We start from the raw sequence: 288,358 nt of genomic DNA on the forward strand, positions 1-288,358 counted from the left end.
GTTCTTTAAATTAATAATGTCATTTAATAAATTCTTGTTATTAATTATTTAGGTAATGCTTTTCAGCATGTTATGCGTCAGGTATTGTGGTAGGGGCTGTGAATAAACAGTGAATAAGATAGTTTCTTTCTTTATAGATCCCGCAATCTAGTGAGAGTACTGACAGGTGAGTGAAATGCAGTGGGTAGTGTTATAATATGCATAAATGCAGAGGCCATGGCAGCACATGGACAGGACCTTTCAACCACCTTGGGGGAGTTGATTTATGAACTGAGCTCTAGGTTGGAGTGTAGAGCTCTTAAGGCAAAGGTTGCAGGGAGAGAAGTGGCACTCATAGGGAGAGCACTTACATCCACATGCTTTCTCCTCCACAAACACTGGGCCTGCTCGTAGAAATAACTCTAACATGGGAAATTAGTGCATGGAATTTCAGGCTACTTGTTGACTCTTCCTGGAAAAAAAGTAACCCCAAAATTTGAACTTTTAAATATTCAGTGAAGTTGTTGATAGTACTCCTAGGTCCATTGACAAATATATTCTTTGCCTATTTTTTTTATCATTGTTATTATGATTGTTACTATTATTGTTCATTTTCCAAGGGCTCAGAAAAAAATAAGCAGCTACCAAGGTAGTTAATAACTGGGTATTTACCACAATGTTCTGTTCAGCACATTCAAATCCTCAATATATACCAACAATTTGGGCATCAAATGGTCTGAGTCAGGGAAGCAGAGCCTAGAGCTGGACAAAGGCTGGGCAAAGCTGGGTAGCCAGCCATGGATAGACTTCAGTAGGGCAGCTTCTATCCAAGAAATGACGACTCAAACGCTTTCCTGCAGCACACATTCCCCTTCTAGACAGTTCAGCAGTCATAACTAAACTAATGGACACTCAGGAGAACACAATTACTTTTCTACCTCTGCTCCCATCTTTTTTATTTATTCCCCCTATTTATTATATATCCAATCTGGGTGCCATAGACTATAATGCTTGCTTTGTAGAAACTCCTAGAACAGGTTAAATTAAAAAGGCTTCTGTAGGAATCACAACTCTCTCTCTGTCTCTTAGGGAACCATTATTCCTTCTCATACATTACTGAGTATATCTTCTCAACAGCTTTGAAATCTGTCTCCTTTCTTCCTTCCATTCTTCCTTCCTCCTTTTCCCCCCTTCTTTTCTCCCTCTCTTTTTCCCTCCCTCCCTCCATATTTGTAATGCAGAACTATGACAAAACTTAAGAAGAAAAGAAGGATATCTGGGGTGCACATGAACAAAATCCTCTGCTTATAATGTTTCATTTTGATGACTGGAAGAATTTTCCCCAGACTTGCTTCTGGCTCTGTGTATTTCAACCTTGTTTCTCCCTTACCTACATCACGTGGGTGTTGTATACCTTAACATCCATTCTGATTTCCTCATCAAAAAGCTGGGTGAGTAGGCATAATAAGCAGAAGGATATTCCTAGAAGCTACTCTCACATGAGGCTGGCTAGTAAAAACAAAACCACTCATAACATGACTATGAACCAGTAAAACATATATCATTAAGTCTAAACTAAATTTAGGTATTCTCAACTCAACTGCCCCTTAGCCAGATCTCAAAAACACAGATACATTAATGTCATCCAATGCAAGAAGTGTAAAGAAGGGAAGTGGGAGCAAGAAAAATAAGCAGTCCTAATCAATTTGGTTAAAATATATGACTTCAGTAAATTTATAAAAAAATATATGACCCTTACTAGTGTCCCTCCCAAAGCCTTGAAGAGTCCTGGAACTTAAGCTAAGTAGCTTCGTGATACATTGATGAAGTTCTCATCAATGTGAGTGGCATAATTATTTAAAACATATAAAAATGTTCATCCTTATATGGCCAGAAAACAGGTTATTGGCAAACATTGTAGGAAAGAATTCAAGGATGCACTGAATAAGGCAAGCAAGCAAAGCCAAGCAAGCAGAGGATTTATTAAAAGAGGGGAAGAGAGTACACTCCCAAAACAGTGGGAGTGGGAAGGCCAAGAGAACAGCAACTGCACCGAAGAACAAAGAAGCCTAGGATTTTATCAAAACGAGGGCACGAAATATTCAAGGTTTAGGGATGGCATTATAAGCGTTTCCCAGCAGGTCCTCATTGACTACTTTTTTCCATCAGGAGGAAGAATTCCCTTGTCCCTACTTGGCCCTTGTGGGAGCTGTCATGGTGACACAGTGGGTGGAGATTTTCCCCTGCCATCAATGTTAATACTATTAGAATCAGTTATGATTAACTAAAGTTCTCCTTGAGAGGCAAGATGGCATCCTGGGTCTGTTCTTGGCCACCAAAATCTAGTTCTGGCTGATCTGGTAGCTCCACCTTTTCTTAAGAATTCTCTCATCTCCTCCCTCCTATGTCTGCCCTTACTTCATCTTCCCTTCCTCCCCCTCTCTCCCCATGACCCTTTTTATCCTGCCTACGGTAACATTTAGATTAATAACTGTGGTACTAATAACTGGTAACGGTGACAAATATAAAAGGACTTGTTGTACAGTCAAAATGGTGAATCAAATCTAGCTCACTGGAATGATTTTATGAAAAACTCCCATTAGGGTAAATCCAAAGAGATTTTTCTTTCCTTGGCACTAAAGTCATATTTCGCACTAGTCATAGACATTTCTTTCTGTCTTTCTGGATATCCACCCAAACCACTCTTGCACTGTTACATTAAAATTTGCATGTTAAATTTTAATTAATCAAATTTGTAAACTAACTCTTATTTGGTTTTCTCTTATGTAGCTCCTCAGAGAAAAATTAATGTGGGAGATTTTTTTTAATAGATGACGTATCCTTAGGGTAACGATACCCATTACTCTTTTTTCTCTTGAGTTGTCTATAATTGAAATGCTCAGAGAAAGGGACTTTAAAGGGAGATTTAGAAATCCTTGGGAAATTCCACAAGTGGATAAGGCTTCATAGCCATGTCAACAAATGATATTGTCCAGGAATTGGTGCGTCATGCATCAGGCATGCAGAAATTAGAATGAGGTTAACAGAAGGCAGCTGGGCTCTGAGCCTCTGGCCTCTGACTGCTGAGCCAGAATAACTATGAAAGCCTTCCTGTCTTCAGTAGATTTTTCTTGAATGTTCACTCTTTGTGAGGTGCTTAGGATTCAAATTCAGCTCCTTTTTTTAAGGGGGAAAAAAACCAAGAAGTCACTTAGGAAAGGGTTCACTGGGCTATAGGGAGACTCACAAGCAGGAGGGGGCAGACCTGGAGACCTTAATCCACATGGTGAGATGGAGGTTGGAAGAACTTGAACTTTCAGGACATGCCCAAGCAGGGGTGCTAACTGGGTTGAATTTTAAAGGATACATAGGTTGTTCCTGCAAAGTAAGAGGGAATAGTGAGCAAAGACTTAGAGGTACGAGAACTTGAAAGACTGAAGCTGAGGGCAGGAGGAGGGATAGATCAGGATTCAAGCAGCAAAAAAAAAAAAAAAAAATGTAAACACTATCCTGAAGACTATAGCATGGGGACAGATATTGAAGATTATAGCCAGGAAAAGACATGGCCAGATACATATCTTAGAAAATTCACTTGGCAGAAGTGAGTGAATGATGGATGGGGAAAGCTTGAGGTTAGACCACTGAGGAGATCTGGGTCAGAGAAAGGAGCACACAGTAGAGGAAAGAAATTCACTAAGAAGTTAAAAGTTACATGTTGGAATACTCACAGAAGCAAGTAGAAGGAGAAATAGAAATACTGACAGGACAATCATGAAGCAGAACTACTGACTGATGTTAAGAAATGCTAACAACACAACCAAAGGTGAAATAACAAGGACATAAAATTGTAGCATACACACAGCACACAGGAGTGACATGAAACATATCAAAACCTTAACAGCCATAACCTCTGGAGAATGAGATGACAGCTAATTTTTATTTTCTTTTTTACACGTTTCTATACTTAAAATGAATCCTATTTATGATGTAAAGAATAAACTTTGTTTTCTTTGTATAAAATAGTATCTTAAAAATTATTGTTACATGAAGAGGAGATCAAGAGTATGTAACCAAAAATGGACAGATATTTTTACAGGTGTGGCAGGCAATTATTTACAAAACTATTACTTTTTATTTTCTGTTTGTAGTATTTTTCAGCTCTATATATTTGTAATTTGTCATGATTTCTTTTTTTATTCAAAATAAATGTTCGTTTTTGCACCTAAGTTTACACTGTAATTTGTATTCTTTCTTTTAGAGCAGCTCCATAATAGTATGAGCTTTAGCCACAACAAAACATGGATCTGCCTAATTTATCATGTTTTTAAGCCACATGTGCATATTGTTCGATTGCTGTCTTCAATAGGATAGCCCTTGTCGCCTCACTTGGAGTCACATGGCTTCACCCAGCGTTCAAGAGTAGTGCCTATAGCTCTCAAAAAAAAAGCGCCCAGGTTTGTAGCATTTGCTGATTTCCATGGTGCAAACGTTACCACTTGGGGAAATTTATACCATCGAGAATTAATAACTGGTCTGCAGAATTCTTGATAATTTAACACTGTGTTTTTGTAATGGCGTGAGCTGGCTTGAGCACAGAAGTGACCTAAGAAATGCTGAGACCCACTCGCTGACCAAAGATGAGCTCCTGCAGGATCTTTGGGATGGAAACTCTCTTATTACAGAGGACTTATTTCTGCGTTTTTCTTTTAATGAAACTATGACCATGTTTTACTCTAGTGAATCAGTGTGCATATCTGGTTCATCAAGAGTAGAATTTTAAGTGGGGGGGTTGAATAAAATGAAGTGGTTTTACCCCTCAAGTGCCAGGCACCTCTACTCCTGGGTGTAGACGACAATTACAATTCCTTTAGTAAACTCATAGCCACTCTGAGAAGAAAGGAGTAGGAGAAAGAAATAAAATATCAGGGAAACTGCCCTGTGTTCTCACCCTTCCCCAGGGCTTCTCTTAAACCCAGCCCTGCATGTGGGGCCTTTGTCTTTCTGTGAAAGAAACACTCTTTGGCCTTAGATTGCAGGAACATTGGGAGTGCTGGACTCTAAAGTATGCCAATATTATCCATAGCCTGGGCCAAAGAAAACCAAGAAATATTTGGCACAAAGAAGTTGTCTTCGAGAAATTATTTCCAATGTTATATTTTCATAAACTTGTCACAGGCCTGCCATTTTAACAAAAGAAAGAAAACACCATAACCTTGAGTCTGCTGGCATCCTGTTGCCCTTTGCAGCCAAGTTTAAACTATTTCACCTCTTGCTTCATTTCTGCTCCTCTTAGTGGACTCGAGGCTGGCAGATCTGAGGCTACGGGCTGTCCCTTTGATTTTTTTCACCAATTATGTGTGCTTAAGTAATGTGTATTATGTAACACACTTTCATTTTGCTGATATTTTAGTTTGTTGAGCCATAAGCCCAACACGTTGTTCAAACCACAAAGCAGCATTTCCTGTGGCAGTGCCAGTCAGAGAGAAGCTATAGTCAAAGGTAACGTACTAATGATGCCCCTGGCAAGACCATATGACTCCACATTCTTGCTTTAAGATCTAGATTCCTCTCCACTTAATACACTGACATTGTACGTAGGATTTTAATATGAGGCTCAGCCTTCTGAGAAAATATCCCAAGACACATGGTGACTAGTTCAGATGTCTGACCTAACTGTGAAAGTTTGCAGACAGGAAATGACAATTGCTGTCCTGCTGTTAATGCGTGAGCAATTTGCTGTCTCTTGAGTAAAAAGTGCAAGCTGAGAAATAAACTCCTGCTGTTGAAATTTCTACACCTTGGAGTACTTCAATAAATTGAAGTAACAAGCCAGTGTTTTTTACTTTAATAGTGAAAGAGATTTGCTTAAAACCAGACCAAATTAACTGACTTAGAACAAGCAAGTTGTCAGTTAGATTCTTAAACCACTGAAAAATAGGCCTGTTTCCCATTGCACAAGTTTTCAAAGATGCTTTGAGGAACCATTGAAGGCAAGACAGTAATTCTTTGTGTTTCCTAATAATGCCATATTCTCTTATGTTATTTAAAATGTGTTATAGTTAAAATAGCATTTTATTAATTGGCCAAGAAATAATACTTGAAAGAGTATTTTATCCCTTAATGTGGTTTTCCCATCAGAGGTCTTAACCATTAAAATTTATTATCAACACTCCATTTCTCTTTCTTCCTAAGAACGTCCTATTCCAAGTCGTTAATCACTGGTGTTTCCAAACATTATAAAGGGAACCTTATGTGTAGATTAAAAACATAAATAGAAAATAAATAAATCTTGTTTCAAAAAAGCAGTAAGTCCTCTGAAGGGGACCAAAATGAGCACAAAGTTAAACATTATAATAACACTCAACTTTTTTTCCAAAATTCATCCACTCAGTCATGTATTCTAGGATGTCTTTCCAGCAATTCTTCCCCAAATGCATTCTCTCAATATCTATGCACTCAGGTCTATCTCTAACAGTTATGAGGTCTTGGGGGAGAGTCCAAAGCGAGATCCACATTACTCTGTCTAAATATGTGAAAATTTCTAAACAAGCTAACAAAATGTTAAATAAAATAGTTCTACCCTCCTGCCTTGACAAATATATATCAATAACATTTTAGAAGTATGCATATACATATATGTAGATTTCAGAGCAAGAAATATTGCTAGGAATAAAGGAAGTCATTTCATAATGATAAAGGGTCAACTGTTCAAGAGACTATAACAAGTTTAAATGTGAATGATGATTGTTAAAAACTATATTTTGGGCAAAAGTCATACAATTTTACACTTAAAATTGGTCAGTATCATTAAATGTAAATAAAATTTCAATGAAGCTGATGAAAAAATCCCCAAGTGGATTGATTGTAGTGCCTCTCACATGCTGTGTGGTATCTTCCCTATGTTCCTTCTACAGGATAAACCTAATGCTAGGTGAGGCCTCTGGTCTCATCAGCTTGATTGTCATTCTGAGCGTCAGACCGCTACTGAGTGGGCAATGAGTATTGCAGTTATCAACTCCTATTGCAGTTCTCCCCATATAATTTTCAGCTATTTATCCATTCTCTCTGTCATTACCCCCAGGATAGGTACACATCATTCATTTCAAACAGTCTATGAAGGGCACCTTGCTCTGTTTCAGACGTTGTGCTATATATTGGGATTCAAAAATGAGGCTCTGCCCTTGCTCAGAGGCTAATATAATTACAATCTAATGTGCCAAATGTGTATATAGATTAGGAATAAAGTGCCATAAGAAGACAGAGAAGAGAATGATTCATTCTGTCTGAGTGACCTTGGAAAAGCATAATCATGAATGATACCATCTCATAAGTATTTATTAGATGCCAAGGATCATATCTAATATTCCCAATAACTCTTCAAGGTGGGTAATATTATTCCCACTTTAAAACTGAGGAAGTAGCCTCAAGAAACTTAAGGGACTTGATCAAGGTCATATATATGTAAAAGGTAGAAGAAATCTGGCTGATTCCTAACCCCCTGATCTTTCTACCATCTCTTGCTACTCATACAGGCAAATGACATGTAAGTAATTGCTTCATTCAGGTACCGACAGATGAGCTTGATCTTGAAAGAACAGTTGGAATTTCTAGGGGTTGGGGAAAAAAAAACCAGAACTGCAGAAAGAGGGAGAAATGAGTGCCCACACACTAAAGCCTTAATGTTCATTTCATGTTTAGAAAAGAGTTTATCATTCTCTGTAGGTGGAATATGTTCATGCATATGTAAGGGGTAGGGCAGCGGTACATCGGAGAGAGAATAATCATTTTTCAAAGTATTTTGCCCCATTTTCAGTTTCTCTATTACATTTCATCTCAATGCCACAGAATTATCTTGCTAACATACAAATACAACAGTGTCACTCATCTTTGTACAAACATTCAGGGTTTCTCTTTTGCCCCTAATGTAAGGTCCAAAGTTCTTAGCATGGTACTGAGCCTTGTTTTCCTAATCTTTGAAATGGGTATATTTTGAATACCTATTGGGTTACCTGGGTTACTGTAAGGAGATTTTACACACGTACGCACACACACACACACACACACACACACACACAATTTCAGCCTTGTTTTATATATAAACATATAAAATGTATATTTTTACTAAATGTTAGTGATTATTAGTAGTTATAATTGTTGCATTATTATTATTGTTATTCTTTATATCATAATAGTCTACTAGGTTGAGTCAGACAATTTGCAGTGATGTTTTGGTGAAAATAAGCAAACTGGTGTTAAAATTGAAATTAAAGTCTTTCAATTGATTTTTTGAAAGTTAGCACATTAAGAAGTGGGATGCAAGTGGTAAGGTATTATGATTTTACTCTTTTCTTTATTTCCCTTTGAATGCCTGCCACAAACAACATCCTTAGTTGGATATAATTAGAAAGTATGACCCAACTGGCCAAAGCAGTAAAACAAATTTTGCTCTGTGCTAGTCTTTATTTTAGATAATCTCTGCTGAGAACATTGTGAAGCTATCGTCCTTATCAGCAAGAGCATCAGAAGCCAGCATGTCTGTCGGGAAAAGTAGAGGACTTTACTGGAGCTCTCTGTTTTGCAAACTTGCAGGGAGTGACGAAATTAAAATGGCATTACTTCAACTTTTTTTCTTTCTGACTGGAAATTCTCAGCAGATAGTGTCTACAAACTAGAAACATATAGATAACAACCTCAAGTGATGGAAAAATATCAACGAAGGAATATTTTTCCTTGTGGAAGTTCTTTTTCTAAACCTTGTGTGCTAAGGATTTAATTTTACACTGTTACCCATATACATAAGAAACAAAAGTTTCACAAAATAATACTTCAGCTAATTATATGTGGTGCATTATGGTATGTTCTCTTTTTTATTCTATCCTATTGTATTTAATTCCATTACAGTCTAAAATACTAGTTAAAACCCACAAAATTGATTTCATGACCCACTAATGTATCACAACTTGTAGTTTAAAAGCATTGCTCTAGTCTCTCGATGACAGAGCCAAGCTTTGACGGTCCATGGTGGAGTCCACATCCTTGTTAACGCCTTGCAAGATTCTTGGAAAGTCGGCAGAGATAGGCTGCTGAGACCAGTGAGACGCTTTGCACACCCTGCCTATTATCTACCTCCAGTCTGATGATCAGACCCTGACCTAGTGTTGGAAGTCTCTGGCCACTGCATAGGGCGAAGTGTTTGGAATTGAGATGACACTAGTCTATCCACACTCTGGGGGCCAGTAGTTGTCATCACTCCTACATTTTTTATTGTTTCCTAGTATAAACTAGATTGAAGGTTTTTTAAAGTGCATTGTTTTCAAGGAGGGCTTAAAAAATGAAATGCACTTATTAGACCTAAGATTTACATGGTTCTTTCTTCCCCAATCACTTCTTTCCTTGTCCAGAGAAAGACTGGCTTTGAGCCAGTAAGATTCTGAGTCAGACAGTTTGGGGTTTGAATTTTAACTACACTTTTAAGGTTCTCTACCCCACTTTTCTCATCTTTAAAATGAGAATAATGATATCAACCTCATAGCATTCTTGAAATTAATGAAATGACATTATGAAAAGCATAGGCACTGCATCTGACCCAGAATTGGGACCTAAGAAATAGTTCTCTCCCTCCCTTCCTTTGGTGCTTTACCCCTCAGAACACGTATCAGCTCCAAACTGCAGTGGCCACAGTGCCTGAGCTAACAACCCGCTAAGGACACCGCAGAGAAGCAAGCGTGTTTCTACTGCAAAACCACAACCCAGTGCAAAAGTCGGTAAAGAAACATTTAGCATGATGACTATAAACTACATTTCCCAAAATATCAAATTGAAAAGCCTGCAAACCTTGTCAATCACAATGTTTATAAGGCTATGACGTGTACAGAGTATCTGGTGATTGAGAGGCTGTCTTAACTTTCTCTTTAGTTTTTTTTTTTTTTTTTAAAAAGAATAAATAAACATAGTGTATAACCATGTCAATTATTTATTTTTTTACTGAATCAGACACAAGGGGACTGTCCCAGTGCTGTTTTGTGTGGGTGGCAGAAAAACTTGAAAGAAAAGGAATCACTAAGCATAAACAGAGTTAGGATTATCAAATCTTAGTTATAAACAATGTTGGTTAGTTCTCCCCTGTGATTCCAAAGCACCATATCCCAACCATCAGCTCTCACTCTAAAATCTCAAATTATTTGTTTGTCCTTCTGATCTGCTCCTCTAAAGGAGCAAACTTTATCCTCCCCTAATATATCTATATTCTTGTAAAATGCCAAACACAATAGATGCTAAAAAATTGTTTTTCAAAATTTAACCATAAGGAGAACAATGTTCTTAATGTGAAAGTTTTTGGTAAGAACTTTTTTTTTTTTTTTTGCTGAGTTATCAACTCAACTAACCAAGAACTGATTATGAGAAGCAATGCTACTGATTACCTAATTACTGTCCTGATCTTATTTTCAACACTCTCAAATTATTTATGGATGTGATAATCCCCTACCAGGTCTTTACCATCAGCAGTACTTCTGTCTTTTTTCAGTTAAAAAGTACATCTGAGAACTTTCAGGGTTGTGCTGAGGGTTCCCTCATCTGTCCACCCACATCCTCCAATCACAATACACAGTCTTACAAAACGTGCTCCCTAAATAATATTTAATTATAGTTAGACGTATTTAAGGTAGAGTGTATCACGTGTGATACGTAACCAAACCATCCTCCCTCCCTTTTCCTCCACATTTTCCACCCACCTGTCCTAACTGGATCTCATGGTTCTTTAGCCTCCTCCATTCAGAACCTTCAGAAGACACACTAGTTAAGTCACCCACAAGCCAAACCTCACCTCTGACAGCATTATCTTCAGAATGATGCCACAGTATTATAGACACAGACAGGCAGTACTAAGACTGCAGCCTTTTGTCCTTCTAACTCCTCTACTCTCAGACTTACACTGAACATGCTCAACATCCCACGGGGAACTCAAAGTTTCTCAAAGATCCTCATCATCACCATTTTTTCAATTTATCATACTTTATTCTGCTTCATTCACCTTCCAACTCAGCCTGTACCCTGTAGTTAGTCAATTCTGCAAATTACTTTCTACATAGTTTATACCAGACTAATTCCTCACTCTTCCTTGCCCCCATTGTTGTCTGTTTTTGTCCTTAATCTACAAAAGATTGCTGAAGAAATGAAATCATGTGAATTGATATGAGTATAATTTAATGCTCTTAGTCCTAGGCGAGCTTTTTCTGATATTTTAAAATCTTTTTGCTTATTAAGGTCAACTCCTTTGAACTTCCACAAACTGTTGACCCAAAGCATCACCACTTCCCTCAGACATCAGCCCTGTCATTAGCCCTGACCACTCAGCCAATGACCTGTCCTACTTCACTAGGCTGATCCCTAAACTCACCTCCGTACATCCTCAAAATCCCTCCGGATCGTCACCTTTTTCTCCTTTTACTTTCTTGATACTGGAGAATACTAACCCCACCCTGACCCTATTTGCTAAATATAAGCAGTCAATAAAATTGATTACTTAACCTCAGCTATGGAAGTACAAATTCATCTATGACTTATTCCCTTTACTTTTCAAAGCTATTCTTAATTTTAGTTATTTTATTATTCCTTTAAAAAAATCCACAATAGTTTATACAGCATTTACCTTCAAGCAGATTTTACAAATGTGAATTGATTTGATTTTCATAATAATCCTAGGAAGACTGTCTGCAAGACTTTAAATGGGGTACAAATGTTTAGGTTGGCTGTAAGCTGGTGGGATGAAGAATAGACAAAAAAAAAAAATGAAGCAGGCACGATCTGAAAAGCTGTAATGAGAGATTGCATGGTTCAGAAAAAAGGGAGAGACTAAGTCCTATTTCTGCTTTTCTATTTCTCAGTTCCAGCCCCGTGCAATGGCTTGCTATTTCCTGCCCTGGCCATTTATTAACTTCCTTCTTGGCTTTCTGTGTATACCAAATAAACACTAAATGCCACCCCCACCTCCACGCCCTGCACACAGTGCTTTTTATTTTGATCCGGTTTCAATTACATGTGACCAAAGTGTGTGTGAGTGTACACATACACACGCACACACACTTTCTGTATGTCTCTATAAAAAAATGCATGCACAAATGAACAGAGTCAAGAAGAATAAAAAGAAAAATGTATTTCTGGTGAAAAGAATATGTGGAGGTGTAGTGAAAAACATTGGAAAATGTACTATGGACAACATTCAAAAATCAATTTTTTGATTCTTTATTCCTAATTCTTCTGGCTAATAACCATATCATGACACAGTATATGAAACGTCTATTAGTGTTTTATACACTCATCTATTGACTTCCTAAATTTTGCTTCCATAAAACCAAAATCATCATGATGTTTTTATTCTCCATAAACGTCTTCCTATAATATACTCACACGCTATTTCCATGGGGAAGTTTCCCTTTTCCTGTGTTTACTTCCCTTTTGTAAATTTGTCATACCACTATTTTGTCATGCTATATTATATGATCATGGTGGCATTTATTTAATCAGGATTACTTCCATAAACATTTAGGAAACAATTTTAAGAAAATAGAGATGAAAACCTAATTTAAAGCAATCCTTCAAAATCCTTTAAAATGTATCCAAAGCCAATATTTTTTAATGGTGCTTAGTATAACTTGATATGATTTAAAATAATTGCAAATTGCTCAAGTCATCAGAATTTTTACTACAGGTACAAGAGCAACAGAAGTTACCTAACAAACATAAGGGGATATATAGGTAGATATTAAAGAATGTCAAGTTTACCCAATTTTGTATCTCTTGTAAAACCTGTCATAACAGCTTATATAAAGGGAATGCTTTGTAAAAGTCATTGAATTGAATATCCACTATTTCTTCATTTTCTCCATATCTTGAATCTTTTATTTACACTATGCCTCCCACACACCACGTAGTAAATGATGAATTTCTCTACACAGGGTCCTGGAAACACCTTGGGATGGATTTAAGAACACTTCAGAGGAGGTAACATCTAAACTGGTTTCTCATTCAGAACAGACAGGGTCCACACACAGACGTCAGTGACAGAGTCCTGCTCTATCTCTCCCCTCTCTCTGCTATACACATTAAGCTCCAGACACACGAACTGCCGGCTGCTCCTAGTAGACACAAAGATCATTCAACTCTCTGTGACTTTGCTCATTTGGTCATCTCCTTCTGGAATGTTTCCTCCACCCTTCAATCTCCCCATTCACCTGGGAAAATCTCATCCATCTTTTAAGACTCAACTCAAGGGGCACCTCCCCAGAGATACTTCTCTGTAGCTCTAAGAGTTCTGCCCACCTCACTGATAGACAGGGTTAGGCGTCCCACCTCTGTGCTTCTATCATCTCCTGGGCATACTCCACCGTGGGATGTACCAAACTACTTCATAATTTTCTGTTTATATATCTATTTTCCTATTAGACTGAAAGTTTGGTGGTAATAGAATGCATCTGATACCATTTTGTATTCCTAGAACCTAACTTGACCCCAAACTCATAAATGCTAACTTATAAATGAATAGATGGAGAAAGGAAGGAAAAGAAGAATTTAAATACTGAAGAAGGTGTTAGAAAGATAATTTTAGAAGCAATATGAAAGATGGAATATATTTTTCAGGGCTCTTTCACAGTGAGTGATAAAAACATGACTCAAATTGGCTTAATAAGGAAAAAGAATCTATTGCTATATAACAATGAAAATTAATGGATTAGGTAGGGCAAAGATAGAATCAGGGGCTCAAACAATGTCCCCAATAATCCTATGTCTGTATAGGCCAGGTCTATGACAGCACCATTTTCAGGCAGTCCCTCCCCAAGCAAATACAAAACTCCGGTTTCTATCTAATCAATTAGAAATGCCAGCAAGAAGCAAGAACTTCTCAGTTCCTTTTGTTCTACCACAACTAGCGCTGTCTCTGAATCAGTCCATCTTAATTCCTTGGCTCCACTTTGAACCAATATTGGCCTGGGCACAGGCAGGAAGGAGGAACCCAAACTGCCTTCGGGTCACAAACTCTCCCTCCTGAGCTCAGAATTGAAGCTATCTTACCTTAATCATGTGGACTGAAAAGGGTAGAAGAGAGGATTTCCAAAGGAAAACCAAGGTTGTGTTTTAAGAAGGTAGAAGGGTAAGTGTCAGATAGAAACAGCAGATGTGGTAGAGATTGAAAGAGGAGGTTAACACTGATACTCAACGGAGCACTCTGAGAGAGAGGCATGGGAGACTTTGGGATCTCGTGACATGTTTAGTTACCTTTACTTTCTCCAGAGCAGAAGCATCACACAAACAATAGCTGTTAGGAAATGGGAGGGAGTGGGATGGCAGTTATGTCAGCAAAGTTCTGAAGGCAATCCACGATTAAAGCAGAACCAACACACTCATTCTTCTTGGCCAATTAGCAAGGTCGGTGCTCAGCATGGAAGAGTGACCCTAGGTTTTGAAGCCATATTATACTGTATTAGTCAAATCTGAACGACACAATAAAAATTACGCATTTGAATGGAACTTAGTAAACTGAGCTTTTATTTTAGAGGTAACTTCACTGTGTTAATGATTGTATGGATTTACAGCTTTTGGATATAAAAGTGGCATTTAGCACATGTTAAAACAAGCAGCAAGTTATCATAGTAGGTAGGTTTCATAGCAATAGTGCTCTTAAATTTTTCTGAAACTTAGTATGGGGTTATTATGAATTAACTCATGGAAAGTGGTATATTGTGAAAGCAAACTAACAAACAAAAAACTACTTTTTTCTGAAAGCAAATGATTTTGGTTAAACAAGTTTGAGGAGTCATGTTGTAGATAATTCTAGAAATAATGGATTAATTCTTGACATGTCTCATCCTTTGGTTGGTACTAAATTCGACTCTTTCTTGGTATTTGCTTACATCAATACATTGGGTTGGGTCTGGGAATTATTACAGCTAATACTTTTGATTGTTTGGGCAGTCAGCTATTAATTCCAGAGGCAGACAGTCATTTCTAAATACTTTCCCATAAATAGATTGGCGAGAATTTTACTCTTATTCCCACTTTATATGGGAAGTGATTGAAAGTAAAATTTTAAACAAACATTGAATTTTAAAAATCTATTCGAAGATCCCCAGAGAATACAGGTGCACCTGCATTTCAAAATTCCTAATGCTGAAAAATTCTAAAGATAAATTAAAAGATATTTATTTGAATATATATGTATATTTGTTTGTTTGTTTGTTTGTTTGTTTACATAAAGATCCACCGTAGACTGTTTCTGTTTAGGTAAGTGCCTTAATCAGTTGGGGCTGCTATAACAAAATATCATATACTGGGTGATTTAAATAATAAACATTATTTCTCACAGTTCTAGAGGCTGGGAAGTCCAAGACCAAAGTGTCTGCAGACTCCAGATCTGGTGACAACCATATTCCTAGTTTGTAGGTAGTTGTCTTCTTGCTGTGTCCTCACATGACATAGAAAGAGAGAACAAGCTCTCTTCTTATAAATGTATTAATCTCTCCATGAGCACCCTGTTCTTACGACTTTATATAAGCCTAATTACTTCACCAAAGCCCAGACTCCTAATACTAACAACAGTATGAATTTTTGGAGGACATAAACATTTAGTCCATAACAGTAAGGTTGAAAAACACTATTTCTATTGTGTTTATTTAACAAATATTTATATAGCACTTAATATTTGCTGATGTTTTACAAGTGTTAACACACTTAATACTCATACCAACCCTGTGAGATGAGCTAACTCACTTTTACAGAGGGAAAACGAGAGCAGAGAGATATTATATAAATTGTCCATGGTCAGATGGTCAGATGGCAAGTGAGTGTGTCACTGAGATTTCAGCCCTGACAGCATTACCCAACTCTCTCTGCTCCTGAGGCAGACCACTTTCTTGGCATTCAGCTCTTCTCACTGGATAGAATATCTCAGTGGTAGAATATCTCACACTCTCTGGAGGTCTGCATCTACACTGGAGAATTAATTTAAACCATCTACAGTTTAATCTAAAAAGAGACACTGAAGCTGATGGTGAAAAGTGAATTACAGTCATCCCTCCATATCCGTGGAAGACTGGTTCCAGGACACACACCCCTACTCTACGCTCAAGTTCCTTATATAAAATGGTGTTGTATCTGCATATAACCTATGTATATCTTCCCATATACTTTAAATAATTCCTAGATTATCTGTAATACCTAATACAATGTAAATGCTATGTAAATTGTTACACTGTATTGTTTAGGACATAAGGACAAGAAAAAAAAACAAAAACCTGTACATGTCAGCCAGATGCAACCATCATAAACCTAACTATAATAGATGTCAGCAAGAACAGCAACGTTTTTTGTTTGTTTGTTTAATATTATATTTTTTATCTGCAGTGGGTTGACTTAGAGGGTGCTGAACTGGCAAGGAGGGCGGGCTGTATCCAGTGAGAAGGCTTCAGCTACACAGTCTTTGAATGCTTTATAGACATTCTTAGAAATTCTATAGACATTCTTAGAATTCAATGCACAGAAAGTACATTGATAGTTATTTCTCAAGAAAGAATCCCATGAGACAGGCAAATTCAGACAACAGGGAGTGGAATACACTAGTATTCTAGTATTTACTTATTTTGAAAACACATCTGTTTGTTGCTCAGGAGAGTAATGGCGGGAGTAGTCTTCTGGTGACTATGATCTTTTCTGTCCATGGACAGCAGTAGAAAAGTGGACAGCCCCTGACAGCTCTCCAAAAACTGTCAGGAATAAAAACACAGCCTCCCGTAACAAGAAAAAGTGGTGCTCCTGGCATTACTAGAGTTTGGGAAGTCCCAGAATTTCAAAGAGAAGGAGGATGAGAGATTACAACACTGTTATCCTAAAATAAACACTGAATCAATCTGTGCAATGGTCTGTCCACTCGCCCTACCCCCATGCCCCACCACGGAAACATGGCACTAAGTGTGATTTACCTGAGCTCAAAATCACCAGGAATAAGACAAACGTTCTTACATGTAATCTGAGATGACAGATGTATTTTTAAAGAATACGTTTATCACAGAGATAAATAAAATTTGCAAAACCCAAATTCAAGATAAAGAAACTAGATACATGAGAGGCTGCCATTCCCCTCACATCTCTTACAATTCCAACAACTAAACTTTGAAAGAATTCCCTCCCTTAAAGACAGAAGCATGTGCCTAAGGAGTCTGCCTTCCCTCGCCGCCCTGAGCACTGGGGTCACTGGGCGCCCATGGTCTCCTCTCACAGGCGGTAGCTCATGCCTGGTGGTGACTCACTCATGGCCCTTTTGGGGATTTGGGCAGAAACAGAATATTGCAGAGTCAACCCTGTTATGGGGCAGGCCGGACTGGGCGGCCCCACAGGTCCTGCCCCCGATTCCCCTCAGGGGCAGGGCGGCGCGTTTCCCAGGTCCGGAATTTCCCGAGCCCTGCGGCTGCGAGCTTTCCGCTTCGACCATGGATAAAAGGGGTTCGCTCGTTTCGGGGAGCCACAGAAGCCTCTACGCCCGCTTTCCCGCCAGCTCTTGTACTCCAGGCACCGCCGACCCGAACCTCCGAGCTCAGCCCCATGGCCCGCACCGCAACCGCCGCCACCCCCTGCGCCCCTCGGCTCCTCCGGGCCGCGCTGCTGCTCCTGCTCCTGGTCGCCGCCTGCCGGCGCGCAGCAGGTGAGATTGGTGCTCTGGGTTCCCAAGGGCCGGACAAGGGACGGGTGGGCGCCCATCGGGGGACAGCCCCGCTAACCAAGTCTGTTGTCCCCGCAGGAGCGCCCGTGGTCAGTGAACTGCGCTGCCAGTGCCTAAAGACCTTGCAGAGAATCCACATCAAGAACTTCCAGAGTGTGAAGGTGACATCCCCGGGACCCCACTGCGACCGAACCGAAGTCATGTAAGTGCTGCCTCTTGCCCTGCTGCTGCTAACAGAGTCCTGTCACTTCCACCGCCCCGATGCCCGCACCTTGATCCGCCAGCCCGACCTCCTGTCTCACATGGATTCTCTCTTTTCTCTGCAGAGCCACTCTCAAGAATGGACAGGAAGCTTGTCTCAACCCCGCAGCCCCCATGGTTAAGAAAATCATCGATACGATGCTAAAGAAGTGAGCTATGGTTTTTATTCACACATTGGTCACAATACTAGCACCTGCCTCCAGCGAATTATATCAGGGAAACCCAGGGTTTAGCCGAAGGAGTGGAAATCATTATTATTTCACAATTAGATTTGCCACTAAGGTCATTAATGTGCTCTGGTGCCAGAAGGATATTTTCAGTGCCCTCCACCCCTATTCAAATGAGTGTGGGTAAATATATCTTCCTAAAAGATTAAGTAGATTTAGCTAAAATGCCTCCTACCCATTAAGGAACAAATATTGTTTACCTCAGTCCCTTATTGGCTTCAAACCTGAAAAGTGGAACCCTTGGTCTGGGGCAACATGGGCCTTGGAACCTTAGGACTTTGCAGTGAGACCTCCCTGAGGTCTAGTGAGAGTTTTTTTAACCCCTTCGAGCCTCAGCAAAGTGGAGTACATAATCATAGCTATTCCCTGGAGTGTCTGAGGCTTAAATGAGGTTTTGCATGTAAAATTTTAATCCAGTGTGATAGTGAGTAGTATATTTTAGCTCTTTCAAGCCAATAATAAACTTGAGTCCACAGCCCCACTTTTCCTAAATAAAACAGCAAGCTCTCTGCCCTACACAGGAGTAAGCACAGTGGAACCTACTCCAGGTGCAGGGCTGGGCCAGGGTCTGCATGCAGAAATCCCACCAGCCTCAGGGTCCAGTGTGAGAGAAGAGCATCTTTCCTTAACACCTGTAACAGTAACCCTTTCTCACCATAGGGACGGTACCAACTGACCTAGAGAGAAGTAAGAAGCTCATGGTGGAAGTTCCTAAAAGGAGGTCCCCATCCTTACAGGGACTGAAAATGAAGAAGAGAACAACTGGCTTCCGGGACAATTAGAAAGAGATTATTGTGCTTGACTGTTTTTTATGAGAGAACTATTTATTTATGTATGTATTTATTTTTCAAAGTTCATATTTTAATATCTTACACGTTAGTATTTAAAGGTGTGCTTGTGTTTTAATCAACCATAAGTATGTTATGATTGTATTTAATTTGAAGATGGTGGGTCTTAAGTGCTTCATTAAACTAATATTTATTGATAGGCCATTAAATGCCAGACACTGTGATAGAGGTGGAGGAATCAAAGGAATTAGACAGTGAGATCAATATTAAGGTCTGGAAAAATTTGTGCACATCTATTTCTGCACTTGTTTAAAAGAATGTCAATTGTTATTTATTAAAACTTTTATACTATGTGGTCTACATTTTGATGTTGATGTTTCCCTTGGACATTTTATGTCTTGCTTGTAAGGCATAATGCCTTGTTTAAAGTTCATCATGTGATGTTTCTCTTTGTCTTGGGACAGAGAAGTTAAAACTACTGTTACATTTTTACAAATGACATTAAAATAAAAGTTCTGCAAAAATAACATGCTTAGATTTTGTTTTATTCTTCGTGATCTTTGGTTCCTACTAGGTGCCCAGGGTGTTGTACAGTTAGACTGTATATCATACCTAACTTTAAGCCTGCTCCTAGCTTAACCTTATAGTTCTCTTACTTAGGAATGAATATTTGACACACTGCCCTCCCACCCATCTTGAAAATCCTAGTTTTATATAAAATACTGCTGTTTTTTGTTGTTGTTGCTGTTGTTGTTTCTTAAAGATTTTATTGGGGAAGGGGAACAGGACTTTATTGGGGAACAGTGTGTACTTCCAGGCCTTTTTTCCAAGTCAAGTTGTTGTCCTTTCAATCTTAGTTGTGGAGGGTACCGTTCAGCTTCAAGTTGTTGTCCTTTCAGTCTTAGTAGTGGAGGGCACAGCTCAGCTCCAGGGCCAGTTACCGTTTTTCTAGTTGCAGGGGGCACAGCCCACCATTCCTTGCAGGAGTCAAGGAATTGAACTGGCAACCTTGTGGTTGAGAGCCCACTGGCTCATGTGGGAATCGAACCGGCAGCCTTTGGAGTTAGGAGTATGGAGCTCTAACCACCTGAGACACTGGGCCGGCCCCTAAAATACTGCTGTTTTTAACCCTGACCAATTCATTATTCAAAATTAGATCTTTACAAACTTTTATATTTTTCTAAATATTTTAACAAGGTCTTCTATTAAATGCTTTTGGTAAGTGGTTTTTCAAACAAGTGTGCAATCGTCCCCTTTTAATGGGGCTGGGAGCTAAAGATGGAAAAGTAAATTCTTAAGCACTCAAACAATTTGTGCTATTTATAATAATAATAATAATAATAATAATAATAATAATAATAATAACCTATAGAAGGAGATCCAAGATGGCCACCCAGCAAGACTGGGAGACATAGCAGCCATACCTAACACATAGAAACAAACACAGAGAAGCAGCCAAAATTAGGAAACAAAGAACTATGTCCCAAATGAAAGACAGGAGAAAACTCCAGAAAAAGAACTAAACAAAATGGAGACAAGCAATTTACCAGCTACAGAGTGCAAAACAATGGTTATAAGTATGCTCAAGGAACATAGTGAGAACTTCAATAAAGAGCTAGGAAGCATTAAAAAGGACATAGAAACCATAAAAAAGAACCAGTCAGAAACAAAGAATGCAATAATTGAAATGAAGAATGCAGTAGAAGGAATCACCAGCAGACTAGATGAAGCAGAGGATCGAATCAGTGATTTGTATGACAAGGTAGTAGAAAACACCTAATAGGTACAGCAAAAAGAAAAAGAGAATCAAAAAAACTGGGGATAGTTTAAGAGACCTCTGGGACAACATCAAGCATAACAACATTCACATCATAGGGGTACCAGAAGGAGAAGAGAGAAAGCAAGGGATTGAGGATCTATTTGAAGAAATAATGACTGAAAACTTTCCTAACCTGGCAAAGGAAATAAACATACAAACCCAGAGAGCATAGAGAGTCCCAAACAGGTCCATACCAAGACACATTATAATTAAAATAGCAAATGTTAAAGACAAAGAGACTCCTAAAAGCAGCAAGAGAAAAGTACTTAGTTACCTACAAGGGAGCTCCCATAAGACTGTCAGCTGATTCTTAACAGAAACTGCAGGTTAGAAGGGATTGGCATTAAATATTCAAAGTGATGAAAAGCAAGGACCTATGAGATCTGATAATTAAGTTTGTGACGTCATCCTAGAAAAAGTGCTACATACCTCATTGCTTAATATCTCTATATTCACCTTTGAAGTATCTCCCTTGGGAAGCTATGCACCAACGCCAGTGCCTAATCCACCCTTCAAAGCAATTTTGGAACGCTTTCTGGAATGGCCATCAGCGCTGTTGTCATATTACCCTTGATGTCCTGAATGTCACTAAAATGTCTTCCTCTCAATATTTTCTTTATCTTCAGGTAAAGAAAGAAGTCATTGGGGGCCAGATCAGGTGAGGAGGGAGGGTGCTGTAATACAGTTATTTGTTTACTGGCTAAAAACTCCCTCACAGACAGCACCGTGTGAGCTGGTGCATCGTTGTGATGCAAGAGCCATGAATTGTTGGCAAAAGTTTCGGGTCATCTAACTTTTTCATGCAACCTTTTCAGCATGCCAAATAGTAATCTTTGTTACCTGTTTGTGCATTTGGTATAAATTCATAGAGAATAATCCCTCTGATATCAAAAAAAAGGTTAGCAACATCGTTGCAACAAGTTTGTGAACTTAATAGTCTGACCTTGTACAACCAAGGGTACTTTAACCAGCAAGGCTATCATTTAAAATCAAAGGACATCTAAAGAGCCTTCTAAACAAAATAAAGCTAAAGGAGTTCATCACCACCAAATCAGTATTACAAGGAATGTTACAGGGACTTCTTTAAGATTAAAACAAAATCATGAATAATAAAATGGCAATAACTACATACCTATCAACAATTGCTTTCAATGTAAGTGGTTAAATGCTACAATCAAAAACATAGGGTGGCTGAAGAGATAAGAAAACAAAACCCTTACATATGCTGGCTGTAGGAGACTCACTTCAATTTGAAAGATATACACCGATTGAAAGTAAAGTTATTCGGATAAAAGTTATTTCATGAAAATGGAAATTGAACAAAAAAATTGGGGTAGCAATACTTATACCAGACAAAACAGACTTTAAATCAAAGCCTATACCAAGAGATAAAGAAGAGCCCAGTAATCCCACTTCTGTGTAATTATCTGAAGAAACCGAAAATGCTATTTTGAGGGGATATGTGCATCCATATGTTCATTGCAGCATTGTTTACTACAGCCAAGATATGGAGGCAGCCTGGGTGTCTGTTGACAGAAGAACGGATAAAGAGGAGGTCGTACATATATACAGTAAAATATTGCTAAGCCAGGGAAGGGAATGGGTTCTTCCCATCTGTGGAGGCATGGATGGACCTGGATGGTATTGTGTTGAGTGGAGTATATCATACAGTGAAAGACAGATGCAATGTGATTTCGCTTATATGTGGAATCTAAAGAACAAAATAAACTAGCAAAACAGAAACAAACTCATAGATACAGAGAACATTTTGATGGTTGCCAGATTGGAGGGGAGTTGGGGTGTTGGGTGAAAATGGGGGAGGGATTAAGAAGTACAAATTTGTTGTTACACAGTAGTCATGGGGATATAGGGTATAGCCTAAGGATTATAGACAATAATATTGTAATAACTACGGATGGTGTCAGGTGGGTATTAGATTTATCAGGGTGATAGATAGGAGGGGACTTGGAGGCAGGGTGAAAAAGATGAAGGGATTAAGAAGTACAAATTGGTAGTTACAAAATAATCATGGAGATGTGAAGTAAAGCATAGGGAATATAGTCAATAATATGGTAATAATTATGTGTAGTCCCAGGTGAGTACTAGACTAGTCAGGGAAGTCACTTCTTAAATTATTTAAGTACCAACCATATGCTGTACACCTGAAATGAATATAAAATAATATTGAATGTCAACTGTAACTGAAAAATTATAAAGGGGTGGAAAAGGTGAAAGGCAATAAATGGTCCAAATTTACAAGTATAAGACAAATAAGTCATGGGGGTGTAATGTAAAGCATTGGGAATATAGTCAATAACATTGTGATAGCGTGGTACAGTGTCAGATAGTTGCTGGACTTATCATGGTAATCACTTCTTTAGATATATAAATGATAAATAACTAATGTGTACAACTGCAACTAATATAATATTGTATGCTAACTATATTTTTAATGAAAATCTTTTTAAAAATGACCTATGGAGATAAAGACATACTATAAAGTAAATATATATGGCAAAAATAGCACAAAGGATAGGTAGGGAGATAAATGGATTTAGAACATATTTATTTAACTTAGGGAAAGTATTAAATTTAGGAAAATTGTATTGTGGCAAGAACATATATTGAAAATTTTAGGGCAAACTCTAAAAAAGTTTGGATTTAAAATTCTGAAAGGAGATAAAATGGAATACAAGAAAATACCTGAGTAATGCAAAGGCAGACAGAAATGAAGAAATACAGGAACAAAAGAACAGGTGGGACAAGGGGAGAAGGGACAAATCTTTCTCACAGAAGAATGCCTAATACATAATGTACATAGAGTGTCTCTCCTAAAGGTGGAGTTTAATTTCTTTTTCCAAGTGAGTTCAGGTCAGGCGTTGTTATTTACTTCCAAAAAAGAAATTAAGAAAAGGGAAAAACAATAACATGACAGTAGAGAATCTGGCAGATACCACCTTAACCGAGTGATCAAGGTTATTATCACGTTGTGTCATGTGAATATCATGTACTGCTCCTACATGATGTGATGAGGATACTTCATCTCCATGATATTCTTCCCCTAAACCCATAACCCCACTATGATCATGAGAAAATCATCATAATCATAAAAATCCAAACTGAGAAACATTCTACAAAATACCTATCAAGTATTCTTCAAAACTGTCAAAAGTCATGAAAAACAAGACAATACTAAGAATCTGTCATGGATCAGAGGAGACAAAGGAGATATGATGTAAATAAATCCAATTGTAGTATGCTGAATTGGATCCTGGAATAGAAAAAAATGATGGAAAATTTGTGAAATCTTTATAAAAGACAAGTTTAGTTAATAGCAATGTACCAATGTTAATTTCCTAGTTTCCTAAATGTATTATAATTATGTAAGATGTCAACACTAGGAGATACTGCACAAGAGGTCCACAGGAACTTTACTATCTATACTCATTTTTCATAAATCTAAAATTATTCCAAATTGAAAGTTTAGTTTTAAAAAGATAAGAATAACAAACTAGTAGACTTAAATCCAACTATATTAAGAATTACAATAAATTTAAATAGAATAAACACTCCAATTAAAAGTCAAAGATTTTGACTTTTTAAATACAAAGATTGTGTAAATAAGGCAAAAAACATATGCTGCTTAAAAGAGACATAATTTAAATATTAGGACCCAGATAGGTTGGAATTAAAAGAATTGAGTGTTATATCATTCTAAAACTAACTGGAAGAAACCGGGCATGGATATATTAATGTATTAATTACTTATTAATAAGTATCAATCTATTATCAATATAAATTATTAATACATTGGTTAATAACTGATATATTAATTAAGGTCTGATTAATGTATTAGGACTTAAGGAAAGAAGTAGTCTTAGAGATAAAGAAGGTTGATTCAAAATAAAAAGGGACAATTCTATAAGAGACAAATAATTTGAAAATTTTATGAACTTAATAACATTTATCAAAATATAAGAAGGAAATGGAGAGAAACTAAAAGCAATAGATGAAACCACAATCATAGTTAAAGATTCTAACAAACTTCTTTCAATACTTAATAGGCAAAGCAGTAAAGAATCAGTAACAGTATAGAAGAGTTAACAGGATCAAACAACTGGGCCTGAGCGAGATAATAGACACTTCACCCGACAATTGCATAAATCACATTTTTTTCCCCAATGCACAGGGAACTTTCTTATAAAAGAGACCATATATGGGCCATAAAAAATGTATCAACAAATTTCAAAATGTTGAAATGCTATAGATGTTGTTCTCTGATCAAGTATTTTTATGATTTGTAATTTTCCTAGCTGAAATATGTACCCATATTTCACTGTGCATGATATATTTGCTGTGGTTTATAACTCAAATTCCCAAATTTTGCTTTCATAATACATCATACATATACATAATTATGTAATACATAATACATCAAAACAGGGTCATCATGCTGTTTCCATGCTTGTTATAACCAAGTATCATCAAGAATATTTTCATGGAGGTATTTCCTCATTTCCTATATTTGTTTCTTGGAATTTTTTGGTAATATTGGCTTGCCTTTATTTCTTTGGTTTATAGTATATGCAATGTCATTAATCATTACTACTTCCACAAAAATTTAAAAAACAATCTTAAGAAAATAGAAATACAAAGTTTATGTTGAAATCTATTTTTTTAAAGCCTTGGAATAATGCCCAATTCTAACAATGAATGGTGTTCAGAGTTAATTGGATTGCATTGAAGTACTTACAGATGGTTGTAATCATCAGGATGGTTTTACTGATGATCAGGAAGAGAAGGAAAGACTAGCTGTGCTGCAGAAGAAAGTATGCAGGTTTAGGTATTAAAGAACTTCACATTTGGAATTTCAGTTTTATCCACAGTCCCTTGTATGTTCTATGTGCCTAATAAACATCTTTTTAATTGACCATGTACCATCCCCCTATTTTCTGCACACACCTTGAATCTTAGTTACCTCCCACATACACATGGAAGATGGCCAATAAAGGTCACAGTGTGGTCTGTCAAGAGAGCCATGGAAACACCTTGAGATGCCTTTGGAGGCTTTTCAGTGGAGCTAACATCTAAACTGGGTCCTGGTGGACAACAGGATCCCATAAGCACATGGCTTCCAGTGTCTGAGCCCTGCCACCTCCTTCTGCCTCAACCTGTCTCCTCTTCCCGATCACAGAGTAAGTTCCAGCTACATGAGCCACTTGCTGCTCCAGGTTCTCACCATGCACTTTCCAATTGCCATGTCTGCTAATTTGGTCCTCTAGAATGTTTTCTGCCTCTCAGTGTTTCCCTTTCACCTGGAAAACAGCCTTAAGGTTCACATGAATGATCATCTCTTTTCAGGAAGACTTCTCTGACATCTGTCATAAATTCTCTCTATCGGAGTTGGCTTAGGTGCCCCTCCTCACTTCTAATACCTTGGTAATGGTTTACCATGGTATTTATCAGGCTTTTCTAAAATCTTCCATTTATACATTTATCTCCCCTATTGCATTGAGAGTTAGAGGGTAACAGAGTCCGTCTTATTCCTCTTTATATCTCCAGCAACGAATCTCATCCCCATATCATAAATGCTGCAAAAATGATCCATAAAAATGATGAAACAAATGGAGACAGAAAGGAATTAAATTTGAGTTTAAACACCCTTCTGCTTAGAAAGATAACTCTGGCAGTAAGTGGAGTCAGTAACAAAAACACAATTCAAATTGGCTTAATGAAAAGGGAATCATTTGACCTATGAAACTGAGTAGATAAAATAAAGCTGGATGCTGCTGTTCAAGTTCAAAATTTCGTTTCAGTAATCAATTTCACTCCACACCTGTCTCCTTTTCTCTATTCTGGCTTCATTTAGGCAAGCATTGGCAAAGTTCCAAACTTGTATACTAGGAGGTACGACCCAGCAGGTAGCAAGGACTTCTTGTTCTAACCATTTTCTGACAAAAAGGACTCCAGGGAGTTTTTTCTGACTTGACCAGGTTTAGGTCACTTGCCCACTCTAGCACCTATAAGCGTGGTTGAGGGTTGGACCCAGACTGGAAAAACTGACTAATACGGCTTGGGGTCATTAGCTCACTCCTAGAGCTTTGGAGTAGGGCCAGTCACCTTACCTGAACTATTCAGATTGGGAGGAAGAAGAGAGGGTTTCCAAAGGCAAATAAGGTTCTGTAGCCAGAAGAAGGAGGAAAAAGCCTAAGTCAGGAAGAAATTAAAATATTCTAGAGACAAAACCAGGTAGATGACACTGACACTGGACAAAACGCTCCAGACTAAAAGAAGAGGATGGATCCAAGGATTGAATGCCACATTCAGACATTTTCATTCTTTTCCCCTTAGAGCCAGAGTCATTCTATGAGAAGCAGTAATTGCAACAAAACGGCTTGGCAGTTGTGTTGGCAAAATTTCCCAAGGACATTATGAGGAAAATAGCACTGTATTGCCCATTCCTGTGGCTCTATATCTCAGGATGCCACAACAACTCTGGATTTTAAAGGCAGATCAGGTAGTGGCCATCAAATCTGAAAGATGCAGTAAATATGGTAGCTCAAAACGAAATTTAACAACCAATGCTTTTATTTTAGGGATGACTCTATCTTTTAAAATTGGTTATTGTTTTAAAGTTAAGGCATATAAATCTGTCATCCAGCTCATAAAATCAATAAATAGTTGGATAAGACACTTGGTGAAACAGGAAAGAATTAGATTATTTTAATAGGCTTCAGAAACACCATTGTTTTTAAATTTTCTGAAAAATAAATATGGAGCTGCTACAGATTCAATTATGAGAATTAATATGTTAAGGTAGAAAAAACCCTTTTCTGTACTTCATTTTGTAGCAACTGATGCTTATTAAGCAAGTCCTAAGCATAAAATTATAGATAATTCCATAAATATGAGGCTGCTTGTAAATTTTGGCTAGTACTGTAAATTTTCTGATTCTCTATTCATGCACCTTGAGTATTTATTTGCTTACACCAGTACTTTGAGTTGGATCTGGAAAGCATTAGAGCAAACATTTTCTGTTTTCTTAATTTACGAAGACAGTAGCCTCCTGTTAATGCTGCAGGCAAAATAGTTCAGTTATTAAAACATGACAATGTATCCAAACAGTCAGAAGAAAACTGTGATCTTTATCTCAGCAAATAAAAGCTGACAAAAATGCCCAGTTTTCCTTCTGGGAAGCTCTCATCCCACTGACCAAATTTTGGAGGTAGAGTCCATTGATTTGGAAAATCAGATTGACAGATGAATAGATATAGATTTTATTAAATTTAAGTATATTATATTCATGCTACAAAAGAAAATTCTTGGTGTTAGTGAAATAAAACACTGGAAATATTTGAGCAGTTTCCTATTTTTAAGCTTTAGGAAAGGTGAATTTGAACTATTCAACAATGAGAATAATAATCGTATTTAAACAAAACAGAACAAAGCTGCTGTCCTGAAGTTATCTATAACTTGTCCCAGAAAAACAAACAAACAAACAAACAAACAAGCACATTTAAAAAAAAATTGTGTAGTGGTTAAAACTGCACTGTCAAAGTCTGAATTTTATTAACTGTGAGACTTTGGAATATTACTTAAATTCTCTGCCCCTTGATTTTCTTGTGGAGAAAAATTGTGGAGAAAGAAAACTGGTAACTACCTCATGGGAGCAGTTGAGAAGACTAAGTGGGTTTCATATATTTGTAAAGGATTTAGAACATTGATTATTACATCAAAGTGTTATTTATTATAACACTTAATGTTTACTCACCATCTTGTAAGCACATAACATATGTGAATTACTAGGGATGTTGAAGAAAAAAGGAAAGATCTACTAAAGCTTGTTCCTTGGACAAAAGTTAGAAAGTCTTAATAATAGGGCCGGCCCGGTGGCTCAGGTGTTTGGAGCTCCATGCTCCTAACTCCAAAGGCTGCCCCTTCTATTCCCACATGGGCCAGTGGGCTCTCAACCACAAGGTTGCCGGTTCAACTCCTTGAGTCCCGCCAGGGATGGTGGGCTCCGCCCCCTGCAACTAAGATTGAAAACGGCACCTTGAGCTGAGCTGCCTCCCGGATGGCTCAGTTGATTGGAGCGAGGGCTCTCAACCACAAGGTTGTCAGTTCAATTCCTTGGCTCCTGCAAGGGATGGTGGCCTGCACCCCCTGTAACTAGCAATGGCAACTGGACCTGGACCTGGAGCTGAGCTTCGCCCTCCACAACTGACTGAAAGGACAACAACTTGAAGCTGAAAGGCACCCTCCACAACTAAGATTGAAGGGACAACAACTTGACTTGGAAAAAAGTATTAGAAGTACACACTGTTCCCCAATAAAGTCCTGTTCCCCTTCCCCAATAAAATCTTTAAAAAAATAATAATAATAACCTAGCAAATATCTCTGCCTCCACACACAACAGCTTAAGGAGAGAAAAAAAAAAGTCTTAATAATAATCTCATGTTTTTTCTCTGTTATAATTTTTCTATAATAAGGAGATATGCATCTATAATCAGAAAAATAAAATTATATTTTTAACTTTTAAAGAATAGCTATTATAATTCTGAACTACTGATTATCTCAACAAAACACAGTATTTTCAATTAAGAATCCCAGAAAGATAAAGTTAACAGCAATAGTCTCTATATAAATTCTTAATTATTGCTGAATTACTCATTTTATAAATTTTAGGTCATCTTTCACTTCTTACCCCCCACTTCCTTTTTTTTTTCTATTTAAATTCACTGTTCTTTTTCTCAGGGCTACACTGAGGATTACTGAAACACAAAAAACAAAAATATAAAGGCAAATCTTTATTGATAATCTAGTAATTCATAAACTTTTCTAATAATCAAGATGGCACATCTTTACTTTTATTCACATTTTATAGTTAAAATTACTAAAGCTAGAATAATAAAATTACCCCAAAATTAAACTACACAGGAAAAAAAATTCATTCTAAGTTTCTCTTTTAAAAAATACAAAAATTTTATATTGGGTGGAGTGTTTTCTTTCTGCAAAAATGATTTTCTCTTTGGACAAGAACTTTATACCCAGGTGAATTTCAGCTTAGTAATATGGAAAAAGCAATTTCTATTTTATTTATTTAAAAATGATTTTTAGCACATTATATGCAGTGGTGTTTTACAAATTTTAACACATTAATGCATCATAACAACCTGTTGAAGTAGATATTACCATCTATCTCCATTTTACAGAGAAGAAACTATGGCACAGACAGGTTAAACGTCACGTACTGGTAATTGGGAGAGCCAAATTCCTACCTGGCCATGTGCACGTCTCCTGGCACCTCTACAGCATCCCCTCCCTTCTCTTGATTCCTTTGCATTGGGTATTTCCACACCTCTCCAGAACTACACCTAAACCTCTGAAACCTACATATAATCCAATAAAGGGCATTAAAACTGGGTGAAAAACGAGCTACTGAATGACAACGGTTCCAGCTTGAAAGGTCTTATTAGAAATCACTAAAACCAAAATATGACCATGATTATGTCTTTAGAGAAGAAATCAAATCACTGCAGGCAACAAAGTCCATATAATACGGAAATAAAATGAGATTTGTGAACATAAAACAAGAAAGTGGGATTAAGTAAGTGATCTGTCACTGGGATATTTCACAGGAACACATCTTTCTGCTGCATAGATGAACAAAGGGTGCTACTCACACCAGACATCATTTCCTGATTCCTATGACCTTTTTTGTGCGTGGACAAAACTAGAAACTGCGGACCCTGTAAGCCCAATGCAGCCTTCCCTCACCCCAACAGCTCCAAAATGACCGCAAGCCCCTTATTTCAAGGATTAATCAATGCCCTGTACATCCAAAAGGTGGTACTCATAGATTACTAGAGCTCTGGAAGTTCCAAAATTTCAGAGGAAGGAAGTTGTATAGGATTAGAACACTTTGTCCAAGATTAAGCACTGAATTGAACTTTTGACACTGGTCATCCGCTCACCCCTGATATAACAGAGTGTGGTTTATTAGTGCTCGCAAAATAACAGGAACAAAGCGAATATTCTGCTGTGTCATCTAAGATGACAGATGTATTTTAACGGAGTGCATTTATACAGACGCAAATAAAAATCATCAAGCCAGAAGACATTTATGCACACGTAACAAATGGAATATCAGTTCTCTTCCCCAACAGACTAAACTCCGCCAATCCTGATGATAACGTTCGTCAGGACGCTTGTCTCCGCTAATAACGACACGTCTCTGGCGAGGCGACTCACTAATCCCCTTTGGGATCTGGGCGGAAACATTACATCGCAGTCAGCGGAGCTACGCGGCGGGCGGGGCCGCGGCACCGGCGGGTCCCCCCCGCCCCCTCCTCCCAGGGGCCGGGCCGCAGCTTCCGGATCCCGGACTGACGTACACATCCCGGAGTTTCCCTGGCCCAGGGGCTGCAAGCTTTCCGCTTCGACCATGGATAAAAGGGGTTCGCTCGTTTCGGGGAGCCACAGAAGCCTCTCCACCAGCTCTCCCGTCAGTCAGCTCTTGTACTCCAGGCACCGCCGACCCGAACCTCCGAGCTCAGCCCCATGGCCCGCACCGCAACCGCCGCCGCCCCCTGCGCCCCTCGGCTCCTCCGGGCGGCGCTGCTGCTCCTGCTCCTGGTCGCCGCCTGCCGGCGCGCAGCAGGTGAGATTGGTGCTCTGGGTTCCCAAGGGTGGGACAAGAGATGGGTGGGCGCCCATCGGGGGACAGCCCCGCTAACCAAGTCTGTTGTCCCCGCAGGAGCGCCCGTGGTCAGTGAACTGCGCTGCCAGTGCCTAAAGACCTTGCAGAGAATTCACATCAAGAACTTCCAGAGTGTGAAGGTGACACCCCCGGGACCCAGCTGCGACCGAACCGAAGTCATGTAAGTGCTGCCTCTTGCCCTGCTGCTGCTAACAGAGTCCTGTCACTTCCACCGCCCCGATGCCCGCACCTTGATCCGCCAGCCCGACCTCCTGTCTCACATGGATTCTCTCTTTTCTCTGCAGAGCCACTCTCAAGAATGGACAGGAAGCTTGTCTCAACCCTGAATCGCCCATGGTTAAGAAAATCATCGATAAAATACTAAACAAGTGAGTTATGTGACTGGACTCATTGGCTACAATGACTGCTTCCTGAAAATCATATCAGGGAAACCCAGGGTGTAGCTGAAGGAGTGAAAAGTCATTATTTCACAATTAACTTTGTCTTTAAGATCATTGTTTTGCTCTGGTGCCAGAAGGATATTTCCAGTACCCTCCATCCCCATCTCCCTTTCTATTCTCATTCTATTGGTAAAGGTGTCTTCCTAAAAGATTAAGTGGACTTGGCCAGTGATCTAAAATGATTCCTACTCATTAAGGAGCAAGCACTGTTGACCTCAGTGGCTCCAGACCTGAAAAGAGGAACCCCTGGTTTTAGGCTACATAGGTCTCTAAATCTGAGTGAGGAGCAGGGAATTTGCAGTGAATCCCTGCTCCAAATGTTAAGTCCAGGCTCCACCTTTTCTTATTCCTGTTACCCCCCAGGGAAGGTACTTAATTTCTCTGAGTTTCAATAATATGGGGAAAAAATAATAGCTACTTCATGGAGTTTGCTATGAGGCTTAAGTCATGTCATGAACGTACTTTTTCGTGTGACCTTATGTTGTGGCTTTTTGAAGCTATAATACAATTGTGACCACAGGCCCCTTATTAAACAGCATTCAGGAGCCTTGCATTTTCTGCTACACAGGGCAGCAGTAATATAGGTAGTAACCACTTGGTGTAGGGCTACACAGTCGAGTTTCTGAGTCCTAACAGCAACCATTTTCTCATCATAGGCACAGCGCCAACTGACCTACAAAGGAGGAAGCTTACCGGTTATTGCTGCGTCCTTAGTGAATTCAGAGTGAAAGAAGAGAAACAAATATCTCCTGGGGCCACCTGGACCATGTTTAATATGTCTGACTATTTCTTATGAGAGTCCTCTATTTATTTACATATGTATTTATTTATTTTTCAAAGTTTGTGTATTCATGTTCTAATATTTAAATATGTGAATGTGTTTAGTAATTTGCTGTACTGTCAAAGGGTCATTTTTATGTGAAATCAAAGTTAGTTCAGTCCTGACTATTATTTAATTTGAAGATGATGCATTTTAAATGTTTTTTATTTATTAACTAATGTTTTTGGTTGCGGGGGAGAGGGACCATACCGTGCTACCCACTATGATAAAGGGTAGAGATAAGTAATGAGGGATCCAAGCAAATAGATCATTGTCAGGGCAGGGGAATGTTATGTGTGCATCCAGTTTTGCACTGTTGAGAAGAATGTTAGTTGTTATTTATTGAAACAGTATGTGGTCAACATTTCTGATGTTGAAGTCAACCATGTTCTTAATATCCCTTGGACATTTTATGTCTTCCGAGTAGGGCATAATGCCCTTATTTAGTGTTAATTATGCAGTGTTTCTCTATGTCTTGGAATAGAGAAGTTAAATATTTATAGATGTATTTTTACAAATAACATGAAAATAAAGTTTTTAAAAAAAAATGTCTTGCTTGGGTTTGTGTTTTACTTCATGACCTTTCATTCCTCCTAAATACCCAAGTGCTGTAAATTTATAATAGACTGTAGCTCACACCTTCTTAACGGCTGTCACTCGCTGGCACTCCTTAGTTTTACTCCTGTTCATAAAGACATATTTGATACTTTTTTCAAAGCCCTTGCAGGCACCCACCTTAAGAATCCTTGTTTACTTTAAATATTCATTTTGTTTTAGTATAACCAACCTGTTATTCAATTCTAGTTCTTTAAAATTTTTCAAATGTTTACATATTTTAAAAAGCTTGCATTTAAACTATTTTGTTAAATCGTTTTTCAAACAATTATACAATCTTTTCCCTCTTAATGAAGCTGGAAGCTAAATTGTAGTAAAGTGGATTCTTCCTCAGAAGTCAAATAATCTGTGCAATGGGGGGAAAAGTATAGATAAAGCGAGTGCTGGAGTGCTTCATCTGTGTAAAAGTTTAATAGAGAAGGGCTTCATTGTCTAACCTTCCTGGAGAGATAACGATCTCAAGTGTAATGCTGTTCCAGTGCTTCACCGATAGAGTGATGGGTTAATTGTTTCTAAACATTTAAATTTGAACTTAAATTGCCCCAGGATGACAGGAGTACATCCAGCTTCCACAGTAGAAAACAAAGGCTGTCGTCTCATGATAGGGAAAGGGGAAGATCTGAGTCACCTGAAAAATAACATAATCCAAATCTGAAAAGGAGTACAGTTTGTGCCCAGGTGGGGAGGGCCAGCGTGTGCTTGTCTCTGATTCAGAACCTGTTCCTGGGCACCTTTATAACCTTCAGCAGGAGGAAGACGGTGGGTGCCCAGGCTTGTCCTGAGCAGCTGGGCACAGCTTCTCTGAGCCTCCGTGTCCTCCCCTGAAAATTAAGTATAATAGTCTCTGCATAAGGCCAATAGTATTTGCTCAGAATCAATGAGATAAGATGGAAAAGCAATTTTTAGATTGTACAGAGGTAAACAACTGCAAATCATTCTGGAAGCTCCATCATGCCTGCCCTCATTCCTTCCTTAACCTAAGGCAGGGCCATGTGTTTTAGGCTGTGGGAAATAAAACTTCCTTGGATTTCTTAGTGTTCTTGTGAAAAGTCCTAGCCATTTCATATACCATGAGTATTAAATCTGTAGCCATTTGCTTAATTAACTGCTCTGATCCTAACAGAGAACAAAACTTCTCTAATCTCTCCCAGGAGGACCCAATGGTTACATCAAGGAGTAGGTCTCAGGTTAAGCCCCAGGTTACTGGGGAGACTGGGATGCTATCTCCTTATGTATTTACATGTCAAAAAAGATGAAGCCACAGAATTTAGAGACATCCATAGGTCCTAAAAGTGGAGACTGGAAGCTCTCTGGCTCTTGGAGAGATTTATTTACATACCAAAAAATTGGAGTTACGACGTTTTCAGAGGGGATTATGGAAAAAAGTTCTCCTTTCCCTTTATAAGCAGAGAAAATCTTTTTCCTCTTTTTCCTATCCCTGGTCTATGGAGTGTCTAGCTACTAGACTAGGACAATTGACGTGGCTTTCACTGCATCACCCCAGGGTTAAGGTCTGAGGCAAGCAGGAAGTAACACACTTATTCACTGTGAGGTAATTAATAAATCTGTCATTGATCCTGAAACTTCTTGTGTGCTTTCAGTATAAAATTTTAAAATACAACTATTAAAAAGGTAGCATAGGTCTTGTTAACTTGGCGTATGGAGAGAAGGATGAAGGAGACGCAGGTAGCTCATTGGTTGATTGAGAACGTAGACTGTGAAGAATTAGATCTGGGAGTAGTTTCCAGTTGTAACACCTAACTGTGATTTCAGGTGATGTTCTTGATTAATTTAAACTTCATTTCTCCTTTCATAAAAAGGGTACAATAACGGAATCTTCTTTTTGTAGTTGTTACTAGAAGTTGAGTAAAGAGCTAAGCAATGCCTGAGAGATCATGGTGGCTCTAGAATTTCCAGAAAAGAGAAGCAGCAATCTGATTGAAAGTGGAGGCCGTACATTAGTTTTCTATTGCTGCTTCAACAAATTTAGTAGCTTAAAACATTACAAATTTATTCTCTTACAGTTCTGGAGGGCAGAAGACTGAAATTCATTCCACTGGGCTAAAGTCAAGGTGTCCACAGGGCTGATTCCTTCTGGAACTCTAGGAGAAAATCTATTACCTTGATCTTTCCAGCGTTCAGAGGCCATCTACATTCCATTCCTCATCCTGTGCCTTCGAAGGCAGCAGCAGCCTCTAAGTCTCTTTCTGCCCTGCTTTGTCACATTGCTTTCTGTCTGATTCTGACTCCTCTTGCATCTCTTTTATAAGAATTACTGTGATTAGATCAGGCTCACCCACAATAATCCGGGATAATCTTCCCAGTGAATGATTCTTAATTTAATCATAGCTGCAAAGTTCCTGTTACAATCAATGTAAGGTAACACAGTCACAGTTTCTGGGGATTAGGACAAGTACATCTTTTAGGAGCTATTATTCAGCCTTCCATATGAGACTTGAATTTCAGTGTTCAAAGCATTTTTCATTAGGCTAAGAAAATGTACATATTATAGAAGGGGAATTGGAGATTGTGGGAAGAACCAAAATGGTACCAGCACTGGCTGATGTTCAATAATGCAACTACTGTTAAAGTTCCTAAGTTAAAGAAAAGCAGACTTAGGTATTTTCTCCAGACTGCTACTGGAAAGCTTCAAAGTGAACCAATATATATTTATTACATACCTTAAGAGAAGACACGGATGATTGGAAGAACAACAGGATGGTCTGCGTCTGCATTTATCATTGGTCCCCTGGCTTGCTCTTATAGATTCAATGCATTCCTGGAACAAGCAGAAATGGCAAGAGTGGGTATTTTATTAAATTGTCTGTGAGACTTTGGAGTGCAAGGCAGCCCTCCATTGGGAACATCAGGGTAGGAAGAGGAGGGCAGGGATATTTAAGAGGAGGGTCACGGGTTGATGAGGGCAGGCAAGGGATGGTCTCTGCATTAGCAGATCGGTCTTAGAAATTGTGGCACCTAGTGTGACCATGTGACTTTGAGAAGCCATCAGGAAACAGTAAAGGCATCAGTGCCGGAGGTTTCCTGGGCAAAGAAACCAGAACAGAAGAAGAGGAATGATAGATGATCCTACTCTGTGACTCTGATGAATTATTTGAGAGTTTTCTTGACGTATCTCCTAGAGACTTCCAGAAACTGACAGGATGTGAGAGATGAGAGATGGAGGTTCTGCTGTAACAAGATAGGGAAATATTTTCTCGGACAGAACAGAAAAATAGTAAGGTAAGAGTCCTTCTCATCGTGTTTCCAATAAAGCAGAGTCTCTGCCTTATGGAGGCTGGCCTTTGTGCTAGCACTTATTAAATCCACCAGCCCATACCTGGGACCTCATCTTCACCTGTGTGTATGATACACCTGTGGAAACATTTTACCTATTCTCTGCCTTCATAGTAAAAACAACAGGTGACTTGTACCTTTTGGCAGTCCTATGAAAAGAAAATGAAATGGTAGGAACATAATCATAAACAGATCAAATGCACCTGGACACATAGCAGCAAGTTTGAACTTGGAGAAGCTCTGCTCAACCCGCCCCAAAGCACACAAGTGCACAGAACCACCTCACTCAGTGCCTTCTAGAGCTACCTAAATACAAAACAAGGAAGAGAATCAAGGTTCTGACCACTAGTCCAGTTCACATGGCGGTCAAAGAGGCCCATGGGTTGACACTGACTCTAGAATTGTCTTTGAGCACACTGTGGAACCACCATTTCCCTCTGCTTCCCAGCATACTTGTCAGATCCCTTACTATGAGTCACTGCAGCGTGGACTAAAGGAAAGTTATGGGCATTGTAGCCAAAACACACTTGAAAGAAAAAATAAAATCTCTGCCTCTTTTTGTGACCTTGACAAATTATTTACTTCCTCTGAGTTTCAATTTCCTCATCTGTGAAATAAAAACAATCTTTGCAGCGTTGTAAGATTTAAAGATAATACACCGAATGCATGTAGAGTAGCACTGGTGTGAAAGCCATACTCAACAAATAGTTGTTACTACTAGTACAGTGTAAATATTGTTACTACTATGTCAGTATAAATATTTATTTTTGAGGAGGGAAATGTAAGACGCAGTTCAAAATGAAGTATTTAACATGACTTACAAACTTACATAGCCCTCAGAGCAGTTTAAAATAAAATAGGTTATTTTAAAGCCTGAGAATTTGATCATCTTAAAATATGAAGGGTCTAAAATTCACTACAAATTAAACATACTATCAATCTGGCATAGGGTCAAAAGTCTCAAATTAGAGACCCATATTTGAAAGTGAGGATCCCTGAAAACCTCACCACAATCACCTTAACAAAGTCCATGCAACTAATTTTAATTCTATTAAATCCTAAATTATAATTCCAGTTATAAATTATAATTCCAGCCTTCTTCATTTTGATTCTTATCTTATGTTTGTGTATGTATTTCCTTATTATCATCATCATGGCTACAAATGATGTAGGTGATGTTGGATCTGCTGGCAGTTTCTGAGTGCGGGCCGGGATCTTGTCTCGTGAAGCCGAAGAATGGAAACAGACCAGGGAGAGGCAAAGAGTTTTAAAAAGAGCATAGTTTATTAGAGGCAGGAGAAGAGGTTGCAGCTGCCGAGTGTGTGTGTGTGGGGGGGTCCCGAATGGGGGGTGCCCCATGACTGAGGCAAAAGCTCTTACTTTTATACCTTCCCTTGCCTGCTTGGGGAAGGGGAGCTGTTTGAAGAAGGGAACTTGTTTGGAGAAGGGAACTGGCACCTTCTAATGAAATTCGTCTACCAGGTTTGTTCTGCTTACCCATCCTAAAGGAATTAGCAAAGTAACCCACTCTTTATCTATCAGATCTGCTCCGTTTGTCAGGCCAAAATGAATTTTATGATTAACCTCAAGGCCTTGTTACATTATGTCCTGGAGCAAAGGAGTGATTTCAAAACCTGAAGTTTTAGGATATGGCTGTCTTTGTTTATTCCACCAGGGACCTCCCTGTCTACCTAGGGATATGCTAGCTCTCCTGTATCAATGTGCCCTCTGAAGACGAAACCCTAACAGCTGTTAGAGGATAGGGGCGATGACCGCTCTGGCTACTTCAGGCTGAGGAGGGATGTAGAGAGAGACCAGCAGCTAGGGCTTGTCCAGAGGTCTATCTAAGGGTCCCCGGTAGATGAGCAGAACCAGATGAGGAGTTTGTTGCCTTGGAGGCCGTCATAGCCAGCTAGTGAGTGGTCCACAAGCAGAGACACACTGTAGGCAGCAGGAAGAGATAATTCCTATAATGAGGAATAACAGAAATATGAGAAAGGCTTCTTTAAGTCCTGTTAAGCTAGGAAGCCAGGAAGTAAGGAAGGATAAATCTAAACCAAAGAATCCTGCTTTTAGTTTAATATTGGAAATCTTTAACTGTGAATTATCAGAGAGACTGAAACAGCATAACCCTTTAAACTTTTTATATTATTGATTGTGTTTGTGAAGCAGATAATCTACAGCAGCTTTGTTTGAGAACTGTTATTCTGACCTATCCTAACTTTTGTCTCATGGCATGGATGGCCTGTGAGGTGGCGTTTAGGGATTTTGTCATTGAGTAAGCTATTTATTTGACTATCTAGCCTTTTGTATGTCCTTTTTTATAAAAGAACTCTCATCAGTGAAGAGTGTCCAATCTGAGTTGTCTAGGGGTATTTTTTGTACATCTGTTTTAGCAGTATAGGCTTGTATTAAAACTTATTGGCAGTTAATTCTTCCTCTGTCTCAGGGAGGAAGGTGGCAAGACTAAGGTGGAACAGGTCCTTATTTGAATTACAGGACCTTTTAAGAGGTCCTGATGCTATAGGAGGTGGCTATGAGCCTGTGACTCTTATTAGTATTCAAAAGCCCTTGAATGTGGTATTGGGCAAAAACGAAAACGATTAAGTCTTGCCCCATTGTGAGCTTGGTGGCTTTGGGAACTAGGATGGCAGCTGTAGCTATGGCCTGGAGGCAAGCTGGTCAGACGCGTGCTAAGATGTCCAGTTTTTTACTTAAATAGTTTTTGAGTCTTTCTTAAGTTTAATTTATTTTACATTTTTTAAAGGTATAGACCGATGATAAGAAACAGGCTGAGTAAAATGAGCCCAAATCTGGGGGCTGTCTTTATCTTTACAACCAAAGCAGTTTTCAGAGGTAAAAGGTCCAGAATGAGCAGTTGAGACAGAATAAATGGCTTATATATCAAGTAGGAAATTAATAGGCTTACCACATCAGGGTCACCCACAGTTTTATCCTCTGTGATGAGAACAGCTTGGGAGCCACTGGGAACTTCAGGCCCAACAGTGGTGACAGCCATTTTGGGGGAGGGAGTTGGTCCTTGCTCCCTTCAGAACAAGGGGTACTCGCTCCTGTAGTGCCCTTTAGTCTGTACAGGGGGCACTGCTGTTTTGGAGGATTAGGAATCCAGTGATCTGGGCTTGTATATCCGGAGTAGGCTCTTTTATCTGGAGCTTTCTCTCTGGGGCATTTTGGGTGTCCTGAGGTGGCTTCAACCTTGGGTGTCTATAACTGTGGCCAAAAGTCTGGCCTGTCTCTGGTCTTATGCTCTGGTCTCACTGTTCCTTTATTCCTCGTAATTCTGTCTTGGCTGTTAAAGACATTTAAACAAATTCCTGGCCTTTTCTAGGATCTGAGCCTCTTAATCAGGGATGTGACAGTGGGTCAGAAACATTAGAATTCCCTGCCAGTTAGGGAAAAACATTAGGCTAAGTTTCCTTATATTGGCCTATAGCTGATACTGAGGAAAGCACATGAACTTTAGCAGTTTTACAATATAAAAGTTTACTTAACTATTAGCAAAACTTAGTTTTTAGATTTAATTTTTGAGTAACCAACGATCTGATTGAGAAAATATAAAACATAGAAAATTATTTTGGTGACATGTATACTGACAACCAAAAGCAAGCAATTAGCACTTCCACTGGCAAACCCAGGAATATATTTAGCAATAGGCTTTAGTAATAAAATATAAGATATATTTATTAACAGATCTTAATTTCTCTCTTAACATTCGTGTGACAAGAAGTTAGAAATAGATGAACTTATGATGTACCTAATAATTAACACCTCAGTATTTTGTTATTTTGAAATACATAGATATTTAATTTAAGCTATTTTTTTTTTTTGACAAATTCTGTGATAGAGATATCATGACTTTAGTATTCTGGGACTCCAATCTAAAGGCTATTTCCCTTATAATGAATCTCACTGTGGGTGGTCCCTGTAGGACTTAGAGCAGCAGAGTAAGGGCACTGGCTTGAGAATTAGCCCTTTGGTTTTTAAAAAGTGCCACTTTTTTTCCTTCAATTACCTCAGACTCAGGCATTCTTGGTTATAGGTGGATTAGGAGATGGGTGTTTGTTGAAGGGTCCTCCTTAGGAGAGGAGGATCCCGCTGGAGTTCTCTTGGAGGAGTTTCTTTAGGAGAGGTCACCCTAGGGAGAGTCTCCTTAGGAGGAGTCCCCCTAGAAGGAGTCTCCTTAGGAGGAGTCCCCTTAAAAAGGGACTCATTGGAGGAAGGGAGCCAAGAGATCACAGCCAAAAGAGCCGGGTCAACTTTACATTTTTTACAGAGATTTGGGTTGTCCCTCAGGGCAAGAAAAAAGCCTGAACATATGGAACTTCTAATCATTTGCCCTCCTTTCTGCAAAACAGGTCTAGATGCATGATAGTATTGTAGTTAATACTTCCCTCAGAAGACCAAGTCTCCCCATCTTCCAATGAGTATTTAGGCCAAACCTCTGAACAAAAGAAAATCAGGAGCTGTTTCTTCAAAGTCTGAGGATCAAATTTGTCCCAATATTTCAAGATGCAGTTCAGTGGGGTGTAGGCCTGTGAGGGCTGATTGCCCATCTGAAAGGGAGGAAGAAGACAAAGGCGTCCCTTTGCAATTCATCTCCCACAATCTGCTCTGAGGCGTCCCACAGACGCGTGGGCCACGTACACCACGCAACCAGTTCCGAGGCGGGTGGGGAGACACGGCACGCCAGGATTACTCGCGCTTACTTGGGCGACCCGGCCTGTGCCTCTGGGTGGGTGCCTACCCTGGCCGCGCCTGAATGTTCAGCGTTGGCCTACAGGCCAATAAAGACTGTGGCCTATAACAAACGACGTGACTTAAAGTAGCGGGGTGTATCCCACAACTCTGGGCATCACAGAAATTGATTGTACGATTAATATAATAGTGGCCTTCTAAATAAAGGTATTTAAGGACAGAGTATATACTCAAGGCTTGTAGCTTGGGTATGTAGCCTGTGCAGAAAGGTAAGGGGGGACGTTTTAATTCCCAATGGGTAAGAGAGTGCAAAAAAGAGGAAACGGAAGCCCCAAAAGGCTTCAGATAAAGTTTCCTCCTGAAGGTAAAGTGAGTCTGGAATATGTTGGTCCTGCTTAAAAACTTTGCCTGGTGGTGGCTGAGGTGGCCTGGCAGGTGGTGCTCTGGAGGAGCTGTGCTTTTGTGGCCTTTCCCCCTCTGGGCTGTTGCTGCAGCCCTGCTGAGCTGGGGGCGGAGCCAGGAAGCAGAGTTGCTGCCTGCAGTCCCCAGAGTATAGTGAGATCCCGGAAGAACAGGGGATGATTTGAGAGGGAATGTTAAATGCCAGTAAGTCTTATCCTGGGTGACAAGAGATGTCCTATAGAGGCAGAGGTTCATGTTCTTACCTTAAGATGCCTTGAGGTCGGCAGGGAGTGTTGAGAAGGTCCCGCAGGAAAGAGACCCTAGACCAGTGTCTCAAAAAATGAGGTGAGACAGTGACAGGATGAAAGAACAACAAAGACAAAGGAGTCATCTTGCTGGCACCCTCACTGGGCAGTCAGGCTGGGAAGGAACCTAAGGAACCTTTGGAAATTTGCCATAGAGTCGCCATGGCCAAAATTCCCTCAGTTGCCCGCAAAGGCCCACAGTCCTGGCCGCACACCAGTATTCAATCTCCTCGTGGAAAGAGAAATGAGAAAGCAATAGGGAGCGGGAGGGAACCTCCAAACAGCACCCTAATGTTCAGTTGGGCTGAGGGAAGACTCACGGAGCCTTTGGGCCACACCTTAACCACGCGCCATTTTGGGCTTCACTCCACCCAAGAGAGAAAGCAAGAGAGAAGGCAGTTAGACTGTGGCCACATTCCTCTGGCTCAGTGCCAGAGGGGATCAACCAGAGCAAGACCTGCCCTCTGAGTCTTAAGAGTAGCAGCTGTGCTTTTCGCATTTAAATGGCTGACGGAGGCCTACTGTTTGCATGATAGAGTAAAAGAGACAAAAAAATGATGAAGGCCCATAGGGTGGGCAAGTTGAAAGGCACAGATAATATTTACCTCTCCTTCATTCCCCAGCGAGCCCCCAAATGCCTTGTTACATTATGTCCTGGAGCGAAGGAGTGATTTCAAAACCTGAAGTTTTAGGATATGACTGTCTTTGTTTATTCCACCAGGGACCTCCCTGTCTACCTAGGGACATGCTAACTCTCCTGTATCACAAACACTGACACAATTTGATCAGCTCTACTTGGTACACAGAGAACTGAGACTCAAGGAGATTAAGATTGCGTGTAAATAGTGTTTCTGATTCATTGTGGCAGCCTTTTTGCTTGACAAAAAGGCCAAGAACCTAGCAACTAATTGAATGTTACAAAATCATTTTATTTTACTTCACGTTGAGAACTTTTCCTAATATACCGTTGCTGTCACAACATTTGACATGCCTCTTGGAGTATGATTCTGTCTACAATGTTTATCAGCTTTTTCTCTGGACTTTTATTCATCTTTAGAGACACAATTCAATGGTATCTCCCCTGTGAAGACAAATGAGATATTCTGATTATAGAGGTTATTGGTAAAATGGCACTATGTCGATAATTGTATTAATTAATTATGCAGTTAAAGGGTTTGATTTATTGATGCAGAAAAGTATGTTAAATATGACATAACTGAGGCCATTTAACAAAACAGTGACCAGAATTTGAAATAATAATTCATTGTTAGTAATTCAGTTTTGACAGCTTTGAAGCTTAACATGTGTCTCTTAACAGAAGAATTATTATCAATAAATGGTAGATTCTATTAAGACCTTAAATATGATCATGCAAATGGCCATAAAAGCAAAGATACATTCAAGCATATTAATTTCCTGCTTTGTACAAACAATTTTTTAAAAGATGCACAGACTTTCTCATGACAATATTCTTTAGATCATCATTAACTGAAAATGGCATTGGATCCTTCAAAGTTGCATAGTTCCAACTTGCATAGTTCCAAGAATAATAGGGCAAAAAGATCATATCTCTGTTGACAAATTTATAACATTCTGTACTCTCCATTCTTCCCAAATAAAACAAACTGGAAAAGTAAATTTGACTTCCTTTTCGGCTTGTAACTGACAAATACCATTTGATAAGCTTCTCTTCATTTAACAGGGTGGGTAAAAGCAATAAAAATTAATCTCTAGTTTGCGGTGCATGAAGAACACGATAATGTTGAATCCACTGATGTTTGTAATCCGAAATGCCTACTGAGATCTCAAACTTGTTTATCTTGTTCTTTTATCCACTGGAAAGTTTCATAAAAGAGAAATTAGATCTGAAGAACTTTTTTTTTTTTTTTTTTTTTTGCTATAAGCAAAACAAAAACTGAAATGTCTAAAATTAAACCAGGACATACATGCAGATTGTCAACTGTCAAAGAAATCCAATCCTTGTAGAGGCAGAGCAAAATCTGTTTAATTATTGTGATATACTAACTACAACGGCTTATAATTCTCTTAATAGTGGTGATAGTAGTAATAGTAAATGCAAATCTATCTAGGATATTTATTTGAATGTTGATTAGCAGATGGAATTACTATAGTCAACTAAAAATCTCACATCTAATTATCATATTAATAAATTTTCACTGAGTGAAGCCATTCATTTTATGCTTATATAGTTTATGTTGATGACAATAAAGGCCTTACGGAATGGATTTTTGGTCTAGTATGCCTAATACAGTTCCATAGTAGCAGCTAGATTAATGCATGTTTATTATGGCACTCAATGATGCCTGTTTATTATAAGGGGTCTTTTGTGATTGCTCCTTAATTATTTCTATCAATATTGAATTTTTAATTCAATATTGTGGCCTGCTACAGTGATTTAAAATACTAAACTAAGAGTTTGGAGGCATGGCTTTCTCTATCTTCACTCAGAGTTTTGCTACACATTTATCTCCCGTAGCTCATGTCTGTGAGTGCCAAGAGTCGCAGTGTCAGCATGTCATGCAGGGTGTCACGCGGGGTCTCTGGTCCTGCTCCCCACATAAGAACGCAGGATGTGGTGAGGCCAAAAAGGAACACCCACGGAGCCATAGATAGGGGAGTCCTACCACCATAGTCTCGCTGGTGGCTGGGTTGGAGACACAGGAAGCAGAAGCGATACTATCCACAACCCGCCATCCGCTTCTCTGCCAACCAACCTCACTTGCTAACTGCAATCTGCTTGCTAGCTTAGCCATGGCAATTATATTTGTGGCTAATGACTAACCAGTAACAGCTGATGGCCAAGTAGTCATAACTGATGGCCATTTAATTCCCGAGCCAGCACCAATCCGAGAGCCTGGAAACTGCTTTCTAGGACTCTGTCCCCACACAGCATATTCAGACATTCATGTTTGTTTGCTTTTTTAAATTCTCCTAAACTCATTGAAAATGTCCAGTTTATTTCTGAAGCTTCTTGCTGTAGCTGGAAAGAAATCATGTAAGTAGGAATCCTGAGGGGGAAAATAACCTCTGACTGTGGAATTTTCAGAACTGAAATACTTACAAAATGCTGTAGACTGAGAATATAGGAGATCAAGTGTGGGGACAGAGTCCCAGAGAGCAGTTTCCAGGCTCTTGACTTCACGTGGAAAGGTGCTGGCTCAGGTAGTAGATGGCCATCAGCTGTGACTAGTTGGCCATCAGTTGTAACCAGTTAGCTACTGGCCACTGATATAATTGCCATGGCTGAGTTAGCAAGCGGATTGCACTTAGCAACTGGGGTTGGTTGGCAGAGAGGTGGATGGCAGGTTGCGGCTCCTGCTTCCTGTATCTCCGACCCAGCTGTCAGTGAGAATAGTGGTATGACTCCCCTATCTATGGCTCCGTTGCGGTTCCTTTTTGGTGGTCTGTTGCTGCCATGGGCTCCTAGAGTTGTGGACATCTTACACCGGGGCTATCACCCACTCAGATGCCTGGCGTGGTGAGCAGGATTCCAGCCAAGCAGGAATGATGTCTGACTCTGGGCAGGAGGACATGTGGTCCCCACACTGTGTGTGGTACCCGGTAGCCACTGTTTTCAGGAGTTGGACCCCCATGGAGGGGTGGGAGCAGTGGATGGCTCTCCAAACAGCATAGAAAAAGCCGTGCAGCTGCCAGAGAGCTGGACCCCTGTGGAGGGGTGGGAAGACATGGACGGTTCTCCAACCAGCATAGGCTGGAGAAAGCGAATGTGGTTGAGGCCCCGTGGGCTGGCTGGGGCAGCTCAGATGTGGGACTTGTAATCCCAGGAGGAAATGCTTGCTGAGTCCTCTGTGGAGGATGCAGGTGAGGTCAAGGTCGTCCCTCACCTCCAGGTTGGGGAAGACTTGGATCCCTCATCCTGAGGGGAGGGCACACATTGTGAGGCCAACACACAGTCCTGGTGAATGACTGTGGACTATGGGTAATTGCCTTCCATCCCTGATATGTGATGGACCGCTTGACTCTTTGCTTGGGAATGTACCACCATGTTGGGGTACAGGTGGATGTTACTTCCTGTGTATTAACCAGCCACTGTCAAGAATATGTAAGCCCCTTGATGGTGGGCCACTATTATTCTAGCGCGGTGCCCTGAGAACCCTGGCTGTGCCTAGAAAGTAGGTGGACATCGAGGGACACCCCCTGGGACATTGGTTGAACTGGACTGAAACTTTTTCTCATGAGCTGGGTTCCTGACACAGGGCCTCTTGCGGAAGACGTTTGTCATATAGATTGTGAGGCGAGACCCTGGAGGTGTGGAGTGTGGGGATATATTCCCAGAGAGCAGTTTCCAGGCTCTTGACTTCACGTGGAAAGGTGCTGACTTGGGTAGTAGATGGCCATCAGCTGTGACTAGTTGGCCATCAGCTGTAACCAATTAGCCATTAGCCACTGATATTACTGCCATGGCTGAGTTAGCAAGTGGATTCCAGTTAGCAAGTGGGGTTGGTTGGCAGAGAAGCAGACGGCAGGTTGCGGTTCCTGCTTCCTGTATCTCCAACCCAGCCGCCAGCGAGAATATAGTAGTATGACTCCCCTATCTATGGCTCCACGGGTGTTTCTTTTTGGCCTCACCATATCCTGCATTCTTGTGTGGGGAGTGGGAGCTGACTCCCTGCATGACGTGACACCAAGACTGTGGGCACTATGCATATTTGGTGCAGGGAAAAACTGCTCAGTCTTCAAGATCCCGTTCTAGAAACTGTCATGTCCCCTCTCCCAAAAAACCCACAAATATTTGACATGAAACATGAGTAAGATGTAAATTGGAGTGTGTAGATTTAATTTTGAAGTCAAAGAACATCCACAATAAGCAAAGATACATGGTTAGCAGTAAGGATGCATGGATAATTCTAGATTATTTGCAAGTCCCTTACACACTTAAATAGAGGACATTTAAGAGATGCAATATGACTTGTCAGGTTTTAAAAAATTTTCTTACTTGCACAATATATCATAGATACAAAAGATTGTATAAAAACATATGTATACATGTTTTATATATACGATATAATACTGTATAAAACATACACTCGTATGTATGCATATGTATACTATAAATGGGTGTGCATATACATACATACATGTACAGTTTTGGGAACAGTAACAAAGTGAAAAGCTGTGCTCAATTCTAAGTCTAAAACACAGAACATTATGAGGATACTTGAAGCACTCTGTGAACCCCTCTCAAATCTCATCCCTCTCCCTCCCTATCACACACACACACTTTAATTCTCACCTTGAAATCAGTGTCAATCATTCATTACTTATCTTTATAAGTTTGCCATCTATGCGTGAAATCCTAAAAAATTAATTCTTTAATTTTGTTGGTATTGGAACTTTGAATAAATGAGATGATGTATAACTATGACTTAATTCTCTTGCTCAACAGTATGTTTGTGAGTTTGACCTAGGCTGATTTATTTTTACAGATGACTGCTATTCCATTTTGTGACACCAACATTTACTTATCAGTTCCACAGTTGGGTGAAAAATTGAGTGGCTTATAGTTTGCTGTTATGAAAAATGTAGCCCTCAGCATTTTTGTACTGGTCTCTGGGTACACGTGTTAGAGATCCTCTAGGATATATATGTAGGTGGGGAATTACTGGCTCATAGGGTTTAAACATCTTCAACTTCACTATAGAATGCTATTCTCCAAATGATTGTACTGATTTATTCCTCCAAAGATATTCATGAAAGTTCCTCTTCCTCCACCTGCTGGCCAACACTAGGAATTGTCAGACTTTTGAAATTGTTGCCAAATTACTATATAATGGGATTTTATTGTGGTTTTAATTTGCATTTCCCTTATTACAAAGGAGAGTGGATATCTTTTCACATGCTTATGAGCCATTTATATTTGATCTTCTGTGAAATTTTACTTATTTTGCTCATTTGTTCTGTTTTGCTATTTGCTATTTCATAAAAGTATTTTTAAAACAAACATTTGGTATACTAATCATTTGCCATTTGTGTATGTGGCAAAAAAAGTTGCATTTATAGTGTTTTTTAAAATAAATATTTTATAATGTAACTTTTTTTCTTATGGCTAGTCTGTTCTCAAAATCATAAAAATATTCTTCTATAGTGCCTTCTAAAAGTTGGATAGTTTTGTCTTTTGTAATTAGAATTCAGAATCGATCTTTTTTTCTACAATGTCAGGTAAAAATTCAATTTTAGTTTTCATATATGGATAATCAATTGTCTTAGCATGTTTTTCCTCATTGGTTAATATGTTCATACTTACACCAGTGCTGTACTGTCTTAATTATTATAACATTATTAAAATTCTTGATAAGTAAATAGGCTAGTCCTCTGATATTATTGTTCTTCATTAGGAATGTCTTAGCTCTTTTATATACACCTTAGAATCGGTATGTCAATATGAGAATTTTGAGTGAAAGTGCATTAAAATTATAATTCAGTTTTGGTAGAAGTGGTTGATTCATCTTTAAAATAGTAAATCTTACATTGCATAAACTTGATATAATATAGTCCATAAATTGAGGTTTTTAAGTAACATTTAAATTTATTTTTTTCTTTCACTTTATTTGTTAAACTTATTTCTGGAGACTTTTGCATCTGAATGCTATTGTAAATGGTGTTTTAAAAACTGCCTTTTATGATTTTCGTGTATTATTTTTGTATCCATCAGCCTTCTAATTATGTATCTGTAAATTATTTTGCATTTTCTACATACATAATTATGTCATCTGCTATTAATGGCAGTTTTGTTTTTCCATTCATAATAAATTCTAATGTCTTTTTCCAGCCTTGTTAAAATTTTCAGTACAAGTTTAAATGGAAGTGATAATAGAAGGTACAATTGCTTTGAATTGTGCAAGACAACTTTAAGCTATTTTAATCGCTTACATGTTTAGTAGGGATACTTATAACAAGTCATGCCACATTACATGAAAGGTATTGTTGCAATTCACTCAAATATACATCAGAGCTTTAGTTTCACTACAAATTCTACTTAAGAAGAAAAATTTTACTTCAAGACACCTTCACAAGTACTGCACCTGTCTTTAATCTGTTTGGTAATGATTATCAGCCATATATCCTCAGAAGCCAAGCAAATTAATTTTCCATCTTTCAATGTGACTCTGAAAGAAACCATTTGAATTACTGAAAATAGGAGTACTCTCTTTTTTAAAAATAGCTCATTTAAAATTATAAAGTCATTTAGTATTATTTATTAAGTTTTTAAAAAACAACTACAAAATATATGTATTTCAAAACAAATCTGTCTCAGATCTTCCACTGATCATATACTTAGGATACAATGTTCTGTATACACTACCATAATTTTCTACCATTAACTATGAATGTCATTTAAAATGTAAGATATGATATTTCCAGAAATAAACGACTCAGAAAGCATTTATACTATGTATATAATGCATCTAATTCTATATACAATGTTCTATGTTAGTTTGACTTCCCAAGCTACCACCATAGAATTTTTTTTACCATGTATTGTTTAGCATTATATCTCTGACAGCCTTTTTCACCTATTTTTGTTTTGTTTGCTTTGCTTCTAAAATCTCATTAAGATCGCATGTATTATTTGGTGGGGAGAGCATACGTGGTCCAAATCTCACAGAAAGTATTCTGTGGACCTATTTAAGTTCCCAATTAAATTAATTCTGAAGTTTTCAACTGCTATTCACAGACCACAGTGCTCTACCTGCATCTCCAGAATTCTTCAGGAGTTCATGAGTTTCAGGCGTGACCATCTCACCATAGGTTGAACTCAGAGTGGAAATTCCAGGATTGAAAAATAGTGTAATTCAATATTCACTTGTGATTTAAAAAAAAACAACTCAAGAAATTATTAATAGTAGGTGATTTCCCTAACCTCATAAAGTCGTAAAACATCTTCAACAAATATTATACTTAGAGGTGAAATGTTTAAGATTTGGTGAGAACAAAACAAGAATACCTGCTATCATCACTTCCATTCAAGCTTGTACTGAAAATTTTAACAAGGCTGGAAAAAGACATTAAAATGTATAATGAGTGGAAAAGCAAAACTGCAATTAGTAGCAGATGATATAATTGTGTATGCACAAAATGCAAAATAATTTATAGATACGTAACTAGAAGGGTGATGGATATAAAAATAAAATACAAAAATCGGAATGTGTAGTTTTAAAGACATCATGGATATTACTGTAAAAGACACCATTTAGTAATATAATAGCATGCAGATACAAAAGTCTGTGGAAATAACTTTAACAGATAGGTGTGAGAAGAAAAATTTTTACTTTTATTTAAAGACCTCAATTTACAGACTGTATTAAGTGTTACCCTTGGCAATGGTCTTTTCCTGTTTGTTTGGTGTTGTAAGAAGGTTGTACACTATCACTAGTTTAAATGTAAGGCCTGGTGAAGACATGCTTGATCACAGATCAGACCATTATTATCTCTGTGACCTTGAGCAAATGACTTAATTACTTACAATTTAGGTTTTCTCACTTTGTCCCTATAAAACTCGATGCTCTGATTATATCGAATCACTTCTTGGTTCTCTCATACCATTTTCTGTTTTAGCTCAGGGTATTACAAGATGCTGTTCCCTATAACTGGAATATCTTTCATCTCCCTACCTCCTAGCTTGTTCATCTGGCTACTTTTTACTACTCAGTTTATAAATCACCTCTTCCAGGAGGTTTTTGCTGAGCCCTCTATGTATTAAGCAATGAAGTGTCATAACAAGAATCCTTTCATCTTCACCTTGATTTGCTAGTGAAAGGAAATGAGACAAAGAGAAACCAACTGATTTGCTCAAGGTTATGAGCCTTTTAAAGGCAGAGCCAAGGCGTGATGCCAGGATTGTTATCTCCATTTTTTTCTGTAACTTATGTTTCAGCCTGCAGGGCCAGCTCCACCCTGGTTGCACCCAACCTCTGTGGAATGCTGGCATAAACCTCCCAGAAAGAGACCCTCTGTGCATTTCTGGGTGAGGTGCATTTCTTCCCCATGATGCAGTAATTCATCAGGCTAAGGATATCCTGACTGCTACTCCTTGCCAGGCATACCAGCCTCCCTTCACTGAGCATCAGGTGTTAGGATCTTAATCTGGCTTGATACCCATCTGCTGCATTTTCTCCTTGCTGCCAATGGTAATATATAGCCACTGTTAATTTAATTAGCTCTCCCCAGTGTTCACATGGGCAACCCACTGCTCCTCTGTTTTTCCATTTTGCTTTATAAACAATTCGCTCAGCTGCCTAAGCCAGGGCCCTTGGTTTCATCACAGACTGACCCTCTCCCTCTGCTTTGAATCCAACTGTGCTCTAGGTCCTGCCATTTCTACTCCTTTAACAATTCTCCTGTGTAACTCCACCTCTCCCTTCCCTGTGGATTTCCTTAATTATGCTTTTCATCAGCTTTCACTGGACCATTGACTTAACTTCCTAATTAGTCTTCCAGACTCCAGGTTATCCCTCCTGTCAATCTTATAGACCGCAAAGTGATGATTTTAAAGAGCAGATCTCATCAGGTCACTCTTCTACCTGAGATTCTTCAATGGCTTCTATTACTTGTAGCCAATATCACTGAGTAAGGTGGTGTATTAGTTTGGTCCAGCTGCCATAACAAAGGACCACGGGTTGAGTGGCTTAAACAACAGAAATTTATTTTCTCATAGTTCAGAAGGCGAGAAGTCTAAGATCAAATTGTCCTCAGGGGTGTTGTTTTCTGAAGCCTTTGTCCTTGTCTTGCAGATGGTCACGTCTTCTCCACGCATGTTCACATGGTCTTCCTTTTGTATGTATCTGTGTCCTCATCTTATAAGAACACCAGTCATAGTGGATTACGGCTCACCCTAGTGACCTCATTTTACCTTAATTAACTTTTTAAATAGTCTACCTCCAAATGAGGTCACATTGTGAGGTACCAGGGGTCAGGACTCCATCACAGATTATTCTTTCTGGGGGGTGCGGGACAAAGTTCCTTCCATACAGTGCCTCATTCATTTGATTCTTTATAAAAACTTGTATTATTTGTCCTTGTGATATGCTTCAAAACATACAAAACACATTAGTTGGCCCAAGAACTAAATTATGAAAGGTCCAAAATTTAGTAGTCCTGTGATAGAAAGCAATCCAAATTCCTAACTACCTTTACGATCATTTTATAATAGGCACTTTACTCAACATGCTGTTACTCATTCAGAAGCTAAAATTTACATCAAGTAGGTAAACCGGTTATACTTATTATTAAAGAATAAATATGTGCATATCGTAAAAATTCAAATGGTTACAGTTAAAAAGAACAGACAAACCCTCAAACCTCTCCCTCCCACTCCAGAACTTCATTTCTCCTTCCCAGAACCTATTAGAAGTATTAATTTTCTGTGTGTCAGTATGTTAGATAAAATATTATACATAAATCGGCAGACGTGTTTATGTTGTGGACATACACACCCATACTTCCCTTTTTATTTTACACTTGGGGAAATACCGTGCACACTGTTTCACACCTTGCTTGCTTTGCATACAGATACGTTTTGGCAAATGTTCAATTTTGGGGAGTATTTTCATATATTTCCCCAGAGGCAGAAAGATGTGAGTCATAGTATCTTATTTTTGGAATGTATCATTGTTTATTAAATAACTTCTATATGGATATAATTTGGGTGTTTCTAGCCTTTTACTTTTTTCCCCCTCTAATTACTGTAACTCTAATATCTTTCCCTCGTCTAATTGCTTTGTCTAGTACTTCCAAAACTCTATTATGTAGTAATGGTGGTTCTAGATATCCTTGTCTTAATTTCAGCTCTTCCTTCTATTGTTTCACCATTAAGCATGATGCTGGCTTTTGGCTCCTGTTATACATGTAGGTTGTTACTGTGGTTATTTTTAATATTTTAGAAATATCTATTGGGAAACACTTTTCTATGACTCATGTTTCTTTTAATTGAACTGGTCAATTTGCATAACATTCCTAGTCTTTACTTTTATGATTCTGTTCAGAGGAGAAATATTCTATTTGGAAAGAATGAATCAGGCATGCTCAATTCAGTAGTTTTTCTTCTTGGAAGCAGGCCCTCCATGTGAATGAGATACCTCTGGTTCAGTATTTACAGTGACTTTGTGGCTGTCTGCTTATTTGTGGTATTCAGTTGGCAGCCTATTGGACTCATATCCTAAGCTACATCTTCCAATGCTTATTTTTATCAATATTAAATATTGATTTCATTTGACACTCATTTGACTTTTTATTTTATTATATATATTTTTTAGTGCTGAGATGGGTTTCTTGATCTCTTTAGACACCCCAACAGTAAGTGTGCAATCATATTTTATTAAGAGTTTTAAAAATCTAGAACAGATCTTTAATGTATTTTTATCAATGAGTATAGATAATTTAATCCATTACCAGCTTATTAATATGGGCAGACAGTATACACTGAAAAAAACAGTTATTAAATTAAATGTTAAAATCACTGTATTTGTACGTTCATAAATAAATACATAACTGCCTTCACTATTATGTGTGAATTTTCAGGTATGGTTCCCAAATTTACTCCTATTTACACCAGGCCTATTAAAAACTGTCAATAAAGAACATCATGGGGATGTGGTTTATTCTCTTCTAGTTTTAGAGGCTAAGAAAGGATTTCATTTTCACTCAAACATAGTACCAGAAAGGTGTCTTATAAAACCAATTAGGATAATACAATTATCTGTATATACAAACAATGTTGTAGCTACCAAAATATAATAGCCTCTAGACAATGGAGATAAAGCAATCAAGTACAACAGCAAATCACTTGCTATATTGTTATTTGTTAAAGTAATAGATTTAAACCAAGAACCTCATCTTTGGTTTGAGTTAGAAATGAAATTGCCCTTTGGAGTTCGTTTCTGGGACTGAAGTAAATATAATTTCTTTTAAGTTAATTCTTTAGGCTGAGGTTTCTCTGAATACAACATCATGATGGTGTTATACCTTGAAGTGGGAAAAAGAACTCTTGTTTTGAAAGGTTTATATGAAAGTTCCTGGAAATAAGAGTGTGTAGGTTAAAGATATGGCTGTTATAGTTAGACAGACTTACGTGTGAACCCCAGGTTGGCACATATTAGCTGTGTGACTTTGGAAAAGTTTGATTTTGGAAAAATCTCTCTGAGTCTCAGATTCTGTATCTGTAAAATGAGACAGAAAATAGTAATTCCCCTTAAACCCTTATAAAGCTGTTGTAAAGATTAAACAAAGAAAAGGTAATGATGAAACCAATACCTACCATACCAGGAATATAATAATACATTTTCAGTAAATATTAGTAAATACTATTTGTTTTTAATATAATTAACATTCATATTAATTCTCTTCTCTTTATCCCTTCCATCAGTTAAAATTTACATATAACTCATTTGTGCCAAATGGATTTAATAAAACTACAGGTAATTCCACAAACAAAGCTCAAAACTTACTGTTTATTATCCATTTCATTGTCTTCTCTACTTAAATGTGAATATCTTTTTGTTATGTGGCAAGGTAAGCTGAATTAGAATGTGTGTACAGTTTCTTTTTCTTGGAAATGTACTATAAGCCCAATATGTAAATAACGTAAATGTTCTTTTTGTCTTATATTTTTCCTCTTCATAGATTACATATTTTTTTCCTTTAACACTTAAGTGGGGATTATTTACGATAAGGAAAAAGGATTCTGCCATCCACTGCCCACCACTTTCTAGTTGTAATGACTCAATTAGGTTTTCCTGCCTAAGAGAGTTAGAACCACCTAAGAAATATGGACAATTTAACATAGCTACTAAATATTAGTAAGCTTTTATTATAAGTTTTTAGTTGAGTACTATTAAACATTAATTCAAAGAAACAATTAATGTAATTATGAATGTTTCACATTATGAATATATATTTAATTTACACTTTATTTTCATGGTTAGATAGCAAATAGTGGTTAACATTGTGTTACATGTGATTACAATCAAATAAAAATAATGTGTAAATATAAACTCTTGAGCAATACACCCAAATATTAACAGCATTCTTTTTACAGACTGTAAATATTGTGCAGTGGCTTCTATTGATTCTTCTCCTCTTTGTCTTTTTTTTCTTTCATTCAGCTTTTCTGTAACTTTCAAATTTTCTATAATGAACATGTATAACTTTTGTAACAAAAAGTATAGCCTTTATTTAAAAAAAATATTCCAAATTAATGAAAGGAGCTTCATCCCTTTCATAAATAACGTTTCTATTTTCTCTGCTATTATGGCCAAAAAAAGGTTTTACCAAATTTTATTACTAAAGCCTTACAAATCTGTTAATGAAAACTTTTCATATGTATTATTCTTTGTGTGCATTTTCATTCATAGCTGATGTGCTTTTCTAATCATTGCCAAACTTTGGAGTTCATGAAATATGGGCCCTCTAGTGGCCAAATTAATTATGGAAAATCAATATATTAGAAAAGAGGCTTCTTAGCGAGTGTGGAATGTGGACTACATCCCTCACTCGCTAAGAGTCAACAACACTTAAGCTCTGTTTTTCGTCAATTTTAATTGAGGTATAATTTACATACAGTAAAATGTTCCCATTTTAAGTGTGTAATTTGATGAGTTTTGACAAATATATACATCATGTACCACATACCACAATCAAAATAGAGAGCATTTCTATCACCCCCAGAAGTTCTTTTGTGTCCTTTTACAGTCAGCCTCAGACAAGCAGTACAATATGAAATAGAAATGGTGAAAACAGACATCTTTTCTTGTTCTTAATCTTAGGGGTCTTTTACCATGAAATATATTATTTGTGGGTTATTTATAGGTGTCATTTTTCAGCTTGATGAATATATCCCTCTATCTCTAGTTTTGTGAAATATTTTTATTTTTATCACAAATGATCAGTTCTGCCTGTCAAATAATTTTCTACATCTATTGAGATCATCCTTGTTTTTCCTTTATTTGTCTGTTGCTATGGTGAATTACATTGATTTTTGAATGTTGAACCAGACTACATTCCCATCATGAACCCCACTTGATCATGATATATTACTGTTTTAATATACTGCTTTATATAATTTGCCATTGTAGTGAAGTTTTTGTTACTATGCTGTTGAGGGATATTGGTATTTACTTGTCTTTTTTTGCAATATTTTGATATCAGGTCAATGGTGGCTTTATAAAGTGGGGTGGGAAGTGTTCCTTCCTCTTCTATTTTCAAGAAATTTGTGTAGGATTTTATTATTGCTTTATTAAATGTTTGAGAGAAATCATCAGTAAAGACTACTAGGCCTGGAAATTCTTTGTCAGGAGGTTATTAGTTACTAATTAGTATTTAAATTATTATATAGAGTTATTAAATTTTTAAATTTCTTTTGGGGTCACTTTTTGATGATTGTGTTTTTAAATAAATTTGTCTATTGTGCTGTCAAATCTGTTGCATTAAAGTTTTTTATATTATTATTTTATTAATATTTAAGCTTTTTATATTATGACTTTATCAACATTGTAATGCCTTTAGTGTCTGTAGTGATATCCCCTCTTTGATTCCTTATATTGATATGTGTGTTTATGAGGAAGTTAATTTTGCCTTACTTACAATCTAATAAGTTAGCCTTCCACAGTTTCATGAAGACTTATAGAAGATATGAGACTCCTAGATGGAGACAAAGAAATTTGTTACAGCAAAAGTAGCTGCCAAACATGACTAATCCAGAAAGAAAATGAAGAGAATAATTCCATTTACCATAGCATTAAAAAATATAAAATATTTAGAAATAACCCTAAACCAAGAAGGACTTGTACATTGAAAACTACAAAATGTTGCTGAAGGAAATTAAAGAAGTCACCAATAAATGGAAAGACAGCCTGTGTTCATGGACTGGAAGACTTAATATTGCTAAAATGTCAATACTACCCAAAGCAATCTATAGATTTAATCAAGCCCCTATAAAAGTCCCAATGGTGTTTTTTGCAAAAATAGAAAATTCCACTGTAAAATTAATATGGAATCTCAAGGGACCCTGAGTAGCCAAAACAATCTTGAAAAAAGAACAAAGTTGTAGGTCTCATACTTTCTGATTTTAAAAGTTATTACAAAGCCACCATTATCAAAAGAGAATGGTTCTGACATAGGCAGTCATATAGAACAATGAAATAGAAAAAGGGAGCTCAGAAATAAACCCTTGCACATATGCTCAAATGATATATGACCAAAAAAAAAGGAGGTGTCAGTGTGTCAGCATCCTTATTCCAGTTTCCTGAGCTCTATATATACCACAGAGTGATGTGGAGGACCACAGATGAAGCCTGCGTGTGTAGTGGGTTGGGCCACAGAAGACGGAACTCTGAGCACAAGGAATCCTTCACTGTTACGGCAAGCCGTAAGGAAGCATTCTCTGCACAGAAGGAGACATCACCTCATCTCTCAGGATTATTAGCTTCATGAAGACTCTGGAGAAATTGTTCAGCTAAAAAGAGGTTAAGGTAGTGATAGGAGATGTGCAGTGATTCCTCACAACCTCTAGAACTATTTGGTTGGAATTTGAGAGTGGAATGGAGATTCCATGTGGCTACGTAGGGAAGTCATATGTACTGTTTGTGACAATTACTGTGATCTTATTCTTTTGGTTCACATTGGTGTGGCATGGAAGCACAGGTTTGAACTAAGACTCTCTGTGAGCATTAGTCCCAGAAATTTCCATATTGTACTCAGAAGGGCTCTTGAAGGTCTGGGGAAGTGTCTCAGTGGCCAAAGACAGAAGATGAGAAAGACTAAATAGGCAGAGTCACTTGGAACCCATGTCAGCTGAAGCAGTTCTATTTTTCTCAAACACCTTTGAAGTAAGATATTTCATCTCAGACTTCATCTGCAGAATGGATTTCGCTACTTAAAAAATAAAATGGTTTGAATTCTATAATACTAGAATACTGATGAGGGAATGGATGGAGGAGAAATTTACTGGGCTATGGAAAATAAGTCAAATTATACCCCTCAAGAGGGAAGCCAAAATTTTTGAGCCTTGGACAGAGTACTTTAACCTCATTAGGTGCTCAATGGTAATGCAATTTATGAGAGAGGAAGAAGTATTTTGTCCAGACAAGATAAAGAGAAGAATTTTAAATGAATATTTTTTAAAAATTTCTAGTTGTGTGATTTCAGCACCAAGTTAGAAGTTGTGTCTGGACTTTCATTTCTGCATAAGAAGTTAAATTGTAAGCTGGAATTGGAGAAGACTAAATCAAAGAAACATTCCTGGCGGGGTGGGGGGGTATGGCAGAGAAAGTTAGCAATATGCCATGTGTACGTCGATTTGTGTACAGTGTTCTATATCCTACCACTGTGCTAGACTGTTGAGAAATCTGCTGTTCTTATCCATGTTCCTCTGTATTTAAAGTATTTTTTCTCCTTCTTGATGCTTTTTAAGAATTTTTCACTTTGTCATTGGTTTTGAGCAATTTGATTACGATATGCTTTGATAGAGCTTTCTTCATGTTTCTTGTGCTTGTGGTTCACTGAGTTTCTTAGTTATATAGGTTTATACTTTTCACCAAATTAGGAAAATATTTTATCATTATTTCTTCAAAAAGATTTTTGGTCTTCATCCTCTCTCTTTTGGGAACTCCAGTTATATTTGGCATTTTGAAGTTGTCCCAAGGCTCATTGAGGCATTGTTATATTTTTTTCTCTGTACATTTCACCTTTGATAGTTTCCATTGTTTTCAAGTTCACTAATCTTTATTTCTGCCACATCATTCTTCCATTATCTCATCCAAAAGAAGGAGCAGTCTTATGCCTATATAGCAGACCTATGCCTATATAGAAAGGTCATATAAGAAAGAAGAGACATTGAAGATGAGGAGAAATGAATGGATTAGAAATAAGTGCTGCTGGTACAATTGTTATGCATAATTTTTTAAAAAAGGAAGTTGATTCCTCACACTGTACATTGTAATAATTAATTAGAGATTTAAATGTGAAAGTCAAAACTTTAGAAGCTCTAGAATTAATAGGATTATATCTCTAGAATCTTGAAATAGGAGAAGATTGCTTAAACGTTACAGTAAACTCCAATCATAGAAGAAAAAATTGATGAATTTGACTACAATTAAGAAAATCTATATATAAGAGACTTGAAAAGGCAAGTAAAAAGAAAGCCACTGGGACATATCTTGTCACACATGTAAATGATAATGTATTTATATTAAAAATATAAATAATTCCTATATCAATAAAAACATGAAAAAGAAAAAAAACTAAAATGGCTAATAAATAGAGAAACAGATACTTCACACATTAGTAGTCAAGAAAATATAAATTAAGACTTCAGTAAATACTATTTGTTGCTCACTAAATTAAGTAAAATTAAAAAGACTGGTAATACAAAACCTGCTAAAGATGTGGCTCAATAACTCTTTTTCACTGCCATTGGGAGTTAAAAAGAAAAAAAAACAACTGTTACTAACTTTTAAATTTTTAAAAAAAATTTAAATTGTGGTAAAATATACATAAAATTTATCATCTCAACCATTTTTAAGCGCATTGTTCTGTAGTGTGACGTGAGATATTGTTATATAACCAATCTCTAGAACTCTTTTCATTTTGCAAAACTAGAACTATAAATTCATTAAACACCAATTCCCTATTCCTCCTTCTGCCAGCCCCTGGCAACCACTATTCTACTTTCTGTCTCTATGAGTTTGACTTCTTTAAGTACCTTATATAAATGTAGTCATACTTGTACAGTATTTGTATTTTTATGACTGGCTTGTTTCACTTAGTATAATGTCTTCAAGATGCATCCATGTTGTAGCACGTGTCAGAATCTTCTTCCTTTTATTTTATTTATTTTTTATTTTTTAAATTAGAATTATTTCTAATTGCCTATGCATATTATGTACTTTGAAATAAAAGAAAAATATTGCATGAAACCTACTTATTCTAAAAATGTATTTGCTGTTTATCTAAAATAAATTGTAAGTACCTAAATTACAGACCGCTTTCATTATAGTCCCCAGGCAATTTGGCTCTCCTTAAGAGTTCTTCATTTTGTAGAATTTGCTTATAAAATCGCTCTAAGTTACAGTCTATGTCCATTTACATTTTGACATTCTGCATTTACATTCTGCAACGGTCATATCCAATTTGACATTCTGCATTTACATTCTGCAATGGTCATATCCAATTTATTTTGCTCTTGGCCACTGAACATGAGAGATTGCACTCAGCATTAACATGAGCCAGAACATGTACTGGCATGAAGTTAACACTCTGAGAAATGCTCTTCCGCTTTGATTGGTTGAAGCACATAATACCATCTCTCATAGCATAATTTGCTTTTCCACTCTTCAGGATTACATTGCAATTCTTGATCAATGACTTTTTTAAATGCCCACTAATGAAAAGAAGCACTGTCATCGATTTTTATTCCTTCTTTTTTCAAGTGCTACACATGATGATTTCACTCGTTCCCGTGCTGAAAGAGTACTTAGTAACATCTAAAATAATTGAATTTTTCAATGGATGAAATTTATTTCAAAAGAGAGTCATAGCAATAATTACCTACTTTGGCCCAAAATTTATTTTCCTGTTCATACATAATGTTGTCCCTTTTAAGAACAGCTTTGATAATCAAAAGGATAAACTTTTCATTAATTCTTTAAGATAGTCAACAAGTTCCTTTAAGCAATGGAGTAATCCAATAACGTTGTTTGCTCCTCTGTCAATTTGCATAATCCTATTGCTAAACTGGTATTGAAAACTATGAACAAGAAATAACTAGACTTCCTTCAATGCATTATTTCAAAACTCAACCAGAATTTTGGGGTCCTTTTCTTCAGAATTGAAGTATAACATCGGTGCTCCATATAAATGGAGGATTCTCTCAACTGCGTTTTTTTAAAGAGAGCCAATGGTTTTTGAATATGAGAGAAATGAAGAATACTGAATGTCAAGAAAATCACACAAATCACCAAAACACTCAGTCAGAGCATTTTAAATGCTGAAGTAGGAGAACAATTGCATGACAGTTTCTTCAGTCTCAACAGAAAAGACATCAGACACTACTGAACAGCATTATACAGAATATGGATAGGACAAGCATCACCTTCCGTAGAGCTATGCATGCTTCACTTCAACTTGAATAAACGTTGTTTGTACCCTGACACAAACATCCACCAAAAGTTATATTGTCCCCAACAAAAGTAGTAAGAAATTTCTTATTAAATCTTTTTTATATGTAAAAAAAACTGCATGTATTTAATATGTATAATTTGATGAGTTTGGACATATATGTACACTTGTGAACTATCATCACAATCAAGGTAATAGACATATCCATCACCACCAAAAGTTTCCTGGGTCCCTTTGTTTTTGGTGTGTGTGTGTGTGTGTGTGTGTGTGTGTGTGTGTATGTGTATCATCAACTTTTGAAAACAAAGTCTCTGCAAAAATTTGCTGCTGTTTCTGAAGTTTCATCTGGAAAGAATTCTACTTGCAATGGCCTTATGAGTAAGCCTTTTTCACAAGAAAAATATATTGCACAAAGGAAAAGTTGTTTCTGCATTGGGATTACCTGCATGATGGTTATGCCATAAAAAGTGAGTCATTTAGAACTTTGATAATCTCTGTAATGATAAATGGAGCTATTACATTTTTATTATGGAAATAGATTTCATCCTAGCATATGAAAATTTGCTTGCAACTTTGGAAGCAGAAAACACTTCCGGTAGTAATACATTCAGTTATTTGAGCTGAAAGACTGATGATGGTATACAGTGTTGAAGGCCATTCTATCCCTGCTGTGATTTTTTATCTTCTTTTTTTTCCCTTCTATACTTATTAAGTGTTTTAATCATAAATGGATGTTGTATCTTGTCAAATGCTTTTTCTGCATCAATTGATATAATCATATGATTTGTGTCCTTTATTTTGTTTATGTGATGTATCACATTAATGAATTTGCTGATGTTGAACCATCTTTGTGCCCTGGGGATGAACCCCACTTGGTCGTGATGAATAATCTTTTTAATGCATTGTTGTATTTGATTTGCTAGAATTTTGTTTAGGATTTTTGCATCTGTATTCATCAGAGATATTGGTCTGTAGTTTTTTTTTTGTGTGTGTGTGTGTGTGTGTGTGTGTGTGTGTGTGTGTGTGTGTTGTCCATACCAGGTTTTGGTATCAGGGTAATGTTGGCCTGATAAAATGAGTTAGGGAGTACTGTCTCTTCTTCAATTTTTTGGAGAGTTTGAGCAGGATTGGCATTAGATCCTCTTTGAACGTTTGGTAGAATTCACTAGTGAAGCCATCTGGTCCCAGACTTTTGCTTTTGGGAAGGTTTTGGATGACTGATTCAATTTCGTTAGTGGTGATCAGTCTGTTTAGATTTTCCAGTTCTTCATGGTTCAGCCTTGGAAGGCTATATGTTTCTAAGAAATTGTCCATTTCTTCTAGGTTATTGAATTTGGTGGCATATAGTCCTTCACAGTATTCTTGGATGATCCTTTGTATTTCTGTGGTGTCAGTGATAACTTCCCCTTTTTCATTTCTGATTTTGTTAATTAGTGTCTTCTCTCTTTTTATCTTAGTGAGTCTAGCCAAGGGTTTGTCAATTTTGTTAATCTTTTCAAAGAACCAGCTCTTTGTCACATTAATTTTTTCTATTGTCTTTTTGTTCTCTATTTCATTTAGTTCTGCTCTGATTTTTGTTATTTCCTTTCTTCTGCTGACCTTGGGTTTCACTTGTTCTTCTTTTTCTAGTTCTTTAAGGTGAAACATGAGGTTATTTATTTGGGATTTTTCTTGTTTCTTGAGATAGCCTGTAATGATATAAATTTCCCTCTTAAAACTGCTTTCACTGCATCCCAAAAATTTTGGTAGGATGTATTTTCATTGTCATTTGTTTCTATGTATCTTTTGATCTCTCCTCTAATTTCTTCTTTGACCCGGTCATTCTTTAAAAGTATGTTGTTTAATCTCCATGTATTTGTGTTTTTTCCTGCTTTCTTTTTGCAGTTGATATCCAATTCCAAAGCCTTGTGATCAGAGAATATGCTTGGTATGATTTTAATCTTCTTAAATTTGCTGAGGCTGATTTTATGTCTCAATATATGGTCTATCCTTGAGAATGTTTCATGTACACTAGAAAAGAATGTATAGTCTGATGTTTTAGGATGAAGTGCTCTATATATGTCAATTATGTCCATTTCATCTAATGTGTCGTTTAGGGCTGCTATTTCGTTATTTATTTTCTGTTTGGATGATCTATCCATAGCTGTCAATGATGTATTTAAGTTCCCTAGTATAATTGTGTTTTGGTCAATTTCTCCTTTTAGTTCTGTTAGTACTTGATTGGTATATTTCGGTGCTCCCTGATTGGGGGCATACATATTGATGACTGTATGTCTTCTTGTTGTATAGTCCCCTTCACCATTATGAAATGTCCATCTTTGTCTCTTGTTATCTTTTTCACCCTGAAGTCTATTTCATCTGATATCATTATGGCTACACCTGATTTTCTCTGGGTATCATTTGCTTGGAGTGTCAATTTCCACCCTTTCACTTTGAGTCTATGCTTGTCCTTGTAGCTGAGATGTGTCTCTTGGAGACAGCATATGGTTGGATTTAGTTTTTTGATCCAATCTGCTACTCTGTGACTTTTTATTGGTGAGTTCAGTCCATTTACAATTATGGTGATTATTGATATGTGAGTATTTTCTGTCATTCTATCTTTAGTTTTCTGGTAAGGCTGTGTCTCCATTGTTTCTCTGACTTTTTGTTGTTGTCTATTATTTCTGTGTGGTGGTATTCTATGATGTTTCCCTCTGTTTCTTCTTTTATTACAGTATATGTTTCAGTTCTAGATTTTTTTTTTTTGAGTGGTTACCCTTAAGTTTATGTAAAAGAAAGTTTGATATTTAGATTATTCCATTTTCTTCAGCATGCTTACTTTCTCCATTCCCATATTCCGGTCTGAACTGGAATATGGGAAGAATCTTCTTCCTTTTAAAGGCTGAATAGTACTTCACTGTATGTATGTACTACATTTTGTTTATCCATTCATCTATTGATGTACATTTGGGTTGTTTCCACCTTTTAGATATTCTGAATAATGCTGTTATTAATATGGATGTACAAATATCTCGTTGAGACCCAGCTTTTGATTCTTTTGGTTAAAAGCTGGATTTTATGGTAATTCTATTTATAACATTTTAAGGAAGCTCCATACTGTTTTTCATAATGGCTGCACCATTTTACATTTCCACCAATAGAACCCTAAAAGCATTCCAATTTTTTCATATCCTCACACTTTTGTTTTCATTCTGTTTTCGTTTTTTGATAGTAGCCATCCTAATGGGTGTGAGGTGGAATGTCATTGTGGTTTTTATTTGCGTTTCCCGAATGACAAGTGTTGTTGAAATAGTAGCCAGAATTAAGCTTATGTTTGCTGCTAAAGTTAACTTACAAAAGAAAAAAATATATATAAGAAAATAGGATTTATAGTTTCAAAACCAAATGCAATTGTTTTTGATTATAGGGTCATAGTCAATCTTTCATACTTAGTACCTTGGGAAAGTCTCTTCTTCAAACAATTCCTCTCAATAGATTGAAAAACATTTCATGTTCTCTGTAATGCCTTAGACTCATTAAAATCAACATTAATATATATTGCTTTCAGTTAAACAACTAAAAATGGCAATGTCACTCTTGTCCAGAGATGATCCAGATTAGCTTTCAGGGGAGTTACAATTGTGTCGGCCAGGGCATCATCCTGAAACCTGGGGAAAATTTCTTGTGGTACAACCCAGTTGACTTTAAATTCCCCATTTGCAATAACAGTAAGCAAAATGTTCTGCAAGGGTATTTTATTAATTGAAAAGAAGAGTAACATGTGCAAGAAAACTTATAGTCACCCAAAACCTGGCAGTGGCCCACCACACACATTCTCTGGTATACTTAAAATCTCTGGGAAAGGTTTAACTACACACACTAAACCTCCAGGTGGGAGTAGCAGTTCTGTCAAAATCTCCTTAGAGGAGACTCTGTTGGAGTTTGTTGGGCATTTCATTCAATTTCTGCTGAGTCTAGGTTCAGTTCATTCATTCATTCATTCAACAGATATTTAGTGAGAACTTAGTGTGTGCCACCCGCTGGGCTAGGCTCTGGGGATAGTGCCATGGAGGAGACAGTGAGATTAGACAGTAAGCAGGCTTGCTGGTGGGGCCACCTTCAAACGACAGAAGGCAATGGTTTTCCTTTATTTGATGCAGGCTGTTACCGCAAGATGACTTTAATGAGTTACTCAGAAACAGTGGAAGTTTATTTTATGTTTGAATAGAATATAAGTTAGGTTGTTCATTAGTAGGAAATATATACTATTTCTGTGTGAAGAAGAGAAAGGAGGAGCTGGCAAGGCACTAGCATGAAGCAGAGGATAAGGAAGAGCCATGATCAATGCCTCTCCCCATCAGACATATTACTTGCAAGAACAAATGATTTAAAAAAGCTTTAAATTGATGAGGTTGTATTTTGAAATGTGGTGGTGAAATGGATTTCTTATAAAATTTAATTAATATTCAAGAAATTACTGAATACCCACTCTTGGCCAAATATTATTCTAGGCATAATGGAGGTGCCAAAGAAGTGGATGGAGTATGTGGTACTGGGCCTCATGGAAGGCATACCTTCCTCCATCCAACAGAGAGCACAGAATACTGCCTACTTTGCTAAACTAAGAACTACTTCTGGGCAGGAATCCCTCATTCAGGACAATCACTCCTGGCCTAATCAGACCACAACCACCAGGGACAAACCTATAGCAATACAAAGGTGGAATAATTGTCTCCTTGTATTGAGGGAGACTGCATACCAGAGGAATCCAGAAGTGTCTCATCAACTAAAATGAGACCTATAAGTTATTATAGGATTGGGGGAAGTGAAATTTGAAAGAAGCAGTAGTTTTGTAGGCTCAAAGCGAAAAAGCTGTGTGTAAAGGGGCCAACATTAGGTTGGATGGTCAAGTGGGCCTAGGGGCCTGTTTTCTTGGAATTGATAGTTAAAGTAGATGTGGAATGTGTCCAGAAATCCCTCATCTGAAGCTCTGTACCCTGGTTGGAAATAAAAGCTGCTTCTTTGTGTCGAATTCACTTATATCATCCAGGCAAGAGTAGGATGTTTCATTCTTACCGACACGATTTTAAACAGAAAGTGTTCTGTCAGTCTATGATTTTAGAGAACAAAGATTCCAAGTAAGAAAGCAGTGGTCAAAGAGATTGTGATGATACTTCACAGCTGCAACTTGACTTTGGGAGAAATATTGTCTCCTATAACTTTGTAGCTGATTTTCTCTGTGTCTGCTATCTGTTAAAAAACAAGACAACAGGCCTCAAATGGAGTCGCTTATGCTAAGGCCGTGTCACCAAACCAAAACTTAATTCCAGTTTCAGCTCTCCCAGAAATGGAATCTTAAACCAGTCAATCAAGAATCACCCAATCAGCACTAGTTAGGTAATCTGCCTAATAGACCCCTGCCATCCTTGTTTTCACTCCATCCTGCTTATATAATTTTGCACAGCTCCTTTTTGCTACACTGGATGCTGCCTGATTCAAATCAACTTTTGCTCAAATAAACACGTAAAATTTTAAAATACGCCTCACTGGAGTTTAACATACTCCAGTTTAACATACTCCAGTAGAATGAATGACTAGTCTGATTTTTAATTTTTTAAAAGGAGGTGGTATTTTGCTTTCTCACTGCAAATTAAGCACACAACAGCAGATTCCTAGGCTGTGTTAACTTGATCATAGACTTGTAAAACGTAGACATTGGTTAATTTTTTCTCGTAAAAGTGTAAATTATAAGGTAGAGATATATAAATGCTAAGATCCAGGCCTTGTCCAGCCCCGTCCCCCTCCTTCCTCCACACAATCACACCTTTGTTTCTTTCTCTAGCTCCTAAGGTATGCCAAGTCGCACAAAGGGCTTGAGAAACAAAGAACCAGTAACATCCTTGGGCTAAATCAAATTCCTCGTAGCCGTAGCCGGGAGGCTGTGGCTTGGAGATCTGGCTTGGGAGAAAGGGGGCGTGCTGCTTTAAACTGATCAGCTCAGACTTCCCAGTGTCCTCGCTATGGGAGGATCAGCGGAGTGTCCAGTGGGGTAGAAGCCATGTCGCCAGGTCACACTGCAAGCCACCAGCCTCCCAGACTGACCTTCCCATTTTGTGCCCCGAGTGTCCGGGAATTCTTAGTCCAGCGCCCGGCCCCCAGCCAAGCTTAATTCCATGGCCCCGCCTACCGGCCTTGAGCTTGGCTCCTGGCCCCGCCCCTGCAAGACGTCCCGGAACCCGCTGCCAGTGGGACTTGTTATCCCGCCGGGCTGGGTGGGGCGGAGCCCTGTCTGCAGCTGTGAGGACCCGAGCAACCGGAGGTCGGCGCTCGGTTTGGAAGCCTGGGTTGCAGCCATGACAGTCCCGGTCCGCAGCTTCTCGCTGCTCTGCGGCCGCCTGGGCCAGGTGCCGGCGCTGGGCGGGAGCGCGGCGCAGCTCGTGGGGGTGCCAGGAGCGGCCGGGCGCACGTTCCGGGGCTTTCGGAGCAGCGGCGTGAGGTAGTAGCACTCCCGTGCGCTCGATCTTCTCGGGTTTGGGTGCTGCCTGGTGAGAAGCCACGGGCTGTGGGAGGGACTGCGGGGCGCGAGCGCTCGGCGTGAGCTGGGCTTTCGCGCCTGGCCCAGGGGCCCGCTTCTGCTGCAAACTCTGCCCGGTGGAGCACGCGGGCCCGAGTCGGCATCAGGTCCCGCAGGTTGGGCGCGCGCAGCCCTGGGCTCCGGCACCAGAACGTGCCATCTTTGCAGCAGGTGCAGTTGAGTGTTTTAGGAAGACATTTGAGGCCCTCAGGAAAGGTATCATAGAAACTCACGGTCTGCTTGTTCAAACATTTGTTTTTGTTTGGGTTCGTGTTTCGTAAACAAAGGAGTGGACGTTATCCAGATGGTTTACTAGCTTTTGAGTTCCTTTGTTGGTGGTAATATTGATGTCTTTCTCAGCTCTAAAATTCTTATTGATTTCACAAACTCCGACGTTAATCTTGATGTCTCAGCCTTTTTCTATACGGCTCTTCCCGAACCTCTTCAACCTAAGATTGAAGTGATCAGTCTTAACATTAATTGCATCTCTTTGGACATTGTTGCTGGCTGGTACATTGCAAACAGAATAGTACGGTTTTAACTCTTCTGCACAGGGGTGCCCAGGAACACTTCATTTACTTGTAGTTGCAAACTCAAACCTACGAAGCTAAAAATATATTCGCTTGACCCAGAGCCAGTGAGTTCAAAAGAGGTTTTGTTTTCAGGCTTTCAGGGCTGCCATTGATACGCTTTTACAGGCCAGAGATGGTGTCTTAAGTCGTCTTTTTATCCCCAGTGCAGTTGAGGATATACCTGGTAGAAAGTAATGATCAATAATGTGGAAGCATAGTTACTGCTTATTTAAATTGATGAACTCTCTATTTTATGTATTTGGATGTTAGTCTTGAGTAACTGAAATAACATTATTTCCTATAATTTGGGCATAGTTTAGTTTGCGCCTAGTTTCCAGTGACTAGGTCTTTCACACTGATATGTGAGAAAATAATAGTGATTCAGAGTTCTGATTGTGTTAGTTCTCTTGATGTCTTAGAGATTTTGCCAGTTGGTTTGGAATTACCAACTCTGCTAGGAAAAGTTTTCCTCTATCTACATAGGAAAAGGAGATTCTGTAGAATTCTAATTGTCTTACAAAATTGAAGGAATGTGATCTACTCGTCATTTTATCTATTTATTTAAATAAATTTTTTAAAAAAATTAGTTGTTTTAGGTCTTTCCAAAGTGAGGATAACCTTTTAAAATTGTGCAGGTTGATTAATTTCCTTTGATCTAAATAACCTCATCACCCTGTCCTCTCCATGTATGTTGAATGGGAGTCACAACAGTTACAACCCAAACTGTTGGTTGTAGCTACTTGATTCCTGTGTATGTGCTCTTCCACACACGGATAATTCAGATCTTTTAAAATGATATTTAATGGCATCTTTATACTTTAAAGTTTATTTTATATATAAAAATAATACTTTTGATAGTTTTTTTTTTTTTTTTTTTAAGGCAGCACTAATTAAGTTAGGATAGGGTGGTGTTCTTGATATTGGCACTGAATACCATATATAAAGGTGAGGTTGGCTGTAAGGTTGAGAAACACCTGTGGACTGGCGGGTCTCGGGTGGGGAGGAATTCGGACAGTGTGTTGATGCTTATTGGTGTCTCTTTTCTCTTCTAGGACCAGCAGAGAGAAGAGATTCCATCTTCCAGAGGTTGCCACTGTCTGCCTCCCCACTTGTCCCCACCCTCAGTCATCATTTTTTAAATGTATAGTGACACGTTAGTTGTCTAGTTCTTCATAGTGAATGTGGTTTAAATCTGACAGCCTGCCAGTTGACTTGAAATTTGAACCTTAGTGTTATTCTTAACTGGCAATTGTCCTTGAGTTTCATAAACTCTTTCCCCAAAGATATTGTTTTAAATTAACAGGTTTATTGCCAGTATCTGAGCTATATAGAGCCTTAAATGACAAAGTATAATTGATTATTTTTTCATATTTTTGTCTAATTATATACTTATAATAATGGAACATATAAATACTTTTTTAGTGGAGTTTTTTTTTGTTTTTTGTTTTTAACAAGTGGAATTTCAAATAATGTTTGATGGAATTTGAAAGTTACAAAATCTTCAAGTGTCATTTAACATTTTTCTCTCAATGGTTTTCCCTTTAAGATTTGCCATGAGTTTTTTTTTCTTCTTTACTCATGATAAATGTGATCTTATTAGTTGTAAGAAAACATATTTGGTGTCAAAGAAATAAATAAGCTATTTGTTGCAGCTTATTGTTTCTTGAAATGAATGACCTAAACAGCCAAAAAGTTAAAAATTAAAAATTCTTGGTGATTAATTTTTTCCCCATTTTGCTTTGCTGTGTGAGGAGTTTACAAATCAAAATGTCCTTGGGTTTCAAACATCATGAGTCCTTGGCCCAGTGCTTTTCAGTTTATGGAGCCAGGCAACAATCTCTCCCATTTGGAGGGGAGGTCATAGACCTTACATTAATGTCATGCTTAAAGCAGATTTGCAGTTGTCCTACAACAGGGACTTCCTCCAACCCTGCTTTATTTTAGATCATTCTACCTGAACTCATTTGCAGTAACTAAACGGGTATCCCAAGTGTTTGTTCCATGTTTACCCTGTTGCTCAGTGATTCCTAAAAATCGTGAATTTGGCTGATCCTTTCTTTTTCTCCCTCCTGCTATAATTCCTTTGAGCATGTGTAATATTTTGGGTACTGCCCTACAGCTGTTTATGGAAGCCTCACCTTTCTTTATGTCTCACTGCCAATGCTTTATAATTTTTGCATCTTGGCTGGCATTTTTTTAAAAGATCTACATTTTTGGAGCTAGTAGAAGACACTGGCTTATGTTATTTAAATATTCATGTCTTATAGAGTGGGTAGTTGAATTTAATAATTAAAAACAAACTTTATCAGTAAGGTTGTTCATTTTTCTTCAGATTCTCCCTTCTAGTACTTACTATTTTCTATCTCTGTAGTAGAATTACTTCATTAAAGACCCCTTTATCACGAGGCTTGAAGGACCCAGACTTCAATTAGGATCATTACTAAAGCTGATTTTCTACAGACTGATTTCAGCCAAGATAGAGTTAGTCCCAATGATTAACAAAGGCAGTCTCTCAAAATCATATTTTACTTTATTGATAAATGTGGTAGGGAGTGTGGTTTTCCCATCTTAATGCCTTACCTATTCTAATGAAAATGAGATAGGATAGCTATCTGGCTACAATTTTGATTTCTAAGTGGTTCTTATGTCATTTTAAATTTAGAACTTAAATGTTTCACCATTTAGTGACATATATCTTAGTTTTATGTCTGTGCCCCAGCTATTCAGAGATAATATGTTCTAATATATTGTTTCCAAAATCAAGTTTTCTGATTACAGTGGATCAGCATATGAAAAATGAGATTAATATTAATCTCAGATTTTGTCAGTCATGGTTTTAGTAATAATTTACCAATTTCTTTAATGACTGGATCTTTGTTTTTCAAATGCTTTGAAGTTATGTTATCTCTTCATGTTAGTACCTTGATAGCAGGATAAAAATAACGGGGGAAAAAGCACCGGTGATCTTCCATGTTCACCTCCTCTCGTGCAGTTCCATGGAGCTCAGTGAAGAGTTTTAAATAGTTTGGCTTATAGATGATTAATTTGTGTGAGGAGGTTTAAAGAGATAGGAGTTTCGTCGAAAGTTGAACTGTGAATGGGATAAATTAATGTTAGTAATAAATGATATTTTCTAGTAAGAAGTGCCATTTGCTTCAGGAAAAAACATACCTAAAAGGTATAAAACTTTGTAGTCAGAACAGAACTTAATCCAAATCTGAATTAGTGTCACAGAACTCAGGATTGTATATTATTCAAGAAGGCTTATCCAGCTGCTCCACTTAACCTTAAATCATAAGCATTTCCTGTGCTGCCATTGTTTTGTTAATATTTTGTTGGCTGCATCATATTATATTAGGTCAATTGGCCATAATTTAACCTAATCATCTTGCTGTTGTTCAATGTTTAATCCTGGGAACATATGAAATAATTTACTTTAAGATTCAAGTCATGTTCTCGTCAGCATCATACCAACCAAGTTTTTTCACTCAATAATCTGAACTCTATCTAGGTGTAATTACTATTATTAAAGAGTGTGCCTAGAACTAAAAGACTATCCAAAGATTCATAATTCTAAAGTGAGGGCATATATATAGTTTAAAATAGATGATGGACTTCCCTTCCTTCCCCTTTTGGCTATTTATGATTGATTTTGCAATGACAATCATCTTGCCTTTAAGTAATTCAGTTGTGTTGTTGAAAAAATAAATTCTTAATAATATTTAATGAACCCTTAACTCTGTTAAGCACTTTGCTGAGATTTTTCTTATACAGTATATCTATTAAGCCTTGCGGCAACTGAAGGAAGTAGACCCTATTTCCCCCGAAAACAAGACCTAACTGGACGATCAACTCTAATGCGTCTTTTGGAGCAAAAATTAATATAAGCCCGGGTCTTATATTAATTTTTGCTCCAAAAGGTGTATTAGAGCTGATTGTCCGGCTAAGTCTTATTTTCAAGGAAACACGGTATTACTATTATCATTCAATAGATTGGGAAATAGAAGCTTAGAGAAATTAAATAATTTGTGCAAGTTAACACAGTAAATAACTAGTGAAGATAGGGTTTGAACCTACATGATCTACCCAGTGCTTTGCTCTACAAGAAATTTATAATTGTTGATATATCTCACTATTGTTTTTCCTTTTTGAAAACATTTATTAAATTTCGTAAAACTTGTGTGAATCAAGAAAGCTAATTTTTCATATAAATCTTAAAAATTATATTATCAAATTCCCTCAATACAAGGTGTTTCTGAATCTGCGACTTCATGCATAGAATTTAGGGGATCCATAAACTTAGATGGGAGGTCCCTAACCTGTAATAAATCTAGTATTTTCTCTAATTGTGAATGTTGGCAACAAACCACAGTAATATTAGCAGTATGTATGATGTTGCCGGTAAAAATCACAGATAATTTTAATATCACAGAGTTGATGCAGAGACCTCAAAACATCATATCCATGCTTCACTATTTTGATATTGTGGTGGTTATTATGCTCGTAGGTTTTGTTTAATGCTTTTTTTTAAAAAAAGTGTTAATAATATTTCAGTAAAACTGGTTTCCTTATAAACCTGTGTAGTTTATATTAAACATTTAAAAAGATTGTTCTGAGAAGGTGTCTATAGGATTCAATAGTTGGTCCAAGGGTTCTCATGATATAAAGCTTAGCATCTAAGATGCTGAAAAAGCATGAATGTTGTTTAGGTAGCTACTGATACTCTAATTTACAAGTTAGGGCCCTGAAAGAGGTAAGTTACAAAATTGAGTAACAGAACATCATACATAATGAGAACTTGCTTTACTTTTTATTGATTTACAAAAGTATAATTTCTGATAAAATTACTTCAAGGTGTAAGTAAAGTATTTAGGATGTGAAATGAAATGTTTCTCAAAGGCCAGAAACTTAACATTCCTAACTATTCATTTTTTTAAAAAACATTCTTTTACTTTGAGGAAAGGCTCCCTAGTACTAGTGATTGGCTAGTATGTATGTAATTTTGCCCTGGTTCCCCTGGGTTTCATTTCTATTGTATTGTTAGTTCAAACTCAAAATCTCTAAGTTATGCCCTAAGGTACAAAGTAATTAAATTATATTAGTTCCTGAAGAGAAATTTGAATTGGTGATGATTGTAAAAGGCTTTTTCATAAAATATTTCATTGCAGTTCTAAAGTTGTGGTTGAAAATGAGATTGTAACCGATGCAGAAGCAATATGCCAAGTATTCAAATGAAATACACTGTTAATCTTGGGTAGATATTATTTGTTATTTTACTCTTTTGTGAAGGAGTATTTTGATACACAAGAAAAGTACTGATTTTTTCTTGTTTACTTCCTTTAGTTAAGTAAATACTTCAATTAGTTCTAGTAGCCAAGATTAGTATGGTTACGGTTTATTTTTGGGGAAGTACAGGTGAATAAACAAGCTCATAGAAACAGTACTAAATGCTGTTGGCTTTCTGGTCCCATATTGTTCCAGGTTATCTGAATATTTCACCCTGTGTTACTTAACAAAGACCAGGAGAGAGAGCCATTGTTGCAAATCAGCCAATCAACTCTTAGCCAAATACTTTTATGTAAGGTCAACAGAGAACATTTCCATTATATAGATGAGGAAATTGCATGCCTTTGGGCGCTGTTAAGTGACTTGTCCAGCTTCAGTTGCTAGTGGTGACTCAGGGCTGACACTCAGGACTTCTGGCCTGGGGTGAGCAGTTTGTCCTGTATTGTTCTGCTCTGTTACTCATCTCCCTCCACCCATTATTTATTGCTTTCTAAGAAAGCCACATTTAGTGCTAGCTCAGCAATCGTGGGAGAAGTACTGAAAAGGAGAGCTTGTCCTGCCTTCTTTGGGGGTCATTTAGAGCATTTCTACCTTTTCAGAAAATGTCTCCTGAGCTAGTGCGTAGTGTGAAAGATATCTAAGGGGTCATATTGACTGCCCTTTTGAAGTGTATTAATGGCAGTGTGCTATATAAGTTTTTGACCAAGCCAGCACATTTTTAAGAGTAAAAAGAGACATTAAAGTAATGAAAATGACATATTTAGAATATTTATTGATTAACAAATATATTAGTGGACCTATAAGAATTCTATTTAAAACTATTTTCCAAATTAACATTTTAAAAGGTAATTTATATCCTTACATTTTAAAACAATTTAAAATTTTTGTCTTAATTTTATATATTTAATTTTTTAATTACATGAATATTAAATTTTAACACACTGAATTCTTGATACACATTTACATCCTTGAATCAGTTGCTTAGCCATATCTTCCTGTGTGTGATGTGGGACTTGGTGAGCACCGTGTTCTTTAGCAGTGAGGCTAAAGAATGTTCATGCAGGGGCTTGAAGCCACAGGAAATTTGGATTTTAGTTAAAACTCCCTTGTCTCAGTTTTTCAGGTCAACATTTTGAAGTCATATTTGACTTCTGTTCTTTTTCTTACACCTTGCACTCAATCTCAGTAAATTCCAGTGGCTCCACTTCAAAACAGATTCAGAATGAGACTAATTCTCCACTGCTACCCCCTTCCCCAAGCCACTATCATCTCTTGCTTGAAGAACCCTATGTGATCTGACGTCTCACTACTTTTACCTCATGTCCTGTCCTCACTTGTTCTTTCCAAGGTAGCCACTGGCTTCCTTGCTTCATCAAACATGCTAGGCATGCTCTTGCCTGAAGAGCATGTACTTGGCCTAGAATTCCTTTCTTCAGATAGATCACATATTTCCTCATTTCCTCCCTTTATACTTAAATGTCACCTGATTAATCGCAGAAGTCACACTGACCCACTTACATAAAATGGCAACTCTGGCCTCCAGATACGCTCTTTCCCTCCATTTTCCACATGATATGTTAAATATTAGGTCGGTGCAAAAGTAATTGCAGTTTAAAAGGTTGAAAATAATTGCAAAAACCACAATTACTTTTGCACCAACTTAAGAGTTGCTTTAAAAAAATTGCTTATGTCTTCTTCAACTAAAAACATACAATATGAAAATGGATAATTTGTTTTGTGCACTATTATTTATGTTCCTGGTGCCTAAAATAGTGCCTGACACATAGAAGGTGAACTACATATTAAAACAATGGACATGTAGTGAGGAGTTTTACCAGGGAACTGATATGATTGTATTTGGAAAAATCACGGGCTGCAGTGGAAAATGAATTGCCAGAGATCAAGACTTGAGCCAGGGAGAACTCTTAGGAGCTGCAGGCTTCTGTGGCAATACATTTGAATTCTTGCTGATATTTAACATTTTTCAAAAATGTGCATGTAAAAATCTCATTTGTTTATGCGCTAAGGACTGTGAGCTAGATATTACCAGTTCTTCCAGCATATGGACTGATACAGGCATCCTTCCATCAGGCCTCCACTAATTCCAGGTTGCTTTATTTATCCTTATATTGATTCCCATTGCATTGATTCCCTTAGTCACTGCAGAACCAGGCTTGTCGAGGCTCTGCAGTGACTAAGGGAATCAATGCAATGGGCCAGCTGCTCTTGAAAATGCTCGAAGTCCCTATTCATAATTGGGTGGCAGTCTTATGGGTGTTTACCCATAAACACCAGCCAAGCCAGGCTATCTCATGACAGCTATAATTAGCAAGCTAACTTAGCATCTTAGTGCTATAATGTAAGCCCTATCATCCTCTCAGACCCCAACATACAGGGTGCAGTAAAGTTAAATCTGTATATTGTCTCCTTGGAAGCCAGGAATCAGTTTATGCCGTTGTCATCTCTGACATTCTCAGGGTCACACAACTTTGTACCGTGTTTCCCCAAAAGTAAGACCTAGCTGGACAATCAGCTCTAATGTGTCTTGTGGAGCAAAAATTAATATAAGACCTGGTCTTATTTTACTATAATATAAGACCGGGTCTTTCTAATACAATATACATAATATAATGTAATTAATACCAGGTCTTATATTAATTTTTGCTCCAAAAGACACATTAGAGCTGATTGTCCGGTTAGGGCTTATTTTCAGGAAAACAGGGTAGTGCCTAGGCCATAATTATTCTGGATTATGTTCATTGATTGCCGGTTTCACAGTAGCCTATGAACAAATTATTGGATTTAACAGAGAATCAACAGATAAAACATGTTAGCAGCAGCATTGCCATTCATATGCTATAAAATGTTACATGGAGTTCAGGTGGTTTTGTATTTTAAAATATAAATATATATTCTTTACTGTAAGAGTGAATTCTAGCACATTAACAGATAAACCTTCTTCTATAATAGAATATTTCACCCTGATGAATACTGCTGACACAATTTATGGAAAGTATTTATTTTTTTTACTACCTTTTAGAAATGAGTCATGCTGGAATTAGTTGCTGTCTCTGCAACCCTTAGTATTTGCTAATATAGGAGTTTCTTATTCTCTTAGTATTAAAAGGCTACTTGAATTAATTAATAAAAAATGAGCACCAGAAATTCCTAGTAAATAGTGAAAAAGTTTGTTACTTAATCTTTAAAAATAAAATTTAAGCTCAAAAGTAAGTGTATTTTATTAACTTGATTTAATCTATCATTGTAATTATGCACGAATTATTAGAATGTGCAAAGACACAGGCTCCAAAAACTCACTCAAGAAAAAATAGGTAATCTGAGTAGCTCTCTGTATTAAAGAATGTAAATTCATAATTTTGAACCTTCCTGCAAACAAAGCTCTAGTACCAGATGGCTTCACAGGTGAATTCTACCAAACACTTAAGGAATAAATAATACCAATTTTACAGAAACTCCTCTGCATATTTGAAGAAGATGGAATACTTATTAAATCATTGTATGAGGCATCATCACCCTGATACAAAACCATACAATGACATTACAAGAAATGAAGACTACTGACAAATACCTCTCATGTACATCAATGCAAAAAATTAAAATTTTAAATGAAACCCACAATATCCAGGTTTTTACAATTTTGATGTAAACAGTATTCTAAGAAATGATTCTGAAATGTGGCCTAGGGCTACATACATCAAAGTTGCCTGGGAAGCTTGCTGAACTTGCAGGTTCTCAGACACACCCATGAAAGGATAGGTACATCATGACCAAGTGAGGTTTATCCCAGGAATGCAAGGTTGGTTTAACATTTGAAACTCAATCAATATAGTTTACCATATTATCAGACAAACCAAAAAAAACGTGTGATCGTCTTAATAAATACAGGAAAAGCACTTGATGGTATCCTGATACAAAGTCTCATCAAACTAGGACTAGAACTAAATCATGGAACTAAATGTATAACCTGAACTCATAAAACTAAAAGAAAACACTGGAGAAAACCTTGGTGACCCTGAGTTAGGCAAAGATTTCTTACGTCCAACACCAAAAACAATCCATAAAAGGAAAAGAGATTGAAATACATCAAAATTCAGAACTGATCTTCCAATAAAAACAGTTAAGAAAATGAAAAGGCAAAACAGACTGGGAGAAAATATTTCAAATCACATATCCGATAAAGGACTTGAATCTAAGACATATGAAGCACTCTCAAATTTTCAGTAATAAGAAAACTATTAAACAACGGGCAAAATACTGAATTACACAATCACGCAAGAAGACAGATGGTAAATAAGCACATGAAAAGATGCTCAACATCATTATTCATTATGGGAATACAAATTAAAAGCACATGTGAGATACCGCCATATAGGCATTAGTATGTCTAAAATTTAAAAGACTGACCATATCAAGTGATGACAAGTGTGTGGAGCAACTGGTACGCCCATATACTGCTGGTAGAAATGTAAAATAATACAACCAGTTTGGAAAACAAGATGACAGCTTCTTACAATTTAAACATATGCCTACCATATGATTCAGCTATTCAACTCCCAGGTATTTGCTCAAGAGAAATGAAAGCTTATGTGCATACAGTGACTTGAATATTTATAGCAGCTTTATTGATCATGACTAAAAACTGGAAATAACCCAAAAATCCATCAATGATTGAATGGATAAACAAATTTTGATATATCCATACAGTGGAAAAATATTTAGCAATAAAATGAACTATTGATACATGCAGCAACATTAATGAATTAATTATGCAGAGTGAAAGCTGGATAAAACAGAATATGTAGTCTGTTATTTCATTTTTATAAAATTCATGGTAATACGAACTAATATAGTGACAGAAAGCAGATCAGTGGTTGCCTGGGGATGGAGGGGGTGCATGACAGGGACATGTGGAGTGGTGAGATTACAAAGGGGTACCAGGAAACTTGGGGGTGATGGCTATGTTAATTTCCTTGATTGTGGTGAGGGTTTCCAATATACATATATTAAAATGTGATGGTTTCCAATATACATACATTAAGACGTCAACTTGTACACTTTGAATATGTGCAGTTTTTTTATATGTCAATTATATTTCAATAAAGCTATTACAAGATTAGGACAGTGGAGTAAGAGTGATACACTGAATTTACCGTGTTCTTCCAGGTCTTGAAAGCTATTAAATTTTTAGTGAAAAGTCGACAAAATTAGAAGCAAAAGTAGAGTTTACTTATAATTATCTAGCAGTAATTATATTGTCTGACCAGTTTATTTGCTCAGTTAATTGTTTACCCAGGGTTATGGTTATTAAAATATATTTTTGCATTGAATTGAAGAAGTGGTTTCAAACAACATGGTCATGTACCAGCGTATTTGTGTGAACTTGATAGACGTGCATATTCCCAGGCTTTACCCACTAGGGATTCTGAATCGTGGGTGTGGTTGTGGGGTCTGGGAATCTGCAAGTTCAGCAAGCTTCCCAGGCACTTTGGATGTATGGATCCATAGGCCACATTTTGGAATTGCTTCTTAGCAGAACATTGTTTACATCAAAATTGTAAAAACCTGGATGAACACTAGGGACTACTGGGGCCAGGCTGAAGTAGCATATTGTTAATCTGGTTCTCTCTCTATCTCTCTCTCTCTATATATATATATATGGGTGTGTGTGTGTGTGTGTTATAGCTATATCTATAGATATAGATAACCAACTTACTAGAGAGGGCAGCTGACTTATTTGGAAGGGGCAACAACTTTGCATTTTGTGTGTTGGCTGATATTCATGGTGCTTACCCTCATTAGAAAATAAAAAAGTGTACAAATACTAGAAAGAATTAAAGTAATACAAGATTTTCCTTTCCTTCTTCTTTCTCCTCCTTCTCCTCCTTTCCTCTTCTTCACAATAATCATTGACCTGCATTTGGCATTTTGTATAATAATCATGTGCTACAGATCATGCTTTCATTCGGCCTTTTAATAGTGAAAGGACAGGGGCAGCAGGAAGAAGGAACCATGTTATACTTTATTAGGTACCTTTAAGAAATAAACACACAGAGTAACATAACTCACCACTCTTTAAGTTTGACATCATGGAGAGCATGATGCAAGTCCCATGATGCATTTCTTTGTGCCTTTCCAGGGATAGATTTATGTCATCTATCAAAGTATAGCATTTCTTACCTTCTTAAGTATAATACTTACATAAACTGCCAGGAAGTAATGTTTTTCCATTAGCGCCATGGAGTGGGGAGCAACTGCGCCATCTGTTTACTGACCTAGTCCCTACAGTAATCGTTGACAAGCATGGCAAGACTTGTCCTAGGGCTGTGGAATAAAATGTTCCCTTGAGTAAGTTAAAAGAGTTGTGTAGTAAAGAGCTCATGACTTCACGGTCTTGTGCAGGAAAGAGAATGAATAGACTTAGCCTTAGAGTCGCAAGACTGTGGGTCCATGTCTATACAACATGGTGCAGGGCTTTGGAAATGGGTGACAGTTTTAACTAAACTGCTTATTTATCTTTTGACAAAATAGAGGGAGCCTTTAATGGAGCCAGTTTTATAGTCCACATCTTGAGTATGTGGTTTGATAATTTAAAAAAATATATGAAAATTATACAGAAATGTATACTATAGATAGATTATAATATAGATATAAAAAGCAGAGTTGGAATCTCACAAAATTATAAATATTATTTATCAACCTGAAGAATGGGTGTCAAATATACTTGAAAAAAATTCAAATTTTGGTTCCTCACTTAGAGAATCATAGATGTTTTATTTACTCTTGTATCTTAAACTTATGTGGTTGAATGTCCTTATTCTCTTTTTAGTGCTACATTTATTCTTTTGTTTTCCATAGACATGATGCCATTATTATCTCAGGAACTGAAATGGCCAAACAAATCCAGAAAGAAATACAGCGAGATGTGGCATCATGGATTTCCCTTGGGAACAGAAGACCTCACCTCAGTATCATTTTAGTGGGTGATAACCCAGCAAGCCATACGTATGTCAGGAAGAAGATCACAGCTGCCTCTGCTGTAGGTAGGGACGTTTTAGTTGTACTTGTTACTAAATGTTTTCAGCTTTTACTTCAAAGTGAAATAATTATGAATGATAATTGTCAAATTAGTGCTATTTGAATAACATGTATTGTTCTTACGGATTATTTAGATACCAAAGTTTATATTCATTTCTTACTAACTTTCTTTAAATTCCTTATCAAATCAATTCAGTGTGATTTTAGATCCTATGGTAAGACATGAGAGGAAAACTTTACATTTAAAGGGCCCATTTTTATTACATTTGCTTTAATCAGGTAATAAACTTGGCCAGTTCACTCCATCAAAGTTGGCCTGATATTGGTGGTGATGTTATTCGTGTTTTTACTGTATTTAAATTCACTAATAGAAGCTTATCACAAGTAAGTGCAATTTGCCACATGGGATACTGGGCCAAAGAATGAATGTGACATGAGAAAACATCTGTACTATTTGATGGTGCTCTGAAAATCATTTTTGTAGAAGGGCCTTTCCTTCCAGTGGGGCAGGAGCAGAGGAAACCAGTTACACGCTGTGTAAGACTGCCATCAATGAAAAAAACTCATCTTTGTTCGTCAAGTAATTTTCTATGCTTATTTTCTTCCAGGTATCTGCAGTGAGATCATTCTAAAGCCTAAGGATGTTTCTCAGGAAGAACTTTTGGATATAACTGATCAGTTAAACATGGACCCAAGAGTCAGTGGTATATTAGTTCAGTTGCCACTGCCAGGTATTTAATGCTCTTCTATATGTCTGGTTTGGTTAGAAGAAAGGGCATCTTTCAGCATTATGTCATGACACTGCAAGTAATTTACAAAACCTGCTCAGAAAGGGACTAGAGCTGTTATACTAGCATGAAATAGGCGACACTTTCTGAATGACATGCTCACAATGATTGAAATTGTGAAAGAAAAGCATAGGCATTGACAGTACATGCAATCCTTGCTTTGCGCAATTGTGCAAGACCATGAATAACTGTCCAAGCTTAAACCGGGCAAAGCGATCTTAATAATCAAGGGCAAATATAACAATTGTTCTGTGACCTTTAAAATGTTTTCTCAAAACATTATAACTCCTAACTGCAGTTTATAAATGAATAGGGAAATGAAAAAATAGTAAACCTAATATTTGTTCAGTGCATTATATTTTAAAACATTAGAAACATTGAGAAGTAGAGTTTTATTTCTTTGCAAAAAACTTGTCTAGAGGAGTTTGAACAGTACTTGCCTTTTTCTCATCACGTAATTTATAATATGGAGAAAGTATCTTTTCTATGCTTTGGTGACTTGAACTGTCACATTTCTTTCTAATTTCGGATCAACTTCTATTTTGTCTTTTGTCTTTTCAAAGTTGTGAAATATCTCTGAATTTCTTTAATGTGAAGTTTTATGCTGGTGACTTCCTCTGGGAATTTGTCATTATTTTGTCCTGATAGCTTTCCTCATTGATGTCGATAAGTTTGCCTTCTCTAAATTCCTGTGGCTGCGTAGGTATGTAACTCCAAAGGACGCAGTGTCAACATTCCAGGGTCACCTATCTCTTGTACAACCCATTTATATTTAATTAGAATCCTATTGAAGCGACTTAATTTGTTTTTTACATTCATATTTCTTACCTTCACTTCATTCTGACCTAGGTCTCTCCTATCTTTTCTTGGCTGTCGCCATTTTTTCCTCACATCCAATTTAAGTTCCAGCATCAGCACATTTTGTTTCTTTGCTGCACTTTCATCTTTATAGGCTAATTCCATCTATCTGTTATCCCCTTTTGCAAAATGTCATGTGAATTTATCACTGGGAGAGAAGGAGGCAAAACACTTTGCCGTCTTGGTGTGAACTGAATAACCAGTGTGTGGTGACCAATCATCACTGATGGACTTTGAAAGAAGTGACATGCTGGTCACTGCTCATGATGCTGCATCTGTTATTTACATAGTGATATATGGACCAAAGAGCCAGCAGATCTTATGCAATTACTCACAGTTAATATACCACGATAACTGACATTTAAACTGTGTTGTTGGAAGACTGGTGTTATTTAACTAATTGTGGCTCTGAAATTTGTACATTTTCAACTGAGCAAAGCACGGACTACTGCTTTAGTATAGGTTACAGTAGTTTTGTGCAGTTTTGAGTGCGTCTGTGAGTTTTGACTTTGCATGGGATTTTATATGATATTAACATTTTAATTTATCCAACAATATAACTTAGTATCTTAGAATATGTTATTAGTTGGTGCAAAATAAATTGTGGTTTTTGCAATTATTTTTAACCTTTTGAACCACAATTACTTTTGCACCAACTTAAGATTACTTTTGTGCTGATTAAATTATACCAAATACATTTCTAATTTTAATTCCCATATGGCTGCATTTTTTAAAAAATCATAAAGTTGGAAAGGACCTTAGAAGTTATCAAGGTTTCTGCTTCTGATAGATACTACTGTAGGTTCATCATGTTAAAATTATTATACTGGTTTATCACTTATTTTTAGAACTAGAAAGGAAATTGAAATTCAGTACATACAACACCTTCATTTCATATCATAGGAAACTGAGGTCTAGAAAATATAAGGGATTTATTAACGTCACAAAGCTGTCCGAAAAATCGTGACAGTGGGTTTAAACCCAGTTTGGCTCATGTGAAAAAACAAAAGCAACAATCTCCTTTTTGTGCTGTATTTGCCAAGTAGATTTACTTACAGTTTGCAGTTTTTGAAATATCCCCCATCTGTATTTTTACTATATTCAAATAGTTATATAAAGTGTCACAAATTTTCAAATAACCACATTAGCTTTAGTTTGTCTTAAAACATTAATTTTATATCTGTAGAAATTTTACTGCTTTGAGGGCATCGCTCCTTATTTACTGAAGCAATTAGCCACTAGATGGCACTGGTGATCTACCTGAACTGAAATAAATTGGCCTGAGTCCTGAGTTCATTTTAAAGGATGAGAAGCGTGGAGCCCAAGGGACCAGGTTGATGACAAATATCTGGGTGCTCTGAAAAAGGGCAATTTTCAATCTAGCTGAAAAGCCAGTAATATACAAAATAATAGTGGCTCACTTTTATTACATTAAGCATTTGTGTCTCAGGCACTTTGCATTTATTAATTCATTGAATCCTCACAATAATCTTGTGTGTGAGGTTGGAGCTATTATTGTACACATTTTACTGATGAGGGATTTGAGGCACAGAGAGGTTGTGTAACTTCCCCAAAGATCACAGAGCTGGTAAGGAATTGCACTGGGATGTGAATCCTTACAGGCTGGTCACTCACGGCGTTACTCTGACCGTTTGCACCCTCACCAGTGTCTCTATGTCGTCTGGTGAATAACGTGTGCTTGTTATGTGGCAGGTGTTCCTTTATATGGATTACTCTGTTGAATCTTCAGAACAGCTTTAGGGGTAGGAATTATCGTCTGCATTTTACAGATGAGAAGACTGAAACACACAGGTTAAATGAATTGTCCAGTATTTACTTGCTAGTAAATGATAGAGCCAGGATTCAAATCCAGGCAGTCCAATTCCGGGGCCTGCCTTCTAAATCTTTTTTAACCTATGTTATGTTAGCTAAACTTTAACCTTCTTAACCATTAGGTTAAGGTTAATTTATACATTAACCTTCTTAACCAACTTTATACTGCCTCTGTGAACATTACATGCACAATGTTTCAAACATTTACATACATACAAGTTGCTAGTGCTTGTAACTACCATCTCAACAAGAATTACTTCATTATTCTTCCTTGCTTTCCGCCCTTGTAACCTATATTTTTTTTATGTCTTTGCCCTGCTCAATAATGATGTTTCTATCATTCATAATTTCTTTTTGTAAGGTTAAAAACTTATAACCTTTACAGAATAAAGACAGATATTAAATATACTATTTCTCTGGCCTGAAGTGCCTGTGTCTTAATTTAGTAATCATATAGTGAATGGTACATTCTTGCTAGCAGAAGATACCCTTCAGCTATGGATACATACAGTCTGGGTTTGTAATCTGGCCTTGTGATTTACTGACTGTTATTTAGCTGATGAGTCTTTTTTTTTTTTCTCATTGTAAAAGGGAGATTGAAATTTTATCCAACTCATCTAGGACATATCGTTTGTTAATAGAAAAAGATGGTTAAAGTAGGAAGTCATAAAATAATGCATATTTACCTTAAACATTGTATTATAACATAAAACATTAAATACTCACTTATCCATCAATCTCTTGATGTAGGTCTAAGGCTCTTTGGAATCTACTGATTGGAATTTTGTATCATCCTCTCGCATTAAGAATAGCTATGATTCACTGCCTTTAATTTTCAGTTTGAGGTGAAGCTATATGAGTGAAAATTTGTCTAGATTTTTAAAATGTCTCCCATTCTTCATAGTCGTCTTGCCCTATCTAAGTCATTACTGATTCCTTTTAGTTCTCAAGAGTTTTTCCAAAACATTCGACTTAATTTTTTTAAAAGTAACAACTATTTTCTTTTCACACTCCATTGTTATTATGTTATACCATTTTAAATTAAATTACGTAATTTACTGCAAAATAACTGGCAAAAACCAACTGGGAAATATACACAATTGTTTCTTGATTATCATGAAACTCAAATGGTAAGGGCAGGAGTAGTTTATTAACTACTCTCAGATACTATTTCGGCAAGTCCTGGCCATTAACCTGCATGTTTTACAGAAGAAATGGAACAGATTCGTCTTTTTGTTAGGTTGGCTATATGGACGTGGGTTGAGATAGCCTTTCCTGTATATATCTTACAGGATTGTTATAATGAACCAATGAAACAAGGAACAAATGAACAAAGGAAATGATTCTAGTCAATTATACCTCCACTTTTCTATTATTTGGTTAATAGTCTGAATTCCAAATTATTTCATGATTAGAAATCTGAGATTATTTTTTACAATTAGGGCAATATCTTGAGTGAAATAAATTCCAAATTAGGACTATAATTCTGATGTTGGAGGACAAGGTTGCATAAGGATTAAACAGAATGTACAGGCAATTTCCATGTATCTCATTGGGGTAGAAAGCAAAGGAATGAGATAGAATTCTGGCCTTTTTGGTGGGAATGGTTCTGTCCCAGGCTAAGCCCCTGATTATGTTCAGAAGCTGTGTGACTTTGGTCAAGATTGGAAGTACTCAGGATATAATTGTGTGTCCATAGTCACGCGGCCTAGCAGTTTGTCCTGTGCTCGTCCTAAAACTAGGGAGAAATAAAAGCAGCCATAGGCAGACGCTTCCCTATGCCTGTCCTATGTATAGATTCTATCAGTAACAGTAAGTCATCATGTTTTAGGGCCAGAAAGATGTCTGCTATTCATGTTATATGTTTTTCCCTTCTAATTAGGTATTATTTGCTTTTAGCTTTTATTGAGTTATATTTATTAAACTGGTATTATATTAAAAGTTATATCATTTTTAGAGTATGTATCAGTATGTAGAGTAAAAAGGTGGAAAATGTTTTTTTTTAACACTGAGAACCAGTGACATTCTTTTCAAACTAAAACAGTGAAAGGGAAATGAGAATATCCATGAGCTTGAAGCACACTGGAATTTTGCTGTAATACAGGATTTGGTGCAGACTGAATTTGTTTTTGTTTTTTAAAAACTTTATGAAAGCATTCAGCTGTAAGACTGGAAAACAGAAACCAATGAAATTTTAATGTGGTATTTTACAACTTCTTCTCCATGACAACAAGTATTAATAGTATCAGTAATGGCAAATAGTTACCATTTACTATTGATAGGCCCTGTACTAACGTGCTTTATTTATATACAAAAAATCACTTACACTCACAACAACCATTAGGTGCTATTTTTTAAATCCGTGGTTTATAGTTAAGTGAACAGAGTGACTTGTGTAAATTCAGAGAGATAGTGAGCAGCAGAGCAGGCCAGGAGACCCAATTACACTGTCCTTTCAACCATAATCATAGTCATGCAACAGAAACTGCAAGACAAGCGCCAAGAAAGATGCTTGTTCACCCCTTCCTGTTTGCATGCTTCCTAAGAGTCTACTTCTCATCTGTTTCTGAAACAAAATTATTAGGCAGAATGGGAAGACATACTCCATCTTATCTACTTTCTAAATTACTTCCTAGAGTAGTTTTTCAAGTATTACCTTACAATTATCTAGTTTGGAGCCTTTGAGGATTAACATCTTCCAATTTATGTAAGGGAATTGAACAGAGAAATAACAATGAAATGTAGGACTAAAGAATTAAATCTGGAGGAGGTGAGTAAGAAGAGTTAGAATTCACTGTAGATTTTAAAAAGATAATTTTTTTAGTAATTAGTAGACATAAAAATCTTGATGTTGATGTGTAGGTATGTACATTTGACTAAAAATTGATTCATTTGGAGAAAAAATAGTCTTTCCATAACTTGATTTTTCATTTGAAGGAAAAAAAGTTTTTCCATAATTGCTTTTCTTGCACGATTATAAAAATTATACATGCAGAACACGTATTGCTCTCTTTTTAATGTTCTTAACCAGAATGGGAAATTTTCATCACCCTGGACTCCTTAATGTTTGAGAGCCATTTATTGTGTTTATTTCTAAATGAGTTACAAAATTTTGATTTGACCTTTGTTATAGAATTTTTCCCCTTTCTCTATGGAGAGAAACCTCAGTTCTGTCTTTGGGTATTTAGAACAATTCCTTATAGAATATTTCATTATTTTTTTAGTAATATGTTTCCCCCACTGGACTATTAGTTCCACCAAAGCAGGGAGAGTTTCAGTCAACATTTTATTCCTAAAATTCAGCTTGTATCATGGTAGACTGTTGGTGAATGTTATTAAAGGAATGGATGAAGCCTGTAGGTTTTCAGCCAGTGCTTTTTTTGTTGTTGTTGATGTTACTCAAGTCTCATTCTTCTCCATATTTTTTCTCCATTTGAGAGGATAGTGTGTAAGTTCTTCCACTGATTGAGATTTGGCGAGGACCTTATATCCTCATAACCTTGAAAGTTTCCTATAGCTATAGTAATTACTATACAGATGACATGCTAGGAAATGCATTTATTTTATTACTTGACTATTGTATATGTTTATAGTTGCAGTTTATTTTGTAACTTGAATAGAACTTTAGGCTCTAACTACTTAACTACATTGGTTATCTGTCAAACATACCAGGGCTGACTTTTTTCTAACCTTCAGGTCTTAGTTTAAAAACCATTGCCTCAGAGAGCGCTTCTTAGCTCATACCCTCTGAAGTTGTTTTAATTCTGTCATGCTCTATTTCAGACCTATTTTTTTCTGTGGCAGAGACAAACAAAGTTCTCTAAATATCCATATGCTCCCTTACACTTCCCAGCTTCTCTTGGCAAATAGGTTGGGGCCATATGACAACTGGACGGACAGTAAGGGGAAGTGACGTTTTTGAGTCACTTCTGGACTGTGATGTTAAAAAGCTATTGTGCTCCCACCTGCACAGCTCTTTTTGTTGCAGTTATCATGGAACCCAGATGTTACAGACAGCTGTACATTGCAAAAGGGAACTGAGATTCTTATGGAGCCTCACATGAATAAGAAATAAGTATCCTTTCATAAGTGACTGAGATTTCAGATTTAATAAAAGGCCCCATAAATTTGATGAAAACTGTAAACCCACAGATCTAAGAATCTCAACAAACTTCAAGCCCATGAAATATGAAGAAAACTATTCCAAAGAACACGATAATCAAATTGTTAAAAACTAATGTGATAGAAAAAATATTGAAAGCAGGTGGGGGTGGGGGATACATTATATACAGAGGAACAAAGAGAAGGAATACAGCAGATTTCTTGTCAGAAAAAAATGTAAGCAAGAAGACAGTGGGATATCTTGATATTTAAAATACTGAAAGAAAAAACCTATCAACCAATAATTCTAAACTCAGTTGAAATATATTTTAAAATGAAGACAAAATAAAATTTTTTTTTCTGACATCAAGTCAGGGGAGAACCCAGACAGAGTTGAAAACAATTACCAGCAGACCCACAGTTTTAAAAATGTTAAAGGAAGTCCTTTAGGGAGAAGGAAGTAATACTAGATGAAAATATGTATCTATCCAGAGGAATGAAAAGTACTGGAAATGGTAACTACATGAGTAAATGTATATGATATTTTTCTTATTATTCAAATCGTTTTAGAATATAATTGATGTTTAACCAAAATAGAAATAACATAACGTGTGGTTGTTTACACACACGTTACAACAATAGCACGAAAGTCAGGTAGGAAAAAATGTAGGATATGATTATTAGACTCTTATACATATGTGAAGTGATATAATATTACTTGAGGATAGACTGAGATTAGTCAAAGATGTGTATTATAAAAACAAGCAGCTGCTAAAAAACAACAAAGATTTATAACTAATAAGCCAACAAAGGAAATGAAATGTAATCATTTAAAATGTTGAATTATTCTAAAGGAGGGAAGACAAAAGGGAAAGACAACAATAAAAACACGTAGCAGTTGATAGACTTAATCACATAAAATGTAGTGTTGTAAATAACCCAATTAAATTGTAGATATTTTTAATGGATAAAAAGTAAGACCTAACTATATGCTGCCTACAACAAACACACTTCAAGTATAAAGACGCAGTGAGGTTAAAAGCAAAATCATGGAAAAGATATATTATGCTAACACTATTCAAAAGAAAGTGAAGTGGTTATGTTAGTATCAGGCAAAGTATATTTCAGAGCAGTGAGTATTGCCAGGAATAAGTAAGGTCATTTCATAGAAATAAAAGAGTCAGTTTGTTAAAAAAATAAAAATCTTAATCATTTATATACCTAAGAAGAAAGCTTCAAAATACATTCAACAAAAACTAATAGAATTGTAAGGAAAATAGACAAATCTAAAATTATAATAATTTTTGACTTGTATGCCTCTTAGTACCTCTCCATAATTGAGAGAACAAGTTCACAGAAAATCAGTAAGGATATAGATTTGAAGCACAATATTATACGAGTGTATAGACAACTGATTTTTGACAAAGGTGGAAAGATAAATTAGTAAAAATACGATATGCTTTGTAACAAATGGTGCTGGGACAATTGGATTTCATGTGGATATGGAACAAGAACTTGATAAGTTAGACTTCATCAAAATATAAAACTTTGCTCTTCAAAAGACACTTTTAAAAGAATGAAAAGATAAGATATAGACTGGAAGAAAATATTTGTAAAGCATACTCATATATCTGATAACATTTGTATATACAGAATATACAAAGAGCTCTCAAAAATCAGTACCAAGAAAATGAAAACTCAAGAAAACAAAGCCCAACTCCTAGCCGACTAACGTAAATCCTCTTGTCCTTACAAGAAGAAAAAGCTGAGCAAACTTAAAATCAATACTTTTCTTGACCCATCAGACAGTTAGGTTTCAGGGCAAACCACCATCCGAAAATCTGGAGAGAGAGAGAGTCCAATAAAAAGTCACAACTGAGACCTACTTGCCTGAAAGAGAAATTACTGGAGCCATAAACTGACAGGAACACTTAAACAGTAGTGATGAATTTCTAGAAAATAAATAAATGCAATAAAATAAGAGAATTGTAATAAAGGATTCAGGATAAAGTTTACATCAGTTTGGAACAGGAAAGGGAATAGATTAATGGGTGGATTATATACCATGTTTCCCTGAAAATAAGACCTAGCTGGACAATCAGGTCTAATGCATGTGGAGCAAAAATTAATATAAGACCCAGTCTTATTTTACTGTAATATAAGACCGGGTCTTATATAACATAAGCATTTTTGCTCCAAAAGATGCATTAGAGCTGATTGTCCGGCTAGGTCTTATTTTCAGGGAAACACGGTAGCTAAATACATGCTATTGTCAAAGCCATAACTTTTGGGTGGTGGATTTGCATAGGCTTACCTTATGAAAAATAACTAATTAATTATTTAAAATTGGATGGTGCTTGGACCAATATTGAGATTGTGTCACAAGTCATAAATTATTATTCAACTAACTTTTGCATTTCAGGTTTGTTCAAAGAAAAAAGGCCAGATTTTGAACAGAATATTTTATTTCAAATCTTTTCAGACAAGATTTGAGTGTTCACATAGAAACAAAGCCATCCCCACAACACCATTCATCCACTTAAAAAAAAAATCTCATAGGTAACATTTTTATCAAAGAATTTATGAGCAAGGGGAACAAAATGGAAGGTAGTTCTCCTGTGGAATATGTTAACCACATGATAGAAAACCACATTGAGAAAGCAGTGTTTGTTTTTGTTGTTTTTTTTTCTTATAATGTTAATGGTTTATCCTGGAAACAGAGTAAATCACTGAGATATGATATAAGTATTTATGGGATTGGTTAGTCCCTGTGGCCATTTATGTCTCTTTCCATTCATACCCAGGTGGAATCTATCCCAATAGATTTTTAAGTCACTTAAATCTGTATAATTACATCTTTTTAAGTAGTTGCTATGACAAACAGGTTATATCATATAACGTGAGATGATTTACTTCTCAGTGTATCTTCAAAATCTGGAGTTCTTTAACAATAGTAGTGTGCTCGCTTCGGCAGCACATATACTAACAATAGTAGTTACTTCTTTTCTTTCTAATCTTTCTTTTTCCTTTATTATGATCTCCTCATCTACTATTGAGTTCATTCAGCTTTGGTCAAGAAGCTGGCAAAATCAAAAGGCCCTTTGGAACATCTGGATATTTCTTTATATACAGTTGTTGAAAAGATCTTTTTATATGATTACTCTGTGACCCTCTTTATTCATTTACCAGTTCAACAAATAGTTACCTAGAATTGAATCTGTATATATAATTCTGTGCTAGGCCTTAGGGGAGAAGGGTAGTTAGAAAACAATTTGAGACTAATTGTGTTTGAGGTTTGCAAGCAACGTCCCCCAAACACAACCATCTTTTTTTCCCTTGTGTGTGAAAGAAGCCTATTAGAATAGACATGCTCACCTATCTGAGTGTTTTCCTCTGTAGAATATAGACTGCTTCGAGTGCTGTACTGCTTGTTTTTTGTTTGTTTGTTTGTTTGTTTGTTTGTTTTACTGAAGTCACTTTGTACAGTGAGTGCCTAGGACACTGGGAGCTTGATAAACCAGGGCATCTTCAACACTGCTTCTGAAGAATAAGGCAAGTTTTGGATCTCCATTTACTCTCAGATCACTCAAGAGAATCATGCAGGGCAGAAATAGCCTTTGCGTGATGTGTAGGTTCTAACTCCATAATTATTTTTTTATAGCTTGTGAAGCCTGCCTGTGACATTGTGGCAGTTTCTGTGGCTATAGGAGAAAGAGGCTAAGGAAGGGTGGAGAGCCAGGCCCTCCCCTTTCTGGCCTAGAAAACACCTCCCACTCTGCCTCCAAGCTGTACTGTGTTCTTAAATTTGGGGGTGGAGAAGCACAGTGATATTTGAGTCACTTCCCATTCCTTTTTCGTCCCCTCACTCCTTGATGATGAAATAACTCTTAAATGATATTGGGCAAGGGGTAAGCACCTGATTTAAGTATTTCCTGTCATGAAATCTTGATGTAGAAGCAGTAAGGTATAACTTAAATATTATTTATTAAGAATGGTGAACATAGCTTCCAAAATTATGTCTCATTTACTCCTAGAAAATAATTAACTCATTAAGAGGGTGTAGCTAAATAATTTGATTAGGCAGACATTTATTTCATTAGAATGTATGTTCCAGAGGGTAAGAATTTTGTCTATTGGTTCTCTTATATGTATACCCTAAACCCTTAGACAAGTACCAGGTACATGGTAGACAGTACGTATTTATTGAATAAATATGTAAATGAGTGAATTTTCAAGGGCCTTGTATTCACATTTATTATATAGCATAAAGCTATATGATTTTCCAAGTCCTGAAAGGAAGGAATAAATGAAAAACAAACATGAATCTCTTATATTAAATTTACATCAGAGGACATAAAAGTGCTATGTGTCTAATAATGTACATGCAAAGGTATTGACAAATCAAGATTTTAATGAAAATCACCTTTGGTTTTTTATTATATTTTAAAAGGTAGACGTCAGAGGTTATAGAAAGATGAGACATCTTTTCCTTATGGCAGCCTGTTCTAGTTGTCCTCAGCTGTCCACTAATTTTGTCTCAGTTTCTTCATTTATTTAGTAAATGTCTAGGCACTGTTCTTTGTGCTAGGAATACATCAGTGGAGAAAAACGATGAAAATTTCTGCCCTTGTAGAGTACTAGGAAAGACACACAATATAAAATAAACACAATCAATAAGCAATCATATTTATTAGAAGTTGATGTACTATGGGAAAAATGAAAAAGTAGAGCATGGCAAAGAGGTTTGGGATGTTGGGGTACAGGTTGTGTTTTTGCTTTGAAAAATTTCAAACGTACAGAAAAGTTAAAAGAATGGTGCAGTGAACACCCATATGCCCCCAACCTAGATTCTATCATTTTTAACATGTTGCTATATTTGTTTTGTCACATCTGTCCATTTATTCCTCCATCAATTCATCTTATTTTGGAAGCATTTAATGGTAACAACACTTAATGTACCCCTAAAACTTCAGGGGGCATATTATTAACCACAGTTAAATATTTATATTTTCATGTGAAATTTATGTGCATTGCAATGCAAACATCTTAAATATGCTAGTCTGTAAGTTTTGACAAATAAAAACTCCAATCTAACTGAAACTCTTATCAAAATATAGAATATTTTTATCAACCGAGAGCTTCCTCTTTTCCTAGTCAGTCCCTGCCCCTGCTTTTCATCCTCATCCTCAGGTAACCACTGTTCTGATGTTTTTCACATGCATGTTGTCTGTTCAAAAACCTTCCTTTGTAAAGTACATGTTTAAGAAGCTCATTTAAAAAAACTGAGATATTTTTAAAGATTGAGGTTTGAGGATTCTTTATATGTCCAAATATACATATGTGTTCTTTGTCAGATATGTGTTTTGCAAATAGTTTCTCCCAGTCTTTGGTTTGCCTATCCATTTTCTTAGTGGTATCCTTTCATAAGGATATCATTTTAATTTTTTTGAAGTCTAATTAATTTTTTTCATGTTTTATGCTTTTTGTGTTTTGTTTTGTTTTTCCCAAGAAAACTTTGCCTGTACGCAGCACACAAATTAAAAGTTTTTCTCAGAAACTATTTAGTTTTATCTTTTATGTTTAGGTGTATAATCCATCTGCAATTAATTTTTCTGTATGGCATGAAGTAGATAATCGTGGTTCATGTTCCCCCTCCCCCAATTTGGCTATCAAGTTGTTCAAGTACTGTCTATTGCAAAGACTTTCCTTTTCCCGTTAGATTGCTTTTGGAACCTTTGGGGAAAAAAATCAAATGACTGTATAAGTGTGAGCCCAAAGCTGGGTTCTCTATTCTAGTCCATTGATTTATTTTTCTATCCCTACATCAGTACCACACTGTCTTCATTACTGTAAATTTGTAGCAAGTTTTGAAGTCAGGTGTTGTAACTCTTCTAAATTTGTTCATTTTCAAGATTTCTTTGGTTATTCTAAATCCTTTTCATAGCCATATAAATTTTAGAATCAGTTTGTCAGCTTCTACCAAAAAACCCTCCTAGGATTATGACTGAGATTACATTGAATCTAGAGAACAATTTGGAAGACTAGACATCCAGCAGTGTTTTGTAGTTTTCAGTATAGAAAGTATTATCTTCAAAAATTTTAAATTTCCTCCTAAGTGTTTTATGATTGGTAAGCTATTATAAATCGATTTTTTAAAATTTCATTTTCTATTAGTTGCTGCTTGTACAAAAATACAATTGATTTTTTTTGTATATTGACTTTGTACTCCGTGATCTTGCTAAATTCACTTTATTGGTTCTTTTGTTGTTTTGTAAATTTTTTAGTGTATTCTGCATAAACAACCATGCCATCTGTTACTAGAGAGTTTTACTTCTTTTTTGATCTTTAGGCCTGTTTTTTTCATTTCCTTACCTTATTACACCAGCTAGGATCTCCAATGAAACATTGAGTAGAATGGTGGGAGTGGATACCCTTGCCTTCTTCTGATCTTGAGGAAAAGGTTCAGTATTTCATTATTAAGTAAAATGTTAGCTGTAATTTTTTTTGTAAATACGTGTCATATTGAAGACTTCAAGCTTTGTTTTAATCTTGGTGAGCCACAGCTGCAATTTGTTTAGTTCTCTTAGCCTTAGATGGACTTCTTGGAGTTTGCCTCCTATGTGTGTTGTTCAGGGGTCAGGGTTTGTAGACACAATTTGAATCTCCTCTCTGTGGCTTTCTCCTTTCCTGGTTATATCCCTTCAATTTCCAACTACTGTAATTGCCCCAAACTTTGTCCTTTGATTCCTTATGCAAGTAAGTCTGCAGATTTCTATCCAAATTCTGGCTGTCCCATGTCTAGAAAACCTTAAATGGGAAACTCTTTCAGTGACATTCCTTTCTTTCAGATGTCCACTTCTCTAAATCTGTCTACTTTTAGTGACTCTGCAGTATTTTCAGATAGTTGATTTTAATACAATTTTCCAATGTTCACAATTGTATTCTCTGAGAAGTTTGGTCCAGTATAAACAATTTCAACATTAGCAGACATGGAACCTACATTTTCAAATAATGTGGTTGGAATAGTCTTTAAAGAGAATGTGGAATTTAAGCTAAGATTTGAAAGAAGAGAGGGACTTAACCAAAGTGATTGTTTTTTTTTTTAATCCTTCAGGCAGACAGAAGAGTGATAGCCAAGGTGGGGGGAAATGCCTAAAATGTTGGAGGAACAGCAAGAGGAGCAGGGATTTGAGGAGAAGAGTGGTATGATCAGACATGCATTTCAAAAATATAACCCCTATTTTTTTTTTGTAAATAGATTGTATGGATGCAAATGCGGAAGCAGAAAGTTAATTAGGAGGCTGTTGCAAGAATTCATAGGATAGATAATGGCTACTCAAACCAGAGTAATATCATTGGACATAGTGAGACTAATGAAGTGCTAGGTATGTTATGAAGGAAGAGCCAACAGATTTTCCAATTGATTGGATGTTAGGTGTGAAAGAAAGTAAGGTGTTTAGAATGGCTCCATGGTGTTTTGGCAAGTAGCACAAAAGAATGGAATTGCCATCAGCTGAGCTGGAGAAAGCTGTGGGTGAATCATTTTAATAAGACAAGGTCTGTGCCCTAAAAGACAATCATAAGTGAGAGAGATAATTAAATAACTAATGTGATCAACTAACTGAACTAATGTGCTAAGAATGTTTTATAGTAGTTCTATGGGAAAGCGGAGGAGAAAAAAGTATTTCAACTTATGATGAAGGAACAAGTGACAATGGATCAATGTATTGAAGAATAAATTGAGTGTGAAAGAACAGGGAGGAAGGAATTAGTAATGGAAAAATAATCATGAACAATATCACAAAAACGCAAAAATTAATGCTAAGAGCTTGGGGATGGGAGACAGTTTTGTGTGACTTGAGCTAAAGATGTGTAATGAAGATGGTTGGAAAAAGGATGGAGTACTTTAAGAGAGGAAATGATGGGGAAAAGATATAACCAAGCTAAAGAATATATTATTTACTATGCTAATGAGCTGGCAGTTATCCAGTAGGCATTAGGGAAGTAGAAAGAGGTACTTTTAAGCAGTAATGTAAAAATCCTTGGGTGGAAAATACCCAGTAATTTGTTTTGTTTCTTATTTTTCTGTTCCTTGGCCAAAGGCAATTAAACATATTGTAAATAAATCACAAAAATGTAGATTCAGTGTTGTAGTTCTATCAGACATTTCCTGAGCTGTTCTAGCTCAGTGTTATGAATTTAATTTGATGTGTGTGTTTTCTGGCATGATTTAATGACTTCTCATGATCTTAAATAGAAAGGAACAACATTCACTTACAAAGTGAATAATGCCAGTTTCTTCAGTAATTTGGGTAGGGAATTAAGTGGTTAGTCGTTTGCTAGCTCATCATGAATCAAAAATGTTTTATAACCATTGTGAAAATATTAATGCTATTGAATCTTCTCTTCAGATTTTGGGCCTCAGGGCTGAGACATCAGGAGATTTTCAGTAGCAGTCAGTCAAAAGCATGACATATATTTATTTCTCTTACTCATATAACAAAAGGTAGTATTGGTTGTAAAATGTATGATGCTTATTTTGCATGTTTTAGATATACATATTAGTTAATCTAGGAACAGTGTTGTTGGAAGCCTAGAAGAAATAGTATATTCCTTGAGATACTTTAGAATTATCAAATGTCTTGCTTAGAAAAGGTGGGGGGTCCTTTCTACTTTAAATTTTTGAGCAGTATTCAAAGTGCTTAATATTTATGATTTCTATGTTATACAGAAGGAAAAACTGGTTTTAGGGCAAAAAATGTGGATTTGAATTCTGGATCCTCCTCTTAGTAGTGGTTTAAGATTGATTGAGTCTCAACTCTGAGTTTCTTTTTTTGTTTTTTTATAAATCTATTGCTGCTCACCATTTCCTGTAGCCATTTTATGTTTTGTCTTCTGGTAGCGTGGTGTCTCCATTATTTCTTTGCCCATGTATTTCTGTCTGTTATTTTAGTGTGTAGTAATCTATGTTATTTTCCCTCTATTTCCTCTTTTTTTATGTTATGTGTCTCAGTTGTGGATTTTTTGTGTGTAGTGACCATTAAGTTTATGTAAAAGAAAGTTGCATATATACAGTAGTCCATTTTCTTCTACATGCATCTTATCTCCATTCCGCTTTGCAAATTCAGACCTTTATCTCCTCCCTTTTTATGTTTTTATTATCACAAATTATCCCTATTTATGCTATGAGTTTATTTCTGAGTTGCAGTGGCTATTATCTTCTTTCCTTTTTTTTACGATTTTACCTCATTTAACCTTTATGTTATACTTAAGCATATAGTGCCCTCCCTATTCTGAATAAGAGTTGCAATTTTCTGTTTCTGTCTGTCTGTTTTAGTTATCTTACTCATAGTTGTGTATCCTTTTGTCTTTTTGTTCCAGGTGCAATAACCTCCTTCAGTACTTCCTATAATGCAGGCTTTGTGGTGGAAAATTCCCTCAGCTTCTCTTTATCTGGAAGGACCTTTATTATTCCTTCACATCTAAAGGATAATTTTGCTGGATTTGCAAAGTTATGCTTGGCTGGTATTTTCTCTCTTCTAATAGTTTGAATATTTGATTCTATTCCTTCCTAGCTTGTAGAGTTTCTGCTGAAAAATCTGATGATAAACTAATGGGTCTTCCTTTATAGGTTACTGTCTTCTTTTTTCCTGGCTGCCTTGAGAATTCTTTCTTTGTCATTAATTTTTAACAGTTTTAATATAATGTGCCTTGGAGAAGTCCTTTTGTATTAACATAATTAGGTGTTCTGTTTGCTTCTTGGGTTGGATGATTCAGTTCTTTCCATAGGTTTGGGATGTTCTTGTTGACTATTTGAATAGACTCTCTGTTCCCTTCTCTCTCTGTTCTTCTTGTATACCCATTATTAGTATATCACTCTTTGATGGAGTCAGACAGTTCTTGTAGAGTTCTTTCATTTCTTTTACCTCTCAAGTCTTTCACTTCTTCCAGATTTCTGTCTTCAATATCACTAATTCTTTCCTGCATCTGGTTAGCTCTATTTCTTGAACTCTCTATTTCATTCTTCATTTCTTTTATTGAGTTCTTCAGCTCCAGAATTTCAATTTGATTCTTTTTTTTTTTTAAAGTTTCAGTCTCTTTGGTAAAATATTCCTTTTGTTCATTGATTTTATTTCTGAGTTCATTAAACTGCCTATCTGAGTTTTCTTGCATTTCATTGAATTTTTTCAGAACTGCAATGTTAAATTCTCTGTCATATAAGTCACCTATTTCCTTGTCTTTAAGTTTATTTTCTGGAGATTTTTATTTTTCTTTCTGAGTTGTCTTGTTAACTTGGTTTTCATAATATTTGATGGACTATTTCTCTGCCTAGACATTTATAGGAGTGAACTCTGCAGCTGGTTGTTAAGAGGTCTTTCTTTTATTTTCCAGTAGGTGGCACTGGAGCACAAGTGTTTGACTTTCTCTGGCACTGTTCCCAGTTCTCAGATCTCTGCTGGGTGCTGGAAAATGCCTTGTATTCCATGGGGAGTTGTGCGTCTCCTCTGTGACCAGGTTGCCTCCGTCTCCCTGTGGGAGAATGTGCTGAGCAATGTGGTTCTGAGACCCTGAAATTCCAGTGCTGCCCCTGCAGCCAGACACAGTGCTGTGCTTCCTGAGCTGTGCCAGGAGCCTCTGCTTGGATCAGTGAATGAGTGGGGGCAGGATGGGCTGGGAGAGGTTGCTGGTGTGTTTGTAGCTTTTTTCTTCTCCCAGTAATGGCAACTGTCAGACAGCCGCTGCCTCCTCATCTGTGTAACTCCACCCCCTTCACTGGTATTAGCTGCAGTGTCAGCCTGCTGCTCAGGAACTCTTTCCAGTTCTCAGAGCTGTAGATACTCTGCTGTATAACCCAACACTCACTGCTACAGCTTCTTCTGGGTTCCTCTGCCAGGAGGTGAACTCTTGGAGGGAGCGGGGAGGCAGCCAGGGTCCATAGCGTTGTTTCCTGCCTGGCATTGGCGGCTGCTAGAACAAGGCTGTCTCAGTATTTGCTCTTCTGTATTCAGCTTCTGCTCTGATCGCTGGGTTCAGCCATATAATATGCTGATCACTCAGGCAGGAATGGTTGGGGGAACAGAGAGTGCACCTGTAGCCGGATTCCTCCCCTCTCTCGAGACCTGCAGTGAGCTCTGTACTGCATCCACAGTACTTATCTCTGCTCTTCTCCTTTCCTGCCTCCCCTGTTTCCCCGGATATGCCCACCTTCAGATGTTTCAATGCACAGATCTCTCAGACATGTTTGTGTGTTGTGCGTGGAATCCTTTGTTGACTTATAGCTGTTCAACTTGTTGTAACTTCAAGGTGAGAGATCAAGGGTACCCCTTATGCCGCCATGCTTCTGACGGCACTGCCACATTAACCAAAACTTTGGATTTAGAATTGAACTAATTTAAGCCCTAGCTCAATAATGGAGATTTCAAAATAATTGTTTTTCTTTTCATTTACAAAGCTTTTGATTTCATTAAAAAATATCTATGGCATGAACCTTCTGCATGAGTGATTATACAGTAAAGGGGCCGGCTACAAAATCTACATACAAAAGTTCATTGCATTTCTATAAATTAACAATGAAATCTCAGAAGAAGAAAAAAAATCCTTTTGATATTGCAACAAAAAAGAATAAAATACCTAGGAATAAACTTAACCAAGGATTTGAAAGACCTGTATACTGAAAACTATAAGACATTCTTAAAAGAAATTGAAGAAGACACAAAGAAGTGGAAAGCCATTCCATGTTCATGGATTGGAAGGATCAACATAGTTAAAATGGCCATATTACCCAAAGCAATATACAGATTGAATGCAATCCCCATCAAAATCCCAATGGCATTTTTTAAAGAAATAGAACAACAAAATCATCAGATTTGTATGGAACCACAAAAGACCCCAAATAGCCAAAGCAATGCTAAGAAAAAAGAAGAATGCTGCAGGGATCACATTCCTTGACTTTAGCTTGTACTACAGGGCAGCAGTAATCAAAACAGCATGGTATTGGCAGAAGAACAGACACATAGACCAATGGAATAGAATTGAGAATCCAGAAACAAATCCACATAAATATGGACAGATAATTTTTGACGAAGAAGCCAAAACCATGCAATGGAGAAAAGACAGCCTCTTCAAAAAATGGTGCTGGCAGAACTGGGAAGCCACGTGCAAAAGAATGAAACTAGACTGCTATCTGTCACCATGTACCAAAATTAATTCAAAATAGATCAAAGACCTAAACATAAGACCTAAAACAGTAAACTACATAGAAGAAAACATAGGTACTAAACTTATGGACCTTGGGTTCAAAGAGCATTTTATGAATTTGACTCCAAAGGCAAGGGAAGTAAAAGCTAAAATAAATGAATGGGACTATATCAAACTAAAAAGCCTCTGCACAGCAAAAGAAACCATTGACAAGATAAAGAGGCAACCAACCGAATGGGAGAAGATATTTGCAAACAACTCCTCTGATAAGGGGCTAATATCCAAAATATATAAGGTACTCATACAACTCAACAACAAAAAAACAAACAATTCAATTAAAAAATGGGCAGAGAACCTGAAGAGACATTTCTCCAAAGAGGACATACAAATGGCAAATAGACATATGAAAAAATACTCAACATCACTAATCATCAGAGAAATGCAAATAAAAACCACAATGAGATATCACCTCACCCCAGTTAGAATGGCTATCATCAACAAGACAAATAGTAACAAATGTTTGAGAGGCTGTGGAGAAAAAGGAACCCTCACACATTGTTGGTGGGAATGCAGACTATTGCAGCCACTATGGAAGGCAGTGTGGAGGTTCCTCAAAAAATTAAAAATAGAATTACCATATGACCCAGCAATCTCTCTTCTGGGTATCTACCCAAATAATCTGAAAACATTTATCCATAAAGACATATGTGCTCCAGAATTCATTGCAGCTTTATTTATGGTGGCCAAGACACAGAAACAACCAATGTGTCCTTCGATAGATGAATGGATAAAGAAGTTGTGGTATATATACACAATGGAATACTATTCGGCGGTAAGAAAAGGTGAAATAGTACCATTTGTGACAACATGGGTCAATCTTGAGATTATAATGCTAAGCGAAATAAGTCAGACAGTAAAAGTAGAGAACAATATAATTTCACTTATATGTGGTATATAAACCAAAAACAACGAAAGAACAAGACAAACAAATGAAGAAACAAAGACTCATAGACAAAGACAATAGTTTAGTGGTTACCAGAGGGTAAGAGGGGAGGGGAGTGGCAGATGAGGGTAAAGGGGGTCAAATATATGGTAATGGAAGGAGAACTGACTCTGGGTGGTGAACACACAATATGAGATGTGATGATATGTTACAAAATTGTATACCTGAAATCTATGTAACTTTACTAACAGTTGTCACCCCAATGAACTTTAATTAAAAAAAAAGTGAATCATCAACATCATCACCATCACCATCATCATCATCATCATCCAGATTTAAAAAAAACCTATTTTTGTCCTCAAATAGTAAATTAATCATGTAATTTTTTAAAGTTCTGCTAAAACCTATATAAGTTTTCTAACTGCAGAGAAAACAGATGGAGTTCTTACTCCCAGATCATTATAAAATGAATACAATTCTTGAACTTGAAAAACTTGATCGGAGAGACCCAATTTCTATTTGAATATGATTTAAAATACTACTTTTTATATGTAAAGGACTTTGGTAGTCTAATAATGACAGATTGGATCTATTTAAATAAGATGGCAGGAGTGTCACTTCTAGAATATCAAAGATCTTTGATACAAGGCATAGGTCTTTGAAAACAATTTGAACTTGGGCTTTGATAATGTTTTAAAAATAGATTCTGAATGGAATCTATTATATCATGGACAAAAACTTTAATGTAACAAATGTACCTTTATTTTGATATTTTATGCACGTGGATTAATTGTTGTGTTTAGGGTAAGCTAAGCTATTCTGCACAGAATGGGAAAAGCCTGTTTTATGTTTCTGTAGTTACTACTTTTCCGAATGAGATGATTGGCATCTCATATCTCATTTGATTATTTCATCACTGAAGTTATATTCTTTTTCTTTCATATAGGAAACCATAATGCTATTTTGGATTTCAATGTTCTAATGCTTCAGGGAAGTGGTGTGTGTGTGTGTGTGTGTGTGTGTGTGTGTGTATGTTTTAGAGTTGCTTTTTTGTTATGTCATTTGGAAGCTAGGCACTAATAATAATATGATTATTTTTAGCACTAACAAAGTCCTTTTAATCTATAATGCTAGAAATATTTAATGGAAGCCTATTTGAAAATATCTTGTATAGTAAAAATGCAAATTTATTATGCAAATAAATTACACAAATTTAAATATGCAATTTATTTAGGAAGAGACTTATCACCTGGCTGTTCCCAGATCTCATTGGTATTGTTTGTTTCACAGATTTTTCCCTTTCACTAGGCCAGACACTGTGGCCCAGTACTTGCATAATCTCTGTTGCATAACAACAGTTAATTACAGCCCTTGATCAAAAGCACTTTGGCTTACTGTTTTTGTGGCAAGAAAAGGAACAGAATAATGATTTTATGCCTTCACTGAAGCTGAGTCATAAGTGAATAGGTTGTAGGGCCTCAGATTTCATTTTCCAGACCTCCAAATAAAAAACAGTTATAAAATGAGACCAATTTTATTTACCTTTCAGACCATGTGGATGAACGAACAGTATGCAATGGAATTGCCCCTGAAAAAGATGTAGATGGATTTCATATCATCAATATTGGAAGACTGTGCCTTGATCAGCATTCTTTCATACCTGCCACTGCCAGTGCTGTTTGGGAAATAATCAAAAGAACAGGTTGGTAACTTGTGGTCTACAGGTCGTGGGCACTAAGTGCCAAACAAAGTATTTGTGTTTTGCCTTGATGGGACCATCTCAGTTCCACTGAGTGAAAGAATATGATAAGCCATAAAACGTCAATCTGTAGAAAGATATAAAGTTATATAAGTCGAAGAATAATTGAAAGAAAAAAAAAACTGAGGTTATATGTAACTGCTCTTACATTTTGTACGGAGTGAATTTTCTAAATAGTAGATTTTCTTCCCTAAACAATATATTTTTATGTACATTTTCCAAAATGTATTATTCCTTTGTCTTTAAAAATAAAATGTGCTGAACATATTTGAATCTCTAATGACCTAGGTTTTTAATATAAACATTTACCCTTGAATTGTGTTCTAAATACCGTATGTAAAGTCCTTCTAGCACCTCAAGGTGTGTAGAGATGTGTACCGCTACATTAATTGACTCCATATTGCCTTTTATATTGGTGATTCTCCTGCCTCCCTCACTGTCACTTCCAGGTCTGACAACATTTTCTCCTTTCTAATTTGCTGTTTTCTGATTAAATGAGAAAATTTCCAAGGGAAAGCAGATCCTAGAATCATCCTAGAATGTTAGTACTTGAAAAAATCTTAATTGTAACTTGTTCATTTTACTTATGAAGAAACTATGCCCAATAGAGGTAAAGTGTGTTAAATCTGCAAGTTTTATCTTTCATACAGTTTTAAATCCCTAGTACTTCTCTCCTATGGAATAAAGTGCATGAACTTTTTGAAAAATACTTTTTTCCCTATTCATTTTGTTCCAGTTGTGGTCAAAGTGTGATTGCCAATTAAACTTAACATGTTGTACTTTGCTTATTTTATAATTAGCAGTTAATATATTTTTAAATCTCTGAACTTCTAATTCTTCATGTGAATTTCAATGTTTAAAAGTAATTAATGGCAACTTTAAAATATCTGTGTTTTTTTAGTTGAAGACATAATTGAGAGAAAGTGACAAATGCACAAAGTGTAAAAACAAACATTTATAAATAACGAATGTGGATACATTATAGACAAGCCACACACTAATCCATATTTAACTAGAAGTTTTTAAAGAATGTTTCAGTTGGCTGTTCAAATGTTTGATTTGCTTCTTCTTGTTCTTTATTTAAATTAAACTGTGTTTTAAGGGATTGAAACATTTGGAAAAAATGTGGTTGTGGCTGGAAGATCCAAGAATGTAGGGATGCCCATTGCCATGCTTTTACATACGGATGGAGAACATGAACGGCCAGGAGGTAGGAGGCACCTTGGAGATTCTCTATACTTTTACAATTTTCTTCTTAAAATCATCAAATAAAGATATTTGCAATTGTGACTTAGTGTATGTGTAGGTTTATGCAAACAAAGATTTCCCTTATTCCTCATCTGATAACATGAGTGCCTTGAAGTGAATAAAGGAGATACTGGAACTATGTGGCCCCTTTGTTCCTACTTTTCCTTTCGGCTATACATACTTTCTTTAAATCCTTAGCAATATAGACATTAAGAAAGATGGAAAGCCACTAGATACATAAAATCACATGTTGGTAGACATCTGCATGCTTATATGCACACACACACACACACACACACACACACACACACACTCACACAAACACCAACATACAGATATATAGATTTCTTGTTAACCTTGGCAAATTCCAGTTTCCTAATCTCAGATTTCCAAATATAATACTTGTTTTAGGATCTGGGTTGACATATGCACATGAGATAATTTTTTAAGCTACAAAACCCTATGAAAAAATATGCCCGATGATAATATATCACTTATCTAAAATGATGAATGATGAGACTATTGAATATTATTTTTCCTTCCTGAGCCTAAGGATTTAAACATTGTCACAAATCAAAATGTGAATGTGGATCATAGTAAATTAGAGCCTCATAGTGACTCCAGGTAACTAAAAAGTCTCAGTTTGAAGAGCTCTTTGAAAGACCAAATCTGATGGATTGAATACGGCTTTTTTGATAACCATCTACAAAAGTACATTTCTAGTTCTACTATTCACTTACAACTGAATCTATTTAGTAATTACCTATCTATCTCAGGGTATAATGAAGATATTGATTCATATTTGCTTTTATGTAAGAGTTTCTGTGTTAAACAATGGAAAACAACCGGAAAATTTACCTGGGTATACTGTTTTTGTTGGAAATTTTTGACAAAGAGCCAATAAACAGATTTTTCTTTTTCAACATTTCGTTTTCAAATCTCATCAATAACATAACAATAACATAGCTGTACAACTTGCAGAATACTTTCTCATGAACTATGTTATTTAGTTCTCAATAATTCTGGCATATATTAATATTATGTTCATTTTGCAGCTAAAGGAAATGAGCTTTAGAGACTTCAGGTGACTTAGCCAAGGCCACACAGGAAGTAACGGATCAGAGCTGGCAGCCGGGTGCTGACTGTATGGTTAGGAAGATAGACTTGGAGTCAGACCCTCTCCTGCCAAACCCTGTGTCCTTGGACAAGTCATTTAATCTGTGTGAGCCTCTACTTCCCTCATCTGTAAAATGCATATAATATTAATATTGCCTTCACTGGATAATTGTGAAAATTTACCAAGATATGAATGTAAAGCACTAATTACAGTGCCTGACACAGGTAAGTAAGCCCGTGGTACATGTGAACTGTGGCTATTATTTCCATTATTATGCATAAGTTCATAATCTGTGACCATACTAATCATAAAGTTTAGAGTAACTTGATCCAAGATTAGTGATGTATTTTTCACCTTCATTTGATATTCTTTTTTTCTGGTGGGTTTTATGTTTGTTTTATTTTGGATCAAATCTAGTTTTTGTTGTGATAATTTGCATAAATGTAGAATTTAAAAAGCCTATCAAGTATTTGATTAGAAATATGATATCATAAAACTCCAAATCATACTTTAAAGTGCACTTCTTCTTGTAGATATCAATATATTATATGCTAATTTCTTGATACATTTCAATTTTGAATTATTTGTCTATATAATAAGAAAATTAACTTACTATTCATGCAGTTTTAAAGTATATATTCCTATGTCATAAAACATTAACTTTTAAAATATTGTATACTTTGTGTTATAAAATATTTTCACTTGACTATATGATAGAAGTGTGGTTAGTTATAGCACTGATTACTTCCAAGCCAGGTAGTTAAATTTACATTTATTATAGCGGCTCTTAGGTGCTGTTATAATTACAGTATCTAAAAGGTAATAAATTATATTAAAAATGATGTTGGACAGTATATAACATGCGTGGTGTTTAATCTCATGCATATTTAATAGGAGTATGATGACCTATATGATGAATGTAATGAATTGTTGAGAGCTGCTTACTGAAGATTTGGAGTCTGTGGGAAAGTTAATATTTCAAATGTCCATGTCTCCTAGAGCAGTAATTATGTGTAATAACTATGTGTGCGTTGTTAGCTAATAGAGGTAATGAAGGAGGATTAACTCAGCCTATTCATATCTAGAGACATTGTTCTGATGACACTCACAATGTTGAGCATTCAGTTCACACTGTATTTCTTTGCCAAAAGAGATTCAGAACCCTAATGATTCATTTGTGTCTTAGAGCCAAAGATAACACTTTAGAAGAAAAATGGCCATAATGTAATTTAACTTGATTAGTATATATCTACTCGTGTCTAGCTGTTAGTCTTGATTATCTAGGATGTGGATCCCAGCTGTTTGGCGAGAAAGAGCACCTTTTAATTCTTCAAGAGCTTGAAATACGTAGAGGACTGAAAATGTGCTAAAATCTTGAGGTCACAGGGTGGTGCAGGTACTCCATTCTGCAGAATACTGCAGGGTGATCACCTTCTGCTTAGGACAGGTCATCACAGAAGGCTTTGTAGAGGACATGACATTAGAGCCAGTACGTAGTTTATACAGAGCAGGTGAGAGATGCTTCCTGTCCTCCAAGAGCTGCCAGTCCTGCTGGTGGTGCTGGGCATGAGATACAAGTATGGATGACTTATAATCAAATGCATATAATATTAATATCTCCTCCAATATAACATCTGGGAAAGCAATTATAAACATGCAGTGGCACAAAATAAAATTTGGCACCCTTAAGAAAAATTATATTTGCATTGGGAAGCCCATGATTGTGGGGGACATAAAGAGAGTGACAGTGGAGAGTCTCGTCTTATGAGCCCACTACTTACCAGGTTGTTTGAGTACCATTGTGACCCTCTATCGACCACAGTGTATTCTTTTAACTTCTTTGTATGTAATAACCTACACAGTTTCACCTTCTTTCAGAATGAAAATTGAATACCATTGGCTTTAGCACAACGTCTTTAGTTTTAGTTTCACTGTGAGGAAGCAAGAGAGAAGTTCTGCAGTTTCTGCAAAACAGTTTTTTTTTCCCTTCAAGATAACAAGGTGCCATGATGATGATTAATCATCAGCAAAGGAATACAGAATCTGATTTTATTTCAAATTCTTTTAGAGAATTAGTGAGCTTTTTCTGCATGTTTTTATAGTCTTATGTAGGACATCTCATCTAAATAGGTCCCCCTAAATGGCCACAACACGGGCCTCCTTTAACTAAAAGGTTGTGGTGTCCTTGCAGTGGCATTGATGCTGGGACTTGGCCTGGCAACCAGCTGATTTTGCTTCGAGTCTGTGGACCCCAGGATGTTCTTGATTTCATTCAGGCAGTATGCATTTAGTACTTGTTCTCTATGGAACACTGTGGGGGACAGTGGCGAAAATGACTTAGTCTTCGGTTTCCAGAAGGTGATAGTCTGCATCTGCAGGGTTCCTCTTTGGACACGGTGTTTTCTCAAAGCACTGCTTCTGCACTGGTGTTCAGCTTTTGCACTCAAGCTGCCCTTCTGCTACAACTTTCTGTATATCAGGTATGTTTTATTCAAGGAACATCCTACCTAAATGGATAAACACAAGATATTTTGCCAATGGAATGCCTTTCCTTTGTGAAAATTAGTTCCAGTTGTGAACATGAACTGTTTGCCAGCCCAAGAGCATTGTCTCCCACCTACAGGAGGTGCCTTCAGGTAGTCGCACGGAGTGGATGTTCGAGGCCGTGCAATGAGATGTGCATGGTATGTGTGATTAAGCTCAGCCTAGTGTCAGATGGGGCCAGACACTCTCGGGTTTCAAAGAGAGGAGCCAAATAGAAATGCCTAGAAATGCAGGAGTGATGCAAAGCGATCATGACTGAGACTCAGCCTTGGCACTGGAGTAGAGTGAGATGTTTGCTGCCTCTGTGATTGAACTGTTGTCAAACTGGGGCAGGGAGGATGGCAGCTATTGGGTCTCTGCGCCTCCCATCCTACTGCTCCTAAGTTACAAGTCCTCATGATGAGATAGTGGGATGTTAGGTTTTGTGATGCCTTCAACTTCACTCAATTACAGCTTTGAGTTTACATAGTGGAAAGCAATAGACAAGAACAGATACTTGTCCTAGTCTTGTTTACTAAGCTGAATAATAAGAGTGCTGTTTCATTGTCAATGTCTCCTAAATTCAGCCAGTTAGGATCTGGAAAGCACCGTACTTGGAAAATACCATATATTCTCACATCACACAACTGGGTCTATTACGTTGTTCAAACTAACATTAAACATTACTTAAAATGTAAAGTGAAGTGCAAATCTTTCTCTTTTCCTTTCGTTTTCTCTCTTTTGCCATGACCTCAGAGGCACTGACTTTATTACCAGCACAAAACATCCGTTTTTGATGTCTCTAAGCCTCATTGTTGAAGGCATCACTCATACGGATGTTGTGGTCTGCTCCACCCCACCTTTCCACCCATTCCTTCTGTCCCTTTCTCCCTGGTACCTTCTGCTGAAGCTGCATACAACTACCCACTCTTCCCCAAGCACTGTCTCTTCCATGGCTCCTTGCCGGTGCATGCCCTGTTCCCTCTCTGGAATGCCATTTCCCATCACTCACCTGCTGTCCTCTCATCTCCCACCCGTCTTTCAAGATGCCACCCAAATTTTCTAAGTTTTAAGCGTTGTATATGCTGCCGTCACAATAATAATCCTACTGCATATTGATTATCTACCTGTTCCCTTTTCCTACACACACAGTAAACATGAACTTATCAATGACAACTATTTTGTCTTAGGCTTTTTGTATTTCTGAAATTTAGCACAGGGCTTGACCTGTTATAATGCAACTAGTCAGTCAATCAGTGAAAGTTTATTTAGTGTCTCTTATGTGCCATGTATTGTGCCAGTATTGTAGAAAGTAAGATCGCAGGCAAGGGATTTAAAATAAAACATCGTCATTTATTGCAAAAAATCCCTGTTTTAATACAGCTGTTCCCTGTATAATGGAAGGAAGGAGAAGAGGGAGAAAAGTAGCTAGGTGCTTACCACACACTTAATTCCTTCATATTTTAAAATTATAGGCATTTATATAGAAGTGTTACTTAAGACTCCTCTTTCCCCAAGAATCTGGTCACAGGGGAAGAGAGTGCCGCGTGACCATGACAAAGAGGAGAAGAGATCTCAGGACTCTGGGATGGGAGGGCAAGTTCTTGCTGATAGCATTAATTGAAAGGTCACAGTGTTTTTCGGATAAAACATTTAGTATTTAACATTTTGTATACACTAACATTTTTCCCTCAGCTGCTGACATGTAATGCTGCCTTCTGACAGAAGGGCTGATTTCTTTGTCACTAAGAATGGGAATGCTATGATGAATAAATTAGATATTGCCCTGTCTTCTTGAGCTTACACTCTAGTAGGAAAGACAGTCATGAAACATTTAGGTATAAATGGTTAATCATTGTAATTTTGCCAAATGCTGCAAAGGAGAAGCAGAGCTTCCTATAATAAAAATCTTAGTTGTAGGAAGGAATGAATGATTTCTAATTATATTTACATATGGTTGTTGTACCCTTTTTTTGTCTACCTTCTGTTACTGTTGTAATGGGATGTTTTTATTGCATACTTTCTGTTACTGTTCTTCACTTCAAACTAAACAATCCCACCTCAGGCAACAATAAAATTATCTTCTACTTGAAGCTATTAAAAATTCCTAAAATCTGGAAGAAAGTAGTTTGCTCTCTACAAAATAAAAGAATGTGGGCTGTATTCTGTTTGATCAGTCGATACCTGTGAAATTGCTTCTGTTTTTTTATTCTTCACTTGTAGTTTGTTGCTCTTCTTTTATCTAGGGTCTTTTTCTGTTTCCCTTTGTGAATATATCTGTAGACTCTCAGGACTTTCCAGCATTGCTTCTATTTGCCCCCTCCCTCATTGTTCAAATCTAAGCTCTTACTATCATCCTTCAGCGTCCCAAATCCTGAAGGTTCCCTCCTTCTCATCCATTATAGCTCAGCTCGGATGTAACTTCCTCAGCAGGATTCTCTGATAATCCCTCTCACCCTGCTCACACACACTAGTGAAGAACTTTTCCTTTGCAACAGTTACCAGTTTGTGATTGTCATTTATTTGTGTCATTATTTGATTAATCATCATCACACTCACTGGACAATTAACTTCACAAGAGCAAAAACCAGATGTGTGTTTCTTCCCATTTTATCTCTAGCATCTAGCTGTCTAAAAAGTCTTCATCCAATAAATGAATGAATAAATTTACCTTATTTGTAGACCAAGAGTATCATAGAATAATACAGCTATTCCTATACTGTATTATTAGGAATGCTGATATACCACAAGACCTTAAATAGGTTTTAATTTTTTAAAAAGGGGAGAAGAGTTGGCCAAATTAGTTTGGGAAATCTGGGTCAAACAAAATCAAAGATAACTTGACTGTGATATTTCCAAAGGCATTAATATAGTAATATAAGTAAGCACCGTGAATCTCTGACATAGTAATAGTATATAGTATTGGACGCTGGAAATTGTATATATATATTCAACACATTTCACCCTGATTACATATATATATATATATATATATATATATATATATATATATATATATATATGGCACAGTCTATATATTTGTATTTATATTTGCTCTATTTGTACTAGCATATCCCAGAGGTCTACTCTTTTTCTAGGAAAGGATGAATAGGAAGGCCATCAACAGCACATTGTTCTTTATGATGTCTCATTTTTCCCTCTCAAATGCAGGAGCCTGGAGAATACTTATTTAGTTTTAGTCTATGATCTTGTAAGCATGTTTGCAGAATCAGGCGTTTTAGTAAGAGTCCTGAGTTTATTTTCATCTGTTAATCTTGGAAAGCAGACAATAAATGCAAACTTTATATAAAGCTTTAGCAAGCAGACCTCATACACACACCTAGTCAAAACTACTAGAAAAGGAAAGGGCAGTACTTTTGCTCATGCTAACACTTGCCTCTGTCCCATGGCTGAGCTCACTGGCTCATTTTGGATAGGCATCAGCAGGGTCTGATTGCTTTAAAATTTAGTTTTTTTTTATAGCTTAAAATCCGTTTCACATTCAGGAATACTACTGTCAACCTGACCTGGTAATTTGTTACCATGGAGTATTTGGTCACTGATTCATGTGGATGATTCAACACATTTCACCCTGATTAATAGGAAAATAGTCCTAAAACTATAAGACTTCAAAGCCAACATCTTCATTTGTAACTGCCAACTTGTTCACACTGTAGTTGCAGTCTTGATGGATAAAGATCAGTTCCTGGGGCACGAGGGCCTCGTGTTAAGTAGCACAGACTCTCTTAGTGCACATTCTGTCCCTGCACTTCCCTGCAAGATAAGAACATATGAGGTCCTTGGGAGAATTGAATGAGCTAATTCCTCCAAAGAGCTTGGTGTTCACACATAGTAAGTACTTGATACATATGTATTAGCTACTATAGTGTACTTATTCTGAAAAGTATTTAAGGTGAACCACAGCAATATCTAATACAGTGCAAATGAGACATAGTTAAGAAAATGGAAAGCAAGGCCTGGAACTAAAATGGAGCCAAGAAAAAGGCTATTACTAAAAATAGGCATATCATTAAATCTTTATGGGTATATTCTCACTGCCAAGCATATTGCTTTTTGTATACTAGTGCTGAATACATATTTGGTGAACTTATTTAATTGAATATAAACTATGCTTTCTATGATTGTGTTACTAATTTCGTCCTGAGAGCTTTTTTACAAGGGAAAAAAAAAAGACTACCCAATTAAGTGTCTTTAAGATTAAAAATAAACACATGTTCAGGATAAATAAAATATTTTCTGATATTAAGACCAAAAAGTAATTTCTCCTGAGGGTTCTTACAGGCAGGAAACTATGTGACAGACTGAGTAATATTAATAATATGCTTTTAAATTTAATGAAATGGCCACATTTTATAGAGCTATTAGTTTTATTATTTAAGCACAGATTAAAGCTACTGCTGGCATACATTTATCTTAATTTCACTAAACATTTCTTCTCATTTTCTGTTTCTGTTTCCCAACCTCTAAAGCAGTGGTTCTCAATCCTAGTTGCCTACTACAATCATCTGGGGGCTTTTTAAAATATAGCTGCCCGAACCCAACGCAGAACAATTAAATCAGAATCTTTACAAGTTGGACTTCAGCATTAGTATTTTTTTGTAAGCTCTATAGACGATTCTAATGTGGTCAGGGTTAAGGATAACTACCCAAAACATTGGAGTGAGCCCAGGGCTTTGTGTCTTATTCCAGAGCTATTCCCTAAGCGATCCTTTCCAGCTCCATAGCTTAAATACCATCTGTATTCCCCCTTGTACACTGACCCATGTAACCACCATCCACTTGGCAGCTCTTGGATGGCCAGTAGGCACTTCCAAACTTATCATACACAAACCTTCACTCTTAATTTCACTCCCCATAGTCTTCCCATCTTAGTAAGTGGCACCATCACTCCACCCGGTTGCTCAAGCCATCCTTGAATTTTCTCTTTCTCTCACACCCCATATCTTATCCATTAGCAACCTGAGTAAAATATACCCATGATCTTACCACCTCCACTAATAAGATCCTAGTCCAGATAGCCATAATCTCTCACGTGGTTCACTATAAAATTTATGAAATAGTTTCCCTACATCCACCCTTGTCCCATCTCCCATACATAGTCTATTTTCCATATGGTGGGGTCTCAGTCATCCATGGCTTTCCGTAACACTCAGAACAGTGTAACACTGAAATAAAATCAAAATTCCTCACTATGATATGAAGACCTTTTGTGATCTGACCTGGGCTCCATCTCCTTACTCATTTCCTACCATTCTCCCCCTCCATCACTGCCCTCCAGCCACAGCTGTCTTTTGCTTTCCTAGAATATATCATACATGCTCATGTGTCAGGGTCTTTGAACTTGGTTTTCCTTCTTCCTGGATATTCTTTTCTGAAGTTATATACATAATTTATTTGCTCACTTCCTTCAGGTTTCTGTTCACATGTTACCTCCTCAGGCTATTCCTGACCACCTTATAAAATAGCACCCTTGCTATTATTCTCCACTCACTCTACACTGCTTTCTTCATAGCACTTATTACTATGTAAAATTGTATTAGATATGTATTTGCTCATTTGTATATTGTCTTTGTTGAATAAATGTATACATGATTTAGATTCAATAATTTTTTATCACATTTTAGGACAGATTTTTAAAATATCTAGAGACAGTGGTGGTTAGGATTCAGTCAGTCCTCCCTAATTTTCTTTCTCTCAAAGGAACTTTGAGATAGGTGTTTTAAAGGAGTTAGATTGAAACAGTATTTGACTAGTTAAAAGTGAAATCAAAATCCTTAGCTGTCATCCACATAGTGGCCCAAGGTGTTTGGACGATAACTGAGGGACTTATAAACAGCAAATCAAGACCAGCCAGGTCTTGACCAGATACAAATGCATGAAAGCCTGGCCCATTTTAAGCATGAACAGAGTGCTTAGATCTGAATGCTCTGTAATGATACCTAAAATTTTTTGAACAATTTATTGCAGAAAAAGCAGCTGAAATGGAATTCTGAGTCAAGACAGTGCAGTGTTATTTTAAGGTCCATGGACTGCTGTTCTGGTGATGAGTACTGAGTTTTCCTTTCTGCATTTTCCTCAGTGAGTTTTCTCTGTTAAACTATTGAGAATGACTCCGTTTTTCCTTATCCAGAAAAAGTAACAAAGCAAAACCCTACACATGAGATTCTAGCTCCTATTGGGTTTTCCCTTTTGCTTCATTTACTGGTGCAGGTACAAGCAGGTATTTGAAGATTTGCCTCATGGCAAAGGAAGTTGAGACTTGTTCTATGTTGTTAAAGATAGATCTAGAATCATGGTGAAGTTTGCAAAAAAGTAGACTTCAGCTCTTATAAGAAAGAAGTTTTTAACCATCTGGGCTAAATAATAGGCCCTTCTCATGTTTTTATGGAAAATAATTTACCATGGGAAAGAATGGGCAAAGCATAGGGGTATTGAAGCAGAAGCAAAACAAATTCCTACTCCTATCAAGAATCTGTCTTCTTTAAGATCTTTTAACTGCCCCTACACTGTTCTCAGCTAGAGTAGATGGCAGTCTGTGCCAGTACTGTAACTCCTGCCTCCTTTTAGCATGGAACCCATCACACTCTATTATAATTCTGATTTACATATCTGTTTTTCACATGAGAGTATTGTGTATCTCCATTGCTTAACATGGTTCTGGGATTATTTCTTGATTATTAAATAAATGAAGATAAGGAATGACCTGGAAGTGTCCAACAAAAGTAATCTCTTCATTTAGGTAATTTTAACAACAACAACAACAACAAAATGATACTTTAAAATGAAGCATTATTGTGATGTTTGTTCTAGCTTTTTTTTTTTAATAGCAAATATTATTTTCCTCACATTGGCACTCTGTGTGTTGTCAACAACTCTTTGCTGCAATCTGCAATTTTGCATAAATTACAGAGGTAATGATAGCCCAGAAAACTGCCCAGGTGGCTCCTAGCAGATAATTATCGATTGACTGTGGACTTTTACCTGGTAAGAAGCTTATCCTGCCCAGCAGTTAATTATTGAGTTCTAACAGAACTCTAAGATTCTAGGAGATAGGTTCTAAGTCTTTTATTCTTGCTGTATCTTACAAACATGAAATAAAACACTGGGCACAATGACGTTAATTAAGACTCTGTTTATAAAAAATTTTTATCTGGGTCTGTGTAATAGAAAAATTAGGTCCTCATCAGGGCCATTATCATGAGCAATAAAGAGATAAAACTGAGTGTGGGAAAAAGTCATCTGAGGGTCAGAGCTGTGCATCACTCCATGGAATAGCTGCTGCAGCTTTTTAGTACTGGTTATCTGAGAGAAAAAGCCCAGGAGATATAATAGAAGGGATTAGGAGCAGTAAGCCAGAGGATTCATTGAAGAAAAGTAAAGGGACACCAGAACTGAAAATAGGAATGACAAGAATTTTCTCAATGCCAAGTAAAACACGTTAAATAAGAATATTGTTAGCAGGTGTCAAAAGTTCAGACATAACAGAAGAAAAGCCGATGATCACCAAAGTAGTAATTAGTACAAGTTTATTGTGCGCACACCAAAAAAAAGGCTGTTTGCAAACCAAAACATGGAATGAGCCTCAGGGGTCTGTTATTACAAAGATGCTTATATAGTGAGAAAACAATGGCTGTTTATTCTTCACAGTGATCAGTTATAATATTAGAATTTTCTTAAATGATAGGGAATTGGTCAATAGTTACTTCATATCAACCTTGGCAAGCAGTTCAAGTTTTGCTTATGATTTCCAGAAGCATAAACAAAAATGATTCCGGTCAAGTTAGTCTTGTTAAATAAGTTAAATTTAAGCTTTGCTTGACTAAAGTGGTTTTGTCTGCTTAGGGAATTTTCACGGTTAATCTCCATTTGTTTTTTTATTTTAACACAGGCTACCTAGCTCTCAGAACCAGGAACAGGCACATATCAAGGGGCAAAGGCAAAAGAGTCTGAGTCATTATTTGCTTTTAATTCCCTTGGTTCACCTACCTCTCTTTGCTATCATCTGGTCTACTGAATAGCAGGCTAAAAGCCTTTCCATGGTTTGGTATCACCATCATCAGAAATGAGTCTAAATATGACTTTGATATTTCCCATGGGTCTGTCTAGCCAAACTTACTTAGGAGCAATAACAAGTTAACTAGATATTATTGAAGGGGAGTGGAATTACCTAAAAGATCATTCCATATTGATTGAAATTCATCTCAATATATTTTTTATTTTGCCTGAAGTACATGCATACATACACACACACACACACACACACACACGCACACACACACACCGGGGGTGGCAAAAAAATGTATACAGTGGACACATTGGTCAACGTTGCTCAAGCAGTAGTTTGCCATAATCAGAAGTGTCTGGACGCTGATGGTAACCACTTTGAGCACCTCTTGTAATAGCGGATGTCTTGTATTTATGTTTTGTTATCGGTATATATTATTACAATTTTAATACAGTTTTCCTTTCTTACAATGTGTATACATTTTTTGTATATATGTGTGTGTGTGTGTGTGTGTGTGTGTGTGTGTGTGTGTGTGTGTGTGTGTATGCCACTGGATTATGATGCATCTCTCAATTCCTTGCTGAAAACATCAGTACTGATGAAGTGGGAGGTTTTGGTTTCATTTTGGTTTTGATTTTGTTTTTTTGTGGGGGTTTGGGAGGCTCTCACTTGGAAGCAGAGAAGACTTGAATGGGTTGCTAATGTATACGAGGACCTTTCTGAATATAGGAGAACTGTACTAAGATAGAGATGGGAGGATGCTTCACAATGTTGGTGCCTTGGGATGGTTCTAAACCTATACTCTACATTTCCTGATGGTTTATAGCATATGAAAGAAAGAGAAAAAAACAAGGGAGACTTTTACTCTATGTAACTGGGCAGAAGATAGTACCATTAACTGAAATGAGAAAGACTACTATATCAGGTATTTCTAGTTCCCTCTCGTTGTTCGTTCTTTTCAAAGATTTTCCAGTTGTTCTCTTTTATTTTTTCATATTAACTTTAGGATCAAGTTATATTCATCCAAAAAAAGTAAAAATTCAGTTTTTTATTGGAGTTGTATTAAATTTGTAATGAACATAGAATTGTTACCATGATGATGTTTAGTCTTTCTACCCAAGTACATAGTTTATCTTTGTAGTTGTGTTTTATATAATGTATAGAATTAGATTTTGCTTTGTGAGCCAATTTGAAAATATTATTCTTTTAAATAAGACAACTTAATAGGAAGTTTATTGTTATGGTAAATATATATGGTCTGCAGTATCATATTATTTCCTGTTTTGTTTGTGGTTTTTATGTTTTTTATTTTTTACATTTTTTTTGTGTGTAAGTGGTTCTTTAGATAGTTAGAGAGGTTTGTGGCTACCTTAGCAATTATGATTTTATATAGTTCTCTGAGTTCGCTCCTTCCTTATATGGTATCTATTGGTTTTATTCCTTGATTCTGTTTCTGTTGTCTCCTACCTGGTATTTGCCAATAAAAATTATCTTTATAATGTGTTTACCGTATACTTTTAAATATTTTTATGCTTCTATTATTTGATTGGTCAACTTTAAATGATATTTATTGATTACAGTCGTTAGATATTAGACAATCAGCGAAGTTTCTCATCTTTGCCCTTCCCATTCTAATTTTGTTAGTTGCACCATTTCTATGTAACAGAGCAAATAGCGTTTACATTTTGTCTGTCATCCCAATCCTCACAATTTTTTTTGTCTTAGTTTTAAAATTTGATATACTCAAAACTCTCCAGTATTCCTTTTGCTAGCTTCTTCAGATATATTTTGATGCATTAAAGTTCATCTTTTAGCAAGTTCCATAGGAAAAAGTCATGGGAACAATATTTCCTGAGTTCTTTCAAAATTGTTTGCAGTCTTTAATCTTGAAGGACAATTTGACCTGATATAAAATCCTCAGCTCCCAATATTTTTTACATGAGTCTTTTGTAGTTATTGCCCTGTTTTCTGCAGTTAAATGTAAAAATTTGAATTTTTGCCTGGTTGCTCATAGGATTCTTTTTTTAATCTTTAAAACCCAGCTATTTTACTGAGATTTGTCTCAGTATTAACCATTATAAGTCAGTTTGTATGGATTCAAGTCTTTTTTCCCTAATTTTTGTGACTTTAAATTTTGTTTTGTTTTGTTTTTGGCATAATGTTTGGTCATAATGTTCAACTTTTTTATAACATTTACCTGTTGAGCTTATTAGTACGTTGGTAAATTCTTAAAAAAAGTTGTTTTGCTTTTGTTTTTTCTTGGGTCTGCCACTTTTAAAATGTATCCTTTTACTTTAAAAATTGCATATAGTAAGATTTTCTCTTTTTGGTGTACAGTTCCATGAATTTAGACAAATAAGTATAGTCATGTAACTACCACTAGAATCTGAAGTGACTCTGAAGAGTTCTATTACCACCACAAATTCTCCTGGGCTGATCCGTATATAGCATCCTTTTATTAATGCTTTGTCAAATGCTTATTTTATTACTTATCATTGAATGAGTTGGGTCTGCTCTTTGCAGGATACTTCTGCTAAGGGTTGGGGAGGAGGTGCTGGGTGGCCTTCAGATTCCTCCTTACCACCTTCACAGAGTCAAACTGCTTCCAGTTGAAACAACTCCCTTGTGTGAGGCTTTGTTACCACATACTGTGAACTCTACTGAATCCAAGAGGGCTTCTTCTGCCCTTATTCCTATTTTCTCTGCTACAGATTTTTGCATTTTGATGTGAACCCTTCATCCTCAGGAAGTATATTTTTGCAATCATTTTCAGAGAGCTGCTGCTGCTGGCCGTTTTGTTATTCTCTGTATTTCTTTGCTGCCTTTCTCCCTATATGGTATCTACTAACTCGGCTGCTCCTGGATAACTCTTACATGTTTTTGGGTTCCGTGGAAAATACATCTGCTAGTTTTGCTAAAAATAGAGATTGTGCAGTTTTTGTTGTTGTATCTAGGAAGAGAAGAGAGAAGATACTGTCTCACACAGCCCTGTTCTCTCTGGATGTCCTTCCTTTGACTTCGCTTATCACTGCCTTTCTCACATTCCTCTTCCTTGGCTCACACTTTAAACATTGGAATCCCTCAGGTTGCTAACCTCTCTCATTCATACATCACTTCCTTAAGCATGTATGAATGCTTCCTGCTATAGCCTAGACTTCATCATTCCCTAAACATACAATGTCAAAGTCGGTCCATTTTTTTTCCCGCCGTTCTTTTTGGCTTGGGATGCCTTTTTTATTTTTCCCTGATTAGCATACTCCAGCTCATACTTTATGACCTAGAGCAGTATATTGCCTCCTTTAGGAACTCTTCCTTGATACCTCATCAAGATGAGGCAGAGTTAATCTCTCATCTGTCCGCCCACAATATATTGCCCTATTTTTAGTGCACTTATCTGGCAGTTTTCAGTATTTATATGTCTTATTATCAAACCAGTGAGTATCCCTGCATCTATCTCTGTAAATAGGAACTTGGTTTCTAAGATGCTACTTATAGCTCTCCTATGATGGCCAATACATACCCTCATTTGGTCTCATTTGATTTTTCACTGGTCAGTTGAAAGGTACATTATGGATCATCTGTATTTCTTTATTTAGCTTTTGTTCTCAAAGTGATTTAATCATTTCAAAGCAGTTTTCCTACTATTAGAATGTAACTGAAACTCCTCTAGCATTGAAGCATTCATAAACTATGAAAAAGCTCAGTAATCATTAATGGGAGTTCTTCTGCATTTCAGGTGATGCAACTGTGACAATAGCTCACAGATATACCCCCAAAGAACAATTGAAGATCCACACTCAGCTGGCAGATGTCATCATAGTAGCTGCGGGTAAGTCTTTACTGGCTATTATTTGGTGGAATATCATCATCAGAGTAATTCCTACCCTAATTGCTAACGTGTCCATAAGAACCGCTTCTTGGGAGAGTTAGGTACATGTATGATTAACTTTCATCAACTGGATTCAGTCTCTTGGCAATCATCATACTGGTCCATGGTGCCTATGTTGGCATTTGTCACTTCATCATGGAAAACCAGGACAGCCTTTGGAATGACAGATTTAGCACAAGAACAAATGTGCACTTTGCCAATTCCTCTGGCAGACATAATAGATTCTAAACATGAATGAGTTGTGGGGAGACTGGCAGGAAATGCTGTTGAAGGGCTAGCCAGGGCTAGCACATGTAGGACCTTGTAGGCCATGGGTAAGGACTTGGATGTAAGCTAAGATGACTGAGAGCAAGAGATTGACATGGTCTGGCTCACGTTTTTAAAAGATGACCCATACCATGTCAAGGAGAATTGACTGTAGAAAGGCAAGAGTAGAAACAGACAGAGCAGTTATTACATTTTCATTTAATGGATCCAGATTTCTTTCCTAATTTGTTTTGTATTTGAACATGCAAAATAATTCTACCCTTTACTTTTACCTTTACTCTTGCCACATAGTATTTCTATGTTGCAGACTTTGTGACTCTTCTTAATTTATCCAAGTCTTTGTGACTCTTCTTACTTTGTGACTCTTCTTACTTTATCCAAGTCTTTTTCATTTTGTTCACCAATTAGATATTATTTGTAATTTCTAGACTTTAACATTTGAATTACTGAGTATTTACTCTCTGAAGAGAAAGTAAAAGTTCCAGAGGAAACTGAGTTTGACAAAGGGAATAATAGTAATTTAAATTAGTTTCAATCACATTTAGTTCACTTTCTTATTCTAATATAGACCCTATTTGTGGACCTCAAAATATATATGTGATAACTTTAGGTGGAGTAATTTGCCTCCTTTTAAAGTAAAAATAGACATATTCCCATTTCTAGAAATCAACAGTAAGCTGGTATACCTAACCACATTTCCTGTTTTTCTGAGAAATTATATTCAGGTGATATCAAATGCAGGTTTTTTAACTGGATTGACAGAAGTCAGACAGATGTTTTGAGAGGCAATAAACTTTTTCAGACCATAAATCAACATTAAGTGAAACACTACTGCAGCAACTGATAGACTCATGGAAGACAAATATTTCATTGACTTTTTTTTTTAGAAACACTTGGATTCATACACAACACTCAGAATTTAGTGAGTAGATAGGGATTTAAGTTGTCATCTTAGTTCATCTCTAACTTTAGACAGAATGAAACTTACATTATCTTTAAAAGGTGTACTTGACTTTCATGTTAACAACTTGTAGAAAATATTTCACAATTGATTTTATTTCCCATTTATCAATTATAGCATTGAATATTTTCTTCTAGTGGATCAAAATCCCTCAGTATTCATTCATCCTCATGTTTGTCTTGTCATGAGAAATGACAAGTGGGTGATCATAATTCTCTTTCAAGAACCACTGCCATTCTGTGTGACTAAATCAAACCTTACGTAAACTAAATCACAAGTCATTATGCCAACACTGTCATCATCCTTGAGTTTCTCCTATAGACTCACCATATGCTCCTTTGTAAAGGCCTAAATCAGCACTGTATACAAGTTATTAAAAAATAAGACAGGAAAAGAAAAAGGAAAATAAAGTAAGAGAAGGGGAAGGAAGGACCGATCCTACATAAAATTAATAAAATAGGAGCCAGGAGGTTCTCAGGTCTCTAGGTGGTGATACGGTATCTAGGCTCTAAACTGCAAGGTATCCTCTTACCACCAGAGGGCGCCAATGAGATGTGCAGTTACTTTAGGCAGCCAGTTGGCCACACACCGTCCTAATCCTGGCGGGAAGACATTTTGAATGAAGGCAGTGCAAACAGGTCTTATTCTTTGCCTTGTATCCCAGCTCTAATGCCTTTAACTAGATACAGAGGTATGCTGAATGCTGGAAGACAGCCTGTATATAGCCCTGCAATCATCCTGAGGAAATAAACATTGGATAATGGCAATTTCAGGGAAGAATATGGAGAATTTATAAGAAATAACTAAGGATTGCTACATTCACTTACTTAAAAACCACTTGGAGAATTTAAGGATCAAATATGTAGATATTGGTAAATTACAGTGAAATTATAGAGAAAGCATGAATTAATGTCAAAAAATTCATGTAACCAGATAATAAGAATGAAATATAACTAAAATGAGCACATTGTGCATTATGTGTGGGAAATAAACAAATACAATTAGCAATGAATATTAAAGGAGATAGTGATCTAATAGCAGAGGTAGCTGGAACAGGGAGGGCTGGATTGTTGTCATAACTAGAATATCAGCATATATGGAAGCAGTCCCATCTAGAAGTCGGGAAGAATAGAAGGAGGAGGAGTGCGTGATGTATCAGAAACATTGATAATGTCTGAGAGATGACAGTAAAGAATGTGGTGATGAAATCTTGGATTACGCTTACAGAAGAAAAAGTAAAAGAGGAAATTATGTGTGAAGATCCTGGGGCATGAATAAAATTAGCTTATGTTCATATTAATCTCACCTCTCCAGTTTCTCAAATCCCCATATTCCTAATCTTATTATTTTGACTATATCTCATTTACCTCTTAAACATTCACCACAAATTCAAGATTTAGACTAATTTAGAAACTCAAATCTGAAAATCAGATCCTATCAAACTATGCCTTTAGAAACAAAAGGCTTTCAGTCCCCACTCAAAGCTACCTCTCTGAGTTCACAAAGAGAATGAAGCTTTTTCTAGGGCACTTTGCAGTACCATGTTATAACACTTAACATCTGTTTATAGTTGTCTAGCACCTTCACTAGACTAGCAGGGACAGGACTTTTTTTTTTTAGCTTGGTAGCCAAGTGCTTAGAACAGTATCTGTCACACAGTGTGTACTTAGTAAATGTATACTTGCATTCGTTTTGAGATTATAGCTGGAACAAAGACTTCTTCAGATTGATACAAATTTAGCTGATAATTTTTTAAGAATTTCATAAAAATGGATTTTATGAGTGATCTAGTTATTGGTTAATTTTCATAGTGGTAGCTTTATTTTAGTGAACTATTAAACATTCTTAGTTTGTCATTGTAAAGCAATTGATAAAGCCATAAAAGTGAAAGATTTTTTAATAAAAGAGTAGTTTTATTAAGTGGATGAATGGACTGATCTGAGTATAAATGTTAAGATTAAGAAATTATGAAAAGAGTGAAGAAAGTAAATTAACTGTTATAGGCATCTAAAGTATAGAGTATGAAACATTTGAATGGAAAGAAGTATAATAGTCTCCCCTCATCCACAGTTGATATGTTCTAAGAATCCCAGTGGATGCCTGGAACCACAGGTAGTACCGAACCCTGTATATACTATGTTATTTCTTATACATATATACCTATGATAAAGTTTAATTTGTAAATTGGGCACAGTAAGAGATTAACAACAATAATTAATAATAAAATAAAACAATTATAACAATACAGAGTAATAATAGTTATGTGAATATATGCTCTTTTGTTCTCTCTTTCTCCATTTCTCTCTCTCTGTGTCTCTCAATATTTTACTTGACTGTGCTAACCTTTTCACTTAAGGAAGTGCTTCACAGCTTCTCTTTGGCATATTCGAATTGCCAGCATCACCACTCTTGCACTTTGGGCCATTATTAAGTAAAATAAGGGGACATGAACATAAGCACTGTGATACCCATAACCAAGAGCCTCCTAAGTAACTAACGGGTGGGAAGCGTAAAAAGCATGGATACACTGGACAAAGGGATGATTCATGTCCCAGGAAGGACAGAGCAGGACAACACAAGATTTTATCACACTACTCATAATGATGTACAATTGAAAACTTATGAATTATTTATTTCTGGAATTTTTCATTTAATGTTTTGGGACCTACATTGACCACAGGTAACTGAAACCACAGAAGTGAAACCAAGGATAAGAGGGGACGGCTATAGTTTAGGGGAAGGCTAAATTGGCTTGTATAAGGCTAACAATAAAAAAAAGGGAAAGCTGGCTAGAATAGTGCACCGATTCTAAAATTGTGTTAAAAGGTCCTTTGGTTCTCTCATATCTCATGTTTCTAGGAAACTGGGGGAAATCCTAAATTTGTATAAGTTCTAGGAATCTTCATTATCCAGAGATGGTAACCAAATTTTTTCCAGACATTCTCCAAAGGACCCTCCAGCCATCTGAGTAAACTTGGCGGAACTAGCTTCATTCAGAAGATGAGTTGAGGAGTCAATGCCACTTGCATATTAACCTCTGGATGCAGAGTTTCATAGTTAGTGAAAGCTGGCATTTTGTCTGCTACTCCATCCCCTCCAGTATGATGAATGAACTTTCACAATCGTAACTCTAGCGTCTCTATTGCAACAGGTTAAATGACGGTGTAATATAAAACAGGATAAATGGGCAATTCAGTAGAGTAATTTGTAGTATTCGTACTTGTCATAAAATACAAGGTGACCAATCAACTTCTTTTCACCACTTCTCCCATCATATTAATTAAGTTTTAGATACACACCCATCAAACATCATCCTAGGTACTCAATAGAGTATTTCCCTCTGTTGGATTTCCTCTTCCTTAGAGCAGGGTTAGTAATTTTCAGCATGACAAGACAATGAGAAGTTCCAGGGGGTGGGGCATAGAAATAGTCTATTCCACCATCCACAGTTCATGCAACTCGGAAGTGGAACTGGCTCCCTTACAGCCTTGGGTGCTTCTTGAGTGGATGCCAGCATATTTTATGGTTTTGCTAATGCTATTCTTCCCATGTCCTACCTCCCATTCTCTATCTTGTCCCTTTTAGCTTCTGCGTCTTCACTTAGCATCCCTTCCTGCCTTCCTAAATGCATCCTTTGTCCTAATTTTGTCAACTATTGTCCATGGAATTAAAGTAGTGTAAATGCAAAAGCCTTGCTAGGTAAGAATTCCAGAATTTCAATCCCAACTCTACCTCTTGCTAATGGTGTACCTTTGGTCAAGTCATCTCATCTCTCTGAGCCTCGTTCTCTTCAGTGTGAAGAATAATAATAACCTCTTAACATAATGCTGTTAAGCCAGCCAGTTCATGTAAAGAGTGAAGCACAGTCCCTAGCATATTGCAAATAGTCAATAAATGTTATATGCTAATATGTTATATGTTATTCCTTCTTAGGCCATTGCATATGAATATTTAAGCAATAATTTAGAAATAGCAAATCACCTGATTATTAAGCTACAACTTTAATATAGCTAAAGGAATATATTTTTTGGTTCCTTTTGATACTGATATACTATCAAAGTTGGCTGATTATCATAAACACAGTTTAATTTAAGGAGTGACTTGCACATAAGAGACCAACATCATAAAAGGTTAGTTTTTCCTTCAGATTTGTGACTTCTAAGGATGACATCAGTCTTTTCTCATAGCTGTGTGTTCTGTTGTCCCTGTATAAGTCCCTGGTTGCCTCTCTCTCTTTTGGGACAGTCTGACTTTGTGAGGGGTTTGGGAAACTGGAGGGATTTGCTCTCTCAGACCTTTACCCACCCTCCCAGTCTCCTACTTTCTCTTTCTACCTCCTCTTACCTCCTCATTCCAACACCCACAATCCACCCACAGAGCTGAGTTACCAAGTAGACAAGGCCTTCCTGAGCCACAGCAAGCAAGCTTCCTCAGTATCCAAGAGGATGTTTGACTAAAGAGTTTTTCCTGATGTCAGCAATACACATCTACTATAAAAACTTAGAAAACATGGATAGTAAGAAGGGGAAAGAACACATACCGCCAGCCAAAGCCAACCACAGTTAACAATTTGATGTTTGGCCTTCCAGTAGTTTACACAATTTGTTCACCCTGTACATACTATTTGTATTTTACAGCTCTACACGTAATACAGTTTCCTCATAAAATGTATTTTTCTAAAATGTGATTTCTCATGACTCCATACTGTAATTTATATATTCAATTCTTGATTGTTGGACCTTTAACTTGTTCCCAGTTTTTTACTGTTATGAATAATGCATTGAACAACTGTGAACATCACTGTAAATACCTAAGATTATTTGCACAAGGGACCTATAATATTTATTATATTATTCTTAAGTTCTTTATTTGCTTATGAATGGTTACTTATATTCTCAAAAAACAAAATTAACATGGATAAATTTAAGCTTTATTAATAAATGTTTCTCACAGCCTGTATTTTTCATTCATGCTTGCATTTCTGGTCTGCTCGTGGTGCATTTGTCATGACCATCCAGTGCTTTTACCATCAATGTGTTTGATTTCCATTATATGCTTTTGCCAGGAAACCCAATTGACCTGCTCTTTCCAGCATTAATTCTCATAGCCTACCTTCATAGTATTTTTTTCACCACAGAAAGCCTAGTTTCAGTAATGCATTTCCCAATGCAAAAATAAATTCTTTTCTCAATCTTTTATGGTCTGATTATCTGATTTCTGAGCCTAGGTTGCCTAATTTTTGCTTGAAACATCTGTTGACTTATTCATTCTTAGTCTTTAAAAATTAAAACCTGAAAATGAAAGTTTTACATGCTCTGGACGTACTCTGTAGTTTTTCCTGGCCATCCAGTCTGTTTTTCTGGTCATGCAGTCTAATGTTTTCTATTCTTTCATTTCTTTTGTTCTTCCAGCTATGCGCTGTCCAGTCAGCTCTCCTGAGGCTCTAGTCGAGGCAGACATGGTTATGGTATTCAGGGTGGGCATGCTAGTAGGGATTCAAAGCCCTATGTCCCTCTGTTAGCAAACGATTATTGCTACATTAAAAACAGGATAGATTCTGGGGTAGATAATCCATATCCAATAAGGAGTGGTGTCTACAACCATGATATTTTCCCTGGTTTATCAGTAGATGATTTAAGATCTACTGTAAGGCTCTGTGCCCTTTTAAAATACGTACCTTGAATATTACTCACTTCAACTAGTGATGCCAATAAATTCTGTCTGGACTGAAAAGGAGGTTTAAGGCATTTTTTTTCTACCATAACTTCACTGGACTTACATCTTTCTAGTTTGTTAATTTTTAATTGGCCTTACATTGTATAAGGCTGTATCAAGTCACAGTTTATAGTTGTGAAAACAGTACTACTCAATGTAAGGTATGGAGTATGCCTTAATATGTAAAGTTTAAATACATACTAACATGGGATGACAGTGGGTGCCTTTATTTAGAAAAGTCCTCTTTCAGAGACATCACATTGTGAAGTTTGAAATGTAACAAAATAATGAAAGACGAGAAGGAAAATGGAAATACAGAAGACCTTGGTGAGATATGTGATGAGTGAAGAACAGTAAGAATTACAGGGGGACAGCACTGAACATGACTGCATTGAGGGGCAGCGCTGAGTGACTCACACCATTGTGAACACCAGTAGCCAGGACCATGGTTCGTTTATTTTTGTATTTCCTGTACCTAATGAAGAACCTTGCACTGGGGATTAGAAAACTCACTCTCGAATGAATAAACTTCCTTCTTTAGAAGTCAGGTACTTATCTTGGTTTCAGCTTTTTTCCTAGGAGTTGAGGAGGGCCTTTAATAGGGGCCGATGATCTCCTCAGGATCCATTCAATCTTAGATTTTCCTTAATACCTTGTTTGGGGCTGTTCCACTTCACAAAGGCTTAATATGGCATTGCATCAGCACCACTGACTCAGAGCTTGCACCTGCAGAGTTCAAAGGTAAGGTAGGGAGGAGGCAGAGAAACGACTGAGAAATGGTGACTGTCTTCCATGAAAGAACCAGAAAATGCTTTCTTTGCTTTACTGTCTAGTGTGGGTAGGAATAGGAGCTCTTCTTTGGTGACGTCATCATTCCCGGGGTGTATGCAGTGTGTGGTACTGCGGAATGTCTTCCAAACGTGTTAACTGGCAGAGAGTGAAGTGATTGCACTATCTATAGCTATTCATTATTAGTTGTGCCTTTGCAGTAGCATTCATACATCTAATTAAAATCCAGGGAAATTGAAAATTAAAAAAAAATTCAGGTATCAAAATGTCATACGTCAACACTTGTGTAATAATCGTACAGAGGTGGTGTTTGAAACGGGCTGTGGAGAATCTGACTGTGCACCTGGCTATCTGCTTTAGGTGTGGCTTTGGTTCTGAAGGACAGTGATGAGACAGAAGGAGTCACTGTGTTGGCATGTATCTCCTCAGACAACTTTCTATAAAAGCCCCTTCTTTTTACCCGTTTATATAGTCAGAGAAAGGTTCTGGCTCTATCTCTTCATCTTTCATCTAAATGAATTTCCTCCAAATTTATTTGATTTGGTTAATTAATAATTGCTTATTTTAGAAGGACTTACCTTTGTTACAAACCTGAGGAGTAATGGGTACTAATGCATGAGTGTGGGCTTTACGACTGGTTCTGCTCTCATCGCTCTTCTCTGAGTATCAGGCAATTCACTCTTAGTGTCTTAGCATCTAATATGTGCCCTTTCAATCAAGATAGTAATCAATATTGGGAATTAGCTATTACATTGCAAAAAAGGGTAGGTGCATTCCCCTAATGTTTCTATTAAGTTTCTATTGTGTTTCATAATTTATACTTACACTTATTTTAAAGATAATCAGGAAAACTTCTTGTCTTTGTAAAATACACACACACACACACACACACACACACACATACACACACACACAATGACTCATTATGATATGCATCCTTCCCAGTATAGTTGGTTACAATATTCTTAAAAATAATGTGGCACGCCATATCAGAATGAATGAGAATCCCTTCATGTTTACCAAGAGTTACATAAGCTCTTTAGGTCACTAAGATATCACCCCAAAATTACTATTTTGATTAAAAAAACTATTTGAAGGGTTCCCCCTCACACAAACACTTTCTGATACATTTTCTGACTTTTTAGTGGAAGCTCTGCAAAGGTACTGAATGGTTTGAAGAAACTTAGAAAATGGTGTTAGTTTACCCTGGGCACTGGATGAAATAGTAAACTTGAGTACATGTCTTCAAGTACAATACATAGGTTTTAAAACTTGTTTTGGATATAAGCTTGTGAACAGACATTATCTCAGTTCCCAAAATACTGCATCTAGGAATGTATCCTAATGAGAATTGTAATGAGGCTTACAGAGATAAAATTCAAGGATATCCATCACAGATTTATTTATGATAGCAAAAAGTTGGAAGCAGTCTGAACATCCAACAACATGGGAACATTTAATGAATGGTGGTGTATGTATAAAATGGAATTTTTACAGCCAATTATATTCTGAAAAATAATTATATTCTGAAAAATAATTATATTAAATTACATCCATGATAGAAATCCAAATATGCCCTCCCCCCCACCCCCCACACACACACCCTGACAAATAGAAAAACAAGATGGAAGAAGAAAAAAAAATGCAACTTGAGAAGAGTGGTTTACCTCTGGGCTAATGGGTAATAGGTGATAGATAAATACTGATTCCTTCTTTATCTTTCTCTGAACTCTCCAAGTAAATTCTCCAAATTGTGTTGATTTCATAATTATAAAATGAAATTTAAAAGTAGTAAGATAACCCATTCCCAGTTTGTGGCAATATTCTGCCTGCTGTCCATGTTGTCTTCTGGGGCTGTTAACCTTTTAATACAGAGGGAGTGGTGTGCTACACTGAAATGGGCTGTCTTCTACAAAGTACCAAACGTGTTAATTAATGGTTTTTCTTGGGAGCAAAGAAGAAATGAAAAGAGATGTGAATTAAATGGATGAGTTGTAATGGGATGTAAATTGTATCTCAAAACTTATTTAAAAAGAGAGATGAGAAACAGAAAGATCTAGGGATGCTACAGTTGCAGGTAATTTTGGCTTTTAAATTCATTTGCAAGTATATAATAGAAAGAAGTCACTTAGTTTTCAATTAGCAACAGGAGGAAGGAGTGGGGCAAGTATATGAGGGAAAGAGGCCAGAAGGCAAAACCTCTATCTGCTCTCATTTGAGTTCTTGACTTTTCTACCTTTGCCGTTCTACCGTGTACATTGCATGCTGCTGAAGCCCTTTCTTCTCGCCTCAAGCCGCTTGAGCTATCCAGGTACCATGAATGCAATGTCTACTATAGTGAGCAGAGGACAAATCCAGACTTTAACTGAAGTAAGCTCTATAATAAATAGGGGCATATCCATTTTTTGTCTTTATGTAAATATTTTAAACCTTAGAAAGCCATATCTAGTTTCAAATTTATCTGATTCATCTCCAGTGCTAGCTAGTCCTTGATATTTCTAAAAAGGCATATATCGGGACATTTAAAATTTTTTTTCTATGTGATTAAATAATTAAACCATTTCCTATTTTTGGGTATCATGGGACATTGTTTTTAAAAAATTAGTGGTTGTTACCAAATAGATTTTAAAGTAATCTTTGAATAGAGAGTTTCAGCATACGCTTTGTAACCTTTTCTTTATTTAAATATCAGTGTCCATAATGTTTATTTATTATAATAACAATAATAACTAGTATTTATTGAACATTTTTGAAACATCACCTTATTTAAGCCTTGCAACCTCTTTATGAAGTCAGTAAGGTTTTTATCACTATGTTATAGATGTAAAATGTTCAGGCTTGGAGTGAATTAATTCATATAATGCAGTGGCTGAACCAGGACAGGGAACCATGTCTTATTCTCAATCTCCTCATCTTGATTCTTCATTCTGCATTTGGCTATTGCTGCTTTGGAAAGTGGGATGTGCTTTTATTTTCCTTATTTGCTTTATCTTAAGTGCAAGTGTTATAATAATTGAAGGAGCAGGCATCAAGCATGCATAATGTTTTCCAAGAATTTATGGTTATGTTGATCACACTCCACATTTTATTAGTAACATTTTTTAATAGAACCAAAGGGGTATATTTAAAGAAGACAACAAACCAGCCTGTGTTTAACTTGCAAAGCTTTCAGAGTTGTAACTCCACTTCTCTAACTCTCTGCCAATAAATAGTATTTCACATTCATATATTTAAGTAGTAAAAGATTTGACATTTTCTTAAGCTAAGTAGAGTATAACTACATTTTTATTCCAGTTTTGCTTTCACAAAACACAGCCTGCCACATGTGTCCCTCTCATAACGTGTGGCGGTTATTCAGAGCATACTCTCACTGAGTGATGCTGACATTCTTGAGCGATTAGTGATCTATTGAAAGGGGCAAAAATTATCCCCCATCTCCATTCCTTTTTGTCATAGACCCGTATTTGTTTCTAGCAAAATATGTGCTCCAACTGGAAAAATGTAAGTCTTGGGACATTTTTTATATGGCTTTGATGGCCAAGGAATTACTTTAGAAATCAAATCAAAATCTTTTTTTTTTTTACCTGTTTTTCATTCTTGCATATTTAGTAAATGTTTTCTCACCCCCAAATGTGCCTCATTTCCCTTAGGGATTCTGGCCTATAAACTAAATGGAAACTAGGTGGTACACCACTAATCCTAGAATATTAATAATTATGTAAAGGAAAGGCTCTCCCTTCCCCCCACCACCCCACCAAACAGACAAAAAATAATGGCTCACTAATTATGACATTGGTTTCCTGGAATCAGCTGGAGTCACGTAAGAGTGGCTAACACAGGAAAAATCAGGGCCTTTTTAGTTCACTTATATATGACCTTTTAAGCTATATTTGTTTTTTACCCTAAAGCAATAATGGGATATTGGCAAAATAAAATGAATTGCTAAAAATGCCAAAAGGAGATTAACAATGCCATTTATTTATGGGAATTTAATTATACTTTGACATTCTTGAAAGAAAAGTTTGAAGCAACTCATAAGAAAAGAGACATTTTAGTTATATAGAAGGAAGGTAACTTAGTGTAATTAATATCAGTAAAGCTATAAACAACACAATGTTCACATTGTGTTTAAGATTTCAGTTTGAAAACTAAGCCAAAGGCAATTGTCATTCATCAGATGCTACCGTTTGCCAAGTACCATGCTCTGTGCTGTCATCTACTTCATTTTATTTTTACAGCAAACCTAGGACAAGGGGTGTTTATTTTTATAAACGTGGAATGTATTCTTACTATTAGTGTAAGATCACACAATTTGTATTGTCCAGGTGGAGATTTTTTTTTTCCTCCAAAGCCCAAGTTCTTTCAGTGACTCAGGTTGTATGCTTTTACAGACCTAATGGCAAACGTGATTACCCTGCTGGGTAACTAATAGTTCTTAACGGAGAATTATCAGTGTTATTCCATTTCCCCACATGAAGAATTACTCAGACCATGCTTTGTCCTACTATGCCACAGGGAGCACAATAACTGGTATACATCCACATTTCCCGCTGGGATTTGGGATTTGGAAACTCCTGGGATTTCTACTCATGTCTTTCCCCCTTCCTGCCAATCCTTGCTACCACTGCCAGTGAAGACACTCCTGAGATCTGCAGGGACACAGCTGTTTCACCTTGTCCCTTCTGTTCAGCCCTGCAGTGCCAGCCAAGCCAATTAAATTATGAGGCACAAATGAGATAAGCTACTCAATAATGTTCTCTCTCCTCTTGGAAGTGCTTACTTCCTCATTGCCAAGAAAAAAGAAGTGTTTATCACAACGAAAACTTTGACTTTATTGGTCAGAATTCTGAAGATTTATCTGTCACCTCAAGAAGTCTAATAGGTGCTAACTGAACTGTATTCTGTTGCTTTCTCACATTAATTCATTTTCACCAAAGTAAAGATCTTCAGTGACTTTCCGACTTTCATATGGGACTCTTTCCTTTTGTTTTTCTCCTAATTAATTAATGTGCTTCTTTCTAAAGCTACACTTGCCTTCCCTCCCTTCATTTACTCAACACATTTCTTGAGCACCAAGTAGTGCCAGGTACTGAGTTAAGTGCTGGGCGTATAACAAAACTTAGTTTCTGTCCTCATGGAGCTTGCAGTCTACTCTCAAAAGACATAAATAACAACATGTAAAGGCAATGGCAAAATTTGAAAACTATAAGAAAGAGAAGTGCAGGGGCTATGGGTGCATATATAGAGGGGGACTGGGTCTTGTATAGGGCTTGCGGTTGCGACAGAAGGCCTCCCAGAGGAAGTGGCTGTTTGGCTGGCATATGCTTCTCAAGGCTTTATTAACAACAGGCAAGAAAGACCTTTGCCATTTTCTTCCCTTTCACCAGATTTAAGTAGGCATGTTGCGTACAGCTGGTATATTTTTATTACAGTGCATTTCAGTTTCACCAGTCATCTTCCACTTAGTACATTCAAGTTCCAGGAGGATCGGGGTTCGGTCAGTTAGCCTCACACTCCCAAATACCAGCCTCAATTCTTTCTAGACTCTTCTTAGGCTACAGGGGAAGGGCTTATTATGGTAAGATAAGGACTCTACCACAGAGTCTTGAAGCTATCCAAATCTGTTTGTGCATTTTGTTCATTTTTAAAAACAAATGTTGACCTTTGGTATTTTGTTTGTTTTCTTAATAACCATTTTTAAACCCCAAAAATTATTCCCTCAATTTCCCTGTTTTTATCTCAGGTCTATTCAGAGTTCCATGCTCTATAAATTTTAGTGTTTCCAAATGAGTAGGATTGTGTTGCCCTTTTTTTTTTTTTGTCCTTGCATCACAAGGCATATTATAAGCAACTAGTAATTAGTAATTCTCTCAAAACAAAGCTTGTAGGCAAAGTAACAGAGCCACCCATGAACTCTCTAAGAGAACAGAAAGCTTTTCTCATTCTCTCAAAGTGCCTATTCTTTCCTGATTTTGGCTTGTACACTGACCTCATCTATGGCAGTGGACTCACTGAGGTTTAGCCCCAAATATTGTCTAATAATATTAGAAGTATTGATAACACCACTCAGTTTATTGGTAGGTGTGACAGAACAATCTTCTTGTTACTATTTGTTCCAACTGTTGCTATGTGATTATTTTACGTTTAAGGTTGTGACACTCCGTTTGTGGGAGGTGGGGTCTTAAGTGAGAGTGAGGTTACTTATTATATTCATTGCCACAGTCTTTATAATCTACTGGGAAGTGGTATGATCCTCAGACCAGAAAGATGTAGGGAGGTCTTTTAGTAGTGGTAGAGATACACCCTTCTATTGGCTTTGAAGGAAGTAGGTCAGAGTGCCCAATAGCCTGATTTTCTCAGTGGGAAGGAAGATATGAAAGCGAAGATGGGTAGTGGGTACAAAAGGCACCCTGGTGAGTTGTGGTGAACTTGTACTAACCCTCTGGACTAAACTATTGTTTGATTCAAACAAACTTAAAATTTTACAAAAGCAGTGTCCCTACTGTGAGCTTGATAGCTTTTCAATACTTAATTTTTTTTTCATGAAATCAATGGTCATATTAATGAATGTGATTTTTAAATATTGTATAATGATATATGACAACATTTGGAAGACCTGCATAACTCTATGAAGTGATATTTTTCAAATAAGCAATGCATGATATCACTATATCCATTCAAAATACAAGGTAGAGCAATATTGGATTTTAATATTACTGAGTATGGAAAGCTCATTGAAATGTCTTCAAATTCCACATTGCAACTAACCTTTACTGATATGTGGTATATAAAACTGAAAACAACAAAGGAAAAAGACAAACAAATGAAGAAACAAAAACTCATAGACACAGACAGTAGTTTAGTGGTTACTAGAGGGTAAGGGAGGACAGGGGTGGTAGATGAAGGTAAAAGGGATCAAATAAATGGTGATGGAAGGGGAACCGACTCTGGGTGGTGAACACACAATGTGATATATAGATGATGTAATGCAGAATTGTACACCTGAAACCGATATAACTTTACTAACAATTGTCAACCCAATAAACTTTAATTTTTAAAAAAAGAAGCTATTGTTTATCAAGTGTTGATGTATATTCAGAGAAAGAGGACCAGTTATCTTAAGAGTCTATTAGAACGCTCCTTCCTTTTCCAACTACGTATGTGTGTGATGCTGGATGCAAAAGCAGATCTGAGCATCCAGCTGTTTTCTATTAGGCTGGACATTAAAAGATTATCAAAATTGTAAAACAGTGCCTCTCTTCTCAAAATTTTTTGTTTTGTTTTGGGATATGTGATTATTTTAATTAAATTATTTATTTTAACATATAACAGGATTATTATTATTTTCTCTAAAGAATTAAATGAATATTTAAGCAATTTATCAATTTTAATTGTGTATATAGTAAAGTTAAAGGACATAAGTCACACAAAGCTCTTTTGGGTCTTCAGTAGTTTTTAAGAATGTAAAATAGTCCTGAAACCAAAAAGTTTGAAAGCCACTAATTTGCATAATACCACTCTTTTCATTTGTGTCCCTGTTCAAATGTTTAGGGAGGCTTTTTATTTATCTAAAAATAGCAGCCTTTTTTTTCCTGGCACTTATCATTACCAGACATTGTATTATGTATCTATTTATTTATTTGCTTCTTAGCCATCTTCCCTATGAAAATGTAGGCTCCATTAGAGAAGAGATTTTGGTCTGTCTTATTCATTGCCTTATCCCCATGACCTTTTCTGGTACCTGGCACATAGTAGCTATTCTGAAAATATCTGTGGAAATAATGAGAATATTTCCTATCTGCATGTTTTCTTTACAGTGCTAAAACTTTAGAGATTCTCCATGTAATTCTTTTTAATTATGTCTCACACCACCTTTGCTATTATTTTTGAGTCTCTCATAGATGTTTATACTCCCTAACAAATACAGTTGTCACATGGTGTTCTCTTCTGCTTCAACCCCCTCATCACCCTCTCCCCACAACACACATTCATATACAAGATACAGTTAAACAAAGCTCTGCTAAAACCACTGTCATCTGATGGTGATTGTGTGTACGCCCAAGGCTGCACTCTCTGAGGAGTGACATCAGAGGTTGCACTCTACAGGTGAAATAGAGTTTACTGAAGTAGTAAAGCCGAGTCACTAAACAAATAAACAATAAGAAGTTGAAGTAAGGTGGATCAGTATCTTGAGTTTCTATAATACATTATCTAAAATGTCCAGTTTTCAAAAAATTGAGACATGCAAAGAAACAGTTAAGTGTGAGGCCTATCTACACACACGGAGTAAAATAGCAGGCAAAAGAAATTGCCTTTGAGAGGGCCCAGACTTCAAATTTAGCTGCCAAAGACTTCAGAGCAACTATTATAATTACATTCAAAGAAGTAAAGGAAACCGTGTTTAGAGATATAAATGAAGGCATGATGACAATGTTTCATTAAATAGAAAATATCACTAAAGATAGAAATTATAAAAAAAAAGTGAAAACGTTGAAGTTGAAAACTAAAAGAACTGAATGAAAAAACAAATTCATTAGAAAGGTTCAACAGTAGATTTGAGCTGTTAGAAGAATTTGTGAACTTGAAAACAGATCCATGGAGATTGTGTCATCTGAAGAAAAGACTAAAAAGAATAAAGAAGAATGAGCAGTCTCGGAGAAATGTGGGAAGCTATTAAATACACCAACACATGTGTAATGGGATTACCAGAATGAGAAAGAAATGAGCAGAAAATATATTTGAAAAAATAATGGCAGAAAGCTTTCCAAATTTGATGAAGAACATGAATGTAAACGTGCAAGGAATTCAACACGTCTCAACTAGGATAAACCCCAAGAGACATACCCCATAAACATATCATACTTAAAATGTTGAAGGGCAAAGAGAAAACCCTGAAAACAGCAAGAGAAAATAACTCATCAAATATAAGGGAACCCCAATAACATTAATAGCTTTTTATCATCAGCAACAATGGAGGTCAGAAGACAGTGAGATGACATATTTAAAGTGCTGAAAGAAATAAACTGTCAAAAAAGAATCTTATATTTAGTAAAACTATCTCTTAAAAATGAAGGTGAAAAAAGATATTACCAGACAAAAACTAAGAGAATTCATTGCTAGCAGACCTGCCTTACAAGATATACTAAAGGAACCTCTTTATGTCGAAAGCAAGTGACCTCAGACAGTAATTTAAATGCACACACAAAAAAACCAAAGAGCTCCAGTAAAGGTAATCGTGTAGGTAATTATAAAAGACCGTGTAATTGTGTATTCTTTTTTCTCCTCTTATTTAAAAAGCAAATACATACAAATGATGTACATAATTGTATTGATGTGCTCATAACATATACAAATGTAATATATTTGACAATACCATGTTTCCCCAAAAATAAGACCTAGCTGGACCATCAGCTCTAATGTGTCTTTTGGAGCAAAAATTAATATAAGACCCGGTCTTATATAATATTATATAAGATTCGGTATTATATTATACCCGGTCTTATAGTAAAATAAGCCTGGGTCTTATATTAATTTTTACTGCAAAAGACGCATTAGAGCTGATGGTCTGGCCAGGTAATTTTGGAGAAACAAAGTAGCATACAAAGGAGGCAGATGGGAGCAGAGCTGTAAGCAAATGACACTAGATAGTTAAGTTGAATCCACAGGAACAAATGAATAGAAACAGAAAGAACATATAATATTTCCTCTAATTTCTTCTCTCAGATATTCTAAAAGGTATATAAAATTATATAAAATAATATATAAATTTATATAAAAAATAATATATATTTATATAAAAAATTATATAAAATAATATTTTGACAACATATTTTGGGTTTGTAACATAAAGATGTAGTAAGATGTGATATTTATAATAATAGAATTTAAAGGGAAAAGAAGGAATAGAGCTATATATGATTAATGTTTCTATCTCTCATTGGAACTAAATTAACATAAATCTGAAGTTAATTCTGATAAGTTAATAAGTGTACTGTAAACTCAAGAGCAACCACTAGGTAAATAAATCAAGATTAAAGTTAAAAATATATTAGGAAATTAAAATGTTACAGTAGAAAATATTCCCTTAATTAAAAAGAACACAGTAAAGAAAAAAGAAAAAATACATATATAAGCATATACAAAAACATATACAAAAAACATGTAAAATGACATAAATCAAATCCTATTAATATAACACTACATATGAATGGATTAAGCAATGCAATGAAAAAACAGAGATTGTCAGACTAGTATGAAAGCAAGATTGAATTACATATATGTTGTCTACAGTGTACATATTTCAGATACTAAGACACAAATAGGCTAAAAAGTAAAAAGATATATTATGCAAGCATCAACCATAAGAAAACAAGAGTGGCTCTACTAATAGACAAAATAAACTTTAAGACAACAAAAACAATAGTTACTAGATATAAAGAGAGACATTTTACAATGATAAAAATGTCAATTCATCTGGAAGATACAGCAGTTATAAATATTTGTGTACCTAAAACCGTACCCCAAGTCCATGAAACAAACAGATGGAAGTGTCATGCGAAATAGACAATTCAACAGTAATAATTGGAGATTTTAATACCCCACTTTCAATAATGAATAGAAGAATTAGGCAAATCAATAAGGAAACAGAAGACTCAAACAGCACTACAAACTAACTCGTCTTAACAGAGGTCTTTAGAACACTCCACACAACAGAATACACATTCTTCTCAATAACGCATGGAAAATTCTCCAGTATAAATGATATGTTAGGCCATGGAACAAACCTCAATAAATTTTAAAGGATTGAGATCATACAAAGTATGTTCTCCAACCATAATGAAATGAAATTAGAAAGCAATAACAGATAAGTTTGGGAAATTCATAAATGTGTGGAAATTAAGCAACACACTCCTACATAACTAATGGGTCAAAAAAGAAATCACAGGAAGTTTAGCAAATACTTTAAACTAAATGAAAATGAAAACATAACATAAGTTATGGAATGCAGTTAAGGTAGTGCTTAGAAAATTACAGCTGTAATGTCTGTATTTAAAAAAGAAGAAAGGTACCAAATCAATAACCCAACCTTCTGACTTGAAACACTAGAAAGGCAAGAGCTGGCCATACTCAAAGGAAGCAGAAGGAAGGAAATAATAAATATTACAGCATACATGAAAGAAATAGAGAATAGAAAAACAATAGAGATGATAAAGAACACCAAAAATTGGCCTTTTGAAAAGATCCACAAAATTGAAAAAAATCTTTACCTAAACTGACAAAAAGGGGAGCATGAAATTTCTAAAATCGGGAGTGAAAAAGAGGACATCACTACCAACACATCAAATTTTTAAAATCTACAGAACAAGTGCCCATTTAAAAAGTTAAAATAAAAGCACTATATTTTGACCAAATATTTAAATCTTTGCCTTCTCCATTGATAAGTTTCTAGAGATTGAATCATCCCCCACCTCCGGGTAGAGTAAAGGAGACAACCTTCCAAATGGAGATTTCCCTTGTGCATTTAAGTGTCTCTTACAAAATGGTAACTTCTCAGTTTTTAGAGCTTCTTCTATGCCTGCTGTTTCTTAAAAAAATAACCAGCCTAAAATAATCCTTATGCCAAAGAGACATATTGTAGGGGAGCAAATTCTGAAGTCCTTTAAACATGTTAAAGTCAGGTATTTATGCTTGAAATTTGGGTTTTGTAAATCTGATTTAATTCTAAAAACATTTCAGTTATTTGGTGACCAATTATGCAAACCATTGTATCCTTAAACATCTCTAGTACACCCCCCAATGTTAATTGACTTTTCTATTAATATCTTTGAAGAGTTACTAATGTAGCTTCTGTTTAGGATGCATTGAGCTGACACCTTACTGTCTCCAAAACAAATAATGCTGAAGAAAAAATTTCTAATCTAGAAAGAAACATATGAATTCATATAAATTCCATTGTAATTACTCTTGTAATTTATGTAGTAGGACAACTTCCATTGAAGGACGATCTACCTGAATAAGCATTTTTGTGGTGTTACTTTTGTGTCTGAACAGTACTGGTTTTGTTCCCAGCCTTACCTCTGACTCATCATTGTGAAACTAAGAAATCATTTAGCCTCTCACACCTCAAAATCTCTCTTCTGTGAATGAGGATAATGGGTCAGCCTTCTCTTGCTTCACTGAACTGTTGTGAAGTTTAATTAGATAATGTTTGCATAGCCCTTTGAACTCTACTAATTAAATTTACGTGTAAATATGGTGCTTCCTTTTATCAGGATGCCTTGACTGAGACACTTCATAAAGCCTTAAAGATGACTGTGATAGGAGGATGCATTGGGAAAGGATTATTTTTTTTTAATTCATGTCAACTCAATTTGGAAATTGACAAATAGGCACATGAAAATACCCCGTTGGGGTTCTAATCGATAAAAATAAAGACTTAGCCTCACACTTGCTCAAAGGGTATTGGTCATCCCTTCCTATCAGGGTAAACTTAGTTCCTAGGATGTAGAATCATGCCCACTCTGTGCTTTAGGTATTGGTATTGTTTATAAAACATGATGTTTATTCAGTACATTTTGCTAAGACAGCATTGGTGATGAATTTCACAATTGTCATATAAAGAATCACAAAAGAACAGATTTGTGTCACCTAATAAGAAAGCCATAACCTTTGAAGTAGTGTGATTCTGTATAGATCAGCCTTTGGTTAGTCTGCTTATCCATCAAAGAGATTTTCAGCCACAACAGAGAAATCTTAGATAAATCAGAAATCTTTTTACTAAATTTCCTGGTGAAAATAGTTCACCCTAAAATATCCCAATTATTGCTGAAAATCTACATTAATAATAGGCCTTTTTCTTCTGACAGAAATAAATTCATGGATGGATTAATTGTTTTGGGGAGAAGAATAGAAGCCTACCTCCATAAATCTGCCTTGGGCTTTAGTGTATAATTTTATTTACCAGCTTGAATTTTTAATGATGATATTGTAAGCATGTAACAATTAAATTTCATGTTACTGAATATCCCAGGATATAGAGTTGATATGTTTTATCGAGAACTTAGACAACTATTATGAGAGTTTTGAAAACTACTAAATATAAAGGTGGGAGTTTGCCCACCACAGGTGGGGAAATGTTTCTGTAAAATGTAGCTAGTTTATTGTACTTACGGTGTTTTGTATTATCTAGTACGTCGGGAATATATCTGCTGATGGACCAGCATAGTATAAAAGTACTTTGAACTGTTAGAAACTTCAAGTTCAGCTTCTGATTCCTATCTTATGAAGTATATATTCTGCCCCAAATTCCTCATCTGAGTGGTCAGAGTAGAATTGTAGAGAAATTTCAAATTCTTTAGGTCCTGTTTGAGGACTTGTGAAAAGTATAAGGGTGCCTTAGTAAACTCCTGGGCATAACAGCCTAGTAAGGATACTGTTAATATTTCCAGAAAAAGGCAGGTGAGTAGTGATTAATATGATCCATAGGGGCACTAAAGAAAAGAAAATACAGATCTAAAACTAAAACATAGAGCCTCAGGAGGCATAAAAATAAAATAGAATTAGAGTATGCTACTTGGTATAGGGAACCAAAGCATGAATACTCAATTTATGGCCCTAAAATTCTGAATGAATCTATATCTTCACTTATTGAGATTTGTAACTAAGAGGATGAATGTTGTAAGAATCAGTACATTCTCTGTTAGTTTTAGTCTTACTTTAACTTGTATTTTGAGTATTATGTAAGTTTAGATAGAGGTTTAAAGAGGGTAATCTGAATCTTGATGGGTTCAGCTCATTAACCCAGCTGATATGATAACAGTGTTACCCACAAAAGCTCTAGCACCTCTTTGAGAGCTCCGATTTAGGCTTGATTTAGTCCTACAGGTACCAGTAAGTCTAAGTCACTATGCAAATTAGCTGTGATGTCGTGAATAGGGAGTCTTCAGGGATTTTAGGAAAGAGACCATCAAGCTAGCAAGGAATCTGCTGGCAATTCCATGTTCAGGGTACATCTCTCCCTCTTACATTAGCAGGTGTGGTGTCACAGAGGAGGAAAGACTGTACCTCTGCTCTCGGTCAGGACATGCAGAATATCTGAGGGGTTATTAGACACCCATCACCTGAGTAGTTTGTTTACTCCAAGGGAGATGCTGAGTAAGAATCTCGGATTTTAAGGCTAAGTAATGCCCAGATCAAGCAAAAGTTTGTCTTTCACATTGTGAGAAATTTCTCCTTGTGAATTTCAGGGTAAAAACGGGAGACTGGACATTTGATTCCACCTTCTCCTCTTCCTCACAGAACAAAGTGCCTTGTGCACCTTCTTTAGGTGCTTTTTTTTGGGGGGGTGGAGTGGTAGTGGCCAATATTCTTTCTGTTCACAGTATCTAAAAATGTCTTTACTAAGTGATTCTCTTCATATTTAACAATTGGGAGTACCTAATTGTTTTATCTATAAGGTCGTACATTTATTCCAAGTCTTATTAAATTTTTATTCTTAGGCTCTTTCAAAATGTTTAGCAAAATGCTGCAGGTCTGGCAATGGGGCAATTTCCCGTTTAGCTTTTCTTGAATATTAAATCTTCTATTTCAGGCTTAAGATGTCACAGAAAGTTAGCAGAGAGCTCGCTACATCTGTATCAGGAGTTACTTCTGAATGCTCTCTAAAGGTATTAAAGAGCCTGTCTCTGAATTCTCCAATGGATGGAGCCTTTCTGTGGATTTGGGACTGAATCAGAGTCCAATCTGTGTTCACAGGAATGATTTTTGGGGATAGTTTCCAAAAGACCTTGTCAAATATATACAGCTTTTCTAAATCCCTCTGATTTCTTATACAATTTGGGGTCTCTGATTCTACCTTTCCTTCTAATTCTTTGCATCGGAACATATGTACTATTTGATACATCTTTGGGAGTGCTGGATTATATGTTCTAAAAACTATGCCTAATTCCTCTGCAAATTTTATCTTTCTAAGTTTTGGAAAAATCTTAACACTGGCTTTCAGCTCAGAACAAGACTGGATCTTAAAACCTAAATGGTTTTCCCTGTTCCAAAGGGGATTTAACTTTATGAAGTAATTGTTCTTTGGAGGTTTCTGGCCAGCCAGGAGGAAAAAGGAACAAGTCAGAAGGAAATGGAAAACTATAGGCTGGAGGAAGAGGAATAATAATATAAAGGTTATTAGATTTGTGCTGAGATTTGGAGGAATCTAAAAGATCATTTTTAGTTTTTCACACCCCCCCCCTTTTTTTTTGCCTTGGCCGAGACATCTTTTAAGGTAACAATTTTAGAATCTGAATACCTTTGGATACTGCCTCAAAAACATTAAAAAATGCAGACCATTGAATATTTGGCAGTTTATTCCTTTATGTTCTAAAGAATAGCTCAAATGAACACTTTGACATATCAAAATTTCCTCAGAATGGCTATTATAATTCTAAATTATCCTTGGTGAAATGATGCTATTTAGAAAAGTAAATATAAGAATTTGGGATATGGTATAAATACATGTAAGAAGCAGGTGTCTACGTCAGAGGGAGCATGGTTTTAGGTTTAGACAAAAGCAAATCCAGGAGAGTCTAGGACTAGTCAGTTAAAAGGACGGCTTGTGTACCTTGTGCCTCAGCATGCCCCTCCCCACAATTTCTGACCCGTCTCTAGCTGCAAACCTGATTAATTTTCAGTTCCCAGCAGATAGAAAAGGTTGGAGGATTTCACAGAAAAAAATAATAATAAAAAAACAGACAAGACTGAGGAAAGTTCTCACAAACTTTGACTAAGTGTCCTGAGGCAAAGTTTTCCCATAGGATTTTCCAAAGTTGAAAAGACACTGAACCTCTCAGTCCTCAGGGTCAGTTTGAAAAATGGGCTTATCCAGCTCACCCCCATTCCCTTCCTGTGAACTTTTCCCTTATAGAGATACAACAAAAAATCACAAGGACAGAGACACATTGTTGTACGTAGTAAGACTGATTTCCACCAAGGATAAAAGTTTTTTAAGTTGATTGTATAATCAAAGGATTGCTAAAAAGGGTTCCTTATTCATAAAAGACAAAATAAACTTAGCATTTGGGGAGCTGTAATGCAAAGAAATCAGTTCAGATTCAAGCTGAATCTGAGAGACCAACAGCTTCCTATCCCAGCAAGAGGTTCAAGAGGCCACAGAGCCACCCTTGGTCTTGGATCGTGAACAAGGGAAGTTGTGGATTAGATCTTCATAGATCCCCAGTATTGCTGAATACTGGCTCCTCCCAAATATCACCCAAACAATCCCCTGACAAGAGAAATCTGAGTTTATTGTTAAAGAAGCATGGAGGACACCACCTTGACAGCCCCTCAGCAGCAGTGGTATGCTGGAGCGAGCGCCTAGCAGCCTGTGAAGGTGGATTCTGAGCATCTCCTTCCATGTTCAGTGATGTCACCTTGGTAGCTTGAAGTCAGCCATGATAGAAGTATTCATACCACACAAATCATCACATTCCACAAATCAGGATTTTTTTTCCCCCAGAGTGCCAGATTACTTTAGTAGCACGTTGGGGTGTAGAAGCAAAGTTTGGATATTTAATAGATGTTCTGGTGTGTTTTAAGGCAAGTCTTTCAATGCAGAGCTTTGGTTAGGAGTGGGTAAGAATCATAATATAGAAGTTTAGGAATGGTAAATACAACAAGGAGAGGTTTTTGATGCAAGGTTTTCTAAGAGTCCTCAAGAACAAATAATCATTTGATACCATCTACTGAAAAGGCAAACAGTTTGATGTCAATTAAAGTGAGTTTTTCTGTAAGTTCCTAAGACAATAAAATTACTTGCAACTTTTATCTTTCTGAGCAAGAGGTTCCTGGAATAATCAAGTCATGTCGTTGTAGACAGTGGAATAGGAAAGTCGTATTAATGTACACAGTAAGCTATGTGGGTGTGGATGTTTTCGGTTCTCATGTGCAACATTTGAGCCTTCAAGTTATATAAGAATACATTTCCATGGAATTATCATACACAAAAAAACATGATGCTCATGAAATGTTCACATGAAATCACTGTTCATTATCAATTTAAAAAAAAAAAAAATTTTTCTGACTCCACATCGAAATGGTATGTGTATGTCTTTTCCTCACCAAATATTTAAATAGTTTTTAATGCCATTTCACTGTTATCAAGTGATAAGAATTTAAATATCCTGTATTTGTTTACTTTGGGAACTAAATGCATCAATCATTTGCCTCTACAAGACAGCAGTGTAAGTGGATGACTTAGAGTATTTAACATCTGAAATAGAGATTGTGTATGTTCATTTATTGTAATTTCAGTCATTAAGTACAATTTGTATTATTTCTTTCTTTAGTAGGGTCTTTTATGGGGTCAGAAATCTGCAAGGGTTCAGAAATGAATTAGTTGAGAGAAGAAAAAAACTTTGTTTTTTCCAATTTGACTAGATGAAACAATGTTTAAATCATAGACTTGTAAGGCATCACTAACCTTCCCAATTCAATCCCTCCTTTATCCTATTGTGAATTGTTTCTAATGAGGAATAACGACAATATAAAGTTTCTCTTTGTGGCATATTTTATTCTTAAAATATTCTTAATGTTGAGCTAAAATCTAGTCCCTTTGTTCCCTCCTTCCTTTATTGTTCCTTCTAAAAACATACAGAATAAATCTGCTGTCTATTCAGTTTAACATATTGAAGACACTACCACAATTATTGGGTTTTGATTTTGTTTTAGTTGTATTTTTTTCCGAAATAGGCAGCCTGAGTTTACTGAACTGTTCCTCTGTTTCAGAGATATTCAATGTGTGGACTAGAACTAGTCCGTGATTGTTTCGTACCTTCTGGGAACTCTGTGTTATAGGTCCACAACAAGCTAAGGAGCTGTGCCAGAATGTAAATCAACATACTGCTTCCTTCATTGAAAAAGGCTTGCTATGAAAAGTTAAAGCTAGCTGAATTAAACAGTGTGTTCAGTGATACAGGTGCTTTACACTGTGGCACAGATTGATAGTAAACAGTTGAACCAACTAGTTTGATAGCACTTCCTCCATGTAACATGACTTCTAGAGTCACTCTAATCATTCTTCTTTTGACCAGCCTCTGGAATATAAGCAGTGTTTCCAGATAGTCTGCTAAAAAATATGGAAAACTGTTGATGATATTTTTGTACTTGAAATAAAAATTGATAAGAGGTTATAGAAAAATAGATGGTTATATAATATCTGTAGAGCTGTCTTTCAAACTGTAATGGAGAAATAGTGAGTAGATTTTATATCTTACACCTTTCCAAGACATATACAGATGTAATTAATCAAAGAAACCAAGAAAAAATAGAAAGAACACTCAAGATAGCATTTTATATTTGGAGTATGTGTATGGCACTTTACGTTACCACAACCCCAAGGAATGGGAATTACTATCTTTATTTTTTAATCTTCCTCCTTCTCTCCTTTCCTCTGCCTCCAATTTCGAAGTTGTTTTCACACCATTCCACTCCACCAAATGTCAACAGGAGCCTGTTTCACCTCCATCATCTACCCATGTTATTTGTAGATGAAATACAAAAACATGCTGCTCAAACAGGTATCCATTTAGAGCAATCTGGCAAGCAAAGCTGAAAGCGTGAATCTTGGCAGGATTTTATCCACAGAAGCCTACATGTGCTTCCTTTGTCCTTCTCTCGACCAGAAACTGTCAAACGCAGTCGGCCTCTTCCTTGGGAACAGTGTATGCTGTTTAGTTTTAAAAGCCATAACAACAGAAACATTAGATGTATAAACCTTTGCTATACTCATATTCAAGGATGAAGTTTAAGTTTTTAGAGTGTTTTACAAGTCTGTTTTGCTTTCAGGTATTCCAAAGTTGATTACATCTGACATGATTAAAGACGGTGCTGCTGTAATTGATGTGGGTATCAACTATGTCCGCGACCCAGGGACAGGAAAGACAAAATTAGTTGGAGATGTGGACTTTGAAGGTAATAAACGATGTCTCCTTGGATAAGTGAAGATGAAGATTCTATTTTGCATGTTTTGATAGTGGAGAAACTTTTTATTTGATGGGGGCATTATTAAGTTATTAGTCATTATACCTCTTTCCTCTGAGGGAAAAGAGTTTAATCACACTTACGTGCTTCCTTCCCGCCTCCTCCCTCCTTTTCCTTTTTCCTTGCTCTCCTCTCCCTCCCCTCCTTCCTTCCCCATCCCTTCCTTCTTTTCTTCCTTCCCTCCTTTCCCTGCCTCCCTCCTTCCTTCTGTCCTTCTTTCCATTCTTCCTTTCCTCCTCCTCTCCCTTCTTGGGAGGAAAATATAATTGTACCATTAATATTTAGCTTTCAGATTAAATTCCTTGTAGTGCAGTGTTTTGTGAAAGAATTCAGTTGGCCTTTCATAGCAGGCATTGTTTTGGTGTTTTGGAGCATGTCTCTGTACTTCGCCATTGGTGCTCTATCCTCAGCCAATCTCTGAGATTCCAGGAGTCTTTGTGTGTTTGCTGACCCTAACTGTGTTTCTGGACAGCTCTGGGTAATTCAGTATTCTGCTCTTGTGTTTTAAACAGACTGAGGGAGAGGAACTCGGCTAACATTTCTATGGCCAATGAAGGATCTAAGGCAGCCAATAGATAGTAATTAAAAAAAAAAAAAATCTAACCCAATGCCTTATCTCTACAGATGAGGAAACTGAGCCTCGACACAGATACGTTTTTAGATGCCTGACTCCTAATCCAATATCTTTGTCAGCTACTTATGTGCATTCAGGTTTTCAGTCTAGTCTAGGGATCTTAGATGTCTAATAAAACAAGAATATAGTAAAGGAAGTGGAGATCTTTTCATATTAGAAATATTTTATGTATGAGATTGATCATTCTGTCCAGAAAAAGCGGGTCCATGCCAAGAACTTCATTAGTTATAGGTGTGTTTTTACAGACAAACTGAAAGGAATAGGTGAGGCAATTTAAAAAATAATTCAAATTTTACATTTCCACGTGGAATCTGGTCATCAGCTCATGGGTCACCCAAGTCCTAGCATCGTGATGAAAAAAACTGAACATGCAGGCACTTGGAAGTGTCCTAGGATACTGACCCCATATATGTGAGATTCCAGGGTCTGTCAGGGACTAGATCCAGGTAGGCAATCTGAACCTCATGCTAAAAAGGAAAACCTCAGGGCACGTATATGCAACACAATGGTGCACATTCTGAGGACAGAACGGTGAATGAGAGCAAAGTACTGACGGCCCTTAGCAGAGCGCACACTGCTGCCCTCCTAGGCTGTCGTTCACAGGCTCCCTGCCAGGGCTGGAGCTTCCAGCCTAGCAGGTGGCTCTCCAAGTGCACATGTGTCTGCCTGTGTGTATGTTTGCAGTGTGTGTACATGCTGGGCTCTGTAGGAAGTGACCTCATTGCTTTAGTCCACAGTCACTCACTCATGTCAGATAACAGTAATTTATTTGAATTTCTCAACTTGAAAGAGTAAGGATATATTTCATTTTAAGACTTGACCTTATTTCTTTTTTTTTTTTTTTGCACTGTCATTCGGCTTCTTGAGAACAATTACCATGTGTTAATTGCAAAATCACCACACACTTATGATGCCACTTATGATGCACCCAGATGGCACAGACAGCACATAATAACCAGCTCGAGGCAAGAAAAGTGGGGGTTTTCAGTTCAGACCCTTGACTGCTTGTGGGGAAAACTTACGCAGCACTTCCCCACATCTCACAAGACCCTTCCTTCTCTTATATGGTAGCTCATGGGTTTCAGATCATTTCTATACCTCTTGTGTTCAGCTAAGAATGTTTTTTGCTTATGTGGATATCCTGAAAATATTTTAAAATGAGCATTTTGGAGTAAGTGCATATGCTTTGTCACACATGGATATGCACTTTAGGTTGCATACTTGGTCGAATGTATTAAATTAAATTGCACTTGTGTATGTATCTAAGTATATCATGAAATAAAAAAGGAAATGGCAAAGAGAAACAAAGATATGGTATGAACAGGAAAGAACATTGGGCTGGGAGACTGAAGAGGCGCTTTTAGACCTAATATTGCAACCTCTCTGGCCATCAACATTGTTACCAGTTAAATGATATCAAGGACAGCAATGGCTCCTTTTAACTCTAATGCTTAGTGTATCCTGGACATTCAACTGAGTGCTACCAAATGATTGTCTAAACACAGAACTTTCAGAAGGTCAGATTTTTCTGATGCTGCCATAAAATTCACCTATATGACTGATACCATGACTTGTGGTACCCGCTGGATCACAGAGCCACAGCCCTCAGGAGGATAAAGGCCTGTACTTGATAAAGAAGGCCTTGCCAGCTGGGCCATGACTCAGCCACGCAGAGGAGCAGGTAGGTGATAGGATTTGACATGTCGTTTTTCAGGTTGTTCATGAGGAATTAACCTGAGGTGAGGGATGATCCCCTAACCTGACAGGGAGGAACTTGAGCTTGGGTTTTGCCGCAAAACTCCTAGGTAACATGTGGCTGAATTGCCAACGGGAAAGTGTGGCTGCTTTGTGAGTATCGGTGAAAGTTTCGCTCTAACTATAGCCAAGATCAACAAAACGGATGTAGATAAAATCAAATGATGCACTAAATTGTCCTTGCAGAAATCTTTGGCTCACTAATAAAGGAAACAAGACGACCTATTTCAAGTAGATTCCTTTGATGGGAATGACTTTTTTAAAGAACAATTTCGTCAATGACCCCATTTGGGGAATATTGGAAATATGTAAGTAATTGCAAATTCAGTGATCTGTAAAACCGGGAGTTATTTTTATCTATTTTAGTCCTAAGAAAATACAGATGCCTATTTGTAATCTTCTTCGTTATTAGATGTATTGGCCTCAGTTTTGAATCAGGCTCCTCTCTAAGAAGAGTGACATATTATATCAGGTACAGCATGAGGGTTGCATCACCACTTAGGATGGTTCTTGACAAAAGGAGATATGAAAACTTCCTAAATATTTCTTTTTGACTTTAATGTCAGGTTTTTGTCTTGGTTTAGATATGGTGCTCTCCAAAGCCCATCTTCCTTCATCTACTAGGGTTTCCTGCTCTCATTTTTTCCTGTGCTCCATTCTCTTCTTCCTTCTTTCTTCTTTCGCCTCTTCCTGAGCCCAGAATACGATAGAATAGCCCTTCCTGGACTCATGTTATTATATGTGGTCAGGACTAGGGGTGGCAGAGAGACAATTGTTGTCTCTCCCTCCACCACTGCTCCAACAATTCCCTGTCACCTCAGTCACAAAATTGTCAATATTCTTAGAGAGATAGCAGGTAAATCTAGTAGAAAATGATATTGAGAATAACGAAGATGTGAAAGGCTTTTCTCCATGAGGACACACTCTTCTCAGGTCATTTGGAATTATTCTTCGTTTAGTAATAATAGTAGCTAGTGTTCGAGAAGCACTTACAATGTGCCTACGTACTGTTCTAATTCTTTTACATAAATTATTCATCTAATTTTTACTATAACCCCATAAGATAGGTCTTGTTACTTCCCCCCGTCACAGAGGCACACAGAGCCTGGGACGGTTGCCTGAGATGACACAGTCATGGGCACGGTGGGTTCATAGCCAGCGCTTATAATTTCCCCCTCTATTATTATCTCTACTGTCCTGCATTTTCACTTAGTTCATACTTTCCTTTGGGAAACAAAAAAGTTACTCCTTTTATTCCCTTCCCCCCAGAACATGTACCATAGCAAGTTTCAGAAGTGCCTGGACGATGGTGTGTGTGTTTGGTGGTCCTCACTTTGCTTGGCTCCGCTGTGCAGAGATTTCAGTTACCACTGGGCTGGCTCGAATTTCAGTTCACATGGCATCTTAACTGTAGTTGCACAAAGTGTAAACTTCTCTGCCAACGTCTCAGTCCACAGATTATTATGTAAATACCGTATTTCCCTGAAAATAAGACCGGGTCTTATATTAATTTTTGCTCCAAAAGACATATTAGGGCTTATTTTCAGGGGATGTCTTATTTTTCTCATGTACAACAATCCATATTTATTTATTCATGTACAAAAATCTACATTTATTCAAATACAGTCATGCCATCTTCTTCTGGAACATCGTCATAACTCTCCAAACCCTGAATCCAGCTTGAATTTCTTGCGACTGTATCTCCTGTAGAACCATTGATCCCAATCTCTCATGTTCAGCAATAGAGCTCTCCTTAAATGAGCACATTTTGTCCATGTAGCCTGCTCGTAGCGCATTGGCAACACAGCTGTCAGTGATTTTATCCCATGAATTCTTCACCCAAGTCATGACCTCTAGGCTTCACAAAGTTTCCACGCTGTTTTCTCTCCATTCTATTTTCAATGTAGTCATTGATTTCCATGTGCAAATGGTCCTTGAATGGCTTGTTTATAGCAATATCAAGAGTCTGGAGATAGGCAGTCATTCCTGCGGGAATCATTATTTGATCTACTTTCTGCAAGGAAGTTCTTCATGGTTTTAGCGCAGTGAGTGCTGGCAGAATCCCAGACCAGCAGACCTCTTTGGCCACCTCGCAAAACAAGTGGCAGCATCAAATAGACCACTTCCTTATAACTGCTTGTGTGCACCAGGCTTCTTCGGTTTCAAGAACATAAATGCCTGAAACATATTCAAACTTATCTTTATTGCCATTAATGCTGATTAGAGGTGGGGCTTTCTTTCCATCCAGACGAATTGCCAGAAATACAGGTAACACGTGCACTTTTGTAACCACTGGAGGGAATGTAGATTGATGAGGCACCCCTCTGATTAATTGTTGTTTGAGATCCTTGGCCCATAAACACTACAGTTTCATCTATAGCAATGAGGTTAGACAGTTGGTATTTACAAAAGTTGATGCCATCAACAAAGGACTTGAATGCAAGTGCACGTTGAATAACTTCAGTACCTTCCAGCTTGAACAGTGTTGTCGATCTTAGACAGTTCATATCGCTGAAGGAAGCCATGCAGTCAGTGTTGTGATGCTTTGAATTCTTCTGGGGATATTTCTAACTGTGGTGCCATTGCAAGGGCAAATGCTTGAATATCAGCCCTGCACACAACCAAAGCCTTTGCTCTCCTGTCAGCAATCCATTCACAGATGATGTCTTCCAGCTCAGGAAATAATTGTTGCCGACATGATCCACACTTGCGCTTCTTAACATTTCCCTCGTCCACCTGTTGACTGAGGTTATCATACTCTGCTCGCCATGTTTGGACCATTCAGAGATCCAACTTCTTCTCTTTGCAGAAAGCCATAAGATTCTTGCCCTGGGAGTCCTGCACGATTCCTTTCTTGTACTCGAGAGAATAGCTCTTTCTTTTTGTGCTCATCTTGTCTGGGGGTCAAAATGTTATTCCCTTTAAATCTACCATTAAATCAAGTGTTAATTGAAGACTTACGAGACAGGAGTGGCAACAAAAATTATGACAGTTAAAAATGAAGGTCCACACAAAAGCGACGAAAAATTGCTGGCACCAAAATTCAGAAAACATTTCTTTATTTCACACGAGTGCATTAAGTTCGTCCATTATAACACACGACGTATTGAATTATGAAGATTCATATTGGACACAACCATGTCCGTTCGTTATCAAGTGCATACGTTATTCGTGCGTTGTGTCTGTGCTCCAATTGGTCATTCGGCAATAAGTCTCAAATTCATGTTTACATAGGCATTTACCTCTCATCCAAAGGTGCCCGCTTGGGTATTTACAAATACTTAATTATAATTTATATTATCATTTATTTTAAGTATTAATGTCAATAATATTATTTATTTATATATTAATATTATTATTTTATAATTCAGTATGTCCGTCGTGTGTTGTAACAGATATACTAAATGCATCTGTCTGGCTGACGATCTTAACTGGGACTTATTTTGGGAGTAGGGCTTATATTACGAGCATCCTGAAAAATCATGCTAGGGCTTATTTTCTGGTTAGGTCTTATTTTCGGGGAAATACGGTACCAAATGTGCATCGTGATCTGTGACCAATTGTGTCACTTCTTTCAAAATTTGTTGATGATTGGTCATGGTCCATTCAATTCAGACAACAAAGTGTAAGCTTTGTGGACTCTTTGTCTCCCAGTGGTTATAGATAATGGAAAGAGGGAATAGCCAACAAGAAAATGAACAGTGATGATATTGAAAGTAAAATTTGAAATAGCTGATGTGGGATATTGACAATGCCACCATTTGCTATTTAAAAGACTCTAGATATACAGCAAGAGAAACTTAGCAAAGGCAAACTTATCGACATGTACAGAATGTCCCAGGACAGCTCAGGGGTGAGGTTGGGATGCCAGACAGATGAGGTAGAAGGCAGGCCAGCCACGGCTGAATTGGGCTATGTCAGTTGATAGACAGGCTGGGGGCCACAGAGTGGGAGTCTGCTCTGAATTCTGGGCCCCCAGACTTAGGAGATCAGGCTATTACTGCTGCATGCAGCAACCCTGGAGACAGAGGGCCAGGACATACGTTAAGGCAGCCCAAGGCAAGCAGGCCTGGGTCATACTTTCAGGAACTAGGGATGAGAAAGCCTCACCTGCTATTCCTGGGCCCAGGGCTACACAGGGCCCCCAAGACCTCATATGTCTCCTGGTTCATGTACTAAAGTTTTTGTGTGTATGTGCAGAGTGGTGGGGCGAGTTACCTGCTGTTAGAACACAAGCCATGGATGTATAGGCATTAGCATGATTACTGGATCATATGGTACCGTGTTGCCCCGAAAATAAGACCTAGGCAGACAATCAGCTCTAATGCATCTTTTGGAGCAAAAATTAATATAAGACCCGGTCTTATTTTACTATAAGATCTGGTCTTATATAATATAAAAGATATAATATATAATATAATATAATGTAATATAATATAATATAATATAATACCCGGTCTTATATTAATTTTTGCTCCAAAAAACACATTAGAGCTGGTTGTCCGACTAGGTCTTATTTTCAGGGAAACAGAGTAGGTATTAACTAAAGCCACAGTGTAACCAGATAGCAGTATATAAGTGTATCAAATGAACATGTACATCTTAAACTTACACAATGTTATATGTCAATTATATCTCAATTAAAAACAACAACACAGGGGGTCTGAGGTTCAGGCTGGGAGCCAATGCGGGCAGGGATGGGGATAGGAATTCTCTCTCCTGGCTCTCTGCTTCTCAATGCTCTGCTTGCCCTTTGGGTCCTCCTGTGGGGTCCTGTGTGCTACCACTACAGCTCACCTTCCCATGGATAGGCTGGGAGGGCGATGGGGCAAGTGCACTTCTGGAGCTGGGTCGCCCGTTAGGGATAGAGGGGTACAGGACCAGCACCGGCCCTCTGGGCTACTGGGGGGAACAGTTTTGATGATGGAGTCTGTGCTTGAACTTTGGAAGAGATGTGTACATGAGGAATAATGGGTGGTCCTAGAGAGGGAGGGCAAGGGGGCATTTAGCCCAGCTTCCCTGGAAAAGCAAGGGGAAAGAGAAAGCCCAGACCCTGAAATGGTCCATCTGTCCACTTTTGGGCCTACAACCCTCTCTTTCCTTAAACTGTGCCAGGAATCGGACACCCCTAGGCTTGGAGGGGACACACCAGCTGAGCCACTTCTTCCTGGCTCATGATTCTCAGCACAGTAGCAGCCCAAGGACTTCTCTGGCCCCTCACAATACCCCTTTGCAAACAGAGCTGAGGAGGACGATGGGAAGAGGAAGAGCTGCCCATGGCCCTCTCAGGAATTCCTGGAGGCCAGAGGGGAGCTGGGAGCTAGGATGCAGGAGAGGATGGGGGGATGCTATGTGTCAGGCATTATTACAGGCACGAGGGATACAGCAGTGACCCAAATAGGCAGAGTCCTTACAGGTAGCTTACCTCTGGTTGGAGAAGACAAATAAAATCCAAATATAGACGTCTTCACATATTAGTCAGTGTCTAGTGTTACAGAAATAAAAAAAAGATAAGGGGACTAGAGAATTACGAAATGAGGTTGCTTAGAAAAGGGTGGCAAGGGAAGGCTCACTGCTGACCTGAACGAAGCGAGGGAGAGAGCTATGTGGATATGTGGGGGAGAATCGTCCCAGGCACAAGGAGCAACAAGCGGGAAGACCTTGCAGGCAGTGTGCCTGGTTGATTTGGTGAGCTGCAAGAAGGCCCTTGTAATGGGGACAGAGTAAATAATGGTGAGAAATAAAGTTAAACAAGTAGCAGCAAGGGTGCCGTATCATGTAGGGCCTAATGACCACAGAAAGGAATTCGGATTTTACTCTAAGTGCAATAGAAAGCCATTGGAGGATCTGGGGAAAATAAATGACAGTCGTTTTGCATTTTATCAGTATCATCCTGGCTATTGAATGGCAAAGGTCTCTTAGAGCAGTCAGGGTACCTATCTATGAGGAGGCTATTGTAATTGTCCAAGTAAGAAATTATCCAAGATGGGCATGGCCCAGGGTGGTAACGGGTAAAGATGTTAAGAGGTGCTTAGATGCTAGATATAATTTAAAAGGAGAGTAAGGATGATGGGTGAATGATTAGATGTAAAAGAAAGAGAAGAATCAATTATGACTCTAAGAATTTTCAAATAAGCAAGAGTGATGGTGCCAGTTCTGGAGTCCCTTTGAGATGAGTCTGAAAGGATCAGTGAATCTCACCTAAGTATGAGTACATTAGGTAAAGAGTGGGCAGAGGAAGAAGGGGCTCTTTCCAGGTGGAGAGAACAACAGATCAAAGGCAAGGAGGAAAAATTACAAAAAGCCTTTTGTACCCAACATTGTTAGTTAAATAAGGGAATGTGATATTGTAAACAATTGTGAATTGTGCCCCAAATAGCTGGAGCCATACCTTCCATTCATCCAAAGAATTTCCACTGGACAGGAAATCTCTCCTATAGTAAAAAGGACCCTATAATTTGGGACTCCATTTGGTCAGAATTATTCCTCAAAATTGCAACCCAATAGTTGAAACATGAGGACAGAGACAGTCTCGAATCACATAGAAGCCCAGTATGATTTTTCTAAGTACTAGAAATGGAACTAAAATCCCTGGAATGCTTTTAAGTCATCTTTTCACCTATATTTTCTATTATTTTTCTACAGTCTTATATATGCATTGCACTCCACATTTGAAACCTAAGAGTTAACTTTCACTTCATGCCCTTTTTATGGTATGTCCAACTTTTCATAAAAGATTATAGAGTCAGGATGACTGGGGTTGGAATCCTAGCTCTGTTGCTTAAAACAATTATGATCTTAGGCAAATCACTTCACTTCTCTGGGACTGGATTTTATCATCTGAACCCTGAGATAATAATACCTATCTATCTTACAAAGTTGTTATGAAGATCTAAATGAAATAATCATCTCCCATGAGCTAATGTATGTGATTTGCTGAGTATAATGCCCAGCAGAAAGCAGTGTTTGTGTTTCTTTCCATTCCCACTACAGTACTAATCTGGAAATATATAACTTTAGATTTGAATTACCACCCTGTTTCTCATTACTGGCCGTGATAGTTAACGTGGTGAGAAAGGAGATTCCATTGGTGGGTCATAGACAGAGTTCGTGGAAAGCAATTTCAAACTTTCATCAGGTGATTGATTTACCGTTTGGTTCCATTGAATGCCTTCTGAGTGATATGAGCAGCATTTTTAATTATTCACATCTATGAAGCAGGTAGCTAGACATATATGGATTTGATTTAAGGAAATAACTAAGAAAAAAAAAGGCTTAGCCACCCTACATATACAGATAGCATAGGAAACAGGAAGCCTGTGTAAGTACAGACCACCAACTGACGAAGCCAGCAGTTTGTACAGAAATGTGGATCACAGTCCATTCTCTTACATCCCACTGGGTTGTTAATCCTGTCTGTCCCATTACTGGCCACAAGGTGCTGTGATAATGAATGTCTTACTATATGTAGAAAACTTGTAGAAAGCTCCGGAATCAAGCAACCAGATAAATGCCAGAGAAAACATAGTAAATTGCCTCTAGGGCACCTGATTCCTTGTTGCCTTTTCAAGAGTTCAGTGGTGAGCCTTTTACTCTCTCTGGCTCATCATGCTTTTAAGTGTCATTTTTTTATCAACCATATGAGAAAGTGGAGTATTTTCCATATTACCTACTGAGTCATACTATATCTCTAGTCCTGTGCCAGTCAGGTTTTTCTGGTTGTTATTCATGTACTTCGTTCTCCTGAATGAAGCTTGTTTCCCCTTCATTATAGTGGATATGTTTGAGAGGTCATGCCTAAATGGCCTGCGTTTAGAAGCATGGGAAAATTCTCCAAGCATTTAATTTAGACAATTACACATGAATACTAGGAGGCTTAAATTTACATGAGAGGAACAAAAAATTTTTCTTCTGTTGCCTTGCCACAGATAAGGGATCACCCCCTTTTTTTTGGGGAAAAGACGTTGGTTTTAAAAGTAAGTTGTAACATTGCTAGGAATCTGACATGGGCCACAGAGTACTTCCTTCAAAATGACAGAGAATTGAACAATATACAAAGGGAAATAAAACAATCCTGTAGGAACTTGAGATGCAAGTTCTTCCTCTACCCCAAAAATAGAATTATAAAGCACAAATATATTCTTCGACTTAGCCAGGATATACAAGCTCCTAACCATAGTCGCAAAATTAATTCTGTTTAGGTACATCTGGCAATTCCATTATTTGGGGCCTCTGAGGTAGTATCTAATGGACTAAAGCAGAAATGCACTATCTGCCTGAGAATCAGTGAGTCTTCCAAGCAAAGTATCTTAAATGAGAGTTTGGATTGTTAAGCCCAGGCCCTGGGAACTTGGGAACATAAAGTTTCCAAAGAAAATAATGACAGAACACACAAGCCAGCGACACCCTGTCATGAAGCATGGGTTGCTAGTGCCAAAAGGTTAATGATATACTTCTTCCTTTATTCTTGCCTAAATTGTTAAAGGGCACTTTAATGCCCCTTCTGTTGCTATTAGTATCATTCATGAGTAATCTTTCCACACCTCGTAACGTGTCACTCCTGGAGTTTTGGGAGGCACACACATAAACTGAACACTTAGTTTCTTTCATCATCCCTGTCATCACCTCAAATCTTAAACATGAAATAACTTCTGCTCCAAAGCTATTGTTCTTATCTTGGCATTGAAAAATGGTTGTCTTCAAGTAAGAATTATGAAATGATGTCAAGCCAAGCCTGTCTTAATTCTCCCCTTTAGAAATCTGAAGCCAATAACATGAGGGAAAAAAAAAAAAAAAAGTAGCCATCCACATAGTGGAGTAAAGGGAACACAACAGATTAGGTATGTATTCCAGGCTGAAAGAGAATTTATTGGATAATAATTTAATAACATGCAAGAAGCTGAAACTTTGTGACAATACATGAATTTCTCCTTCATTTTAATTTTCTTCTGAAAATTATTTAGTAGTACTAATTTTTCTCTTCTTTCTCATTTTGCAAAACTGGCTATTGCTAAATATATAAATAACCAAGTTCATTCAAAAGACTTCCTTAAAAGCCGATTCACCTTGAACACAGTAACTACGGCTGCCATCTCCCACCCTGTTTCCTAGGCCCCTTACCTAGTGGTCATGGAGCCCATTGTCACCTCCCACCTTCATCTCTTTTTACTCTCTGTTTTCAGCATATTCTTTGGTTATCATGAACTTCTTCCAGCTCCTCTATTGCATAAGGTACATTGTCAAGTCCAATCTCTGCTTTTACTATTCCCCAGGTCTACACTGCATTCTCTCCTTCTTTCTTACCTTCCTGGGCATCCATAAGATTTTGAAGCTTTTCTGTCACTTTACAAATAGTTTTCTGACCCCTATATCCAATTTCGCTTCCTTTTTGAGGTGCTCACATAAATGCCAGAACTTATTCCAATCTTAGCACTTCTCACTTTATGTTGTTACTTTTATGTTCTCCGTTCCCTCTACCCTTGATGATAAAGACATTTCATTAGAGAAATGTGCACAGAACAGGCAGTTTTCCCCATTTGAGATATATATACACACACACACACACATGTATATGTGTGTATATATATATATATATATATATATATATATATATATACACACATATATATGTGTGTGTGTATTTTTCCTTCAATTTTAGAAATGCTTTAACCATTATTCTTAGGTTAATATCCAAAACGTGTGACATTATCTGCTAGCTCTACGCGAGCTGGACTCTTCCTGCCCCGCCCCACAGTTCTTCCCGTCACTCCTGTGTGTCATCCTCACTGGCTTTCTTGTGCTGTTTCCAAGAGTGCACACTACTTTTCACCTGCAGAAAGCGTCTTTTCACCTTTATCACAAACATTGTTCCCCCTGCCAAGAACACTGCTTACTCCCCACCTCTCCATTCACCTGGCAAAGTTTGATTCGTCCTTCAGGGTTCTGACTTGACATGGAGAGATGCCACACACGTAGTGGGCAGGCTCGGGTGGGTCTTGCCAGCATTCACAGTGCAGTGAGCATTTCATTTGTAGCACCTTTCCTCATCTGAACTCAACTATTATTTGGGTAATTGTCTTTGTAATGTGTATCTCCCAACTAGACTATGAGTTCCAAGGAACAGTGGCTGGGACTATCTTTTTCAAGAACATCTGTTGTGAATATATCTGGGCTGGTTTGTAGCATGTGTGGAAACTGAATAATTGAGTTAGGAAAATAGGCAAGGGTTAGAAAATAATGCAAGACAAGGATGTAAGGCTAGATTATAAACGACCTTAATTGCCATGACAAAGAATTTATGTTTTATCCTAGAGACAGTGAAGATCCATCGAATGTTTATAACCGTAAATGATCTAATGTGTTTTAAGGACTAAATCTGGCAGCAGGCTGTACGGCGGGTATGGTACAGACTGGAAACCAAGAGACTATTGTAGAGGATTATAAAAAATGACTACACATACCTTCTGTCCCCATATGCACATCCCCTTGGCAGCGTAACTTTGCTATTCTCCCTGTCCTAAGCCTTTAAATTTGAGTTTGACCATGTGAAATTGATAGAATTTACTTTGCAGGGTCTAATGTTTACAAACAGGTCATTCAAATAAATTGTCATGATAATTACTGTCTTTCCTCAAAATATTCTTCTTTTCAGGAACCTTATTTAAACCTGACCAAGCCATTTCCATCTAAATCTCATTCCTTAGAGCAAGATCCATGCAGATATCAATAGGATTTGAGGATTGTTTTGTTTGCCTCCATTGTCAGTTTCAGTAACTCTAAAATTATGTTGACTGTATGAAATTGAATCTAACCCTGGTTTGCAATACCTGTTCATGAGTCTCTTGTGAAAGTGCTGATATGAATCAAGATCTAATACCTGATTCCCATACATACAGGACTTTGGGTATTTTCCTTAAAACACACACACATAGTCCCTCACACCTAAACACACAATAAGTAAGCATCTGAAGGAAATTACTGCCTTAAAATGCTTCTGTATTTCTTTTCAATGGAGCATATAGAATACCTTTTCCCCACACATTATAGGATTAATCTTTAAAAGCATCATCTTCTATAAGCAGGTGCAAACCCTTGTCCGCCCTCAGGGAAAGACCAGCCAATGAGAATTTATTCTGGTGATGTAATGCTTGTTAACTTACTCTCTTGCAGACATAATTGGGGAGGATGCTTTGTAGAGTATCAAACACGTATTGAATTTAACTCTTTCTCACATGACTAATTTGAGCTCATAAGCCACCTCTGGTACTTCATGAACACAGAGCTTAGGACAGCTCTGAAATAGTTATGCAAAGTCACTAGACGAGACAATTTCTTTTAAGCACTGGCATCCTGTACCTACCAGTATTTGCCAGTGATAATCCCCTACCTTTCTTGAGAAATCACTTACTTCCATATCCTGGTCCTTATGTAAATAGACAAAGAACACACTAACACTGGCCAGCAGCAGACAAATTTATATTTCTCTCTCAGACATAGATTCTCATGAAAATTAAATCAAAAGGAATAGAGACCTTATATGTTTTTCGATCAAATTCATCACTGCCTGACTGTGTAGAAACTTCATTTTCACATTTCAAAGATAAAAAATATTTGAAAGAGCATTTGAATGATCATGTATGTTCCCAGTGATATCATAAACTTCTGCCCTGTTGATTACGTAAGCATTGTAATCTACAGTGCTTATGAATGTTCAGAGCAGCTCCGGCTCAGGTCAGGTGAAGACCCAGTAGCCATCACATAGTCTAATTCTGTGAAGTGATAAGTAGGACAGAATGAATGTGTGTTAGTTTCCACACATTTCCACATAAAGTATGCAAAAATGCAGACAGCAAGCTACAAATTTCAGGCAGGTGTTAGTTCATGCAATAGCCCATTTCCATTCCCTCTTCCTCTACCGCAAAGCGCACTTGTTCAGCAAACAATTGCAACAGTAATCATGTTGTAAAAAACATAATTTGGTGAAGGAGGGTTGTGATACCTGAGCAGACTAGGGGTTTATCTTATTTGATACCCAAGAAGAAAGCAACTCTGACTAAGCCAGCTGTGTAATTTGAAGTGCTGGATATAATCCAAAGATGATGAGCTATGAGCACTCATAGTAAAAAAAATGTAGGAAAATTACTATATTAGAACTTTTTCCTCTTTGTTTCTTTTTTCAGTAACCCTTTGAGAAAGCAGTTCATTTTTGGCACTTGAGCCTTTCTTGGGACTTTTCTACTTGTTTAGGTCATGGTAATACAGTATTGGGATGGGTAGGATTATCCAATCATAGAATGTGAATGATGTCTCTAAAATATAGGAGAGCGATAAGTCAGTGACTTCAGTGAATCACATTTTCCTCATCTATTAAAATGAAATAATAATTAAATACTTATTATTAAAATAATGTATATAAAATTCTTGGCAAGTAGTAGGGACTCAGTTGATAGTAGCTGTTTTTACTATTTTTTTAATACACTTATAATTCCAAGCCACTTCATTTTTCAAAATTGAAAACTAACTTATATAAAAATGATTATACACCATAACAGATTGCCTTATATAATTTTTTTTTTCCTGCTAATATCACTATGGCTTAAAGACTCAACTATCTGATCACATGGTTGGACTTTTTGGTCATGACCAGTTCTCATTCTGAATCATCTCCTTAGCATAAACTCAGATATGGTCCAAGGGCCCACCGTGAATAACAAAGGCACCCTTATCACTGGAGAAATTCAGTGAAATCATATGGCTCTCTACTTTTCTGTCTGACTTATTTCACTTAGCGTTGTAATCTCAAAATCCAGCCATGTTGTCGAAAATGGCACTATTTCATCTTTTCTTATGTCAGAGTAGTATTTCATTGTGTATATATACCACATCTTCTTTGTCCAATCATCTATCGAAGGATACTTTGGTTGTTTCCATATCTTGGCCACTGTAAATAATGCTGCAGTGAACATCGGAGCACATGTATCTTTACGGATAAATGTATTTTTCGGTAGATACCCAGGAAAGGGATTGCTGTGTCATAGATTAATTCTATTCATAATTTTTTGAGGAACCTCCACACTGCCTTCCATAGCGGCTGCACCAGTCTGCATTCCCACCAACAGTGTAAGAGGGTTCCTTTGTCTCCACGGCCTCTCCAACACTTGTTATTATTTGTCTTGTTGATAATGAATTTTATCCACCTTTTGATTGTGAAATACACCATTTTGTTTTCCGTTGAAGATTTAGTTTGTACTTGATTATCAATTTAGTGTATTCAGTATTTTATTTTTATCTATTAATATTTCAAAGTTAATGTTTTGCAAATACTTGATTTTATATACTGTCAATGTAAATAGTGGTAGTATAGTGCACTTCTAGAGGCCTGCTGAAATTTTTAAAGGTATTCCTTTTCCAATCTGACAGAAAAGGTCCTGGAAGGCAGTGCTCATGCCAGTGAGTCAGTTTATTGAAAAGTGAAAAATACAGTTCATTGCCCTTAAGAAAAATGAGTAGCTTGAATTTTCTAGGAAATTAAACTAAATTGTTTTGATATTGCTTGTATCCAGTCAAAAGCTGACATTCCTGCAAATTGATTTTGGACTGTAAATTTCAAGGGGTATTTATTTTGCTTTATCAAAATGTAATGAATGCCTAACATGAGCATGGAGAAGTTCTAAGATTGAAATGACAACTGCCACCACCACAAAGACTTGGTTCTGCCTTCTAGATACTGTTGTCTTTGTTAAGGGAATAACAGTACAGTGTAAGTTCCACAGTGGAGGTAGGTGTAAAGTTCCTGGAAACAGAGAGAGCGGAGCTTTTGAATTCAATGTTGGTGGGGTGAGTTTTTGAGAAAAATTATAGACAGGTGACATTTTATTGGCTTCTAAAGACTAATAAGGAGTTTCTTATGTGGATAAAGTAGAAGAGTGTTCCAGGTAAAAGGAATAGCCAGAGCAAAGGAAGAAAGTACTGATAATTCATAGCTATTTATGAACTGGCTGTTGACCTAGTCTTAGGTTTTTACAGCATAGAGTACATTGGATGGAAGTATGGCAGGGTACACTTCATGTAGACAGAAGCTTTTTGGAAAACTAAAATATTACCTTCCAAATCACAGTATTCTTATCTTTGTTATATATCATGAGAGGATTCCTGATACACACTAGCTGGATTTTGTGTGTGTGTGTGTGTGGCGATGTCTTTAATAAGCTTATTTGGACTTTTATTAAAGTAAAAGAATATTTTTCCTTTGCTTTTCCTATGATTTAAAAAAAATTATTACAATGTGCTACTATGCTTCAAACAAGATAAATGTAAATTTTATAAACCGTATTTCAAGAAAGCAATATAAGTTGTACAAAAATAATATTTAAGATCTAGAAAACATCTGTTGGTTTTGAGTCATGTGGAAGCACATATGACCAAACTTGCAGAAGGCAATACATCTAAATAATAAGTGATTAATAATACCAGATTATGCATTAAAGAAGTATTGTCTATGATAATTTTGTAAAAGGGTTATTTGGGAAAGCTTGGTTGTTCTTACTCATATGGTCAAGAACTAAATCCGCAGATCAATGCATGGAGCCATTCACCTGTAATATTGTGGGTGGGAAAACATTCTTAAATAAAACTGACTGAAAGTTCTCTGCCATTTTGTTTTTTTTAGTCTATTCACTGAATAAGTTATCTTCGTACATTAGAACAGGCCTATGTATATATGCTCAGTAATTCAAATATGTTTAATCATTTTTATTAGACTTGCACTGGAGTGTATGATCCATATATACATGACGCTATCGTTACAACAGGAATATTCCAATGTAATGAGTGGTCTCTCCTTTGTGACCAATGTCAAGTAGTTTAGAGGTATTTAACTGGAATTACAGGTAATTGAGTCAATCATGAATTATAGATTTTCATCATATAAAACTGAGCTGCATGGAGAGTCAACCTACAGTTTTGGTCTCTGTTCTTTCTATCCACATTAGATATCACACAAAGAAGTGTTTGCCTAAGTTGTGTGTGTGTGTGTGTGTGTGTGTGTGTGTGTGTGTGTGAGTGACATCCTACTTCAGTCTAAAAATGATTTGAGGTTGTTTGAGTTATATGTATAATGCAGAAAAATTCACTATATTCTGTTACTTAATTAAGGATGCCATTAGACTGAGGTGGTTCTAATGCCTTGGCAGCCTACGAAGCAACTCAAAATCTAAGCCTGTAAATGTCTCAAAGTTATAAAATCAAAACCTAAAGACAACCAGACAAACAGCCATGTAGGCTTTAAGCTATACCCAATCAGTAATTTCCTGATTTTGCCTCCCACTTTTCTCTGTAAAAGTCTCTCCCCAAGTTCCTGTCAGTGGAGGTCTCCTAACCACTTCTGGTCTGGTGCTGCCCAATTGCAATAGATAAATGCCCAAACTCCTAAAATTTGTTACGCCTCAGTTTATCTTTTAACAGTTCAGTATATTTAAGAATACGAAATTCTCAGAAAACTTTAAAAATTAAAAACAAACTTTCTGTTTCCTCCTTCAGCTGTTAAGAAGAAGGCTAGCTTTATCACTCCAGTTCCCGGAGGTGTGGGACCCATGACAGTGGTGATGCTTCTGAAGAATACCCTTTTGGCGGCTAAAAAAATCATTTATTAGATCACATGAAAGGCTAAAGCAAACAGAAGTCATGCTATTTATTTAACAAAAGGAAAAATACCTTTATATTTTACTACAAAGCTATTTGTTTCTACATTGTATTTATTTTTTCATGGATGGAATCATTGTGGATAAGATGATTCACACAACTTTATGCATTTCCTGCTGGCACATTTTGAGTTTTAGGGAAAACAAAACAATTCCAATGAAAACTTTGGTAACACTTGTTTATTTTGTGAATGATATTTGTTTATAAGCTTAAAACAATAAAGGGCTCATAAATAAATAATATATTTTTGACACAATTAAATATCGCATGCCATATCTTTTCAACAAATGTTTTTTCAGCCAGATGGCACCCATGTAAACTGTAATTTAGGTTCTGCCATAAGCATGATCAATTTTTATATGTTTTATGTTCTATATGGTATGCTGAAAAGAAGCTAACTTGCTAAAAGAAAGATAAAATATAAAAAAAATTGGTCTCATATATCTCTCAAATGCATCCTAGGAGCCATTATAATAAGAAATGATGTTTTTATTCAAGGAAAGAAAAGTATACAAGGAAGACAAAAAATATATAGTGCTACTTGAACAGGTAATGATTATTTCAAATTATGAATGACTACTTTTCCTAGTAAAGATGTAATGAGAATGTATTTGGTTTACATGTAATTTATTGGTTCTTCTAGAAAAATATGTGGACAATGCCTTCTTTGAGGAATAATGGAAAATCCAAAAGCAAACAAATACAAAAAAACAAAACTAAGGTGGTCTTTTATCACAAATATCAGAAAAAAAGGCCTAGTATGAGTGAGGCTTCATTAAAGAACAGCTGTTATGTTTTTTTCACAAATTTAGAAATCTAATGGGAAAACACACCTACCGTGTGCCAATGTTATATCCTAAGCCTTAGGCTATAACTAAAGATCTACTGTTTTCTTGCCCACGTTCTTTCCTCTTCTTTTATAGCTTTTGGTTCTCAAAGTAGATGCCATATTTCTAATACAATCTAAATTAGGAAAAACATGTGTCTTTCAGTTCAAGGCCATTTTGAGACTGCTGTAGCCACATATCTGTATTGTTTTCATACCCAAATCCCAGTATATTTATGTCCCAATAATGATTCTTACCCAATGCATGTCTTACTGTGTACACTTGATCATTTATATGAAAATAGACTAGATGTTTATAATAGTATTTCAACTGTCTAATAAAAGCAATTTAAATAAGAATACCTGTCTTCTTCTTCCTTAATATATCTATAAATTTCTTTGTTAATATATATATGTGTATATATATATATATATATATATATATATATATTCTATTTCTTTATAGCATGCTGGGAAATGTACAAGTTTTTCAAACATGGAAAAAAAAAGTTCTATAGCCCATTCCACAATCAGCCCAGATCAATCTTTGTCTGAGAACCCTGACAGAAGTTTACATGTAAAGCTCTGAAGCAAACATTTCAGAAAAGAGCCTCTTTAATTTTTAAGGGCTGCAAATTCACAAAACAAAACAAGGCCCAAAATACATTTACATGGAAAAGGTGAAGTCTGTGATTTTGAGCTCACCCTCCGTCCCCCTCAAAGCGTAGGACGAGTTATATTTGAAAGGTTCATGCCCCTTTGGCTAGGCTAACATTCAAGAGTGAGCCTTTCCAGAAACATTAAAGCACTGCAAAATAAAAATTATCCTGACATTTGTTAAAAATGGTAAGGAATACAGCATTCAAGACTGTTCAAGCAATAGAGCAGATTATACTCAACTCTGAATACAGCAGAGACAGCTGTGGATTTGTAGGCCAACAAGGAGAATGAGGGGATCAGTGGATGAAAAATTACCTAGAGGAACTTGATTAGATATCAAGTGTAGGGGGATTCTTGCTAAACTATCTTACCATGATTCTTGCTAAAGAGAGGCCACTGACTTAGATATCAAGGATGGGCTTGATCAGATATTGGGATGGGGGGCCACAAATTGTCTTAGCAGGATTATTTTTTAAAACTGCTGAGCAGGCCAAGTAGAAGCCTAGTGGAGAAGAGGACTCGGAGCATGACTAAAGTTTGGTCAAGAAGTAAGTCTTTGTCAACACATAAAGATAAAGTTGGTTTGTTGCTACCATGACTTTATGGATATTTGGGGTCCATAAAAAATAGACATATGATGACCTTGTGCAGGAGCTTTGGAGAATTAATTTTCCTTCTCCTACAAGTATCTGCCAAAAGGACTCTACAGAATTAATGGGGATTAAACAATAATACAAAGATGGAGGGGAGAGTGAGCTTAGCATATACAAAGGGTGCCAAAACAAAATGCATACACATTTTAAGAAAGGAAAAAACTGTATTAAAATTACGCTGATGGTAACCACTTTGAGCACCTCTTGTAATTGCTGAAGTCAAACGTGACTTGTATTCATCTTTTGTTATCGGTATATATTCAGTATTATGATTTTAATAGTTTTTTTCCTATCTTAAAATGTGTATACATTTTTTGGCACCCCCTGTATATAGCAAAGCAAGGCTATACTACAATGAAAAGTGTGTGTTAGAGAGTAGTGGAAATGCAGCTGGATAAGTATGCAGAAACAGATTAGAGAAAGCTGAATAAATTAAAAATTTAGACCATGTTGAGTAATTTACGAGAATTGTAATTACAGCTTGGAAGATGTTATCATTGATTAACATGAAGTTGTAAAGGGGAAATGATTTTGGAGAAGAGATAACATATTCAGTTTAAGACATACTGAGTTTGAGGTGATGACATAATATATAAATAAAAGCCCTGATGTCATATCAGTCTAGGGAGAGAATGAGAATTCATGGCTAGTGATGAAAATTTACGGCTCATCAGTGTGTACTAACCACTAAGTTCCTGACCTTACTGACTATTATATATACCCGGTCTCTTTCTACGCGTGTTCAATAGTAACGGTTATCCTTAATTGAGAGCTCATCACATGCTAAATGCTTTCCTTTTTTTATGTTACTGACAATCCCCCTTTGATACATGAGAAAATTTACTCTTAGGGTTATTAAAAAGCCTGAGCCAAGGCCAAATGGATAGTAACTGTGGAATTAGATTTCAAAATAAGTCTGTTGGGATGATGTGAGCCAGAACCCACTCTCTTTACTACACCATTTTGCCTGCTCTTAAGTGCCCTTCTCTTCCCCACCAAGACTGCTTTATCTGATCACTCACTGTATGTCTGAATCCTACTTGTTATTTAAGATTCACGTCTAATGAAACTTGTCCATGAAAACTGCAGTGGGAGTTTAAGTTCCACCCCTGAACTCTCCTAGTCATTTATCTACACATTCATGATAATTATCAGTCCTTACCCCGTAGTGTAGTTATGTATTTTCCTTAGCTCCCTTTAGTTCCTTGAGGCAACAACTGTCCACGCATGATTTGTCTATTTGTCTTGCAAACATCGTAACACCCAGCCCAGTGCCATGGATGTTGTAGGCATTCAATATTTTATTAATGCATAAATGAATGAATGACAACTGAATCCATGAGAATTAACAGCATAAGTTTAGAGAGAGATAAGCAATGACTAATAACCATTTTCAGCCAATGTCCAGCAACAAATTTTGGTTGACTTAGTGAAAGAACAAGAAAGAAAAAGAAAGGAGAGAAAAAGAATGGAATGAAAGGGGAAAGAAAAGGAAGGAGAAGGAAAGGGAACAGGCGTGAAGACATTTGCAGGAACAAGATGAATAAATTAAAAAAGACAAAGTGGTAGGAGGAAAAAATGAAAGTGGAGTGCCACAGCTCTCAGCCTTCTCTTTTCTCCTTTCTTGTCCAACCTGCTCTAACATGTATCAAGAATGAATAAAGAGATCAATGAGGCCACTTTACAGCACCCATCTCCCCCATTCTTCAGGATTGGGGAAAAGACTTTCTGATGAGAGGACTGAAGACGCCAAGGTAGGAGACACTCCTATAGAGCGTGTAAGTGGGATCCATCAGTATGCGTTCCAGAGGAAAGAGGCACGTGGGACGACTTAGAACTATATTCTGGTATAAACCTTAAACTGAAGTGATGGATGAGTTTCTGTATTATGTGGCCCAACTCACCAGAGTAGGAAAACATCTAAAGAGACAGCAGTCCATTCCTCTCAGCCCAAATGTGTGTGAAAGCCACAGTTCATTTAATATTTAGATTTTTATGATAATTTATTTAAAATTTGATTTTAGGAGATAATTAAGAGAGCTCCGCGAAGAGCAGTATACCAACTCCTACTAGAGGACACAGCTGGGGAAATGGAAAGGGCATATGATCTGGAATCCAAACATAGATTCAAGTCCTGATCTGGGCGGGGCCTTTGTCAAGGCACTTAATTCTTTTGAGCCTCTATTCCTCATTTGTCATATGGGAGGAAAAGGAAAACCTGTTGTTTATTTCTTTATTCACTCAAGACAGATTCACTGTCATACTGTATGACAGGTGCTGCATTTGTCGGGGCCAGGATTACTGAAGACAGAGGGAAGATGTGCGTGAACACCTTTTGTAAAATGGAAAGCACTATGGAAGCACCAGTTAATAGTTATGACAAAGATGGTTATAGTACTTCTGTGCCTCAGTCTTAGAGACAAAGATAGTGGACATTAGTCCTAGCTTCTTCCTCGAGAAACTGCAATTGCTTGTGATGGTTTAGTGAATCCTTTGCAAATGATTCCTTCTTACATTCTCACCAATGGTACAGAAAATTATTTGACTTATAATTCAAATATTATTTGCCTGGGAAAAAAATAGCCGGAAATTATTTTAATAATAAACAGTTTAAAAATCCCCACAGAAGTAGAAATACAAAATGTAGGCACATTTAAAGTGAGCTAAGTACTATATATTCTTTTAACTTTAAAATGATGACGTCTGTGATGATTGCCTAAGTTATAATGAGTTCAACAAGCTCATTCTTGAGTGATTTCTAAAGCCAAATTCATATTTGAATAGTAATAGGAATCCTGGGAAATTGAATTTGCTGGATGGACATGATGCAAATGATAACTTATCTTGACTTAAACAGCTTTTCAAGGTACGGAAAATGTGAACAATTGAAATTCCTGAGAAAAAGGCACAACACCTCCACAAAACATATTTATAAAGTGTTCATCATAATTTGGGGCAAGTGAAAATTTATGGGAAGCTCCTTATAGTCACAATATGTAACAGCAATAATTACATGTTTTGGCCTTTAAAATGATACTTTGATAATCATAACTAGATTAACAGTCAGAAAAATTTGAATGTTGTGTTAAATTTAAAACTTTCTATTCATTAGATGTAGCAAAACTAAATATTTTAATTATATCTTAATGAAAACTTTTATTATCATCATCATCATCATCATTTTGCTTCTTTGCTTATCCTCTCTAACCTACTCATTGGGGCACAAATTTAAGCATTGTAGTTCCCAGAACTTGGTAGCCCATTCCATTTCCTCAGAAAAATATTAAGTGGCAGAATGACATGATGGTAAATGTTATGCTATTAAAATAATTATTTTTATATAACTTGTGATAATAAAACTAGATAGCAAAAACTAAAATGAAATATTAAACCTGTTTTTACACAAATGTAATTGTTCTCCCCTGTCACTAAATTACAAAATATCTTCATTTTCAGTGAAACCCAGGCTGTACTGAAAGGCAGTGTAACTAACTGATGGCAGGTTCAGAGATATTCTTTTATCATTTTTATTATTCTTATCATTCTTTTCTTTATTATTTATTCTATTCTTTACTATTCTTTTATTATTTTTATTATTCTTTTATTATTCTTTTATCTGTTTCTTAGTTTGCAAATATAAAAAATCCCTTTGTTGGAATCCAATCAGGTTGCTAGCCACTTTGGAGCTAGTACAATTCTGTTTAGACCAATGGGAGCTTTGCTGAATTCAGATTGTTTTTTGTGGTTTTAAGTACTTTGACCTCCCAGGTTATGCCCACAGGTTACAGGAAATCGGTGTTTCAAAAGAAACCTGATCACATTGTGAGATAATGCAGGTATCCTAACCGAGAGTGTGAGCGCCTCGGGGCTTCAGGCTGCTGCCAGAAGTACATATTTTTTTGATTGGTAAGAACTGCCAGATGACGCTTCATGAAATATAAATGCAAGAAAGGCTCAGAGGGCTCCATAAAACCTTCCACCCGTCAGTCTAGGAGGATAAGAGCAAGATACTGTTAATAAGTGCAGGAGATGGCTTTTGGTGGCGTTTCAATATCAGTCTATATCTTATTCAATGGTAGGTAATTTCTTTTTGTTTTGTTAATTTTGTATCAGTGTAAAATGTGAATAGGATTTGTTTTCTCTGAATTAGTGAGAAGTTGGCTTTTAGCAGTTGTTCTTCATGACAAAGATTAGAGCAAGGAATCTGAATTAATTTAGTTTCTTATGTAATGTATGTTCTTCTCCTAATATATTTTGACACCTCTTTTGTTGAGACCTTTAAATGTTTGCTTCATAAAACCAAAGAGTGGTTAATTACATTTTAACTACTATTCAATAGCATCTTTGTGATTGAATCAGTATATAAGTGTATTCACTTTCTCTTAAATATTAATGTGTTTCTATTTTCTATAATTATAATATAGTCAGTGGACTTAGTATGGATGGGAAACTGTCAGGAAATTGCCCTAGTCAGATTATGGATCTCAAATGTAGATGAATTAAAACTAGAACATAAGTGGGAACAAATAGAATAACTTTCAATCTGTTGCTTGTACATAGAAGGAGGCTCACCTGCTAAAGATGCTTTTCCCCCCCATTCATACAGCAATGGCAGCATTGACTGAAGAGGTGGCCATGAATGTAACACCCACAGTAACTCAGCAAAGTAACTGGACAGATAACAAAATAGAAGGTATTTTCTTGGCACTTTTGTGTTTCAAGTGACTTTCTTTTGAACTTCTGAGAGAAATTTGGATTGTGATAAAAATAACACTGGAAAATTGTAAATATGTATTTTATTATTAGATAACCAACTCTTAGCATGATGCTGTTAAATGGAAGTGACAGGTAGATGTCAGCAAATAATTGCCTTTTAAAAAAAGAGGAAGTGAAGCAAATGAGAGAAAGAAAAGTTGTCTTCAGTTACTATCCTGAATGTGAAACATGACACCATTTCTGCTTGATTCCTGCGTGATTCCCAATAACCCATGTGTGTCCAGAGACAGTTTGTCACCATTTGGCATTATATTTTGATCTGTGACTATGAGCTTTGCAACCAAAGAAATTATGGCTACAAGATGAAACTGTAATTCACGTCCCCTCATCTTTGGAAACATCTTCTTTCTTGTTTGTTTTAGGGAGGCTTTTGTTGTTGTTGTAGCATAGGCTATATTTCCTAAGCACTTCTCCCTAATTTTTGTTGTTGATGATGATGATAGGTTTTCTTTCTTATTTTATTATTACTATTAGAATAGCGTCTGGCTGCGGTCGAGCATCAGCATTTTTTCAAACCTGTTTGAACTCTTAGAGGTGAACTTGGAAAGCTTGTTCCCTGCCAAGATCTGAGTGCTGGGTGGTTGATTCTGACACAAATCACATACTGCCCCCTACTGTGGAGATCAGTGATGTGACATAGGACAGAGAAAACCACATGTTGCTCTCAGAGTCAGGCAAATAAAAGATCGAGTCAAATATTTTGCTTCTGAATATGAAAAATAGTAATATTTAAGTATTCTTCATTTTACCAATAATTTTAAATTTGAAAAATTACTTAAAATATTTTTGCCATTTAAGTTTTTGAATATCAATTTGCAAAATAAAATCAGTGTGGGTTTTAGAATAATTTTTATAACTTTGTCTTCTGAGACTTTGAGCAAAGAGAAATACTTTCGTTAGAAGATCATACTGCAGAAAATTAAACTACGGTTTCTCTCAGTGACTGGGTTCATAACATTATGCCCAGAACCACTTTTTTTCTTCCTTAATAGGGAACTGCAAGTAAAAGTCTCCAAGTTACAGGTAACCATGATGTAAAAAAGCAATTGAATGTATGGTCTCTATAGTTTTCCTTTGATTTCTTGATGAGGAACTTTAGTTTTTCCTTGCTTTTTATTTAACTTAAAAATCTGAATCCAGTATCTCAGGACATTCTTTTTATAAATGTCCTTCTTCTTAGAGGAAAGATGAACCTCTCTAGTATACGCTTTCTTTGGAAATGCCTTCTTTTGGTTCTCACATTTTCTAGCAAATCTTGGTTCAGGCTTGATTAATTGGACTTTAGTTTTGAAGTAGGAAGAACCTACTTCAACAACCAAATTCTCACTGCTTTACAATTAATTATTAGAAGGAGAAATTAGATTCACTACTATATCCCATTCAACAAAATGAATGTGAATTTTAATGTAATATTGTGTATTCTCAATGAAAAGGAAATTATATAACAGAGGATCTTGTTGGTGTCTTAGTACCTAAAAAGTTAGTATTTTCAACATAAAAACACATGCCTTTTTAGATCTGAACAAATAAGTAGGAGTCTCTTCATCTACTTAGTAGGGCAAATATGGTGTAACATGATAACTAAGGATGAGGAGATATTCCTAACATGTTTATTCATAACAATGAGAAAATAAAATCCCACTAATTCTGCTTGGGAAAATTTTAAGAATCAGCAATTAAAGTATACCAAAAAGGACTCAGTTACAGTTTTATCTGTGTCATTCCCACTACCGTGTTTCCCCCAAAATAAGACTTAGCTGGACCATCAGCTTAAATGTGTCTTTTGGAGCAAAACTTAATATAAGACCTGGTATTATATTATATTATATTATATTATATTATATTATATTATATGTTATTATGTAAGACCGGGTCTTATATTAATTTTTGCTCCAAAAGATACATTAGAGCTGATGGTCTGGCTAAGTCTTATTTTCGGGGAAACACGGTATATGAACCCCAAGGATGATATAAATATATGTCTTTCATACATTAGGGAATGAAGAGTAAGCATCCTGAAATATATACATTTTGCCACAACACAGCTTCCCAAAGGGAAGCATCCCATAAAGAGGCTTCTGGACACTTGACCATTAAAGTTCTGTCAAGTGTGGTCACTTACATAGTATCAGAGCTAGATATCAAAACTCAGGTTTTTAAATTCCAACTCCAAGACTTTTCCCATTATTTCATAAAGTTTCTTAACTGAGCAAAATTCCTAATTAATATTTGAAGGTATTGTCTTAACTATGTTAAGCCTGAGCCATATGTTGCTTCTGGCTTCTTGTATAGGTCATAACAATACCTCTTCTGAAATGAGTTAGGGAAATGTTTCCTTTTTAATTAGCTACTCGTGGTGTCCATATAAAAGGAAGGAGGAATTCTCATCTCACTCTCCTCTGGGAGAAGAGAAGAAAAATCAAGTTCATTACCTAGCAATTATAAATCCCAAACTCCCTAAGCACTGACTTCGCATGTATAAAGGGAAGAATGAAAAAAAAATGAGATCTTTTAACTTACCAGCATTGAAGCGTACATTTGGGAAGCCTTGCTCAAGATAACATGCTAAGACCACAATCAATGCTGCCACCTTTTGGCAAACTTGTATCGATACTTTATTATGTAGCTTCCAAAGAATGGATCAATTTACCTCCACCCCTTAATTAATTAATGAGCTGTCTAGATATATTTTCCCTGCCAAGGGAATCAATCAATAGTTCAATGCACACAGCACCCAAAGAACATTCTTAAATTAAAGGTGTCTTCACACATGTTACAAACCTACCATAAAAATGTGACCCACTTCATCTGTTTATATTGTTTCTCCTTTTCCTAGCTGACTACGCAGAAGGACCAATAGCCTTGAAGTTCTCACATCCTTGCGTGGAAGACCACAACAGTTACTGCATCAATGGTGTTTGTGCCTTCCACCATGAGTTGAAGAAAGCCATCTGCAGGTAATGGAAAAGAACTCTCAAAGTCCTAGAGACGGGAGAAGGTGAATTTATGCCTGTGGTGTTTCACAGTATATTTCCACACCCCTCTGTTTTATGGAGCAAAAAGGGTACACAACCTGAACATGACTCACAAATCCTCTTTGCATTTGAATATCTGTGGAGTCTTTTTCTAAGCTGCCTAATCCTCATTACTCAAAAATATGGTTCCCAGGTTAGCGGCATCTGTGTAACCTGGGAACTTGATAGAAATGCAGAAGCGCATGTTCCACCTCAAAACTACTGAAGTCATATTAGCATTTTAACAACATGCAGAGATGATTCCGAGTTTTCATGGGGTTGATTATAGGATGAACTGAGACAAACAGGAACACAAAGTTCTAGAGCAACTAAAATACTATTTTTATGATCATTGATTTGCTCGATATCCTCCTGTGAAAGACTGAGTTAATAATTTTCTGGATCAACGCATGGTACGTACTACTTTTCTCTTCTACCAATGAGGAAATTTGCACTGATATGGGGACTTAATGAAATTATTATTGTAAAATACATAGCTTCTTCAATACCTGTAACAGATTGGCTTTCATTTGGTATTTGCCTCTTTAATTTAAATGACATATTTTCCATTGAAATTTTTTCATTATTTAAAATTGGTCATTTCTTTGTATTTCTATCATAATGACTTTTAAAATTATGCATTCTTTTCTTTTTGTGAAGGTGTTTTACTGGTTATACTGGAGAAAGGTGTGAGCATTTGACCTTAACTTCATATGCTGTGGATTCTCATGAAAAATACATTGCAATTGGGATTGGTGTTGGATTATTATTAAGCGGTTTTCTTTCTATTTTTTACTGCTACATAAGAAAGAGGTATGAAATAAAACAAAATATGAAGTCACTGGGCACTCATTCATTTGACAAATATTTATTGAGCTCCTACAATGTACCAGGCATTGACATGTATAACTTTTTAGGGAAAATATGGCTGTAAATCTGGCAATTTTCTATATATTTGTTTTGATGCTTTTTCTCAGACAAGTGGTAAAAATTTACCTGCAGTTGTAATAGGATAGTTCCAATTTACAATCTCTGGGTGCCTACATCAAAGTTATAAATGAGGGAGAGAGTAGACCCCACAAGGGTAGAGATTAAGTGTGTCTTATTGACAATTATATGTTCAGTGCCAGATATCACAGTTCGGTGCCTGGCACACAATAGACACTCAGTAAATATTTGTTGAATGAAGAAATCAGGAAATTAGTATTAAACGAATGAAAGTGTATAACAAACAAAGACCATTTACTTCCCAGACATCAACTAAGGGTATATTCAGGAGATATTCAGGAGATACTATCTACTACTAACAGCCTAAGAAGATAAGCTTGATCCACTAAGTATAAATTACTTATGTATTAATTCTTATTTCTGGTATATCCACACTGGTAATTTTTTCCCTTAAGTCCATGTAATTAGGGAAAATCAAGATAATAATGCGAGATAAAAAGTAAAAAGTATAAATACATTTCCCTTGCTGTACTCTATTAACCAAGTTGTCATTTTAAAAATGACTAAGACTGTACAAAATACGACAAATTTTCACGTGCTTACTACCAATATGTTGGACCACTGCTGCATGGATCTAACCTCAAACATGCTGTTTTCATGGTGTCTATAAGAATGTGATATCAACTATTAGGATGAGATCAGGGTTATGGAACCTCAATAATCACATCTTAGAATAAAATCTGTTATATCAATTGTAAATCACTTAATATAAAATCTGTTATATCAATTGATATTATTATACCAATTGCCTAAGAGACCAGAAACAAACAAACAAAAAAGATGTAGACCTTTTAATGTTAACAAGAGAGCAGCTGCCTGAGGTCACTTTCCTTAGAAGCAGAACCTAAAATGGGGATTCTTGTGCAAGTGGTTGGTCAAGGGATGCCCTAAGGTGAAACCTATAATGAAGAAAGGAAAGCCAGAGCAGAGGAAGAAAAGCAAAGATGTGGCATTAGCTGAAGTCTAGCCTGAGCCTGGTTCTCCAGGGAGGTCTCAAACTTGGATGGCATTCCAGACCTATCCCAAGATGGTGAGGGATCTTGGCTTTAATATCCTGTGTCATCAAGCATGGGTGGTGCTCCTGGCGGGGCAGGAGGCAGGGGCCAAGAATCTCCCTGGAGTCTTCAGGCAAAATGAGCTGTTGGCCAAGGGCAATATTTTGGAGAAGGATGCTGGGGATGAATCTACCAGTGGATAAAGGGGATATGGGTGGGGCACCAACGGCAACTGCGATAGCATAGCGTTTATATAATCTTCAACAAGCTGTACATACAGCAAATTCATATGGAAATCAATGCTCTGTTTTAGGTGTCTAAAATTGAAATCACCTTACAACATCTGTTCCGGTGGAAGTCCACTGTGAGGCCTTTGAACGAAATTTTCATGAGGTTTTGTAAAAATCAGTGGGCCCACAATTGAAACTTTCAAATGAAACAACAAAACTTCCCAAGCTGACTAGACTTGTTAAATAATGGAAGCTGGGATCATGATGAAATGAGAGAACACATTTCAACATTGGTCTTTAAACTTTGCCTTCACTGGGGTGCCATGGGAGCCAATGGAACAATCTTACAGTGACAGAAGTTCATAATACTACTCTGGATCTGTTGCTCTTGTTGTGTGATTATTGTTCTCACCACGGAGAGACTGAATTTCGTACACCTGACCATGTCAGATATGAGTTTTCATGGGAATAATTATCAACCTTGCAGCAAGCCAAAGCAATGCTATGCTTGGGTTCTTCGTGTGCTTACTACCAGTATTTTGGACCACTGCTCTATGGATCTAACCTCAAACAGGCTGCTTTCATGGTGTCTATAAGAATGTGATGTCAACGATTAGAATGATATCGGTGTTATGGCACCTTCAGTGAACCAAACATGTGCCTGGAGTCTAAGCCAGGGACAAGGAAATGGGGTGTCCAAAGCAGACATACATCATACTCAGCTTGTGACAACACTGTGGAGCTTTCATCTGTGAAATATGGAATAAGCTAAAGTGTTTCTGATGACTGAAAGCTATCTGGATATGGAGCCCTGAGCTGGCAAAACATTTCTGCTTCTGAATGGATTATAAAATGTTGTGTTGGATCCACTGGTCTCCTAATGCTTATATGGGCATCACTTCCCTCTATTGTTAGTGGAATTACCTGGTGACTATCCACTGGGACTGAAATTCTACTATAAAATTCTACAATTGGCCCTGAAAGAGAAACTGAAGAATGAGACACAGGAATTTTTTCAGCATGTGGAAACTTTTCAGCATGTGGAAACTTTCTTTACCATTTCTGTATACTTGACAGCAGATTTGCACATAGAGAGAGAAAATGGAACAATCATAGAAATAACTATTTGGGAATTAGGTTCCTTCCTCTTTAACCATATGTCTTCTATGTAATTAGAATAATCTTGGGCAGGACCCTTAATTTCTTTGGGCTTTGGCTTCTATTTCTACAAGGCCCTTCCTTCTAGCTCTAAAATTTGATGGTGGGAGAAGAAAGAAATTTTTTCCTATCTGTGCTGCAACTGGGATTATTCTCAACCTCACCTCTAAACCCATAACACACTACTGGCTATCATCTTAGGTGTATATTTCAGTGTTTGTTTTGTAAAAACATAATTTAAGAATTTGTTTTTAAAGCAAGCAAAATAAGATTTAAAAATAATATCAATGATTTTTCTTTTAGATTTCATCTAAAACTTTGGACACTTTTTTCCATTGTGATGTAGATAAGCAAAATAATTTTGACCATGAGATGTATTAAAAGAGAATCAAATGTGAATATTCTTACAATGGTAGCTTAGTAACAAGCCTTTCGCTTATATTAAGTTATAGCTTTTTATTCACTCCGAAACAAAACTGTGTTCTGCTTTCCTTTGAGTAGAAGGTATTTCGCTTGCCTTGTTTTGCCTACAGAAGGAATTTAAGGCAGATGAATTGCACATCAGCACTTTCTGCGTGTCCTCACAAAGTATGTAAAGGTTACCTCATACCAAGGAGTGGGGAGGTGGAGGTGCCTCCCAGTGACTCCAGCACCACACCCAGAAAGGTGTTAAAAAGCTGGGGAGAGTCCAGGAAGAAAGAAGACTTAATTAAGGACTGCCTCCTGATGAAAGGAAAGAGGAATTAATGCTGGAGTCTGGAGCGGCAATAACCTAAAAAGTTATAAAGATATGCAGTTTATAAATATTTCTAAATTATAATCACACTATCATTGAAACTAAGATAGAGAATTAAACATTCCCAGATAGCCAAAGAAAAAGCACACCAAAACCAAAACAAAAAAATTGAGATTCAATTTTTTTCACCTGTGGAACAATGTGCATTCACAGTATAAAATCCACCCAGTTAAGACGCTACAGAAATTGAGAGTATGGCTCATGAGAAGCCACCTGTGTACGATTGGCCATACACAATGATCACGTGATCCCATACGTCCTAGAGTTAAATTTTCAGGGAGGAATCTCTGGCATTCCTTTGGAGCCAGAGCCACACCTGGCAGTATTTATGTATGTAAGCAGGACTTAAGTGGAAAAATGCATAAATACAATATGTTCTGCAAAAATTTTCACCTTCTACTTTTTTGCTATGTGCACTCAGACTCTGAAAAATATGCCTACCAGTGAAGCCTTTGCATCAGAACTACATTTTCAGATATCAACCTATGGGTCATTAGGTGGGGTGGGTCATTTAGGAAAGAAATGAAACGTGTTTCTGGCATTTTTTACTAACTCAAATTGGCCAAGGGGTTCATCAATGTCTTTCATCTTCCATTTTGTCTCCTTCCTGTGTCAATATCCTTCAATTCTTCGAGAACACATTCCAGGATATCAATATTCATGAATCTTCATTAGTTAGTATTTTGGAGCATGATGGGGTTGGGAACAAACACTAATTTCAGTCACACTTGAGCCAGTAAACTGATACAAAGGAAGTTATGGTTGCTTGTTATTGTATCCTCTTTCTCTAAATTAGATTTTTGTGTAATTATGGTTTTTTATAACGTTTGAAGTGAATGAAAGTATAACATAGTTCATCTTTTGGGACATAATACAAATCTAATCCTTTAATTTGGAAATTTAGGACTTTTTAATTAGGAAATTTAGGATATCGTTGTGGTGACATCAAGAAGATTTTTATTTATTATATGTAATTGAAAAAAAAAGTCTTATCTTAAGAAAATCACAAGACAAACACCAGCAATTTAGGCTTTTGATGTTGAACATAAGGAAAGTTCCTCTCTGCAGGAGACAATGAGTAAGCCATCTGACTTCTCTATATTACAAAATGTAACACACTCTCTGTGGTGTGCCGTAAATATTGATACCCTGCAACTCACACTTATGGGAAAGGTTACCAAAATCTCTTGCAAAACACCACTCTTTCTGGCTTACATCCTGGCTGCATGACATCGGGATACTAGCATCTGCCAAAATGAACTAGAAGTGTTGAAATTTAATTTGTCAAAGTCTGGCACTGCTAATCTGAGTAAGTCCACATTTCTGTCCAAATCTTTGGCACAGCCCAACGCCGTAGCACATTCAGAAACATATCTTCCAAATTAAGCTCCGAATTTCTGCTAATTATTCAATCAATGAATGGACAGCTCAGAGTATAAGAGCCTCAGTAGTTAATTTCCCAAGAATACAAAGGCTAAGCCCCTTGAGAATACCCATGTGAATAAATGTGTCCTTCCTTATATTTCACTCTTCTGCCAAAGCTGAACGTGATAGTTTCCAGGTTGTGAGAGACACCTACAGCTTGCAAAGAGACATCTCATAAAGATTAGGAATGTGATTATATAGTAACAAGGATAATTTAATTGTTTAGTCAGGGCTTATCTACATACCTTATGTCCTTTCTTTGTGATTTTTATGTCTTGGATAGTACTAGAGCATAAAACATTTAGATTGCAATTAGGTGAAAACAACAGTCAAACAAATATCAAACTCGCAGTGCTTTTTGATTTTTTAAGAGGGTATTAATAGGCCTCATACCTTTCTGGAAAGAATGGCATCTCTAGATCTTTAAAATCACACAAAAATATTGAGACAATATTAAGTCCCTTCACAAATCAAGATGAAGTAATTGTGCAATATAGCTACCATTTATGAGCACTTACAATGTTTGAAAAGCATTATTAGCATTATTTTAATTAATCCACGCCTGTGTGTAATTGAGGCTTAGAGAAAGCAATTCACTTTTTCAAGGTGACAGAGTCTTTAAGTGCAGAGCCTAGACCTACACCAGGTAGATCTGAGCCAAAGTCTCTCATCTAAACTCTGTGAACTCTATATATTTTATGGAAAATATTAGTGTTGGGGGTTAATTTCTTGATGATCTAGAGATATAGCTAAGTGATACGTAAACAAATGAGAAAAGTTCCTTTCTTTAAAATATATAAAATAATCACTTTCGTCATGGATCAACCACAAAAGCTCCCTGCTGTCGTCTGCTGATTATTAAGACATGCATACCACACGCAGGGTGGGGCCAGAAGAGACCTCAAGTTCCTGCTGACTGTTGAATGTAGTCTGGGAAGAAAATGTAGACTGTAAATGAACCCCGGTTTACCCTCAGAACTCGAGGGATGAGATGGTTACTTGGGAATACTTGACCCCAGCCTGTGGACAAGGTCTCTGGCACTGATGGTCCACTAACTGTGACACGCCTGGCTCAGCTGGGTGATGGGAGGAGGAATGAGTGGTTTTTGTATCTACAGGAAAATATCATCAACTGCCTTTTCACTATACCACCCTCAATCTCATCCCCAGCCCCACATCCACCTTAGACAAAAAGTCAATGGTGGTGGTGCAGCTTGGGGTCAAAATTGCAAGCAACATTAATCAGTGCAATGGGTGGATACCTCAATGACCTGTGATCTTGTGCAGCTGTGTGATTATTTAATTTTGCTGGGGCCCTTTGGACATGATATTCTTGCCCGTGAAGAGGAGAAGTTAGACTCTAAAGGTGATCTCCACATTCCCTTCCTGGTTGGAAATTGTATGTTGAAAATGTGCAGCCTCTAAGGCAGATCCAGCCCACAGACATGTGTGCTTTGGCTTTCCAGGTGTTTGTTTTAAATCAAGCCCACATCTAGAAATCAAGATGTTTTACTATAAAAATCTAGCTAGTGTAGCTTCTTTTGAAAACCAGAAGATATAGAGCAGTGGCCCTATCTTCTTACAGAGCTTTGGTGAGGAGTCGTGTGCCTTGGACACCCAGCCTGCTTCTGTCACGATGTTCAGGGTTCCTATGGGCCTTTAAGTCTGCATGCAACCTTGGTTCTTTGACTGGATTAATTTTAAGATCCTGCCTCATCTAAATCCTTCTGAGTCTAGTCATCAAGATGCCTGTAGAGGGCCCTGTTGCACTACAAATTGCTCGAGCCAAGAAAGGATGGATTGCCCTGGAATGTGCTCTTCAGGAGAACCCACATTCACCTGGAAGCTGGCGGGGATGGCATCCGATGACTCAGACACTGCCCAGCCCACGCCCTCTGTCACTCTCTGCTACAATCTTCACTAGATTGGTTTTGTCAGTGTTCAGCCCTGCTTATATTGCCTCCCTGCCCCAAAGCCAATGCTGACTGCCCATTGTAAGCCATGTTTAGAAAAGCTTCCTCTCCTGGCAGTCTCCCCAGGAGGCTCAGGGAGACTCCCTTTCTCGTCTGCCCTCCCAGTGCTCCCTACGCAGATCCTACAATTTCTATCTGCGTGTTAGGGTCTCTGCTATTTCTTCCACATGTATTACCCTCCTCCGTCTGCCAAGATCCTACACAATTTTTCTCTAATTTTGCCTTTCCCTTGAAGAATTATGTTATTTACAAACATCATCTCCCTCTTCTTTGAACTCCCTGGACATCCTTTTAAAAAAACAAAACCCAATGGTGCTACCGTCTGCCTTGTATTTAATGATTTATGTTTAAGAGTCCGTGGTAATCTTATGAATAATGGACTTCATTCATTAAGTTCGTACCACAGACTGGGCACAATGCTAAGTAACTTATATACAGCATCTCCCGCAATCCTCTGAGACAGCCAGAGGAAGTTTTACTGGGGGCTGCGGTGAACAGTATTTAAGGAGATGCGTCTATGGAATTTAATGGACAGAGGCTTAAATCCCAGCTCCACCCTTACTTGCCCTGCTACCTTGATCAAGTTTCTTAACTTTTCCAAACCTGTTTTTGTCACTTGTAGAAAAGGGATAATGTGTGTCTCCTACAGTATTTTGAGGGTAATAGTAGGTGATTGATGAATATTAACTATTTTATTAGATTGCCTTCTATTTTTCAGATTAAGAAACTGAAATTATATAGTTTAAGTAACTTGTTCAATGATATGCAACCTGTAAGTGGTGGAACCTGGACTTGACCCCAAGGCTCTTCAGTTCTAAGGCCTGCTTCGCTCAGAAAGTGCTCTGACCATGGACACTGCGTTTACTAGCCCAGTGTGTTTGGAGCAAGATCTGCAATCTCAGAGAGCTAGGTTTTTGAATCCCAACTGTTTATTAATTTTGTGATGGAGAATAAATTATTTAACCCCTCTAAATCTCAGGAGCCTCCGTGATAAAACGGAGATAATAATTACATCTAACCTATAGGGTCATTTTAGGATTATGTTAAATTAGATAGCTAATGTATATAAAATATCTAGAACACAGTACTCATTCAATAAATATTACTTATAATTATTAAATATTTGAAACTGCTGTTGAAGCTCTTATGGGCACTGAATAGTCAGTTTTATTATAACATGACATATGCATTCCTAAAAATCATCACACTGTAAAACTGAGCAATAAAAATCACAGGCTTTATGGGAAAAGTGGGGTTAAGGGGTATAATGCTCAAAAACTTTGTGACATATGAAAAAAAAATAAACCTAATAAAAAGTAGCATAGTTTTATACATTTTACATGGTAAATAAATAAATAAATAAATAAATAAATATGTATAGGTTTGCATGGCACTTTATCTTGAAAAACACCTGGAGTTTGCTTGTGAAAGTGGGTGTCAGAAGGGTTGTAGTTTGCGAGTTACTGTCAAGTGATAGAGGAAGGGTTGTAGAGATTGAATGAAAAGTTGTAACAGCAGATGTGGATGAGTGTAGCTCATAACACAAATGTGAACCAAGGTATCCCATATACGTTTGAGATTTGTGTGTGTGTGTGTGTGTGTGTGTGTGTGTTATGCAGTTTATGCTACTCAGCTCATTAGCTTTGTGCATTCATCTAGTGGGTCTATCAGAGGAAATCATGAATAAGCAAACACAAAACCCTGTTATGCCCAAATTGTTCCTTTATCGTGGAATAAATTCAGGCTTTCAAAACAGGCATTAAAACAGAATTGATTGTACCTTGAAATCACCACAGTACTGGTCTCTCAACCTAAATCTCAATTCTAATTATTAAGCACTTCAAATATTCTGATTTTATTAGGTACTCCAGACCTCCGGACTAGGGCTTATGATTACTTTCGTTTCTCCACCTAAGTTTTAACAGAATGTCAAGGATATAACTCTAAGCCCCATGTTACTGTGGACTCAAATTCTCTCAGACAAACTTGCTATCATAGTGTTTGGTCTTTTCCTTTGTCATGCGATAAATACAAAACCTCATGACTGTTGTTTCCTTCCTAAATTACCACTATGAAGAGTTCTAATTCTTCCTTCTTTCATCATGAATTATTTCTTTCCACTTTTTGCAGAAGTGAAAAATGTTTGGCTTCCTTCAGAATCTGTATTAGGCAGTAAGTTATGCCAAACGGCAGACCTCCAGCAGCAAGAACTTGCTTAAGAATTAACAAAACATTTAATACAAAGAAGGGGTCATTAAGTAAAAGGAAGTCTGTAAGGAAGAAGAGAGTCAAACTTGGTATCTGCTGGGGTCCCTGCTTGAGCCTAACACACCTTACTGTCTGGGTTCAGGCCTATCTAGGTGGGCTGGGCAAACAGGAGTGTCTGCAAACCGGTGCTCTGGTGCACTCCATTTACTTGAAAGACTAGGGAGCCTCCTGTGAGTGTGAACACCTTCCATGCTTCTCAAACCTGATCCAAATTGATTTATCCTCTGGTGGCTTCTGGTTGCATGGCTAGGGAAATATACAGCGTGTAGTAAAATGTAATAAAAATTTGTCTATGTGTTTGCCTTTCCAGCATGAATACCTCTTCTGAAAACAGCACCCCAGCTTTGCTTTGGAGGACCATCCTCCTTCGCCTTCATTGCACCTTGTCTAGGTGTGCTTCCCTCATCTCTAATCCTAGGTACAAGCAGAACATTTCATCCTGCCCAATACTAGGATTAACCAAGAGGCAGGGATGCAACCTCATCCAGATCAATGAAAATTAGTCCTAGGATTTTTATTGGAACCCTTTGGGGAAAATGTTCTCTATTTCAGATTGCATTGTCGGCATAGTAGAATGAAATCTTAGATTTAGCCAAAGGCCATCAATGCTACCCCAGGACAGCAACCTGCCAAAGACGGAAACTACATTAGAGAGAAGCAGGGAGAAGTATGAAAGTAATCCCGACCCCTGATGACAGTTTTTGAGGCCCTGATTCAAGCCCTGTTTGAAGTTCCAATCCTGTCCCTGGACTTTTTAAGATGAATTAATCAATACATTTCATTGTTAGCTTAAACATGGACCAGCTTCCTAAACCATCAAATTTATTCAAAGATTAGAGTAGAAAATTCTGAGTATTTTGCTCCTTAGAGGTTTTGTAAGACATGTACAGTTTCACGTCTCACTTTTCCTTTTCCCTAGAGAGGCAACTCACTCTTTTTAAAATTAAAGCTCAAAGACTAAAATACAATAAGTGATATACAATGAGTGACTGAAAGATACGTCATTTTTTTTTTTTTTTTTTAACTTTGGAGGATCTGGATATTAACATTGCAGTTAGTATCCCACATGACTATGCTGGAAAATACGCTTTCTAAATGTATCTATTTAGAAGTCCTACACAGATAGATTTTTCTGAAAAATTAGTTTATAACCTCATAAGTTAGTAGCATTTTTAAACCTTTAATTACATAAACACCTGGCTCCCATAATTCATTTTCATTATCTGCCAGACTTATGCTATACCAAATGTTTTTTTCTTATTAAATGTATAAAGTTTCACTGTTCTGCAAGAAGTTCTCAAATAACACAAATAAACAGAAAATTATGTTTTTTAAACACTGTTCTTCATATACTTAAAACGGGACATTCAACTAATATGCTTACAGAGAAGAATATTCATGATGAGAAAAATTCAGAATAACCTGAAATCATGAGCCATGTTGAAAAAGAGTAATTCGGCTTCCTGCCTTGAACTTGAAAGTGAAGCAGTTGAGAAGAGGCTTTTGACCACAAATAGTGAATGAGTAGTGGCCAGCAGCAGCAGATCTAACAGATTCTAAGAGGTACTTAGATGCTTACTCAAAGATCAGTTTTATTGCTATGAAGATACACATGACACCTAATTTTGGTGCTTCTTTGGTGAGAAAAACCCCAAGATAAAAATGCATGAAATTATCAATCTTACTCCATGCACATTTGAAAGAAAATCATCAGTCTGTTTTGCAACTTCAAAGAGAGAATTATTAAAGGACCCAGAGGGCCAAATTAAATTTGTTTAAAACATCTTTTGAAGTCAATCTCAGAATCACCTCGAATGGTAAATTGACTATAACTGGTAAATACTTTATGAGCTCCGCATTGCTCATCAAACCACAAGTTGAAGACAAGATGAAGACAGTGCCTGCATAAAACAACTCACATTTTAATATTAAACAAGTGACTGAAAGGTTGAGCTCAATTCAATTTTGTTTAACCTAGGAATTGGATGGAAGCAGAGAATTTAATTGCTGCATATTATGTTATTATTACATTTGTGGATGATGTTTGTGATGACATAAATTGGTGAACTGCTTTATGGTAGAACAACTAAAGATATTTTAAAGGCTATTTTGGTATTCCTGGTATTGATTGGAAAAAAGGTACAATGGTTACATATATGGGTAAAATTTACAACACAAAATTTCTGATAAAATAGCCCATTACAAAGCCACTGTGCACTGTAGTTGGACTCTTCTTATCTCAAAAAGTTTGCGTCATGATTTTCTCAGTATGTCTGATGGGTTGGTATTGTCAACCTCAAAATAAAAGGCCAAAGTGAGAGGCAACAAGCATTTATTTGAGATCCAAAGGAATAGCTATTCTGGAAGCACTGATTCAGGCAGAAACCCAAATAATGTTCAGATTAGGAGGTAAATGCAGGGAGGTACTTATGAAAAAGGGCAGGGGAATAATTATATGAGCAGAAGGAAGGAATTTCAATGGGTGTTAATAGGCGAAGGAAGTAATATCTATAGCTACAGATAAGCAAACATATTGATACTAGTGCTAAAGAATCTCTATAAATTTCAGTCTGGTAATCATAATGTCTGCTTTCCTGTTCATTTTGCAAATAGTTATTTGGAATACAGCGCTGCTTTAGGCCCAGGCTAAAGGTTATTTTGTCCAGTTTTAACATTCCAAATATTTGAAGAGTAAGTTGTGCAAGGCAATTACTTGGGGATGGCAGCTCAGACTCCATTTGAAGTGGCTCATTCACATTATTTTTTACAGTGTAAATGTCAACATTTATTAAAACAAAACAAAATAAAAATTATCATCATTTGAATTTTTGTTTTAGACAAATGTGTAATAAAATCAGAATAAATTCAAAAGAAATGGAATAAGAAGACTTTAAAAACTTGTTCTACTCATATGCTGGCATAGAGGAGCATAGGTGCTTATCCACTTTCAAACCTAAAATTGAGTAATTGTTTTCTATATGAATAATAATGATTAAAAGTAAAAATATTGCAACAATGAATTAAAAAAGAACTAAAAAGTGAAAATGACCATGGATTATCACAATAACATAAAGTTTAAAAGCTAGCTTATTTAATAAGTAATATTTTTTAGACTGCCCAACCAATTTATGTAAATCCTTTCATGAATAATAAATTTGATTGTATATAGTTTCAGCTGTTCATTTTATGGGTTATTTCTACCCATTTTCTGGTAATCAGTTTACTTCAATTACAAATTATAGTAATTTATGTATTTCTTACCATCAGAAAATTGTAAGCAGTTCCCATCAGATATGTTAGGATTGATTAATTATCAAAATCCCTCATAGGTCTTAAAAATCTTCTTAATATTCATTCACATTTCAATCTCTTCTCTGGTGCCATTTGTCCTTGAAAACTGTCCATGCTCCTGGTCTTTTCCTAATTGAATGAATCTCAAACTACAGATAAAGAAGTTGTGGTATATATACACAATGGAATACTACAGGGTGATACATTTTTAATTCCACTTGCCTTTGCTGTATGTACCTTGGATGAAACTGTTCACTGAGTTCTTAGTATCGTTCTTCTTCTAAAATTTAACATGACCTGGCAGTAATAAAAAAAATGACCGATTTCCACAGAACTCTGGGTACTCTGAGTGCCTGTCTTGGGGTACTGACTACCATGCTCTTTAACGCAGCCTCTGTATCAATGGTTCTCAAAATTTAGTGTGCACAGGACCATGGGCACGGGGGATTGAGTCAAGTGAAGATTACTGGGCCCCAACACAGATCAAGAGGATCCGAATCCCAGAAGGCAGTGCTGAGGATTTGATATTGTTAATGGCATTGTACATCCCCTCCCAACCCCAATTAGTCATGGAAACACACTGTTGGAGATCTTTGATAGCAGAGATGGAAGCAAGCAATGCAATCATTTTCTTTTCAAGGAGAATATTGCTCCTAACTCCGTCATTTTTTTTCTATGTTTTTAAGATGGGGGAAATCTGAAATATTCAGCACCAGAGATTTTCAAACAGATTGCTTTTAAAGCCTCTTGTGGACATGGAGAGGGATGTTGATGTAAAATTTAGCCATAGGATTTCTTTTTTGGCTTCAAAATTATATGAGTATATTTGTTCTAGCTTGTTGAGCAGCAGCATGAATAAAACAGGAAAAACAAACCTTCTTGCAGTGAAAATTATGTGTCATGGCTTTTCCTATGTGTCATCCATGTAAAGTTTTTCATACGCTAATTTTTGTTAACGTGAGGCTGTCAGACAAAAATAAACACATGATTAGAGTCACTCTCACCAGAATAGAGGGGAAAATTTCCCTTTCAGTATAGGTCTGAAAATGTTCTGACATGTTACTTGATGCCAAATCCTGTTGTTGTGCTAGCACTACAAACATTCTATACTTTCTCTCATATTGATTTAGTCCCTGCTCAACACATTCATTTCAGTAATTTGACTTTTATTGCCTATCATGTTATCCAAGCAATATCTTCTCAAAAGTACAGATGGCCATTCCACCATCAGTTCTCTTTGAAGTACCTTGAAAACTTTGAAATCCAAAGAGAGACACGTTGAACTTCAATAATATCACTTTAGTGGAAATGTTCATTTACCACAAAAACAACTCTGTCACCACAAAACAATGCATTGTAGATTTGCTGTGTTTCTCACTTAGCACAGCAGTAGGTTCTGATGCTACCATTAGGGTTCAAAACATAACTTTCTTAGATTCTTCTTCCATGATTTCTGATATCATTGTAATTGAATCATTTTATGCTTACATTTTAAATTGGAAAATTATTTTAGTGTTAGGAATTGCTACTACATGACTGAACTCAGAAGAAAGAAATGGCTATCACCAGGTATCAACAAGAAAATGATCCCAGAGTCATACAGCAGAAGTCGAAGAAGCTATAATGGAAAAAAGGGATAGAAATATGTCTTAGGGCCCTGGATGTTAAGATCTCATGGTCAGGTATTTAGAGCCCTGAGCTAGGAAAACCCTGCTCTGTTTATGAACAGGCATAGAAACCTCCACAAGACAGCAGCCAAGATCACAGTGCAGATGTTCCTGGACTTATGATGGGGTTATGTTCCAATAAACCGAACATTAAGTTCAAAATGTCATAAACCGAACACACATTTCATATACCTTCCTACCAAACGTCATAGCTTTCTTAGCCTAGTCTACCTTAAAAGTGCTCAGAATACTTACATTAACCTACCATTGAGCAAAATCATCTAAAATAATGAATACACTGTAGGGTATCAGTTGTTTACCCTCATGATTGCATGGCTGACTGGGAGCTGTGGCTCACTGCCGCTGCCCAGTATCACAAGAGAGTATCGTACAACATAACACTGGCCCAGGAAACGATCAAAATTCAGTTTCTACTGAATATATATTGCTTTTACACCATCGTAAAGTTGAAAAAATTGTAAGTCCAACTATCATAAGTTGGGGAACGTTTGTAGATAGAAAAATACTCTTCTCAAGTTGTAAGTAAAAACAATCAACTTCAAGAAACCAGAGCTCGAAGATATACCAAGCAATGACACAAATCACATTACTCATATGGTAAGGGCATCCCAAGCTGAGAAACTGAGTGTAAGACAAAAGAGAAAAAGATTCAGAACGTATGGCCCTCATTGCACCTAACCAGAGTTCGTCATAAAGGCTTCTAGAGAGGTCTCCATAACCAATGGTATGTGATGGCCTTCCAGAGAATGTATTTCTAGAGAACATATTAGAGGAGCTAATATGAGTTCCAAAAGGAAAGAATAGGTTAGAGGAAATATTCAAGAACTAATGGTTCTTGAATACGAATTGAAGCAGGATGTGTATCTATAAACTGAGCTCTCAGATGTAGATTTTATAATAACTATGCTTAGTATTTCAAGGAGATAAATTACTATTGAAAATTTGGGCAGAGAATAACAAAGAGAAATAAACATATGTAAAAGTTGAAATGGTTTACACACACACACACACGCCAGAATTATATATTATACATGTACACACACAAAGTTTATGGCAGTGGGTTGCCTCTGAGGAGGCGGAGAAGGGAATGGGGATGGAACAAGGCATACATGGCCTTCTGGTTAAGTGCAAGGACTTCAGTGCCAGGCAGCCTGGGTTTCTTAGCTCCACCATTTACAACCTGTGTAACCTTGGGCAAACTACTTGACTCTTCTACACCCCAGTTTCTTCATTTGTCAAATGGGGATAATTGTAGAAGCTAACTCATAGAATTGCTGAGAGGATTAGTTAACAGCTGAGTTAATACATTAGTTCACCGAGGGAATTATGAGTTAATATATGGAAAGCACATAGAACAGAGTTTAGCACAACAGAAATACTATACAAAGTTAGCTGTTTGTATCTATAATATCTTATTTCTTTTATTAAAAAAAGTTGGAAGCAAATATTTAAAATTTCCATTTCCAAATGGTGTGTGTGTGTGTGTGTGTGTATGTATGTATGATAAATCTTTGAATTGTTCAAATTTTTTAAATGGTAGGAGGAAAGATAGGGAGGGAGAGAGGAAGGAGAGAAGAAAACGGGGGCAGGAAAACTTCAGGTAGCTAGGCAGTGGGAGCAAAAGACGGAGATATTCCTGTTGCTGTTCTTGTGACCCAAAGCTTCTGAGGCCGACCTAGTAAAATGAAGATTACACTTGCATAAAATAGAAACATATTAACATAATTACATAAATAATTTAATGATGAATATTGCAAAATGGAAAATATTCACCTAAGAATGTCCAATCATAGTTATCTGTCTCTTAAAACTTTTGCTCTTAAATTGGATGAAAGTATCAAGCAATCCAGTTAGCTCAGAGAAGTTATGCAATAATGCACATTGAATTCATAAAAGTTAACCTATGTCTTCACTCTCTATCATCCTTGTCCTGTCTCATTATCTGGAGCCGTGAACTGGTAGAAACAGTTAAATTCTAATTTTGATAAATTGCTAGAGGCTGAGTGTGGACTAGTGTGGGAGTGAGAAACCCCTGAGGATTGTGACCTTAGGGGGAGACTCCATATTTTAATGAGTTTTATATACATGAATTCATTACTTTCTTATGGTGAAGAGCCAAGAAACTAACGGAGGGGGAAATATAAGCCTACAATACATGCACAGAGCATTTTCCATAACAGAGGCCTATCTTCCACAGGAAATACTTTACCAGAGCCTTATCCCACCAGGGGTCGGGGAAGGGCATTTATCCCACTCCAGCTCCTTTTACTTTTTTTTAACTCCTCTGAGGGAGGGAAAAACAAGCTAAGGGACAATTTCATACCTCAGAAACACAGACTCATTAAAAAGCAGATATAATCATAAGATTATAGAATACTTCCCATCCCACCAGCACAATGGATTCCAACGTAATAAGGATGGATAACAGGTGAAAGAGCTATAAGACGTGCAGACTCTCTCTGAGGGGGAGTACTTACAGAGGCCCAAAGTAATGAGGTAAGACAAATAAAAAAAAAAAGATTCTAGAGGAATTTTAAGACTCTCATAGGTACAATTGCAGCAAATATTCCCTACACCCCAACTCATAGCCAGATTAACATAAAATCACACACTAACGGCCTATTTACCTTAGTTTCTGTTACCTGATACTTCATGTCTATATTTCAAAAAAAATTTGCAAAGCATGCAAGTAGGCAAGCAAAAACACGGACAAAGTAAGTGACAAAACTTAGATAGGACACAGATGTTGGCATTACCAGGTAAGGAATTAAAAATAACATGATTAAAATAATTACATAATGAATATATTAGAGACACTGATAGAAAAAGTAGACAATACACAAGAACAGATGGGTGATGTACACACAGAGGTTTATAGTGTAAGAAAGAACCAAAGGAAATACTAGAGATCATAACACTGTAATAGAAATGAAGAACACTTTTGATGGGCTCATTGTTTTGATGAGGACACTGTTGAAAAATGAATCAATGGACTTGAAGATAAATCATTGAAACATTTCAAAACTGAAATGCCATGAGAAAAATAATAATAAAAAAGGACAGAACAAAATTTCAAAAGGTGTAACATACACATAACTGGGATACCAGAAGGAAAGGAAAGAGAATAGGGCAGAAGAAATATTTAAAGTAATAATGGCTGAGAATCTTCCAAAGTTAATGACAGACACCAAAGCACAGATCCAAGAAGCTCAGAGAATATCCAGCAGGATAAATGACAAAAACAAAAAGAAAACAAAACAAACCTACGATTAGGCAAATTATACAAACTGCAGAAAACAAGACAAAGAAAAAAGTTGAAAAAAGCCAGAGGAGCATATTTCTGTAAAGGAATAAGGATAAGAATTGCAATGAACTTCACATCTGAAATCATGCTAACAATAATAAAGTAACATAATTAAAGCAATGAAAGAAGAAACAACCACCTAGATAGAATCTTATATCCAGCAATATTATCCTTCAAAAGTAAAGGAGAAATAAAGACTTTCTCAGAAAAACAGAAACTGGGAAGTTATTACCAGAAGACTTGCCCTGTAAGAAATGTTAAAAGTAGTTCGTCAAGAAGAAGGAAAATAATATAAAACTTGGATCTACAAAAAGAAAAGAAAGGCATTGAAGAAGGAATCAATAAAGATAAATTAAATTGTTCTAAAAGACAACTGTTTAAAGTAATAATAATAATAATGTATTGGGTAATTAAAACGTGGATAAATGAAATAAATGATAGTCATGATAGGGATGAAGGGAGAAACTAGAAATACTCTGTTATAACATACTTGCCCTATATGTGGAGCAGTATTATGTTATTTGAAGATGGATTTAGATTAGTTTAAAATGTATACTTCAAACTCTAGAGAAAGTGCTAAAAATATTTTAAGCATTATATTTGATACACTAATAGAGAAAGTGAAATGAAATCATATTAAATGTTCAATTAAAAGCAGAAAAAATAGTAGAAGCCAAAAATGGAAACAAAGTACAAATGCAATGAATGGGAAAAAGTTACAAACATGGTAGATATTAATCTAACTTTATAAAAAATCAATTTAAATGAGAATTGTTTAAATATAGCAACTGAAAGAGAGATTGTTAGAGTGGATAGAAAACAAGATCCAACTATATGGTGTCTATAAGAAACCCACTTTAAATATAAAGACTCAGAAGTAAAGGGATAGAGAAAAATATGCTAACACAAATAAAAAGAAAGCTGAAGGAGCTGTATTGATTTCAGAAAAAATATACTTCAGAATAGGGAAAATCATCAGGAATAAAGACGTGCATTACATAATGATACAAGGCGTCAATTCTCCAAGACCTAACAATCCTAAATGTGTATGTACCTTATAACAGAGCATCAAAAAAGTGTGAGGCAAAACTGATAGAAGTAAAAGGACAAGTAGACCAACCCATTGGAGATATAATTCAAGTCTTCAACACCTCTCTTTCAGTAGTTAATAAATCAAGCAGGCAGAAAATAAGTGAAGATATATTTGATCTAAAGAGCACTATCAACATGCCCTAATTGACATATATAGAATATTCTACCCAACAACAGCAGAAAACACATTATTCTGAAGATCACATGGAATTATTCTGAAGTTCACCAGGAGAGACCACATTCTGGGCCATATAACACACATCAACAAATTTAAAAGAATTGAACTTGAAATGGAATTGAACTTGAAATCACTACAGAAAAATAGCTGGAAAATCCCCAAATATTTTATAACTAAATAATAAACTTCTAAATAACACAGGAGTCAAAGAACTCTCAAGTGAAATTAGGAAACTTAATTGTCTGACCTTGTAGCTAACTGAACTGGTGTGACAGACAGGGAGGCACCTAGCTAGGCCTCTTGGATGAAAGTCCTCTCTGTGGCCCATAGTTAAAGATGGCCCAGCAAACATTTGTTTACCAAACATGTGCTTCTTCATCTCCATGTGAATTGCCTTTCTCCTCTTTGAAGTCTAAACCACTACGCATCTTTGTCTTTAGCTCAAGAGGGCATGTAGGTCTCCAATGCCCAATTTGTCCTTGGGTCCCATATTCTTGCATAACCCTTATATGTATATGCATAACTAAATGTGGTTATTTTCTCCTGCTATTCTGTCTCATATCAATTTAATTCTTAGGCCAGCCAGAAATACTAAGAGGGGAAAAAAAGGAAATTTCCCCCTCCCTTACATCCTCAAATTTTGGACTTCAATGTTTTCTCACCAAAGCCTGAGTTACTACTGTAAGGTGAAGTGTCTGCATGTGTATTAATCATCTCCTTTGGGGTCCAGCATGAATTGAGGAGATAGACTTTCTTGCAGGAGGAATCCTCAAAGTGGGACTCTTGTCCTGCTTTAAACCAAGAAGCTTATTAACCTAAGGTAGACTGATATTGTGTAGTCAAAGGTTAAAGCAACCTAGGGTCAAGTGGAAGCTAAGAAGCAAGGCGGCCCTGTGCTGTGTCTGTAGGGTGAGATGGGTCCCCAGAAGGAAGGAGGAATCTCAAAGGGATTGGCCATAAGAGGATTAGAGGACGGAAGAGCAGAGGGAATGCGGCTCAGGGTTCAGACGGTGATCAGTGAGAGGACCTGTGCTTGGGCAAGAGTGACGAGCATCACCTACAGGAACCGTGCAGACATAGGACCGTCTTTGGGAAGCAAAATGAAGACCAGATAAGACTAGGGATTTGAATTCTAACAAACCTAGTTTCAAATCCCAGTTCCGTCACTGCTTGACCTAGGATGTATTATTTAACATTCAGGTCTTCATCAGGTAATTGGGGATTATTATATCTACTCACTGGATTGTTATGAGGATGAAAACAAGGAAGATGTGTGATGCACTTAGCTTAATGTTCCATGCATAGTGAATATTCAATAAATACAAGTTCTCTCCTTTCTTTTGCTTCCTACTGCTCTCCCCCTCACCTACCCCCATCCCCATCTTGATTCATCTTTACAAATTGGCTTTGCTGCCCCTGTTCCCAAACAGATACGATTTTATGAAGTTCAAATAACAATTTCAAATTCTAATTAGTTCAAAACTGTGGAAAGTCACCCTTGTGCTTGAAATAACACAGAACTCTCTGGGAACAATGTGTTCCCATTTCTGACAGATAAAAATCTAAAGAAATATTTGAATTTTCCCTGTGACTGAAATGTTCATTATCTGAAAGGTCATGAAAAGTAAAGCAATAAATAAACTATTTTGACCTTTAAAGAATGAAATAGATTCACTTATCAGAAACAAAACAATGATCTCTCAAAATTAAGCATTGAATTCTAAGCAAAGGAGTTAAAAAACCATGTACATTACCTAACCAAATGAACACAAGTCCGTAATAGAAATCCCTAAATGGTGATGCCAGATTTAAAAGATGTAAGGAAAGCTGTATTATAAGGACCCAGACAAATAGTTCAGTTCTTCTGCAACTTTGTTCCTAGAATATTGCTTGAAATAAACAGCATATTGTATGAGAAAGCTTTTATTTTTTATAGTGATTTCACAAGTAGTATTTTTTGTCATGATAGGATTTAGCCTATGAGGTACGGATATTATACGGATATTATAATGTATAGAGGTAACTGTCAAACTTTTAAAAACCAATAATAGGCTTTTTTAAATGAAATTTTATGTGGAAGATCTGTATACACAACCAAAAATAGTAAAAGTGGGAGCGAGAACTGGAATCCCCGTGCTCCAGGAACACGCATTCTCTACCATCTCTGATCCTACAGAGACTGTGAGTCGCCCACCCCCTCACAGAGCCTCCAGGCTCCACTGGAAAACCACTGTTCTAAAGCATCATCGATCTACTTGTTTGGTTGTTTTTTTTTATTTTTGTTTTTCCTAAATTACATGTTGTAACGAATTATTGTGTCATTAAATAAATTGTAATCAATCTCAGCTATTATTTTATCTTTCATATTAAATAAAATAGATCACACAACATCTTAACAAGATAAAATACTGCTTTTGAAATATTTATTTCAGATATATATCAGTATGTATGACTGGCTATTCTACATCATAATGTAAAATTATTTTCAGTCTCTCAGTAAAGAAAAATCTGGAAAGACCTCCACACCACTTAATGAGGTTGAGAAAACCTCATGAAAATTATAACATGTTGGTGAAATAATTTGAAATGACAAACTTCCAATTCTAATAAAATAAAATGGGATTCTACTCAGAAGAGAAGTTATGATTAAACACATGTATAAGCCAATCAATGAATTTGAAAACAAGAATTCTGTTAGTAATAAAAAAAAAAGGAGCTGGGTCTTTTAGCAGTTTATTTATTTATTTAGAATTTATTAAAAATTTATTAATTATGACTGCCATGTTATTTTTTTCCTATCTATCAAAAAAGTGTTTTAGTTTCAAACCTAAGAATGTTGAATGACTTGGGCTAATGCTCTCTCTCACAGTCTCTAAGTCCTTCGTAAATCAGGGCTGCACGTATAAAAGTATTTAAAATGCTTCAAATGTAAAACGTGGTAATAACGATAACCTAGTCAATCCATTGAATTGGATGATGCTGATTCTCTTAATAACACTGTAGATGTGTTTTTATCTTTCCGGTCTCAGTATCATTCTTGTGTTAATTTTCATATAATTGTCATCCAACTACCATCAGGTATTTTTCATGTGGAGCACAAGGGGATTATATTAGTTGAACTCCTGATGATTGGGTGCCAATGAAAGAAGTCGCTCAGCTCCTTAAGCTTCACATTTTCTTGAAATGATTCATCTCATCTCTGACTGGTTCTCAGCATGATTCAAGATATTATACTCTTCAACAAGCGGCATAGGCTAAAGATTGTTTAAAGTATTTCTTCTCCTGAACAGGCTTTTGGTTGTCCACACCAAACCCATCTGCATGACAATGGGACTTGAAAGTGGTACCAATCAATGCAGAGAAGTATTGTTAAGAAGCTGCTTAGTGGGCCAGCCTTCCTTACCATTGGCCCTAAATTTATTTGTAGGTGTCTAACAAAACTGGTCCAGGAGCTCGATGAAATAATATGCTATTAGTGTAACAGGAATTACAGTTGCAATAATTATTAACATTGCAATGTCTGATCACCACCAGATATGGGGCAACTGAGTCCCAATGTAATTTCCTTCTCTTCCTATAATTTATGATATGGAATTCATCCTTGATAATCAACAAATTCATTCAACAACTATGTATTTAATGACTAGTATATGCAAGACAATAAACTAGAGACAGTATAATATCCAAATGCAAGTAAGGCATCACTTTGGCTTCAAGAATATTGGAATCTGATATGGAGAATACAGCTTTTAAATCACCACTAACAATACTAATAGTCAGTACTTAATTGCATAACTTACTATGTGCCAAGCAAGTTTCTAAAATTTTTAATTTCGTGTTTTAGATCCTTGCCTGGCATATAAGTTACTCGATAAGCATAGTTGTTGATCTCTTCTTCCTAGAGCTTATCTTTCCATAAGAGAAGCAAAGAAGCAAATGCATGAAAAACTGATAAGTTTCATGATATACAAAGCTCAGGATGTAATGCAAGGACATCACTCAGCAGAGTGCCTAACATGGTCTAGGAAAATCAGGGAAGGCTTCCAAAGGAAGGAATATTAAAGCTGAGACTCATTTGAGTGTTAGCCAGAATAAAAATATGCAAAAATTATATACATAGTATCTGTTGGGTATATCTCACACCCCTTCCCCCACGCACATACAGAAATAGTGGAATAGTGACAGGCGGGAAAGGAGTAAGAGGAAAGGCTAATATATTTAAAAAGGAGTGAGATAGTGAGTAGAATCTTAGTATCTCAGAATATCACTTTGTCCCTAATCCTTCTATTATAACATATAAGGATAACTTCTTAAAGCTATGTAGTATTGAAGGAAATTAGTTTTGATATTTCCCTCCAAATTAAATTTAAAAATAAAACATAAGAAATACATGTTATAGTAAAACCACGAGCAGCTTCTCTATCTCATTCATTTGAATATAGTATGGGTTAAACAAAGGTCTGAGCGGAAGAGAGTGACTCATTTCTATTACGTGAGTTTTACCCTTAGTTTTGACAATTTATGAGAGGCCTGTGCTGTAAACATTCCCTTGCTGAGGCTCAAAGATGACTCATCTCTGATCATAATATTTGATGTTAGAAGAAATACACACTATTTATTATATGTCTGTAATTTGACTTTCCTCCTCTCCATTCCACTGAACTTTCTCCTGGAAGGTTACCAGTGACCTCATTATTGCCAAACCTCTTCCCCCATTCCTGCTGTCTTGACCTCATTGTTCCACCTGCTGTCCATTTCTATGCCTCCCCTTTGGAACACCCACCTCTTTTTGCTTTGGAAATCCAGCACTATCATGGTTGGCCTTTTAACTTTTTTGACTCATATATATATATAAATATCTGATATTCATTAATGTCAATACTTACATCTTATAGCTCTGTCTCATGATTTTATTAAACATTATCTCATTTGAGTTCCGTGAAAATACTGAGATGAATGAAAGACAGTAACAATTGTTATCTCCGAGTTTTACAGATGAGGCTATTGCAGTTTAAATAAGATCATAAGCTCAAAAGACTCAGGGCATGATGGGAGTTAGGATTTAAACCTATGTCTTCTAACTCTTGATTTAATATCAATTTTTCCTTAATTGGTTACTTTCTTTTTTAGTTTTTAGGACATTTAATATATATGCTGTTTTTTTTTTTTCCATCAGAAAGAGTGAAACTTTCCTTAAAATGTGGTTTGGGTCATACAACAATGCAGTCCTCTTTATCTGTGACAGAATCTAGATTTTCTAGTTTCTAAAGCCCTACTTTTTTTTTTTTTTTTTTTTTTTTTTTTGTGTGTGGAGTTCATGGTTCATAAATTGTTAGCAAAGGGAAGAAAATGTATAGAAGGAGAAAAAGGCCTAAGCAAAGATCCTGGGGGAGATGGAGGCAAGATTTCAGAACACTGGAGAAGACTATTTATAAGATTAATTACTTTTTCATATCCTAAGGATATTATCTGTGTTGTCACTCTAGGATATTTTAGCCAATGCCTTTGCACACTTGCTTAAAATTGCTCAATGCTAAAAGACACACACAGTCAAGAGCCAATAAAGCTGTGGTTCTATCTGAGTACCATATTTCAGAGGTCATAGAAAGCTATTCCATTAGAGATTGCATAGTTTAAACTTGCATTTTAAGGATGAGAAAAGTCTGGCCCACAACAGTTAAATGACCTATATAAGATCACACAACAATTTCAGTCAGGACTCAAACTTGGATCTAAAATGTATGGTTTAGTATTCTTTCTCTCTTTCCATGTTTTAGTTAAAACATCAAGCTGTCAGTCTGTAAAAATACATTCATTGGAGGCCCTTCCCAAACAAAGTGAATTGGAATCTCTGGGAAGGTAAGGCCCAGGCTCAGTATTTTTGCTGACGCTGACCAAGTGATTTTAAAGCGCAGACACAAGTGAGAACTAGTATCTAGCCAACCAAACAACAAAATATTAACAATTTACACAAATAACTCCTTATAGAGTAAGATGTATTGCGAAATAGAGTATTATCTTATTTAGAGTATGTGTAATTTGATTGAGGGATATTTTCTAGGTTAAATATTACCAGTAATATCCAACACAATAAAAACAAAGACTTTAGTAGCTTTTATGGCCTTCACTAGCAATTATTTATGTATCTGTTAGTTGAAGTGCTAAACAGAAAAAAAAAATCAATCATAGAACATTCCCAGAATTTTTGTGGCATTCCACTCTGTCTTCTAGATATTTCTATCCCCAGGGTCTACATAAATTAGGCAATCCTAGGTAATGTTTACTGTGATTTGATTTAGAAAGTAATTCAGGTTACTGAGGAGATTGAAAGACAAGAAAGTTTCAAGCTCAAATATCTATCCTGTAAGTTTCAAGCTCAAGTATCTATCCTTTTTCCACACCTGAGAAGAAATTAACATTAAATACTTCTAAAACTACATAAATCCTTATATAACCATTTGATAATCATGCAAGTGATTTACCAATAAAATGCACAGTTCCTCAAAGGCTGGTTTGTGCTTGTAAGAGACAGTTTGTTGCATGACCAAACATAAAATGGTTGTTGAATCCATAACTTTAGGAAGGTTAACATTTCAACTGTAAAATGTTGCTTAAGTAGCAGCATAGGTGTAGGTAATGTGCTATTATGTGCAACTAGGTGTTGGCTAAACATGAAATAGCAGTGCTTTAAATAGAGATAGCTGCCTTCCTAATTCATCATCCATATGTGTGCAATTAATGCTCCGTGGGTATGCTTAAGTGACAGAAGGGAGGCTCTTCTAGGTCACACTCATGACAATGACTTTTCAGAGGATTCTGTTGATTAAATTCATGGGTGGCACGTTTGATGTAACATTTTTAGAATAAAATATCATATAAGTACAATGAGCAAGACCAAAGTAAGACTGACAAATGCTCTGGCAATCACAGCTGGAAGATGGGCATACATGATTTTCTCCTTAATAGGAAAATAACAGAACACTCTAAAAGAAAGGGTATAAAAACTATCTCTAAAGGGATGTGAACGCTTTTTGCAAATAATCTGAGACTAGAGAACTCCAGAAACGTGTACTTCAATGAAAATGTATGTGAGCATTGCACATATGACAAACTTTGAGTGCACTACACGTTGTCGCAGGTAAAAGTAAAATAGTGTGTTGGTGAAGAGTGAAGTGCTGGCTGGAGGCAGGCTGCCTGGGGTGAATCCCATCCCTGTCATGTATGAGCTGGAGGGCCTTAGACAAATTTCTTAAGATTTTCTTGCCTTAGTCTTATCTGTAAAATGGAAATAAAAATGTACTTACCTCATAGGGTTATTTTGAGGAATAAGTCAGCAAATATATTTTAAACTGCCTAATGAGTTAAAAATGTAAGGTATGAATATTAGTTGCTATTATTATTATTATCATTATTAGACACATCTCATTTAGATTTAAGAATGAATATCAACTACTTTCATGTTCCTTTCCTCCTATCGTTCTAAATCTAAAAGAAACTAGAAACAGAAGATACGGTTATTTTTAGTGAGTCCACTCATCAACTCAGCTAATCAGCCATCCACACCATTCACTCAACATTCAAATGGTATGTGAATTTTCAAATGTGTTGAAATGATTTCCAAGTTAACAAAACCCCTCAAGTTATCTGTTCAATCAATGAGAAAATATAATTTACTACTTAGTAGGCTTTAAAGCAATACCAATTTTTATTTTCTTCTACATCTTTAAGTATATACTGAAAAATAAACAAGGAAATTTTCCCTTTTGAATTCTTAGACTAATTCTCAATTAAGAATGGATTATTCCAGAGAAAACCACTCTTTAAAAAGTCTACAATAGAGAATATTTAAATAAAAGAGTGTACCATATATTCCTCCTTTTGTCTATTTTGTCTCTAACTGCATTAAAAAGTCTTTGGTTTCTGGGATGCATCTGTATATCTCTATCCATATCTATATACTATTGCCATTACAGAACCATTCAATGAATATTTGCTGAACAAATAAATGAGAGATGTGCCTAAATAGCATTGTAGTTTGTTGATTTGGGGTCAAAGAGAAAAGCAAAATAGCCGCTGTTTCATAAAGGTTATGGGTAAATACAGAGCCCAGAGTGTTTCTTGGAAATGTGTGCTTTACTTGAATTTTATAAGACATTGTTTTAAATTGTAATGAAAGACATAAATTCTTCATTCAAGTAGAACTTGTTTAAGAAGTTCATGTGGTTAACACTTAACTAATTTTAGCATGCAGTTAATTTTGTTCAAAAGTTAGCATCTGATAGAACAGAATTACATTCAAGGTCTCATATTTTGAATATTAAATTTAACAATCTGACCTTGGACATTTTCCTTATTTTTCAATGCCTTCATTGTTAAAAAAGCAACCCAATGCCATTCCAGCTCAGTGGTTCTTGCTAAGGACTAGGTAATAAAAAAAGTTTAAACTTTTTGTGTTATAAAAAAGCTAACCCACAAAAGTAGGTATATTCTGTTGTCAGTTTGAAAAAAAGTGATTTCAAAATAAACAAGTGCCAGTTGCAGTCTCAGAGAGCACTGGCTTAAGGGGAAAAATAAGAGGTGGAAGAATTGGGAGGTTTTTTAAGTTCTTGTTTGAGGCTGGATGCTGGCTTCTTAGGTTCGGCCCAGGGTTTGATCTGGCTGCAGTTTGAAGTGCTGATATCAGCTTAGGGGCTGTACATGGATGCTGCCAGTCCAGGATTTCCTCACTTCTCCTAAGAGGACGCCCTTTTAATGTAAAAATATTACTTTTGCAGCATTCCCTGCTGGATAGTGGTTACATATGTGTTATGTATCAATTAAAAAACTCATGTCACCAAGCCACCTTAAATAGCGCAGTGCAGGAAAGAGGGACAAAGCAAAAGCATAGTGAGTTTTCCAGCCTATGGGGGGAGAATTTGGTGAACTAGTGAGAGCTGAGGTTGAAAAGACTGGGTTCACCTTTGTGGCAGACCTTGTCCAAAAGGCCATGAGAAGTCCCTGAAAGATTTTATAAAGAGAAGTGACAAAATTAAGGCAAAATTTGGGGAGGATAAGTCAAAAGCAGAAGGCTAATGGATAGCATATAGGACAGAAGAAAAATAATTTAGGACTTTCTTCATAATTACTGAACTTTGAAGCCATAAATGACTGTAGTCCCATGGAAACAGGCACTGAGGATGGTGGAGACATGAAAGGTACATCTGGGCGGTAGCAGCTATGAATGAGAGGACAGTGCTTGAACCACTGACAACCTTCAATAATGTCCCTAAGACACACACACACACACACACACACACACACACACACACACACACACACACACACTCACACCCCCTCCAAAAGAACGTATTTGGGAACACCAGCTCTGGCGGGAACACTGACTTTGATTCCAGTTATGCCTGTCACCCAGAGCAACTAAAACCACCCACTATTCTGGCAGGTGACCCCACAAAGCAAACCAATCCATCTGGTCCACGCTCCCCATCTCCACCCGCAGGAGTCAGAGAGGGAGATGGAAAAGTTTGGGGAGTAGTCCCTGGCTAACCAGAAGAGCATATTTTTCATTCCTCAACCACTCTCAGGTGTTCAGAGGGAGGATGACATCCGGACAGTCCTCTGGCCACTCCTCCCCCGTGGCCGATTATGAAACTCTGGACACTTTGTACCTCACCCCGTTAGTAAGTCCTCAGGCCCGAGGCTCCTCCCCAGACTCATAAAGGTCGCATCGCGGCCAATTGAGCTCAGCTGCCTGACAGACCGAGTATCACAGGGACGAGGACGACTTGTGGCCCTCCAAGCTCTCCCCTGCACTCCAGCCGCAGCCCCGCCGCTTCCGCCCTGCAGGTGCGCGGGTTCCCCGGAGCCCCTGCCCGCCGCCCGCCTCCCTCCCGGCCTGAGCGCCCGCAGGATCGGCTGAAACTCAACGCCTGGAGGAGGATGGAGCCGCGCCGCACCTACTCGGTCCCCGCGCTGCTGCTCTGCCTGGGTAAGCCCCCGCCTGCCGCCGGAGAGGAGACTATCGCGGCCCAAGTTTCATTTCTCACTTGACAATCGGGGAGTTTTCCACCCGGCTAAAGTGTACTCATTTAAAATAATGTCCTTGTATGCGGCTCTGTCTTTCCCTCAAGCCGAGGGTGAAATGGCCTGGGGTCGGGGAGGGGGTAATCTGTATTGAAAATGCTTTTCATTAATAAATTAACTATTGGTATATATGTCATGCATGAATTAATATAGCTCCGTATTAGGAAAAATAAAAAGTTAAAAAGCATTTCTTTTCTTTTTTTGTAAATTTGCCATTCTAGAAATCCAAAGACAGGGATGCACTGTTAACATGTCAAGTTGTGCTCTTTCTTGTTGGGGGAGGGGGTCGGGCAGGAGGCGGGAGACTAGAACCACGCATAGGAGAGCGTTTGGACAGAAATGCTTTCCCTCTTGTCTAGCCCTCAGTTTTCTACAAGTTTCTGGGGGCGCCGGCGCGCGGGCGCTAGGTTTGCTGGAGGTCCAGACGCGACAGAATGAAACTGCTGTTCCTGCGTACCTGGAGCGGGAGGGATGTGGCCAGGTCGTGGCGGTCCTCACTGCCCTTGGACCCTAACACCTGCCGCTTCCGGTTTCCCCGCAGCCAGCGCAGCCGGAGGCTGGCTGGTCAGGAGGTTTTCACTGCCTCCTCTGGCTGCTCACAGCACCCCATAGCCTGTCATCGCTGAGTGTACTTTAATGCCTGTCTCCCTTTTGAGATGATTTAGTGCTTCTGGACAGGAAAAAAGAAAAAAGAAAAGAAAAGAAAAAGAAAATCCTTATGAAACCTTCCTAGTTTGAAAAAAAATATTGCTTCTCCCTAATTCCTTAAACTTCAAGAGGAATTGGAGCTGTTTATGAAGACTTAAATAAGGAAATAAAACTTGCCAGTCTCACGTTCTTTCTGGAGTTGCAATGAAGCGAATTCCCCTAATTACCTATCGATGCAGAATGTGACAGTTAAATTATTATTTAGACATGCCTCATCTCAGGTTTGGCGTAATGAAATGCATGCTGTTCATAGTGGAACTCTTGTCTAAATTCAGGAACGTAAGTGTAAACTGAATCTGTGGTTTCTACCAAGACTGTGCTAAGAATGACTTACTAGAAGATTCTCGGTAAATAACGTGGCTTTGCTATCTTTGTTTTGAAGCCTCTGTGAAAAGAATAAAATTAGAAAGGTGACAGTGTTCCTAGAGTTAGAAACTAACCTAGAGGTCGGAACTGGCTTAGCGCTTCCCCCACCCCGCACCTCTCCTGTAAGGTTGCATCTGAACAATGCAAGTGTCTGTTCTGAGACACTCATTGAATATTCTAATTTGAGACAGCAAGAGTCTATGAATAACCTTGTTACTACCTATCTAATGTGTGTTGGTGTTGTGTGTGTTTTTGTTGTCATGAAAGTGCTTAACTCTTACATTGCATTACTTAATTATAGTTCACCTATTTCATCAGCTGCCAAGCCCATTTCCAAATGAGCTAGGTCAGTTTCTGTTTTCCCAGTTTGTTTAGATTTGTCTCTGCCACTAGGAAAGTTCCTGTTTGAAGTTCTGTATCACATCTTTCTACTCTATGCAGGTATGCAAGTCCAATAGTCTTATCTAAAGCACATGGAAAAAAGGCAAGGCCACCTGTTATTTCTGAAATTGCCTATTTTTCCCCAAATAAAAGATTACCTAGAAATGCTTTTGCCAAATGACTATCCTTCAAAAGAAGAAGTTTATTTTAGATTTCAGCAGACATTTATCATTGCTTTTTTGGAATTTAAATGTTTTTATGACTGTGGAAAAATATAGACGACTTCAGTTCTATCCTCTGCCTCCAACACATGCAGATTTAAAGTGCTACATACACACACAATTATTTGGTTACTTTTAAATTTCATAAATATTTGATATTTATGTTCTTACTTTATATATTGGGAAACTATGACCCAAGGTCCCCTAGAAAACCAGGCCTAAACGAAGAAAGTTCACACCTGAATGAATGTACAGATACTAGCACTTTAGCTTACCGAACATAAGTAAAAGGGTTGAGATACCCCAAAATAGATAACATATTTCTAAATAATCTACAATTTCAGAACTGAATTATCTTTTCTAATTTTGTGATTGTTACAGAGTGAAGAGGAGACATTTTTAACTTGAGTTCAGCAATTAATGTTTAGGGGCTCTTAATCTAAATATCAAACATTTTTATTGCTACCCAAATGGGTTTTTGAGCATGTTCCTAAATGACATCTCCAAGATAACTTGTCCTTACTTCATTGCACAATAACAGAAAGTTAGGCAGAATAAACATTCTTTCTTGAAAATGTGAGAAGCATGGATCTCAGTGAGACCTGGCTCGCCTCTGATCTTTTCTGTTGACTCTGAGAATTTATGAGGTGCCTGAGTGTTACCTGAGATGACACATTACAGGCAGAAAACATGATGACAGGACTTTTCTGTCTCGATTTTGACCTCGGTACTCTAGTTGCCTTCCGCATCATCTTGTCTTATGAGCAACTTGGGTAATTGGTTCTGCACTGGGGTCCAAATTCATCAGTTGGGAAAGGAAATAAGAGTTACCAAATGCCTACTGTGAGCCAACCATGTTGTATGTTAGATGCTTTAAACAAATCACCTCATATACTCTTTAAAATAAATGTATGAGATAGATATGATCAGCTCAGTTTGACAAATGAAGAAACAAAGGCTCAGTGAAGTCAAATGCCTTACAAGGACTTAGAGTAAATGGCAAGATCATTCTGGAGCATTGTGTAAGGAGCCAGAGGAGGGTCTCAGGGTTATCTGGAGCTTACTGAAAACAAAGAAGGGTGGTCTAGCGGCTGCCCCTCTGCTTAGAATCTGTTATGGGAACAGACATATGTACAAAAATGGTATCTTTATGGTATCGCTCAAAATTAGGCACAGAAAAGATGTGATGGTTTTCTTAAGCTGTGTTAAGATATGTTAAATTTGTACTTAACCTATATTTACCATTTTTAATCCACACAGTCCCCAGGAAATTGCTTTTATTATGAAGCAATCATTGATATCACTTGACTGAGCCTTTCTTTCAATATTTGTCTAGATGAATATTAAGTAAAGCAATCAAGAAGGATACATATGCCCTTTTTATTTCCTGTATTCTTTTTATATTATTGTGAATTGAATATAGTATTGATAAGGGACTAAGTTGGAACCTACAGTACGTTTCCATTAACAGTGAGAAAATAAACATACTACATTGGTTTTTAAAAAAATAGCAGTATATAATACTCACATCATCACTTTGGAAAATTGAATTTGAATGTCTTCTGTCCATTTTTGCCCAAGAATCTCCTATTTCCTGGTTGTCACCCCAAAGATGCAAATGCCTGTAAGAAACCCTCTTCAAAGAGACTATAAATGAAGGTGTGGTTTCCTCATCTGTAAGTCTTCACTCTACGCAATTTATCTAATTAACATGGCTGTAACTGCTGTAATATTCCTTCGGAAGACAATGGGAAGACTCCCCAAAGCTATAATAGGCAAGATCCTGGGGAGGAGCACCCTGACAGCCATCACCTTGGTATGGCAATTGTGGAAGCTTTGGAAAAATAAAGTTATGAAACAGATTCGATGTCCTCTGGGGATGCCATTTATGTAAGACTGGATGTCTAGCTACAGGGCAAATAAAGGTTCAGTGAGATTTTAGGTTAAAATAATGATTTACTTATCTAGGACAGTACATATCTATCATACACAAGACAATTTGATAATTGTCCAGAAAAAAAAATGTTAACCCTTGAGTTCTTAGGACAAAAATCCTGAATTTCAAATTTGAGGCATTAAAGTGGGTTAAATACAAATCCTCTTGAAAATCCTCAGGATAAGAGGAAAAGACTCCCATATACTATATCACATACACATTTACATATGTCAAACTTTATAGTTTTGAATCAAGAGACACATATAGTGTATAGAACAAGGTTTCACCCCCAGTTCTTTCATTTAATGCTTTCAGAAAGATTTATTCCTCTATGATCTCAGTTTTCTTATCTGTAAAATGGAAATCACAATGGTTGTGCTATTAGGTTATTGTATATGGATTTAACAAATAGGATATTAGAAAATAGTAAATAGCACTTTAAAAATTAAGCTGTTGTCATTATTATGTGCTTTCTTACAATATAACTTATTCAATCCTTATGATAATAAATATTATCATTCCCATATTATAAGTGAGGAAATAGACTTAAAAAGAAGTGAGTTACCCATCGTGTTTGAACTTGCTACACCCCCTGCTGTGGAAGCCCAGACTCACAATTCATTATGTAGTGAAAGTTCTAGTCATCCTTTAAGATTGAAGAGAAGTGTGAAGCCTTCTCTGGTAACTCACTCTAACTTTCTCCCACCACTCAAAAAAATGTGCAGCCTGCTCCTGCGTCCTTGTACCTCTCCCATTCCTCTGGGTCCTGGCCTTTTCATGTCACACTATAAGTGTTCTGTCTCTCTTTACTGGTGTTGTACTGATCTTTTATCGTTCATATTATGCTAGACTAATATTAGACCCTCAATGTTTGTTGGATGGATGATTGGTTAATACTTTAGAGTTCTCACCACTGTGTATTTACTTAACCAGCTGATTTTGAAAATGTGCTTGAGAAGCAAAATATTTTGATACTAAGAAATAATTTTTGAAAATTTAATTTTGTTGTTTCTGATAAAGTCTAATAATTGTTTTTCCCTCTTTTTTCCATGTCTCTTCATGTAGACTGTATTTACTGATGGCATGCCTAACAACATACAAGCCTATTCTAAATTACACACACTGTATGTGTGTGTGTGTGTGTGTGTGAGCACACGCGTATGTGTGTGCACGTCTGTGTGTGTGAGGAGAGAAGGGGATAGGAGAGGGAGAGGGAGAGAGGGAGAGGGAGAGGGAGAAGGAGGGAGGGAGGGAGGGAGGGAAGGAGGGGTAGAGAGAGAGAGAGAGAGAGAGAGAGAGAGAATGAGCAGTGATATGACTGAATGATGGATAGTCAGTAACAGAAAAAGTATTGTTTTAGAAATGAAAGGAACCTTAGAGTAATCTAATCTAAATTCCATCTCCCTCTCCATACCACCCCACTGCGAGGTCTCTGTTTTCAGAGATAAGAAAACTCCACTGCCGGGAAATAAAATGAGTATCTGAGCTAGAACGAGGCTCCATAGCTCATGGGTCTAATGCAGGGTTTTCAGACTTGGCTCTATTTACATTATGGGCTGGATAATTCTTGGTTGTGTGCTGTCCTATGTATTGCAGGGTATTTAGCAGCAACGCCTGGTCTCTACCCACTAGATGTCAGTAGCACCCTGTCCCCTCCAGTTTTGACAACCAAAAATGTTTCCAGATATTGCCAAATGTCTGGTTGACAAAATTATTCAAGGTTGAGAACCACTAGCGTAAGGTGTTTTCCATTGCTATAACACATTGCCACTCATAATTCACCAAGACAAACAAAATTAATATTAATGGTAAGCCGGATGCAAATATAAAACCAATTCTAGTTGTTTAAAAAAATCAACTTAGCAATTTTTATTGCTTGTTTTAGCACCATTTGTCCTGAATAATGATAAATCTTATTTATGATGGAGTCACTCATACTTTCTTCTTCTATCATTGCCTTGCTGACCACCCCCTGCCTCCTTTTATAGAAGTTCTGATCTCTTGGCTCTCACAACACTGAATTTCCTTTTTTCTCCAATTTCCTTGGCCATTTCTATTCACTCTTTATCACCTGTTTCCCAAAATTCTATTATTTTCCATTACTATTGCCCTTGAAATATTTGAATGGCTCCTATGCCTTTAAAAGTTATAGTTCCTCATATGACTTTCAAATAGACTCCATCAACAACATTCTTATTCTATTACTTAAGATCTGTATTCCCAAGTGCCTCATAAATCTAAATAGATGATATATGAACCACAAAACCAAATTCCTTTACTCATTATGTCCTCCCTTCATGTCTACCAGCTCCAAGTGCCATCATAAACCTGCTGCTCTGCCTTCCTTGGTATTTTCTAGCCAAAAACTTGGCATCATCTATGAATTCTTTCCTTTCCTCTTCAGTCCCAAAAGTCTAGCCCCATTAACTCCATATAGTACAGGGCTATATCTCTTGCATCAATTTTCTTTTCAGCATCTTATTCAATATCTTCCATATAGGAAAACCTCAATAGATATTTATTGGACAAATGTCATTTGAGACATGTAGTTACTAAAAGTAAGTATGGGCTCAGCTGCTCTCCTTTTCTATTCAGTGGGTGTAGCTAAGTCCTTCCCAACGTAGCATCATCATACTACAGATGTATATGTGCTTTTCATTGAAGTTGAGGTCTCAAATATTAACCCAAAATATGCTTTTACAAAATAAAATTTCTCAGCAACTTCCAATGTGCTAGTTGCATTATCCTTATACAGATTCTCTGAATGGAAAGTAATTAGCTTTGCGGCTTTTAAAATTACCTTTCATGTAATCATTTTCTCCTATTTTTTTGTTTTTGATGCTCACTGATTAAAATTCTATCCTTTTGTAAATTCATTTTTGGCAATAGGCCTCTATAAAGAATGCATAAAATGATAGTCATTACGCTTCTAAAAATGCCATTAAATACTCAAAGCTTCAGGCCACACTATGACCATAACGAAAAGAAGGCAAATGGCAAACACTCACAATCCAAACTGTTGTCGCTTTAGGAGATTTTTCTTTTGAAACAATAATATAATAGTAATTTAAATTTCTGAATTGGATCTATAGGGATAGGTGTGAGAAGCAAGCTGGAAGTGAGTGAAGATTTAAAAAGTTGTTAAAAAAAACCCCTCCTATATAACATCTTGAAGAAAAACATGTTTTTCCTATAGAACATTCAAAATAATACTCTAAAAATGAATCTTTGGCTTTTAGTGGACACGAGTCCCATATTTAGAGCTCTTAGCCACAAAATTCGAAAAACTCAAATTAACATAAATTGTACCTCTTACGTAAGAGTTCACATGCATTCTCCCTCATTATAAGAACGCTTCCATTTTGAATAAGATATACATCTTTAATTGCATTTTATACCCTTATATTTTGACTCATTGATTCTTGAATTGAATAGCTCTAAGTATAGTAATGTTTGATAACTGAAATATATGAGCACTTGGAAGTATGACTTAGAAATTACTATCAAAATTAAAGAGTATAATGCCTATGAATTGAAAAACATGACCTATTAAATTGTTTTGTTTTGTTTCTTTGCCACTTGACAAGTAATACCCTATGGCTATCTTTTTAAACTCAAAATTAAAAGGAATAACTTATTTGTAACCTGTTATTATACTAACCTCTGGTTCCCTCCTATTTTATCTCAAATAGTTAGTGTTGGTTTTTACATTTAGTTTTTAATGACGCTTAGTTGTAAGGCTAACATTGAAAAACTGTAGGAAGAGAACGATTGCTGGTAGAAGGCAAGGTTTTATATATAAATGTATATTATTCTATGAAAAGTAGGATGTTATTAGAAAATACTGACAGTAGTTCTTTTCAGCATCTGATGTGATAAAGAATTTACAGTTATTTTAATCAAGGGGAAGCAAGACCTTATCTAATAGTGGAATTTAATTTAAAACAAAAAGTACCTGGAAATGATAAAGGCATATTCACTCCTTGAAAGTATACAAGACCTAACAAGCCCACTATGTTACGGACAAATCCTAAAATTATAGACTGTCATGGAAGAGGCAGAAAACTAACAGTCCATGAGTAGATTGGCACGTGACCTCAGCAAAAGTGTGAACAAAGCGGATTTTGCTACCTGTTTGGGCTGGGCAAATGCCGTGATTCATTATGAGTTTGCTGTTCTAGTCTAAATATTACAAAAGGTTAAATTAGGAAAATAATTTGCATTCCTTTTACTTTGTAACCTATTTTATTTTATTTTGGGTCATTTTTATGAAGAGCCATTTTATCCTTGAGAATTGCAGTGGCTATTGCTGGCTCAGCTTGGTCAGCCAGTCACCAAGTCCCTGCCTCCTTCTTGATGAGCACGTCAGTGTGGCCATAAAAAAAGCAAAGTCAGAAGAAACCATGTGCAATAAGAAAGACATTTTGTACATTCGGCATGCCTCCTAACTATTGGGCAAGTACTTCTTAGTGCTCCAGGGCCCACAACATTTAGTGCTACCCCCATTCGGGTGATGGTATTCAACTTCTCCCACGCGTGCGGTCCCTACTATTGTACAAGGGTGTAGGCTCGGCCCTGACTCACAGGGTAGAGGTGATTTGTATCCTGTGAGTCACCAGCACCACTTCCTGTTGGCACATTTGAGATTTCACTGAAACACAGTCTCTGAAAGATGAAGGGAGAGAGATGAACAGGTGAACTCCCGATTCCTAAAACCCATTTGGAAATTTCACAGAAATAATGGCCTCTAAAGGGATTTTGATTACCATAGTAGCAGTAATGAAATGGAAGTTCCAACTGCCAATTTTAGAGATCATTTACCCCCATCGCCTTGCACAGAGTTCCTTCTACCTTAGTTACCAATGTAAAGCTTGCCACCAGATCTGTTTTCTGACATACTGACACTACTCAAAATCTTTATTTTGGTATCAGAGGAAGTTATTTTCTTAGCAGATCCATGGTCAAGGATCAAAAACTGAAATATAATATTTGCAGTTGAATCTTAGAGAGATGGCTATGTTTAAAAACATTATAAAGTCATGAAAAACTGAAAGAGTAAAGAAATATATGGATATAACTTTAGCATCGATTATTTCTCTGTAGGACTTTAAAATAGTGAGTCGTGATTCTTAAAAGTGACAGGGTAGTAGATATCAGAATCTTCCATGGTGGACGCTTTCAATCTTTTGATCACCTTCACTTACTTCTCTACCACAGTTTGCAAGGTTCTGGGGTAGGGGTGAGGTGAAGGGAAGCTTGAAAACCACTGTTTTAAAGCGATAGAGCTATGCAGATGAATACATGATTTAGAACCAATTTTGCTATCTTATTGGCTGCATACATCCATGATGAAACTGCAGTCTAAAGACATTCATTTGAGAGATGCATTTAAAATTATTTACAATTTCATCTGCAAAATATCCGGATGTTGGATTAATGTAGCAAGTCTCACAGAAACCATCCTGACTGATGGACTATGTCCAAGGGAGCGTCACAGGTGAGGAGAGCCCAGTTTTTGTGGAGGCACGCCCTGCACTGCACATTCTTTAATTCTCAAAGACAAATATTTCACCTCTGGCCTGACCAAATGGAATAGTTTCCAACAGTGGCAAAACTAACAACTACTAAACACCTCAAAAAACAACAACAACAACAACTTAGAAGCAAAACACCCAATCAATTAGCTGGATTTTAAAATAGTCATCAGTTGCAGTTATAAGCAATTCCAAACAGGAAAGGCTAGTTTCCGATTTCTGCAAAAGATAAAGAAATGAGCTTCAAATGTGCATTTGTACAATGGACCTGACTGGCCCATTCATGGTGGGTGAATTGATAATGTCTCCTCCAAAGCGCTCCTCAGTTGAAGCAGGGAGGAATAGGAATATCTAGGATGTGAAAACACACATCTAGAGCTCCAATTTGTGTTAAGCAGACTGTATACATTAAAATGTTTAATTTTTCAGTCATGAAAGTGCATGGTAGAATTATATCGAGATACAGAACACAATTGACTTGATGAGAATCTAGCTCATTCTCCATTAAAATCTATGTAGACAAAATCATCTTTTTCCATCTTTGTTCAACTGGTAATGAAATCTAAACTTGAGCCATTCTTTGCCATTTAAGAAAGATTTTCCTATGAGTAATTGAAGCACATTTATATTGTAGGAGAAGTATGGAGTGGGGAGAAGATAGTTCTAAACTTTTCAAAAAGTATTTTCAAATCCTTAAAAGATGCTATTGATGTTAAGACACATTTCTAACTCTTTTATGGTCATTAGATAATTGGTCTTCGACAAATCATTTAATGTTAACTGCACTGAGGTTGTTTGGGGTTAATAACTACTTCACGAGATTGTTTTAACTGTCGAGTTTGAAACTATGAAATTACATACTGTTATGCTGATGCATAGTTTTTAGTACCCAAAGAGTATGCAATTTGCTTAACAGATACATGCCTTCTCTTATTGAGAAAATATATGATAAATTCCTTTCTTACATGGATAAATCATCCTTGGAAGCACCAAATTACAAAGAGATGTACAATCTTGTTACAGACCAATAGAGGGCACTACCCACATACGAGTATACTGCTAACACTAGAGGCTAGATGTTGCGTATCAAGGAACATTTATGGGAGTTTCTGGTATGTTAGACATTTCAGAAAATATCATTTCATTTACTTATCCCCACAACTCTGTAAGGGAGGGAAAATAAATCACACAGCTCAAGTTTTCTCCCAGGATTCCCTTTCCACCATACTTTGTGGTCTCCCTTTGAGGTTAAACAATCTGCTTCCATTATACTTACCCTCTTTTGTGCCGTGTGATGTCCACTATACTCTAGAATTTCTTATTGTCTGTTTCCAAATTCCATAATGTGGCCCAATGACAACAATGCTATGTACCCTTAGGAAAATTACTTAAACTCTTTATGTCTCTGTTTTTGCATCTGTCTAATGGCAACAATAATACCTTCCTCAAGAGTGATGGAGAAGATTAAATGAGATAATATAAATAAGGAGAATAGAACTATGCCTGCATATAGTATGCATTCAAGAAATGGTAACTGCTGCCAATATTACTACTACCATTTGTATTTATATAACAATTACTCATCTGTACTGGAAAGAGTGGTTGAAGTACAAATACCTGACTCTTAAACAGAAGAGGCTAAACTCTCTTTAGTAAACATCCGTGCAATTAAAGGCATTCTTCTTACGCTTTCTATGCAATTCAGAGACTACTTGAGTCATTCCGGTGCCTGTTTTCCAACATTTATCTTTTCAGGGGAGACACATGATGAAACACCTTGTTCAAACTCTTTCTGGGCTGACAGAAACTGCATTCTAGAGCTTAGTGTGGTTGGTCTTGCATGTGTGTTCTTTCCTGTATTAGATAAGATATAGGAGTATTCTGACTTGGCTTAGATTACATTTTACAATGCAAAGAGTAACTAAATCAATAACAAATGTATCTTAGGTTGAGAGTCCTGTTTAATTGTTACCATAAATAGAACTTAATTCTATTTGAAGCCTTCTTTTATGATAGGGCTTCACTTTGGAGCGTTGCTCTGAACATCTTGGAATGAAACAGTGCAAACCATATGATTTTCCCATTGCTAAGCTTAGAAATCAGACTTCAAAATCAGGTGTTTGAAAAGGTTCCTGTGAAATGTTTAAAGCAGATTAAATCTGTAACTAACTATGAATGTAATGCCAAGGCTTTTTTTTTTTTCCACCCTTGGACAGAAGAGCTGGGGGTTCATTTATTTTTCAGTTATATGCCTGTTTCCGTGAATTATTTTTTTTATGATTTTGATGGGTCAAATTCTTAAAGTAAATTAAAACAACTCTATAAATACTGCAGTTATGTGGAAATTTGATTAAGGTTTCTTTCCTTGAAACATTAATTACATACTTAATTTCCTCCATAAATAGGTTTTCATCTTCTCCAAGAAGTTCTCAGTACAACTGTGATTCCTTCCTGCATCCCAGGAGAATCCGAAGATAACTGCACAGCTTTAGGTAAGTCCAACTTTGTCAACGTTGCATCAAAGGATTACACATTTTTAACAGAAATATGAACTTAAAGACTGTAAATATGTGATGGGGAAAAAAAGGGGGATAGCCCCTGTGTTAATAAAAGAAATTTTAAACCCCCTTATGAACTACTGATTTAGAAAATTTACATAAATAAATAATTGGTGGGAGAGGGCCTGGGCATCCAGTTATATGGAGATATTTGATTTTAAAGAGATAGGGAAAAATCAGATTCCCTATGGCCATTACACAGAGCTTGCTGTGAAATCATTGTTAGAGGTTGGATTCCAGGCAAATCAGTACAGAATAGATAATAACAATGCATTTTTATTGTTATTTTTCATAAGAGGAACAAATTATATCCCTTTTTTTTTAGTCACAGTATTCATTCAGAAACGTTTATGGAGTACGCAATACGCAATACGTGCAAACATGGTGCTTAGGTATAGGGATACAAAGATAAATGATGCACAGTCTCTTTCCCTCAAGGAACTCAGAGGACTTTGGATATCATTCAAGATAGATCTGCTTTGTATTTCATTAAGGGTTATTGAATCATTGAGCCAAGGGTTATCCTGAGCTATTGAGTCAAGTTTTATGCTAAGGAATCAGGATATTTTCCATAACTTCACTTTCCTCTTATTATCCTTCATCATTGGACTCTGGAGGTTTGGTCTGCTGCCCTCCCTCTTTTTGTTTTTTTGTTTGTTTGTTATTTGAACAAGAGTATTACAATCAAGATGCTATTTTTTTATTATTTCATAAGCATTCTTCACATTTTAGTATATAGATTACAACACTATTTCTAACAAAGTTCCTATTTTCATTGTCGTTACTGCCTAACTGAGGTATTTGTACCTCAGGGCTTGTCTAGCTCATGTTCAGGTCGCATGGTTAGTGATGGTGGGAGGCTTTGACTGATTTCTTTGATGATAACATCAAAATTTTGGGAATACACACCAAAACAAGGCTTACATGCTTAAAAGCCATTGTAGAATTAAGCTGTCTTTAATGAATTAATAGATTCAGTTTACAATTGCTTTTGGAATAATGAATTTCAGAATATTTTGAGGTTTAAAAAAAATTGGACAAACTTTGGATAACTGAATAACTGTGGAGGGTAATGATTTTTGTGTGTGTCTAAAACTTAAACGTTGTCTTTTGAGAATGAAATCCCTGGTTTGTCTAATTTAGTCTGTTCAACATTTTTCCTTGAGGGTCAGGTGTTTGTTTATGGTCTAGGGACTGTGATAACCAGAGCGACTTCCTACTCCTGAAAATGCTACTTGAGTGATTGGTGTCTGACCTGCTTTGTTACAGTAGATCAGTGGTTACTAATATGAAAAGATGATTAAGCCAAAGAAGGCAACAGAATATATTCAACTTTCCATTTCCTTCACAGTTCGGACAGACAGCAGTCCACGCGTGGCTCAAATGTCAATAACAATGTGTAGCTCTGACATGAATGGCTACTGTTTGCATGGACAGTGCATTTACCTGGTGGACATGGATAAAAATTACTGCAGGTAATATCCCCTGAACAAACAAGCAAATAAAAAACAGGTTGTTTCAAATCTATATTTCTTTTTCTATTTTTCATTTTTAAAGTTACTCCATATTTTCATGGGCAGTTTATATGTACTATGAGCATGCAATTTATATGTACCATTAAAAACTTTAATAAGTGGGGTTTTTTTTAATTAGAGAACAAATAGTAGTTATCAAACTATACAGATACTTCAGGGTTACAGATTGACGAGGGCTTCAGATGCCTCTCTCTCACACTTGCCACATTTGTAGCTCAACTTTTAATATTTTCATTGAACTTAATGTATCAGCCATTATTTTAGGATTTGATTCCACTGTTACAGACAAAAAGCACCTCCAACCTACAAAACTTATGAAACACTATTCTAGATTGGTAGCTGAACCAGACTGTCACTGTCATACCACAATTCAGCTTAGGAGCTATGTGGAGCTCTTTTTATTGATGTTGGCCCAGTTCTAGGTGAAAAATTCATAAACTTTGGTAAACCATGTAGATTTCTTGCATTATAGTGTGAGATTAGTTCTTACAAAACTAATTGGTAACCATAATTTCTTCTTAAGATAATTAATCTTTCTCTTGCATTTTCCTTTAGGTGTGAAGTGGGTTACGCTGGTGTCCGATGTGAGCATTTCTTTTTATCCGTCCAGCAACCCTTGAGCAAAGAATATGTGGCTTTGACTGTGATTCTTATTATGTTGTTTCTTCTCATAGTTGCTAGTTCCATATACTACTTCTACAGATGGTAAGCCAGGTTTTTTTTCTTTTTTCTTTTTAATACTCTGCTAGTATAAATTGCTTTTATACAATACAGATTTACAAACTTGGCAAAAATATGGACAAAGTAATATTTAAAGGGATACGATAGAATCTGCATTAATGATATTCATAAAGAAGTTTTATTGGTAGAATATCTGGATTTAATTTTATTATTAGCTGTTACTTATTACCTATGTGACCTTATGCAAGTCAAACTTGGAGTATCAGTTCTTTCCTCTATAAAATACAGATAGAAATCCTTAGCCTACATTAATTGTAGAACTGTTTTCAGTGTTGAATATGACAATTTATGTGAAAGTAAACCATAAGCCATGAAGCCAATGTTATACTTAGCACTTGTATTTAATTTATTAGATATTTCATAAAACGCAGCCTAGTAAATTGATAACCCCAGAGATTAGGATCTTAAAATTTAAGGCAGACTAGCAGAAATGAGTTTGCAAACAATTATAAAAGCTTATTTTTAAAAAAATGCTTCATGTCAGTTCCCTAAAACAGTCATACTCCATCCTCATGTACGATACAATACTGTTAGGGTTAGGGCTAGGATATGGGAACCGTGTGAATCACTTAACAACAGCTGCCTTTAAAATGTCTCCATGAACCTTTCTTGCTTTGGAACTGGTACAAATTATTCAATGTAGATCTGAATGAATTTCATTTTATTTTACTTTTGCTGAAAGTAATGCACTTCTACTTTTGAAAGTCTAAAAGTGTGCTACTTTTATAAGATTAAATTTATTTTGTCCAGGTTTGACTCTAAGTATTCATCAAATAATAATGCCTTCCTTGTTAGTTATGATCACAGCTGAATACGATTTTATCTGAAATACACCAGAAGGTCTTTGACTGCAATCTTTCCCTTTATAAAGATAGGGAAAATGAGACCTAGAGAAGGAAATGGACATGCTCCAGCTCATAGAGTTGACAAGTGGCAGAATTAGGGCTAAACAAAGGCTTTTAAATTGTATTCTTCCACTGCATTAACATTATGCAGTTTCCTCAAGGCTACATGCTTCATTCCAAAACGGGTAAAAAATGAACTCAAAATATTAGGAAGCTAGCTTGAATTAATGAGCAAATGAGTGAAGATTCTGAATGGTGATAGATTTATGAATCCTAGCTGGGAGGACTCGGCCAGGTTATGTAACCTACTTGTACTTCACTTTCTTCATCTGTGAAATGAAGATGATAATTGTAAATATAAGGATAAGATAAATAATGAGTTACAGCACTTAGAATATTGTCAGTCATTTAGTTAGTGCCTGATAAATACTAATTATTTTAATTTGTATTGGTGATAGCATTATATCAGTATGATGCGTAGAATGTAATAATATGTGATAATCAAGACACTAGTTCCTTAGTAGGTACGTAGGTAGGAAGTAAAGAAAGGAAGGGATGGAGTGAGGGAAAGAGGATATAGAGATAGAGATGATAGAGATAGAGATAAGAGAGAGGGAGGGAGTGAGGGAGACAGAGAAAAAGAGAGAGAAAAGGAAGGGAAGGGAAGAAAGAAAGGGAAAAAAAACAAAGAAGCCAGGCTTAAATGCGGTCACATGCTCTCCTGGAATTTTACAATTTACACAATCATGTTAAAGCCTCTGAGAAGTCCTTTAACTGTGTTTCACCATTTCCTCCCCAAATTGACCACAGAACACTAACCCTGCTTCTCCTCTTCCCCTATTGTCCTACCTAAACCTATTCACCTTTGTCATTTTGGAAAAACTATACTGATGCACCTTGTGAATCCATATATTTGTTCCTTTTGTTAACATACTTTGTTCTTATTACTGTTAACTACAAGACTAACAGTTTCATTTCTGAATATTGCTAGGTACAGAAATCGAAGAAATAAAGCATCAAAGAAGGAATATGAAAGGGTGACCTCAGGGGATCTGGCATTGCCACGGGTCTGAATGGTGCCATCAAGCTTACGGGCCGGGATGCCGTAAACAGCACGCTTGTTTATGTTAATATTCCTATTTTATTAATGATATTTATGTTGGGTCATGTGTAAGACAACAATGGTATGTTTTTAATATACTGGGAAAAGTGTTTATTTTTGTTTTATTTTTGACTATTTGTATAATGTACACAAACTATTTAATATAGAAAGAAAATCGATATTTTTGTAAGAAATCACTTCCTGGGCTAAATGCTTTATTGAAAGCTTCAAAGCTTATTTGCCTGCTGCACAATGCTTATGAGTAAATAATCCCCAGTTCATTGCTCAGGAAGTATCCACAAATGACAGATTTCTGTAAGCCTAAATATATGGTCAAATCAATTTAATATTTTTCTACTCCTCACATCAATGATAACTGGTTTCACTATATCATAGTTTGAAGTATGAGTTGACACCACTGTGTCGTGTATTAAAACAGTGATACAATGGGAACTGAGAGAAACAAATATGAATCATGTGCTAAATATCACACATTTGAAACAAACTAAACTGAGAGAACTATGTTCCCTCCAGGCCCATCCTCAGCGATAATGCTATGTTTCTCTGCCTGGAGGGGAAGTGGACAATTTCCTATTCCAACCCACAAATCCTGTGGATGCTAGTGACTAGTCTAACAGATTCTCCTGAAGTAGAATGAATTGAGAACTTAATTTTATACCATCTTTTATGCAAATGGTAGATATTTTATAGTGTCACAATGTATTGTGTTTTTTTGGTACAACATTTATGTGGCATAACGGCTGCTCATGAGACAATTTAAAAAAATCCACACTTAAAGCCAAAATTTGTGCTTCTTTTTAAAAAGTATTTATTGCATAGGGACTTTGCTGAAGAAATTTTAAGATTAAATCACAGTCCAAAATTTGATGGACTAAACATTAAAGACAATAGTTCTCTGCATTGTCTAAAGACAGAAATATAGTTCTATACAACAGAGTTTTAACTTGAAATAATGCAGTAAGTAGCTTCTTCTAGAATATACAACTATGTATGTAAAATTATATCCTGCTTCAGTAAGTGGGGAAAATAAGAAATATAAGTCATAATATATTTTCCAAATCATTTGAAAGCTTTTAAAGTCTAGAAATTTAACCACGCCTTCCTACAAAGACTGAGATGAAACCAGGGCCCTGCCTTGTGTCTTTTGTTTAGTTTTTTTGAGAGAAACTAAGGTTTCTCCTCTGCTCAGAGCCTATGGTGTCAGTGAGTTAATAAGGGCACTTGCCAACTGCATTAGGAGCCACAGCTGTCACCACCTTGAGATCTCAGGGAGACTGCCTCATTGAATGCTAGACCTTTGGCTGGAGTTGCTCAGGATGACACACCTGGTCAGGGAGGGTCTATTCTTTTTCCACCTTTCTTCCTGACACGTGCTAGGGCAACAAAGAGAAAATAAGTGACGGTTGACCTCCAAAGTGCCAGGTGCCAGGACTTGCCTCCATATAGTATATCCCTGTGTTATATACCCTGGTGCAGTCACATGATTCTAATCGATCACACACAAAGTCGTGTGTGTGTGTGTGTGTGTGTGTATGTATGTGTGTGTGTGTATAATGTATATTCTTGTACAAACACATGTACACATGAGCTCAATCATAGAATTATAGTCATTTGGTGCTCTATCAACAATATATAAAACTTAAAAACAAGATAAAGAAAAATACAATCAAATTCAGTGAGATCTAAAAGGATAGTTCTGTTTTCCATTTAATAGAGTTAAAGTCAAATGTGCTGTGTAAGAACACATTTTAAATCCTATAAATATTGACATCTACTGTATATAAACAAAGTCTGCCTATTTTAAGTGATCTTGATTGTTTCAAAGAAAATGTATTGACTAACCAAGAAATCAGCTTCAATTCATTTATTTTATTTACGAAAGGGAGTCATATTGGTTTACTTCAAGCATCTCAATTCATATTACATAGCTAATTGTATGTAGCTTGGGGTGGTTTTAATCTGTACTTAAGAATGTTTAAAAAACTAACCCCTGTAAAAGTTAAATATTTACAAATGCATATTAAATAATAAAAAGGTATGACCCAGATTGCTTTTCATAATGAAAGTAAGTCAAATGAGGGTAATGCTAAGCAAACATAAAAAAACGATTGCAATCAGCTCATGTTTCCTACAAACAATGGAAAGATTTGGTCTCGGTCTATCTTCTTCATTTTACAGATTTCTCACTATATTTCTAGAAGGGTCTATTTATATTTAACATACTGAGAACAAATGCAAATCCAATGCATAAATGCATAATTTGTGGCTTCCCATCAAGGCCACACAATAACTTACTTGACACACTCCATAACCAAGGATGTAAAATTCTATGACTGATACTAAAGGTCTAACCTCAAAATTGAGATTTATGTAATTAATACAGTGAAACACTACTGTTCTTCTAGCCATGTTTTGCTCTGCTTTTAAAAGTCAAAGCAATGGGAGAAATGGTGCACTGGTATGATTATATCTAACTCAAACTTTTATTTTTTGTGTCCTTAAGAGTTAGCTAAAATCAATTGCTGTCAGGTAAATACACTTTCATGGAACGAATGAGTGATATTAACTTCTAATTTCTATTGATTTCAATAATACAGTTTTAAAAACTTATGTCTAATCCATTTTGTTATTTTTGTTGCAATATCTGTTCTGTACACTTTTGGAAAAATGTGTTTCATTTGCTGCCCAATATTTTCAGTTTTTTTGTCCTACTTTTATTCATATGGGAAAAGGGGGAGTAACAATTTGTATAAACAGTGTACTAGAGTACATTTTAATATTTTAATTTAAGAGTAATTTTATCTAAAACATCTCTTATTCAAATTGGGTCATGTTAAATACGAGATAATGTATTTTTCTCTTTGCTTTTTTTGCACTCTGTAATTGCACTTTTTAAGTTTAAAGAGCCATTTTGGTATACAGTTTATATTACATATTAAAGATGCTATGGGACATAAAATTGTATTGCATGCAATTTAAAGTAACTTATTTGATAATGAAATTTATCAGAGTACTGAATTGTATCAATTTGTTTGTGTTCAATATCAGCTTTGATAATTGTGTACCTTAAGATATTGAAGGAGAGTATACTTTACAAGATACTATTAATGTTTATTTATTTTTGTGGGTAACTGGGGAAAAAAAAGCACAATTGAAAAATAAAAATGCATTAAGCCATGCATAAAAAAACTTCACTGATAGAGTCTCTTTTTCTTTTTTTCCATAATTCACTAAAGAGTTTAAAAGCAGTGACAGGACTACAATGTGTTCAAAGACATATAGCCTCAGTTTGGGAAAGTATTATATAACTTTATCACATTTTATGGCCTACCATAGTAAATAATTTCTTTGAAATTGATTACAAAATTCTAGGTGTTAGTATTTTTTAAAAGAATATATTAAAAGAGTATTTAGAAAGTATTTCTAAAAGGAATAGATATCCTACCGACATATGGTGCCAAAAAAATGTATACATGTTTTAAGGAAGGAAAACTGTATTATAATTGTAATACTCAATCTATACTGATAACAAAAGATGAATACAAGTCCCATTTGACTTCTGCAATTACAAGAGGTGCTCATAGTGGTTCCCATCAGCGTCCAGACACTTCTGATTATGGCAAACTACTGCTTGAGCAACGTTGACCAAAGTGTCCACTTGTATACAATTTTTTGGCATCCTCTGTGTGTGTATATATATATATATATATATATATATATATATATATATATATATATATATATATATATATATATATGAAACTTTTAAAAGGACACATCTGCCGGAAGCGTGTCTCATGATTTCGTGAGCTTCTCCCAACCAAGTGGCTTGGCTTCCCCAGGCTTTCAGAGACAGAAACCACTGGTCCCTCAGAAACCACTGGTCCCTCTGAACCACTGGCTTCCTTGGTGCATACATCAACAACATATAGAGTGCTTTATCTATTTACCATCTCCTTGGCCCATTTCATTAGCCTGAGGATAGGACAGGGAGGCATAGCTATGACCATTTTACAGGAAGGTAAAGTAATTTGTCTAGAGTCACAGTGATAGTAAAAGATGGAGCTGGCATGAGAAATAAGGTCTTCTGATCTCCAATTCCATCGTCATTCTGGCCATGTCAGAGACAGAATAACTATCATATGGAGTTAATCTGAAATCTAGTTTAGAGTTCTCTTTGGTTAAACAAAAATTTTTGTAAAATGAAATTCTTGGGATCTCACAGAATCATCAGATTACCCTGTTCAAAGTCTGAGAACCCAGAAGGTAAGAAAAGAACTCTTTGAAAGACATTTTCCACTTGGCTTCGAGGATCTCACGCTCACCTGATTTTCCAACTGCTTCTCAGTCTCATGCTGGATCTTTCTTAATATCTCCCATCCTACACCAATGATTTGTAAATGCTGGACAGCCTCCAGATCTCAATTTTGGAATGTTTTTCTCTATATACCCAATCCCCACTTTATTTCATGCAGTCTTATACCTTTAGCTGCCCTGTATATACTGGTTACTGCCAGCTCAGATACTTCTGCTGAGTTTAAGCCTTCATTAGTCAACTACTTATCTAATGTCACTGGGGTATCTACAAGACATTCATAGGTAACATGTTCAATAACTGATATCCCCCTGAAAAGTTGTTCCTTCTACAATGTTCCCACCTCAATTAAATTAAATTTCATCCTTTTTAAAACTCAGGCCAAAAACCTGGTATCCTCTGGGAGGGGCTAAATGATTCATTTTAAGTGATTTCAGAGAGAATTACCCTAATTTTTTTTTAATAACAATGACAGAATTGGTTATTTTTGAAGAGATTATATAGGAAAAAAAATTCCAGGAAACCAGTTAGAATATCACAATTTTCAAAAGGGGGAAATTACAGGCACTGAATTTGACTTTAACCAACTCTAGGTCATATTTTATCCCAAATGGTCATAAAACATTATAAAACATAAGTGCTATTCATTAAGTTCCAACATGGTCATTAAGAAGGAGACATAAAACATGGATGCCTTAAATGTCCCGTATGATCACCAGCTGATGGTAACTACCCATCATATGAAACCAAGCACAGATGCTCCATTTAGATGCTCCAAATATTTCAGATATTTCTGAATATCAGAAATATTTGGGAAAAATCTTCCTAAAATTTCATGTGCACCTGAAGTACAAAGTACCTATCAAGAAAATAAGCACGGCTTAGGCTCATTTAATGCAGATATTTTGAATAGATCCATTTCATGCTAAATAGATGGCGGCCAAGTGACAGGATGATAGAAAACTTTGGATAAGGACTTGATTACACTCACTGGGTATATAGGAAATACACATAATAAGTACAACCAGTGGAATGGTGACTTTTCCAATCAAACTGTCAGAAGGGAGCAATGAATACCTATTTCCAATTCTTCGGGGGATGGCAGGATTAATAACAAGGAAATGTATGTCAAGTTCCTGGCCCTCAACTTGCTATTTAGAACAATTCACATTCTGAAAAAAATAATGATAAAAATCAATACTTTATGAATTAGTCTACCAATATTTATTGAACACCTTTATTAAAAAATCTATTAATATACAAGGGGCTGTAAAGTATTCAAAAAAAAGTATAAAATATACTGTAGATTTCAAGAAACTTAGAAGAGGAATTTGAAGTTCTGGGGACATTTAAAGAACAAGACAAGACTTAAGTAGTTAGGATTCTTTGATCTTTATGGAACAGAAACAATTCTGGCTTAAGAAGAATTTTGTAGGAAGAAGGGGGTAGGGGGTTAGATAGAATTAATGGAAAAGTCAAAGAACCAGGGAAGTTCTAGTGATTTAGTTAGCAGTGTGCTGCTTCCAGAAGGTGAACTCCCACCATTTTTAGCTCTTGGGTGCCTGTGGTCTAGGGACACAGCATCTGATTGCCAAGCTGGGATCGTGAGCTAGCCTCTTGGCTAGGATGGCAGTACATTATGGTTGAGACGCCACTAAATTTCTACTTAATGGGAGAAAGTTGTCCCCTAAAGGAAAACCAGAGTGCTATTACTAGAGGAAGAATAGATGAATTCTGAACAGACATAGAGAATTCCACCATATATACCAAATAGTATCAGATCAAACAATTTAGAGAAAGGTGCCATTAAAGCAGAAGCTTTTATTAAATGGGTGGGAGTTTAACTGGACCTTGGAAAATTGACAGGACTTTGATAAGCAAAGGAAGGACTGTAAGACATTTCAAATGAAAGAAGAATCAACAAAAACACTAGAAAATCATGGCATGTTTAAAGTACGTCATCAAGACCATACTGACAGCACAGGACCTCTATTTGGGAATAGTTAAGACTTTAGTTTGAAGGATCTTCAAAGCCATACTGGGAAGATAAACTTTACATTAGGGGGTTATAAGGAATCATTTGAAGCTTTCGATCAGGGGAGTGACACCATTAAGCAGAACAGTGGTAAGCAGAATAATGCCTCCCTCCTCCTCATCCTCCAAAGATGTCCATCTCTTAATCTCTGGAATCTGGAAATATGTTATCTTATATGTCAAAAGGGACATTGCAGATGTGATTAAGGTTACAAACCTTGAGGTGGGGAGATGATTCTGGCTTAGCCAAGTAGGCCCAATCTAATCACACAAATCCTTAAAAGCAAGGTGCTCTTCCCAGCTGTGGTCAGAGAGCTGTGCTCTGAGAAGGATCTGACCCACAGTTGCTGACACTGAAGACAAAGGAAATGGGCCACAAACCAAGAAATGCAGGTGGCCTATAGCGGTTTAAAAAGTCAAGGAAATAATTACTCCCTTGTGGCACCCAGAAAATAATGTTGCCCTGCTGATACCTTGATATTTACCCAGGGTCGACACCTTAATTTTAGCCCAGTGAGGCCTATGTTGGACTCTTGATCTACAAGTCAGTAAGATAATAAATTCTATTTCTCTAACTCACTAAATTTATAGCCATTTGTTACAGCAGTAATAAAAATCAAATACAGTTGGTGTTTTGGAAAGATTGAAATGACATTCTTTGAGAAGACTGATTGAGAGAAAGAGGCTGGAGGCAGAGAGACCAGTTAATGGAGTGTTGTAATGACCTAGATGTAAATTGAAGAAAGCTTAGGCCAAGATTATGTCTGGAAGAACAAAGAGCAGGAGAAAAATTTTAGACACACCACAGAGGGAGAAACAAAAGCGCTTAATGATTGAATATGAGAAATGAGAGAAAGTGAGGTCAGAAAGAGTTAAGTTGGGGAAAAGTAAACTAATCTAACTTAAATATGCTGATCTAAGATAACAACACGATATATATATATACCGTGTTTCCCTGAAAATAAGACCTAGCTGGACAATCAACTTTAATGAGTCTTTTGTGGCAAAAATTAATATAAGACCTGGTATTATATTATATTATATTATAAAGACCCAGTCTTATTTTACTATAAGACCCGGTCTTATAGTAAAATAATACCGGGTCTTATATTAATTTTTGCTCCAAAAGACGCTTTAGAGCTGATTGGCTAGCTCTTATTTTTGCGGAAACACAATATATATATATATATATATATATATATATATATATATATATACACACATATATATATGTATATATATATAATGTATTTGACAATACCTCAAAGTTATATATACTGTTTTATAACTTACAAAACACTTTCATATCTATTAACTCTTTGTTTAAATGCACTCTCTGAAATGGAAGGTAGAGATTAATAATTATTACCTACAAGAGAATATAGTCTCCAGAAATGTTGTGGTTTGCTCTGAGTCACAAAGCAAATAAAGTCACAGACCTTATACACCATTCCAAGTCCCCTGAGTCCCAGGCCAAATTTCCACCCACTTAGAGTTGCCTCTCAGTGTGGAGCTTGGCTTTCTAGTCTAAGATAAAGATATAATGGTAAGAAGACCCATCACAAAAACTAACTGATGACACAGAAACATTTCAAGTTAAATACTTCAAAAGAGGGAGGGTAAATGAAAAATGCCAAGGAAACCAATGATTGACTCCAAGGAAATGTTTTTACCCAAGGAACTGATAAAAGAAAGGAGCCAGTGAAGGCAAAAGAAATAGTTAAATATTTCATTCATTCATTCATTCATTCATTCATTCATTCATTCAACAATGACTTATTAAAGGCTTAGCATGTGTCTTACTGTTCTATATCCTGAGAATAAGTGATAAACAAGACAGATAATGCCTGGCATTTATATTTCTAGTGGGAAAAGAAAGAAAATAAATAAATACTAATAACAGTAACAAACACTTACATAGGGCTTATTGTTTGCTCTAAAGCTTTTAAGATGCAATAACATTAAACCCATATAACTACTTTTATAAGACGAATTGCTCAGATGAGGAAACTGAGGTACAGAATAACTTGCCCAAGGTTGCACAGGTAGTAATAAAGTCAGTTAGTAATATAACAATATATACTCTGGTTTCAGGGCTGCTTTAGCTGTAGAGACAACATATGAGCAGAGACGTAGAGAGATGAGGTGAACTTGGCCATACAAACATGTGGAGTCAAAGTATTTTTGAACAAGAAGTACAAAAACTCTAAGTTCAAAAGACAGCACAGTCAGTATGGCTGGAGCAGGCTCAATGGTCAGTGGCAAGAGAAGTCAGAGACGTAGGCGAGGGCAGAAAATTTCCAGGACATAGGCTTTGTTAAGGTGCTTGCTTTTTATTAAAAATGCAATAAGCCATCAGAGTGTTGGGGACAGGGTGTTGATATAATTTGTGCTTCTAAAAGGCCAGTCTATCTGCTCTGTGGAAAGCAAACTAAAGAGGGGAAAGATAAAGCTGAAAGATAAAGTAAGGGATTATTTTAATCACTCACTCAAATTATAACATGGCAGGGACAAAGATGGTGATGAGATCATATTATTACTAATATGACAACTTGGGCTATATTTAGAGTATACTTCAGATCACCAGGAGTTGCTGATGGTTATAACCAGGAAAGCAACCAACAGAATACAATGGCATAAAAGGCAGGCGTAAAACAAAATCCAAGATTTACAGCAGTAGTCAACACTGTCTAATACAAAAGAAACCTAGAAATAACTGAGGAAGGGGAAAATGCCACTAGTTTGACTTCTGAATGCCATTAAGGTTAAAAGAGTGTTTCTAATGGATGATGGGGTAGCGGTGGGGGTTAAATTGCACTAGATTAAAGGAGTTGGTGGTGGTTGCTGGTAGAAAATACTTATCTAGAATCTTGGCTGTAAAGAAGACTGGAAATGACAAGCCCTCAACTTTTCAATAATTACATAGGTTTTTTTATTTACCTTTTTTGATTTTGCCTTTTCTGTACTTATTAAAATCAACAGGAAAAGAAAGTTGACATCAGGGAGGAGGTTACGCTTATTGGTTGAAATGGAAGTTGGAAATGACCACTGGATTTTAGTTCTTCAATCTATTTGGCATTCATACCACAGATAACTGAGAATTGGCTCTCACCCCGAGTTTCAGGAAAGGGACCAATGCACGTGAGTCATGTGCTTACATAAGATGAAGTCTAGATTACAGTAGGAGAATCTGGCTGTGGGAATATAAATAAGCCCCTTATCACTGGGTAGGGCCTCTTTATAAAACATGGGTTGGGCTATGGAGCAGAATGTTGAATTGAAGAGCATGCACAGGAACTATATTGAAAATTTGTTCCCCTTCCAGTACACATGAGGGTTCCTGATCGGTTAGTAGTGTCATATAATTTAGAAATCATGGGTAGGAGGTTTCAGGTTAATGGATATAAATCATAGCTGACTTCTCAGAGGTTACAATTTTTTCTCCTTTATATAACAAGACTGGAAAACCTAACAAGGGCTTGTAGTTGAAATAGATTGCCACATTACAACATAGTTTCTGCTTTTTAAATTTGTGCTTCAGAGTCTCTGACAGTTCATAGCCTCCGCTGTACTATTCCATAGGTTGGGACCCAATCTCCAATAGTTTATATGCTTAACATATATTTGTTTTCTGGTCATCTGTCGTTCTGTGGTAGTTAGCATAAAGTTCAACATTATTACTAATAGGATAACACAAGCAATGATTCCTAATTAGGACCAATCTAGGCTATAAAAAAATCTCAAAACCAAATCCATAATAGACATAGCATCTGCCTTTTCACACACACACACATAAAATACAGATTGTTTCTACAGCAATGTGCAGATAAAACTACAAAAAATACATTCAGAGTTGAATGACAAACAAAAGATTTTAAAAAAAGAAAGACCATCAAGGTCAGCATAGGGAATATAATTAATAATATTGTAATAACTATGTATGGTGCCAGGTGGTATCACTTCGTATGTTATATAAATGTGAAACTATTATGCTGTACACCTGAAACTAATATAATATTGAATGTCAACTGTAATTAAAATAAAAATTATCTAAAAAGAGAACACAGAAATAGTTTCTGAATACAAACCCATACTGTCTGAAATTTAGCTTCTAAAAAACATGTAAAAAACTAACCCTGCAAATCAAATCACAAGAGAAATAATTTAATGCCTTGGGAAATCCTTGACATTAAGAAAGTGAGATATTTAGCATATAATAGAAGAAGTATGCTTTTTCTCACAGATCATAATATATCATTTAGCATTTTCTTAACAGAATGTGCAGCATTTTGGTTTCAGGCTTGGTACTTTCATCAGGAAACAAATCCAACAGACCATGCCCCTTTATAACAGCCAAACATTGGTCTATAACAATGGTAAATAAAAGGATTTCCAGATGTTTCATAACTTGGCCCCCATGCATGGAGGGCAAGGAGAGACCCAAGAAAGACCACTCCAGCTTGTAGGTGACAGTTTTAATAAGCAAGGGACTTACATAGGATGCTTGTCTTGGGCAACCACAAAATGAGTAAATCTCCATGCCTGCCTGCCAGAATCTTTAAAAGTTTATACCGGTATAGAGGCCTTAACTGGGTTCAGTTGCATGTACTGTCCAGAGGGTCTCAACAACACATTACTTGTTCAAAGTTGCACCCTTAAAAATGGCTCCCACTGTGGGAACAGTGGGCAGAACTACATTCCAAGGACAGAGAAGAAGTTTGCAAGGCTAGATTTGTCATTGTTAAAAAAATAATAGCCACTCATGTTAGTTGGGAGAAGAGGGCATTTAATTATTTTTGTGATTGTGTTGTACCCTGTCTCTGTGTGTACAGATGATTAGGAAGTGGTTTATTTTTGTCATGCTTCACCATGGTCATGACATGGTCCTATCTAACACTTCCTCATATTCTGTGTGTAGTTTCTATTCATTGGGGAACACCATGGCCTAGCTATGAGTAGCCAGCTGCCAGAGCCTTTTTATATTATAGTATTTTATTTTATTCCTTTTTTCTCAACTCACGTATTCTTACACTCAACAAATATGTATGAGTTTCAGGACGCTCCTAATATGTGTGAGGTACAAGGTATAGAGCTCCATCCAGGTGGAGCTCAGGCAACAGAAGTGCTCAAGAGTATGGCCTTATAGTCAAAGTCCCAGGTTTAAATCCTGGCTTTATGACTTACTGTCTCATTGAGTAAGATAGTCAATATCACTAATTCTCAGTTAACTCCTCTGTAAATAGGAATATAATAGCTCCCTCAGGAAGTTGTTACTGATATTAAATAAGTGTTAGTTATTTCATAATCACTAAAGAAGAGAGCGGTTAAGTAAGAATCACAAAGTCATTAAGTGCTACCGAAAAGGAACCAGAGAATGCTATGGGGGAACTACCAGAGAGGCCTACCTGACTCTCAGGGAATCAGGACGGTGTCCCTGAGGAGCAAGTGTTTAAACTGAACCCGGAGCACCTTTGGGTTAAATGGAAGGAGTGCCGAGAGGGGTTTCCTATCCTGGTAGAGGAAGAAATTGGAGCACAGACCGAGATGGAAGTAAACATGTCCCATTTGAAGCCCTGGAAGAATTCCTGTGTGGTCAGAGTCCAGACCAGGAGGAGGTGGATGGTGGGAGGGCACAGATTGGTGCAGTGGGCAGATTACGTAGGACCTTAAGGCCTCATTAAAGATTTTGGCTTGTTAAGAGCAACAACACGCTACCAACAACCATTTCCACCCTCTTCAGCACCTTTTGCAGGAGGTGCTACTCAACAGCTACAACAAGGAACTTAATTTTTAATCTTTTTATTCCTCTCTCTGGCTCCCAGACACACTTCAAATGAAGGGATTTGGATTGTCAGCTCAGACAACCAGCAAGGCCCTAATTTGTGTCCAATTCTGGGGGTGGGGGGGGAAGATCTATTTTAAAAGAAAAGGAAAGAAAGAGGGATATCAATGGGCAAGGTAGCTTTTCAAAGTTTCAGATAATAGAATATATGACACATGCTTTTTTTATCTCTTTATCCAAGTATGTTTGACATAACGTTTGAGGTTTGTATTTGAGGATCCAGCATTTCACAGATTTTCTTTTTTCCTATGCTTATAATTTTCCCTGCAATGCCTGTAATTCACTTAGCTGCCAAGTAGTTTATGGTTTGGGATCACCCGAATGTAAATGAATAGTTTAAAACATAGATGTAGAATATTTTCAAATTGTGCACTTACATCTATAAAAATTAACATGATAAAACATTAAACATACATATTAGTTATTTCTAATAGTTTTTATTTTCTATTTTTTAAAATTGGTATAATTATCTACCCTAACTTCTAGGATTGTGGTGAGAATTACATGCCCAATGGACATTTGGTACATGCGTGTAACCTTCTCTTCTACTAAAAGAAAGACTGTTCTCAGAAGCAAGGCTAACGAGGAAGACAGAGCCATGAAATCTGTCTTTCATTTTCCTCAGTCTGATTAGAAATGTGCTACTGCCAGGATAACAATGGAGTTGGTATTTGAGACTACTACCAGAAGATATGCAAGAAAATTGAACAAAAGCAGCAGTGAATTCAGTGCTGTCTTGGATTCCATTTCTCATCAACAGTGCTTTCCCCAAAAAAGATCTTTGCAGTTATGAATGAATCCATAACAACTTGTCAGACTCTGTCCAGGTGGAGCTAAACCAAAAAAAAAAAAAAAAAAAAGAAGAAGTTCTAGCAAAGTAATCTGCCCTAGGCTACCATTCATGTGATTCATTTCAACAGAAATGTGAAATTATTTGAAGGCATAAGGAAATTTTTATATTAAGTGATCAAAATAAAATGAATTAAATATCAAGAGATGAGTCAATTCTTTTCTTCAGAAATACCAGAATTCCTGCTGACATCATTTAGAATCATTAGTCTCCTACAGTTATTGCACCTTGCATTTACTCCTTTGTTCTCTTACATTTTAATCACACAGACTCTCTCAAGATTGCAAAACCATCATACCATTATTTAAATTTTGAATTAAAGTTAGCAATTTTGCCTTTGATGGAGGGTATATGAATGTATCAATAAACTTTCAATTTAGCAATTCTTTCCTTTCATAAACAGCTGATATAATGCATCAGAAGGATCCATTTATATCAATAGTTCCGAGAAACTGATAATACAGGAAATTTCCAAACTGTACCATGGATTACACAAATAGAAATATTTACAAACAAATGATAGTTGAAATAACACAATGTTTTGTTTTATTCATGTAAGTGCAAGAGGTAAATCAATTTCCTTTCCAGATGGTGGTTTCTATGGGTGCTGACATCTGTGTTGAAATGATCACACAAGCTTGCACGCTGTTCATGCCTGGGCTTTTTCCATCAAAGAGAAATGACTAAGAGTGACCATACTAGCTCACGGGGCCAAAAATTCCAGGACAGTCTTCTTGCCTGCCCAGGCTCAACCTATCACTCGTTCAGAGATAGAAACCTTTTCTGATATCTGCACAACCACTTACAACTGGAAAAAACTGGATATTAGTTCTTATAGATAACCAGTAATAACAGCCAGTAACAAAAACATATTTTCCCCACAATTAGATATAATTTGTTGTTATTTCCTACCTCTGTTCACATCAACCTTGGCTACTCATTATTATTGAATATATATATATATATATATATATATATATATATATATATATATATATATATGCATGCATGCATGCCTAGGTCCTCCAGAGAAGTAAATCAGCATCTCTTAGGTGAGAGTTGGTTTTTAGTAACTCCTCATGATGCTTATGAGAAGACAGGATTAGGAACAATGGTCTCAACTAACGAAATCCCTTGGAGAGCTTTATGAAGTAGAGTGTCTTGGGTCCCACCCACAGAGATTCAGATTTAACTGGTCTGTGGTGCGGCTGAACATTGGGAGTTTTGAGAACTCTGATGTTGATTCTAATGTGTAGCCAGGCCAAGCTGATGATCTGTAAATTGTCTGCAACTTCTGTTCAGAGATCTGTAGAAATGTAGGAAGAGGAAGCCTCCTAAAGCAGTGGCTTCAACATTGGATCTCTTCAGAGATGACAGAGTCATGTATAACTATAATAATCTTTCACATTTGTGTTGCATGCAGTACATTTCAAAGTGTTTTCCAAGGCGTTAGATCATATTAAACTGGCATGGAAATGTTTTAAAAAATAATTTGAAAAATCTTTAAAACCCAATACCTTTCTAATGCCACCTATCATTTTCTATTTCATATAATCATACTTAGCTTCTCTTATAAAATAAAAATCCTTTAAGGTTAACTTCCGTATCTAATTTATGTCTGTATTCCACACAGGTGTTCAATAAATGTTTTTACTTGGTAAGTGTCGAATAAATTCCTCTTAAACAAATGATTAGATAATTCCATTGGCTTCGATTAATACTATTGAGCACTTCCTGCCTTTCTGTAGGCCTTCTAGACACAGTGAACCTTATGCTCACAGGTCCTGCTTTCATGGAGCTTAACATTCCAGGGAATGAATGAATACTAAGATTTCCAATTCTGGAGCTACTCCATATGCCTCGCGTCATTACTGACACACCTCTGACTGGCACAAGCCAGCAACCCAGGAGACATGTGCCTTTCATTTGCTAGCAGGCAATCAAGAATCAGCCTGTCTCAGGTTATGGGAATCCTTCCATCATTGTAAATTAACAACTTCCTATTACTTTGTGCTTCCTCACACAGGTGGACTTAAACAGCACAACCAAAGGAATGTATTAGCAATGCTTAGAACAGAAACCTGAAATCTTAACAGATGATACAAGTGCCTCAGGTTGCCCTGTAATCCATGTTTAATTTCACCATGTGGAAAGACCATACCTGTTTGAACTAGTTATTTACACCTGCAATGTTTAAAATGGATCTACTGTGCCAAGGAGATGTCTTGGCATGAGAAAGCATTCAATATCCAGAAAATAAAATTATGTATGCATTTGAAGTGATCTTCCATTGACCACTCTGATGAGGATAAAGGTGACTTTCCCTTGCGTTACGTGAAATTATAGAAATGATTAAGAAGAACCTCAAAAGGCCTGTTGTTAATATGAATTCTTGACTCTCCTAAACAGTTCCAGCGTCAGATGTTACTTTACCATTCTTTTAAGCAAAGACCAAGTTCTGTACTCCCCTTCCAAAAGAAATGGGGCTTCATCAGAGGATCGAATGAGGGCTATCACGTGATCTGAAGACAGATTTCAGAATTAGACTCACAGGCCTGATTTCAAAATTGCCCTTGGGAAGGAGGAGGAGAGATGAAAACTCATAAATGCCTCTATTTTACTTAAAGTCACATCCTGATTCACTGACACCTACACTGCAGAGTGGATTGGGTGACGTTTGGACAAAAATAAATTTGCCTATCGCTATTAAAATTTTGCTTTGGTTTTTAGAATTCAAGTTATTGGATATTGTGATAGCTGTCTTTTAAGAGTGCTGGCAGGCCATTAATGGAGCAATGGCAGCAATTCTGTTAAAAAAATCTCTTTGCTTAACTTGGGGCCAAGATAATACTCAATGCAAACAACTGATTAAAGATTTACCATTATATTGGGACCTGAGGTACAGACTTATTTTGAATTTTAAGTCCAAATATGAAAGTGATATACACAGATGGAAAAATATTAGCCTCCTTTCAAGTTCAACTTCCAACTGAAATTATAATAATAATGGCCATAATTATTTTAAAAGCACCTTAAAAAACATTCACAAAGAAAGTGGTAAATCATCTGAAGTTCAGAATCTGAGTCTGACCTAAAATTAGTTTTCTTTGTTAATATCCCTTGCTGTTTCTCAGAATACTAATCTCAAGGTAGTGTTTTCAAAAACAGTAGATGTCTCCTAGACCCTTGTAACTGTTTTTGAGATGAGATAATAAAAAGAGCTAAGCATTAGGGAAGAAAAAAAAACAAAAAACACTACATATCCAAACAGCTGGCCCATATTAGGTATCACTTTCCTTTTCTAAGGGAGAACAAGATGGTGATCCAGTGACTACTTTTAAAAATTGGATACTGATATAATCACCTTGGCATGAAGGTTGTGTGGGGGACTCTTTGGCTACTACCAAGTGATTAAGCAACAGAAGTTATCAATTGATGCTTGATATAAAGGCAAGGAATAGCTTATTAAAAGCACAACATTTCTATTATTTGAATATTAATATTCAAAGTAAGAAATATAATTACATCAGATTTCTTTTACCCAGCATTTTACTAACCAGAACTCTCTATTAACTAGCACTTCTTAAATTTCCAGTACACTGATAGTTTTTATTCATTATTACAATAATGAAAAATGGGATGTTGAAATATTGTGAAGAATTATTTAAAAGCCAAGCATATTTGTATACTCTAATACTTGAAAATAAATAATACTCATGTAAATCATGTTTGTCATACCTAATTAACTACAAAAGTATTCTCTAGGAATGCCAAATGACAGACTTTTTGTAAATAACATCCATTTGAAGACTTCCCCCTTAAGTTATATTAGTAGAAAAAGATTTGTCATTGAGACCAATTAGAAAAGTGAGTTACAGTAAATAAAAATTATTAATAAGTGTTATTAGTCTTGTACTTCAAGTGACAATGAATTTAAACTGTGGGACAGAGTCCCAGAGAGCATTTTCCAGGCTCTCGGCCTCATGTGAGGAAAGGTGCTGGCTTTGGTAGTAGATGGCCATCAGATGTGACTAGTTGGCCATCAGCTTTAACCAGTTAGCCATTAGCCACTAACATAACTGCCGTGGCTATGCTATGGGGTTGGTTTTTTTGCTGGTTGGCAGAGAAGCGGATGGCAGGCTGCAGATCGTGTGGCTCCTGCTTCCTGTCTCCAGGAAGCGAGAATATAGTGGTATGACTCCCCTATCTATGGCTCCATGGGTGTGCCTTTTTGGCCTCACCATAACCTGCGTTCTTGTGCAGAGAGCAGGAGCTGAGTCCCTGCATGATGAAACTCACTGGTTTCACTTCTCTGTCAATTTCCAGATAGTAGATGGTTTCTCAATAAGGTTAGTATTCACTTTCGTGTATTAGAGAACAATATTTTAGTTCCCCATTATTGAGTTCAACCTCTGATGTGCAGTGGCAGAGATGATTATAAACTGTGAAAGTTGTGAGATCTCAATCACTAAAAGGCATTAAAATGCCTTTTCAAAGCACTGTCCTTGAACCACTTGCATCAAGAAACCATCTATGATGTTTGTTGCATATATGTATTCCTGGGTCCCACTCTAGATCTAATAAATCAATATGTTGACAGAGGAATGGGCATTTTTTATTAAGTCCTCAGTTAATTCTTACTCCAGCTAAAGACTGAAAATATCTGCCTGAAAATGACTTCTTTCCTAACTTGTAAAACCAAAGTGTTACAACACCTAGGAGTACTTGAAGATTGAGACTTTTACTGAGCTCTAAGCTCTGCCTAACGTGTCTCTGATGGAGCTACATCAATAGCATGTCCTACGAAGACTCTAGAAAGTTTTCCAAAGTTACATGATGATGATGATGATGATGATGATGATGATGACAACGACAATGGTAGTGGTGGTAGTGGTCTGATGATGAGGACGGTGATGATGGAATCACATTAATTTTGACCAAAATTCCAGGCTGTTTCTTAAAAATATGAAGCACAACACTTATCTCAGGGACTTTTCGCTTACTTGTTCCCTCTGTCTGAAATGATCATTCTCTAGATTTTAAGTGACCTACTCTTCATTTGTGGCCCCAAATCAGCTTATCTGAGAGAGCTTCTCTGACTCCTCTAAAATTGTACCATCTGCCCTTATTCTTATCCTCTCAGTCGGATTTATTTTTCTTCATAGGTATTATTATATTATATATTATAAATTTGTTTACTTGTTTAAGTTCCTTCTCCACTAAAATGTAAGATTGAGGAGAGCAATGATTTCATGTGTTTTGTTCACAGCTCTATTCCCAGTGCCTAGGACAGTAAGTGACACATGAGAAATCTTAACAAATATTTGTTGGAAGTATATGAGCCAGCATACATAGTTGTTCGTAGTTAATCCCTCAGCAAATACATGTTTGAAAATGATTCAAAAGGGAACTGGAATGTGAGATTGTAAAACCCCAACTTGCCCCATGCTTTTCAAGCTCCAGCAAAGTAGTTACTTTACACAAAGAATGTACTGAAGGTAAATTTATGTTCTGATGTTTTAAGGCTGTCCCCTAATTAACTAGTCGCCTGGTTTCCACCATGGTCACATTCTAAATCACTCTTCACACTAAAGCCAGCCAGAGTGACCAGACCACATCATTCATCTGCTTAAAAACCTTCAATGTATTACAGAATTGTACACCTGAAATCTATGTAACTTTACTAACAATTGTCACCCCAATAAACATTAATTAAAAAGCAACAACAACAACAAACCCTTCAATGGCAGCCCATTGTGTCCAGGATAAAAGACTCCCGGGTTTTGCACTTTTCTCCACCACTCTTTGCCTGATTAGCTCTTCCCATAGTGTAAACTCTGCCAAACTCAAAACGGCATCTACTCTGCTGACCTCTCTATCTGGACTGCTTCCACACTTTTCTGCCTTAGCAAGATCCTACTCACTCTTTTTGTCTCAGGTGAAATGTCACTTTTTTTCAGAAGTCTTTTCTGACCTTGCAATGTAAGTCAATTCTTCTTGATATATTTTCTAATAATATTCTACTTTTTTCGCCAAATATTTATCACAATTCATATATTTTTTTGATGGTGTAATAATTATTTTTTTTTAAATAAAATCTTATCTCTACTAAACTCCAAGTTCCATCTCACAGGATCTTTGTGTTCTTTTTGTGTCCCTATTAATTGGCACAATGCAATGTGGACTCTCTACCAATATATGTTGAAGGAATGAATGAACTGTCTAAAGCTAATCGCTCATAAGAGTGGTGTTAAGATATAGCTATTTTACACCATTGTAAGGCTTTTGAAGTCCCTAGAAAGCTTCATAATTTTTTAATAGTTTTATTTCAGTTCTATTGTCATATTTTTATTGTCAATAACAACTCTCATCCATTATCTGACGATTTGATTTAATCCTTTAAATTCTTTCGGAGGTAATTGTTCTTGTTTATTCATAGACGAGGCTTAGTGCAAACAATAAGCACCAGGATTTGAGTCCAGTCCTACTGACTCCAAAGCCTATGCCTTAACCTCTACACTGTACTGCCTCAGCGATATTGGAGCCTCCCACACGTTGCTTGTTCCTTCCGGAAGCCTTGGACACTTCTACACTTTTGGGGTTCCCTGAATTGACATTCATCGGTAGTTAGTTCTTCTCTGTTCATCTGGGTATTTACAGAATCTAATGGAAGTAAGCTAAAGTATCCTACTTCGTCAATAGACGCTGCAATCAAATGCTCCATTTAGTAATCCACGTATGGCCTTGTGTTTTTAGGTTCAGGGTCTGGGGCCTTATATGACAGATTAGTACCTTACCTTATTTTTCAATACTATGAGTCAAAAATTTTTAATAAGTATAATGATAATTATATATATTAAGATTTGCCTAATATGCAAGATTTGTATTTGGCAGCTACCCAGCAGGCTAAATGCTAAGCTTAAACATGCCTTGGCATGTACAAATGAGTTTTCTCTCTCTGCCCTTTGATAAAGGCTCCAGACTCAATGAGAATGCCAGATCAGCTATGGAATTTGTAACATTATTTGCTTTGAATCAAAGTTCATTTGTTCACCTCTGGCATTATGGATATTGGCCTGGGTCCTATTAAATTGTCCTAGTTTATTCTAAAGTAAACCTCAGTTGACATTTTAAAATCTTGATTAACAGGAAATCAATTGACTGTGCTGAAGTAAATAAAAGACAAAAATTCTTTTTATGTGAAAGTCCATGGAGCCTTTGAAGATAGGCGTAAATGACAGGTGAGTCACCAACATGAATGAATTTATTATGTATCACTATGATTTTAACTTTAATCGCTAATATTTTTACATGAGATAATTGTACTTATTTTAAAACTACTATAGGATTTCAATACTCTGTGTACCTTTATGTTTATTTTAGATTAGACCCCAAATCTGGCTATTCTTGCTTATATTAGGACAACATGCCAAGATGGGAAATCAGAAACTTTCTGACAAAAGTATCTATTTTATTATGATTTATAAGAAAGACCAGGGATAGTATTTAAGAAGTTTAGAAAAATTGGCAGTTTTCACTCACGTTTAAAATAGGAATTGGCCCATTTGACAGGCATTAAGTTTGCTTAAAAGTGAAGAGTGTGAGTAGTCAGTTAGCTTCCTATATTTTCATGCTTATTACATAAATGTGCAGTAAGTTGTTGCATTGACATTAATGTGCAATTGGAATCACCTGAGTATCTTGTTAACTAGCAGATTGTGATTCATGAGGTTTGGAACTGAGAGTTAGTCTTCTTATTAAACACCAGCAGATGCTAATGTTGATGGTTCTTGAACTACACTGTTCATGCCTTGCAAAGAGTAAGAGTCCAATAGAAACTGAATTAATTGAACTCAGGAAACTGATTTCAGGAGGGCATGTTCTGACTTTGTCATTCTTTTATTTATTGAACAAATGTACTGAGTGCCTCGTATGTTCCATGCACTGTGCTAGGCATCCGGTATTCACGGTGGAAAGAGCAGAAACATAGCAACACTTACAGACTATCGTAGTGCGAACCAACTGAATACCAGTTCTGTTCCTGCCTCAGCGTTCTGTGGAGAAGACAAATATTAAAGAAACAAACATATATGTATATATAGCATCACAAATCGTGACATATGCAATGAAGAGTATAATGAAAGACTAAACAATTTATACTGGGATGTGCAAAAGTGAGCTTCAGCAGACTCAAAAGAGGCCTAAATGTTAACAAGAAGAGGAGAAAATACTGGGGGTATCTCTTAAAATGTATACATTTTGAGAGCTATTATCTATGTATTAGTTTTCGAAGATGAATTGAATTATGGTAGCAATGTGTAGTATGACGTTCACTTAAAAGATGGCATTAATCAAATGAATGCTAGCGTCATTACAACTTTAATACAGTTTTTTCCTTTCCTAAAATGTGTGTGTGTATTTTTTGACACCTTCTGTATGTGTTCCAGGAAGGAGGGATACCTTGGACAGGGACCTTAAAGGGCAAAGAAATGAGGTTGGAGTTGAGTGACCACCTAATTTGTAATCAAATAATATTTTTGAGGGTAACAGAATTCATTCTTAATTACTTTAAGACAATTAGATATAAAACGAGGGGTACGGTGACCACCCTAGGGTAGATAGGCAGGCAGAGCCTAGATCCCACAGGTGCTTTTGGCTATGAGGAAAAAAAAAAATGTTTCCTCTTATGGGAAAAACTGCTAGCCTAGAAGTACCATAATCCTATTTATGGTTTATAGATAAGTCTGGAAGCTGTGGGGATGGTGTGGGGACAGAGTCCCAAAGAGCAGTTTCCAGGCTTTGAGCCTCACGTGGAAAGGTGCTGGCTCAGTTATTAGATGGTCATCAGCTGTAATCAGATGGCCATCTGCTGTGGCTGGGTGGCCATCAGCTGTTACCGGTTAGCCATTGGCCACTGATATAATTGCCATGGCTGAGCTAGCAAGCAGATTGCAGTTAACAAGTGGGGTTGGTTGGCAGAGAGGCAGATGGCGGATTGTGCATTGTGTGGAGACTGCTTCCTGTATCTCCAACCCAGCCGCCAGAGAGAATATAATGGTATGACTCAACCACTCTGTCTATGGCTTCATTGGTGTTCCTTTTTGGCCTCACCATATTCTGTGTTCTGGTGCAGGGAGTGGGAACTGAGATCCCGCATGACAGGTGGTGAAATCAGTCTTTTTATTTTTAAGCATTCTTGATTTACTTCAGAAGAAGCAGTGTCAAAAAAGATACATTAATTTGAGAAAGACTAAAGTCATGTTTTTATTTTGTCTGTTTATTTTTTCATGTGGGCACATAGCTTTAATTTCTATATATGACATGAATTTACCTAGTGTTTCCATTTATTTAAATATAAGTGAATAAGCATTAAGTAAGAAATTCTTGAAAAAATATTTATTTGGACTATCAATGTGACTTAAATTCAAAGCATTTTTTAATGCTGGGAATGTAAATATGATGAAAAAGCTATGATAAAAGACTTGGGCAAATGTTAGGTGTATATGCTAGAAGCCTGAGATGCAGAAATGCCTAGATATTCACAGAAACAATGGTCCTCCTACCTGTATCCACCAGGAAATTAAAATACCTCACACAGGTGATATCGAGAGACCTCTGGGGTACCTTAAACAACTAATTTTGCTACAACTGAATGCCACTGATTTTCTTTGCATTGCTTCTCTTCAAGAAGTGCTTTCTCATTTCTTTTCTAAACAGAAGACTGAAATGGTTACAACTTACAATGCTATTCTATTGCAGTGATTCTTCTACTTTAATCACCTCCCTAACTTTGATGTGTCGGATTCTCCCCCAGAGCCAAGCTGGTTTCTGGCAGTGATTTGGTTGCTTGGGAACACAGTCACTCTTTGAGGATACTAAGGACTCTTCATGTCCCCCAAAAGCGTGGTATGTATACATGGGTGCAGGTGCGAGGGTGTTCAAAGGCCCGACTGCTTCCTTTCTTCCCTCTTTCCAATCTCTCACTACACGCCCTCTGATGCCCCTGACTCATTCATTCTCTATGACCCATCATCTCCTCTGGAACTGGTCCATGTTCTTCCCGCCTTCCCATTTCCTCTGCCTGGAGCTTTAAGACAGAGAAATGCTTTCCTAAAGAGATGAGTGATATCATATCCTTTCCAAACTGTTTATCTTATCCCTAGCTCATGCTACACCCAGCAAATTTAATTCCCTTTGTACAAGAGATGTTCTTAACATTTGTGACTGAATCAATTTTTTTTTTAAGTGGACAACAACATCTTTGGTACTGAAAATAGTTGTCTGGAGAATGCTTTAACATAAATAAAATGAAGGAAAGATTTAATCTTACTCACCCATTATTTTCTGATACTATCTAGTTCTATGAGATCACATATCTTTTAAAAATAAGAAAATCATAACTATATATTTATGCAAAAAGCAATAGAATATGATGAAAAAAATCACCCTCAATATAATCATCCAAGGATAAGCAAGGTTAAGTTTGAGGAGCAGTTAGATCACATTTTCCTAAACGAGTTTCCATGTTCTCATACTGGGTAGGCAGGGCTAGAGATGGGGGTGGGGATAAGAGAAACACAATCATGGCCAATGGCACCAAAGTATTTCTAAGTGGGTGGTAGAAGATATACATCATTTCCTTATCCGTGCAGGATGTCACAGCTGCCTCTGTAGAGAGTAAGAAAAGACGTGGGGGTGAAAGCAGAGGAGGGTATGTGAACAAAACTCTTCCATCGCTACATTCCTCTGGATACTTCCTCAAGTAACAGAAAAGGTCAAAGAATAAAATTTAACTCGCTGTATTAAGTGATTCACCAAATCTCTTCTGGGGACACACAAACCTGGTTCTCCTGGTGCTTGTGAGATGATCATATTGAAAGGATCTTAGTCCATTCTAGTAATTTGGGACTAGGTGACTAGAAATATTCATAACTCTACCTTCTCACAGATCACATAATTACATATGATTACTAGTCCCACTATAAGCTTGTTCTTAAAGGCTCCTAGGAAAGTACATTATGCCCTAAAACAATTCCAGCCTCAGGGGGTTAGTGCTTTCTATTCTCTCTGTCTTGAACACTGTCGTCTTAAATCTCTGTAGTTGTCTCCTCAGCCTTCATCCAAAGTCAAATGCATATTCAAAGAGAACTTGCATGACCCTTTCAACATACAGTAGCCATGATCACCTCAGCCCTCTCTTACTCATTTTATTTCCTTCATAGTCCTATCTACATTTGAAATTATTCTCTTTATTTATCTACATAATTGTTTATTGTCTGCGTCCCCACATTATAATGAGAGCAGGGACCTCATATGTCAACTTCACTGCTCATCTCCAATGTCTAGAAGAGCATATGGTGCTTTAAAATATATTTACATTAAGTAAATATTTATTAAATAATGAATTAATAAAACAAACAAGTGATGCAAATTATACTGAGAAAATAATTTCATTGAAAGCAATGAAGAAACCTTAGATGTTGCAACTGTCTAATTAGTCACTTGAAAGCTGAAGCAAATAAAAGTAAAAAATTCTGAGTATGGTAAGCACATTGGTCCTTTTACAAGCTGAAGCCCAGAAGATGAATAGGTCCTGATGGTTTCCTTTTTATCCCCTTACTCATTTCTTTTCCCCAGAGGCTCTTAATTTATACATGTGAAAACACTTTGAACACTGTGAAGTACTTTATAAACATAAAATGTTTCAATTTCTATAACCACGATCATCTTATCTTCACGCTATTGTCTTGTTGAAGATGAAAACAATCCCATGTTACGTGAGGGAGAACTAATGGACATAAGTTGTGTGACGGTGTAGGACACAGAAGGGAACCAACCTTCACTGGGAGTTTCCCATGGATCAGTTACAATCGCAGCTCTCAGAATAATCCTATGAAATATTCCTTGTCATCCTTATTTATCAGATGAGAAAACTGAGATTGAAAGAGCTTTTAATAGCCTGTTCAAGATGACACGGCTTATAATGAAAGCTCGTTCTGATTCTAAAGCTCATGTTTTCTTCTATACCATGATTCTTCACAACGGCAATGACATGGGAAAAAGAAAGCCAACTCTATTACCACTGTCCCCACTACTTACTCTACATTACATACAATATCTGAACATGATGGTTTGTGACAATAATCGAATTCCTTGAAATATGGAGGAAAATGTGGATCATTCACTTGTTCTATCTCCTCACAAACATGTTTCTTTCCTTGAGAACTCATTTTCATTGTGACTTTGACTTACTTTACCATCACCACTGTGAAGAAGTAAAAAAAAAAAAAAAGAAAGAAACAGGAGGAAGAGGGAGTCCAGGAGGAAGAAATGGAGTGAGAAAGGAGGGAAAGAACAGAAAGAAGAAAACGAATGTACTAAGGCTCTGGGCACCAGGCTATTCTGTCATTTTTTAAAAAAATCTTTTTTGGCCTGTTTTATGTAAACGTCTATATCTCCTACTGCAGAAAATGAGGCTGAACAGAGAGTCACCTTTACTCTATTTATATCTTGCACTAAAATATCTGGCTCAACAGCAATCCAGATTTTGTATTTTTCTCTTACCACAGATATCACTCTCTTTTCACTCAATTCCTGTCCTCTAATTTTCTTTTTATGATATTTGCCAAATAACCTTTAACAGTGAGATTTTTTTCCTTTACCATCTTTGTAACTTTTTTTAAGGAAATACTCTTTAAGAAAATTAGGGAGAAGGTGAGATATGAGATGTGGAGAGGATGAAGCAGGAGGAGAGAAGATGGTGTTGAAACTTAGTTTTACATGAAAACTTTGGAAAGGAATTTACAGTAACCTCACTCCTTGCAACTCAGCTCCTAAGAAAAAAAGTCGTGGAGCAGGAGTGACCATTAGCTAAAATGGGTGGCATCTAGCATAACTGGGGCCACGTTAGTGTGGGATCTAAGTTTAAAGTCTAAATGTAAGTGGTCAGTACTTTGCTCTCACAGCCATTCCCCATAACAGCCCCATCTCCATACCATATACTAGGATCAGTGGTGTTTCTAGTGAGGTTGAGGGCGTTTAAAGTGTATTCAGCCACCAGAGTGGTGGTTTAACATCAAGCCATGTTTGCTGTTGGTCCTTCTGTGACTGGGGCCTCCTCCAACCCTCTCTGATTATGGTAACTGTAGGCTTATATAGTTCCCATAATTAGACCTTTATCTGCTTCTTCCCACAGAGACCCTGTATTTGGGCTCTTCCTGAATCCCCAACTGGAGTCTTCTTTGGACCCCTGACCTCAGCTTGATGAATTTTGACATAACAATACATTCATGTAGCCATCAACCAAAACCAGATTTAAATGTTTTTATCACCCAGAAAGTTCCTTAGTCCCCAGTCTAATTAAGTCATCCCTTCCCCTGCTCCTATAGCATCCACTCTCTGAAATATGCCACTGTAGATTTCATTTGAATTATGGTGTTGGAGGAGAGCTCTATGGATACCCTGAACCACCAGAAAGATGAACAAGTGAGTCCTAGAGCAAATTAAGCCCGAAACATCAGTGGAGGCAAAAATGACAGAACTGAAGCTGTCCTACTTTGGGCACATCATGAGAAGGCAGGATTCTTTGGAAAAGACAATAGTTCTGGGGAAAATAAAAGGCAGCAGGAAAATAAGAAGACCGAATTCGAGACAGACTGACTCCACAGAAGAAGCCATAGGCATGAGTATACAGATGCTGAGCAGGGCTGCTGAGGACAGGACACTGTGGACGTCACTCATTCATAGGTTTGCCAGGAGTCAGAGCTGACTCTACACTATGTAACACACACAGATTCGTTTCTTGGACCACAGATAACTGAAAGAATATAGTATTTAAACTTTTGTGTCTGACTGCTTTCATTTAAAACAGTGATTTTGAGGTTCAGCCATGTTATTGTATGTATTATTCTTCTTTAGTGCTGAGCAGCACTCCACTATTCAAATATACCAGAATTTGTTTATCTATTCCTATGTTGAAGGACATTGGGTTGTTTCCAGTTGGGGGTGATGGTGTTTTATGTTTGCTATGAATAATCTGGTACACTATCTTCAGTAAATACAGTGGAATTGCTGGGTCATAAGTCAGATGTATGTTTAACTTTCTTAAAAAACCTGCAAACTGTTCTCCAAATAATTTCACCATTTTACATTCCCACCAGCAAGGAAGGGGAGACTAAGTGTTCTGCATCATTACCAACATTTTGTGTTGTCTGTCTTTTTTATTTTAGCCGTTCTGATGGGTGTGCAATAGTGTTCATTGTGGTTTTAATTTTCATTTTCTTGATGACTAATGATCTTGAGTAACTTTTCATTCATGTATTGCCCACTCATATATTCTTGTGTGCAATGTCTTTACAAGTCTTTGCCCATCGTTTTATTGGGTTGTTCATTTTTGTTGGTTTGATTGAATTCTTTATCTATTCTAGATACAAACTCTTTGTCAGATATATGTGCCATAAATATATTTTTCTAACCTGTGGCTTGTCTATTCATTTTTTAACTGAGTTTTGAGACTTGGAAATTTTGAAAAATCCCAAATATCAGTTATTTCCTTTTATGGTTTAGTGTTTTTGTGTCCTATCAGAAAATTTTTGCCTATGCCAAGATCTTAAAGAATTTTTATATATTTTCTTTTAGAACAACACAATATAGTAGAAGTTTCTTTGCTGATGAAACTTCCTGCCACAACTGCATTATCCAATACAGTAGCTTCTAGGCATATCTAGCTACTAAGCATTTTAAATATGCCTGGTATGACTGAGGAACTGATTTTTAAATTTTATTTAATGTAAGTAGACACCTGTGGCAGCAAGATTTGTTTAAAAAGACACTCCTTTCCCCCTTAGATTGATTTGGCACCTTGGTGAAAAAATCAAGTGACTATGTAAGTGTGGATGAAAATGAACATTTTAAATGAACTATATAAATGTTGAACAATTATTCATTTAGCACTTTTATGTGCTAGGCAGTGTGCTGAGACATGGGGAAATAAAGGGTCCTTCACTGAAGATTCAATCAAGATACTATTGCCCCTGGTCTCATTAAGATCTCAGTGTGGTTAGGAACACATGGCAGTCATGAGGAATTGCAATATGACAGGGAAAACAGAAATGCCTTGGAACTATGCAGGAAGGGCATAAGTTATGGGATTTGGGGGCAAAAGTCATAGAAGGCTTCCTTAGAGGAATTAGTGTCTAACTGGAGGCTAAATAAAAGGTAGTCAATGAGTGGAAAATGTGTTTCAGGCAAAAGAAGAGAAAGAAAAGCAGCGAGGAAAAAAATAATGTTTTCTGCTTACAGTTAGCCAAACATAGTGCTTCTACAAAGGTTATTTTAGTTTACCTTCACAATAACTTACTGACACACAATAACACCACCATTTTGTAGACAAGTAAAGTGAGGCAATCAAAGATTAAGTAACTTTTCAAGCATATATGTAATACGTAGAAATACCAAAATTTGAATATAGGCTGTTACTCCAAAAGCCAGGCGTTTATCCACTACTCAATAATGCTCATATCATTTGATATTTATTTTATTATTCTGTATTAATATACTTTATTTTAAATGTTTTAACAGTCAACATACCATGCATTAGATCTCCAAAACTTATTCATCTTATAATTGAAAATTTAAACCCTTTGACAAACATTTCCCCATTTTCCCCACCCCAACTCCTAGCAACTACCATTCTACTCTCTGTTTCTATGAGTTCAGCTGTTTTCAATTCCACATATAAGTGAGATCAAGGTACATCCACTGGCAGAACTTCTTTCTTTTGTATGTATAAGTAATATTCCACTGTGTGTGTGTGTGATATATATATATATCTCCACATTTTCTTTATCCATTTATTCATCAATAAATACTTAGGTAGTTTCCAGTCTTGGCTATCATGAATAATACAGCAGTGACCATGGGGTGCAGATACCTCTTGGAGATAGTGATTTCATATCCTTTGGATACACGTCCAGAAGTAGGATTGCTGGATCATATGGTAGTTCTATTTTTAATTTTTTGAGGAACCTTCATAATGTTTTCCATAGTGGCTCTACCAATTTACACTCCCACCAACAGTGCACAAGGGCTCTCTTTTCTCCACATCGTTGACAACACTTTTTACCTATTTTCTTTTTCACAATAGCGATTCTAATATGAGTAGGTACAAAGTGATATCTCACTGAGGTTTTGATTTCTATTTCCCTGATTGGTGATATTCTGTATTTAGATAAATATATATTAAAGAAAAGTAAAGAGTCTAAGCCCTTCTAATTATGAGATCCTCTCTCTCAAGAATCAAGGTATCTTTTTTCTTAACTAATAATTATCTGCACCAACACTTTGACCAAAAGCTTAAGATTCTTGTCAAATGATATCAAAGAATTTTAAAAGTTAGAATGTACCCCAGAGGCAACAGAATTCTGTGCCCACTGAAGATTGGTCAAATCTTTTAACCTGAGTTAAGTCAGTATCACACTTTCAGTTTGAATTTTGTCTTTCCTTATTCCCCTTATTCACACTTGGACACTGTGATGAAAGTTCTAAAGGGTTTAATTCTAAGGACAAGGCCATATTTCAGCCCACAGTAGGGAAAATAAACCAGTTCAGAGAGTATATAATGAGTCCCCAGGTTATCAAGAGCTGGTTGTAATAAACTAAGAATAGCGTGCAACTCACTTCCAAGTCGTTGGTGTTGGCTCTATAGCACTGACAACAGGGAAAGTAAACAGTCAACAAAATGGTTATGACTCAGACACAGTCCACAGAATGTTTACAGAAAGCCAAGTCTGGATCTTTCTTTGTATCCCACATAGTTCCTCTTTATGCCAAGTTCCTTTGGAAGTCAATTAAATGCATGATGGAAATTAAATGCTGTGATGGAAATGCATTAAGAAACACGTAGAAGAAAATATTAGATGTGAAAGCCAGTGGTTTAAATAATAATCATTTGGGAAAAAATGTTACATCTGATTAGGAGTCTATCTCAAATGATTTTCTAATATCATGCAGGTGACAATCAATTATACTTAAGTTAGAGAATGGATATTCAAGTGTCCTTTCTTTCTGAACACTTCCTTTGTGTAATTCATATACATATGCTTCTGATTGTGTACAATACTTGATAATAAAAATGGAAAAATCCATAACACATTTCCCATTTAAAGACACATCAAGAAATTTTAATTCTGCCCTCCTGCATTTCGTTGTCAGCATTATTAAGCTTCTATATCTATTGCACTAAAAGTTCACTTAAAATTATTTACAGTTGGAAAACTTAAATTTACTTACACTTGAAAGTATTAACAGCTCGTATGAGAATAGAATGCCAATCTTCCATTTAATTTAAAAACAGTATCTAAAATTCATAACCATATATCTTAAGAGAAACCACCTAAAAACTTTTACAAAGATAAATGAAAGGTGTGCTAAATGCAGTGAGGGTCACACTGATAATACTGAATGTCCCAGCAGCAACACTGAGCATTGGAAGGTAATGCAGTAGTGACTGTAATGTTCTGAGTAGAATAATTTGAAACTAGAACGTGATACACTATCAATCACATGTAAAAGAAAATACATTTTAAGATGTATAAGACTTGCAAAATTAACAGCTCACACACTCTATGTCAAAAAGTTTATTTGAGAAGATACTCCAGGGAAAGAAAAAAGTAATGGGAGAACATGAAAGAATGACACATGATACAAGACAGAGTAGCAGAGAATACGACCCACAAAAAGCAAAGGAAACTAAATAGAAAGACACTTTGAGATAGCTTGATATACAGAGATGCTTGGAAAATTCTCCTTTGAGCAGTAGAATTTAAATGACATCTTTCTCCACAGATGCAATTTATTACTTTTTTCAGTAATGTTGCAAATGCTATGTATTAATTTTAAATTCTTAAATCATCTATATAAAAAAGCAAAATGACACTAATTATAGTAATAGAATAGGATGCTAGCGTTACAAAGTAGGGTAAAGTTAATGTAATAAAATAACCATGGGAAAGAGATTCAGAAGTAAAAGAGTGAAAACTGAAGAAATGAAAAAGCGTAAAACAAACTCATTTCTATTTTTCACTTAGAGGCAGTCAATGTTTTCTATGTAAAGTCAATAAATCCAAAACAGTATTTTAAGTATGTTGTTTAAAGTCATAAAGTCAATTGAATAAATAAAAATACAACTATACTATAATGTACAACAATTGAAACCCAAATGAGAGTGGGTAACAGTGCTAGCTATTATATTTTTTTCTTCACTGGGGGAACTTAATACTGTCTAAAACTGATAAGTCAAGAATAGAACTACCACTGTATTATATAATTCTATAATAACCACCAGAAGAACAGAAAACAAATGGATACGTGATTACACCTGAGAAAGGGCATTGGGGGAAGTTGTAGTAGAGACAGAAGACTTTTCCAAATTATTTTATGCACACTTTGACTTTTGATTTGATCTAAATCATGTTCATAATTACTTTGAAAATATAACAATGAAATAAATAAAATAACATGTTTTAAATTCTGTGATCTAGTTAGTTATTTTTGTTCATTGACATTTCAAAAACAATTTAAGGAGGCTCAGTTCTATGAGATTATTTTTTGTTTGTTCTATTTTTAGTGAAAGTTTTTTGCTCTCATAAACAAAACATGTGAATTTGTTTTTTCCAAGATATGCTTTGGACATGTTGAGTTTATAAGGAGTTGAAAGAAAAATGTTCTTAAAACAAATACATGGTTACTACAAGGCAACATGTTAATGCTTTAGGAGACTTCAGACCATCACATCTTCATTCTCCTCCAATTCAACGTTCTTTGTGTTAAGTAGATCAACATTAGGTGATATACACCTAAGCTGTCACATGTAGGATATTTCGATATTCCCTATTATTTGCACTAATCTCAGTATTATTCCGTACTAGAATTTGCCTTTCTCATGTGGAAATCCTTAAAAGCATTATCTTTAGCTTGATTGTGAAAGTCATTCATTGATTCCTTCCACAAAATTTTACAGAATAGTATTAGAGGCTTCCAACTGCAGGCTCTAAATCCCTGAACCATATGTGTTATTTCCAAACTGTACAAATATTAAGAACTCTAGAATGTGTGAAGAGTGCAACATATGTTAAGGTCTCTGGAATGATTCATGTTTCACAGAACTGCCACAGCAAGTTTGTGGTAGGTAACAGTCTTTCTCAAAACATGAGGAAACAAAGCAAGATGATGTCATAGAGGATCAACTCCAAAGGAGTGCCAGTGACTGCCTGGGCTTTGGTTTCCTGTCTGTTTATGTGGTTCATGACAACGAAAAGAGGTCAAAGAAGAAGAGAATTTGTTGTCATAAGGATGACAATATGTCTTAAGAGTTAATCAAATATGTCTTAAGAGTTAGATCGATTTCATCATAATTTTGTAAGGCTGCTGACAGAGGCCCAGATGGCTAATAGAGCTCTATCAGCAACTAGTCTCTGGTTCCTGATTAAATACAGGCCTTTGCAAATGTGGTTCCCTTTGCCTGAAACACTAGTGTTCTCCTCACCGTCATCCCCGCTCTCACAATAGACTTACATACACAATCACCTACTCTTCATCTAACTAGTCCAAACAACCCATCCTTCCCAGATGGCATTTCTTCCAGGAAGCCTTGCTGAAAATCTCCTAAGTCGAGGCTACCCTCCCACACAATGTAGATCTTAGGGTACCATGTCATTTCCTTAGTATCATGTTACTTATCACAACGCATTGCAATTGTCATCTGTATCTGTTACTGCACTATAAACTGTTTAAAAGAATGGTCTTGTTCATTTTTGTATCCCTAGGGACAATTACAGTGTCTGGGATATATTAGGTAATACATAATAATACATAATACATAATAATATATAATAGGTGTTAAATGAATGAATGAATGACTTGCAGGTTTAGAACACCATCGTGGCTATTCTTGAAGAATAAAGCTGACTTTCAGAGGTGGTCCAACCAAACTCTCACAGGGTGGAAGTGGAAATCCAGATGCTGTTTTAGTAATTTACAGTGAAAATTATGTCTGCTGATGTGTCTGGTTATAGGGATCCTTCTAGCCTGCACTCATATTGGACAAATAGAGAGGACGACAAATTCTAATCAGAAGGTTGCAATGGCATTGGACTGAATGAGATGGCTCCTTGGGCCAAAAGAGTCCCTTCCTGGAAATGTTTTGGATGAACAGATCCAACTTTAGCTTTAGTAAATCTCCCTTCTGATTGGTAATTTGTCCTTCAGTTATTTTTTTTAAACAGTCAATGTTTTGAAGGCCTTTGAACATTTTGATCTTTATGAGTTTTCACAAATATGCCCTGCTCTATTACCGTGTTTCCCCGAAAATAAGACCTAGCTGGACCATCAGCTCTAATGTGTCCTTCGGAGCAAAAATTAATATAAGACCCGGTCTTATTTTACTATAATGTAAGACCAGGTCTTAAAATATAATGTAATATAATATAATATAATATAATATAATATAATATAATATAATATAATATAATACAATATAATACCAGGTCTTATATTAATTTTTGCTCCAAAAGACACATTAGAGATGATGGTCCAGCTAGGTCTTATTTTTGGGGAAACACAGTAGTTATAAACTCAGAGGTCAGTTTATTTTTAGGTTCTTTTACACTACGGTATCATTAGTATTTCAGTTTATCAAGCAATTAATTTCCATTTAAAAATTTTGTTGAGCACCTACTGTATGTAGTGCTATATTACCCATTATATGTAATAGTAACTAAAGGCATAGGTTTGGGGTCAAAGAGATATAAGTTTGGATCCCATCTCTATCAAATAAATGTGTGACTTCTAGCAATTTATTTGAACCCTCAATTTCTTCATCTTTTATATAGTAATGATAACACTTTATTGGGTTTTATAAAGATAAAATGTGGTGAAATCTATAAAATGCTCTGAACATAAACTCTCAATAAATGTTATCTAAATTATATGATAATATTTACAACTTAAAGATACTCTTTCCAGTCAGAGGCACCTTTTACTGTAAAGGAAATGGAAACCTAACCTAATAGTTTCAGAATTAACAATAAATTATCAGTATTTATTTTTTCAGTGTAGGAAACACAATAAATTTGTTCTTATCTCAGGACCTGTATACAATGATAAATACTATTATTTACTAAGATCATCCAACGCATATAAAATTGTGCTAGGAATTAAGGATGATGAACAGATGAAGAAAGTATATCCCAGTCAATATTCTTACAAATTTTCCATGTTGGATATAGTTAATTTTTGTTCTTGGTACCTTTTCAAATATCTCTTTCACTTAGCACTGGTAATCATAGTAAACTAACCACTACATTATTTTCTTATGTGAAAAAATTAATTTAAAAATTATATAAGTTGAGAGACCCAAGATGGTGGAGTAGATAAACACTGTGCCTGCTTCCTTCCATGAACACATTAATATTACAACTAAATTATAGAACAATCAACCTGGAGAACCATCTGAATTCTGGCTGAACAGAAGTTTTATAACTAAGGATATAAAGAAGGAGCCACATTGACACTGGTAGGAGCAGAGACGAGAAACCAACTGATCCCACACACAGGTGTGGTGGATGAAAATTGGGACAGATACCTCCATGGAGAACTTCTGTTCCCCCCAGAGGAGCAAAGGGCCCCAGCCCCACTCCAGGTTCCCCAGCCCAGAGTACTGGTGCCAGGAAAAGGAGCTCCCACAACATCTGGCTGTGAAAAACAGTGGGGATTCCAACCACACAGGTAGGACAGAAGGCTGCGGGAAACCTAGACGTGCTCTTAAAAGTCCCACACACAGATTAACCCGCTGGCAAACACTCACCTTGGGCTCCAGCGGAGGGATGGTGACTGGAGGGACATCAGAGACATATGGGGAGCAGACTGAGGTGTGTGACTTCAAGGCCAGAGCTGGAGGACAGTCTCGTTTTCCCTGTGAGGGGTTCTCCTTCCTACCATGCAGCCAGCAGGCAGCCGCCATCTTTAATTAGTTGGGCCCTCCCCCTGTGCTTACGGCCAAATCTGAAACTGATTGGTCTGGTGAGCTCCAGGGCTCTGCCGTGCTGACTCACTGGGATCCCGCTCTACCCAACACTCCCAATGCCAGAGGCACTTTCTCCGAAAGAAGCCAGTGCCCACCTGCATTGAACTCTTTCTCAGAGTCCATGGGCTCCAGTTGGTAGCAACTGGCCTCGGTGTGCTCTGAGACTTTTGCTGAGTTGCTCCAGGTTTAGCACTGGTACCAAACCAGAATCTACATTAATCTGATGACCACAACACTTCCCATTGTAGGGACTCCCTGAAACCCTGCATCATCTAACTTGCATACGCCATGAGGCTTTATCAGCAGCTGAACTTTAAGGGAGCTGACAGGTAGAAGCAGCATGACTTAGGGTGTTCTGGCTTTTTGCAGAGCTACCCCAGGCCTAATACGGGTGGCAGCCATCCTCAGTTTGCAGCATGGCCTCTCCTATGTGCCTCCAGGTTTAGCAGAGGCAGCAAAAAAACACGGATCACTTTGTAGCTCCTACCAGGTAGCCCCAGGCCAATCACAGGCAGTGGGTGACTTGGGCCTGCAATGGATCCCCTCCCAAGAGGCCCAGAACTAATATACCTGGAGGTTGGCTTTAGACCACAGTAGAGCACCGCCCAATTAGCTCCACAAGCAGCACACACAAAGGGTGATCTCAACAGGCAGCACAGTCTGCTGGTCAAATCCCACTCAGTGGGGTAAATTCCCCCACCCCCAATAAACCATAAGCTGTGGAACATGGCCAGTCAGCCTGAGGGTCAATCCCACCCACTGATGAGGCAATACCAATCAAGGCTCAATTATAACAGTAGGGTACACGCAATCCATACAAAGGATACTCCTGGAGCACCCAAAGTCTGTGACCAGATAGACTGTGCCAGGGTCCCACAGGGCACCTACTACATAAGGCCACAGGGTCCAGACTGGGAGACATAGAAGATCTACATCATACATAGAAACAAAAACAGGGAGGCAGCCAAAATTAGGAAACAAAGAAATACATCCTAAAAAAAAACACACAAAAAAACAACACTAAATGAAATGATGCAAGCAGCCTGCCAGAGATCAAAACAATGGCTATAAGGATGCTCAGGGAACTAAGTGAGAACTTCAACAAAGAGATAGCAAGAATAAAAAAGGACACAGAAGTCATAAAAAAGAACCAGTCAGAAGTGAAGAATACAATAACTGAAATGAAGAATGCACTAGAAGGAACCACCAGCAGACTAGATGAAGCAGAGAATCAAATCAGCACTTTGGAAGACAAGATAGCAAAAAACATCCAATCAGGCAATCAGGAGAGCAAAAAGAAAAAAGGATCCGAAAAAAAGAGGACAGTTTAAGAGACTTCTGGGCAATATCAAGTGTTAACAATATTCGCATCATAGTAGTACCAGAAGGAAAAGAGACAAAGCAAGGGATTGAGAATTTATTTAAAGAAATAATGACTGCAAACTTTCCTAACCTGGTGAAGGAAATAGACATACAAGCCCAGAAAGCACGGAGAGTCCCAAATAAGATAAACACAAAAGGCCCAAACATGACACATTATAATTAAAATGACAAAAGTTAAAAACAAAAAGAGAATCCTAAAAGCAGAAAGAGAAAGGCTAAACTAGTAACCTATAAGGAGATTCCCATAAGATTGTCAGCTGACTTCTGGAGAGAAACCTTGCAGGCTAGAAGGGATTTGCACAAAATATTCAACGTGATAAAAAGCTAGGACCTACAACCAAGAGTAGTTTATCAAGAAAGGCTATCATTTAAAATTGAAGGACAAATAAAGTGCTTCCAAGACAACAAAAAGCTAAAGGAGTACATCATCACCAAGCCAGTATTACAAGGAATGTTAGAGGGCCTTCTTTAAGATGGAAAAAAAAAAATCAAAATTACATATAATAGAATGGCAATAATTGCATATCTATAACAATTACTTTCAATATAAATTGATTAAATGCTCCAATCAAAAGACATAGGAGGGCTGAATGGATAAGAAAATAAAACCCTTACACATGTTACCTACAAGGGAATCACTTCAGATTGATACACACACAGACCGGAAAGTAAAAGATGCCAAAAGATATTTCATGAAAACGGAAACAAACAAACAATAAAAGCTGAAGTAGCCATACTATATCAGACAAAATAGACTTTGAAACAAAGGTTATAACAGAAGATAAAGAAGGACCCAGTAATCCCACTTCTGGGTATTTATCAGAAGAAACCCAAAACTTTTTTTTGAGAGAACATGTACATCCATATGTTCACTGCAGCATTGTTTACAATGGCCAAGATGTGGAGGCAGCCTGGGTGTCCATTGATGGATGAATGGATAAAGACGAGGTGGTACATACATACAATGGGGTATTGCTCCGCCATGGAAGGAAATAGATTCTTGACATCTGCAAAGGCACGGATGGACCTGGAGGGTATTGTGCTGAGTAGTGTATGTCAGACAGAGAAAGACAAATGCAATGTGATTTCACTTGTATGTGGAATCTAAAGAACAAAACAAACAAACAAACAAATCAGAAACAAACTCATAGATACAGAGAACATTTAGAAGCTTTCCAGATGAGAGGGGGTTGGGAATATGGATGAAAAAAGGGAAGGGATTAAGAAGTACAAACTGGTTGTTACAAAGCAGTCATGGGATATAGGGTATAGCATACGGAATATAGTCAATAATATTGTAATAACTGTATGGTGCCAGGTGGGTACTAGACTAGTCGGGATCACTTCTTAAAGTATGTAAATGTCTAACCACTATGCTGTACACCTGAAGTTAATATAAAATAATATTGAATGTCAACTGTAAGTGAAAAATTGAAAGGGGGGAAAGGTGAAGGGCAATAAGGGGTCCAAATTTCCAGGTATAAAACAAATAAGTCATGGGGATGTAACGTACAGCATGGGGAATATAGTCAACAATATTGTGATAGCATAGTACAGTGTCAGATGGCTGCTGGACTTATGGCGATCACTTCTTTTGGTCTATAAATGTTGAACAACTATGGTGCACCCCTGAAACTCATATAATATTGTATGTTAGCTATATTTTTAATAAAAATCTTACAAATAAAATAAAATAAAATGATATGTTTATTCAAATGTTATCTTGGCAATTGTGAAATAAAGACAGCAACTGGATATTCTTGATTTGTTTACTCAACACTTGTTCATTCATTGCATTCATTCAACCAACACTGCTCCCATACCCTTCACCAAGCACTGTTACTGGTGAGAAAGAAAAAAGCAGCCCCTGACATCCAGGAGCTGATCTTTTACCTTGGCCTTTGATGTTCTCCTGTTAAACATAAATAATTTCCCAGAACATCATCATTAAACACGGCCACTGTGTGGCCATAATGAATTGTGGCAGAAGACCACTTCATAATCATGTGTAAACGCAGGCATCACATAAACATCGTCCAAGCCACAACAGTGACCAAACACCCTCCTATCCCAACGACTATGGGTGACTGCTGATGCCTTAACAAGTAGAGCTTTAGCCTCTCTTCTTCTACAGAACATTTATTAAGATACCCAATCATAGACTTATGCCCACGTCCTGACACCTCAGCCGCATAGGTCAGAAAACCTAAAACAACAGTGGCTTAAATGAGATAGAAGGTTTTGTCTCTCATGTAAAAGAAGTGTGAAGGTAAAGAGTAAAGGGTTGGTGTGGCAGCTCTTCAGGCTCTTCACGTCTTTCTCTTCCACCACTCTAGCACAGACCCTCCAGATTCAGGGTTGGGTCCAGTTGCCTGGAGAGGCAACAAAGTGACCATATTTCAGGCAACTGGAAAGGAGTAAAGGGAGAAGCACGATAAATGTGCGGCTCCTACTTTCATCAGCTCCCTTCAAGAAGCCTTTCAGGAAATTCTACACATAAACCCTGCCTAAGTTCACCAGACCTCACTAGCAGAACTTAGTCACATGGCCACCATTATCTTTTTTTTTTTTTTTTTTTTTGCCACCATTATCTTTGAGGATACCTAGGAAATATTATGTTTTAGCTGGGCATATTGCCAGTCTGAATACTATCAGGGCTCTGTTACCAAGGAAAGATACAAGAATGGATATTGAGACGAGTCTATGCCAAATTATTGATAAGGTACTTAGTATTGAAAAAATAGCTCTTCCGTTTACTTCAGGGTCAACTGGGTTAGTTATGGTGAAAAATAAATTTCCGTCACAGTGTAGTCATAGTAGAAATGACCTGATTCTGTAGGAAATTAAGGTATGTTGAAATCACATGGTAGGAAAATATCAAACAGCAAAAAAAAAAAAAATTGAAGACAGGAAACTTCTATGTAGAGTTTTGATGTTTAAAAGCAAGTAATGCTCTGGAAATGTCATGTCTGTGGAGTCAGCAGTGCAAGCAATTTGAAACCAGACCTTAATAACAGGGCTCACTCTTTTGGCCTTCATCATTCTAAAAAAGTTTGAATTCCCACAGGCTTATCTGTCACAGTAAGCAGAGGTTCTAAAATTAAGAAATCAGTTATAACAAAATTTTCTTATTTATCTCTGTCCACAAATACACATTAGAAAAAATTTTATTGGAATCCATAGTACTTTTTTCATTGGTCTCAATATTATTATCATAATTATTATTATTCTAACAATACATTAGATATTTTGAGTGATTATGAAAAGTTAGATTCTGCTCCAAGTGTTTTACATGCATTATCACTTTTAAACCTGACAAATACTTTATGACTCTAGTACTCTTATCATCATCTCCTTTTTTAGAGGTGAGAAACCTAGAGCCACAAAGCACTTTATAATTACCCCAGTTGGGAAGGAGAAGAGCTGTACTAAAACCCAGTCATCTCACCCTCAGAAGCTATAGCCTTAATCACCTCATTCTACTCCTCACTACCTTACACGGCAAAGGACAACACAGATGCTGGGAGCAACTAACTATACAAGGGTACGAAGGGGTGGGAAAAAGCAGAGGACCCAAGCGATCATTTTCTTTCACAATTGCATCCTCATTGGAGAAACTGATGTGATTAATTATAGAAATTAGTTTGCTTGAGAAATCAGCTTCATGATTGGACTGGGGTTTTTAACTTAAAAAAAGGAGAAGTAATATAGAATCTTTGTACACATATTAGGACATACAGATAAGCAACTGATTCTTCAACCAAAGATAAACATTGCTAACATTTTTTATATATCCTTTCAGAATGTCTCTATGCACACATATTTATCTATATACACAGAGAGGCCAAAAAAAGTATACACATTTTAAGAAAAGAAAAAGCTGTATTAAAATTATGATGATGGTAACCACTTTGAGCACCTCTTGTAATCGCAGAAGTCAAATGTGACTTGCATTCATGTTTTATTATCAGTTTATACCGAGTATTATAATTTTAATAGTTTTTTTTCCTTAAAATGTGTATAATGTTTTTGGCATCCTCTGCATTTTCAGTTCCTTTTTTTCTATGAGTTCTACATGTGTCTGTATTTTTCCATATAACTTCCAAATACTTTTTTTTTTTTTTTACTCTGGCCATGTAATTTCAGTGTACACATTCAGAAAGATTTGGGGAATACGAAATACAAAGGCCAGTTTCTTTGTGGTTCAACCTATCTCTGCCTATGACCTACTGTACAGGAGTGGTCTATTCAAAAAATTAGTAATTTATTCACCTATGATATTTAAAAACTGCTGTTCTCATTGAACTCGGAAACAAAAGCCAGTTGTGTTCATGGGTAAATACAACAAATTATATATAATTTAGCTTAGCTTAGCTAAAAATTTATGAATTTAAAGAGACTACCTAAACTCATAACAGAAACACATTAAATTATGGTTAGTTAATAATAGATTCATTTAATTCTCGGAGATATGCCTGTGTTGTATATTTTTAAGTAAGAAAAAGGCAAATAGAAGAGTTCAGCAACTATGAAAAGTTATTACCACACAATATTGAATGTGAGATAACTGAAGTAATAATTATAAAATAAAATACAAGAATATAGGAAAAGCAGAAATGGAAAGATTAAGTTTTTTGGAAATAATAAAAGATCAAGGATATAAATTTTTAATGACTATAATTGGTCATCCGTAAAAATCTTTCATAGAACTCTGACCACTTCAACCATCTGACTTTAATATATTATTTTTCTGAAATAATAACATGCCAAATCTTATTCTGAAATCCTAATTTTAATGAAGAATTAATAGCATACTAAAATTTGACATGCTTCTGAAGTCACTGTCTGATGGTTACAGACACTGTGCTCTGGTCTAACATTCAGACTGGAGTTAGGGAAGATCCATAATAATTTAATGTAGATCTGATTCTATTTAGGTGACAAACTGATTCCTGAAGAACTAAGTGCAAAGTGGATTTTCTCTTTTTCATATATTCAGACATATTTTTATTACACTAAAGTAGCTCCCTACTTAAAGGACTAGTATTTGAATCAGTTTGTAACATGAGTTTCTTAGAGGTAAAATAAATGTCTTCCTCGAATTAACTCACATGTTTCCTGTTGAAATTTATGTCTCCATTTTTCACATTTCTAACAAAACTTCCACCTACATGAATGTGCAGGCCCAGTGGTAAGCAACCTCTCCGAAACTACTTTGACTTTTTTCACCTAGGTATCTCCTAGTGGAGTAGTTCTTAATCAGAGGTGCACATCAGAATTTCCTTGAAAGTTCTTAAAAAAAAAATACACAGACCCAGGTCCCACACCAAGCCTACTGAATCAAGCAAGGAGAATAGAGTACATTTTGAAAAAGTTCTCAGGTAATTCTGATGAGCTGACCTTTGCTCAGCTGAAGACAGCTCTTATGGTGTTTGAGAAAAGATTAGCAAACTGAATTCTTGTACAACCCCTCAAATCCTCCACATTTTTGAGGCCCAATTCAAGGCCGCTGTCTGTTCACCATCCCTCATTCTTCCTGTCCATGCCTATCTCTGTTCTTCCATACTGTTATTATTATTTAGTAGGATAATTTTCCCCATTTTATTCTGCTATCTGTTTATTTTGTGAATTACTTAAGTGTAGGTGCTATCTTGTATTTCTTTTTATCATCTTTCTCTACCATTCCAAGTTCTCTATATCACACATTTTCTTTTCTAGCACTTCTTACTACCGAAAATTCCTTTATGTATTGTTTCTTGCTTATTATGTGTTTCCCCTTAATAGAACATAAGGTCCTTGAAAACAAGGATATTATGACTTTTTGAAAGTTCTCTCCCCACTGCCTAGAAGAGTATCTAGTTCTCCAAATATACTTTGTGAGTAGATGAACTATCAAGTGGATTCATTTTTTTTTTGGTGCAAATGTTGTTAATGGTATATTACATTTACTTAGTTTCCATTATATCAAATTATCCACTGCCTTCAGCTCCATCTGCTAGTCTTTGCTCCATCATGTCACGGCTGTAAAGGGCAAGTAATTTTATTTTACCTTTCTCAAGGTACCCAACAATCAAGTTCATGTAAAGAGAATTCTTTTTGAAGGAACTAGAAATCATATATTCTTCATGAATAAATTCCAAGGTGAAAAGTAGAAAATTATAGATATTTAAATGGAGCTAAAGTGTTTATTAATAATATAGGAAATGTTACTTATCCATTTGAAAATTCCTTAATTTTAGTTTGGGGTTTCATGTATTGACTCATAAAAATGACCATGATGTAATACTCAGACCCTGGTACTACCCATAAAAACTCAAGATCAATTACATGAACAAAATATAATTATACTTTTGGTTCTAAGGGACACCTTTTATCAGAGTCAAAGTGAATTTGTTTGCATAATACATATCGGATATTATCAGGATCCAGATATTAGGCACCAAAACGAGTGGTTGGCTAGAGCATTTGCCCTTAGGGCTTCCCTTAACTTCATACAAGGTGAGGGAACCACCAATTTATTAGGATAAAGAAGAGTTCCTTCTCTACTTGAATTTCTTGAAATTGTTCCTCTTTATCTCAGCTTAACATGCAGAATGTAAAGAATCTCACACTTACATGAGGTTGGTTTTCTTCTCATGCATATATTACAGAATGCCATGAGTCATAAAAAGGTAATGCCATTGTGATTCAATTATGATGATGCCCCATGTTACCCTATGATGCACCATAAAATACTCAAAATGGTTAGTCTCAATGTGAAGCAAGGACAGAGTTCATAGCTTGAAAATATCGAAGGAGATTCTTTTACTTGCTCTGTGAGTAGCTCCATTTATGTTACTTAATTCTTTAACGTGATTGATATAATGTAACTATCATAATGTCATGGTTAGTGATAATAGTGCCATTTCTTGAGGCATTCACTATATGCAAGGATCTGTGCTACGTGTTTATGTATCTTATCTCATTTGATCTGCTTAGCAGCAAGCAGGTATCTTTATTTCTATTTTCAGATGAGGAATCTTAGTCTTTCAAATATTAAGTAACTTAGTATGTGGTGGAATTTGTATATGAAAATCCAATTGGTTTGAATCTAAAGCTCATACTAAGCACTAACCATTGTGCCACTAAGATGCTATATTTCATACCAATATAAATTATTACCCTCTAAATTTCCAATTGGAAAAAGACAAAACAATTTCCAATGTAAAAGAGCCCTCTTTCATTTTAAAGAAAATAAAATATTTTCGATGACAGACATGTACAAATTGCAATAATCTCAATATGAAGAAAGAGGGAAAAAAAAGGTAACACACGACTAGAACAAAATGGAAATCTATGAGAGTAGAAAGGTACAAAAGTATAGGCTGATAGCCTGAACTCTAAACAAAATTTCCACCATCTTCTGAAATCTTCTGACAAGGTTCTGAATCTCTGAATCACAATCGCCTCATCCACCAAAAAAGATGACGATGCAGGCCTCTACTTCACCCTCGAACGGGCAGTGTCATCTTTCCAGTCTTACTTTCTTCATTCTTGGTCACACCTTGTCATCAGGTATTCTTGCCATTTACATTTTCTGCTGGGAAAAATCAGTGAGTGTCCTCTCATCTTTCCACAAAGCTTTCCATGATATGAACAGGCAAAATAGAACTGCATCCTTGTTTTCCATGGCATTCTGAATCCTTATCATCTGATACAACAGAATTACTTTTCTATGTAGCTTACCCACATTACATTGAACTCCTGCACAGCAGGGAGGTGGTCATCATTTAATCTCCCTCTTTACTGCCCCCATCCCACATTAAAAAAAGAAAAAGAAAAAAAGTGGATTACACAAAATATGCTCTTAACAAATGTTGAACAGGAGAGATGGCATGAGTCATGACTGCGTATTTCATCCTACTAAATTCAATGTCTGATATTATTTAGCCTACTCACTATGACATGCCGTTAAAAAGTAAGTAGCTTTAAAAAAGTTTCCCAGAATTAGGACATACGCACTGGGACCCACGTTGCTAGAAAAGCTGCTTTACTGGAATAACCAAGGAAGAGATACATATCTTCAGGACAAGGCAACACTTAGAACAATGCTTTTGCCTCTTTTCTCTTCTTCAAGTCAAGAACAATCCAATTCTGGTGTTGTTTCTACATCAATGTTAGTTAAATTCAGCAGCTCCCTCCTCTTCATTTTATCTACTTGTCATGATTAAATGCCCGACTAGGCTCAAAATGGGCCTTTAAGGCTGGCCCTTTATCTCCAGTTTTGAAAGGAACAATCTTGGGCACCACCCTTCATCCAAATGCCAATATGCTACCAGCAGAAATTATTCCTTTATGCTAAGTGTTCTCAGAAACTCTCTTTTCAAAGATCAGTTTAGTCTAACTTCTTTATAAGAGTAGAAAGAGATTTTAGAGTCAGATTAACTTGAATTAAATCCATCTGGCTTCTGCCATGACCAGCTGTGTAAATTTCTCCTTGCTTTGTAAAAGTTGCCATGTGTCCTTCTTGTAAAATAGGTTAAGATGATACCCAGCAAGGTTACTGAGTGAGAGGGCGTGATATTTTAAGTGTATAGTTTGGCGATAATAAATAAGTATTAATTTTGATGAGGGCCCTGGGCCACCAAAAGAAAAAAAAATGGGAAGGGAGGTGGTTTGAAATTCTGGCCACTTCACAGTAGCAGGTGGGAAAGAGCCCTTGGTGGAGACATAGGCCCATCATAAATAAAGCCGCTCCACACGCGGAGGTGCGCGCTCTCTGGTCATTTAATGAATTTCATTTATCCTTGTTAAAGACATTGGGCTATCATTAAGTTACTCTTGGTTTTAAAGTACGTTTACATCTTAATGGGGAACTTCTCTAGTTAATCTTTGTTATGATATTAAAATCAACCAAAGTATATACGGAGGTTTTTTACGGACTTTGAAAAATTGGGACTTTGTCAGATTCTTAAGTCCTAAACACCACTACCACCCTCGATTAGGATCTGGCATATTTTAGGCTTGCAGCTTGGGGTTTAATTTCCATTTCCTGCCAGTGGCTCTCTGCGCTAGAAGGAGGCGGGGTGCCTGCCATCCGTGTGTGGTTTTGGGGTAGTAACTTCTTCTGGGGCGGCGGCCGCCTCCACCCACAGCGGCGGCCGTGACGTCACGGGCAATCCCTCGGTCCCCGCCCGCCCTATAAAGCGGCAGGTGAGCACCGCACCCCCGGAATGTTCGCACGCCTTGTGCCTGCGCCCGAGTCGGAGCCCAGCGATCCCGAGGCGAGCTCCCGCCGCTGCGCTGAGCGCCCGATCCCGGCGCGCCTCGGAGCACAGCCGCTCACGGCCCCCCGCGCCCCTGCTCTTCCACCACCGCCTTCTCAGCCCACAGCTCCAGTCTCGGTTGCCCCAGAGACCGCGACGCCGCCGCGCCGAGGGACCAATGAGAGCCCTGCTGCTGCCGCCTGCGCCGGTGGTGCTGTCGCTCGTGATCCTCGGCTCAGGTGAGGACATCCCCGCACTGAGCTGCTGGGCGCTTCTCCCACCGAAAAAGCGGTCGCCTCTTGAATTTTGCTGCTTCTGAAAAAAAAAAAAAAAAAAAAATAGTCGCCCTTCGGCGTTCCCAACTCTGTCCCACGGGAGGTGTTCACGGTAGCTCCCATCCTAGGGGTTATTGCTTGGGAGAAAGAGAAAAGCAAGCACGTGTCCCAGACGTTCCGGGCCAGGAAGAGGGTCCCGGAGAACCCCTGTACTTTTACTTTAGTCCAACTGAAGGAGACTTTAAAGATCCTGTGATCCAAACCTTCGCTTTGCATACAGGAACCGAGGTCCAGAGAGGTGAAGTGATTTCTGCAGCTTTCAGTCGTCAAGTCCTTTTCCCAGGAGTGCTGCCTCCTGCCTAAATTCTCCATCTCCTCTGCCTACTGATTTTGTTTTTATCTTCCTAGAAGGCCTGTTGTCCTCCCAGGGAAAAGTTAAAAGCACTAGTCTGACTCTGTTTTATTGAGACCTAAATGATAATAAAGCAGGGGCTTGAAATTCTGGGTCCCAAATCTTAACTATTTCCCAGGGTGTTTTTTCCCCCTCTGTGTAAGAAGAATAATGAAACAATGACAATAATAATCATTATTATCAATTAGCACCTATATTAATTTTTACATTTTGTATACATAGTCTTTTAAAAATGTGAGCACGTGTTAAGAAAATCTGGTATTTATCCATTACATCTAGAACCTGCCTATGGTTCTCGATATAATGGGACAGGTGGCATTCTAGCAAACACAGATGCATTTGGTATGTGAAGTGATGGGAATATTTAGACAATACCTGTTAAGTAATTATGTATATTAGGTTAATTTGCCTATTTGGCAGTATTTTTTTGATATGGAAATTAATGTAGACTGTCTACGGAAAAGAAAACCTTGATGAAAGAAGCTCTGTAATTGGAACAGCTGAGTTTACTTGTTGGCAAAACGTAAAGTTGCTTTCATAAGTGACTCAATCACAAACAATAGCACATGTGCAATAACTACTTTGATATCAGAAGATAAACATTTCTCCTGAAGGGCAGCTGACTGGTGAGAAAAGCACTCTACTATACCTTTTCTTCCTTTGTTCTTTCTCCCATAGCCAGTTATGCTTCTGGATTGGACGTCAATGACACCTACTCTGCGAAAGGGGAACCATTTTCTGGGGACCACAGTGCCGATGGATTTGAGGTTATCTCAAGAAGTGAAATATCATCAGGAAGTGAAATTTCCCCTGTGAGTGAGATTCCGTCTGGTAGAGAACTTTCCTCAGGGATCGACTATGACTATGCAGAAGAGTATGATAATGAACCACAAATATCAGTCTATATCGTAGATGATTCAGTCAGAGGTGAGTAGAGAATAGGTGAAAATGTAGCTTATCTGATGTGTTTATATGACCAAAGCTGCTTCAAAAGAAAAGCCACTCCCGGCACGTTCTAGTGGCTTTCTGGTGTGTATATCTGTTGTACACTCTGCTAGGTGACCTAGAAACTGAGAGCGAAAGAGCTTCATGTGGGCACATCCTATGTGCCTGCATGGTTTATGTCTACTAGGTCTAATGTTCACAACAACTTTATCAAGTAGGAATTATCATTTTACAGATGTGATAACTGAGGCTTGAGAAGATTAAGTGTTCTGCCCAAGGTTCCACAGCTAGCAAGCAGATAAGCCAGAAGGAGAACTCCTATCTGTCTGATTCCAGATACTATGCCCTTTCCCACTGTGCCACATGACCCCCATTCTGAGAGACAGATATAGATACCAACCAGTCCTATCTTCTCTGTATCTCAACTTCTGTATCCAGTCCCCACTACCACTCTTCCCTAAATAACTGCACTCTAACACAAGTAAGGGAACAAAAGGAAGGAATGGGACAAGAACAACTGGACTTTAGCGTTAAGTAGTAAGTGTTGAGAAACTGGTAATAATAACAATAATAATAATAATAATAATAATAATAATAATAATAATGCTTTCTGGAAATATTAAAGGACAGATATGCATGGATTTTGCTAAATTTTCAATTTAACCCCAAATCCCAATTGTCATTTCAATAATAGTGACCCATAGTTTTCTTTTCTTTTGATGTTATCTGATCTTTAAAAGGGAGAATCTGCTTAAAATGAGGGTACCAAAGTAAGAGGTAAGTATTGCTCAGTACCTTCATATTACTTTGGAGTTTGAGGACAGTTGAGGTCATCACTAAATCAGATCTAAATATCCTAGGAGCATCCACCATGGAAGCAGGATATAAGACACCTTCTCTCCTGACCTTAGTTTCCCTGACTCCTCCACCTCTGTCTGGCTCCCAGAACTGTTAAAGGCAGAACTGATGATACCATAGAGATAGTCACTGGTTGGAAAATTTCTAGTGAATGCTCCACTTTACTCCCTTGCTTTGGAACTTGCACTTTTACGTACAGTGGGGAAAGGGTCCATTATAATGTTTACTTTTGGAGGAATGATATTAGACCATCCAGATTCTTTAAATTGTTCTCTTAAAAGTGTTTCAAGCTGTTAAAAGGCCAAATAAATTGTTAGTGGTGAAAATGGCTAGTGCTTTAAATTGCAATGCATTGTGAGATAAGAGTGAAAATGTTGGTTGAACTCCCTTGAAAGGCTGTAGAACCCATGGAGTTACTGTCTATTGCAGCACTTCAGCATAGTGACTATTTGCCTCTGTCTAAAATTTGTAACATGTCTGATAAAGTGCAGTACTAGCCATTTAAGATGTTTCTATAAGTAGACTTTTTCTAACTCATGGCTGTTTTTTATCACCAGAGGAAAGTTTCAATATAAAAATTGCATTATCTCCCTATTAAACATTGCCCCTAATTTGACTATTGTTAATGTTGTCATAATAACCAGCTAAAATATTCATAATATTTATTTGCAGTTTCCTTAATCACAGGGTTGTATCTTGAACATCCTTCCCTATGTTTCTAATGTTTTCTATTTAATGGGTGCTGCAGGACCATTATGACTAATGGAATAAATGACATTATCATAGTTGCTTCTTTTCACTGAGCTGTTTGCTAAATACTTGTTCAGATAAACCTATTCAGGGATTAGTATAACAAAATGCACAGCTCTAGCATGGCAACTCCTCCTTCCTATATTTAACATGTGGGTAAACTCTATTCTGCATAACTGTAACACTGAACAAATGTTTCTGTGGATCTGAAGAGTTAAGATGAATCTCTAAAATCAAGTACAACTATATCTGTCTCCTATTTTTTCAAATAGATTGATCACACAAATGTATTCCCTGAAAGGTATCGATTAATTATAACCTGCTATAATATGGGAGTTGGAGAAAGTTGATTAACTCTAATGTAGATATCTGTTTTTTTCCACCCCCAGGTAATACACACTAATTCCCAATTATCATAGTCAGCACTAGACCAATATGAGTAAATAAAATCCACAAATATACCCACGTCCCACTTTAATCAATGGCATTGAACTTTTCCATGAGAAAACGCTGTGTGGTGAAGAAATAACAGGGTTTAACACCCCAACACTGCCATTTTCTAGTTGTGTATCCTAGGGCAAGTTACTTGTCTTCACTCAACTTCAGTGTCCTTATTTGTATCATCTGGATAACAACACATTCAACTGTGATTTGGGTTAAATTGAATAAATGCTCATTACCAAGAACTTGGTATAAATTAATTCAACAAATGTATAAAATATTTCATGGATTTTTCTTAGACAGGTAACTCAAATAATCAATAATAACAACAACAATAATAATACTGATAGAAATAAATTCAGAATATGTTTCTAAGCTAATAAAACAACAAAGGATTCAGATTTTTAAGTGCCACACAATACAGATACTCTCTTTGCCCAATTATTGTATATGACTTGTGTTAAACAATGAAACAAATATGGTCATATGAGCTCTCACTGCTGGGAATTAATTCCCTCTTCTCCAAAATGATATTCAAGATCAAGAGAGATTGTTGTCAATAAATACATATATTTTTTAATTTTAGTTGAACAGGTAGTTAAACCCAAGAAGAACAAAACAGAAACTGAACAAACTTCTGATAAACCCAAAAAAAAGAAACAAAGAGGCAGAAATGGAAAAAATAGGAGAAACAAAAAGAAGAAAAATCCGTGTGACGCGGAATTTAAAAATTTCTGCATTAATGGAGAATGCAAATATATAGAGCACCTGGAAACAGTAACATGCAAGTAAGTTTTCCTAAATTATATAGAATTCTGTATTTCTAACACCATGTCTGAAATTCCTAGCTGTAGAAAACCATTTATTTTTCTAATGTGAAAAACAAAGTTCTGCAAACCTTTTTTCTTAAAGGACAGAAAGTAAATATTTTAGGCTTTCTGGGTCAAGATTATGTATGTACTAATATGACCAATTAAAATGTAAACATTTAAAAATGTAAAAACCATTCTAGGCTTGCCCACTGTAAGAAAAAAAAAAAAAAAAAAGAGCCTGGCAAATGGCCAGATTTGACCCAAGGGCTGTAGTTTGCTGGCACCTGGTATAAACCATCATTTTACAATACATATTTTATAAAACCTCTAGTTAAAAAAGGACCTAAAGAAACTTTTCACATAATGTTGTTCTATCCTCTTTACCCCCAAAAGCTGCTAGTACATGAAATGATAGTGGAATGTATTATTATATTAGCTGCATAACAAGTCACTGAACTCATCAGTTGGTCATAAAAGGAGCTCAAGAATGAAAAGGTGTGTCTTCCTGGAGTATCACACCCAAACTAATCTCAATTTATTCTTATGCAAATAGATCTTTGGCTCAAATGCATTCTATGTCTCATGTTTTTGAAATGCAAAACTATGGCATGACATTTTTTTTTTTAATGTTAGAATTAAATGGTTATGATCTGGAAAGTGAGCCTAAAACATACAGAATGTTTTCAGTTATTTTGATTTTGGAATGTGTGTTGTTTACAGATGTCCTCAGGATTACTTTGGTGAACGGTGTGGGGAAAAGTCCATGAAGACTCACAGCATGGTTGACAGTGATTTATCAAAAATTGCATTAGCAGTCATAGCTGCCTTTGTCACAGTCGTGGGTTTCACAGCGATTGCTATTGTCATTACAATCCTGTAAGTATGGCATAACTTAAAAATTCCTCATAAAATAATTTGTTTAATTATTTTGGTTAATTTGTTTTCAGTATTTCTATCACAATGTACTATCATATCTTAGGTGAATTATTCTATTGGTGGCACATGATTTTTGGTCATATCGTTATACTTCATTGACAAATATCACAGAATATGATCCAAATTTATATTACTTTGGCCACCACTGAAATTTAATGTGTAAAGCCCTTTTTCAGAAAATCGAGAAATTTTTTGAACTTAAGAAATGGTTTTGCTTTATGTCATATTTCTACTCTACCTCTGACTACTTCTACTTCTCAAAGTGGTGGTATCTTCTATGACTATCAAGCTTAAGCAAGCCTCCCAGAAGCTAATTAAGGCCTCATTCATAGCAGGTTGTCAGAGATACTGCTTTGGTACTAAAAATCACAGAGCTTCAAAACAAGAGCCAACAAAAGATATGTCTTCTTCTGTTAGAATGCAAAGTTCTTATTTAGGAAATTTCATAGCATGATACTGATTTACTTAGAGCATTTACCTATTTTGTTATCATCAAATGCAATATGGGAACTCAATTATAAAAAAAAAAAAATTTCCTCCATATGGTATGGCGTAGGAAGCAGGGACAATTCTATTACTGTTCCACTCTCCAATATCTTCCCTGTGCTCACAATAACAGGCCACATACTTCACTTCATGACCAATGAATGTTAGAACTAGACTGTTTCAGCTTGTAGACACTGGTGGGTTTGTCAAAATGGCATTGTGTGTCAAACAGAAGTCAGTGAATTAAGGAAGTTGGGGGAGGGTGTGAATGGCTCTGTAATGACTCATGAGCTTGGGAAAAGCAATAGACTCATTATTCTAATTTTAGGTAAATTACTTTAACTGGATTGTGTACGTGATCTCCACTCTTGCCATGCAGGAAACAAGGGGTTATCTTCTGCTACTGTTTACTATTATTTTAAATGCAGATCAGATAATGATAAAATGGCATGTAAAAAACTTTTATGATGCATATAAAGTTTGATCTGTGGTTTAAATTAGTTTTGCACACTCTAGAAATTATTTTGATCTGTTAGTACCCCAAGCTACTAGATTAATGCAAATGTGTTTAGGAAAGATACCCTCTGATAAACCATTATTATTTGACGTGGAAGGATAGACGGGAAAAAATTGCCAGTTAAAGTTTCTTTGAAGTAATTATTTAAACCAGTAATTATTCAAGTTGAAATATTTAATAATCCTTTAGAAAAGCATGGAAAAACTATCATGTTGGCACTCTTAAAACTACTCAGTGACTTTTCCTGTTTTGTCCCATATTCGCCTTGTATTTGAAACATATAACAAACACTAACCTAAGCCAAAATTGCTGTTTTTCCATAATTGAAGTAAATTTTTCCCAAACTTCATAAAAAAAGTTCTTATGATTTTAATAATAACATTTAGTAGATGGATGAAAGACCTACAAAACAGAATTGTTTCTGTAACACCGAGACATTTTTAAACCATTGAGGTTTTTTTAATAGAAAGTAGCAATAAATAAAAGTAGAAGGGTATTTTTGTTATATTTAAAAATAAATAAAACCAACTTGTTTTGTAAGCCTGATTTGAAAAATTCTAATCATTTAAATTAGTTTGTTCAAACATAAAGTCCTTCTGTGGTAAAACTGTACTATCTTCTTCCTATTTGTGCATAGCAACTGTGCTAAATTTTGAAAAATGAGAACACATATTGATGCTTTCTGAAGGTTTGCATCTCAAGGAACATTTATTTAAATCTTAGTGCTCTGGAAATATGTTTATATAAACATCCCCTTAAAACAAACATTGGTAATATTTTATAGCTAGGTTTGGGTTTTGGTTTGGTTTAGAGTATGTTGTGTAAATGGTCTATAAGGACTCACAAAAAGGAATTCCCTATATTCCTGAAACCCCAGTTAATATATGGATGAATAGAACTTTGATGACAGTAGAATATTTTGTTCTCTGAAGGCTTCGAAAAAGATACGTCAAGGAATATAAAGGAGAAGCTGAAGAACGAAAGAAACTTCGACAAGAAAATGGAAACGCACATACTATAGCATAAATGAAGATATTACAGGTTTGTGTTTTAAAATATATCTTTAGATCATATCCTATAACTTTGAAAAATATAGTATCTATTATCTCAAGCAAAATGAGGAAAGTAAGTGTCCTTCATTATGGACGCAGTGTGAACAATGGCTACATGAAAGTGTATTCTTTGAGCATGAAATGGAGGTTAACATTAAGAAAGGACTATATTATAAGGGACATAAAGATGAGGGAGACACAGATCTTATTGTCAGAGAAGTTGGTGTTTAGTAGATAGGAAAGAGTGAAAGGAGCCAGAATACTAGAAGTAAAATATATGTCATGAGAAAGGAACCAACAGAATATGAGGAGTTTCCAGTGAAGAACAGAAAGAATCCACGGGGAGGCATTTAGACAACAGGAAAGGATGTGTATATAGGGTGGCACTGGAAGTGAGCCTCAAAAGACTGAAGATTTGGGGACAAGCAATTATGAAAAGAGAGGAAGATTAATACTGTGAAATGCACTAGGTCATTTTAGAAACTTGTGAAAAGTGGCCTAGTTCAATGGGTTTGGGGGGAGATAAGGTTGACATGATAGGTTGAGCTCACATGGGGGAGAGCCAAAGTCAGAATGCTTGCACTGCAAATGTGAGGTGGAGATAGCAGACTGAATATTCTTTTAAAGAAAGGAAGTAGGAAGGGGGAATGGGGTACAAATTTTAGGAAGCTTGGTTAAAGTATATATTGTAGTTTTTATCTTTAATTTTTTTGTAAAGTGGGTGAGTTAAGCCTGTTGTAGGGAGAAGGTAAGAAGATATGAAGAGGGATTGTTAATTGACAACAAAGTGAACAGCAAATGAAGCAAACAAACTTCTAGAGGAAGAGGGAGGCAAGGAGCTCAAGGACGCACTTAAAGTTGGTCATAAGAAGGAACGCCATTTCCTCAGACATTCAGAAAAGATGCCAGATCCTTAAGTCATTGATAGTCTACCTTCACTGTGTTTAAGAATTACTTGAGATGCTTATTAAATATGCATATTCCTAAGCCAAATCCTAAATCGACTAAATCAGTATTTCCATTTTTAATCAACACTCTAGATGCTTGGAGAACCGCTACATTTAGCATTGGTTAAGTGCAGGTATTAGGTTCTAAGCCTATTATAGAAGTAGCTCGAATACTCATGACATGGGTAATTCTCCATGCAATGCCATACTCAGTGCTTATTGCATCAAAATGTATTAATGTATGGGCTTCATGTACTGATGCTAAGCTGATCAACATGAATAAGGGTAGATTTTTGGTTACTTAATGCAATAGAGATTTCTCAGAGTAGGTCTCAGATAATTTTAGGAAAAGGAATATGCTGTGCTGGCACATAGTGGCTGCCCATTAACTGGTAGCTACTATTATTATGCCCTCGGTACTAATTATCCCAAATTAACTGTATAACATAAATACACCGAGTCACTTAATCTTTGTTTTTAATTATGTCCACTGCATAGATTTGGTTGGGGAAACCATCTATCATGACTGTTGTTGCTTTTTTATTAAGAAGAATTTGATGAAACAGGGTTGAGCATATGCAGCCTTCTACCTCCCTAGGCATGTAACCAAAGATGGTGTGAAAGAGGGATTCAGGTCAAAGTGATAGTTTGTCTCTGAAAAACTTGTAGCGTTTTTCATAAGACATCCTAGAGAAAAAAATTACAGAAATTCTGATTCCTGATTCCTGATTATTCTTTGACATTCTCTTAAACTTATGTTGGAATTGAGCTTCTAACACTTTATTTTATTTTTAAACAGGGCATCAGATCAGAGTTACTGCCAAGTCACAACCATGAGTGATGAGTTGTTTCCTCTTTCAGTGGATTATAAGAAAACAGAACCTTTTTGTTTTGATGGTTTAAAACTTTCAATTGTCACTTTTTGTGCTAAGTCTTATTTCTGTACATAAAGATGCATGGAGAGAAAAGTATTTTTTTCAAGTTGTAAATAATTTATTTAATATTTAATGGAAGTGTATTTATTTTATAGCTCATTAAACTTTTTTAATCAAACAGATTGCGAGTTTGAATATTAGTTTTGCGATTGCAAGACTCTAGGGTATTTTTCTCCCAACACTTAGATGATCATTTTAAAAGGAGTTCCTTCTCTCTGTTTTTCACTGTTTTTATGTTGATTTTCAAAACTTATTCCTTTCCTTCGAAAGCACTCTTAATGGGAAAATTATAAACTAGAGTCACTTAGTCCTCCCACAATGCTAATATCTCAAACTGGCCTTGCTTATTCCATGTAGAACTATTCCAAGTCCTAGTAATTGTAAAAGCTTCAACATGTGGCACTGCGTCTCTGTTACAGTAGAAACAGATATTATTTAAAAAAAAAGAAAAGGAAATCCACTGCTCACAGTCATTATCACCATAAACCAGAAGGAGACAAGAGTAGGTTTGAATATTACAAATGTGGTATTTCAAGAGAACCAGGAAGTATTTCGATTTGAGACTTTCCTTAATATACTGACATGAATGTATAAAGCATGTAAAAACCACACCTCCCTTGCCTCTCCTTGCTGCCATTTCCTACATTATTTTAAACAAATACATGTACAGTTGTGATGGGTACTCTTTCCTGGATGGTCAACTAAGTTACCTACATGCAAAACAAAACAAAACAATATAATGTGCGGGAAATATCTTGAGGAAATGAACCAATATTAAACATAATTCCAGCAATTATCTCAAAAGAATTTCATGAATGAAAGGTACCTTTCCCATCAACACTTTCATCTGTTCCTAGCATATCATCCACCAAATCCTTGCCCAGTTGTCATCTACCCAATTGCTTCCCAGCCTCACCGGCACATTATCACTTGAGTTTTAAATGTTTATATGCCCAGGGCCCCCTCCCAGAACTTCTGATTTAAATGTACTGGGCTGGGTGATTAGTATCTGTATTTTTAAAAGATCCCTAGATGTTTCCTATATACAGCCAATCTTGAAGACCTCTGATTCACCTAAGCTTGAACAGTACACATTTTCCTCAGCTTTATTCACTAAATGTTTATTGTGGATGATTCAAGTAGAATGCTAGGGATACGAGACAGAAATCCCTGACTTTGTGACATTTTCCACCTAGTTGGCGGGAGAGAGTATATCTTGTCAATACAGTGCAGTCAACAACTGGATGAGATGTCTACCAGGATGCTTGGGCATCCAGGGAACTCTCACCTAGACCAGCCTGATGAGTCAGGAAGGGCTTCCTGGGGAGATGCTACCTGAGATTATCCTTGAAGGTAGAATAGGAGTTATATAGAAAAGATCATTACAGGCACAAGCAAAATTACAAAGTCATTAAACATTATGACCTGAAAGGGTAAATACATAAAGTGGTTCAGTATTATTGAAACCGAAAGCGTGAAGTCAACAGGCTGTAAAAGAAACTGGAGTGGTAAGGGCAGGGTCATACAGGACCTTTAACTTACACTGCAGGCCGTGAGGCACTATTCAAGCTAATTGATCAGGGGTAGAAACTTGACCAGATTTGCATTCCAAGTAGGTCACAGGCAATCACATCGGGGAGGGACTTGAGCCAAAGCCAAGAGGTGAAGACTGGCTTGGATGCAGTTGAAATAGTCCAAGCCAGAAATAAAGAATACCTGAAGCTGGGAAGTTAAAGCAGGGAAAGAGAAACTCACCCTGTATTTGAAGATTTTTTTTTATAGATAAAAACACAAAAACAAGGTGATTCATTATAAAAGCAAGGCTGAGGATAATGGCATGGTAAGGGAAGAAAAGAAATCTAAGAAGACCCTCAGGTTCCTGGCTTTGGTGGGAAGGAGGATAGCGACATAATTTTAAGTAGGGACTCTCTCAAACTAGCCTATTGAATATTATAGATGGAAAGCATGGCATTTTATTTGTCCTTGACTGAAGAATGGCTCTTTTCTATTTTGCAAAGTCATCCTTTCTAATTTGTAGCAGACTTATGAGGAAATAAGTACCAGCCCACACAATTAGTCCACTAAATAAACCCTGGTCCTTACCTCACATCTGAGATTGAGCAAATGAGAGGAAAAGTCCAGGTCTGAAAGTGTGGTAATGAGTTTGGCTTTGGATCTGTTGAGTTTGAGATGTCAGGAGATATCTAGTAAGTACTGATAGTTAAATATACAAGTCTGTAGTTCAGGGAGAGGAAGAATTGTACATTGGGAGTTGTCAAACTATGTATGGTAACTGAAGCCACAAAAATGCGCACGATTACCTAAGGGGGCTATAATGCGATTGAAGAAAATATATTTGTATTGGCACCTCTTTCCAGTGTTCACCAAACCTTTGGAGGGAGGACCCTGGCTACATACAGCCCCTGTGAAGGCTGCAGGCACGTGCCTATTAGCCCATGTACTTTTCTAGCTCTTAAAATAAAAGTTCATGAAACCATTACAATGAAGTAGAAGGAAAAAACAGTTACTACTTTCATAATAAAGATAATCTTATTGAGTGTTCAGATAGTTGTAGCCCACAGATGGTTCTACATGCTTTCCACATAGTAACTCATCTAATCCTCATAACTTCCTTAGAAGGTAAATGCATTTTATAGATAAGAAAAGTAAGGCTTGAAAAGATGAAGTAACTTTTCCAGGGTCACACAGCTAGTAAATGACAGAGTTAGGCTCACTGGCTTCAGAACTGGGCCACTTAAATTCCATTCTCTACTACTTCTCCCATAATCATATAGGTGTTTGTTTTTGGTATGGAGAATGCTTTGTCCATGCCAATTTAGCATGGTTGAAAATGCCCCTCTTAAGATAGCTGGTTTATTTCTTCAAGACTTCGATAAGATGTCACTATCTACCTGTGTTGCCTTCACAAAACTTCCCAGTCTATACCTTTCTTCCCAGTACAGAATGCACACCTTAGAGTTAGCCCACCCAAGGGGTAAAAAAGCTGGAATATTTTTCATAAATTGTATCCACAAATTTTCAAATAATTTGTTAAGATTTGCTCCCAGGATGAGGGAGATTAAATTTCCTGGAACTTTTGGCCTGGCTTATGTGTAAGCAAAGTGAATCTAGTGGCCAGAGAAAGTCACCAGGCAATGGTGGGCTATATGTAGGGCCAATGTGCTTAGAAACAGATACTGCCTAAGGTATATGGGTGGGGCACATAAGTACCTGCTAAAGTGGCTGGCTTATTACTGAACACTGTCACTCTTATTTCTTGTCACATGCTCATTTATTCAATAAATAATTCCAAATAATTATTAAACTCCAACTATGTACCAAGCAAGCATAGGTTACTGAAACGCAGCATCTCGTAAGTTCTAAGGAGGAGTATGCGTAAAGTTAATAACGGAAGAAAAATGGCAGAGTAAAGGATTTAGATAGTACCAATCTAGATAATTATCTTGTCAATAATTAATAATTCATTTTGTTAGAGGAGTCTGACCTTTATGAGGTATGATGAAGTAATAATGCTGGTTTTTTCCTGTGGCTTAGAAATCAACATAATTACTTAGCAATACCTCATGCAAATATGTTCATAATAGTCTCCAATCTCTCAAATTACAACATATACTATGTTCATTTAATCATTAATTTAATAGATATTTATTGAGTATGTACTATTAACATAGTAATGCTTTGGACAGTGCAATCCAACCTTCTTCCAGGTCTCTCTGGGGGAGACCAAGTGTGTCATACACTGCTCAGTGTGTGTGTGTGTGTGTGTGTGTGTGTGTGTGTGTGTGTGTGCGCGCTGGTGGTGAGGTGGTTGTCAGCTTGAGTCATAGAGTCATGATATAATGCAATTAGAAAATTTTAAAAAGGAAAGCAAAAACCATCATATGTCTGAACACTAAGATACAAGTAATATAAAACCCTTGAGTTAAAAATTATCTTATGGAAAATTACAATGTACTTAAACTGAAAGAAAATGCTTTATTTGTCAATATTTGTGAGGCAAAGTTAAAATAGTACTTAGTAGACAATTTGTAGACTTAAATATATCTATCAGAAAATAAGTAAAGCTTTAAAAAACCAATTTAAGCTAAGCATTTAACTCAAAACTAGACAACGATCAATAGAACAAACCCAATGAAGATAAGAAGGAACTATTTGAAATAAAGACAGAAACAAATGTTAAAGGTAGATGAAAAACAAAGCCAAAATGTTATTTTTTGGAAGTATTAATAAGATAGGCCTCTGTTAAAATTGATCGAAATAAAGAGAAGATACAAAAAAAAAAAAAATGAAAAAAAGATATAACTGTAGAACAACCGATTTTAAAAATAAGAAAAAGAGAGAGTACTAGGATCTATATAAATAAATAGATTTTAGTGGCATAAAGAGATAAGTTACTATCTCTGATAAATGAAATATAGAGGTAGGATGCTCTAAGTTTGCTTAATTCAATAGTCCAACAATAGTATCAAAGTCCTAGGCCCTTTACCTCCTACTGACCTTTTATCCTTATGTTTGTAAGATGGTACTAATATATAAAATCCCCAAGCGTAATGGATCAATTTCTACAAAAAATGCAAATGAATATACAAAAGGTCTAATGGGAATATATAGAAAGCTTGAATAAACCAATAAGCAATAAAAAATTGAAAGGGTGATCAGAATTTATGTCCACCCTCTAGAAGGGAACCCACCCCATATGGCTTTAGTGTTCTTAAGAATGTAAAGAGAGAGATTTCCCAGTTTGTTCTGTGATGCTAGTGCTAATTGGTATAAGGGCAATATAAGAAAAAAAAATCATTGGAACATTTTATTTATAAGCATAGACGTGAAAATTCAAAAGTATATTTCAAAAATTTCATCATGAAAGTAGAGTTTTTTGCCAGAAATACAAGAATGGCTCAACATCATAAAGTATTTTGTTTTTTTGTATTTTGTTATACAAACATCATTTGTATACAACATCATTTGTATTTTGTTATACAAAATAGGGTAAAAACATGGAATTTTTTCTGTTATACAAAATAGAATTAAAAAAGCATTTTCTTATAAAGTCAGAAAAAGCATTTAGGTGAAAAATCTACTTATAATTTAAAAACTAGGAATAGAACACATTCCTGAGCTTGATAAAAGCTATATACCAGAAATTATAGTAGAATTTATACTTAATAAGAAATCTATAGCTGCCTGCCCTTTAAGATTAGGACTGAAGCAAGGATGCCCATTATCAGTACTACTGCTGAACATAGTACAAAAATTCTAACTAAAGTCTAAAAATATATACATACATAAGAGATATAAGAATTTATAGAAAATAAATAAATCTGTCCTTTCTTTTGCAGATAATATGATAATCTACCAGAGCAGCCAATAGAATCAATATCACAACTATTAGAATTTGTAAGATAATTTTATGAGATTGCCAGATATAATATAAAATGCCAAAATTAATAGCATTTTTCTTCAATGCCAAATTAGTTCAATCTTAAAAAATAAAATAACATTCACAATTGCTAGGAAACTATAAGTGTATTATCAACAAGTACATAATTTCATTTGAGAAAATATATATACCTGTTAAAAATAAAAACCCAAAAACGAATCTGTTGTCATGAAACATTCCCTCCCTTCTTTTGGACTTTAGGATGTAAAAGGTTAATTTCTTCCCAAATCTTCAAATTCAACAAAATGCTAGTCAAAATTCTAACTGGGTATTTTGATGAACTTTATACATCATATTCTAAAATTTGCACAGGAAAATAATCCATGAAAATCTTCCATTTTGAAAAAAAAGCATAAAAGGAGCCTTGTATATAAAGACATATATGAACTAAAGTAGTAAAACAGCGTGGTAGCATGAATATGGACAAATAGACCAATGGAACAACACAGAGAGCTCAGAGACACTTTATTACATGATAAAAATAGCACTATAAATTAGTAGGGAAAAACTGACCACTTAACAAATGTTGTAGAGAAAACGGTCTTAGAATGTGAAGAAAAATAAAATGAGATGACTACCTTACATCATAGTCAAAGATGGATATCACGACTATTAAACATCTAAATGTAAAATGTAACACTATAAATTAATACAAAATAATGCAGGAAAATATACTTGTGAATTAAGGTCGGGATTTAAGAAAAACCCCACAATTAAAAACACAAGGAGAAATGTTGACTATTTTTTGATTATGTCAAAATTAGCAAGTCCTCTTGAAAGAAGAATGTCATGGACAAATTCGGCAGTTGACAGAATTAGAGAAGAAATGTGCAATGTCTGAATCCCCACAGGGATTATGATATGCAAGGAATGACAAGAAAAGACAGGACCTTTAACTTAAATGGGGGGAAAAGATATGAGCAAGGAATTCCCAGAATTTGGAGCCTAAGTGACTAATAAGTAAGTGATCCAGACCAGTGCTAGCCCATATGTTGCTTTGGTGAGGATTAGCCAAAATCAGCCCCTCCTCTAGATGGCTGTAGTCCCAAGCCAGGGCATGCAGACCATGGGCTGGATCTCGGCTCCCACTCATATTCTTGGCTGAGCACTCTTTTGTGCCAACATCTACACATCATAGCCCTGCATATAAAGAGATGCTCAAACTTATTAAAATACAGAAAGCCAAATACAGAAATATAAGAATAGCTATCACTTTATGCCCATCAGATTTGTAAAAATAGAGAGATGAATACTGATGGCAGAATCTTGTGGATATGAGACCCTTACACATTACTTGTTAGAGGTTAGCCTGGAACTGCCATCATGGTAGTACTTAATCAAATTACAAATAAATATACCCTATTACTCAGAGGCATGTAGGCCCACAAAGGGACTTACATGAAGATGTTCATGGTAGTGTCATTTATGACTGTGGGGAATTAGAGGCCATCTACATGTGTTACTGGATAATGTAGAAGTCACATGTGGTGGGGTCACACTGAGGAACAATGTACAGCCATTAGAAACAGAGGTGTTCTCAGATTAAAATCGGTAGATTTTTTTTTTAAGTGCTAAAATTTTAGAAGGTGGTGCTGAAGCAAGTAAGAAATAAACCAGAACAATTCATATTTCCTTACATTAACTAAATACACATTTTATACAGGTCAAAAGTTATTTATATTAATTAACATTTATATTAATTACATATAAAGAAGGTCACATAAAACACATCAGAATGATTGCCTAACAGTAAAGGAAAGGTGATAGGAGCAGGGAAGTGGTGGGGAAGGTATTGACAATCAAACAACAGGAGGTATAACTGAAGAATATTTAATTTAACCCTCTGCACCCGAGGTCAAAAATAAAATAAGAAACAGAAAAAAATATACGCATAAAATAATCACAAGTAAATGGAATTAATAAACACGAGGCTTAAATTATGATCAAATTATGGGTGTGGGAGAGGGCTGTTGTAGAACAGGTGGAAAGCCTTGCTGAGGAGGCGTGATTTAGTTGACACTGAAGGCTGAGAAGGAACCAGTGTGAGAAGAGAAGCATGGAGGGCACTGGTAAGACAATGACACGGGAAGGTATCTGGCCCCTCTGAGGAGCTGTGATGAGAGCAGAGTGAGGGACGGAAGACAAGTCAGATCTTCCACAGGGCACTGAAATTTAGATTCTTCTGTGAGTGCACCGGGGAGTTTGACTTAAAAGTGGAAAGTCTCATAATCTGATTCATATCATGCTGCTACGTGAAGAATGAACTAAGAGAAGGACAGGGAAGAAGCAGAGAGAGCAGTTGGTGAGGGAACTCTCTTTCAATGGATCAGGTGAGGGAGATAAAAATAGCTTGAACTAGGGTGATGGCATTGGCAATGGAGAGAAATAAGAAACTTGGAAGGATAAGAAAGGCTTACCCTGAATAGATACTTTGGGGGAAATAAAAACTCTAGCCTGGTGTTTAAACCTTATACATTAATAAAATTACTCTGTTACTCTAGAGCAGGGGTGTCAAAACTGTTGCCCGCGGGCCAACTGCGGTCCACAATCCATTGTTAATTGGCCCGCAGCAAATTCCAAAAATATATTTAGTTTACTTAAATAAACCAGGTGAGGCAATACGTACTTCACCTCGAGTGAGTGGCCCCGCTGTCTTTGTATTTTACCGCATATGGCCCTTGGTAAAAAACATTGAAAAAAGTTTGGACACCCCTGCTCTAAAGTAAACAAAATGTTTCTATTATTCTAATCCTTTAAGAGTTGATTTTGTTTAACGCAAGGAAGAAATACCGGAGAACCATCTAACGAGATCTTGCTGCTGCTGAATTTCTGGATTCTCAGTCAATGAAAGTATTGAAGCCAAGAATACATCTGAATCTGGGAGGGAATAGGTAGCAACAGTGAGATCTGCATAGTACAATGTTAAGCAGCACTGAAAAGAGCAGAAACCTATATGACCCACTAAAATGTGAGCTAGTCACAGTGTTGCTAAGTTCTAGGATAATGAAAGTATTGTCACCCTGGCAATGTGTGTGCAGTTGGAATGAATGGAATCAGGTCTCAAATACGTACTCAAAGGAGCTGAGCTTGACTTAATTTCTTAAAAATAACTTCAATATTTTTATAGACGTACATAATCACTGCTGAATTTTTAAGAAGGGAGAAAATAAAAATCATCCCAAATTTCACCAATCAAAAATAACATTTAATATTCTGGTGTAAATTCTTCTAAATACTTTACCAACATATATCCGTTATCTAGGAAAAATTTTATCATACTTTTCCTACTGCTTTAAAAATTCTATTTCATTTCAAATATATTATAAACATCTCTCCCATATCATTAAATGTTAGTCTATAACATAACTTTTCATGCTGTAAAGTATCCCATCGTTTAGCCAATCCTTGAATATTCTGTGGATAATTTTGCAAGTGGGATGATGGGACATAGAATGGGTAAGACTTTCTAAATAAAATTTATGGCATATGCTATAAAATTGTATGACTAGAACAATATTTGAAGAATATTTCTTACTGGACAAACTCCAAAGACTTAGCAAGTAACAATTTTAACTGAGTGCTTACCATGTGCTAAATGAGGTTTAAGCACTTTACATGTATAAATTCAGTCATTCCTTACAACAAACAGCCATATTAAATATTAACTGCCCATATCATATATGAAGATACCAAGGCACAGAGTTTTGGAAACTTGCTCAAGGCCACACAAATGATGAATCTAGGAATGGAATGCAGGGGTCAGGCTCCAATCCTGTGGTGCTAAATCCATGTTGTGCTGCTATCTTAGGCATGGTATCAGAAGGGGTAAAGGACAGACATTAACAGCCTTCACCTGTAATTAGTGCAAAGGTTACATTTCTGAGCTTACTGAATTTACTTCTGCAGGGCTCAAAGAAGAGTAGACTGTGAGTAACGTGCATCGTGTTTCCTGTTAGCCAGGAACCCTATTCCCGTACCACATTTCAACAGAGGCAAGGTGACTCCTCCTTAGTATTGGAACATTTTCTCTTTCTCCTTTTTCCCCTCTTACTTGATTCTCCCTAAAATAAGTTGGACAACTTACCTACTTGGTGAATTAGTAATAGGTAAAAACTCATTGGGCCATGGTTATCAGAGGTGTGGTCACTGGCGTGCAAAGACAGTTCTCCCTAACCTGTTCTACCTCTATTCTCTCCCTTCTTATTGGATGACTGTGAGCAAGCAGGCTACACTTCAGTTTCTCTGACTGCAAGCAAGTGGGGAGGTAGGGTAGATCCATACCTTTAGTTCTGTTTTTCATTAACTCTGAAAGGATGATGGCAGAATCCCCATTTGAGGCTCAGATCTCACTACCATTGTTCAGTCCAGGTTTATCATTAATTCTTTGGATTCAATTTGGCTACATTTTTCTATTCCCACTTGAAGCAGGTTTCTCCACTCATGGGAAGAAGGTTGAAGAAAATTTCTAAGACTGGGGATAGCACTTGGAAAAAATAAATGAGTTTAGCAGTTTAGAACACCAAGAAAGGGATGAAATGGAGGAGGAAATTAGTTCAAAAAGATTGGCAGGATAAGAATGGTGCTGGATTCTGGAGGCACAAAGAAGCTTTTCCTTGTGCTATTGGAAATGTGCAAAGTACCTTGTGAAAAATAACAGGGATGGGCACACAATCCAAAGATCAGCAGTGCCGACATGAACCCTTGCTTAGGCCTGAAATACAGGCCCTTTAAGATTCCTCATACTTGTTGTGTTCTTTCTATCCTTGTCTCTCCTTCCTAATTTATTTGGGGAGTATTCTTTCCAGGTAAGGAGAATTCCTGAACACTTTTCGTTTCTCTTGCACTATTCTCATTTTGCAGGCTGAAGAGTCTATGGAAATCATGCTGCACTATTAAGAAAATAACTGGACATATATCCAGAATGAATTAAGAATAATGATGTTGCCTATACATTTAAGGTATTTCTTGAAAAGCATTTCATATGAGTTTAGCATTCATACATACACATAAGTGCAACGTGTACACTCATACACATCCCAATTAGTGGGAATATATACTCCCTTCATTTCAGAAATATTAAGGGGTATGCTCTAGAACAAAGCACTGCATACCGCTGTGATCCTTACCCATCAAAAGGGAAAACACACCAGTAAGGGTCTTATTCTAGGACACCGGCTCCTAATGACTCCACTGTATCATCCATGAATACATAGATCACTTAATACCCCCAATGCTTGCTTAATTGTTTAATTAGTTAATTAATTGATTTAACTAATTAAAAGTATTCTGGGATTCTAAGTATGGCTTGCAATCAGTGACCCATTAATTTCCAGGTACTTTTCTTAGTTCAAGGTCACCTGCAAGTGACTTGGTAGCCTGCCTGTTGGGTTTCCCCCAAGGATCACTTCAAGTACTCATGACTCGCTCCATGGAGGCTTTTTAGAGCCAATAATCTCAGTGGTAGGGACAAGAGCTCCCTGAGTAGCTTTCAATGAGAAGTGAGCAGGAAGAATCTTAATTGGCCAGGATTTGATTAGAGACAAATCATAGACAAGGAAAGCAAAGTACCTAATTCAGTCTCAATCAACTGACTATGTCACTCAGGTCCCCAGAGGATATCATGGAGACCAAGTAGCTGACTGTGTTGGACCACCACAGGCCTTGAGCTAAGGTGCTCAATCAGCGCTCTGTTTACCCCGTCATGTGTGCTCACTGAAGGGCCCAGTGGGATGAGAAGGGAATTGATGGAGCTTGTACCCATTCCTGATCAGCCTGGACTTGCTGTGTGATTTTGCATTTCTCCCTCTGCATGCCATTTTCCTTCATTTATAAAGGTTCAGGCCCCTTCACTGAGAGAAGACATTGTTATCTTTAAAATACTATGAACTTCGCAGAAAGGAATGCTGGAAAGAATAGGGAAATCTGAGTCAGGAGACTTGGGCCTGGTAAACAGACTCTTTGGCTTCACATGAGTTGTAGGGCCTTGTCAGGTCCCAAACGCAACTCTTGAAAGCTAACTAACAGTTCTTTATTTCAGCTGAGCTGGGGCAGTAGCTCTTCCTTACAGTATTTAGAAAGCTGCTGTGGATGAAAACGGGACTCTATAATAATCTGATAAGTTCAGTGACTGAAAGCAACCTCACAGGGTGATCTCATCATAAGTTCCTAAATGAGCAGGTCATGGTGGGTAGTTACCTTCAGGCACATAACTTCTCCTTATATTTTTTTCAATATTATCTATTTAATGTTTCATTAGTAAGCTAGTTAAACTCACGAACTAGAAAAAAAAGTGTTTTCTACAAAAATTTATGTTTTCAAATAAAATATTTATGATCACTTATCTATTATACAGTTTAATCTAAGAGTAATATATATAAGCATATTATGATGACATCAATATCTGAACATATTTCATTTCCTAGAGGCTTCTTAGGAGCCTTTAAAATGCATATACTTAACCCCATAGCTGCAACTGCTAGTCTAAAAATCTCCAAAAAGCAACCTTTTTTGGGGGGCGGGGGGGTATTTATTTATTACAGTTAGTGAGAATATTTACCCATTTCATTGCAGAAATCTCAGGGAATGTGATTTCTTGTGTTACCCAGTCCTAGCTGGAGATGTAAAATACATGGAATATGTAAGATATTAACTTTCCACATTTGGTTTCAGAAGTTTCTGATAAGTGATTGTGGGCCCATGCTACCATAAAACTAAGTGACTATTAGATGTTACGAAATAAATTCCCCATAAGCAATAGGATCATGATAACAAATGTAAAACACTGTTACTTGAGTATGACAGCTTTTGTGTTCTGGAGTGGTAGAATTGTCCATAGAAAAATTTACCTACTTTTCCTGATTTATAGTGGAAATTTTGCTTCCAGACATAATTTAGTAACTAATTTTGAACCTGCCTTCCTGATGTTAACAACTAGAAAACTAGAGAGAAAAAAATGAAACAACACTTTTCAGACTATGAACAACATACAGTGCAGGACAGTGCTCCTGAAGAGCAGGAAAGCAAATGAGGTGGGCCTTAATTATCATCCTGAACTTCTTCCTAGAGGTACTTTCTGAATCTCAGCACTAGGAGGGAAAACCTAAGCACAGCATGAAGGTCTCACTAAGTTGAGAAAACATAGATTTGAGTACAGGGTGTCTAACACAGCTGAAATTGTAGGGCAGAGTCCCATAGAGGTGAAAGCTATGCAGAGAAAAAGGTCCAGAAACATGCATGGGGGCCTCCCTAAGCTTTCGATTGAATATTAAGCTTTTCATAATTAGGATGCCATTCCACAAGGGTGGGCAAAGAACAACTACTAGATACTTGTGAGTGAAACAATTTCCAACTCTCCAACAGAACTGGGAGATATTCAAGTTCATATATTCAATTGTAAAGAGACCTTGTTGAACTCCTGAGACATTAATATAGAATGCAGTAGGTCATGTCTTATCATTAGACTGGAGGTTACTCTAAACAAACCCAAACAAAGCTTAAAAATAAACAAGTCACAAAGGCATCAGATTGATCTGAAGTAACATAGCTGTGTACTAAAAAGAAAAAAAAAGAAAATC

At 36.6% G+C, this 288,358-nt stretch overlaps 6 protein-coding genes across 8 annotated transcripts; all 6 read left to right on the plus strand.

The window, feature by feature from the left end:
- Window positions 1-17,442: 17,442 nt before the first annotated feature.
- On the plus strand, window positions 17,443-19,492 carry LOC109440602 (growth-regulated protein homolog gamma-like). The gene is made up of 4 exons (XM_088791420.1): window positions 17,443-17,671; window positions 17,768-17,891; window positions 18,016-18,099; window positions 18,838-19,492. Exons 1-4 carry the CDS (start codon window positions 17,572-17,574, stop codon window positions 18,851-18,853), a joined length of 324 nt encoding a protein of 107 aa, XP_088647546.1. The 5' UTR covers window positions 17,443-17,571; the 3' UTR covers window positions 18,854-19,492.
- Window positions 19,493-31,160: 11,668 nt separating this feature from the next.
- Window positions 31,161-33,312, plus strand: LOC141569962 (growth-regulated protein homolog gamma-like). The gene is made up of 4 exons (XM_074324456.2): window positions 31,161-31,444; window positions 31,541-31,664; window positions 31,789-31,872; window positions 32,601-33,312. Exons 1-4 carry the CDS (start codon window positions 31,345-31,347, stop codon window positions 32,614-32,616), a joined length of 324 nt encoding a protein of 107 aa, XP_074180557.2. The 5' UTR covers window positions 31,161-31,344; the 3' UTR covers window positions 32,617-33,312.
- Window positions 33,313-67,293: 33,981 nt separating this feature from the next.
- MTHFD2L (methylenetetrahydrofolate dehydrogenase (NADP+ dependent) 2 like) lies at window positions 67,294-166,030 on the plus strand. 3 transcript variants are annotated; one of them, XM_074324454.2, is made up of 9 exons: window positions 67,553-67,723; window positions 69,426-69,514; window positions 80,536-80,720; window positions 81,324-81,446; window positions 102,986-103,138; window positions 104,298-104,405; window positions 119,846-119,938; window positions 146,562-146,687; window positions 164,683-166,030. In XM_074324454.2, the coding sequence occupies exons 3-9, from the start codon at window positions 80,567-80,569 to the stop codon at window positions 164,793-164,795; spliced, it is 870 nt and encodes a 289-aa protein (XP_074180555.2). In that variant the 5' UTR covers window positions 67,553-67,723; window positions 69,426-69,514; window positions 80,536-80,566; the 3' UTR covers window positions 164,796-166,030. The 3 variants fall into 3 exon arrangements, with proteins under 3 accessions (XP_019576298.3, XP_074180555.2, XP_019576306.3); XM_019720747.3 differs by having other exon boundaries at window positions 67,623-67,723; window positions 69,426-69,459; window positions 164,683-164,932; XM_019720739.3 differs by lacking the exon at window positions 69,426-69,514 and having other exon boundaries at window positions 67,294-67,723.
- A 4,781-nt stretch (window positions 166,031-170,811) lies between these two features.
- Window positions 170,812-177,871, plus strand: EPGN (epithelial mitogen). The gene is made up of 5 exons (XM_019720020.3): window positions 170,812-171,058; window positions 171,590-171,676; window positions 174,596-174,716; window positions 175,434-175,586; window positions 177,090-177,871. The coding sequence occupies exons 1-5, from the start codon at window positions 171,013-171,015 to the stop codon at window positions 177,142-177,144; spliced, it is 462 nt and encodes a 153-aa protein (XP_019575579.2). The 5' UTR covers window positions 170,812-171,012; the 3' UTR covers window positions 177,145-177,871.
- Window positions 177,872-203,907: 26,036 nt separating this feature from the next.
- EREG (epiregulin) lies at window positions 203,908-223,401 on the plus strand. Its single transcript, XM_019720728.3, has 5 exons — window positions 203,908-204,164; window positions 215,811-215,897; window positions 217,315-217,438; window positions 218,054-218,203; window positions 220,076-223,401. The coding sequence occupies exons 1-5, from the start codon at window positions 204,116-204,118 to the stop codon at window positions 220,155-220,157; spliced, it is 492 nt and encodes a 163-aa protein (XP_019576287.3). The 5' UTR covers window positions 203,908-204,115; the 3' UTR covers window positions 220,158-223,401.
- Window positions 223,402-265,815: 42,414 nt separating this feature from the next.
- Window positions 265,816-275,396, plus strand: AREG (amphiregulin). Its single transcript, XM_019720013.3, has 6 exons — window positions 265,816-266,196; window positions 267,323-267,571; window positions 270,225-270,426; window positions 271,171-271,326; window positions 273,322-273,430; window positions 275,188-275,396. Exons 1-5 carry the CDS (start codon window positions 266,136-266,138, stop codon window positions 273,413-273,415), a joined length of 762 nt encoding a protein of 253 aa, XP_019575572.3. The 5' UTR covers window positions 265,816-266,135; the 3' UTR covers window positions 273,416-273,430; window positions 275,188-275,396.
- Window positions 275,397-288,358: the final 12,962 nt, after the last annotated feature.

This window comes from Rhinolophus sinicus, chromosome 1 (assembly GCF_057876585.1).
Source record: "Rhinolophus sinicus isolate RSI-liver-muscle chromosome 1, RSI-T2T, whole genome shotgun sequence".
Classification (NCBI taxonomy): Eukaryota; Metazoa; Chordata; class Mammalia; order Chiroptera; family Rhinolophidae; genus Rhinolophus; species Rhinolophus sinicus.

What these genes read in the sequence shown, in the direction of transcription:
- LOC109440602 (XM_088791420.1), top strand. Translation starts at nt 17,572, where the DNA reads ATGGCCCGCACCGCAACCGCCGCCACCCCCTGCGCCCCTCGGCTCCTC. An exon ending in CGCCTGCCGGCGCGCAGCAG is followed by an intron (nt 17,672 to 17,767) that starts GTGAGATTGGTG and finishes TTGTCCCCGCAG; the next exon opens with GAGCGCCCGTGGTCAGTGAA. An exon ending in TGCGACCGAACCGAAGTCAT is followed by an intron (nt 17,892 to 18,015) that starts GTAAGTGCTGCC and finishes TTTTCTCTGCAG; the next exon opens with AGCCACTCTCAAGAATGGAC.
- EREG (XM_019720728.3), top strand. Translation starts at nt 204,116, where the DNA reads ATGGAGCCGCGCCGCACCTACTCGGTCCCCGCGCTGCTGCTCTGCCTG. An exon ending in CGCGCTGCTGCTCTGCCTGG is followed by an intron (nt 204,165 to 215,810) that starts GTAAGCCCCCGC and finishes CTCCATAAATAG; the next exon opens with GTTTTCATCTTCTCCAAGAA. An exon ending in ATGGATAAAAATTACTGCAG is followed by an intron (nt 217,439 to 218,053) that starts GTAATATCCCCT and finishes ATTTTCCTTTAG; the next exon opens with GTGTGAAGTGGGTTACGCTG.
- LOC141569962 (XM_074324456.2), top strand. Translation starts at nt 31,345, where the DNA reads ATGGCCCGCACCGCAACCGCCGCCGCCCCCTGCGCCCCTCGGCTCCTC. An exon ending in CGCCTGCCGGCGCGCAGCAG is followed by an intron (nt 31,445 to 31,540) that starts GTGAGATTGGTG and finishes TTGTCCCCGCAG; the next exon opens with GAGCGCCCGTGGTCAGTGAA. An exon ending in TGCGACCGAACCGAAGTCAT is followed by an intron (nt 31,665 to 31,788) that starts GTAAGTGCTGCC and finishes TTTTCTCTGCAG; the next exon opens with AGCCACTCTCAAGAATGGAC.
- MTHFD2L (XM_019720739.3), top strand. Translation starts at nt 67,401, where the DNA reads ATGGCCCCGCCTACCGGCCTTGAGCTTGGCTCCTGGCCCCGCCCCTGC. An exon ending in AGAACATGAACGGCCAGGAG is followed by an intron (nt 104,406 to 119,845) that starts GTAGGAGGCACC and finishes TCTGCATTTCAG; the next exon opens with GTGATGCAACTGTGACAATA. An exon ending in TGGAGATGTGGACTTTGAAG is followed by an intron (nt 146,688 to 164,682) that starts GTAATAAACGAT and finishes TTCCTCCTTCAG; the next exon opens with CTGTTAAGAAGAAGGCTAGC.
- EPGN (XM_019720020.3), top strand. Translation starts at nt 171,013, where the DNA reads ATGGCTTTTGGTGGCGTTTCAATATCAGTCTATATCTTATTCAATG. An exon ending in TTGAAGAAAGCCATCTGCAG is followed by an intron (nt 174,717 to 175,433) that starts GTAATGGAAAAG and finishes CTTTTTGTGAAG; the next exon opens with GTGTTTTACTGGTTATACTG. An exon ending in TACTGCTACATAAGAAAGAG is followed by an intron (nt 175,587 to 177,089) that starts GTATGAAATAAA and finishes GCTCTGTTTTAG; the next exon opens with GTGTCTAAAATTGAAATCAC.
- AREG (XM_019720013.3), top strand. Translation starts at nt 266,136, where the DNA reads ATGAGAGCCCTGCTGCTGCCGCCTGCGCCGGTGGTGCTGTCGCTCGTG. An exon ending in CGTAGATGATTCAGTCAGAG is followed by an intron (nt 267,572 to 270,224) that starts GTGAGTAGAGAA and finishes TTTTAATTTTAG; the next exon opens with TTGAACAGGTAGTTAAACCC. An exon ending in CTGGAAACAGTAACATGCAA is followed by an intron (nt 270,427 to 271,170) that starts GTAAGTTTTCCT and finishes TGTTGTTTACAG; the next exon opens with ATGTCCTCAGGATTACTTTG.